The 288,358-nt window shown below is 39.8% G+C and overlaps 1 protein-coding gene and 2 pseudogenes across 1 annotated transcript; 1 reads left to right on the forward strand and 2 right to left on the reverse strand.

Moving 5' to 3' along the window:
- Positions 1 to 39,902: 39,902 nt before the first annotated feature.
- LOC100970358 (26S proteasome regulatory subunit 4-like) lies at positions 39,903 to 41,143 on the forward strand (annotated as a pseudogene).
- A 28,372-nt stretch (positions 41,144 to 69,515) lies between these two features.
- LOC100975821 (coiled-coil domain-containing protein 86-like) lies at positions 69,516 to 70,601 on the reverse strand (annotated as a pseudogene).
- Positions 70,602 to 103,281: 32,680 nt separating this feature from the next.
- On the reverse strand, positions 103,282 to 239,581 carry HIBADH (3-hydroxyisobutyrate dehydrogenase). The gene is made up of 8 exons (XM_003807898.4): positions 239,284 to 239,581; positions 223,536 to 223,696; positions 206,694 to 206,803; positions 203,730 to 203,851; positions 120,801 to 120,934; positions 116,194 to 116,270; positions 109,063 to 109,219; positions 103,282 to 104,223 (listed from the first exon to the last, which is right to left on the reverse strand). The coding sequence occupies exons 1-8, from the start codon at positions 239,372 to 239,374 to the stop codon at positions 104,065 to 104,067; spliced, it is 1,011 nt and encodes a 336-aa protein (XP_003807946.1). The 5' UTR covers positions 239,375 to 239,581; the 3' UTR covers positions 103,282 to 104,064.
- Positions 239,582 to 288,358: the final 48,777 nt, after the last annotated feature.

Here is a 288,358-nt window from a genome sequence, read left to right on the forward strand (position 1 = left end):
AAGGCTGTGTCCCATGTCTCCTGCAAAGCAAGAAGTACACCACAATATATAAAATAAAAAGCCAAAAATCATCCCAAGAAGTTGACATTATATCGTCATTAAGACCCGGTTGGTCTTTACTTGTCCTGTTTTCCATGGTTTGTCTGAATTCCCTCCCACCTTCCCACCATGCCAAGACTGCAGGGGTGTGTTGACTTTCATTGCCTTGAAATAGTTAATCTTTGCAACCAAGGTTCCAAATGGGAGACTTAAACTGGGAATCAGCTCACTCTGCGTGTAGGTCATTTAAGAGCTCAATCTCATCTTTGAAATATAGATTAACCAGGAGAGTATGAGTTCAGCATTTCTCTATAATGTTGTTTCATTGATCCTGCGGGCCAACTGGACATGGCTTCAGATGGATACCTAAAAATTAGTTTTAAAACTTTCCCATCTTTTAATATTTTATAACCTGTCAGAAAATCAATTATGGACTCTGCCCCCTTTCAATGCTTGGTTTCATAGGAGCTGATGTTTAACCAAAGCAAGGTTCTTTCCTCTCCTTTACAAAAAGCAATGGACAAGTTTAGAGTAAATGATGACTTCAGGGAAATTCTTGGATTTGTAAAGATTTAGAGATGAATTGAATAGCTTTGACCTGCCAAGTCCACAGCTTGGGTTTCTCCCTTTCCCGAGCCATAGCCAGCAAATGGTTTCCCTAAACACTGGGAAAGATCAGGGATCCAGAGGTCAGTATTGTGGGAACCCAGCCATAATTTAAACTTGTCAAATATCTTGATATATTTCTTCAAGCCCAGTGAATCACAAAGGGCCTTTCTCCAAAACCTGTCCTTCCTCTTATGCACACACATGCACATGGAGCACAATCTTTCAGGTTTAAAAAAATTTGTTTTTCATTTTTTAATTTAGGAGGATTTAAGGGAAGAATAAAGATTAGGAGATATGCCAGAGCGATTTTTATTTTTTCTTTTTCTGTATTTCATAACATTTCTAATATGAACATATATTAATTTTGTAGGAGAAAATAAAGTTAAAAAAAAAGAACCTAGGTAAAGTCACACTAACATAACACTAAGAATCCATGTTGAAAGAAAGTGGAATTAATTTTAGGTTAACAATAAAAATTTCAACTTCCATAGCATGCATACTCCAATCACTTCTGAATGGCCATATTCATCAAAATGAACTATAGTTTGTCCCATGAAAATAGGTAGAAGCCAGGAACCGTGGTGCACATCTATAATCCCAGCTACTTAAGAAGCTGAGCCTGGAGGATCCCTCAAGCCCAAGAGTTCAAGGCTGCAGCGAGCCATGATCGTGCCACTGCACTCCAGCCTGGGCAACAAAGTGAAACCCTATCTCTATTTAAAAGAAAGAAAGAAAGAAAGAAAATAGGTAGATTAAGCATTCATGTTTAAGAAACGGGTGAGGAAGAAAGAGAGAGAGAGAGGAAAGGAAGGAAGACAAGAGGGAGGAGAAAGAGATAAATCCTGGCCAGGATGAAAGGGGAGAAAAAGAAGGGGAGTTGTAGAATGAAAAAGGAAAGTGGATCGAGTCAGATGCTATTGAACTGATAAAGTGTTCAGTTCTGTTGGGGAAATTCCAGCTGGCCTCACACCCATGTTTACTGCAGTAGGTAGCAGCAGCAGTATAATACCTCTCATCCCTGGTAGTACCCATGGCACAACTGCACATTATGCTGTAAATGGAAGCAGAACACTTGCTATCTTTATTGTGCTGACATTTAATAACTAGAAGAGGCCTGGGAGAGAGATACCCACAAGATCCTGCCTTTGGTATGTTGGCCACAACTTCCAGAATGGGAATGCCAGTTACTTGCCTCTCTTTATGCTTTTGAACAAACTAGCCACCAGCTGGGCTTTCCAGATCTCTCAGTGGTTAAAGAGCTGGGGAAGTCTCGGGAAGAAGGTGGTATGTTTAGCCTGGGGCACGGGGAAAGTAACATGGCTGCTGGTAGCAGGCACAGTGGTGGGGGAAGCCCTACGTGGATTACAGTGAAATGGAGTTTACCTAACAAATTAACAAATAATATGTTCAATTTCTGCTTTCGGCCTACCTGTCTGGTTGGTTCTGAGAACTCAAGTTAGTTCTTCCTTATTTCATTTGCCAAATTTGACAAGTCCCTGAAATGCATCACTGGCAACTTAACCCAGTTTGTTTCTTCTACCAAATGCAAGGAACCAAAACATTTTCTTTTCTTATTCCCATTTGGCAATGACATTTTACTTTGGATAGTGGGACATGTCTAAACATCCTCCTACTTATTAGTTACAAAGGTGCCATAATGTAGGCCTCAATTCAAATCCACCTCCCACATGCAGTGGGAACTTGGGCAAATTAATTTACCTCTCACTACCTTAGTTTCCTAACCTCTAAAATGCAGAGGGTAACAACCAGTACCTCCTTGTCATGGACTTGTTGCAAGGATTGCCCATGTTCATGAATGTAAAGCATTTTGAACAGTGCCCAGTGTGAGTTTAATGCTCTGTGTTCACTATGATCATTTCAATCATCCACACATACTTTTGAGTCCCTGTTATGTGCCAGGCACCTTCCTGATCACCAGGAATAGAAAAGCGAGGATGTCTTTGGAGCTTATATTCCAGTGGAGCAATACAGTCATAACAAAATGAACAACAATAATGGCCACTAATATTTATTGGGATTATAATATGCATAGCCTTACTTGATCTTTCTAATAATCCTAAGAGGTAAGTAAGAGTATTATTTCATAGGAGAGGAATCCACAGGCTTAAAGGGGTTCGATAACCTGATCACACAACACAGCTGCTAAGTGGCCCAGCCCAGGGCTGGAATGGAACAACATGGTTCCCAAGTTTTCAGTCTTAACTGTGTCTTTGACTTTTATGGAATTGGGCTATTTTCAACTAACAATCGTGGTTCTAGGAAACAACACAGCCACTTTGTCCCTTTATGTTATTCTTAAAGAATCACTGCCCTGTCTCCCACTTTTATGCCAGGCACTGAGTTTTTGGTAGCCATTCACTGAACATGATCAGATTTAACCACCCAGTGTAAAGGATTTTACCTGCTGGTCAGAGGAACAACTCAGCATTTGGAAGAACATTTAACACTGTACGGCGTTGGCCTTCATGCTGAGAGACAAGTGCACATCTCAAGGCCTACCCTGAACCAATCACTGGAGAATGGTTTAATTGGTTAATCATATAAATTACAATCACTTAATCATTTTAAGCACCATCAGCCAATTAGCTCAGAATTATGGGCTCTGAGGTAACAGTTATGCAAATGTTTGTTCCACTGCAGGCTATTAACAGCCATATTTTCTCTATCAGGATGACAGAGACTGATGGGTGGGGGAAGAAAAGGAAAGAGAGCATTTGTTTAGTTTAAACTTCTTTCCTGTTGGGTTATAATGAAGCATTCAGTGGGGAGGAGCGCCATGTGCAGTGATTTCTGTATCCCACTCAATGTGAGTCTCCGAGTGGATTGGAGGGAGGCCCCTGAGCAAAGAACTGCAAGGAATGGCTTTGAAACTGCTGAATCAAGACTGCACAGGAGTTTAGCCTACTCTTGCTGCCAGGTGCTGGCTTTGTTGACCACCTGGTGTGCTCAGCCATAATACAGATAAATTGAGGACTGGCTGGGCACGGTGGGTCACACTTGTAATCCCAGGAGTTTGGGAGGCCGAGGCTGGCGGATCACTTGAGCCCAGGAATTTAAGACCATTCTGGGCAACATGGCAAAACCCCATCTCTACAAAAAAAAAAAAAGACCCAAAAATTAGCTGGCCACGGTGGCACACACCTGTAGTCCTAGCTACTCAGGAGGTTGAGATGGGAGGGTAGATTGAGCCCAGGAGGTCTAGGCTGCAGTGAGCTGTGACTGCACCACTGTACTCTAGCCTGGGCAATAGAGCAAGACCCTGTCTCAAAAAAAAAAAAAAAAAAAAAAAAAGAAAGAAAGAAAAAGAAAAGGAAAGAAACTGAGGACCAAAATGAGGACATGACTTTTGTGGCTGCTTTTTCTCCACCAAGCAAGAAAGAGTGTCCACTAATCATGCAGGAGAATAGATCAAGTTCAGACAGAGCGTCCCCATCTAGGATAACCATTACTATATACTAACAATGAAGAAAATAAAACAGCTCTGGAAAGCAAGGTGAGTCATCGTCAGCCGACTAGAAGCTGTGAACACCTGAACGTTTGCCAGTGTGGGCGTAGAGGAGTTGTTTGTGCTCATCAGTCCCTGGTTTAGGGCCTGGTACATGGTAGCTTCCCAGTAAACTCTTGCGGATGAATTAATGATTAGTGGCCAAATGTGAACGTAAGAAGCAAGGAGATGGAGGAGCACTCATCTGTTTGATGTGGCTGTGCTCTGCCAGTGTGCCTGTGCAAGTGTGTGTAAGACAGCTGGACCCTGCAGTGGAGTCTTTGCTGGCTTCTGGCTCCGGCAGAGCCTAGTGTAACCGAGCTTTCTGTCGGGTGGTCAATTGAGTAGACTGGGTCATTTGCTAGCCTGCGATTGTAATATTTGCAAGTGCTGTGATGGTAAGGAACATCAGAACTTCAAAGATTACTTTTGTCAGGAACGTGTAGGAAGCAACATGGTTTTGTGGTCCCCAGTCACTTTGTGACTACGGCATTGTGGTCTTCAGACTTCACCTGTCTTGACTGATTAATTAAAGTTGGGGGTGGGACTGCTCCCAGCCTCTCACCATTTCCCAAGTGCACACACACACACACACACACACACACACAGAGGTACATGCAACATATTTGTCATAAAACTTCATGCATTCATTAAATAATACATACTGGACTTTTATGTGCCAGAGAGCATGCAAGGGACCAGGAAAACCGCACAGAACACATAGCACTTGCCATGTGATGGCAAAGTATGGTCAAGTGCAGAGAGGAGAGGAAGACTCCTGAAGGCTGACATAATCAAGGAGAACTTCCCAGAGGAGGTGGGGATTGATCTAGGGAGAAATTAGATAGACAAAGAGATGAAAGTAGGGTACTTCATTGCACTTGTCATGTTGACCTAGACTTAAAGCTTCAGGGAGAAAGTTTTCCAAATTAGGAGTTTTAATTTCCTTAAGGAAGTAACTGGCCTTGTTTTATCTTGTTTACACATGTCCCGGAGGTGCCTTGCCTGCAGGCAGCAGGAAAGGGTTCCTGGTAACTCCCTGTCTGACCTGAGCCAAAGGCGTGTCTCCCTCTCTGGCCTTGCTTTTTCTTCCTTAAACAGGGAAAAATGATATTGACCTACCGTTGTGAGGAAAAACTGATACAAAATATGACAACACATTTCAGAGAGTGAGGTGCTCTTAGAAAAAAGAAAAGCCTAACAATAAGTATGCTGAGACACAGAAAACAATGGGTGGAAATAGAAAATTGGACGAAAATCATATAAAGAGGTTTTAAAGATTTTCTTACTTCAGCATTTACAACACTCTATTATTGACTGTAGATTTTTTTCTTGCACTTGATTAGTCAGAAACCAGGCGAACACTCTCTAAAATCCTTGTACAGGTCAGACACTAGCAGAGTCCATATTCCTGAGGACCAAGCTGTTGAGCCACTCCCATGTTTGATTACTTCCCTTTTAGTTTTCATGCACACTCAGCTTGCACTATGTTTATTTGCCCTTGAAAGTATGAAGTCATTTTGTTTGTCTCTGGGGATTCCTCACACTCCCCACCCCTGCCACTGCCTTTGCCCCAAAATAGGTTCCTAACTTCCTGGGGGATGTGTTTAATGAGGGTGTCTTGGCAAGAGAACTCCCTTAAGAGATCTTATAACATCAGAGCTGAGTCTGACTCCAGCCCCGATGAGATGTGGTCAGCTCACATGCCCAGTGGGTTCCAATTCCTCCCACCTTTCATGGTTCAGGATGGAGTTGAAACTCACCCTGGGAGTTCCCTGTACTCTTCTGGCTTGATTTATATAGCATAGAATAGTTTGTGTCTTTGAGTTTCCCCAGAAGTAGACCCAGAGACAAGGGTTCAAATGCAAATGATTTCTTTGGGCAGGGAAGGAAGTATCAGCAGGGGAGAGGGGAAAGGGGACAGGGGAGGCAGCCAGTAAAAGGTGCTTGAGTAAGCCAGCTGCCCCAGTGGGCAGCTGGAGCCGAGTCTAGGAAATGGAGTAGGACATAGCCCATAATTAGACCCCCAGAGGTGAGCACACTGGGACATTTAGACACCAACTCCTGTCAGTCATTGGTTGAAGGCACTGGGGAGGGGTTGTTAATTCCGAGGAGAGGTACTGGCAGCCGGAAGTCATCTGTCTTTTGGGGAGCACCCGGAAATGGTGGGGTCTGAGGGATGTGGATGGGACAGGAAGAGTATCTGTTAGGATTTGCATCTTAACATTTATACTTTCTTGCCTAACGGTCCAAGTTCAGGGACATAGTAGCAGACTTATAGCACAATTACAAGCTTATAACATGATCGCAAATTTACACCAGGAGCCAGAGGATGACGAGAACAGCCCTTTGTTTCCCCTTTGGATCATTTATCACAGGAGACTGGGCCCACCCACTCAGACCCTGGAGGGGAGTCTTGTTTGTTGGTTTCATTCCTCTTGCTGATGATTGGTGTCCACTTGGCCATATGTCCTGGTCTCAGCCAATGAAACCTGAGACCAAGTTGAGGGTGGACGTGCAGGGAGTCTGGAAAACAATGTTCTTGCTCATAAGAAAGATACCTGGATGAGAGCATCCCTCTTTTTTGCTAGACATCTTACAGTCAGGTTCTGATGCCTGGAACTTCTGCACCCACTTTGCCATCATGTGCGGTAATCACATCCAGAGGGCAGGATAATAGAAAGATGGAAAACAGGAAACCCTTGGGTCTTTGTGAGCCTCTGAGTTACAACCCTGGAGGAACTTTGGACTTCTTGTTCTTTTAGTTCAAGACCCTTTTGGTTGGGTTTCTTTCAGTTTAAGACACTTATATTCCTTGTGCCCAAAAGCATCCTAAATGATACAATGTCAGGTAACCACGTGACTAGTGAGGAGAACCCCTACTATATATGAAAGCAAGTGAGTGTGGGACTGCATGGATAGAGGGAGTCAGGCTGGAAGCCTGCTTCCAGCTTGTGTGTAGCCGTTTCAGTCAGCTTGGACTGCCACAGCATAATATCACAGACTGGGTGGCTTAAACAACGGTAACTTATTTTCCTATAGTTCTGGAGGCTGGAAGTCTATGCTCAGCATGTCAGCAGGGCAGGTTTCTGGTCAGGCCTCTCTTCCTGGATTTCAGAGGGCCACCTTCTCCCTGTGTCCTCACATGTCCTTTCCTCTGTGCCTGTACTCCTGCACAAAGCACTTCTGCATGACAGTGTGACAGTTGTCTTGACAAAAAGTACTGGTGTGATTGATGAAATTGGAGATAACAGTAATGGATATAATTTTTTAATATCCTATAATAAAATGTTGAAAGTATATTTTCCACATGACCAATGTATGATGTTTCAAAATTGTGTGTGGGTAAGTGATCTCATCAAAGTGAAAGAGATACCAATACATTGTAATGTAACAGAGTATGAAAAGTTCATTGATAATGGTTTTAGATTCCACATTGCAACTAACATTTAAGAAAGTGCTACTTGTCAAGTTTTGGTGTAATATCAAAGAAGAATTATCTGGAATTATCTGAAAAGCTAGTAATATGTAAGACCAGATTTTCTTTATATATGTCAACCAAAACAACAAAACATATTGCAACAGATTAAATTTAGAAGATAAGAAAATTGAACTCACCTCTACTTATTCAGACATCAAAGAGACTGGCAAAAATAAAAATTAATGTTACACTTCTCACTAATTTTTTTGTTTTAGAAACATTTTTCATAAAATTATATTATTTCTGTTGATGTGAAATAGGTTTATTATTGTTATTTTGAAATGAATTAATAGATACATACTCTCTTAAATCTTAAGATATAATATGGTAAATATCGATAAATATAGCCTATCTAAACAAAAACTTTTCAGAGTTCATGATAATTTTTTAAGCCAGTAAAGAGATCATGAAACTAAAAAGTTTGAGCATTTCTGACATAAATTAATGAAAACCGTCTGAATAGATAGCTCTGCCAGGGTTCTCAGTTGCAAACAACAGAAACCCCTCTAGCTAGCCAGTTCAAGCAGAAAAGAAATTTATTTAAGGATGTTAGCTCCCCAAAGCTAGATGTCTCCTCCAGCACCTTTCTGGAAAAATGGACTCCATCCTTCTTACAGAGCTCTCTTCCACATCAGAGCCTCATGGGGGAACCTCCCACAGTCAGGGCCACAGGCTCGGAGCTCCTAGAAAAGCAAGAGACTAGAAACGTAAGTTCTGACGGCATCTCGGGGAGGTGTGGGAATTTCACAATGTGTGAAATTCCCCAAACATAGGAAGGCCATGCAAAAGATTGCTGGGCAGCCACAAATGTCCACTATAGTAATTACTAATAGTCCCATTTTTTTCAGAGCAAAACCAAGGTTGAGGTGAGAGCTGTAAGGGAAGGAAGAAGCCATCATTTAAACTCAATTACTGATGCTGGGTCCACTTCTGAACCAATGCACAGAGCCCAGAAATTCTTTAAGCTCCAAGACAGCTTCACTGCAGTTCGTCCCATGGGGGTCTCAGAGATTCCAGGGCTCAGGGAGGAGGACAATGTATTTTTTAAATATATTTTTTGTTTTCCTTATGATAACAAAAGTGAACATGTAATTCTGATAAATAACCCTCATTACCCCATCATGCAGTGATAAACACTCATAACATTTTGATGTATTTCCCTCCAGATATTTTACATTTGTTATTTTAAACAAAAATGAGTTCATGCTGTACATGTTATTTTTAACCTTTGGGGCTTATATATCAGGATTATCTTTGCATGTTATTAAGTATTAATATTTAATATTCTTAATTTAGTGACTGTATAGTAGTCTACTGAATGGAGGAACATAGTTTATTAAATGATGATACATTGCTCTAGAAATATATCCCATAATACTTCTATTTCAGTGGCTCTCCGTTTTTCTTTTTTTTGAGACAGAGTCTCGCTTTGTCACCCAGGCTGGAGTGCAATGGCGTGATCTTTGCTCTCTGCAACCTCCGCTTCCTGGGTTCAAGCAATTCAGTTGTCCTGCCTCCATCTCCCAAGTAGCTGGGATTACAGGTGCCCACAACCACGCCCAGCTAATTTTTGTATTTTTAGTAGAGATGGGGTTTCACCATGTTGGCCAGGCTAGTCTCGAACTCCTGACCTAGGGTGATCCACCTGCCTTGGCCTCCCAAAGTGCTGGGGTTACAGGCCTGAGCCACTGTGCCTGGCTGGCTCTCTGCTTCTAAGACTAAAGACATCAAAGTCAATTTTTACTGCATTCCTAATTTATAAAGCTAATCCTTTCCTTATATCCACAGTGCCTAGCATAGAGAAGACAATCCAAAAATACTTGATAAGTGATTAAAAGAGTGACATACATTCAACATGAAAAATATAGTGGATCAATTCAAGCCTCATGTTTCAGAGTTTCAAGATTTGGAAGTTAATGTGGAAAAAAGGAAAGGACATTTGGAAATAAATTTTTCCTGTCTTGTGGTTGTCAGACACCCAACTGTTACAGAAGGAATACCCTGAGATAGCACAACCGAGAGTGGTCTACATTCTGCAGGAAACACAACTGGCACAGGCAGTGAATCTTAAAGCCATAAAACTGAGAAGCATTGAAAGCACGAAGGAGCCATTCTAAACTCCTGACTTAGACTTTTAATACAACTGAGATGTGGCATTGCTGCCAATGAGGAAAATGACTGAAAATCATGCCTCTGTCCATTCTTACAGGTAGAGAGAGAGAGAAAAAAAAACTGAGGAAGAATGGATGAACAGAAAAATAATGGGAATATCTTAATTTTTAGCCAAAAGCAGTTAAGTTTCCAGCAATCAATAACCAAAAGATCCTATTCACCTTTGGTTCAAAGAGTAGTTCTTAGGCTAATTTATTGCATACCCAGGCAGATAAGCTCCATGAGGACAGACACTGGGGTGCCTTGGTTGTCACTGTACCCCTAGTGCCTACAATACTAGGCATGCCCACAAAAATTAAAAATTAAAAAAAATTTAAAAAGTAATAAAAATACAAAAAATACTGGGCGTGTCACAGGCACTCAGGAAACACCAGTCGAAGGAATGAATGAAAGAGACTTCCTTGCCTTTCTTGTATACTCCAGCCACTCTACATTTCTTCCATAGCCCCGACACTTTCATAGGTGTGTACCTTTGCATATAAACCACTCATTTTAATACAACAAATAACAACTGAGCTCCCACTAACCGTTCTGAGCATGGGAGATACGTGGACAAATGGGCACAGAACCTGCCCTTGAGGAACTCTTGACTCATCAGTGTGTTTGCCAGTGCTTCCTAGACTTTAATGTGCATAGGAGTGCCCTGGGGATCTTGTTAAAATGTGCATTCTGCTTCAATAGGTCTGGGGCAGGGCTTGAGACTCTGCATTTTGAAGAAGCTTCCAGGTGAGGCTGATGTGCTAGGAGGCACATTGAGGACAAAGTATTCCAGCACTTCTGATTGTAGTATGACAACCAGGAAGATGGTTCTGTCAACAGATACTCATAGCCTGATTCCCTGATTACCACATATAGACTTAGCTCTGGTCTTTTTAACCCAAGAGTTGTTTGAGGCCCAGAGTGTGTATACCTCCCAGCACAGTTGGCCTGAGGCCAGGCAGGATTACCTTACAGTTCTGCCCAGGTGTGAAAGGGACAGGGTAGATATGGCCTGGATGCTGACAGCAGGTGAGAAACTCACATACCTTGCATCAGTCATAGAATCAGGGTTTCTTTCTTTGTACCACTGGAGACAGTTGAGCACATTCTCATTGTCACATCTCATTGAAATATTTCATAAATCTGCAGGGTAATCATTTAAAATTTAAGTTATTTCCTTCTAAAAAGTGTTCAGAGAGGATGTGAAACTTAGCAAAATGCAAACGCTTTTTTTTCCCACATCATAAATGTGCTTCCTCAGTAACTAATAACTTTCAAATGATCTGTCACACTTTGCATAATTAAATCACAGTCTCAGTGGCAGCAAATCACTGCAGGAACAGTAAGAAAACACTAAGAGAAGATAGAATATGAAGGGGAGAAACTTCCTTGGTTAGTAAATTTTTCTTACATCAGGCTAAATACTCCACACCAGTCAATGAAGGTGGAACAAAATTAACTCAATTTTTTTTTTTTTTTTTTTTTTGAGACAGGGTCTTGCTCTGTCACTCAGGCTGGAGGGCAGTGGTGTGATCATGGCTCACTGCAGCCTCCACCTGCCAGGTGCAAGCAATCCTCCCACCGAGTAGCTGGGACTGCAGGTGCACACCACCATGCCCAGCTAATTGTTGTATGTTTTGTAGAGATGAGGTTTCACCATGTTACCCAGGCTGGTCTTGAACTCCTGGCCTCAAGCAACGCCCACCTCGGCCTCCCAAAGTGCTGGGATTGCAGGTGTGAGCCGCCATGCCTGGCCTAAACTCTCCATTTAGATCCACCAATAGGATATTTATAGGGCACCAACTGGGGTGGTTCCTGCCCACAAGGGAGCTTATCGTCTCATGAACACCAAAAAGTCAAACAGCAAAACAGAGTTCATCAGTAGTGTTTCAGAACTGTCTAGATAATGATATAATTGCAGGTCAGTTATAAAAAGGATCACTTCATGGAGTCATGTGGATTCAAACTTCTCATGTCCTCTTTCTTAATACCTCAGCCACCCAACAGCACAGGTCTTCATCCCTTAGACCTGCTCTCCCTCCAAGACTTTGAATTCAGAGACAGTTCCCGCCATATCCCCGTTACTCCCTGCTTTTCCGGTACCCCACTCTCTAAGCACACCAGGACTTTTTATCTTTTGAGACAATATAGTGATTCAGAAGACAGGAACACACATACTGGAGCCTGACTGGGTTTCTCTGACCTTGGGCAAGTCACCTAACAACTCAGTTTCCTCATCTGAAGAATGAGGATCATCATAATACTAGTTCATAAGGTTGTGGGGGTGATGCATGTAAGCACTGTGTAGGGGTTTGCTGTCCTTACCAGTACTCTCCTTATTCTCAGTCATCTCCAGCCATGCGACTTCCCTCACCTCCTGACTGATGATGGTCAGTCGGCCCATGCCTGCCTTCACAATGTACAACCCTGAAGACCCAGAAGTTGGTTTTGTCCATTCCTATGGCTAGGATGCCAAGTGTTATTAGGGGAAAATGAACCCTTCTTGGTGTGTTGGACAGACTCACTATGATACCTGTTCTTTGGAACAGTCACCAGTACACAGAGATGGGCTGCCAGTGAGCCCTTGTGCTCTGGCTGTAGCTGATTGTCTAGGAGTGAACATGTAGCCTAGGCTGGGCCCATCATTCCGTCTCCCAGGAACTTGACATCTGGAATGGAGGCCTTGACTTGATCCTGATCAATGGCAGAACTTGGGAGAAAGAATCTCTGACTTCTTGATGCCAAGTCCCCAGGGAATGCCCTGCCACCCTCGCTTCTCCTGGCTTCTGCTGAGATACCCCTGTGTCTTTCCAATAAATTCCTCTCTCCTCATACCCTGGTCAGAGTGCACCTCTACCTTTCACAGACCAAAGGAACCTCAGCTGAGGTTGCCAAGAAACAATGACAGTGAGGTCTTGCACAGAGCCACACTATTTGATTTCAGATGACTTGTCTGTCACTACAGCCCAGCACTTACTGATCATCTCTTTTTGACTCCCTGGGACTTTCACCACAGCAGCAGTGGTTTAAAATTTTCTCCACTCAGGCCTCACCCGACCCTCCTCCACCTCTTCACCTGCTCTTTAGGGCAGTGGTTCTCAACCCTGGCTCCACACTGGAATCACCCCCAGGGTGCCTGAAAAATCCTGATGCCTGGGTCTCAGTGGGTCCTGATGGGGTGGAGGCTGGCCTGAGTTATTTTTATTTGTACCCTGGATATAGTCCTCTCCCAGTCAGACTAAGACTATTCTACACAAGCCCCTTCAGCCTTCCCCCTCTCCCTCCAACAGTTTTTACTTTCTAAACCCTTTTTCCCTTCCATCCAGGTTTAGAGGATGGCGTGCACCTGCATTTTGCCAAGACAAGGCCTAAACTGAAGAAGGTGGCCAATCCTGTCCCTGTCTTCAATCCCCACCACCACATGCACACATTCCTTGGGAATCACTGGCCTCTCCTCCTTCCATTTATTTCCTCAGGCTCCTCAGAGGAGCGGGCTGCAGCCTAAAGATTCTACTATGTGCTAAACCAAGTTAGGAAGCACTAAAGAATATATTTATCCTCCTGGGCATCACATGATTTAATCATTGTAATTAAGAGTTTTTAATGAGCAGAAAATGTAAATCATAAGAATAAGAATAGAAAACATGTAATAAAGCACTTACTATCTGTCAGGCACTGTCCTATGCACTTTTCATATATATCTTACCTAAATCTCCAAGCACCCTGTGAGACAGGAGCTGTTATTGCCACCTTACTGGTAAAGAAACTGAGTTATCGCAAGGCTAAGAAGCTTGCCCAAGGACATATAGCTGGAATGTGATGGAGCTGGGATGCAAGAAGATTATAATAAACATTTAGAAATAGGGCATTGTATTTTATTTAAGAAGCAGATACATAAATGTTTTGTTTTCAACTTAAATGGTTTTTTACATATGGTTAACTCTAAGTTTGATTTTTTAAGTGGCAGTATGGCCAGGATTTTAAAATTAAAGCAGAAATTAAACAGCTGCTGTCCCTTAGACTACAATCACTTATTTCTGTAGTAATAGCCTTTTTCTTAAAAAAAAAAAATGAGAGAGAATGTAGGAGGGTAATTGACAGCATTTTATAGTCAGTGTGGAGGCCAAAAATTATCCAACCTAGTCATGTCATATGCTAATGTTGATTAAATTTAATGCTGAGATTTTTCAGCAAGTGAAAAAAAATTCAATCTATTTGTTTCAACCTAAGAGAGACCATTTATGGAATTCTTGCTGTTTGTAATTGACCACTATTAGAGAAGGAACTGTGTAATGCAGCTGCCCTCTGTGATTATTTTCTGCTTTCCTTAATAAATTACAAGTTACAGTAGCACTCACTAGGAGCACTGTTTGCCGCCCCAGTCTGCATGGGCAGACGGCAGAATCACCAAATGAGCACCAGCAAGGTTGAGATGAGGCCACCGCGTGCCCACCATCATAACCAGTTCACCCAAGTGACAAGCCGAAGCTACCACCTTGGCTAAAAAAAGAAATTGACTGCTGCTCAATTAAGCAGAAATGAGACTGTCACTCAGGGGGGTGGAGACTGAGAATTGCCTTATTTAGTGCTCAATAGCAATTTGGGTTTTTGGAAGTTATTTTACAGTTGTAATTACAAAGGGAAATGAAGTCTGCTTTTGCAGTGTTACCAGGTGCTCTTCCTTCCATTATAACCTTGATGAATAGCCCCCCAGAGCAAACACACTGGCTGCTCTGCTAACTGGTTTTATTATGCAAGTACAGGATTAAAAGGAATGCCATTCAGTTGAGGCAGCATCTTAAGACCTGGGGACGTCTGTCCCCATGTAAACCTTTTGGTGAATGATTTAAACTATCTCTACTAGGCCAACATCCTTTTAAGCTAAGAAAACCACATTCTAATCTAGACATTTGATATAAAAATTAGATTTCATGAAATAGCATAAATGTATTGTCGTTAGCTCTTCTCTGCCATGGAATCACTGGAGACAAATGTGATCATGTGACAAGGTCCAGGTCCTGAGCTGGCACAAGAGAGCAGAACTCAGGCTCCACTCCTAACTTTCTATAGTCAGACCTCAGGGCACACCCTTCACTTTTCTGTGCTCCACTTTTCCCTCCTGTTAAACGGGGTTTTCTAAACGGAATACTTGTAAGGAGGGCTACTGAGAGAGATGCTGTGGAAGCAGACCACAGCAGAGTCACGGACTCCTAGCATGTTGGCGGGGACTTGAGCAGCCGTCCTGTCCAGTCCCCTCTTTGACAGTGGAGGGAACTGAGGCTGGAAGGAGGAGTGACTGCCCAAGGCCACACAGCCACTTTAGTGTAGGGCCAGAGAGGGAAGCAGATCTCCGAGTCACAGGCCAAGAGCCTCTCCAGGAAAACTTCGATGCTGAGTGGAATTCCATGCAAAAGTCACAACTTCCACCTTAAATCTGACACACAGTGGGTTGCACAGCAATCACAGCCTCAATCTCAGCAAGAATGCTAGCTGATGGCCAAATGATCAGGATATTCCCTCTTGAAATGGGCATGATTGCTGTGCCTATGTTAAAGAGGGAACCAATGACAGGACATAATTATTAAGCATGTGCCATCTGTCAAGTGCTGCCCTGATCAGTAAGCTTGCAGATGGGATCCCCATCTCCCCCGAACAAATGAGGAGAATGAGATCCTTCCATTCCCTTCTGCCTAAAAGTTTCCTCTAAAGCACAGACACAACAATGGAACTAACCAATGAATCTGTGTCTTCCAAGTATTCCGGAAACTCTACACCTCTGGTGGCCTGAGTGGGAAACCACTTGCAAGAGTTGGGTTGGTGAGCTAAGAGCTAACCTTCTGACCCTGGCAATAAACAAATAGTAAAGTTGTCTTTTGCTAGTCAGTACAAAACTCCCTCTCACTGCTCTAAAAACCATTTGGAATTGGTCCAACTTGCATATCTGTTGGATGTTTAAGAAATAGATTAAGAGGTCAACAGAGAAAACAAGACATCTCCAGATGGTTGTCTAAATGGACAATGGTAAGAAGAAAGGAGTGGAGGGGCTAGGGAGTTCGTTGTGGAACAAAAAGGGGCTAATCAGATCACAGAAGCAGAGAGAAGCCCAGAGTCACCAGTGGAGGGAGCCTGCGATTTTTAGGATTTGTTAAATCGAGAGTCATGGAAAATTCAAGTCAACAGGATTAAACTATATTGGGCAGTGCTTCTTGAACTTTAAAGTGCACATTAATTAGCTGGGGATCTTGTTAAAATGCCGATTCTGACTCAGGAAGTCTAGGATGGGACCTAAAATTCTGCATTTCCACAAAGCTCCCCGGTAATGCTGATGCTACTGGTCCTCAGACCACACTTACTGGAGTATTTAAGTCCATGTGACTGACAAGACAGCTGTAGAGGTAGGCTCCAGGATACTCAGTCCAGAGGCTCAATCTCATCCTTGAGGACCCAGTTTCTTTCCATTTCTCTGCACTGCTGGCTACAGCTTTGGCTACAGCCAAACAATGTTTCATCTAGTGCTCATGTAACAGTTTCCAGTTGTAATCTGAGCTACTGGCCTCTTCATTCTCATCCGGTGAGAGAATGCCAAGCAGAGCTCTGGGAATTCACCCTAACTGGACCAGCTTAGGTCATATGCCCACCCATGAGCCAGTCACTGTCAGAGGAATGGGCTATGCGAAGTTTGCTTATGCTCATCAGGCCCCATTCCTTGAGTTGGGCAAGGGAGGAGGTTACCCTCAAGCACAAGGGCTTCGTGGGCAAGAGGTGGCTGCCAGATGAAAAAATTGGGTGCTGTAGGAAGTAGTATGGAAGAATGAACACTGGGTATTTTCAGTTAATGATCCTTTGGTTATGGTAGTTGGTAAAAAATGTGAGCATTAGCTACATCCTTTGCCAGTCTTGGGTCTTTGGATGCCCCGAAGCTTTCACTTTGTGTGTGCAAGATCATATTGAGGACTTCACACCCACAAAGGTGTCTGCTAGTGTCACCCACCTACATCCACCCACACATACACACTTGTAAACCCCTGGTTAAAGTGGATGAAAAGGGCTAAGGTCATCTGTGTTTCATGAATGAAATCTGTTTGCCAGCATCCTTCTGTACTGTGGAACTCCTTCCGTGCCTCTACCATTTCCATTGTCCTGGTACAAGATCCAAATGTGTTCTTGGGACCCCAGTAAAGTGTACTTACCCTGTGTTTCATTTTCCAGGGTGACAACTAGCTGATCTGATAACCTGCTTGATATCATGTGTGCCCAGTGGTAAAATGTGTTACTTCTCCCAAAGGGATCATGCTTAGGTTTTAAACTGGTGTCCTCTGCAGCCTCAGCATCTTGAATCAAAGGATTGAGCCCGATAATGGGAATTCAGGCATCATGACAGACTCCGATGGGAAGACATTTGGGGACAAAGGAGCTTTTGGAGCCCCTTAGGCCACAGTATGTTGGCAGCCATGTGTCCTCACCCAGCGGGAAGGGTAGCCAAGATTGAAGAGAAAATGCACTTCCAGTTTAAAGGCTATTTTTCACAGGGGCACATTCTCTAATAGAAACACACACACACCGTGACATAAAAAAGCATGTTGCTCACGCCTCTATTTATTACTGTTACTTTCAGTATTTATTTATTTTCTATTTTCTATTTCTGATAGAACCTCATAAGATAAAGTCAAAATTGGCCAGGCGTGGTGGCTCATGCCTGTAATCCCAGCACTTTGGGAGACCAAGGCAGGCGGATCACCTGAGGTCAGGAGTTCAAGACCAGCCTGACCAACATGGAGAAACCCCGTCTGTACTAAAAATAGAAAAATTAGCTGGGTGTGGTGGTGCATGCCTGTAATCCCAGCTACTCAGAAGGCTGAGGCAGGAGAATCACTTGAACCCAGGAGGTGGAGGTTGCAGTGAGCCGAGATCGTGCCATTGCATTCCAGCCTGGGTAACGAGTGAAACTCCATATCAAAAAATAAATAAATAAATAAGGTCAAAATTAAAAATTAAAAGAGTGTTTTGAGGATGACATCATTTTGTCTGTACATTCTATCAGATATCCATTGAAGTAGCCAAGGTAGCCAGCTGCATTAGGGCTGGGACCCTGCCAGGTCTCCCTAGAGAGGCCAGGAACAAGGATACTGAGGGTCTCCTGTGTAGTTACCTCATCAGCTCTGACTTGGGATCCAGAAGGACCCCGTGCCAAGCAGGAGTTAGAATGATCTTTGTACCCCAAGTCATCCTGCACTTTTCTTTGTCCCCCTAAGCTGGCGAGAAAACTATTTAGATTTCCATTTTAAAATGTGGTAAGTTTTGCTTCACACTGGTTTAAATTATTGCATATTAGACCAGTAAGAGAAGAGTTTCAGATATAAGTTGAGATCCTAAAACATTCCCAGAATCTGCCTCCACAGTAAGCTGTCAAAGGTGCTATTTTGTTCAGAAAACTACTGGAGGTAATTTTCAGTTCTTAGATCTGGCTGAGGGCATATTATAAAAAGTTAAGAGTTGAAGGAGGAGACAGTTTTTGTTTTCTTTCCTCAAAATGGACAGTATTCTATTGAAAAGACACAGGAGCTCATGTGATTCCCAAAGCTCCAGTGAGTGTTAGTTTGGGGCCTTTCTTCTTCTGCCCTGGAGAACAGAAGGGAGGCCTGGAGCAGTGGGCCATAGGGAAGTTTCCTTTCTTACTCCAAGAAGTGCAGTCAGCTGCGCCTGCCAGGAAGCTGTTAGGATGGGGACTTTATCTTCGGGGAGTGCTTATACCTTTCTAGCTGTGGATACAACTGTACACAGGAGGAAAGAGTCAAGTGTAACTCCCTATGAAAGAAAAAAATTTAAACATAAGAACTAAGAGATGGATACTGAATTGTTCCTAGATACATATTTTAAACTCTTGCTTTCATAAAACCAGTCTCTAAAATGACATTTAATAAGGGAAGACAGCTGCCTTAGAGGGCCAGAGGCTTGGGCTTTGGTGCCATTTCTGCTGTTTACTGCTGTGTGCCTTTAGAAAGGCCACTTAACCCAGTAGAGTGACCAGTTCATCCTGATTTTTATGCTGAAAGTCCCATGTGCCTGGAAACCCCTCAGTCCCAGGCAAATCAAGGTGGGCCTTGCTGGGTCTCCCTTTACTCACTGATAAAATATGCAAGTTGGATTAGTTTTTTTTTTTTTTTTTTTTGAGACAAAGTCTTGCTCTGTCACCCAGGCTGGAGTATAATGACGTGATCTCAGCTCACTGTAACCTCCGCCTCCCAGGCTCAAGTGATTCTCCTGCCTCGGCCTCCCAAGTAGCTGGGATTACAAGCACCTGCCACTACCACCCGGCTAATTTTTGTATTTTTAGTAGAGACAGGGTTTCACCATGTTGGCCAGGCTGGTCTCGAACTCCTGACCTCAAATGATCCACGAGCCTCGGCCTCCCAAACTGCTGGGATTACAAGTGTGAGCCACCACACCTAGCCAGATTAGATTGTTTCTTAAGTCCCTGTTAGCTGCAGAAAAAACTGATTACCTTAAATTGTTCTATTATTTTGTTTATTTACATATAATGGAGTATTTTTACTAAAGGATTTGAGGCAGCTTATAGAGAATAAGCAGTATAAAATAGAAAATAGATTTTAAAAACAGGGCCAGTAAAAACATATAGAATAGAAGAACAAGGCCAAGGTTCAAGCTGAAGCAGAGAGATGCTGGACATTGATCCAATAACTATTACAATTGAGTGGCAAATCTGGCTCTGAGCTTCCTGGCAGTCAAAGCAAAAAAACAAAACAAAACAAAAAGCCTAATCTATAATATGATTCATTGTGCATGAGGAAAAGTATTAATTTCTCAGGGGAATAAAAGATTTTCCTGGGATTTGGTCTGAAAGAAATTTTACACATGCATCTTTATATAGAGGATATTGAATTCGTTCAGAAACACTGACTTAACAACATCTTAACAGTAAATGCAATAATGACCTCACATGGCTGTTTATTGGGAGTCCTTCAATGTAAACAGAGGAGAGTACACCAGAGCAAACTCCGTGCAAATAATCCCAGAGTCTGCCAAAATAATATTGTACAAGATGATATTTTTGGCTTGAAAAAGAGAAAATCTACGTAACTTAGAACACTTGGTATGCTGCATGGCCATCAAATAATCCTCTACAGATTAGTATCTTTCAGCCAGACATTTCTTTGGGATTATAAAAGGGTTACAAAGCAGGGAAGAAAAGGGTAAAACTGTACCTCAGATAGAACCACACTAGGAGTTCATTGGCAATGGCCCTTGCTGGAGGTTGCCCCTGGATCTCTTTCCTCACACCCCGGCCCCTCCCACTCCAACCTCCATGTGGCAGGTCCTCTTTCTTCTCCCCGATGGAGTCCCTTCCTCTTTCCCACAGATCAAATAAAATGTCAGTGCATATGGTGTACATATCTTCGTATCACTGTCCCAAACTGTTTATCATGAAACCTCCAATTTAGAACTTGATTTGGGTTTTGTCTTTAAATAACAAATGTCTGTTGAAGTGTTTCATCCTAATTAAGAGCTCAAACTTCCAAGAGGGAATTCAGATCTCCACCTGGAACTACAGATGGAATTTTAAGGCCTTGGGCGGTGCTCCAGAGTCCAGGTCAAAGCCTTTGAAAATGAAAACATTTTCCCCCAAGTGCTTATGGAACCCACCATTCCCTGGGGAATGTGGCTGGGGTTTTTGGAAGAGATCTTTCTTTATTTTCCATGGCAAATGCCAACATCTCTGAACTTTTCTTTGTTATACCCATAACACAGATGTAAAGACAGAGAGAAATTAAGAAATTAGATCCAGGTGAAGGTAAATGAACATCTTGCAGAAGCAGGGTCCTTTTTAAATTAATTTTGGGGGGGGGGGTTATTTTGTTTTTATTATTATAAAGTCAACACATGCTTACAATAAAAACTCAAATAAAAAAGAGTAAAAAGTAATACTTCCTTTCCCTCCAGACCTACTTCCCAGAGGAGATAGGAAAGATGCACAGCTTGCATATTTTTCTAGATATGTTCTATTGAGCCATATTTCTGATCAAAGATGATCTGTCAAGGATCTGGAAGCTGACTTAACAAATAACTTGCTATTTTTTCAAAAAAAAGTACAGGATACTGATTGAGTATAAAAGTCATGGTTCTTAATTGAATCTCAAATCAGAGCGAGTACCTTATCATTTGGTCAGTGTTTTTCATAACTAAGACCCTTACTCACCTAACACAGGCTACCTACCATAGGTAGCCTAGTATGACAACAGGGAAAATGTTGCAGAAGAAACACATGTGTCTGGAGCAGTTAGCAAACACAAAGGTTCATTAGGGATCCTGTGAAACTCAGCAGCATATTTTACCATCATCTACAGAAATTTAGATATCCTAAGATATAACTTGAGACGCTCTGGCATGAGATGGTAGATCTGTTAGATTAAGATCCTTTAAGATGGTGGGATTCTGCAGGTGGTCATATAGTTCTAAAACGGATTCACCGTTAAGGTTACTGAGTGTTGGAAACTAGAGCATAAGTGGTACCAAATTCAGGAAGAAGAAGTAACAATTTGTCTGACTTCCTTGACTCTTGCCTTATTTTTTATTTTTATGAGTCCTTTTAAGGGAATCAAAGTTTCCCTTTCTAATAAAATATAAGTAATCTCAAGTTAACAGTAATAATGAGAAAAGTAAATAATGCAGTTTAAAACTTTTAGCATATGTACACATGCATAAAAAACACCAGAGACATGTCTCTGCCTTTCAATTTCTTTGTCTGTAAAATGGAAAGAACTTTCCTCCTTGTGCTTGCCTGAACTAACAGGTTACTGTGAAAAACTTTTGAAACTGTCAACACTATTTGTATTAGTTATCTATTGCTGTGTAACAAAATTACCATATATGTGGTGACTCAAAACTAGACAATCATTTATTATCTTCTGCAGTTTTTGTGGGTCAAGAATTCAGACAGGCCCAGCAGGGATATCTTGTCTTTGCTTCTCACTGTTAATGGTTTTGGCTGGAAAACTCAAAGCTTCAGAACTGGAAGCATGTGAAGGCTCTTCACTCACATGTCTGGCAATTGATGCTGACTGTTGACTGAAGGTCTAACTGGGACTGTGGATTAGAACACCCACATGTGGCTTCTCCATGTGGCCTGGGCTTCCCTAAAACATGGTAGCGGGGTTCCAAAGGCAAGTGTCCTGAAAGAGCCAAGTGGGAGCTATATCCTATGAGAGGTCACATAGCATTGCTTCCACCATATTCCATTGGTCAGGGTAGTCACACCAAGATTTGAAGAGAGGAGACAGACTCCCATCTCTTGGTGAAGAAGCGCCAGGCATCTTGCAAAAAGAGCGTATGGGATAGAAGAACCTTATAGATATTGCGATTTCTGGAAAATACAATCTGGTACACTATTCAATGGAGAAAGGGTTATTGTTAGTGGTAATATTAATGCTAGGAAGGTTTTTTAGACATGATTATTAACACTCCTCTTTTGTCAGATCTTGGACTATCTCTATGTGCAAAACAGTGAAATAGGTAAGGCTTGTTTTCAAAGATGTGCCCCTGCCCCTAGCCTTCTACTTCACTCTTACATTTATTCTTCCTCTCTCCCAGGGGTTCATCTTTCCATAACACTTCCCAGATTCCCAAGCTCCAGACATTTCTATTTTTCTACCTCCCATGCAAACTCAACCTTTGCTGTCCCCATCCACCAAGGCCTCAAGAGATCTCACTTTCAACCCCACTTGCTAAAGTAAAAATGGTTTATGAGCCATCTCAGAGACAGAACTAATTTCTACAGCATCAGGGCTTTGTGAAAGCAATGTCATATGCCAACACATATCTTGGGGGACCAGTAAAGCCAGAAAGGTTCTTGCACTATAAAGGAATTTGCTCCTTGCTTCAGAAGAGCCAAAGCATGTCCTTGATAGACACCAGAATGTTACCTCTTGTTATCTGTGGAATTATGGGTGACTTTTACTTTATCCATTTGTATTTTCAATCTTTTATAAGTTTTCCACAGAGAATGTGTATTGATTTTGTCATTTGGAAACAAAGCTATTTTTTTTAACATCTTTATTGAGATAAAATTCACAGACCATACAATTTGCACACTTAAAGTGTACAATTCAGTGGCTTTTAGTGTATTTACAGAGGTGTGCATCCATCACCACAATCAACTTTAGAAACATTTTTATTACCTCCCAAAGAAACCTCACACCCCTTAGCTGTCCCCCTCAACTCCTCATCCCCCATTTTCTGTCTCTATGGATTTGCCTATTCTGTACCTATCATGTAAATGGAATCATATAATATGTGGTCTTTTGTGACTGGTTTCTTTCACATAGCATAAGGCTTTTCAAGGTTTTATGGATTATACAATGTATCAGTATTTCTTTTTATTGCTGAATAGCATCTCATCATATGGATATATCACGTTTCATTTATCCATTCACCAGTTGAGAGATGTGCCAAATCTTTACCCCTGGAAGTGAGTCATAGGAGCCAGAATTTCTCTTCCCCAAAGTGAGTCATAGAACCTAGAACTCCTCCCCCCAAAGCAAGCCATAAAACCTAGGATGATCACTCTCCCTCTTCCCTTCTCCCTTGAAGACTCTCATCCCAGAAGGATCTTGCTCAATCCTCAAGGAAGGAATGCTACACAGAGAGGCCAAGAAGGATTTGAGCAGACAGGCCTTTCTGGGTTCCCCCTCTCCATCTATTACTATTAGATCATACCCTTTTAATCTAATCATATTTCTGCATGGCCGTCCATTCTTCATTAAACCTAAGCATAAAAATACACAATTTTCCCTGGTTTTTGGATCTTTATTTCTGAAGGCTCCTATGTCACATAAAACTTTGATTAAATAAGCTATTATGCTGTTGTCTTGTTAACCCATCTCCTGCTATAGGTGTGTTGGTTATGATTCTTATGATGGATGAGGAAAGGTACCACACCTTTCCACCCCTATAGGGACATCTGAGTGGTTTCTATTTTTTGCCTATTATACATACTACTACTGCTGTGGACATTCGTTTATAATTTTGTGACTGGACACACATTTTCATTTCTCTTATATGTACACATGTGAGTGGAATTGTTAGATGAAGTGGTAGCTGTTTAACCATCTGAGGAACTATAGGGCTGTTCTTCAAAGTTGGTGTACCATTTTACATTCCTACCAGCACTGTCTGAGTGTTCTAATTTTCTCTACATCCTCCCCAACACTAAATTATTATCCGTCTTTGAGTTTAGTCATCCTACTGGGGTGTATCGCATTGTGGTTTTGATTCGTATTTCTCTAACTGCTAGTGATGTTGAGCATCTTTTCATGGGCTTGTTGGCCATTTGTGTATCTTCTTAGGAGAAATGTCGATTCAAATTCATTGCCAATCTTTCAACTGGATTGTCTTTTTATTACAGTAGTCCCCCCTTATCCACAGGGGATATGTTCCAAGACCTCCAGTGGATGCCTGAAACTGAAAAGAGTACCAAACCCTATATATACTTTGCTTTTTCCTATGCATACATACCTGTGTTAAAGTTTAATTTATAAATTAGGCACAGTAAGAGATTCACAATAACTAATAATAAATGGAACAATCACAAAAATATGCCAGCATCACTACGATTGCACTTTGGAGCCACTATTTAGTAAAACAAAGGTTACTTGAACACAAGCACTGCAATATTATGACAGTTGATCTGATAATTAGGAAGGTTCCTAAGTGACTAATGGGTGGGTAGAGGATACAGCGTGGATGTGCTGGACAAAGGGATGCTTCACTTACCCGGTGAGGTGAAGCGGGGTGGCATGAGATTTCATCACACTGCTCAGAATGGCCTGCAATTTAAAACTTATTAATTGCCTATTTCTGGAATTTTCTATTTAATATTTTCAGCCCATGGTTGACTGTGGGTAGCTAAAACTGCAGAAAGCAAAACCATGGACAAGGAGGAACTACTGTATAGAATTGTAATTGATCTTTATATATTCTAGATACAAATCCTTTACCAGATGTGTGATTTACCAAATTTTCTATAGATTGTCTTTTCACTTTCTTGATGGTGTCTTTTGGAGCATAAAAGTTGTAATTTTGATGAAGTCCAGTTCATTTGTTTTTTTCTTGTCCATGTGCTTCGATGTCATATATATGTAAAAAAATCATTGCTTAATCCAAGGTCACAAAGATTTACCCCTATATTTCTTCTCAGATTTTTATACTTTCAGCTCTTACACTTAAGTTTTTGATCAATTTTGAGTTAATTTTTGTATATGCTGTGAGGTAAGGGTTCAACTTCATTCTTTTGCATGTGGATATCCAATTTTCCAGCATTATTTGTTGAAGAGACTATTTTTTCCCCATGGAATTGTTTTGACACCTTTGTCAAGAAAATCAATTGACTAGAAATTCAGGGGATTATTTCTGGTCTCTCAATTTTTTTTTACTGATCTATATGTCTATCCTGAGAGAATAACTCACTGTCTTGATTATTGTAACTTTGTAGTGAGTTTTGAAGTTGGGATATGTGATACTCCAAGTTTTTCTTTACTTGCAAGGTTGTTTTGACAGAAGACATACAAATGGCCAACAGACATATGAAAAAATGCTCAATATCACTAATCATCAGAGAAATGCAGATCAAAACCACAACGGATATCACCTCAACCCAGTTGGAATGTTTGTTATCAAAAAAGACAAAAAATAACAAGAGCTACTGTAGAGAAAATGGAATTGTTAGACACCATTGGTGGAAATGTATTATGGAAAGGCATTATGGAAAATAGTATGGAAGTTACTCAAAATATTAAAAATAGAACTACTATATGATCCAGCAATCCCATTACTGGGTATATATCCAAAGAAAAGGAAGTCAGTATATCAAAGAGATAGCACTCCAATATTTACTACAGCACTATTCACAATATCCAAGATATGAAATAACTTGTGTCCATCTACTGATGAATGGATAAAGGAAATTTTATACACACACACAAACACACACACACACACACACACACACACACACAGAAATACTATTCAGCCATAAAACAGAATGAAATACTGTCACTGGCTAGGTGCAGTGGCTCATACCTACAATGCCAGCACTTTGGGAGGCCGAGGCAGGAAGATCACTTAAGCCTGGGAGCTAGAGACCAGCCTGGGCAACATAGTGAAACCTCATCTCTACTAAAATTAAAAATTAAAAAAAAAAATAGCCAAATGTTGTGGCATGCACCTGGAGTCTCCAGCTACTTGGAAAGCCGAGGTAGGAGGATCGCCTGAGCCCAGAAGTTTCAGGCTGCAGTGAGCCATGATTGCACCACTGCATTCCAGCCTGGGCAACAGAGTGAGACCCTGTCTCAAAAAATAAAAATAAAAGGAAGGGAGGGAGGGAGGGAGGGAGAAAGGAAAGAAGGAAGGAAGGGAGGGAGGGAAAGACATTCAGTCATTTGCAGCAACATGAGTGAACCTGGAAGACATTAGGTTAAGTGAAATAAGCCTGGCACAGAAAGATAAAGATAAACACACTCTCATTCTTGTGTGGAATCTAAAATCATTGATCTCATAGAAATAGAGAGTAGAACAGCGGTTACCAGAGAGTGAGGAAGGGGAGAAGAGGGATGGGTAGATGTTAGCTAACATCTAGCCAGTTACAGTTAGACAGAAAGAATTAAGTTCTGGTGTTCTATTACACAGTAGAGTGATTGTAGCTAGTAAGAATACATTGTATATTTCAAGATAGCTAGAAGAGAGGGCTTTTAATGCTATCACCACAAAGAAATAAGTGTTTAAAATGATGGATATATGCTAATTATCCCGATTTTACCATTATGCAATGTCCACATGCATTGAAACATCACACTGTACCCCATAAATATGTACAATTTTGTTTCAATTATAAATTTTAAAAGACAAAATAGAGACTGTTTTGTCTATTCTGTGTCTCTTGCATTTTTATATGAATTTCAGGATCAGCTTATCAATTTCTATAAAGATGTCAGCTGGGATTTTGAAAAGAATGACATTGAATCTGCAGATCAATCTGGGGAATATTGCCTTCCTGATAATAGTACATCTTCTAATCCATGAACATGTGATGCTTTCTGTTTATTTAGGTCTTCCTTAATTCCTTTCAGCAATATTTTGTAGTTTTCAGAGTATGAGTTTTGTGCTTCTTTTATTAAATTTACTGCTGTTTTATTCTTTTTTTCTTTTTCTTTTTTTTTTGATGGAGTCTTGCTCTGTTGCCAGGCTGGAGTGCAATGGCACGATCTCAGCTCACTGCAACCTCTGCCTCCCAGGTTCAAGTGATTCTCCTGCCTCAGCCTTCGAGTAGCTGGGACTATAGGTGGATGCCACCACACCTGGCTAAGTTTTGTATTTTTAGTAGAGACAGGGTTTCACCATGTTGGCCAGGCTGGTCTTGAACTCCTGACCTCGTGATCCACCCACCTTGGCCTCCCAAAGTGCTGGGATTACAGGCATGAGCCACTGTGCCCAGCCATTTTATTCTTTTAGGTACTATTATAAATGGAATTGTTTTCCTTTTAGTTTTCAGTTTTTGAGGATGGAGTCTCACTCTGTCACCCAGGCTGGAATGCAGTTTTCTTAATATAATTTTTGCTTGCTCAATGCTACTGCACAGAAATACAGTTGATTTTACTGAACACATTTATTATTTCCAGTAGTTTGTTAATGGATTTCCTGGGATTTTCTATACATAAGATCATGTCATCTGCAAATGGAGATAGTTTTACTTCTTCATCTCCAATCTGCATATACTTTATTTCATTTTCTTGCCAAATTACCTTGGCTAGACCCTCCAGTACAATGTTGAATAGAAGAGGCAAGAATGAACATCCTTGCTTTGTTCCTAATATTTGGGAGAAAACATTGTCTTCCACCATTAACTATGACACTCACTATGGGTTTTTCATAGTTACCTTTTATCAGGTTGAAGAAGTTCCCTCCTATTCCTAGTTTGTTGAATGTTTTTATCATTAAAGGGTATTGGATTTCGTCAAATACTTTTTCTGTATTTATTGAGCTGATCATGTGGTTTTTGTCCTTATTCTATTGATGTAGTATATTACCCTAATTGATTTTTGGATGTTAAACCAACTTTGCTTTATGAATCTGGGTGCTCCTGTATTGGGTGCATATATATTTGGATAGTTAGCTCTTCTTATTGAACTGATCCCTTTACCATTATGTAATGGCCTTCTTTGTCTCTTTTGATCTTTGTTGGCTTAAAGTCTGTTTTATCAGAGACTAGGATTCAACCCCTGCTTTTTTTTTGCTTTCAATTTGCTTGGTAGATCTTCCTCTATCCCTTCATTTTGAGCCTATATGTGTCTCTGCATGTGAGATGGGTCTCCTGAATACAGCACACTGATGGGTCTTGACTCTTTATCCAATTTGCCAGTCTGTGTCTTTTAATTGGGGCATTTAGCCCATTTACATTTAAGGTTAATATTGTTATGTGTGAATTTGATCCTGTCATTATGATGTTAGCTGGTTATTTTGCCTGTTAATTGATACAGCTTCTTCATAGCCTCGATGGTCTTTACAATTTGGCATGTTTTTACAGTGGCTGGTACCAGTTGTTCCTTTCCATGTTTAGTGCTTCCTTCAGGAGCTCTTGTAAGGCAGGCCTGGTGGTGACAAAATCTCTCAGCATTTGCTTGTCTGTAAAGTATTTTATTTCCCCTTCACTTATGAAGCTTAGTTTGGCTGCATATGAAATTCTGGGTTGAAAATTCTTTTCTTTAAGAATGTTGAATATTGGCCCCCACTCTCTTCTGGCTTGTAGGGTTTCTTCTGAGGGATCCACTGTTAGTCTGATGGGCTTCCCTTTGTGGGTAACCTGACCTTTCTCTCTGGCTGCCCTTAACATTTTTTCCTTCATTTCAACCTTGGTGAATCTGACAATTATGTGTCTTGGAGTTTCTCTTCTCGAGGAGTATCTTATGGTGTTCTCTGTATTTCCTGAATTTGAATCTTGGCCTACCTTGCTAGGCTGGGAAAGTTCTCCTGGATAATATCCTGAAAAGTGTTTTCCAACTTGATTCCATTCTCCCTGTCACTTTCAGGCACACCAATCAGACGTAGATTTGGTCTTTTCACATAGTCCCATGTTTCTTGGAGGCTTTGTTCATTTCTTTTTACTCTTTTTTCTCTAATCTTGTCTTCTCACTTTATTTCATTAATTTGGTTTTCAATCACTGATATCCTTTCTTCCACTTGATTGGATTGGCTATTGAAGCTTGTGCATGCCTCACGAAGTTCTCATGCCATGGTTTTCAGCTCCATCAGGTCATTTAAGGTCTTCTCTACACTGTTTATTCTAGTTAGCCATTCATCTAACCTTTTTTTCAAGGTTTTTAGCTTCCTTGTGATGGGTTAGAACATGCTCCTTCAGCTCGGAGAAGTTTGTTATTACCGACCTTCCAAAGCCTACTTCTGTCCACTCGTCAAAGGCATTCACCATCCAGCTTTGTTCTGTTGCTGGCAAGGAGCTGCAATCTTTTGGAGGAGAAGACGTGCTCTGGTTTTTAGAATTTTCAGCTTTTCTGCTCTGGTTTCTCCCCATCTTTGTGGTTTTATCTACCTTTGGTCTTTGATGTTGGTGACCTACGGATGGGGTTTTGGTGTGGTTGTCCTTTTTGTTGATGTTGCTGCTATTCTTTTCTGTTTCCTTCTAACAGTCAGGTCCCTCAGCTGCAGGTCTGTTGGAGTTTGCTGGAGGTCCACTTCAGACCCTGTTTGCCTGGGTATCACCAGCAGAGGCTGCAGAACAGCAAATATTGCAGAACAGCAAATATTGCTGCCTGATCCTTCCTCTGGAAGCTTTGACCCAGAGGGGCACCCACCTGTATGAGGTGTCAATCAGCCCTTACTGGGAGGTGTCTTGCAGTTAGGCTATACTGGGGGTCAGGGACCCACTTGAGGAGGCAGTCTGTCCAATCTCAGAACTCAAACGCTGTGCTGGGAGAACCACTGCTCTCTTCAGAGCTGTCAGACAGGGACGTTTAAGTCTGCAGAAGTTTCTGCTGCCTTTTGTTCAGCTATGCCCTGCCTACAGAGGTGGAGTTTATAGAGGCAGTAGGCCTTGCTGAGCTGCGGTGGGCTCCACCCAGTTTGAGCTTCCCAGTTGTTTTGTTTACCTACTCAAGCCTCAGCAATGGTGGACGCCCCTCCCCCCACCAGGCTGCAGCCTCGGAGGTTGATCTCAGACTGCTGCGCTAGCAGTGAGCAAGGCTCCGTGGGCATGGGACCCACTGAGCCAGGCACGGGAGAGAATCTCCTGGTCTGCCAGTTGCTAAGACCTGGGAAAAGCACAGTATTTGGGCAGAAGTGTCCTGTTTTTCCAGGTACAGTCTGTCACGGCTTCCCTTGGCTAGGAAAGGGAAATCCCCCAACCCCTTGTGCTTCCCAGGTGAGGCGATGCCCCGCCCTGCTTCAGCTCACCCTCCGTGGGCTGCACCCACTGTTCAACCAGTCCCAATGAGATGAACCAGGTACCTCAGTTGGAAATGCAGAAATCACTGTCTTCTGCGTCAGTCATGCTGGGAGCTGCAGACCAGAGCTATTCTTATTCAGCCATCTTGGACCATCCGATGTTAAACCAACTTTGCGTCCCTAGGACAATCCCACTTGAGCGTAGTATATAATTATTTTTCTATATTACCTATCCTAATATTTTGTCAAAGACTTTTGTGCCTATATTCCAAGTGATGCTGATATGTAGTTTTTCTTTTCTTGCCATGTCTTTGTCTGATTTTGCTATCAGAGTAATACTGGCCTCATGAGTGAGCTGGGAAGTCTTCCCTTCTCTTCTATTTTTTGGAAAAATGTGCGAAGAATTGGCATCAGTTCTTTTTTAAATGTTTGGTAGAATTCATCAATGAAGCCATCTGGTCCTGGGCTTTTCTTTATAGGAAGCTTCTTGATTACTAATTTAATTTCTACTTATTTTAGGTTTACTCACATTTTCTATTTCTTCTTAAGTAAGTTTGGTTGCATCTGCCTTTCCAGGAATTTGTCCATTTGATCTGTTATCTAGTTTGTTGGCATACAATTTTTTTATAGTATTCCCTTATAATTTTTATTTCTGGAACTTCAGCACTAATGTCCCTCTTTCATTTTTGAGATTTATCTCTTTTTTTCCTGTCTGGCTAAAAGTTTGTCAATTTTGTTGATCTTTTCAAAGAACTAACCTTCAGTTTCATTGATTTTCTCTATTGTTTTTCTGTTTGCTATTTTACTAACTTCTGCACTAATCCTTGGTGCTGCCTTTTTTTCTGCTTGTTAACAAAGCTTTTTTGACATATTAAAAAGAAGAAAAAATTACTTATCCAATATACTTTTGATGGTTATTTGGGTTATTTCCTGATTGAGGCTAGAGGCTATTATGTATAAAGTTGTATGAATATTCTTGCACATATATTTATACGAACATATATTTTTATTTATCTTAAGTACCTTGGAGTGCAACAGGAATAGGGTAGATGTATGTTTCAGTTTACAGAAAACTGTCAAACAATTTTCCAAAGTAGTTGTGCCATGTTATATTCCAACTAGCCCTCTGAAAATCACCACATCCTCCCAACATTTGGTATTGTCAGTCTTTTTCCTTTTAGCATTGTGGTGGGAGTATAATGGTATCTGGTATTTTAGTTTGCATTTCCCTGATAACTAATGAGACTGATCGTCTTTTCACTTCTCTCAAAGTAACTAATGAAACTTTTGTCCCCTTTTCTGTTGACTTGTCTCCTTTTGTCTTACTGATTTGAGTTCTTAATATATTTTTTATATATGTCTTTTGTTGAATAAATTACAGGACCTTCATACAATGGATTACTCTGGAGTAATCAAAGTCAATTAACTATTGCTATATACAGTTACGTGTATAAACTCACAGACATAATATTGAGAAAAAGAAGCTTTCAAAAAAGAGTACATACTGTGTAACTCTATTTGCATAAAGCTCAAAACTAGGCAAAACCAATGTACTATATTAAAAGTCAAGCGAGTGGTCCCTATAGGATATTGGGTAATGACTAGGAAGGGGGCATGTGGGGATCCCTGGGTATCCTGGTAACATTCTATTTCTTCAACTGTACATAGGTTACACAAGTGAGTTCACTTGTGAAAATCTATTGATATGCCACATTGCAGTTTGTGCACTTTTCTGAATGTTACATCTGAGCAAACTATTTTAAAAAAAGGAAAATTGAATGAGTTCTTGAAAAAAATCTGTTAATTATCACATGATATTTGTTAGCAGATTCTCTGTATATGATGTATTTCTAACTTACTGTATTAAGGTGGGGGTTTTTGTATTAAATGCTTTCCTTGTTCATACTTTATATTGTAAGCCTAAAAATTTCATTCATAGGTCAATAACAGCTTAACTTTCCCTTTGCTCTGGACTGCAGACATCTTGGCAAATAACACAATCTGAGTTCCCAAGGGCTATACCGATTTTAAAATCTGCTCCTTCCCCATCAATCCCATAATGCTGAATACAATGCTCATACAATGAAATGCCACAGCTAACACTGCTCTAGCTGTCCCCTTAGGAATTCATTGTAAAAGGGTTTCACTGTACTTTGTAAAGCAATTTGGAATCCTTCATGATGAAAGGTTCTATATAAAGAAGGTAATATAATGGACTTGGCTTTCAACTTATTTCATTTAAGCCTTAACAGAAACATGAATCTACTATATTAGCATCATAAACCAATAGGTGCTATATAAATGCTGAATAGAAATATTCTGGGTGAATTAAATTGCGAATATAGCCATGTATTAGCTAAGTGCTTTACCAAGTATTATGCAAATACTGATTAATAAGGCAATTATACTCAATTAAAATAATAATAATAATGTTACATTCTTCTATATTCTCCCAATTCTCTGAGCACCCATTGACTTAGTTATTTTGTGTGTGTCTGCCACCTAAATCTCAAGCCTAAATGCAAACTCACATAAGATGTCCCTTTGGAAGGAAACAGTCTTCCTCATGGGTTGGTACCAAACAAAAACTTCAGCAAGTGTATGTCAAGGGGGCGGGTAAAGGAAGTCTCTCTAACACATGTGATTGACATGCTTTTAAAAAGTCCATAATATTCGAAAAAATACTCCCAGGTCCTGTGTAATACTGCCCAGAGTTACTTTTATACTCCTTAGCATTTCTTTGGAGACCAGATTCTCCAATGCTTCCAACATTATAATCATGTCATTGAACAGTTGCTATGCTTCACCCCAAAGACAGTGATGACCAGAAATGCCTGATGCAACCCCTACATGAAGTTTAAAAAGTTACTGGAGGCCTGGCGTGGTGGCTTATGCCTGTAATCCCAGCACTTTGGGAGGCCGAGGCGGGCTGATCACGAGGTCAGGAGATCGAGACCATCCTAACTAACACAGTGAAACCCCGTCTCTACTAAAAATACAAAAAATTAGCCGGGCGTGGTGGCGGGCGCCTGTAGTACCAGCTACTCGGGAGGCTGAGGCAGGAGAATGGCATGAACCTGGGAGGCAGAGCTTGCAGTGAGCCGAGATCGCACTACTGCACTCTAGCCTGGGTGACAGAGCGAGACTCCGTCTCAAAAAAAAAAAAAAAAAAAAAAAGTTACTGGAATGCTTTTGATGAAAGGTGTGTTAACATGAATCATTATCATCATCATCATTGCTCTTTTAAAAATTTCATCTTTCAGGACTGATAGATGATTCCTACTTTTATAGGAGCTGCATTTTTTAAATGTTTTGGGTTTTTATTTTTGTATTTGTGAGTCTAGATTTACAGAGAAATGTATTTATGGAAAAATGTGTTAAATCTACAGCTATTAGTTTTGCAGGTATGTCAGATGAAGTACTCAACTTGATGGGTGAAAAATGGAATTTCTATTTCAGCCTCTCATTTACTGTGCCTTACTGTGATGGGACAGGGCACAGCAGGGTCTGGTTAGAAATCAATTTTCTTGCAGTTCTAGCCCTCCGTACAAAATAATATAAATCACCAATCCTGTTGCAGAAAGTTTCAAATTTCCCTTTGAATGGTCACAAATTTGAAAATGAAGATAAGAGGGACTGCTAGACTGGAGAGGCTGCTAAAGAGAGGATGGTGACCAGCTGTTGACAGTGTCACTGAAGATGGGGCCTGGCTTAACTGAATCAGGAAGGGTGAGGGTTTATATCCCTGAAAGGAGTTGCAATGAAACATGCAAGTCCCTCATCTCAAGGAAAGCATAGAATGAACCTTATTCTTGTCTCTATTCCTTTGAGTTGTAACATCACAGATCTTCTGTGCACAAAGATTCTTATTTTAAGAGTAGTCTAGCTGGGTGTAGTGGCTCACGCCTGTAATCCCAGCACTTTGGGAAGCCGAGGTGGGTGGATCACCTGAGGTCAGGAGTTCAAGACCAGCCTGGCCAATGTGGTGAAACCCCATCTCTACTAAAAATACAAAAATTAGCCAGGCGTTGTTGCACATGCCTGTAATGCCAGCTACTCAGGAGGCTGAGGCAGGAGAATCACTTGAACCCAGGAGGCGGAGGTTGCGGTGAGCCGAGATCACGCCATTGCACTCCAGCCTGGGTGACAGAGTGAGACTTTGTGTCAAAAAAAAAAAAAAAAAAGTAGTCCAGAGGGTTTCAAAGCTCTTGTAGCTGTGGCACACTTTGTTCAAGGAACCTTTAACATGAAACCTCAAAGAGAAAACAAAAGCCCCAGGATCCTCTCAGGCCTCCTCTCCTTCTCCAGCCCTCCACAGGGGCCCTCCCAGCCTGTTGTCACTGCTCTATTCTTGTGGAATGAAGATCCACAAGGTGAGGCCATTGTTAGACTCCCAAAACCTTCAGTGAGCTTCATGAAGCAGATGGGATCTGAACCAGGACTCTGTCGTGGGGGATGAGGGGGGACAACTTTGGTCACATCAAAAAGAAAGGAATGAAACACAGGGAATGAGGTGCCTACAAAGTCACTGGAGGGGCCGGAGGAATGAGTCATGGGGTCGCTAGGCTAGATGATTGGCTTCAAGGTCACACCACAGCAGTTATGATGAAGAACTCAGGAAACTACCAGACACTGAACTGCCTCCACTCTGGCTGCTGCCACAGTCACCCTATACCCAAGAAATTGTTAGAGACCAGCTGCTGCCAATAGTGCTTGCTCGTCAGGCAGCACTGCTGCAGGAAGATGGCCTCTGCTTCTCTCTTTCTAATCTTTATGCAAGGGCATATCTCACTGCAGAATCTAAATCACATCCAGAACCATAGTCTAGGAGTCTGAGAGTCTAGCTGTCAGCCTTCCAGCTCCATGAGAGGAGACAGAACTAGGCGGATCTCAGTGGATCTGGCACAGAACAATTGGGGAAGAGGCAATGCCTGTGAAGAGCCTGAGCGAAAGTGGTGTCAAAGTAAAACTGGAGGTAAATTCTGGAACTGGAGAGCTTTAGTCCTGCTGTGAATCAACAAAAAACACCAGCAGCCTTCAATGGATAAGTGGAAGGCAAAGAATCTCCTTCCATAGAAAAGTTAAATAATGAGGCCAGGTACGGTGGCTCACACCTGTAATCCTAGCACTTTGGGAGGCCAAGATGGGAAGATCACTTGAGGCCATGAGTTCGAGACTAGCCTGGGAAACATAGCAAAACCTTGTTTCTACACTGAGAAAAATATTACCAGGCATAGTGGCAGGCACCTGTAATCTCAGCTACTTGAGAGGTTGAGGCAGGAAGATTCCTTGAGCCAGGAGTTTGAGGCTGCAGTGAGCTATGATCACGCCACTGCACTCCAGCCTGGGCGATGGAGCAAGACCGTGTCTCAAAAAAAAAAAAAAAAAAAAAGGAAAGAAAAGAAAAATTAAAGAATAGCTCAAGCCATCATTTTTAGGATCATTTAAGATGAAGTCTTTGATTTCTTTCCTATTTTTGTAACATAAGAAACTTATGTTCATTGTAAAAATACTAGAAAATGCATTCACTCAAAAAGAAAAATAAAAACCACCCATAATCCCACCATCCAGGGATAATCACAGTATTGGTGACTCTCTTTCCTTCCAGATATTCCAGGGTTATTTTACTATGATATCATTGTTTTAAACTTTTTAAAAATTATGAACAGTGTCATCCAGTGGCATTATCAATGTTAACAGCCACATTGTTGACAGCATTCTGTTATAGAGCTGTCTCATACTTTAATAAAATATTTGAAGTCCCCATTTTGTTGGACATGCTAATATGTTAGATTAACAGTGATGGAATGGATAGAAAAGGCAATATTGCAGAGGAGGTTTGAGTTGGGAGGTGCTTAAAGCTAAAGTATTAATGACATGGGAGGATGCAGGAAAACTCACAATCCGTTGAAGCTAGAAGGAACTTAGAGGTCATCCTCGTCCACTTTCCTCATTTAAGGGATGAGGGTAACTGCAGCCACATCACACTCTCTTTATCCCAACCTCTCCAGTCCTCATTCTTCGTATTTCTTTATTCTGTCCTCAGCCATGTGTATGATTCTTATTAAAACTCCAATCTAAACAGCAACTCACAGAAAATATGACTTAAAGAATAAGAACAACAAAAAATCCAAGTTGTAATAATTCCATTCCATTCATTCCTTTCACCTAGCATTTATTGAGAGACCGCTCTGTGGCTGATACAGTGTTATGAGGGAGGGGTTTAAAAATCCAACACAGAGCCTGGCGCGGTGGCTCATGCCTGTAATCCCAGCACGTTGGGAGGCTGAGGCAGGCGGATCACAAGGTCAGGAGATCGAGACCATCCTGGCTAACGTGGTGAAACTCCGTCTCTACTAAAAAAAAAATACAAAAAATTAGCCGGGCGTGGTCCGGGCACCTGTGGTCCCAGCTACTCGGGAGGCTGAGGCAGGAGAATGGTGTGAATCTGGAGGTGGAGCTTGCAGTGAGCCGAGATCGCACCACTGCACTCCAGCCTGGGCGACAGAGCAAGACTCCGTCTCAAAAAAAGAAAAAAAAGAGAAAAAATCCAACACAGATCCAACCCTCCACACACTCACTATCTTACAAAGGAGATGAGAAGAAGTCTTTCAGTCACATTGAGGCACGTGCTTTTCCTATATGTGGGAATGGCCCTGGGACCCAGACAATTTCTTCCACAATTTTTTCCTTCTTGGGTTTTGGTTGTAAAAAAGCAGGAAAGTGAGAAAGGAGGGTGTATGTGGTTTTATGTCCTCCAGTACAAGAACATTTAAGACATGATCTCTAATATTTTTCTTGTCTAGACATCCCCATCTTTTTATTTTTTAATAAAGCAAAAGGCAGTTGTCCCTTGTGGTTTGTAGCAAGAGGTCATTATCAGAGGAATGCTTGGCTTTTAAATGTTGTTAACACTGAAATCCTCGTCTCTTCTCTTTTCCTAGTTAGGATTTCCTCATCTTGATCCTCTCTCCTCACATATTGATCACACATTGCATGCTTCAAAGTGTTCACTGAATCATTCTACTTTTTCCAAGAGAATAGCTAACTCTTAACATGCTGCAGGTTTCCAATTACACTTCCTTTGCCTTAAAAAATGTCTTGAAAGAGTAAATCTGCCCATAAAGAAACCACTCGGACCAAAAAGCCTTTGTACACATTCTCCCAAATGGAGCTGGACTGTAAGCAGGGAAGATGTAGCAATAGCATCCACACACTGTCTGGGGTTCCTGGACCCATTTATCAACTGGTCCCATTTGAATGGAAACAAAGCCTCCACCTGTCACTCCCTCACACTTGACTTGCACCTTCTGAGGTCTCAGCCACATGCATCTGAAGCTGTCTGGGGATTATCCATTCTACGAATGGTTTCAGATCTGGTCATTTTACTCTGTTGTTCTTATATTTCTTCTGTTTGACAATTTGTAGCTTTTAATTTGGGGGACAGAGTAATAGCTCTTAAGCAGATGGTTGTCATTGGTCCCCAGGGGTGTACTTGGGGAGGGAGGTTGGATGGGACTCTCACCAAGGTTCTAGGATTCTGTGACTCACTCGGCTTGATTCCAGGCCAGAAGTGAGGTTGCTGATTGCTTCTAACCTGTTCTTTGTCAAGTAGTAAATGTCAATTGATCTTTCTTCATGTGGTGGGGATGGTATCCATATAAGAGAACATGAAAAATTGTATGTGTTAAAATGCATTCGCAGCAGCCAAACCCATGTGTGCTTAGAATTAAGTTGTTGCATCCGGTCCATTTGTCATTCTTTTTATGTCCAAGTTTTAATAACAGAATGTTTGCAAATAGTTTACATTTCTCTTGGGACATCTTCCCTAACCAAATGTCATACTAGTGTTAGGCTGGCATTATTTGGATTGCTCAATTCTTACTGTTTCCAACAAGATTTAGGCCATTTCTGCAAGCAGAATTCTGCATTGAAGATAATGGGCTTTTTCATGCCTGTCCATAAGGAGAAAAATTATTAGATCGGTGGGAATTTTAGAGTACATTATTGAATTCTTGGACGTTAAAAACTTCAGTTACTTGGAACACACACATGACAGAAACAAACTGCAACTGACACTCAAAAGCACATCTGATGAAAATGTTAAGGTTGATGGTTTTCTTAATATTATGTAATATCTAGTGTTCTCTAAGGAAATTATATTTATTAGGCCTTTCTTTTTTCTTCTAAACTCTTTTACTGTACTCCAAAATATCTTTATTTTCTGGTTATGAAGTAGTAGATCTTCACTGTAGAAAATTTGAAAACATATGGAAAAGTATAAAGACAATTTTTAAAGTACCTATGATTCTTCAATCTTGGGGTCTTATTTATTTATTTAAAGACACAGCCTTGCTCTTGTTGCCCAGGCTGGAGTGCAATGGCACGATCTCAGCTCACTGCAACCTCTGCCTCCCAGGTTCAAGCAATTCTCCAGGCTCAGCCTCCCAGGTAGCTGGGATTACAGATGCATGCCACCACGCCCAGCTAATTTTTGTGTTTTTAGTAGAGACTGGGTTTCACCATGTTGGCCAGGCTGGTCTTGAACTCCTGACCTCGTGATCTGCCCACCTCGGCCTCCCAAAGTGCTGGGATTACAGGCATGAGCCACCGCGCCTGGCCAGGTTCTTAATTTTTAAAAAGATAGTCAACAGTGAACATTATTTGAAATCTTATTAAATGTTAAACACTTTTTTCTGAATTAAAGATTTCCTGATTTAAACCCTGATTCATTCTTCTGCTAAGGATCTTGCTCTAGTGTCAAAGCTCCCTGATGCCACACTTCAAATGAAGCTTAGTTCTAGAATGACTCCTTTTCAGATAAGTGGACAATAAGTTATGGGCAAAGGTTTAGCCTGGTTCATCTCACTGGGGTCTTGGTGAAACCACTATTTCCTTTTTAATGTAATATTCTGTGAATAAAATCAAGATTAGAACAATGCTTGCAATTAAAGGGATTACTCAGTAGTAATAAGATAATTAGAAAATGAAGTATCAGCCCCAGCTGCAAGGAAGTATGGGGATGTGAGTATTTTGAGTAGGACACATTGCTGCTCTAGGTAAAATGATGTTTCTGAAATGGAAGGTGAAAAGAGAGTAATAACTAGTAGGCTGCTAGCTGTGCTTGCCACAGAGATACTCACAGAGCCACTCAGAACAATTCTGGGACACTAACCTAAGACTTCTAGCCACACATCCCATGAGTTTTGAGCTACAGAGAAGTTATTATGCCCACCTTTCCAGATAAGCCTGAAACCAAGTCAGTAAGACAGTTCTGTTTTAGAATTGTTCAACACAGGTAGTGAAAGATAAAGTAATAGCTTCACAGAGCACATGGAATTTTACTGAACCAAATCATGTGGATGTATTTCTGGCTGAATTTACCTTCTATCTTCAGTAGGCTTTTAAAAGCCAAGTCTCTGGAAGCAAATTCTTTCCAGATACAACTATCCTAGATAGTTGCATCCATGTCAAGAAATGTTTGTTCTGTGACGGGTGCGATGGCTCACACCTGTAATCCCAGCACTTTGGCAAAAGGATCGCTTGAGCCCAGGAGTTCAAAACTAGCCCAGGCAACGTAGCAAGACCTCATCTGTACAAAAAAAATTTAAAAACTAGGCAGCTTGAGTGGCCAAGGCAAGATGGGTCAAAGTCAAGAGTGGTGGTCAGGGTCTTGGAGCTGGAAAGAAGGATGATAGGACAAGAAAAAGAAATATGAACCTCCTATACCAGCTAGAGTGAGGAAGAAGAAAACAAAGGGACCAGATGCTGCCAACAAACTGCCACTGATGACACCTCACACTCTGTGCCAGTTAAAATTATTGAAAGTTAGAGATAAATACTGTCTTCTCATGAAGGAAGAATTCATTAGAAATCAGGAACAAATGAAACTATTAGAAGGAAAGCAAGAGGAGGAAAGATCAAAAGTGGATGATCTGAGGGGACCCTGATGTCAGTAGGAACCTTGGAAGAGATTATTGATGACAATCATGCCATAATGTCTACATCTGTGGGCTCAGAGCATTCTTGTAGACAAGGATCTGCTGGAACCTGGCTGCTCGGTCCTGCTCAGCCACAAGGTTCATGCTGTGATATGGGTGCTGATGGATGACACGGATACCCTAGTCACAATGATGAAGGTGGAAAAGACCCCCCAGGAGACCTGTGTTGATATTGGGGGGTTGGACAGCCAAATTCAGGAAATTAAGGAAATCATTCTGAATATTATGAAGAGATGGGTATAAAGCCCCCTAAGGGAGTCATTCACTATGGTCCACCTGGCACAGGTAAAACCTTGTTAGCCAAAGCAGTAGCAAACCACATCTTAGCCACTTTCTTGCAAGTGATCAGCTCTGAATTTATTCAGAAATACCTACATGATGGGCCCAAACTCATATGGGAATTGTTTCTAGTTGCTGAAAAACATGCACCTTCCATCATGTTTATTGATGAAATTGATGCTATTAGGACAAAAAGATGTGACTCAAATTCTGATAGTGAGAGAGAAATTCAGCAAATAATGCTGGAAATGTTGAACCAGTTGGATGGATTTGATTCAAGGGGAGATGTGAAAGTTATCATATCCACAAGCCGAATAGAAACTTTGGATCTAGCACTTATCAGACCAGGCTACATTGACAGGAAGCTCGAGTTCCCCCTGCCTGATGAAAAGACTAAGAAGCACATCTTTCAGATGCACACAAGCAGCATGACACTGGCCAATGATGTAACCCTGGAACGACTTGACACTTGACATCAAGGCAATCTGCACAGAAGCTAGTCTGATGGCCTTAAAAGAACATGGAATGAAAGTAACAAATGAAAACTTCAAAAAATCTCAAGAAAATGTTCTTTATGAAGAACAGGAAGACACCCCCAAGGGGCTCTGTCTCTAGTGAACCACAGTTGCCATCAGGAAAATGGCTGGGAGATTTCCCAAGCCCTCAAAGGGATGAGGTTGGGGGAGTTGCCCAGAGGAATTCGTGTTCCAGTTTATTTTTATTAGCAACACTTCCTGTGAGTCTTTTGGAGTATGATGTGTAAGACGTCCATTGGGCCGCCTTCGCCTGTCGGTCACTGTGCAACACTCTGCTTCCCAATAAAGTGTACTTTTTCTTTCTCTCTCTCTACACACACACACGAACTAAAACCCAGAAATGTTTGTTCTAGAACCAGTAGTTTTTCATATAATCAATTGCTAAGCTGAAAAATATGCCCTGCCTAACAAACATCAGGTAGGAAAAAATAAACCTATTTATTTAATTCAACAGATTTTTGTTTTGATGTGACTTAGTACCGTAGGTTTGTGTATAGCAATGACTTTAATCTTCTAAGACATCATTGATGTAATGCACTTCAAATATGTGTTGATGCCAAAATTATCTATAAATCTAAATTTCTATGAGTTTTTCTTAGGCTTTTATCTTCCCATTCCAATTTGAAAGTAAAGGCATTCTCTGGCTAATATTCACAACCTTAACCCAACTCTAGGTTGAAGAACTTGTTAATTCTTCATAACTTTCCCATTCTTCACCTTCTGTCTCCATTTATCACAGCCATCCACTCACACTAGCCTATGGATTGGGTGAAGTTTAGAAGCATAAAGGAGATACTATTTGGAACAAGGTATTGTTTTATTGCAGTCTTACCCTTTCCTGCTCTTTTCTTCAAGTGAGTGACTAATTCCTCGGAATTTCTAAGATTTGGGTTTAAAACTACACTGTCTCTAGGCTGTACCTATTATTGAATGAGATAACTACCCTTGCAGAGGTGCATAGATATGTTTTGATGGTAAAGCACATTCATTTGCAACCACTGCTGCACAGAATGAAGGAAATGCAACTGCTATCCTCCTGGGAGAAGCCACTTAGGCAAGAAAATAAATAAGAGGATTTTGATTATATTTGGAACTCTTAAGCCTGTGCTCAGGGAGTCTCCATCTTTAAACTCTTGTCGTTTCATGTTTACACAAAAATTATAATGGAAAAAATAGGCTCATAGTTCTCTGTGCAAGCATGGCACGTTTTAAAAATGTATCCATGTTTTATTGGGATAATACCAGCCACAATTTGCACATGTTATTGCATCTTATTGTATGAGACAACAAATGAAAAGGGCTCAGCATGGTCTCTGGCACGGTGTGGACCAGGAGAAGTGTACTTTTTCTTCCATTCTCCCTCTTTTGCATGTATCTTATTGCCCCTACTTCTTGTTAGAAGTTATTCTGAAGAGAATGCAGAATTCCAGTTATCTGAGCCAGATATAGCTGTCAGAGCCAATGAACGTAGCACTCTGCCATTGGACAAATTCTCCTACTTCTCACTATTTTCTGTGCACATCATGTCTCTTCATTGGTGAGTGCAAAGAATCCATGTTCACACTGCCTGCTCTTCCCCTACCTGCCACAATTAATTCAGCAAACGGAGTTATCGGTCTAGTTGGGGGAGAGATGTGCACATGGATAATAACAATATGATTATTACTAAATAATATTATTTAATAATACTGTGTACCAGGCACCAGGTGAAAATACTATAATAACTGTTACTACTATATTTATTGAGCACTTATATGCCAAACATTGTGCTAAATGTTTTTACACATGGCAGAGAATTATTCACTAAATGGGCCCAAAGAAGTAGGCTTTAATCTAGAAACTTCTTAATTTATCTCCTTCAAACACAGTCTATCAGAAATTGGACAATATTAGATGCCTATCTCTCCCGGTCACTTTCAGTTATTAAAACAGTCCTGGCCAGGCTTTGTGGCTCATGTCTGTAATCCCAGCACTTTGGGAGACTGAGGCATGAGGATTACTTGAGCCCAGGAGTTTGAGGCTGCAGTGAGCTAAGATCATGCTACTGCACTCCAGCCTGGATGACAGAATGATACCCAGCCTCTACAAATAAAAATAAAACAGTCCTAATCGCAGACATGTTAAGGTCCAATTCATCCTAAAACAAAACTTCAGACTCGTATCCAGTTTAGTTCTGCCTGAGTCCCTGACGGCTTCCTAGTTGCCATCTGTAATCCCCATGAAGACCAGCTGCACCTGACTTCCATGAGCCACTCCTATACCTGTTTAATAGTCTCCTGTCTTTATTTGAGCAAGCTGGCAACCTTACAACCCACTAGTCAATCCCTGACTAGAAGAAGATGGACAGTACATTCTCAGCAGAGATTTTGAAAAAAAGACACTTTGGCTATTGCCACCTCCACCCTGGCCACCACCCTGTAATTCTGTCAGGAATCAGCTGCCTTTCTCTGCCTTTCCACCTTGATCAGTTCATGTGTTGTGGTTTCGTGATTTTTAACTAACATCTTTATTTGTGTAAAGACACCAGGCACAGTGGTGCATGCCTGTAGTCCCAGCTACTTGCGAGGCTGAGGCAGAAGGATTGCTTGAGCCTGGGAGTTTGAGGCTGCAGTGAGCTGTGATCTCACCACTGCAATCCAGCCTAAAGACAGAGCAAGATCTTGTCTCATAAATAAATAAATATCTTATATATATGGGGGGTGGGTTGCCGGAAGGTATTTTAGAAAAGGCTTTGCCATAGATCCTGAGGGAGGTTTCTGCCTTCTCCCCTCCAGTGAGGTAGGGCCCCCATGGGGCTACCTGGTAAACTTAATATGTAAGCCCTATGAAGGGTGGTGAAGCTCTAGCCTCCTCTTGGAAAGTCTACTAGGGCCATGCTTGCTGAATCCCTTTGTGAATCCGGAGGGATGTTTCTTGTTCCACTCTTTCAAATACAGAGTTCCTTTCCCCCCATGTCTCCATTTGGAAGTTCAGTCAAAACCTAAGACAACAGGATATGTCCCCCTGTACATTGTGTTACGTAAACATCGGATATAATCCTCACAACAGCCTTCTGAGGCAGAGAATAAGATCCTTGCTTTATAAATGAGGAAGTGTAGGGAGACTAAATATCTTGTTCTAGATCACATATTTAGTGATGCTAATACAGGATTAAAACCCAGGAGGCCGGTCTGATTCTGAAGCCTGTCCTTTCCACCACATCCTGGCGGAGAAGAAGGCAAAAAAAAGTTGCAAAATGTTGGTGCAAAAGTAATTGTGGTTTTTGCAATTACTTTTTTTTTAAAAATGACCAAAACTGTCATTACTTTTACACCTACTTAATAGCTCAGTGTGAGCAGGGTCCTCGGGGGCAACCGGCAATGTCTGTGCTCTGTGGACAGGGTGCTCCTGGCCAGCTGACGTGGAGGGAGTCCATGGGGGATGGTAGGAGACGGTTCTGCAGAGGTAAGGTCTGGCCAGACCATGGAGGGCCTTGGATGTGGGAGGTGCGTGTAAAAATGGTGGGGAAGTTGGACTCTGCCACGGGTAACTGGGGGTCATTCAAGTTTTGAGCAAGTAAAGGACTACTTCATCTCTGCTTCAGAGATTGTCCAGGTGGCCAGGTGGAAGCAAGTAGGAGGGGAGCAAGGTTGCAAGTGGAAGCGGATTGCAGATCCCGAGTGGACGCAGTAAGAGTCCAAGCAGGCAGTGAGGCAGTGCAGGGATAGGGATAGGGATAGGGATAGGGATAGGGATAGGGAAGGAAGGACTGGGCTAGGAGAAAAACCAGTGGCCTGCAGTGCCCACTAGTTCTTCCCAGACACAGACAAAATTGAGGCAGGAATAGGAAATTAGTGTGGGTGCCCCAGATAAAACAGTCCTAAGGGCGTCTTCAGCGAACCCAGCCCAGCTGGCACACAGGACGACAGAGAGGTTCTGAGGTCTGCAAAGGCGAGTTCAGTACTCAGCCAAATGCATTCCTGCAGCATTAGATGGCCACAGCCCCCGACATGTGTTTTTAATGGATTCTCAGGCTGCTAACAGTTAACATTGTTAATGACCTGCGGAGAGTTCAGATCCCTGGATAAGGGCTACCTGCAAATCTTGGTTATTACTTTTAAAGTATGCAAAGTGAACCTGAGCTGGTTCTTTTCTTCTTCCTTTAAAAAATGTAGATTCTGAAGTCTTAAGGGTGTGGGGTGGTGTGTGTGTGTAGTCATGTCTATATCATCTCTCGCATTGACAGACCACTTTCTCTGCCTGAGTCAGGTCACCTTGCTTAGGCTGAGAAACTTCAAGTCAAGCATGAAGCTTTTCACTCTAAATCAGTTTTTACTTCTAAATTAGTTCCACAAAACAGCATCCATTAATCAATACCCTGTTCAATCATGAAGCCTTTTAAGCTGGAAGAGGTTGAGTGCAAGTGTCTGACGTGGGCTTCCAGATCTGCATCCCTAATCCCTGGAGGCCCTTCATCCTCTGCCCTTTCTTGCCCTTGTAGCCTCATCTCTTCCCTCTCAAGGGCTCCCTGTTTCTCAGCCTTTCACCCAACATGCTTCTTCACACTCTAGGGCCATGGCACGTTTTGTTCTTTCTGCCTGTGCCCTTCAAGTGCAACACCATGTGCTCCATCCTTTCCTCACCCAGCCCCAGCTCACCTTTAATGCTTGGTGCAGGTGACACCTCTTCCAGGAAGCTCTCCCTCACCTGCTGCTCTGTGTTTTCATCTTCTGTGTTCACACAGTTTTGTCGCAACACTTTCACACTATATTTAAAAAGTATATTTCCCTTGATTATAAAAGTCACTCACACTTGTAGAAAATGTGGGAAATAAAAAAACTTAAAGAAAAAAATGCATATAAATTGACTACTTGGGGGTTATAAGCACTGTTAACATTTTGATGAATTTCTTTCCAGTATTTTTTCCATCTATATATTTGTAAAACTTTCATACTCAGAAAAGAAAAAAAATAAGTGCTGTAAAAAGACAAGGGGAACTTTGACTGAGAAAAAGTTCAGTGCATTTATTGTTTCTAGGTGACTGGCAACTTAAAAAATTGCTTAGTTTAAAAATCAAATTACAAGGGATTTTTTGGCACCAGCATAACAAAAGTGTGTGCTGGAAGATGAGTGCTTACACAAACAGTTGCTGTCCTCTTTTTTTTATTTAGCATTTGTCATGTCCTAAGACTTCTTTGAAAATGTGTTTTTACTCCATAACCCTCTGTTTTCTGATTCTCATTATATTGCCCTGTTTGTTTACCTTTTGGTAGCCCCTATTGGACTATAAGCTTCTTTCTTTCAGGCAGGGCCTGTGATCTTACTGTTCTATAATTCAATCCCTAACCCATTCTGATGGAGTGGGAGTAGGCATGTAACAAACAGAATGCATTACCTGAGATTACCAAAAGATTACCTGAGTCTTCCTGAATTGCTTACTTACTCAACCCCTATTTGTTCTCTACGCTGAGGTGTCGAGACTATACCAGCATCCACAGGTCTGGTGGGTGCCACAGGCCTGCACCACCCACATGCCCCTTAAGGGATGAAGGGCCACTCTACAGCTGCAGGGACTGCTGCCAGCAGGAAGCCCTCAGAGATTGCCTCGCCCAATGAGGAGCCGCTTCATCCAAGGTCACCCCCTTTCCTGGGGTGGCCTGCTGCATCCAATGACTGGTCCATGGAGGTATAACGTCCTGGCCCGTGTTCCCCAGCTGGGACAACTCTGAAAAGTTCTGCTTCAGAACTCTCCTTAGCATCTACCAAGGTTGCCATTGAGACCACACCGCAGCTGGACTCCTCCCACTGCCCGATCCTGCTTCCCTCTCCTCCCTTCCCTTGGGTGTCATCCCAAGAGCACCCCCCCCTCAACCAAGCTCCTGCAAATTCATCTTTGCCTCAGAGCCTGCTTCCTGGGTAGCCCAGCCTGCAACAGTAGGCATCTAAACAATGCCCAGACACACCCCTAACTTGAAGTGACTTACAAGCCAGCCGTGTCATGTGCTTCCAGGTTGTAGATTGTGAGTTCCTTGAACAGTGACCATGTCTTATCCCTTTCACAGTGCTGGGCCTCACTACAGTCCCTGGAGCACAGAACATGGCCAAGCACGTCCCATGTCGAGAGGGTAACATCGAATGGGGAGGGAATAAGAGAAGAGTTCCCAGGGAGCATCAGCTGGGTGCTAATGGCTGTTGGGATACAAGGCGAGAATGATGAACAGGTGGTTTCTGGGTCTCAAGCCTGAGAGACTGAGAGAAGAGTGACTGCTGGAGTGAGAAGTTAATATTGTGGAAAATTGGTTTGATATTAGATTGGTGTGAAAGTGTTACACTTGAAGCACCAAAATCTTCAAGGGGAACTGTCCTGTAGGTGGTAGTTGAGGCAGAACCAGGTCTTGTGTACAGAACGATTTAGAAATAACGTTGAGGCACTATGGATTCCCACAGGGGTGGTATTAGAAGCTGTGAGAATAAGGACAGGTTCAGAGGGTTTCTGTTTGTTTTTCTTTTCTTTTCTTTTTAAGTTTAGACATAGCAGAGAAGAAAATCCACCGAATGATAGCTGGACTTGAAGTGCAACATCAGCTCTTCCCTGGGTCTCCAGCCTGCTGGTCTACTCTGCAGGTTTTGGACTTGCCAGCCTTCATGAGCCAATTCCTTATAATCTCTCTCACTCTCTCCATAGGCATATACATAACAAGAATGACAAACAGATGGTTTCCAAGTTTCATACATATGTGGAGAGAGAGAGAGATAACCAATAGAGTGTGTGTGTGTGTGTGTTTCTCCAGAGAGTCCTGACCAATACAAATTTTGACTAAAATCTGACTAAGCCACTTGATTAAGGAAAAAGCAGCAGCACTGAAAGGAAGGAGAAGTCAAATGTTTTACAAAGAGAGTCACTATGGTGCAGTGTCTTCAGGGGCTAAAAGAACCAGGTTTCAATCTTGATTTCCTTCTGTTTCTTTGGCTCAAGCTGCACATTGAGTTAACTATCCTATGATGCAGGCTTTGTAGAGGACACAGAAACAATGCAAGGAGCAGGGGGAAGCTTCTGGAATAGTGATTGATATCCTCAGAGAGTAAGAAAAATCAGATACTAGAAGGAAGGAAGATCCAGCAAACAAGACATAGCTCTTGGAAATTAAGCCCATGACAACAGAAGTTTTAAATGTAATAAACGAATTAGGAGGTAATTGAGTAACTCTCACAGTAAATAGAATAAATAGTCAAAGAAATTGAGAAGAGAAAATTGCAGAATCAATTCAGAAGGTCTAATTTCTGAAAGACAGGACAGATAAAATGGACCAAGGAATTATCAAAAAATTTCCCTGATGGATGTGATATTTCAGATTGAATGGGCTTAAAAGCCTGGCATAATTAATGAAAATGACTAATAACAAAGCATTTCATAATGGTATTTCAGAGTTCTGAGGATAAAGAAAAGATCCTGAGAGCTCTGACAGGGAGAGAGAGAACCGGTCACAGGTAAAATAAATATGGGATCAGACTTCTCAATAGCAATACCAGAAGTTAGAAGACAGGCCGGGCATGGTGGCTCACGCCTGCAATCCAAGCACTTTTGCAGGCCAAGGCGGGAAGATCATTTCAGCCCAGGAGTTTCAGACCAACCTAGGCAGCATAATAGGACCTCATCTCTACAAAAGTAAAAATAAAAAAAAAATTAACTGGGTGTAGTGGCACATGCCTGTCATCCCAGCTACTTGGGAGGCTGAGGTGGGAAGATTGCTCAAGCCCAGGAGATAGAGGCTGCAGTGAGCTGTGATCACACCACTGCACGCCACCCTGAATGACAGAGTGAGACCCTGCCTCAAAATAATAATAATAATAATAATAATAATAATAATAATATAATAATAATAATGTTAGAAGATAATGGAATAATGCCTTTGAGATCCTAAAGGAAAATAATTTCCAAACCAGGATCTTATACTCAGCTAAGCTTTCAATCGAGGATGAGGGGGGTTAAGACAAGGTCTCAAAATGTACCTTCCATATATCACTTTCTGAGAAGTCACTAGAAGACGCACTCCACCAAACCAAGACTGTTGTCAAGAAAGAGAAAGACGTGAGATTAACAACAACAACAATAAAAATAAAAATAAACAAAAGCCAGAGGATTTTCCACAGAAGAGCGGGAAAAGAGTTTCAAGGATGACGGGGCAGAGGAATATAAGAAAGCTGAATTCTGATCTTTCATAGCAGGAAGTCAGTGGGTGATATCTGTAAGTGAAAAATAAAGGGAAAACAGTATAATATTGTTATTTAGAAATATGAAGGTATATAGCAGGAGGAACGGCTAAAGAGATGAAAGGAATTTCCTTTGGGAAACAGGAATTGGAGGAGGGGGTTGAGTCGGGAAAGGATTGCTGTTTTTCTTCATAAGTCCTGTAGTATTATTTGACTTTTAAAGTAAGCACATTTATTGCCTTCATACAAATTAAATTTAAATAGGCAAAAGTCTATTAATATGCCAAAAATAATTTGTAAATTGTGAGTAAAAATAGACCCCTTGCCCACACTGCTAGAAGTGGTCTTTCAGGGGAGAAAGCACGACCCTCTGATTTGTCTTTCTTCCTCTGCAAATGGTTTTTAAGCAAATTCTTGGGAACCCATCAATCTGCCAATTAGAAGAAAATGCAAGAGTAACAGCAGGAATCATGACTGCAAGGAAACAGTTACCATCCCATAAAATTATTGCCTTTACCAAATTAGAATAAACCTGTCAAGACAATGTTTAACTATCTTTATGTAAAAATCAAAACGGTCTGACTTCAACTGTCAAACAGAGTCTTCGAACTTGTCTGTAACAAAGTGCTCCCTTAGTAAGTCGTATAGTTCAAGTTGCATTTGCAATTTGGGGAAATGGAGCTGCCTGGCCCATGAATCCAGCAAGCTCGACTTTTCCATGGCTGCTGTTCCTGTAGAACAACTGGCTCATTTAGTTGGCTGGGCAGTTGCAGCAGGCTGGGTGGGTGTTGCTCCTGCAGGAAAACTATGAAACAAAATATCATTGCACCTACCTCACTGATCAATAACATAAAAGGAAAAAAATCTAGCTCCTCTATTTGGACAAAAGGCAATTTTCTGTGGCTTCTCACATTTGCTAGAACTTTACAAATATGTATCACAAACTACCAGATGAGACAAATCGGTACAATACTAGTTATTTTTATGTGCTGCCTCATCCTTTATACAAAGTATCTCAGATCACTTTAAAGTGAGAGGTCAGAATGGAAAGTGTGATTTATAGAGCCTAAGGGACCAAGGCGAAGGCTGCAGAATAGGCAAACGGCCCACTAAGGATTCTGGGAAAGGAAGGCAGGCTAGGAGTCAGATGCAGACCTCACTGCAGCCCCTTCCAGAGACCAGGGAGACAAGTGTAGCGGGTGTCACAGCTTCAGTTTTGCAGTTGTGGAGCTCATTATGAAAGGATGATCAAACTAGAAGATAAATGAACATTAACAAAAGTTGAACTGCTTCTAAAATTATCTGCTTGATCAGTTCTTTTTAAAAAACAACTGCTTTTTAAAAACCTCCTGGATTCAAGCAATCCTCTTACCTTACCCACCCACCCCCCCCCATCCCCCAGGGAGTAGCTGGGACCACAGGTCCATGCCCCAACACCTGGCTAAGTGTTTGATTTTTAGTAAAGATGAAGTCTCACTATGTTGTCCAGGCTGGTCTTGAACTTCTGAGCTCAAGGGCTCTCCCACTTCAGCCTCCCAAAGCGCTGGGATTACAGGTGTGAGCCACCGCACCTGGCTTGATATTTTTTAGTATATTTACAGAGTTGTGCAATCACTACAATTTTAGAACATTTTTATCCCCCAACCCCATACCCCTTAGTAGTCACCCTCCTTTCTCTTTCTACACCACCATTCCCCTACACACACACACACACACACACACACACACATACGTACATGTCCATGCAGTTCCAGGAAACCACTATTTCTGTCTCTGAACATTTCATATCAACAAAATCATACCATATATATTCTTCTGTGATGTTTCTTTCACACTGCGCTGTGTTTTCAAGGTCCATCATGGTGCAGCATTATCAGCCTCTACTCCTCTTTCTGGTGGAATAACCTTCCATTGTATGTATGTACCATATTTTGTTTACCCATTTCTCCATCCATGGACATTTGGGTTGTTCCCACCTTTGAGTTCTATCAATAATGATGCCACGAACATTTGTGTACAAGTTTCTGTACAGACACTTGCTTTCAATTCTCTCTGTTATAGACCTAGAAGAGGAATTGCTGGGTCGTATGATATATCTATTCTTAACATTTTGAGGAACTGCCAAATTATTTTCCAAAGTGGCTGCACCACTTTACATTTTCATCACTGGTGTATGAGGGTTCTGATTTTTCCACATCTCCATGTGGAAATTGTTGTTATCCATCTTTTTTTTATAGCCGCCCTGACTGGTGTGAGGTGGTGTCTCACTGTCCCAATAATTTCTCATCTTTAATGATGCTACTATGCTCTCATGTTATGCAGATTTTAATATCCAACAACCGTTTTGTTAAAATCCCAAAATGGAAAGAAAAGATCAATAAAGAACTCTTGAACTTTGGTGCACCATTCAGAGTTGTCCATGGATCCCAATGCTTGGGAAAAATGTTTATTTGAAGGTATAATCGTGGATACTGAATAAACCACATATTATTACTATTCAGCAGCAGCTATTGAGAACATATTGGCCACCAAATGGCTATTCTAAGTGTCTTAGAGGAAATTAAAAACACACAGGCTCCTTACTGCCAAGCACTTGTAGAATTCTGGTACTCATAATGATGGCAATAATACTGTTTACATGCACCTTTACAGATTATATAGGGCTTTGAAATTTTAATTCTGATTTCTGTTCCTGGGGCCGAGAGTTTCAGCAGCCACGTCGTTCAGACCCTAACATTGTTGTATTATAGGGGACTGGGAGAGTTTGGCAGGCTGAAAAACAGTGACCCTCCCAGGTAATTGCCTCTGACTGCCCTGACCTGCCCACAGAATCTGGTCTTCAGCTTTGTTAGTTTTCAAAGAGGTGCCAGGATTCAGGGGGCCCCCATCCTTGTTAAACCTCCCAGAGACTAACTAGTAAGCCAGGCTGGCTATATACGAGCACACTCTGCCCAGAGAATCAGGAGAGCTGGCTGACATTCTGTGCATTCTATCTTCAGAGGGAAAGTCTCCTGGGAGGCCCCAAGAATTAAAGAAAAGTGGGTTGGATGGTTTGCAGAGCTAAGTGACTGAGCTAAGAGCCCCTGATAGACACAGGTCCGCTCCAAGGCTGTAACCACCAAACAGACATGAGGATCAATATCGACAGCTGGGAACCCCCCTCCCCACAAAACAGTGCTGAAATTCTCTCACAAACTCGTCTTTACACTCTTCCAAAATGCTGAATCAGTCACCAGAGCTTCCACTATTACTTCACCTAATGACCGGCTTAGAAGCCCAACACCTGGTAGGTACTCAACAAGTAAATGGATGAGTTGGTGAATTAAGTTTCAAAATTACCTTCATTTGCTACACATTTAGATAAGATTCTGGAGCCATTCTCCTCTTAGGAGTCAGTCGCACATTATTTCTCGGGATGAGTTATCTCCTGGGAATATTTCCAAAGAATCATTCATTAGATCACTTTTCACTTATTTACTCACTATTCATCTAACAAACATTTCCTGAGGGCCTACTACATACAAGGCTCAACAGCACATGTAATGGGGCTTTTAAAAAATTACATATATAAATATACAAAGAAAAAAAGGCATATCAAAATAAAGAACAAAAGATATACCAAAATGTTAACAGTGGTGGGATCATTCATCATTTCTTCCTTCTTTTTGCTTATTTGCATTTTCTACAGTGCCCATGTCTTGTTTATTTGAAGTGTTCTAAAGCATTCAAGATGCATCTTGCCCTCAAAAAACATGGATAGAGTGAGTGGGCAGGAAATGGGACAAGACAAGCTGAAAAATGACAACTCTGACACAAGTGCAGACCGTGATCATTTCCCTAAGAGGCTTAAATGCTGTCAGGGTTAAGAGGAAATTGCGATGACCTTGACAGATGAGAGACCAGGTCACAGAGGTACCATCCTTGAAGGACAGGAGGGTTTCTCCAGGGAGCAGGACCTCAGAGAGTGGGAAGCATAAAGGTGGGGAGACAACAAGAAGTCTTCACATTTTCTATTTTCTCTTCATTGAGACCATTTCAGTGACTTTGCTTGCTATTCACAGGGCTCTGGCTCTCTAACCTCCTATCCCAACAAGGCAAAGGATCAGGGCTTACCAGGAGGTGGGGATGCTGGGGGAGGGCAGAGTGGCAGAGGGAACATCTCTGATGGGACACGCTGGGGGAGCCCCACGATGCTGGAGCACAATGATGAGAGCCAAGAAGGATGGGAAGTCTGAGAAGGAAGTCCAGTCACATCATGATTCCATGGGCAGGAGAAGTAGCTGGGTACAAAGAGGTAAACTGGAGGGCCCAGTGCCCAGATAGGCCCCAACAGAGTGGGACCAACCTGGAGGCATTTATTAAAAGCCTTTGCCAGCTGGGTGCAGTGGCTCATGCCTGTAATCCCAGCACTTTGGGAGGCCAAGGTCGGAGAATCCCTTGAGACTAGGAGTTTGAGACCAGTCTAGACAACATAGTGAGACCCCCGTCTCTATAAAAAAAATTGAAAAAATTAGCCAGGCATGGTGGCACATACCTGTGGTCCCAGCTACTTGGGAAGCTGAGGTGGGAGCATCACTTGAGCCCAGCGGTTTGAGACTGCAGTGAGCTATGATGACACCACTGCACTACATACAGCCTGGGTGACAGAGCGAGACCCTATCTCAAAACAAACAAACAAACAAACAAACAAACAAACAAACAAAACACCAAAAGCCTTTGCCATCTCATCACCACTTATAAGAAGGTGGCCAAAGTGCGGCAATCAATGCTGTTCTCAATGTAGCCTCACCCTGCGCCACCCACTCCTCTGCTGCCCTTCTCCTGGCATGGGTCACTCTTCCATACACTCTGCAAAGCCTTCCCTGATGCCCCTGGGCAGAATTGACTCCCTTTTGCATGTGTTTCCTCACCCCTTGCTTTATACCATCATTGCCCTCATCATTGTCTAGCATGCTGTATATAAAGTTGTGCACATTTTAGTTTCTCAGATTGTGAGGTCATTGAAGGCAGGGTCTCTGTCTCATTCATCTTTCTATCAACAGTGCCAAAGTGGGCAATCCAAGTCAAAGCATTCAAAAGGGAGGGAGGGAGGAAGGGAGGGAGGGAGGAAAGGAGGGAGGGAGGGAAGGAAGGAAGGAAGGAGTAAATGAATTTGAGGGAAATACCAGATTTGTTTAGAAAAATACTTGTTTAGAAAAATATTGTCTTGGATAAATGTCATGACTAAGTTTATCTCAACATGAGATCAGAATAATTAGCAAATTGTGCTTATGTTTACACTTTTGTTCTCAAGAGAGACTATTTACATATGCTCTCCTGCTTTGGTTAGAGCTCTTTTTGATTAGTTCATACAGGATATAGAAGTATTATTTCAACTAAGATTGCAATAAAAACAAAAGAGAAATTAAAAAATGAAATGCTTTTATTTACCAATGGTCATCAATAGCAATGAGCTAGAAGTACAAAGAAATTCACAGTTCCTGAACCTAATTACTTTCCATAATAGTAAGATACATTAAAAAAGGGAGAAGGGCTGGGTCTTTAGTGATTTTCTAAGAAATGTAATGCACTAGTACATTTGCAGGACAATCGGGCAACATCAGAGATACCCTTTGTGGTACTTTATGTCCTCAGAAGGGAATTGATCTGCCTGTAATGAATTAAAGACGGCTGCACATTCTCTAGCACTGCTCTCATGGAGAGGCGGAGTCTATACTCTTTCACCTTGTATCTGGGCTGGCCCTTGACTTGTTTCATCCAGTGAAAAGTAGCAGAAGTCACACTGCATAACTTCTGAGGCTGAGGCTTGAGAGATCTGCAGTCTCTGCTTTTATGTGCTGGAAATGTTCCCTCTTAGAATCCAGACACCATGCTATGAGAGGCTGCATGGAGGGGTCCTCCTAAGGTGGTCTGGTCAACAGCACTGAGCTTACAGCCAATAGCCAGTGCCCACCGTCAGCCATGTCAGTGATCCAGCTTTGACATTCCAGCCCAGTGAAGCCTCCAAATGACTACAGACCCAGCCAACACCAACATGAAGCAGAAGAACCACCTAGTGGAGCACAGTCAACCCACAGAATTGTGAAATATAGCAAATGGCTGCTGTTATTTTAAACCACGATGTTTCAGGTTGTTTGTTACGCAGCAATAGATAACTGAAACAACCCCTGATTTGTATTTACTGGAAAGTAAGAACAATTTGAAATTCTACTCATCTCTAGGAATAGCAAAGTAGAACAGAAATAAGGCTTTCTGTCTCCCAGGCAATTCCTAGAAGAAATAGCTTAGTTGGCTGTAGAAGAATTAATAAGAACAATGCAGTAAAGTAAGTAAGACAAACTGTGCTAAGTCAGCAGTGTCACTGGCAAAGTGTGCAAAAACTTATCGCACCATTAAGGCACGCAATCCAATTACTACAATACGTACAAAGTGAAATGATAAAGTTGATGGGAAGAGTATATAAAATCAGTGGCTGTAAAGAGCATGGTAGAATCATTAAAGTTTATGAAAATGGAATTAGTTGTGCGTGAACGTGGGTAACAAACACACATGTTCTATATTTAGGAAATAAGGACAGAGCCCTATGTGGTCTGAGGCTACATTCAGAATAAAGGGTTAACAAATACTCGTCTACTCCCTGATTTATTTTGATCACATCTAAGACTATTGGGTTTATTCTAATTTTTTAGGCTTTCCTTTTGCCTGTGTAGCTTCTGCCTCCAACCCAGTGGACTCCTACTTTTCAAGGTCCAGTGAACACTACCTCTGTGAAGCCGCCTTTATTTCTCCTGCCAGTAATTAGTCATGTCCCTCACTGTGTTCCAATGACACTTTTTACGAGTTGTTGTAATAGCACTTATCAGCTCTGTTTCAAATTCTGCTTACATGAGCTCATCGGGGATGGGACCAAGCCTTATTGAGTTTGGTGTCCCCTCTCATGAGTAAGACATGGTTCCAGGCAAGTAGAAAAGGCTACACTGTGAGTGCTTAGCATTCAAATAGATAGATGAATGGATACATGGATAGATGGATACAAAGAAGATTAAATGGATGAGTGTGTGAATCCCCACTAAACTGGGATTTATGAAGTATCCTAAGAGCTGGAAAGATAGGAAAGAAAAGTTATGTGGTATCTTGAGTATTCTCTATAAGATTAGAACCATTCATTGTTCTAATAGCTTAAATTCTGATCCAGGTACAATGGCAAGGACCACACTGTGTACAGGACACTCTGGCAACAGAGTAAAAACATTGTCTGCAGATGAAGAGAGCCACATTGTATATACATTAATTCAGATGACATTTATTGAGTGTCTATGATGTGCCAGGTCTGTCCCAGGAGCTGGGATACAGGGATATGCAGCTCTTGTAGAGTTTATATAAGTCTAGTTAGAGTATTAGACATTAAATAATAAACACACTCATAATTACAAATTATGATAAGTGCTATGGAAGAAAGGACAAGATGATGTGATACAGAAAAATCCAGCTTAGATGGGGTGGAGACAGAAGAGGAAGGCAGGAAGCAAGTACCAGTTAGATTGAGAGCTAAGAGTATAATTCAATTATATATATATATATATATATGGAGTTGGAAGTTACTGTTAGGTTGAAACACATGCAATTACTGATACTTAACCATTTATGACCTACAAAATGGCAATTTCATGTGGTTCAAGCTAACTTATGTGTGTATTCCAGGCAGGGTCAGAGACAAAAGGGTATTCTATAATACTTTCATCAGAGCAGGCACAGATGGCTGCAAGATTAGAGGGAACTGTAGCAATGGAAAGAAAACTCGCAACCCCACATTATAAAAGTAGCACCAGAATTTTAGCAGTATGAATTGAGGTTTATAGTATTCTTTTGATTTTAAATACTCATGCTTGTTCTCAAAACACTGAATGAATGATTGGAGAAAAATCTGAACTTCTATGATCTCACCTCCTTCTGAAATAAAGGTGGAGGGGGGATGTTGTTTAAGTTTAGGCCTTGGACAGCAAAAGAAACTATCATCAGAGTGAACAGGCAACCTACAGAATGGGAGAAAAATTTTGCAATCTACCCATCTGACAAAGGTCTAATATCCAGAATCTACAAGGAACTTAAACAAATTTACAAAAAAAAAAAAACCCATGCAAAAGTGGGCAAAGGATATGAACAGATACTTCTCAAAAGAAGACATTTATGCAGCCAACGAACATATAAAAAAAGCCCAATATCACTGACCACTAGAGAAATGCAAATCAAAACCACAGTGAGATACCAACTCACGCCAGTCAGCACGGTGATTATTAAAAAGTCAGGAAACAATAGATGCTGGTGAGGCTGTGGAGAAATAGCAACACTTTTACACTGTCGGTGGGAATGTAAATAGTTCAACCACTGTGGAATACAGTGTGGCGATTCCTCAAGGATCTAGAACCAGAAATACCATTTGACCCAGCAATCCCATTCCTGGGTATATGCCCAAAGGAATATAAATCATTTTACTCTAAAGACACATGCACGTGTATGTTTATTGCAGCACTATTCACAATAGCAAAGACTTGGAACCAGCCCAAATGCCCATCAATGATAGACTGGATAAAGAAAATGTGTCACATATACACCATGGAATACTATGCAGCCACAAAAAGGAATGAGATAATGTTTTTTGCAGGGATGTGGATGAAGCTGGAAGCCATCATCCTCAGCAAACTAACACAGGAATGGAAAACCAAACACTGCATGTTCTCACTTATAAGAGGGAGTCGAGCAATGAAAACACATGGACACAGGGAGGAGAACAACACACACCGGGGCCTGTTAGGGGGTGGGGGGCAAGGGGAGAGAGCATTAGGACAAATAGCCAATGCATGCAGGGCTTAAAACCTAGATGATGGGTTGATAGGTGCAGCAAACCATCAGGCACACATATACCTATGTAACAAACCTATACATTCTGCACTTGTATCTTGGAACTTAAAGTAAAATAAAAATAAAAACAGTTTGGGCCTTGGGAATTGTGTATTTCTAAATGAATCAGCCAGTACTGTCACTGTGTACTGTTATGCAGTCACCATGTACTGTTTTGCAGTCACAGTGACAGGAACATGAGCACACAGCATTAGGTATGCTCATGTCCCTATTACTGTGACCACATAACAAGCCACCCCAAACTTACTGGTGTAAAACTACAGCCATGTATTATGCTCACAGGTTCCAAGGGTCAAGTACTAGGAAGGGCACAGTAAGGATGGTTCTTCTCTGTTCTGTGATGCCTCGGGCCTCAGCTGGGAAGATACGAACTGTGAGAGGCTGGAATACAGATACTTCTTGACTTACAATAGGGTTTCATCCCCATAAACCTATCATAAGTTTAAAATATTGCTAAGTAGAAAATGCATTTAATTCTCCTAACCTACCAAACACTTAGCCTAGCCTGCCTTAAGCATGTTCAGAACATTTACATTAGCCTAGACACAGATGGGTGTTTCATAGACATGATGGGATGTGAAAACACAAAACACAATATCTAAGAAATGCTGGCAATGCAGTACATGGTTGGGTATGGGTTGTTTACCCTTGTGATCGCGTGGCTGGCTGGGAGCATGGAGAGTATCACAGGGCATGTCGCTAGCCTGGGAAAAGAACAAAATTCAAAGTACAGTTTCTGTTGAATGTGTATGACTTTCACACCATCTTAAAGTTGAAAACTCCTAAGTTGAGCCATCCTAAGTTGGGGCCGTATGTAGTATGGTATGTGGTGGGAACTGGAGGATCCACTTCCCGCATGGGTTCTTCACTCATTGTCTGGTGCCTGAGCTGATATGTAGGTGGCTGGCTCCACCAGGACTGTGGTACACAGCATCCCATGCAGTGTGGGCGTCTCGCAGCCTGGAGGCTCAGTTTTGAAAGGAAGGGTTCCGATAGGGGGCCTTTGGAAAGGGAGAATTCTAAAAGACTAGGCCAAAGCTCCATGGCCCTTTCTTCACAGCCCATTCCTTCTAGTGTACTTTACTGGTAGAAACAATCACAAACTCACTCAGACCCAAGGTGGCGGGGGTGGCGGGGGGGGAGGCTGCAAAAAACCCACCTCTCAATAGGAGGAGCGTCAAGGTCACAGTGTAGAAAGCACCTGGGATAGGAGATATTGCCGCATCTATCTTTGAAAATATAATCTGCCAGACAGGTGCGGTGGCTCGTGCCTGTAATCCCAGCACTTTGGGAGGCCACAGCAGGCAAATCGCTTGAGTTTGAGACCAGCTTGGGCAATGTGGTGAGACCCTGTCTCTACAAAAAATGCAAAAATTAGCCTAGTATGGTGATGCATGCCTGTGGTCCCAGCTACTTGGGAGGCTGAGGTGGGAGGATTGCTTGAACCTAGCAGGAGTCAAGGCTGCAGTGAGCCTTGATCGCACCACTGCACTCCAGCCTTGGCAACAGAGTGAGACCCTGTCTCAATAAAAAAGAAAAGAAAAGAAATATAATCTGCCATGCAGTGATTAAAGAGAGAGTAACACCCAAAGAAACTTTTATTGGAGGGCCAGGTAATAGCTTTGCACAGGATTGTTGCGTATCTGTACAAAGTGAAGGCGAAGGTGGAAGTATCCCCTATCACAAGAAGGGAGTGGCCCCACCAACAGAAGTTTTCCAAAAACAATCCTTCTCTTGTCATAGCATGCAGAAAACTATTGGCTGTTTCTGAGAAGATGGAAACACACACACTCTGTCTAGAGAGACAGGTGACTTCTGCCAGCAGCGTTAGCATTTTGGAGAGCGTAGTAGGGGAAACAGAGTACCCCAAAGCGATCAAAGGTTCAGGTTGGAAAGGCTGCTCTTTGAGCAAATCACATAAGCAATATCTGAGAGTTAGTGGTCTGAAGGAAGAATCAGATGTCAAGACTTAGATATTGCAGACTTCAGCCCAGAAGAGGGGGAAGGAGTTGACCTTTCTCAACTCCTCCCATTCCATCTCCTTCCACTTCCTACCATTGGCCAAACCAAACCAAGCCAGAGGGCAGAAAGCCTGAGTGACACAGTCCTTAGATGCCAGCCTCCAGAGACACAGGGCAGGGTGCAGATGGGTGGAGGATGAACCTGGAGCACAGCCCTAAATGAAAGAACCCAGAACCTATTTATTACATTCAAGATCCAGTGGCAGAGAATAAGCAACGATAATTTTGTGTTATTAAGGCTTATTTCTGTCTCTATGCTAATGGTACAGTACTTTTCTGAAAAAAATCTTAATTTGAATACATCTAGAAATCAGGATTTCTGTGCTCTGTCTGAATTACTGTAAGGTGGGCAGCATGGTGGTTGAGCCTGAGGCTCTGGAATCACACAGTCTGGGTTCAAGTCCTGACCCTGCCACATATTAGCTATGTAGCCTTAGGTGAGTTACTTAACATCTCTGTGCTTTTATTTCTGTCATTCAGAAGTTAGGGATGATGATTGCACCTCATGGAGTGTTCTAACAACAAGGTGAGATTGTATGTAGCAAGCAGAGTGCCTGATGGGTAGTAAGGGGTTGATAAATGCTACTATTGTTTTTGTGCAATAGAAGCTTTCAGAGATTAGTTTATATGTGAACAGCTCTGTACTTTTTCAATACAGTATAAAGTTGTTTAAAACATACTTTTTAATGCAATTTTAATAACTTACCTCTTAGTTATTCTTTAACCTTCATCCCTCTGACAATTTTCATATGGACAAAAACATTACCAGTCAAAATTTAGAATCCATATGCCTTTTGACCCAGCAATGCTAATACTAGGATTTATTTAAAACATAGACTGTATTGCCGGGCGCGGTGGCTCACGCCTGTAATCCCAGCACTTTGGGAGGCCAAGGCGGGCAGATCATGAGGTCAGGAGATCAAGACCATCCTGGCCAACATGGTGAAATCCCATCTCTACTAAAAATACAAAAATTAGCTGGGCATGGCGGCATGCACCTGTAGTCCCAGATACTTGGGAGGCTGAGGCAGGAGAATTGCTTGAACCCAGGAGGCGGAGGCTGCAGTGAGCTGAGATGCGCCACTGCATTCCAGCCTGGGCGACAGAGCGAGACTCCATCTCAAAAATAAATAAATAAATAAACTTTATTTTTTAGAGTTGTTTTAGATTTACAGTGAAGTTGAGCAGAGGCATGAAGAGTTCTCATATAGCCTCTGCCCCACACGTGCACATGATTTCGCCCATTATCAACCACCTCTACCACAGTGGTACATTTATTACAATTGATGAGCCTACTCTGACACATTGTTTTCACCCAAAGTCCGTAGTTTACATTAGGGATCACTCTTGGTGTTGTACATTCTATGGGTTTTAACAAATATATAATGACATGTCTCTAGTATTATAGCCCCATACAGCATCAATTCATTGCCCTTAAAATCCTCTGTGCTCTGCCATTTTACCCTTCCCTTTCTTACCCACCCCCAATCCCTGGCAACCACTGATCTTTTACTTTCTGCACAGTTTTGCCTTTTCCAGCATGTCATATGCTTGGAATCCTACACTAGGTAGCCTTTTCAGATTGGTTTCTTTCACTTAGTAATACACATTTAAGGTTCCTCCATTCTCCCATGTCTTTTCATGGCTTGATAACTCATTTCTTTTTAGTGTGGAATCACATTCCACTGTCTGGATGTACTGTGGTTTATTTATCAATTCACCTTCTGAAGGACACCTTAGTTGCTTCCAAGTTTTGGCAGTTATGAACAAAGCTGCTATAAACATCCATGTGCTGTCTTTTTTTTGAGATGGAGTCTCGCTCTGTCACCAGGATGGAGTGCAGTGGCGTGATCTTGGCTCACTGCAGCCTCCGCCTCCCAGGTTGAAGTGATTCTCCTGCCTCAGCCTCCCAAGCAGCTGGGACTACAGGCACATGTTGCCACACCCAGCTAATTTTTGTATTTTTAGTAGAGACAGGGTTTCACCATGTTGGCCAGAATGGTCTCGATCTCCTGACCTCGTGATCTGCCCACCTTCGCCTCCCAAAGTGCTATGATTACAGGCGTGAGCCACCGCGCCCGGCCCCATGTGCTGTTTTTTTGTGTGAACCTAAGTTTTCAACTCCACTGGGTAAAAACAAGGAGCACAATTACTAGACTGTATAGTAAAATTATGTTTAGTTTTGTAAGAAGCTGACAAACTGCCTTCCAAAGTAGCTGTATCATTTTGCATTCCTACCAATAATGAATGCGAGTTCCCCTTGCTCCACATAGCCACCAGCATTTGGTGTTGTGAGTGTTCTGGATTTTGGCTACTCTCCTGGGTACATAGTGGTATTTCATTGCTTTAATTTGCATTTCCCTGATGACATATGATGTGGAGCATCTTTTCATGTGCTTATTTGCCATCTGTATATCTGCTTTTGTGAAGTATCTGTTAAGGTCTTCGGTCCATTTTAAAATTAGGTTGTTTTCTTATGTTGAATTTTAAGAATTCTTTGTATATTTTGGATAACAGTGCTTTATAAGATATGTCTTTTATAAATATAACATTTCCTCCAGATGGTAGCTTGTTATTTCATTCTTTCAAAAATGTCTTGGCCAGGCGCAGTGGCTCACACCTATAATCCCAGCACTTTGAGAGGCCAAGGCAGGAGGATCACGAGGTCAGGAGTTCGAGACCAGCCTGGCCAACATAGTGAAATCCCATCTCTACTAAAGATACAAAAAATTAGGCAGGCGTGGTGGTGCGCGCCTGTAATCCCAGCTACTCAGGAGGCTGAGGCAAGAGAATTGCTTGAACTCTGATGGTGGAGGTTGCAGTGAGCCGAGATTGTGCCATTGCACTCCAGCCTAGGTGACAGGATGATACTCCATCTTAAAAAAAAAAAAAAAGAAAGAAAAAGAAAAAAAGAAAATGTCTTTTGCAGAGTTGAAATTTTTAATTTAATTTAATTTAATTATTTTTTTGAGACAGAGTCTCTCTCTGTTGCCCAGGCTAGAGTGCAGTGGCACCATCTCGGCTCACTGCAGCCTCTGCCTCCCAGGTTCAAGCGATTCAAGTGCCTCAGTCTCCCGAGTGGCAAGGATTACAGGTGTGTACCACCATGCTGGCTAATTTTTGTATTTTTAGTAGAGACGGGGTTTTGCCATGTTAGCCAGGCTGGTCTCAAACTCCTGACATCAGGTGATCCACCTGCCTCAGTGTCCCAAAGTGCTGGGATTACAGGCACGAGCCACCACTCCCAGCCTAATTTTTTAATTTTAATGAAGTGCATTAAAATTTTTTTGCATTGATTGTGTCTTTGGTATTGTATCTAAAAAGTCATTGTCATATCAAAGGTCATCTAGGTCTTGTCCTCTGTTACCTTCTAGGAGTTTTATAGTTTTGCATTTTATAATACTAGGATTTTTAACTCACAGATATGTGTGTTGCATCCAAACAAGTATGCTTGAAGATGTTCTCTGCGGTTTGTTTATAATTTCAAAAAATTAGGAACAATACAATTGTCCATCAGTAGGGGACTGGTTAAATTATGGCACAATCTATATATGGTGATGTTGAACAAACTTCAAGATATACTGTTGAATGGAAAAAAATCAATATACAAAGCAATGTTAACAATGTGGCACCTCTTGTACTTTGAAAAGGATACAGTGTATACACACACACACAAGCAAACAAACATACAGACACACATACATACATGCTGGTATATATGTAGACTATCTCTGGAACGACACAGAAAAAACTAAAAACAATGGTTGCTCCATGTGCAGGGGAAACAAAGGCCTGGGGAGTGGGGCAGGGATGGGAGGAGAGGCACCTCATCCTCATTGTATACTCTTTTGGACATTTTTAGCTTTGACGTTGTGCATGTATTATTTAGTAAAATTAATGAAATAAAAATCCAAATACAATAAATGCACAGCAATGGACACCTGTTCTATACAATTCAAGGACACATTTTAGGGTTGAAGAAATAATGCTAATACATTATTTAGAATTTAATATTTAGGTATCATATTTTTAATGATGGTAAAGCTGAGATTTCTGGGGATGTGGAGGAAACGGAGAGGGATAATCCACATACAGGTGGGCTTGCAGCACGGACATTACCTTGGGCTTTCCTCTGCTGGGAGATGCAGCTCCATGGGGAAGTCTCTGGGGGCGAGGAGGGGTCTCTTGCTGGGTGTCTGCCAACCATCCACATCAAAGGTCATTCTGACTCCTGCCATCTGGCAAAAAGGGTGTGAATTTTAGGAGGCAAATTATTAGACTATGGCATTCTCCATTTCTTCTTTACCTGGGTGTCATTTACTAGCATATTTTAGCAAAGTAGGATGGCGTTAAGCGTGCAGAGGTGAGGAAGCCTGGGAAATGCTTGGGAAGTGAAGGCCTTGACTGGACAGCAGCAGAGGTCTTTGAGGGATCCTCAGAAAGCATGCCTTGCCCTTCCCCGGTTCTAAACAGAAGGGCTGCACAGCAGGGAGCTCTGTGTGCCCCACCATCTGATTGCCACCCAGTGCCATTGAAGCTTAGCCTGTGCCCCAGGAGCCAAGCAGAGATGGCCAGCCTCCAGCCTTCCGGGAGCCTCCATGGCCTCCAAGACCACACTTCATCTTCATTGGTGGCCCATCTGCAAATGGGCCAGGGATCTTAGTGACCCCCTTGAAGCCATATCCCTGGACCCCCTCCCACATCCACCTGCTCTGATGAACTGAGTCTGGCCTCCTTGGCACAATGGCAGTTCCCTTGTTGGAGGCTGGCCACCTAGAGGACAGCGATTAGACCCTGAACCAGGCCAAGTTAAAGCACAGGTCTCTAAGTCCTAATGTATAGAGGGTGGTGGAGTGCAGGGTTCCCCTGACTGAAACTGTGGATAAAGAAAGAAATTCCATCTCATTGCTTGTCAATTGTTCCTGGTCTTCCCCCACAAGCCAAAATCACCAGAAAAGTACACACAGGTGAGCCAGAGAAACCAGGGAAATAAAGACCTGGGCCAGAGCAGCAGGGCACTGAATCTAAACAGGTGCTAGGATCCAGCCCCATGGATTTCTTCGGGGCCTGGTTTCATCTGGTGGACACTCACCTGGCTCGAGTCCTACAGATGACTGCACGGGCTGTCCTGTCTGAATCTCACTTCATACTTGGATTCAGAGATGGCTTGTCTGGAAGGAACACTCTGCCCCACATGAAGACTTTTTCTAAAGAAAGATTTTTGTCTTTTAATGAGAAGCATCTTATCATTTGTACTCGACCCCTGGACTGCAGTGGAAGCCGCATCCCAGCTTGCACGTCCTCCCACTCTGGAGTGCAAACGAGCTCCCACTTGCACCACGCGTTCCCTGTGTGCTGGGCCCCGCTGGGCGGTCAAGGGCATTGTCTCACTTACTCCTCACAGCATCCTCTGAGGTGTGCACTATTTCTAGCCCTATTTTACAGAGAGGAGACGGGTTTGGAAAGGAAAAGCAAGTTACCCAAAGTCAACTGGGCAGCCTGACTCCATCCCTCCACCCCTCCACCCCTCATTGCTCTTTTAGTAGTTTAAACAACACATCCAAAAGTTAAAGATCTAAAATCCCATTTCTTGACCCCCTAAAGTCCGATGCTTGATTTCAGTGATGTGGTCCTGTAGCTCAAGCAATGCAGGGTAAAGGAGATGGGGTCAAAATCTGCTGACAGTGCCCAGTGCCTTTGCCCATGCAGGAGAGGGGACGGCTGCCCACTGTTGTCCTATGGCTGGCACCTTCTCCTTGTCCTTCCTCTGGAGAAGAGATGTGGTCACAGCTGATCTGCCACAGTGAGAAGCAGCTTCTCTTGGCAGACTGGCAGTGTGTATGGATAACCTCGGGGTTCATTGGACCTGCTCTTGCAGGTGGGGGTCTGCCCCACCAACCGTCACCTTGTGTCCGCTCTGGCTCGGGACATCTGCTCCTGGGCACACGTGCAAAACATCTCCTCCCCAGGAATGGCCTTTGAGGGGATATCCTTGAGTGCAGCCTGGCTCGCTCAGACTTCTCTCAATTGGGAGATCACCTGCTTTCATCAGTCTCTAATTTAGAGTTCTCTACCTGATTTAACAAGACACTAGTGCTGTCCTCGGGATTCCTGGAGTCTACAAGTCTTTGCTTGGAAATCCCTGGGGAGAAAGAAAGGTGCCCTAAACTTCTTTCTTCCTCACCTTTAAAGGGGTTCCCATTGAAAATCCTCCCTGCTCCCCTCCTTTCCTAAACAAAAGGCATTCTTTACAGTCCCCCTAACTCACAGTTTGTTTTATTTTTCAATATTTGGTGGTTGCTTTAGTTTAAGGTCCTTGGGGGATTTAAACTACATGGATTAAAGAAGAGCAGCTGGAAGGTGGAGAACGTTTCAGCAGAGTATCTTTTCTCTCTCTAATTGGTAGCAGCACAAACTGTAACAAGGTGAATCTAATTCCATTCTGCTGAGAGAGGAAGAGTTTTGTTTTTATTATCCTTCCAGGACTGGCAAATTGGCAGGGTTTTTCTTTTTCTAATATAATAAAAAGTAGAAAAGCCCCAGTTTCTTCCCATTTCTGAGGAAACATCAAATGTGGGGGTCAAATGAGGACACAGACATGTCCCTTTCATCACACCATTGCCTTGCTCTAGAGCCTCCCTTGCCTGCTGGGACCCATCTTATCTAGTTCAGCCTGGTTCAGTGTTACTTGGAGACACCTGCCACCTTCCCCGGTCCTACCACTCTGCGCCCACACCTGCTGGGGCTGGTCCGAAGGGCACCTGCTTCACATCAGCAGCTTTCTCCACCTCTGGACCGGTCTGGTACCCACCTTCAAGACCTTCCTCAAGCCTCATCTCTCCACAAAGCTTCTCCAGACTCAACCAGACCCATAAGACTGCTCCCTTTCTGTGAATTCCTTTAGCCCTTATGCCCATTACTGCAACCATGCACTGCTTGGCATAGTTCTCTAGGTGTGACCACAGCAGCATGGAGGGAACCTTCAACTGTCATAGACATAAACCCTGTGCACACTGTGAAAACAATTACTATAACCCCCTCCATACTCTTATATTGGCCAATTAAAAAGCAGCTAAATACAGCCCTAACAGAGGGTAATTTGGTAATATGAATTTAAAAACTTAATATTTTGTAGACCCTTTTACCCAGCAATTACACTTCTAGAAATATCTCCTCAGAAAAAAATCATGTTTGCAGGAATGTCCATTAGGAATATTTATTCTAAAAATTGGAAATAATTCAAATGTCCAACAATAGGCAAATGGCTAAATTATAGAGCAGCTATGCAAAGGGCTATTCTATAGTCATTCAGATATTATAGAATAGTATTTAATGACAGGGGAAGATATTAAGGTTTTATTATTCAGTAAAACAAAACCAAACCAGACTTCAAATTAATGGCAAATTTTACTTTAAATTATCTATCTACAGCTCAGAAGAGCTAAAAAAGAAATAGACGAGTCATAGAATTAGAAGGTAAAGCTCTTTCGATGGGTAGTGATTCATTTTCTATATGCTAGAAAAAAATTAAAATACACATAAGCAAAGGAAGAGAAAAATTGGCCAGCTGCCTCCACCCACATATAACCAAAATTAACATTTTGGTGGAGGCTTCCCATGACTTTTCTATGTGTGCATGCAAGTGCATGTGTGCTTGGGTATGAGTGCGTGTATCAAGAGTGGTACTCTTTTAATAGTCCTTGAGTCATTAACATAGAGATGCAGTATACATCCTGATTTATAAAAGCCTGATGTTATTTTATACTTCTACCCTCTTCTGATAATGCCTTAAAATACTGATTTATTAATTTACCCCCTTCCATCCCACTCTGACCTTACATATTATTGTTGCCATGCATTTTAATTCCATAGGTATTATAAATTCCATGAAGCATTATGATAATCAATATTTATTTATATTTCCTACATACATTTTCCATTGCTCTTCATTCCTTTCTACACCTCCAATTTCTGTCTTTAATCATTTTCCTTCTGTGTGAAGAATAACCTTTAGTATTCCTTCAGTACAGGTCTTCTGCTGACAAATTTATCCATGTTTGGTTGAAAATGTTTTTATTTCATCTTCATTCTTCAAGGGTATTTTTACTGAGTGTAGGATCCTCAGTTGGTTGATTTTCTGTCAACTCTTTGAAGATGTTTTGAACAGTTTTGCTGTGATGTGCCTAGGTCTGCTTTTGCTTTTATTCGTCCTGCTAGGAGCTGGTAGTACTTCCTGAGTCTGTGGCTCAATGTCTTTCATCATTTTTTGAAGATTCTCAGCTACTGTATCTTCAAATATTGCTTCTACCCAATCTCTCTCCTCACTTTTGGGACTCCAATTACACATTATGTTAGATTCCTCACAGTATCCCCATGTCTCTTATTCTTTCCTCTGTCATCATTCATCATTCCAAATATTTTTTCATGGCCTATCTTGCAGATCATTAGTTTTCTATTCAGGTGTGTCTATTCTTCTATTAAACTCACTCAATGAATTATTAGTTTCAGTTACTGAATTTTTCAATTCTACAGATTCCATTTGATTTTTCTCTGTGAAAAATCACAGTTATTTATTTATTTTTGCACTTTGATTGTTTATTATGTTTTCTCTCCATCAGAATAAAAGCTCCTACTTTGGTCTACTGTCTGTATTGGCTGGTGCCTAGGATTGTGCCTGTATGCAACAGGCACGCAATAAATATATTTTTGCTGTAGACTGGACGGACATGAGTTAGATTCTCTGGGGCTTCTGCAGAGTTTGGTTTGGAAAGGGGGTGCTAGGGAAAAACCCTGCTCCCTGCAGCCTCCCATTTTAATCTTTCAGTGTTGAAAAGTAGGGAGGAGCTGGATTCAGTTTGCTGGGGACAGAGCCACTGGGGCGCCGAGGTGCCCAGAGCAGCCTTTGGGAAGGTGTGGGGAAAGTTGGATTCCCAACTGCCAGCCTCCAGGCCTGGGATGGACCTAGGATGCTGAGACAGGACATACATCGCTAGGGAAGTCACCCACCGGTCACCAGCTTACTGAGGAACCAGAATAATGTACTGTTCTTGGTTTGAAGGCACTTGGAGAAGGAGAGGAAGGAGGGATGGGGGCTGAATCTCTTCCCGCCCCATCTCTGCCAGGTCCCAGCCCCACCTCTGGGCTTCTGTCCCACAGAGACCTGCCTGCAAGTCTTCAAAGGCCAAGGAACCCCAGTTGGGGGTCCCTATTCTGGAGCCATGGGGTTGGAGTGCCGGCTCCAGCAGAGTTGTCTGAGCAGCGGCCTGAGGTGCTGGGTCTGACATGATTGTTGGCCGTGGAAGGCCTCGGGCCATCCTGAGCTCAGATCTTGGCTGCCGGCCGCTAGGTCGGCTGCTTCTGCAGCAGGGCTAGGGTGTCCCGCTTCTCAATGGAGCGCAGCTGCTGCTGCTTTGCCCGCTTGAGCTTGGCAGGGTTTCGGATCACTTGGACGATCTCCACCTTCTGCTCGTTCTCCAGGCGGCATTTCAGGTTCTCCGCCCGACGCTGTTTCTTCTCCTGGCAGCGCCTCTCCTACTCCTCCTCCAGGTGACGGGCAAAGTCCTTGGCCAGCTTCCTCTCCTGCTTCATCTTCCGCTGCTACGATATACGCAGGGGCTTGTCCTAAAGCATCTGAGAGAATCTTTTCTTGGAGCGGTCCTTCCACACTTGCCCCGATTTGGGCTTCCCCTTCGGGATTACAGGAAGCTGCTCCTCCTTCAGCTTCTTGGACGCTGGGGCCTGGGATGAAGAACTCTTTGGCTTCTTTGCCCCGAAGCCGTCTGTCACCATCTCCCCAGCTGGAGGTAGTTTGCTCTGCTCGTGCTGACCCTGGGGGAAGCCAGGTGCCTCGAGTGTTAGCTGCAGTAGTGGCTGAGAGGGCTCCGGACCCGGAGCTTCCTGACTGGGGTTAAGGCTCTAGTGATCCTGGCCCCGGCAGTAGCTGATGCTGGGGGGCCCCCTGGGATCAGCTCCTCCTTACTTTGGGCCAACTCCGAGGCCAGGTACTCCTTGGCCCTGAGAACACTTGGGTGCCTCCTCACTTGGCTTCGGCTGACATCGTGGGGATTCAGGACTGGACTCCAGCTGCCTTTGAGGCGACTCCAGGTGTAGGCCTTGCTGACACTGGGGGGACCCTGGAACTGATTCTGGCCGCCCTTGGGGGGACTCCAAGCCTGCACCCTGCTGCAAAGACTGGGTGATCCTGGGCTTCTCTCCAGCCTCCTTTCGGGGGGGGGGCCCAGGCCAGCTTGTTGCACACTCGGAGGAGACCCGGGCTCCCTCGTTTCTTCTGTGTCTAACTCGAACTCCACAAGGACCCATCTCCTACTGCGAAACTGAGGTGAGGCTCTGGAGGGATTCAGGCCCTAGGCCTTCCAGCTGTCGGCTTCGCCTTGGTGGTGTATCCATCGTTCAGTCGGTAAGTTTCCAAACCCCTACACACATCCACAATGTTATCTTTAAACATATCAGGCATGGTTATTTTAAAGTCTATGTTAATACCTTCCTTGTTTGGATCCCCCGTGGATCTGTTCTTTCTCTTAATTTTCATTTGTACTTTTCTTTTTTCTCATATGCCTGGTTATTTTTGCATAAGTGCCTGAAATTGGTTATGAACAATAGTAGAAAAAATTAAAAGAAGAATGTTACCATGTCTTCAGAAAGGATTTATCTGTGCCTCTGGATGATAGCTGGGGCATTAGCAACCTAGGATCCCATTAATCCAATTCAGTAATGAGAGGATTTTAAGCTGAGTTTCATTCCCTTTGAAAGTTAGTTTACTTCTAGTTCATCTTTTCTTCCAGAGTATAGATAATTATGAGTATCACCTCAAATTATAGAATCCAGTTTCTGTTCCCCTGTGTTCTGCAAAGCAATCAAAGCCCTGTTTATGTTTTTAACCTCTCAACCATCTCTTCTGGGATTGGCAGAGGTAGTTCTAAATGCCACTGGGTTTCCATTGCTCTGGGTTTCTGCCTTCCCCCAAATCTTTACCTGGTAACTCTTTTCTGCCTTATTTGTTCTCTAATGCCTTCAAGCAGATTTTTACAAACTACTTTCTTCAGCTTTTCTGATGGTCTTCAACAGATAGGTAGGTTGGTCCAAATATCCTATTCTGCCACTACTGAAAGCAGAAATCTGATATTATGAAATTCATTTTTAAAGGGTTTCTATAGCTGTTTTTTAACCCCTATTACTGAATAATTTGCCACTTTCTGTTTCTTATTACTGTTGAATTGGTTGTCCTTTGTTCCTTTGAATCTCAAAAGAATTGCCAACCAAAACCGTAGAAAATTACTTCTGCCTGGGACTGTTTAAGGATTCTTTCTCCTGTGTTCATCTACTTATATCCCACTTTACTGCTCAGAAACTCAACCATGATATTGCCTGGCCAATTGGGACCCAAGACAAGAGTGCTCTTGAAGTCTCCCTGAGTGCAGACTACCCTGCCTCTTCCTCCCTGGGGTCTAATTCTTGCCAATGGATGAAAGCCTGTCGTGGCCCAGATCTACTATCCTAATTCTAATGCTTTGGGGCTCTATACAAGAAAAATGCAGTCTACAATTCCACACACCAAAAGCCTGGGAAGCAAAGCCAAAGCATCAACAAGATCATATTTTAATCTGCCTTTTGCCTGCCTCTCATTTGTATTGGTGAGAGCTACAGCTACTGGCCCCTTTTCTGTCAGTGATTCACACAATTTTGTTGCTAGTGCTGAATTTCCCAGCTACTAGAAAGAGGATCTAATGTTTCTTTTTCAAAGGTCAAGTCTATCGCAGTTATTTTTTTGTTTGAGTTGATTTTAAGAACAGTCTTTGGAAGGATAGTGGGTGGTGTGGTATTCTATAACACAGCTTCCCTGTCCAGGGCTCCTAATGAACAGAGATGGGACCTCAGAAGAGGTCATTGCAGCGGTATCCGAGACTTCAGTGTTGGGTTCCTTTTGTAACTCATCCATCCACCCACTCACCCCCCTACTCTTTGTCTTGGTTTGGGCTGCTATAACTAAGTGCCACAGACTGGGTGGCTTTGAAACAACAGGAATTTATTTCTCATGGTTCTGGAGACTGGAAGTCTGAGACAGAGTGGTAGGGTTCTGGTGAGGGCCTTCTTCTGGGTTGCAGATTGTCATCTTTTCATTGTGTCTTCACATGGATAAAAGAGTATGAGAGAGCTCTCTGGGGTCCCTTTTATAAGGACACCAATCCCATTCATGAGGCTTCTGCCTTCATGACCTAATCACCCTTCAAAGACCCCCACCTCCTAATACCATCACACTAGAAATTAGTTAACGTACGAATCTGAGAGTGACCCAAACATTTAGTCCATAAAACTCATTCACCTCCTCACTGAATATATACTTATTAGACCTTACCACTTGCAGGACTTTATGCTAAGTATAGTATTTCAGGGGATCAAAAAGGTTAGAAAGGCAAGGCACAGTGGCTTGCGCCTGTAATCCCAGCACTTTGAGAGGCTGAGGCAGATGAATCACTTGAGCCCAGAAATTCAAGACCAGCCTGGCCAACATGGCAAAACTCTGTCCCTACAAGAAAAAAAAAAAAAAAAAAAAGAATTAGCTGGGTGTGGAGGTGCAGGCCTGTAGTCCCAGCTATATGTGCAGCTGAGGTGGGAGGATCACTTGAGCCCGGGAGACGGAGGTTGCAGTGAGCCGAGATTGTGCCACTGCACTCCAGCCTGGGTGACAGAGTGAGACCCTGTCTCAAAAAAAAAAAAAAAAAAAAAGAGAGATTAGAAAAATCATTATAGCAGGATGATGATCTAATAGAGGCCACTATCATGGCCCTAAAATGTTTGCACCATGTGATGAACACTGAGATGCTCCTCTGAGATTTTCCCTTCAATGAAAGACCAGTTGTCCCAGCTACTGGGAGGCGTGGGCAGACAGCTTTCAGTTGTCAGACCCTTCAGGGATTGCCTCAGCTCCCGAGAGCCACCTGGCCTGGTCTTCACAGGTGGCCTACATCCAATGAGTGACTGATGCATGAATATAAAGTCCTGGGCATCTCAGCCCAACTTGAGAACAGTCTGAGAGGCTATTCTAGGTTCAGAGCTCCTTGTGTTACTGGCTGAGTCTATTGCTGGGCCTGAATCACAGCCCAGCTTCTCTATCCAGTCCAACTTCCTTGCCTATGTTCCACAGGTGTCAATACCAAAGGTGCTCCTTAATAAATATCTGCACATTAAACTCCATCTCATAGTCTGCCACCTAAGAAATTCAATCTGCCATACACCTGTCCCAGAATATCTAATAGTTACAGAAACTGCTAGAATAAGTCAGGTTCATTTAGACTGTTGGCATAAGTCTAGCCAGGGCTACAGAAGCAGTACTGCATGGGGAAAGGGTTGGCAAATTTTTTTTTTTCCTTAAAGGGCCAGTAGTAAATAGGCCTTGCAGGCCATGTAAGATTCTTGTTGTATATTCTCCGTGTGTGTGTGTGTGTGTGTGTGTGTGTGTGTGTGTGTGTGTGTGTGTGATAGTCCATTAATGTAAAAAACATTCTTAGCTCATTGGCAGTAGGAAAACAGGCTGCAGGCTGGTGGGCTGTAGTTACTAACTCCAGTGTAAGGTATTAAGAGCATAGACTTGTTGGGAGGCAATTATCCATGGGTTTTTCGTGTTTCTACACACCTAGCAAAGCACAGATACCAAATAACAGTGTTCTAAACTATCTTTTTGCGTTAGGCCATTCTTTCATGCTGCTATAAAGAAATACCTGAGGCTGGGTAATTTATAAAGAAAGGAAGTTTAAGTGGCTCAGGTTCTGCAGGCTGTGCAGAAAGCATGGGACCAGCATTTCTGGGGAGGCCTCAGGGAGCTTTTACTCATGGCAGAAGGCAGAACAAGAATAGGGGCATCACAAGGCCTACTCCCACTGTGGGAGCAAGAGAGAGAGGTGGGGAGAGATGCCACACACTTTTAAACATCCAGACATCGCAAGAACTCAGTCACTACCCTGAGGACAGCACCAAGCCATGAGGGATCCATGACTCAAACACCTCCCACCAGGCCCCACCTCCAACACTGGGGACTACATCTCAACATGAGATTTGGAGGGGACATCCAAAGTATATCACTTTTGAAAAATTTTGTAGAGTGGTCAGCCTTCAAAGATACAGTGTCTCTTACCAGAGAAGAGATCGGGCATACTCTCTGTCCGTTATAAAAGACTCAGGTTCCCTCATCTTAGTGTTCCTCTCCTACAACTCAATCTACCACATGTAAAGGACTCAACTGGCCCTCTTTGTATTGCCCTGTGGCAATGACGCTCATGAAACCAGCACAAGAAAATGCTGATACTCTACCTACTGCTATTGCTATGAGCAATAAATTGCTCTTTGTCTCTGATCCAGGAGTTTTGTGTCTATGGCCAATCCATGAAACTGTAGCAGGCTAATTTGTTAGATTACAAGTAGAGTAAAACCTCAGACCTTTCATAGTTCTTAATTTCCTAGGTTCAAATTCTGGCTCCTTCACTATTTATAGGTTGGTTAGATGGTCTAATGCCCAGGAAGGCCCAGAGACAGGGACAGGTAGGAACCATACCCAGGGACTGCCCACAGACCTCACCAGCTGACTGCATGTTGGGCTTGCCCCATCCCTGGAGTACAGAACTCTGCAGCTGCTCCCAACTGAGCTTGCCCAGACTCTGTATTTCCTTCCCTCTTCAGGTTAGAGCAGTGGTTCTCAACGTGTGGCCACCAGGCCTGTAGTACGAGTGCCCCGTGAGAATTAGTTACACATGTCCATTTTCAGACCAAGCTCTCAACTCAGATGCACTGAATTGGAAATTCTAGGGGCAGAACCCAGCATTCTGTTTTACCAAGCCCTCCAGTGATTCCCATGAGTGTCTTGCTCTGGCTTTTCATCCCAAGAAGAAAAAAGCTCTGTTTCAAAGCCCGAACTCATTCTCACCTATCAGAACCCCAAAGGCACCAGGGTTTCCAGTGAGCAACTACACCTTTTAAGTAAATTAAATTCTTTCTATGAAACTTTGACCCCCATCCAAGGACGTGTTCTAAGCACAAAATTAAAGGATCAAGAAACATGCCTCAAAGTCAAGGTCTCCTGTGAGAAGACAATAAATTCAAGCTTGAGAGTTTTGCAGATCTCTCTAGGTACACATTTTTTCCCCACCTAAAAGCCCACTGCAAAACTTTTCCTACTTGTTATCATGAGAAATAGCCCATGCCTTTTTGGTAAATATTAAAATCTCAAAATACTTATTTAAACATTTGAATTATCAATATCCTGACTTAATATAATAGTACTTTTACAAGAAAAATTATTTTGGTATTAAAAAACATTTTGGGGCAGGAGTGGTGGCTCACGCCTGTAATCCCATTATTTTGGGAGGCTGAGGCGGGCAGATCACTTGAGGTCAGGAGTTCGAGACCAGCCTGGCCAACATGGCAAAACCTACTAAAAATACAAAATCTACTAAAATACAAAAATTAGCCAGGCATGGTGGTGGGCACCTGTAATCCCAGCTACTCGGGAGGCTGAGGCAGGAGAATCGCTTGAACCTAGGAGGTGGAGGTTGCAGTGAGCCAAGATCGTGCCATTGCACTCCAGCCTGGGTGACAGAGCAAGACTCCAGCTCAAAAAAACACACAAACAAAAAGCGTTTTGATCATGGGCTATCAGTGTGAGTGTCACACACTTTCTATCTTACGTAAAACATGGAGGCTGGATCCAATCTAAGTCTGTTAGCATCAAGCCCAGTTCATGATGTGTGCAAAGTGTACTGTGCCCACTTCTTCTACCCCTTTTCTTTGTTCCTCCTTAAGGGAGCATGCTTCCTTTCCTCTCAGTTGAGAATCTCTGATTTAATATCAGTAGAATCACAACAGGGTGAAAAAGTATAGACCAGCACCCTAGAGTGTCACCTCCAATTGTGTCTGGTTTTTATTAGACTATATTAATTTTATATACTGCTATTTGTAAGATATAGAGGCACAAATACAGAAAAAAGGAATGAAGTAAGTCCTCATTTAACGTTGCCAATAGGTTCTTGGAAACTGCAAGTTTAGGTGAACCGCCATAAAACAAAATCCATTTTCCCATAAGCTAATTGCTATAAACGGGAGCTAAGTTCCTGGAATATTTCTAATCACAAAAACATCACCAAACTTCTAAATAAAGACCAGAATGCTCCTGATATTAAACACTGAAATAAATATGAGCAATACATACACTTAAGACAAATTCATAGAAACAAGATAATTATTTTCCTGCTTACTCCAGTTCAGGGTGGCAGGTGGCCGGAACCAGCTCAGGGTGTAGGACGGAACCTGCCCCAGCCCGGACACCATCAGACCTCAGGGCGCACTCACACACACCCACACTCACACTGGGACCAGGTAGACATGCCATGTGCACACCTTTGGGATGTGGGAGGAAACCGGAGTACTTACAGAAAACCCACACGGATGTGAGGAGCATGTGCCAATTCCACATAGACAGTGGCCCCAGCTGGAATTGATTTTTCTTTTCTCATCAATGTTGTAAGAAAATAATGTTGAACTAAGTGTTATTTGGCCAGGCATGGTGGCTCACGCCTGTAATCCCAGCACTTGGGAAGCCAAGGCGGGTGAATCATCTGAAGTCAGGTGTTTGAGACCAGCCTGGCCAACATGGCAAAACCTACTAAAAATACAAAATCTACTAAAATACAAAAATGAGCCAGGCGTGGTGGTGCATGCCTATAGTCCCAGATACTTGGGAGGCTGAGGCAGGAGAATCACTTGAACCTGGGGGGTGGAGGTTGCAGTGAGCTGAGATCATGCTACTGCAGTCTGGCCTGGGTGACAAGAGCGATACTCCATCTCAAAAAAGAAAAGAAGAAAAACAACATTATTTGAGGACCTTCTGTATTTACTAAGTGCTAAGTATTGAATACGCATTACCTCGATTCAGTACACAGCAACCTTCCAAGGTGGCAGCAGCATTGCCGCCCCGGGTGGTTCTCATGTGCAGCCAGACTTGAGAGCCACTGAGGGGTGAAGTTTGTTGGCAGATGTCGTGGTTAGTGAATGCTGGGGCTCACCAGCCTGCTCCTTCAAGGCCTCAGGTTCTCCCTGGAGCCCTGAAGCTGACACCGCAGATGGTAAGGGAAGACTCACAGGAGGCCACGTCTATTCATGGATGTCTGGGAAGCGGCCAGTCCCGTGCCTGCCCCTCCTGGACCTGCCTGCTCTGGCCGTGGGTCTGGAATGGAAGACTTGAGACCCTCCACTGCTGATGGCACTCTTAGGTTGCCACTCGCCAAGAACATTCTGTGGCTCAATATTTGTCAAGAAGGTGGTCAGTTAAAATGGAACCTGCTTAAGAGAAAGAGCAATTATTAAAGCACCACTGTGCCCGCTGTGGAGGCTGGAGACTGCAAGTTTATATGGCCAAAGAGGGGCCTGATGTGGGTTTTTTCCCAAAGCTTCACCGGAACAAAAACCACATCTCTGGCCCTTGCATGGTTATTCTCCCCTTGATGCCAAGAGGGGCCTTGTGCTGGGCTCTGGGATGCCTGTTAGGCCTAGCTTCAAGAGCTGGGTAGCTAGCAGAGGGCTGTCCAAGCTCCTCGGCTGTTTCTTTCTCTGCCTCCTTTACTGCCCACATTTTGGTCATTTTGCTGCTCATTAGCACCTCCTCCAGAAGGTGACCTGGTTAAGGGGAGGAGGTGAAACTCAAATCCAGCAATTTTCCTGCCTGTTAGCAGCTCTTATAAAAGTCTTGACGGACAAGCAGGTTAATGCTGTTGGCTAACCCTGGAGCCTCCAGCATCCCCGTCCAGGGGCTGCATGGGGGCTTGCATTTACTGAGCACCTACTGGCATCACTAGAGCAGCAAGTGATGTTCTGTGAGGTGCTGATGAGTTCACGGAGCACTTTGGAACGTATGGCTCAGGTGATCCTCACAGCAAGCCTGTGGGGTCACTATAATTCTTGTCTTATTTTACAGATACAGAAGCTGAGACTGGGAGAGGCAAGTGACTTGTTCAATATCCCACAAACCACAGCAAATAAATCCACCAGGAATGTGAATTCTGATATGAAATTGGGAGTCCAGATCCTACTCGCATTACTATACCACTCTGTTTTTCTACCACGTCACATTCGGTGTGAGGATTTCAAGTTCCCATTCTTGATATACTTCTGACCTAATGGGGGAGAGATGGCATCTTCAAGGTGAAAACCTAAAAAACAAAAGGGAAAGGGGCATGTGAGATCACAGCTGCTATGAGGAAGATGAGACATCAACAAACCAGGGAGAAGGAGGAGGGGGATCTCGAAAGCGGTATCATAAATGCACTTGAGGCTGGGCATGGTGGCTCACGCCTGTAATCCCAGCACTTTGGGAGGCCGAGGCAGGTGGATCACCTTAGGTCAGGAATTAGAGACCAGCCTGGCCAACATGGTGAAACCCCATCTCTACTAAAAATACAAAAATTAGCATGGTGGCAGGCACCTGTAATCCCAGCTACTTGGGAGGCTGAGGCAGGAGAATCGCTTGAACCCGGGAGGTGGAGGTTATAGGGAGTGGAGATCGTGCCACTGCACTCCAGACTGGGTGACAAGAGTGAAACTCTGCCTCAGGTGGAGGGCATTTTGAAAGACAGAGCCCAGAGGAGGTGCTAGGCAAGGATAGGAAAGCTGGGGGCAGTGAGCAGGGGCAGTGAGCAGGGGCGGGGGACTGGGCCAGCACTCCTGAGGAAGGAGACCTTGCAGGATGACAAGAGTGTATGGTACAGATAAGAGTGTCGTGGGAGGTGTGGCCACTGTGCAGAGTGTTAAGGCAGGTGCCAGGCTGGGGAGGCTGCGCTTCCTTCACAACTTCTGCCGGTGTCTGAGCAGATCAGGTCTGTGGTTGGAGCTGTGCTCCAGGAAGGCCAAGTGGCAACTGTGTGCGGATTAGGCCAGAGGGGACAGAGTGGAGGCAGGGGAATGAGTCTCACTGGCCAGGAGGGAGAAACAAAGGAAAGGAGGGGCCTGACCAGCAGAAAGACATTGTGCAAACCAAATCACCTCTATTTATGACTGCAGTGAGCTCTCAGCAGTGCCTGTTGAACTAGGCTGCAGGGCTTCCATAATGTTATCTTGTTGTAGCATCAAAAGGCTTAGTTTTTTTTTTTTTTAAGTTTTTAAAATGGTTTAATTTCTTTGAATATCATCGGACTAGAGTTTGCCCAGGTGGCAGAATTTAGTTAGGGCCTTTGGCTGAAAATTGTTAGTGCAGTGAAGGTTTACCCTGGGTGGGCAAAATATTAAGGATCCCTTTCAAGTTTATTTTCAATTGATAAAATGCTTATTCTCCTAACCAATTCTTTTTTTTTTTCTTTTTCAACTTTTATTTTAGAATCCAGGGGTACACGTGCAGGATTGTTACAGAGGCCTATTGCATGACTCTGAGGTTTGGGGTATGACTGAACCCATCCCCCTGGTAATAAGCATAATCCCTAATAGGTAGATTCTCAGCCGTTTCCCTCGTCCTTCTCTCCCGCCTCTAGCAGTCCCCAGTGTCTACTGTTCTCCTCCTTATGTCCATGAGTACCCACTGTTAAGCTCCCACTTATAAGAACATGCAATGTTTGCTTTTATTTCTGCATTAGTTCACTTAGGATAATGGCCTCCAGGTGCATCAATGTTGCTGCAAAGGATATCATTTCATTCTTTTTTATGGCTGCATAGTATTCCATGGTTCATACCACATTTTCTTTTTTTTTTTTTTCATTAAAGTAGGCCTTTAATGGTGGAATTACAGTCATCTTAGTTGAAGAGATTTGTTTTTTTTGTTTTTTTTTAAATTTATTATTATTATACTTTAAGTTTTAGGGTACATGTGCACAATGTGCAGGTTAGTTACATATGTATACATGTGCCATGCTGGTGCGCTGCACCCACTAACTTGTCATCTAGCATTAGGTATATCTCCCAGTGCTATCCCTCCCCCCTCCCCCCACCCCACAACAGTCCCCAGAGTGTGATGTTCCCCTTCCTGTGTCCATGTGTTCTCACTGTTCAATTCCCACCTATGAGTGAGAATATGCGGTGTTTGGTTTTTTGTTTTTGCGATAGTTTACTGAGAATGATGATTTCCAGTTTCATCCATGTCCCTACAAAGGACATGAACTCATCATTTTTTATGGCTGCATAGTATTCCATGGTGTATCTCTGCCACATTTTCTTAATCCAGTCTATCATTGTTGGACATTTGGGTTGGTTCCAAGTCTTTGCTATTGTGAATAATGCCGCAATAAACATACGTGTGCATGTGTCTTTATAGCAGCATGATTTATAGTCCTTTGGGTATATACCCAGTAATGGGATGGCTGGGTCAAATGGTATTTCTAGTTCTAGATCCCTGAGGAATCGCCACACTGACTTCTACAATGGTTGAACTAGTTTACAGTCCCACCAACAGTGTAAAAGTGTTCCTATTTCTCCACATCCTCTCCAGCACCTGTTGTTTCCTGACTTTTTAATGATTGCCATTCTAACTGGTGTGAGATGGTATCTCATTGTGGTTTTGATTTGCATTTCTCTGATGGCCAGTGATGGTGAGCATTTTTCCATGTGTTTTTTGGCTGCATAAATGTCTTCTTTTGAGAAGTGTCTGTTCATGTCCTTTTCCCACTTTTTGATGGGGTTGTTTGTTTTTTTCTTGTAAATTTGTTTGAGTTCTTTGTAGATTCTGGATATTAGCCCTTTGTCAGATGAGTAGGTTGTGAAAATTTTCTCCCATTTTGTAGGTTGCCTGTTCACTCTGATGGTAGTTTCTTTTGCTGTGCAGAAGCTCTTTAGTTTAATTAGATCCCATTTGTCAATTTTGTCTTTTGTTGCCATTGCTTTTGGTGTTTTAGACATGAAGTCCTTGCCCATGCCTATGTCCTGAATGGTAATGCCTAGGTTTTCTTCTAGGGTTTTTATGGTTTTAGGTCTAACTTTTAAGTCTTTAATCCATCTTGAATTGATTTTTGTATAAGGTGTAAGGAAGGGATCCAGTTTCAGCTTTCTACATATGGCTAGCCAGTTTTCCCAGCACCATTTATTAAATAGGGAATCCTTTCCCCATTGCTTGTTTTTCTCAGGTTTGTCAAAGATCAGATAGTTGTAGATATGTGGCGTTATTTCTGAGGGCTCTGTTCTGTTCCATTGGTCTATATCTCTGTTTTGGTACCAGTACCATGCTGTTTTGGTTACTGTAGCCTTGTAGTATAGTTTGAAGTCAGGTAGCGTGATGCCTCCAGCTTTGTTCTTTTGGCTTAGGATTGACTTGGCAATGTGGGCTCTTTTTTGGTTCCATATAAACTTTAAAGTAGTTTTTTCCAATTCTGTGAAGAAAGTCATTGGTAGCTTGATGGGGATGGCATTGAATCTGTAAATTACCTTGGGCAGTATGGCCATTTTCACAATATTGATTCTTCCTACCCATGAGCATGGAATGTTCTTCCATTTGTTTGTATCCTCTTTTATTTTGTTGAGCAGTGGTTTGTAGTTCTCCTTGAAGAGGTCCTTCACATCCCTTGTAATTTGGATTCCTAGGTATTTTATTCTCTTTGAAGCAATTGTGAATGGGAGTTCACTCATGATTTGGCTCTCTGTTTGTCTGTTGTTGGTGTATAAGAATGCTTGTGATTTTTGTACATTGATTTTGTATCCTGAGACTTTGCTGAAGTTGCTTATCAGCTTAAGGAGATTTTGGGCTGAGACAATGGGGTTTTCTAGATATACAATCATGTCGTCTACAAACAAGGACAATTTGACTTCCTCTTTTCCTAATTGAATACCCTTTATTTCCTTCTCCTGCCTAATTGCCCTGGCCAGAACTTCCAACACTATGTTGAATAGGAGTGGTGAGAGAGGGCATCCCTGTCTTGTGCCAGTTTTCAAAGGGAATGCTTCCAGTTTTTGCCCATTCAGTATGATATTGGCTGTGGGTTTGTCATAGATAGCTCTTATTATTTTGAAATACGTCCCATCAATACCTAATTTATTGAGAGTTTTTAGCATGAAGGTTGTTGAATTTTGTCAAAGGCCCTTTCTGGATCTATTGAGATAATCATGTGGTTTTTGTCTTTGGTTCTGTTTATATGCTGGATTACATTTATTGATTTGCACATATTGAACCAGCCTTGCATCCCAGGGATGAAGCCCACTTGATCATGGTGGATAAGCTTTTTGATGTGCTGTTGGATTCGGTTTGCTAGTATTTTATTGAGGATTTTTGCATCAATGTTCATCAAGGATATTGGTCTAAAATTCTCTTTTTTGGTTGTGTCTCTGCCCAGCTTTGGTATCAGGATGATGCTGGCCTCATAAAATGAGTTAGGGAGGATTCTCTCTTTTTCTATTGATTGGAATAGTTTCAGAAGGAATGGTACCAGTTCCTCCTTGTACCTCTGGTAGAATTCAGCTGTGAATCCATCTGGTCCTGGACTCTTTTTGGTTGGTAAGCTATTGATTATTGCCACAATTTCAGCTCCTGTTATTGGTCTATTCAGAGATTCAACTTCTTCCTGGTTTAGTCTTGGGAGAGTGTATGTGTCAAGGAATTTATCCATTTCTTCTAGATTTTCTAGTTTATTTGCGTAGAGGTGTTTGTAGTATTCTCCGATGGTAGTTTGTATTTCTGTGGGATCGGTGGTGATATCCCCTTTATCATTTTTTATTGCGTCTATTTGATTCTTCTCTCTTTTTTTCTTTATTAGTCTTGCTAGCGGTCTACCAATTTTGTTGATCCTCTCAAAAAACCAGCTCCTGGATTCATTAATTTTTTGAAGGGTTTTTTGTGTCTCTATTTCCTTCAGTTCTGCTCTGATTTTAGTTATTTCTTGCCTTCTGCTAGCTTTTGAATGTGTTTGCTCTTGCTTTTCTAGTTCTTTTAATTGTGATGTTAGGGTGTCAATTTTGGATCTTTCCTGCTTTCTCTTGTGGGCATTTAGTGCTATAAATTTCCCTCTACACACTGCTTTGAATGTGTCCCAGAGATTCTGGTATGTTGTGTCTTTGTTCTCGTTGGTTTCAAAGAACATCTTTATTTCTGCCTTCATTTCGTTATGTACCCAGTAGTCATTCAGGAGCAGGTTGTTCAGTTTCCATGTAGTTGAGCGGTTTTGAGTGAGATTCTTAATCCTGAGTTCTAGTTTGATTGCACTGTGGTCTGAGAGATAGTTTGTTATAATTTCTGTTCTTTTACATTTGCTGAGGAGAGCTTTACTTAGAAGTATGTGGTCAATTTTGGAATAGGTGTGGTGTGGTGCTGAAAAAAATGTATATTCTGTTGATTTGGGGTGGAGAGTTCTGTAGATGTCTATTAGGTCTGCTTGGTACAGAACTGAGTTCAATTCCTGGGTATCCTTGTTGACTTTCTGTCTCATTGATCTGTCTAATGTTGATAGTGGGGTGTTGAAGTCTCCCATTATTAACGTGTGGGAGTCTAAGTCTCTTTGTAGGTCTCTAAGGACTTGCTTTATGAATCTGGGTGCTCTTGTATTGGGTGCATATATATTTAGGATAGTTAGCTCTTCTTGTTGAATTGATCCCTTTACCATTATGTAATGGCCTTCTTTGTCTCTTTTGATCTTTGTTGGTTTAAAGTCTGTTTTATCAGAGACTAGGATTGCAACCCCTGCCTTTTTTTGTTTTCCATTTGCTTGGTAGATCTTCCTCCATCCTTTTATTTTGAGCCTATGTGTGTCTCTGCAAGTGAGATGGGTTTCCTGAATACAGCACACTGATGGGTCTTGACTCTTTATCCAATTTGCCAGTCTGTGTCTTTTAATTGGAGCATTTAGTCCATTTACATTTAAAGTTAATATTGTTATGTGTGAATTTGATCCTGTCATTATGATGTTAGCTGGTTATTTTGCTCGTTAGCTGATGCAGTTTCTTCCTAGTCTCGATGGTCTTTACATTTTGGTATGATTTTGCAGTGGCTGGTATCGCTTGTTCCTTTCCATGTTTAGCACTTCCTTCAGGAGCTCTTGTAGGGCAGGCCTGGTGGTGACAAAATCTCTCAGCATTTGCTTGTCTGTAAAGTATTTTATTTCTCCTTCACTTATGAAGCTTAGTTTGGCTGCATATGAAATTCTGGGTTGAAAATTCTTTAAGAATGTTGAATACTGGCCCCCACTCTCTTCTGGCTTGTAGAGTTTCTGCCGAGAGATCCGCTGTTAGTCTGATGGGCTTCCCTTTGTGGGTAACCCGACCTTTCCCTCTGGCTGCCCTTAACATTTTTTCCTTCATTTCAACTTTGGTGAATCTAACAATTATGTGTCTTGGAGTTTCTCTTCTTGAGGAGTATCTTTGTGGTGTTCTCTGTATTTCCTGAATCTGAATGTTGGCCTGCCTTGCTAGATGGGGGAAGTTCTCCTGGATAATATCCTGCAGAGTGTTTTCCAACTTGGTTCCATTCTCCCCGTCACTTTCAGGTACACCAATCAGATGTAGATTTGGTCTTTTCACATAGTCCTATATTTCTTGGAGGCTTTGCTCGTTTCTTTTTATTCTTTTTTCTCTAAACTTCCCTTCTCACTTCATTTCATTCACTTCATCTTCCATCGCTGATACCCTTTCTTCCAGTTGATCGCATCGGCTCCTGAGGCTTCTGCATTCTTCATGTAGTTCTTGAGCCTTGGTTTTCAGCTCCATCAGCTCCTTTAAGCACTTCTCTGTATTGGTTATTCCAGTTATACATTCTTCTAAACTTTTTTCAAAGTTTTCAACTTCTTTGCCTTTGGTTTGAATGTCCTCCCGTAGCTCAGAGTAATTTGATCGTCTGAAGCCTTCTTCTCTCAGCTCGTCAAAGTCATTCCCCATCCAGCTTTGTTCTGTTGCTGGTGAGGAACTGCGTTCCTTTAGAGGAGGAGAGGCGCTCTGCTTTTTAGAGTTTCCAGTTTTTCTGCTCTGTTTTTTCCCCATCTTTGTGGTTTTATCTACTTTTGGTCTTTGATGATGGTGATGTACAGATGGGTTTTTGGTGTGGATGTCCTTTCTGTTTGTTAGTTTTCCTTCTAACAGACAGGACCCTCAGCTGCAGGTCTTTTGGAGTACCCAGCCGTGTGAGGTGTCAGTCTGCCCCTGCTGGGGGGTGCCTCCCAATTAGACTGCTCGGGGGTCAGGGGTCAGGGACCCACTTGAGGAGGCAGTCTGCCTGTTCTCAGATCTCCAGCTGCGTGCTGGGAGAACCACTACTCTCTTCAAAGCTGTCAGACAGGGACATTTAAGTCTGCAGAGGTTACTGCTGTCTTTTGGTTTGTCTGTGCCCTGCCCCCAGAGGTGGAGCCTACAGAGGCAGGCAGGCCTCCTTGAGCTGTGGTGGGCTCCACCCAGTTCGAGCTTACAGGCTGCTTTGTTTACCTAAGCAAGCCTGGGCAATGGCGGGCGCCCCTCCCCCAGCCTGGCTGCCACCTTGCAGTTTGATCTCAGACTGCTGTGCTAGCAATGAGCGAGACTCCGTGGGCGTAGGACCCGCCAAGCCAGGTGCAGGATATAATATCCTGGTGCGCCGTTTTTTGAGCCCATTGGAAAAGCGCAGTATTCGGGTGGGAGTGACCTGATTTTCCAGGTGCCGTCTGTCACCCCTTTCTTTGACTAGGAAAGGGAACTCCCTGACCCCTTGTGCTTCCCGAGTGAGGCAATGCCTCGCCCTGCTTCGGCTCGCACACGGTGCACGCACCCACTGACCTGCGCCCACTGTTTGGCACTCCCTAGTGAGATGAACCCGGTACCTCAGATGGAAATGCAGAAATCACCCGTCTTCTGCGTCGCTTATGCTGGGAGCTGTAGACCAGAGCTGTTCCTATTCGGCCATCTTCTCTCCTAACCCAAAAGGCTTAGTTTTTGATCCCCAGATGGCTGACGTATCTGCCCTGAGATTTATAATTTTTGTAGAAAAACTAAGATTCCTGATAAAGATTCAGATCTTTCAGTAATAATTTTAAAACTCTCAAACTTTCTCTAACAACTTCTTCCAGGCTTCATAAATGCAGCTATGTTATTAGGCTCTTTGAAGAGAGGTAAGGGGGGTATCTGTCTTCTACATAATATATCAGAAAATTTCAATTCTTTAGACTTACTCTCACCAGCCTCCCAGGTATGTAGTTTTTTGTCTTACTATAAGTCCCTAAAATTAACTGGCCCACAAAATGTCTTTAAAATCAATGTTTAGTTCCCCATACTCATCTTTCCTTCTTTCTCTCCCTAGAATAGTTCTGGCAGTAAATAAATTTAGAAACTTTTTTTATTTCCTGACTTAAACTGACATTTGCATTGGGGAGCAGGTAAGAGTTTTGTTTTGTTGTGTATGTGTGTTTTGTTTTGTTTTGTTTTGTTTTTGACAGTCTTGCTGTGTTGCCAGGCTGGAGTGCGGTGGTGTGATCTCAGCTCACTGCAACCTCCACCTCTGAGGTTCAAGTGATTCTCCTGCCTCAGTCTCCTGAGTAGCTGGGACTACAGGCACGTGCCACCACGCCCAGCTCATTTTTGTATTTTTAGTAGAGACAGGGTTTCACCATGTTGGCTAGGATGGTCTCAATCTCCTGACCTCGTAATCTGCCCACCTCGGCCTCCCAAAGTGTTGGGATTACAGGCGTGAGCCACCACGCCCAGCTAAGAGTTTTTTCCCAAGTTGCATTCAGATTTTTTATTGTGCAGTTCCTACAAGCTGTGATAAATTTAAGGTGGCCAGGGTCCCACCTCTCAGGCCTCTCGAACTGCCTGCCTTGGCCTCCTCCCCTGCTGAGGTCAGCCTTCATGCAGATCATTTGTACCCCCAGCCCCTCGAGCTGATCCAGAGTCCAATTCTAGGCTAGCCAGTGACCTGTGGAAAGTTGGGAGCAAAACGTTTTATTGGACCGATCAGATTCTAGCTCTTGAGAATTTAGATGGAGGAAATCAGGCATCAGTATGAGCTGAAGCTGAAAGGAGATGCTGATGGAGAAAGGGGTTGGAGGGGCCGTGATGGACCACGTCAAAGCCTAAGTTGTGCAGCAGCAGAAGCCATGAGGAAGCTCTGAAATGTGGTCTGTGAAGGGAGGAGAGTGGAGCAGACACAGGAGCTAGGGGCAGAGGGCAGCCTGTCCCTGGAGCTGCCTCCAGATCTTGCTTTCAGACTCCAGTTCAGGTGCATGTATATCCCATGAGTAAGCCCTCTGCTTCTTGGAGTGCTCTGGGTCTAGGATTCTTTCCTCGTATAGGACATCCCTTCAAACTAAAAACCTGCCAACAACCCTAAACACCAGCATCCCCTGGCACAGTGCGAGCTGAGGGATACTCAGCAGCTCTTCTCACGACAGGTCTGGCTGGCAGCCGAGGCTCTGCATGTCTATCACAGCCCTAGGTGCTGCCACTCCTGCGGGCCCCCAGTTCACAAGGGCAAGAGAATGGGTGACTTGCACGAGCAACCCTGTTACTCAATTAGAAAGAAATCCGGATCTGAAACAAAACCAACAAAAACTAGGTTTCCAACCAATCTAAAAGACAGAATAAGTGATATTTCCTCACTTTTTTTTTCCCCTTTTTGTGGCATTTAGGAAAAGAGTAGAGGAAGATGCTCAAATCTGGCATGACCAAGAGCCTCTGAGGCCTCAGGATCCTTAGTATCTTGAGGAAAGCTTTTTTCTTTAATTTCTTTTTTTTTTTTTTGAGAAGAATTCTTGGGTTTTTAAATAAATCTGTTCTCTGATATCAATAAATTCACCCAGAGAGGAGGAATTTTTTTTTTTTTTTTTTTTGGCTAAATGGATTGGTCTTGAATAGTTTCTAAGACTCTAACAAGAAGCTGCTAGATTTCACTAGAAGGTAGTATGATGGAATCTGGTAATCATTCTAAACTCAGCAGTAGGTCTCCTGATGTGCAATTTCCAAACATGCTGCTTTCCATTGCTGCTGAAGTCTGTTGAAGTTTTTGATGCATATTTTGCTTTTAAAATGAGAGGGCTGACTCTTGACCAAATGACTGAGTGCAAATGGTAACATCATTTTCCTCGCACATATTTTCCTGTTCTAACTTCGGGCTAGATCAATGTTTGCCCTCTTCAAACACTGGAAAGGCTCCACTGGGATAGAGGTAACAGTGAGATGGGAAATAAAGGGAAAACAAAGAGAACATTACTGCAAATACCAGTCAAACTTGGATCTGGTTCAAAAAAACCAAAAGGTATAGTATAAAAATGAAAGCTTGAAAAATATCCAGTAGACTAAACATTCCCTCATCCTGATTTAAAAAAAAAAAAAAAAAAAAAAAAAAGGCTTTGCCTTGGTGTCTTCTGGGCTAAACTCTTGGGCAATGGCTTTTAGTACAGTATAATTTGTTAGCATTTACTGCCGGTGATAAATTAGGAGGCCCCACCGTGAGATTTTACTGCTTCAGGTAGGGTGATCACAGCTTTCCAAATTGTAAATTACTTTAGCAACTACTTGGGGCAGAAGGAAGTGAAACAGAACACTTAAGCTTAGAAGACCATTTCTTATTCTTCCTCTACCCTGGTGCTTATCTGCATGGAATGCTTGGGTAAAAGCAGGCTTTAAAACATCCCGCCATCCCTTGCCTGACCAGCCTTTTTAATTGTCTTTTGAGTAAACTTCAAAGCCATCTGTTAGTTATGCAAAAGATATCAGTACAACTCACCTGATGTTAAACATAGTGCTTACTGGAAGCACCACATTTTAGGTAATCATATTTTTTAAATGCTACTCTTGGACTTAATAATCCATACTTTGTTATTTAACCAACTTCTTAACAGAGTCTTTAATCAAAAAGGTCACTACAAGGCTAAATTCCTTAAAACCCCACTAAGATAGTGGAAACTACATATACGATAATAAATCAGACTGTTCATCTGGGACATAACAGAGTTTTAGAGATGTCACATTGATCATGCTTTTTGAATCTGAAATCACACATTATGTAATAAAGGTTTATTGAGACAACAGGACAAAGTATTTGAAAATGAAACTCATTTTTATTGAGTACCTTCCCTGGGTCAGATGCTTTGTATGTGCTCTTTCATTTAATTCTCCCAATAGCTCTACAAATTGCTTTTCCTATTTTGTTTTAATTATTTTTTTTTTTTAGAGACAGGGTCTTGCTCTGTTGCCCAGGCTGGAGTACAGCGGTGTGATCATAGCTCACTATAGCCTCAAACTCCTGGGCTCAAGTGATCCTCCTGTCTCAGCCTCTCAGTAGCTGGGACTATAGGCATGTGCCACCACACCCAGCTAATTTTTATTTTTATTTAGTAGAGATAGGGTCTCACTATGTTGCCCAGGCTGATCTCTAACTCCTGGGCTCAAGTGATCCTCCTGCTTCAGATTCCCAAAGTGCTGGGATTGTTAACATGAACCACAGCACCAGCCTGCTTCTCCATTTTATAGATAAGGAAACCAAGCTTCAGAAGTGTTAAGTAGTTTGCTATTTATTGGTAATTCAGGTACTCAAATATAAGTCTGCTATATTCCAAAGCCCCTGTTCTATTCTCTATGTCCTAAGATACTATCCTAAACAATGGCAGCTCACTCTCTAATCCTCTTTCCTTCCCCCTACCATCTTCCTGTCTTCCTGTAGCTCTATTTTACTATGAGCTCTATTTACATTCTATGGCTCTATTATGCTGGAAGCATATTTGGCTGGCTATATGCAGTTATTTGTATTCCCTGCCTAGGGCATTTATTAAGCATCTACTACAGGTCAGTAACTAGGAGAGCTGTGGATGGCTGCAAGTGAGGAGGGATAGATAATTTTCACCAGCCATGTCATGCCCTATTGACAATTTAACAGTGGTAGGGAATACTCCAAGGTTCCTATGGTTCTTTTTTTTTTTCCCCCGAGATGGAGTCTTGCTCTGTCACCCAGGCTGGAGTGCCACGGCGTAATCTCGGCTCACTGCAACCTCTGCCTCCTGGGTGCAAGCAGCTCTCCTGCCTCAGCCTCCCGAGTAGCTGGGATCACAGGCGCCCACCACCACACCCGGCTAATCTTTTTATTTTTAATAGAGACGGAGTTTCACCATGTTGGCTGGGTTGGTCTCGAACTCCTGACTTCATGATCTTCCAGCCTCAGCCTCCCAAAGTGCTGGGATTACAGGTGTGAGCCACCATGCCTGGTGGTTCCTATAGTTTTGTGGTGGCTCTTCCTACTTCACTGCCATCTCCAAAGCCAAACCTCTTCACCAGCTGCACTGGGCCTGGCAAAGCTTGGCTAGAAAGGGCCCAATAAGGAGACCAGGGCATGGAAAAGGATCTGAATCACTTGTCAATACTATTATATAAAACAAGCTAAGATGAATGAATACATTTGTAAATATTTCAGTGTGTAATTATAAATCAGTGTTTTTAAAATCTATTGGCAAATGATCCTCCAGCAAGATTTTTATCAGTCTACACTCCCATCAGCTGTGCACCAGCTGAGTCCCTGGGTTTGCAGACATTTAGCTAGCAATCTCCAGTTTGGTTTAGAGTGATGTCTGCTTGTCTGGCGGCTTCAGAATTTCTAAACGGGAAAGACTCAGGGACAGGGAGGTGGGAAAGTGCTTTGAAACCGCATCTGCGTAGCACTTTACATGAGATTGACAAAGTGTCCATTTTCCACATCAAAGAATGGGGTAGGGGAGGATTGCACATGAGAGAGGACTTAAAGCCACCATTTGCCCCACTGGGCTGAGCACTAACAGCCATGGGCTGCGCCAAAGCCCCAGCTCTGAGTGGAATTCATTCAGCAAGATCTGTCTCCCAGAATATGACCTTGCAGACCACTGCTTTTGTCTTAGCAGATACAGCCAGTGAGTCCGCACATGTCTGACTTACCTTCTGCCAAGTTTGAGAGAGCCAGGCTTTTCGTATTCACTATCTCTACTGGGTCCTACAGCACTAGAGAAGAAAAATCTCCCACAAGCAGATTCGAATACCCTCTTGCTAACTAACCAGAAACCATTTGAGGTAGAAGATGGCTGATGGCAGTCTTGTATTTATCAAGTTTGCTCTTCACCAACTGGCTTCTTGGTTACCAGTAGCTCATAATAAGAGCTCGTAAGTTTTAGTGAGCATTAACTATGTGGCAGACACCATGCCATGCCCTGTACCTACACTGTCTTATTTAAGCCTTTCAATTATCCCCTGGGACAGTTACTGTTATCCGTATGTTACGATGAGAAAACTGGCACTGAGAGAGGCTAAGTTACCTGCTGAAGCCCACACTAGAAAATGGTATTGCTGGGTTTAGAACTCAGGCCTGACCTCTCCATGGCCCAACTTTTAATACAGTGTTGAAGGATATGGGAGGTGAGTAGGGCAGCAAAGGATGGCTTTCATCATTTTCAAAAGTTGACTATAAATTTGTAAAATAAAGCAGAGTGTTTAGATTATCTCACTTAAGATATATTAAGTGAAATGAGATTAAGCAGTTTCTGGTCTCCTGCTATGGTGGGCTTCTGTGTTCTCTAAGCTTGAGTAGCACAGCAGCATTTCAATGTAACAGGCTCGTGACTCCAATCAAAGATCCTACCTGCCAGTATTCAGATGCAGTCACTCTGAGAGCAAGGGCATTTATTAAGCATCTACTACAGGTTAGAAACTGTGCTAGTGATTTATGTGTGTAAAGGGATGTTTAGAGGGCCTATTCCTGATGCCTTGGAATCGGCCCTGGGCCCATAATAACACAGGTTATGTGTTCATGTTTCTAACTCAGGGAAAGCTTCCAAATATTGGGGCTGGGCTTCCTAAGACTTGGCAAACCTGCCTCACTACAATCAATCCCTCATTTCCTCCAATCCTTCCTGCTTTAGAGCTCATGGAATCAGGACCCTGGGAGCTTTGGCTTTGCCTGTGTTCCTGGACAGCTAAAGGAAAGGGAATTACTAGTTCCTTAGTAATTTTATTAGTAATTCAAGAGAATTACTAATAAAAACTGGGGTTATCTCATTCATTTGTTCATTCACTCATGCACCAAACAAATGCTGTGTGTGGGATCCATCCAATGTGCCAGGTGCTTGTGATACCTCAGTCACAAAACCACAGTCCCTGCCCTCATGGAGCTCATGTTTGAATGTCTCCTCAGGCAGTGGACATGCTCATTTGCCTGGTGCCAGCCTGTGGTAGAAATGCAGGTGCTGCCACGCATCAAGAGGCCTCCTCAGTAGGTAGGTGGGTTGGAGCCTTCTTGTCAGTGCCCATCTAAAGAGCCCAATAAGGAGACCAGGGCATGGAAAAGGATCTGAATCACTTTTCAATACTATTACATAAAACAGCTTAAGATGAATGAATACAGGAAGTCCCTGCCTATAAGACGCAGGTCTGTGCCCATATGGAAGTTGAGAGAGATGTGGACAAAGGCAAGCTGGAAGAGATCTTCCCATCAGAAAATAGTGGGGTTGGGGAAAGGTGACAGCAAGAGGGACTGCAAGGCCCTCTGAGGCCTCACACATGGTGCCTTGAGAGATATAGAATACCCCCAGTTTTCTTAGGGAGGGTTGCAGCTGTCTTACCTGGTCTCAAGTAGATTTTACTAGAATGCTCTCCCTAGCCATCTTCACAAGCAGACTAACAAGGCCTCCTCTTCCTCCTTAGCCTAATCAAATCCATCTGGAGAGACAGAGGGCATGGCCTCCCTTTACACCCGCTATCCATCTGAATTACCTGGACAGGACCCGGAGTCTTGCTCACACCAGTATGAAATTGTCCCCAGGCTCTCTTCTGACACTTCCCAGAGCTGCACTGTGTCTTCCTGAGTGCAATGGATCCAAGGTGACATTTACAGGAGAGTGCTGATTTGATCTTGCTTCTAGGAAGCAGGGTAAGGCTGAGGTCCTTGGCCTTGACAAGGCAGGACCCAAAGGCCAAAGGTTGCTATTTAAACACACGTTTCTAGCTGAGCAAGTTAATGTTTCCAACGTTGACAATATTTAAAAAACGTCTCCCATAAGCAGGATGCTGCTGCTGCAAGCCAGACAAAGAAGCACCCACTGTCCCCCGGCAGCTCACTGCATGCTTGGAAGTCAGTTGAAAACTTCGGAGATCACTTTGTTTTACTCAGAAACTGCTTATTTTTCAAAGTTAATATTTTTCAAAGTCACAATTAAGCAGTTTCTGATTTTTTGTTTCTACTGAGCTGCTCCGTTTGTTATCTGTGAAGTGATCAAAATAGGCAAAGGCTTTCTTTTGACATTTTTTCTTTTTTTCTTTTTTCTTTTCTTTTCTTTTTTTTTTTTTTTTTTGAGATGGGAGTCTTGCTCTGTTGCCCAGGCTAGAGTGCAGTGGCGCAATCACGGCTCACTGCAACCTCTGCCGGTAGGGTTCAAGTGATTCCCATGCCTCAGCCTCCTTAGTAGCTGGGATTACAGGCACGCATCACCACGCCTGGCTAATTTTTGTATTTTTAGTAGAGATGGGGTTTTGCCATGCTGGCCGGCTGGTCTTGAACTCCTGACCTCAAGTGATCCGCCCACCTCAGTCTCCCAAAGTGCTGGAATTACAGGTGTGAGACACCACGCCCTGCCTCTTTGGACATTTTTCTCACTCCAACAATTTAAGGAGAAGAGAGGTTCTTAGTTACTGACAGGAAGGTGATTGCCCATTATTCTGAAACTCAAAAATAAAAGTGCAGTAAGATTGATCAGAGGATTTGCTCTCTCTGGAAATACCGGTCTTGCCATCTTTCAAGCAAATAGCGGCTCACTGGTAGGAATTTCAAAACCTGTGCTTAAACTGCCAAATTCCTTTCCTCTGCTGTTCCCATTTCTCTGTAATGATGGCCCCAGAAGGGAGGCTCGGTGCAGGCTGATGCTTTCTCTGCCTTGGGCAGCATGGAATGTCTCGCCTTTGACACACAGCCAGGCTCCAAGGAGGTCCTCCGTAAACATTTGTGGATACATGTTTGTGGTCTGTGTCTGCAGTGCATTTACCTTCTCTATTATAATTCACATTAGTCCTCCTTTGTCTCTCTAACAATAGAGAAGGGTAGGAAAACCTTTTTTGTAACCTAATTTCAAACTCATCACCTATTTCTTTCATTACAACCTTCATCATTTACAGCAAGCAAAGCAAGCCTTAGGTCATCATTTTCCCATTAGTAGAGGACAGCAAGGGTTCACTTTATATGAATATTCTTTCCCTTTCCCACAAAGTAATGATCTAAGACTTCTAGCTAGGGGGAAAAAAATGGTGTTCTTCCCAACCTGGAAATGGCATTGCTCATTAAGTGACTGAGGCTTGCTGAATCCTATGCAAATCAGTCCTGATGAGCCTTTAACTAATCTGTTTACAAACCAGACCTGCTAGACAGGCCTCAGTGATTTTCTATCAAAGCAAAAAGCACTGCTCTTTATGGGCATCTGGCTGTCCCTGAATGGGTAGTTTAAACATAGACTCTTTCCTTCAAAGTAAGATCAAAGGCTTTATGACTCCTAAATGAGTGCATTATTTCCACTTACTACCTTCTTGTTTGCAATTTGTGTTTATTAACAGCACTGTCTCAGGTTTACTTTGTGAATTACTAGTTTCTGAAAACAGTATGGCAGTTTTATGGACCACAGTATACATTTGTGGAGATTATGTAGCATATAATATATAGAATGGCCCATCAGACAGGACATTAGGCAAAGACAGTTCTCTGCAAAGATGACAATGCCTGACCATGCAGAATACATTCATGATTTTTTTAAGGAAACCATCTGGCATAACAGGGCTCACACAAGAAAAGATTCCCCAGCTCTCCAGATTTGATAACTCTTTGACTACCTTAGAAGAATTTTCTTTGAAATTTTATTTCTTTTGAAGAGAGTAAGTACCTAAAGCTGTATCGTAGGTGAGGGAATGCCACTGGTACTTTTCAAGGAGAAGCACAAACAGGTTCTTTTAGAGAACAAGCAGATTGTTTTAAAAACCACAACAAAGATTCCAGCATGTAACTAACCACTTAAGAAACCCTTCTTTTAGTCCTTCAGCTAGCAGCTTCCCAGTGCGAAGACAGAGGTCTCTATCGTCCCTGGTCCTAACACAGAGATTAGAACCCTGTCCTTCACTCCCACCATCCAATTCATCTTAGGAGGATAAAGCTGCCAAGAAAATTGCATCTTTTAAGATTTGTGGTGACTCAGGTATACAAGCTTCAAGTTGTCACTGACCTATAAAAGGGACTAGACTAAACTGCAATGAGTACAGTGCAATGCAGGGAACATCCAGCTTTGGAAGGGGCAGCTTTTAATGTCACTAGATGGTCCAGCCAGAAATTAAATGGGATGGCCAGGAAAGGCCATAATCAGGGACCAAGCCACTGTTCAAAGTCATATCAGTTTTTAATAGATTTTTTTTTTTTGGACACTGAAGTGAGCATAAATTCACAAGGATAAAAACACATTTGTCAGAACCCCATGGACAGACCCCCTACCAATCCAAAATGAATTGGGCTGAAAGTGGCAAGCTGGACAACAGGGAAACTAAACCCATCACAAATCTTCTCCTTAAAAGTCTATTCCAGCTTATCACCTTCTAAGTGTCCTTGATGGCCCAGTTCTGCCATTGCAACTTTGAAAAAAAAAAAAAAAAATCAGAGACTACGTATTAAACTCAAGTCAGAAAAGTATGCCTGCACACACAAGCAGAATCAGAAATTATATTATAGAGGCTGGAGAAATAAGACATTCGGATCACAAAGTGACAAACATGAAAAATTTTAACTTGGAGATATGATGACTCCTAGAATTCACAAGAGGAAAGTAGTGTGAACAGGAGCACATTAGGCTTTAACTGTATAATAAAACATGTTAATGAACATTTATACTGGAACTATAATATGGCAGTTGAGGTACAGGATATAAAGATACTCTCCCTCTCCAGCAGTTTGTTTTATGTTTCACTCTAGGGTAGTAGTCTGTATCCTGACTGTTGTTTAAGTCAACTGTTTGCATCTCTTTGTCTAAGACATAAACGTTTCATCTCTGAGACAAAGGGTCAATTCTAGGCAAAGCAAAAGCCAAATAAATGAGTTAGGAGTTAACTAGTAGAGCATACTTACATTAGCGCAAATAAGCTATCAGGTCTCCTGGTCATCTTGGCTCATAAAAGGAACAAAACTAAACCAAGCAAGGAGAATGAATCATGTTTGGCACTTACAGAGAGTGGTCCTCAGGTCAGGGTTAAGGTCATTAAGGGGAGGGAGAGAGAGACGAGATGAAAGCTGCATTTGCTCTGGAGTCTCTGGGATTGGAACTCTGAAGTGAAATTTCTGGAAGAGGTCTCAAATAGTCTAAAATTACCATAGAATACTTCAGTTCTATCCATAAATGGTATACAAACGAAGTTCAAGAGGCTCAAAACGTAAAAGACTAGTGAACTTAATATCATCTGAACTCAGAGGGGCTGAAAAGCTCCATCTGGAAGTGAATTAACTCTTTCAGGGCACAAGGCTATCTCTTAATGGTGCTGGGAGGAGTAATTCACTTCCAAAAGGCCCAGACCATCATTTTTACAAGGAGAACTGGCAACAATTATGCTCAATTCATATGATTAAAGGGAAAATAGTGAAAAGATTTTAAGTTTTGATTTGACAATGTCCATGAGGAGTTTTCCACTCGAAAATCCTGTTTAGTATTGACACAATATTTATTCTAACCTACAGTAATCCAAACTCTAAAGTATTTTAGGCATTTATCATGTTTAATGACTACAGCAAATGCCAAATTTTGTCCTTTTGAAGATAAAATGCTGCACTCAAAAAGTCATGGGATTTGCATATACAGCCAGGGCTGAGAAACACACCCCAAACCTGCTTTTGATTTTATGAGTCTGGCTGTGAAGAAGGTTTCCATAGTTTCTTCCTCTGCCAATGTCATTATTTCACAGAGAGGCCTGCCAAAATGCAGCTCGAAGCTAAGCTTATGTGTCAGGTTTATTCAAGTGGCTCATTCTAGATGAGCTTTCTTGCTATCTCTTTACCAGGCATGACGGACTATCATTAATAAAAATGTATTGATCTCTGAATCTATTCCTGGCTATAAAAAAAACCTTAATAAATGAGATGGCTATATGAGCAATAAATAATACCTAACCAGAGAGAGTCCAAAAACTGTCAGAAGCACATGCCTCATGTTTTCTTAAACCCTTAACTATGGGGAATCAGAATTTTAGAGCTAAAACAAACCTTAAAGATCAATGGGATGCCCTCATTTTAAAGAGAAGGAAACAGATCTACAACACACACAGCTTAGTGCTGACCTAGGGCTAGAACTCAGGTCTCCTGTCTCCCAGCCCGGGAACCATTCTTGTAACCAAGGCATTCGAAAGCACTCCCTGTAGGCTGGTTGCAAAGGGTTTCTGATTTACTGTGTTTTCCTATTAATGCTCTAATCTGAATAAAGAAGTGTTCATCCCCTTTAGATATTCTTGAATTATTAAATGATGAATACAATTACATAGCAAAAGGTCATCTTCAATCTGTCTGCCACCAATGAGAGACAATTCCACTTGCGCATCGGTATGATGGACACGCTAGTTTATGGGTCTGACACCTTGCATGGAATGTTACAAATCCCTATGATGTCCTTAAGCTCCCTCTTCAATTGAACTGAAAGATGGCTAAAAACCCCACTCAAGCAGACGCCTCCCCATTGGCTGGCCATTTGAGAATGCTCAAGGGTGCAGTTACCGCAGCGGAGGCTGGTAGTAACTCGCGCTGTTTTCCTGAGCAGCAGCAGGCTTCTGACAGTAGCCTGGGTAGAATTTATGCACGTGGATAATTTTGCCCCATTCTCTGCTCAGATTTGCCTTTCTCCCCCCTATAATGTGGACATAATATACACATTTCTGATTGCTTAGAAAACAAGATAGAAATTTGTGTAATGTGAAGAATGGCCAAGGAGTAGGCCCAGTTCATTTGGTGTTCACTTACATGTGGACTCAGCTGTGGCTGAGCCGTGTGCTCCATTATAATGGTGTCAGATCAGTAGGATGGCAAAGAGTCTCTCAGACACCTATTTACAGATTCCCTTGAATAAATCAAACCTAGATTATTCTGAGATTCACCTCATGTCTCAAGGTCTACATAGCATGTTATGTAAGATTACATTTGCAACTGCTGTACTCCACAAGGGGAAATAGGTGCATGCTTTACTGTATGCAAGTACATAAAATTTAGACTAAGCTTGCTACCAAAAATGCATACTTTCTCTTCCAGAATTTCTCCAGTTTTAGCAGCATAAGCTAAACTTTTGACTAATAAACTTGGTCTGCTAAGCAAGAATCTTTAAGAAAACGTTTATGCAGTCAGTAATTCACCTAACATAAATGTAATGCCCTAGCTTTCACTCATTCATTCATTTATTCAAACGCTTATTGAGCTCTTAACGCTAGGTGCTGAACTCAACGCAAACCTCAAAGCTGATACGACACATTCTGTGCCGTCCAGCTCACAGTCTGGTGAGGAAGACAAATGAGCAAAGCTGCAAATATAATGTAACAGGGCAAGTCCTATGATGAGAAAGATGTCAACAAACTGCTGTGAAAACAGAGTGGAAACGACTGAGTCTGAAGTAGCTGAGGAAGGCTTTTTAGAAGACAACAGTGCTGAACCGGTCACGGTGCCAGAAGGGGCGGCATTCCAAATGGAAGAAATGGCATGTGCAAATGTACTGAGGTGTGCAAAGCATGGCACGTTTGGGAAAAGACAAGTATTGTGGGCAGTGGTGCTGGTGAAATAGAATAGAAGCCCCAGCAGGATGGCTTTGGAGACCAGACTGTATCCTAGGCTCAAACATTCTAAACAGGGTTGGCTGGATTGGATTTCAGTCTTAGACCTCTCTTGCAGCAGTGCTCAGCAATTGGGAAATAAAACCAGGCTGGTGGCCAAGAAGCAGCTTTAAATCTAGAGTCAGAAAGCTTAGTAGCTGCCAATGGCTGGGGGCAGGGAGAATGAGGAGTGATTACAAATGGATGCAAGGGATTTTGCAGGGGTGATGGAAATGTTCTAAAACTGAATTGTGGTGAGGGTTGTAAAACTCTAAATTTACGAAAAGTCATTCATTGTATAAAAGGAGCAAATTTCATTGTATGTACACTATACCTTTAAAAAGCTGTTAGGGAAAATAAAAGGTGTCGCTGCAGATACTGAAGTGCCCTAGATCAGGGGTCTCCAACCCCCGGGCTGAGGACCAGTATTGACCTGGTCCATGGCCTGTTAGGAACTGGGTTGCAGGGCAGGTGAGTGGCCAGCCGGTGAGCAAGCATTACTGCCTAAGCTCTGCCTCCTGTCAGATCAGCAGCTGCATTAGATTCTCATAGGATCCTGAACCGTATTGCGAACTGCACATGTGAGGGATCTAGGTTGTGCGCTCCTTACAAGAATCGAATGCCTGATGATCTGAGGTGGAACAGCTTCATCCCAAAACCATTCCTCCAACCACCACCCATGGAAAAACTGTCTTCCACAAAACCAGTCCCTGGTGCCAAAAATGTTGGGGACTGCTGCCCTAGATAAGAACTGGTGAGGGCCTATAATAGGCACTAGAGGTTTAGAATTAGCTAAGGAGAATGGGTGGAGGAATGGAGGAGTCAGGGATGGGTCCTGAAAGCCTGGGAGGAGGCGTGGGATAGGACCAGAAGGAGAAGCAGGGCTTTGGGGGAAAATGAGGAGCTCAGGTTTTGATATGCTGAGTTCAGGTCTTGTGGAACATACACCTAGAGCAGCGTTTCTTAAACTTTGCCTGACTGGCATTTTGGGCAGGATAACTATTGTTGTGGGTGCTGTCCCGTGCATTATAAGAGGTTTAGCAACATTCTTGGCCTCTGCCCACTAAATACCAGTAAAATGGACAACCAAAAATGTCTCCAGCCATTGCCATGTGTCCCCCCTGGCAAGCAAAACTGCCACAGTTGAGAACCACTTATCAAAAGATCTTAACTCATGATATTTTCCTTAGGCTTTTTAAAAATTGAGAGGTAATTCACTATTTACAAGTATACAACTCAGTGATTTAAAAATATATCCACAAAGTTGTGAACCACCACTATTAATTCCAGAACATTTTCATCACTCCCCCCAAAAAACTCCATATCCGTTAGCAGTCACTCCCCATTTCCCCCTCTCCAGTCCTTGGAAACCACTCATCTACTGTCTGTATGGATTTGCCTATTATCCAATACTTCAAATAAGTAGAATCATACAATATGTGGCCCTTTGCGTCTGCCGCCTTTCACTTGGTATGTTTTTAAGTTCATCCATGTGGTAGCATGGATCAGTACTTTATTCCTTCGTATGGCCAAGCAATCTTCCATTGTGCAGATATAACAGTTTGTTCATCCAATCATCAGTTGGGGGATATTTGGATTGTTTCCACTTTTTAGCTATTATGAATAATGCTGCTATGAACATTTGTGTACAAGTTTTGTGTGGATATATTTTTTTCCCTTCTTGCTTATGCATCTAGGAGTGAAATTGCTGGATCATGTGCCAACACTGTTTAACCTTTTGAGGAACTACCGAGCTATTTTCCAAAGTGGCTGCACCATTTTATATTCCCAGCAGCAATGTATAAGGGTTCCAGTTTTTCCATATGCTGGTATCATGTGTGATTGTCCTTATATCTTTTGTTTTCATTTCCAGAAAGCATTTAATATTAAGCTAGATTGTTTATGACAACTTCATAGATGAGAAAAATGAATGGTCAGTAGAGGGTGGCTTGTACAGGGGCACACTCAGAGGTAATTCCTTTCCAGCACAAATATTTTGTTCATGTTGAAAACTGTATAATTAATTACAATTCTATTCTATCCTTCATGTAAGATGCTGACGGGCTGAAATGTGATCTGATCTGTTTTTGCTGGTTCCTTTAATTTGCAGAGATTTGGCCACAGCTAAACCCCTTCCCTCTCAAATACTCAAAAGATATCATTTAGCAAGTAGCCTCTCTGTTGTGTCATTACTTTCCCCCTCATTACTGGATCATTCCACTTCCATCCGTATAATCCCATAATATTTCCTATTTTAAAAATATAATAAAACTCCTCCTGATCCCTTATTTGCTGCCAATGTCTATCCCATTTGTCTGTTTTCCTCTGCAGCAAAGCTCTTGAAGAATTCTCTATACTTACTGTTTCCAATTCCTCTCCCACTCTCAATCCAACTCTCATTTCCAAGACTCCACCAAAACTCTTGAAAAAGTCACCAGTGATAGCTCTTTTGCCAAATCCAAATGATTCTCAGCCCTATTACTCAACTCACAGATCATCATTCCCTCCTTAAAATACTGTTTTCATTTGGCTCCCGGGACACTGCTCACATGTTTTTCCCCTACTTTACTGATCTCTCCACTTCAGTCTCATTTGCTTGTCCCCCCTCATTTTCCTAACCACTAAAGTTACAGTAACACAGGGCTCAGTCCTTGGACTGTTGTTCTTCTTTACTTAGATGTCTATTAAGGCATCTCATATAAATCTCTGATTTTTTTCTCCTAAACTTCCTACAATCCTCCCCAAATCTTCCTCCCATGATCTTCCCCATATAGGAAATGGCAACTTCTTTCTTCTGCTTTCTCAGGCCACTGACAGTGGGATTATCCCTGACTCCCTACTTTCTCTCTCATGCCATCCATCAGTTAGTGGCTCTGTTTTCTAGGTTCAGAATCTAACCACTTCTTGCCTCCTCCATCATTTTAACATTCTGGTCCCAGCTACCACCTCTCAACTGGATTATTACTATTGCCTCCGAATTGGTCTCCTTGTTTCCAGCCTTGCTCCTACAGACTCTTCTCCACACAGCATCCAGAGTGATCCCTTTAAAAAAGTAGGTCAGATCACATCAATCTGGTGAAAAAGTTTCACAGGCTGCTTGTGATAGGCTGTTTGCAAAAAGGCCACCATAATGCCCCTCTTTGTGTCCACACTCTTATGTAGACCCCACATATGCTGATTCTGGGCTTGGCTATGACATTTGCTGTGGCCAAGGGGAAAGTACAAACATGAAGCAAGCAGAGGCTTAGAAAGTCAGGGCTTGTCCTATGCTGCTGCTGGGATGCTTCCACCACTATGTGAACAAATTCATACCAGCCTCCTGGAGAATGCATGAAAACATGGAGAGAAGCCCCAACCATTCCAGCTGTCCCAGCTGAGTAAAGCCAAACTAGACACTCTAGCTGCAGATGAGCTGGTCTAGGCCAGAATAATAATATGGCCAACCCACAGAATCTTGAAAAACAATACATGTTTGTTGTTTTAAGCCACTAAATTTTGGGGTGATTTGTTATCCAGCAAAAGCTAACTGATACATTGCCCATTTTGCTCAGAATAAAAGCCAGTGTCCTAACATACCCTGCAAGGCCCCATATGATCTGGCTACCCTCATTCTGTGCCACTTCACTTATAGCCTCCCTGTTATTCCTCATATTCAGTACTGTCCTACCTCAGGGCCTTGGTACTTTCTGTCCCCTTTGCCTGGAATGTTTGTTCCTCAGATACCTGCATTGCTTACTCCCTTACCTCTGCTCAATTGACACCTTACTGGGGAGAACTTTCCTTATCACCCTAAGAAAATACCCCTGGCACTCCCTATCCATCCCCGTTATCCTGCTTTTTCTTTTTAGTTCTTCTTATCTGAAAAATACGTATTTCTTGTCTGTCACAAACACATGAGACACCAGAACTTATGCTCTGCAAGGGCAGAAATCTTGTGTCTTGTTCATCACTGTATCCCCAGCAGTTATAACAGTGCCTGGAATTTTTTATTACCAGTAAAATGATGAAAGTAGTAATACTTCTGCCAAATTTGGTGTCTAGGTCTATTACCTGGAATGTTTGTAGAGGCTGAGGTGGGAAAAGTGGTGACTGTGCTCCATATTGGGGCATGTTACACTTAATGCTGGCTGAATTCCTAGAGAACTGATGACCTAAAAAACATTCAAACGAATACTCAATAAGGATTCAGGTAAAGCAGCAAAACACTAGCTTGCCACTGGCCAACTCAGAGCTTTGTTCCTTTTGACCTCCCCTCCTTTCTCTTTATTCCCATCCTTTCCCCATTAGTGTGAACATCAGTTTGTCAGAACATTAGTTCACCAAATGATGGGGAAGAAACAAAAACACCAAGAAAGTATTACCAGTATAGAAATTTATTTGAATTCAAAATAATATGGCTATATTTATAATAATATAATAATTATCTAAAGCAAATATCATCATTGGCTCTGAAATGCGTCTAAAGATGTCATTCTTAAGTCAAAAAATACGTAGTAAGAATGTACAAGAAAGAAAAAAATATAAAAACAAGTCTGCTGAGTGTCGGGAGTTGGTGAGGGATATCCTACCATATTGTGACGGAGTCCAAATAGAAAACATGCAGCAACAGTTCTCCTGCTTTATCTGCTCCCTGGAAAATAAACCAGTAACCCTGGTAGTGCAGTAACCATTTGGTTAACAGGACAAACTTCCTGATGGACACAGATAGTAATTCACTGCATTTCCCTTCTCTAACTTCTCTCTTCACACCAATTCCTTTTCTTTCCTTTAAGATGGGTTTCATCCTGTTGACAAAAGATTTGGTTTTATTTGTAAAGTAAAGCAGATAATATCCTGATTGAAGTATTCAATGATTTAGTTGAGGATGCTTGGGGATCAAACTTTGTAAAAAGGTCAATTAAGCTAGTTAGCAGAGACTATCAGTGGCTTGCAGAAAAAAAATTCGGATAATATGTTTGTTAAAAAGACAAAAAGAATAAGCGGTTAAAAATGGGTGAAAAATCCTAGGGATTACTGTGACCTAGACAATCAAAAGCAGATAGGTGACCTTTGATTAAATCCATTTACTTGTGGAGTGAGCTAAAAGGAGGCTCCAAGACAGAGTTTGGTTCCCAACAGTGTCCATGGCCAAAGGGCACACTCAGAAGGTCTCCTCCTCTCGTAGGAACTGGAACACGGATGAGAAGTCTTTCTTTGAGTAGCCCTTTGCACACATCATCCTGTAGATCTGATGGGCCAGACTGCCAAGAAGGATTGGGCTCTTTGTGCTGGTAGCAGAGTCTTGTGCCAATCCCAGATCCTAAATCAAACAGGAGGAGAGAACACGTTGAGACTGGTGGTAAAGGCTCTTTGGAACTGTGGTTCCTTATGTTTTGGTTTCAAAGAAGGAAAAATGTAATCTGAAAAAATAAGATACTTATAAATACTATGGTAAGTTAACATTTTTAAGTAAGTGCTTTCATATAACTGCAAAACTGCTCCAGACAGAAACCTTGATTTCTGAGTGTCTCTTCGATTTTTCCACCTTCCACAATACCTGTTTGTTTTGTTCCACAGATTTGAAGAAAAAAAATTTCCCTGTGTAATCTTATCTGTGGAAATCTTTAAGACATAAATTTTTTAAAAAAAATTCTTAAATGAAAACAAGGAGAAATAAAACTGCAAAACAGGAAATACAGTTGCAAATATTACTTCCTCCAATAAATATTTGAAGTGTGCTGACAATGTGCCAGAAGCTGGGATAAAATGATGAGCAAAACAGCCACAGCCCACCCAAACTCACATTGTGTTAAGGAGAAAGACAATTAAATAAGCATGGTATAATTGGATAGGAGGAGTACTATCATGGGATCCAAGGAAGCAGGGTCTGGGGTGCTGGGAAAGGTGAAGAAAAAGAAGACAGTGAAGCACAGACCTGGAGCCAGGTGAAAACATGGGGGTGGCAGGGAGGTGGTGGGCAAGGAAGAATGATCCTGGCAGACGGGACAGCAAATGTGAAGGTTTCCAAGAGACAGAACAAGAGGGAGAAGTGAGTTCAGCACGATGAAAGCAAGGAGAGGGGGATGGGAAAGAAAATCAGTCTGGTTGAGGCAAGCAAAAGCCAAGGCATCTGGGGGCTTGTCAGACAAGTTGCAGGGATGGACTTTAATCTCCAAGTAACTGAAACTACAAAAGCTTCAAAGGAGAAGTGACACAATCAGGATTTTACATTTTAGAAAGCTCACTCTTGCTTTGATATGGAAAATAAACTGGAGAAGATCAGGCTGAAAGACAAGATCGGTTAAGATGTATTTGTGGTACAACACAAACGAGGCTCAGCCAAGGTACAGCTAGCTGGGGAGGAGGGAGCTGGATGAATTCAAGGCATATTCAAGAAGCAGAATGAACAAACGTCATGGGGAATGAGGGAGAGTAAGCCAAGTATGGGCACATCTTGTCTTAGTGTGCTTCACTTTATCATGCTTCACAGATAATGCATGTTTGTTTTTGTATTTTAATAATTGAAGGTTTGTGGCAATCCTGCATTGAGCAAGTCTATCAGCACTGTTTTTCCAACAGCATGTGCCCAGTTCATGCAGCTGTCACATTTTGGTAATTCTCACGATATTTCAAACTTTTTCATTACTATTATTTCTGTTATGGTGATCTGCAATCAATCAGTAACTTTTTTTTTTTTTTTTTTTTTTTTTGAGACGGAGTTTCTCTCTTGTTGCCCAGGCTGGAGTGTAGTGGCGCAATCTTCTCACAGCAACCTCTGCCTCCCGGGTTCAGGCGATTCTCCTCCCGCAGCCTCCTGAGCAGCTGGGATTACAGGCATTTGCCACCACCACACCCAGCTTTTTTTTTTTTTTTTTTTTTTTTAGTAGAGACGGGGTTTCACCATGTTGGCCAGGCTGGTTTCAAACTCCTAACTTCAGGTGATACACCTGCCTCGGCCTCCCAAAGTGCTGGGATTACAGGCATGAGCCACTGTGCCCAGCCGATCAGTGATCTTTGATGTTACTATTGAAACTGTTTTGGGGTGTCACAAAGCGCACATAAGATGGCAAACATAATCGATAAATGTGGTACACATGTGTTCTGACTGCCCGGCCACTGAATGGCAGCTCTCTCTCTCTTACCCCTCAGGCCTCCCTATTCCCTGAGACACAAAATATTGAAATTAGGCCAATTAATAACCCTACAATGGCCTCTTAAGTGTTCAAATGAAAAGAGGAGTCAGCTGTCTCACACTTTAAATCAAAAGCTAGAAATGATTATGCTTAGTGAGGAAGGCATGTAGAAAATCAAGACAGGCTGAAAGGCAGGCCCATTAAAACAAACAGTAGAATGCAAAGAAAAAATTCTTGAAGAAAATTACAAATGCTATTCCAGTGAACACATGAATGATAAGTGAAACGGCCTTACTGCTGATAGGGAGAAAGTTTGAGTGGTCTGGATAGATCAAACCAGCCAAAACATTCCCTTAAACCAAAGCTTAACCCAGAACAAGGCCCTAACTTTCTTCAATTCTGTGAAGGCTGAGAGAGGTGAGGAAGCTGCAGAAGACGTGTGAAGCTAGTAGTGATTAGTTCATGAGGTTTAAGCAAAGAAGCCATCTCCATAACATAAAAGTGGAAGGTGAAGCAGCAACTGCTGATGGAGAAACTGCAGGAAGTTAGTTATCCAGAAGATCCAGCTATCACTGATGAGGGTAGCCACACTAAACAACAGATTTTCAGTGTAGATGAAACAGCCTGCTGTTGGAAGACATCATCTAGGACTTTCGCAGCTAAAGAGAAGTCAATGTCTGTTTCCAAAGCATCAAAGGACAGGCTAACCCTCTTGTTAAGGGCCAGTGCAGCTGGTGACTTGAAGTTGAAGCCAATGCTCATTTACCATTCCAAAAATCCTAGGGCCCTTAAGAATTATGCTGAATCTACTCTGCCTGTGCTCTACAAATGGAACAGCAAAGTCTAGAAGAAAGCACATCTATTTATGGGATGGTTTACTGAATATTTATTTTAAGCCCACTGTTGAGACCTACTGACCGGTCAGAAGAAAAGATTCCTTTCAAAATATGACTGCTCACTGACAGTACACGTGGTCACCAAAGAGTGCTGATGGAGATGTACAGGGAGATTAATGTTGTTTTCATGTCTATGAACACAACATCCATTCTGTAGCCCATGGATCAAAGAGTCATTTTTCAACTCTTATGTGAGAAGTATTTCATAAGGCAATAGCTACCATATATAGTGATTCCTCTGACAGCTCTGGGCAGAGTAAACTGAAACCTTATGAAAATAATTCACCATTCTAGATGCCATTAAGAATATTTGTGATTCATGGGAGGAGGTCAAAATATCAACATTAACAGGAGTTTGAAAGAAGCTGATTCCAATGCTCATGGATAACTTTGAGGCCTTTAAGACTTCAATGGAGAAAGTCACTGCAGACGTGGTGGAAATAGGAGAACTAGAATTAGAAGTGGAGCCTGCAGATGTGACTGAATTACTACAATCTTGTGCTAAACTTGAAGGGATGAGGAGTTGCTTCTTATGGATGAGCAAAGAAAGTGGTTTCTTGAGATGGATCTACTCCTGGTGAAATGACAGAAAGGATTTAGAATATTACACAAACTTAGTTGATAAAGTAGCATCAGGGTTTGAGAGGATTGCCTCCGTTTTTGAAAGAAGTTCTACTGTGGGTAAAATGCTATCAAACAGTAGCACATAAATCTTCTGTGAAAGGATGAGTAAATCAATGCAGTAAACTTAAACTTCATTACTGTCCTATTTTAAGAAATTGTCATAGCCACCCAACCTTCAGCAACCGCCACCCTGGTCAATCAGCATTCATCAACCTCAAGGCAAGACCTTCCACCAGCAAAAAAGGACTATATGACTCACTGAAGGCTCAGATAATTGTTAGCTTTTTTAGCAGTAGAGCATTTTAAAATTAAGATACGTATATTGTTTAGACATAATGCTAATGCACACTTAATAGACTATGGCATAGTATAAACATAATTTTTATATGTACTGGGAAACCAAAAAATTTGTGTGACTTGTTGTGGTTGTCTGGAACTGAACCCACAATATCTCCAAGGTATGCTTGTGTGGTATCTAGGTATATGTATTCTTACTTTTTCTTTTTTTTTTCCATTTGAGACAAAGTCTCGCTCTGTTGCCCAGGCTGGAGTGCAATGGTGCTATCTCAGCTGACTGCCATCTCCACCTCCTGGGTTCAAGCGATTCTCCTGCCTCAGCCTCCTGAGTAGCTGGGCTTACAGACACACACCACCACGCCCGACTAATTTTTTTTATTTTTAGTAGAAACTGGGTTTCACCATGTTAGCCAGGCTGGTCTCGAACTCCTGACCTCAGGTGATCTGCTCACCTCGGCCTCCCAAAATGCTGGGATTAAAGGCATGAGCTATCGCGCCTGGCCGTATTCTTACTTTTTAATCAGGAAAAACAAACAAACAAACAAACAAAAACCAACCCTCAACTGGGAGAAAATAAGCACTGCAGAAATCTGAAAGTTAGCTGGTCTAAAAATTATTTTCTGTAGTTGAGAACACAGACTTTCTAAAGTTGAGATCTCAAATAAGAGAAGGATGACAGTTTGCTTTTCCAATGACTTAACTAGTTTTTATATATAAATCCATATATTAAAATCTTAAAGCAGGAAGATGTATTTGGAAATCTATTATCAATGGGAAAATCCTCTCTTCTTTTATGATGCATATATGCACTGCCAGTGTATTATTAACAATGAGAAAATTCTCACTGTTCTCATTTAAGAAGTTGGTAAATTAACATAAATATATGGTGAACGAAATTTTACCGGCTCATATAAATAAACCCAAGTGCGCGCGCACACACACACACACACACACACACACACACACACACACACACACACACACACACACGGTCTGGCCCATTCTTCTCAACCAAAAGGCCAGGAATAAAAATGAACAAGATAAGGATTTTCATCTAAGTTAGGTTTTTACTCATTTTCAGTGAGAGTGAATATTCTAGTAATTTTGCCTCTTACCTGAGACATATGCTTAAGAGAAAGAGAAGGAAGGTGTTATTGGACCATGAAACATTTTTCCTTCTCTCTTGGTTAGTGTCTACATTTACCATACCTTAGCCATGAGTGTTGTTCCAAATCCACCCTGATAGTTATTAGCCGAGGGAACGCCATCCATCACTCCAGGTACAGGATTATAAGTGTCACTTGACCAACACCGTCCTGAGCTCATATTTAGGATTTTAGCCAGTAGTTTTGGGTCAAGCCCTAACCTGTCAAAGGTCAAAGAAAAGAAGTGTTAAGTGTCAAAATGTACACGTCGTGCGTGACTTATTTATGTATGGGGATGCTCCATCTTCTCTCTCCATTTATTATATGTCTTCTAAAATCTAAGCAGATTGATACGAGAGTGAAGAATCCAATTTTGAATTATAGAGTACTAAACACTACTGGTTAAATAAGAATATTTTTGAGCCAGGACCATTTTGCATTTAGAGAAAACCTTCTATGTTATCCTATTATTAAGAAAAAATAATATACAATTGCATAAAAATATTGTTGGTTTATCACACTCATGGGTTTTCTAGTCTTTGGACATTACTACATTTATGTGTCACATAACCTTAAAACAATATGATAATTTAAATTCTACATTCTTTACCCACAAATGATATATTTCAGAAAGAAATACAGACAGATAAACGATGCATCATGGGAGTCTGTGTGAATGCATTTATATGTATGTTTATTCCTTTAGTTTTTATGAGAATAAACGCAAGAGATGAGCCAGGAGCTGTAAACGAGCTTAAGAAAAGTTATTATAAAAGAAGACTTTTTTGCTGCAAACTTTTCCTTATTTATTAAATCTTTATTAGACAATCTTGCTTATGAAGCAAGTCTGCACAGAGTTGTGACATATGCTATCTATTCAGAGACATGCATTATAGTTCTGGGTCAACTGCTGATAAGGTTACTGATCCTGATAAAACAAAGCTTGCCCAAGCGGAAACATCATTTGTTCTATCACTGGGCTGATGGCATAAACGGCTGTTCAATGTGGACCCTAGAAAAAATAATAGAATCAAAATGCTCCATTACTTGGATTCTAAAGATATAATGCAGTTTGGGAAGCACAATTTTGCTGATTATCACTGAATCAAGTTTCAAATAAAACTTTATTCCTAGCAATTTATTTGGTTTCTTTCATACACAGAGCCATTATGAAACAATTGTCATAAAAGCTTTCCGCTTTTTCTTAAAACCAACCTCTTCCAGAAAATAAAAAAAACACTGAAAAGAGACACTTATGTAAATGTTAAACAAACTGTGCATCTTGGCACGCTCAGATTGTTTACTCTGTGTGTCTAAAACACATGCCTGTTTATTTCAAAATCTGAATATCATGGCCAATAAAACATTTTTTCAGATGCTAGAGCAGGGGGCTGAGGCTAACAGCCAAAAATATGTATGGAATTACCACATAATACAACTGTTATGTAATCAGGCTTTCAAGGGGTAGCTGTGGTTCCCAGACTGCTATGTGGCATATCATGTATCTGAATTCATATGGTGGCCCATGTTATAGTGATGGATTTTACTAAGGATTATAACAGATACAGAAATTCAGTCTAAATTGGCTATCATTCATTCTGTTGAACTGTAGATTCCCAGAGAGAAACCCAACAGTTTCATTCATTCTTTTATAAAGATCCAAGTTCACTGAATGCATAGTATGCTACTGATGCTTGCTTTCTCCTTTTAAATAAGATTAGGCTATCAGTATGCTACTGTAGTATATCACTTAGGAAAAGATAAAGCCAGTGTGCTTAGGGAATAATTGTGAAAAGTAAAATCACAAATTAACAATTAGTTAATTTGCTATAACTGCAAAGTACAAATGTTCAAGAATGCATACATCTAATATGCTCCATAAGGAGAAAATACTTTTAAAGACTCCAAAACGTCACTTTCTCTCTCCATTTGAAATATAATTTCAGGGCTTCCTAACTTAGATCTTTTAAGATGGTTCATCATATTTAAAGCAGCAGAATTCCTTCCTTCTTTCTAATCTACCAGGTTACACTCAGTAGTAGCTCACAAGAGCTTTTACAGCTAAGGAAATTCACTCTTTTCTATAATATTCAACAAAATGGTGAGCAAAGCTAATTATCCTAACTTTGTAAAACCCTACATTTTTCTTGAATGTTCAAGGAAAAGTACTGGTATTGATTGATGGAAACCCTTTCTGGTGAACACATTACTATTTAGAAGCATCCTGAGGGGCACACACAAAAAAATCAGGTGGCAGTTGTTTCATTCTCACTTTTCAAATCTGATGCTTCCCCACCGTGCTGATTCCCTTCAGGAGATAGTTATTCCCTCTCCACTTCCCTCCCCCTGCCCCCACCCGCAGCAAAGTGTATCATTAAAAAGAGCAAGTTAGAAGTGTTTTGCATTTCATCTTTCTGAGGATTCGTTCTCTGGCACATACATAACTGACAGTTAAAATTAGACATGATATTAAAATCAGTTACTGAAGTCCTCTGTTTTCCACTGTGCCCAAGGCTTGTAATGGTCTGAAACCAGCTAGAATACACAGTAATTGTCATTCAGAGTCTATCCTAGAACGTCATGCTTCACTGGAGAAGACTGAGTTTCCATTCGAAATCAACAAATTAATCCAAGACAGGTATCTGAAAGGGCAAGTTTAATAGGAAGCAGCTACTGGGCTCTCAACCATGATAAAATGTTATTGCTGTTTCCCTGTAAATTGGCTGGGAACATATGATACTTTCTGCATAAGAGCCCCATTGCTGTTCAGAAGATATACAGCTCAAGCCATCAAAAGAATGACAGTCTGTCAGTCCCCATAATAACTTGCCACTGGATGTGGTTCGAGAGTGCATGCGTGCATGCATGTGGCTTTACAATTGCTGGAATGTTCTCTGATATAAACAGAATGAATTCATCGCTCTGACTGCATATATAATGCGTCTCAAATAAACGTCACTGTGTCAAATCTACTCACCTCTAAAACAAGAATTTTAAATGAGGTTTGGAAGAAGTAAAAATAATACATAAACTGTAAAAAAATTTAAAAAATTAAACATTTGCCTTCATTGTAACCAAGACTTTAAGGGCCAAAAATGTTTGTTTATATTATCTGTGAGTAATCTATACTGTCTGGTTTTACATAAGAACGAAATAAATTATGTCACTAAACTGGGATGTTTGTATCACAGGAACAGATCTGGAAATGAAACATCTAAGACCATGTCAGTTTTAATTAATCAATCACTTATCCATCAATGTTTACTCAGATCTGCTATATCCAAGTGCTACACGTGCAGCGAAGGAGACAGTAAGAAGGAAGCTAAGAGGAGGCTGTGCCTGTCTGCCAGGAGGGCTGAGTTAAGACCCACCTGGATAACTTTTACCTTTGGCAAGAGAAGTGCCATATCTTATCCCCTCACTCACTCACTCCCCTACCTCCTCCCTCCTCTCCTTATTTATCTGACAAATCTTCACTGGGTGCCTAATACCTGCCAGGTATATTCTTAAGATATGGCAATGAGTAAACAAACCATTTCCCATCATGGAGCTTCTAGATGGGAAGACAGGTAATAAACAGACAAATAAATATGTAATGCCAGCTAGTGAGACATGTTAGGAAGAAAAAGATTAAAGTACAATTTAATTTCAAACAATAACCACCTCACCACAACCACAAATATCATTACCACATATCGACACCTACTATGTGCCAGAAACTATTTAATAAGTTTTATATGGATTAACTCACTTAATCTTCACAACAACCCAGTGGATAGATGTAATTACTTTTGTCATTTTATAAATGAGAAAAGCTTAAGTCTGTGGGACAGCTTGAATGCAGACCTACACGTATGCCCAAATGCCATCGTACTGGCTAGTAGTTGACTATTAAGTAGGTGGTAAACTTAATAGTCAACAACTAGCCAGTACGATGGCATTTTATGAGTTTATTAAGAAATTTGTATGATGGATAAGTGAATGATTTGGATTGACATGGTCTTAGATGTTTCATTTCCAGATCTGTTCCTGTGACACAAACATCCCAGTTTAGTGACATAATTTGTTTTGTTCTTATGTAAAACCAGACAGTATAGATACATACAAAGAACAAGCTTTTTGGCCATTTACAAATTACAATCCTTTGCCATCTGTTATATTTATTAGGGTAAACAACTAAGGCTCCAGTCATCACATAAATGCAAAAGCAACATCTTCTAAGGGCAGTATGCAAGAAACTATTAATAAAACTACATTGGAGGGAAAGTTCTCATCTTGAACAGCTTTCCAGAAGTTCAGCTGCTTCAAGCTTCTTTTGGCGGAAGACAATACAGTGGTTGCTGGAGGAGCCTGGGCCTGGTTGGCAATGCAAGTAACTTGTTATACCACCAACATTTTTTTTAAATCAATTTCCAGTGGAACTGGTAATTTAAAACAACAAAACATCATCAATGTTATTTCTATGTGATACACAGGAACAAAACCTCTCTAATACAAGTAGGGTACTTTCAGGACCATAAAACTATGCTTCTAATGCCTATGTAGGAATCCAATTAGAAAGCAGAAAGGTCTAATAAAAAAGGAATCTCAAAATATATTGTATACCATATTTTTTACTCTTTACTTTTTTTTTTTTTAACAACATTTAAAAATTTTGCTAACATCCATAAAGACTCATAGGGTCAATAAGAATTTTAAATTGTAAGATTTTATTCTTCAACTTTTTTAAAAAAGGGGAACAGTGTTCCAGAAAAACCACTGACTTAGAATAAAATTAATCAGAAATGATCACTTCACAGGAATGGGTGACTCAATTTATAAATGTTGACATTAATACTCTGAAAAAATTTCACTTCAGAGTGAGCAGAATATAAATGTGGCTACACCATTTTGATGCTATACTACTTTGTGGGAATTTACTACTTGGGAATTTATGCTTGCTGATGCCAATTTTCTCTTTCACCTTGCAAAGCTCAATAAATCGTGGCCGCTCTCTATACTCTATTAGAGAACAATCCTGTCACTTTAAACCATGTCTGTAAACCGTGAAGAAAAGACAATAGCAGAAGCATTCATTTTTAGGGTCTTTAAACCACTGAGAATCTTCGTAAGATAAAGTGATAAAATCCTCATGTTATGAAAATAAGCAATTCATTGGTATAATCTGAAACACTAGAAACTTATAAATTATTTTTAACAGTTAAGTACAACTAGTGAGTTTCTGCCTTGTGTTCAGACTTTTAGAATATATTTTATGTTATATATATCAGTATATATGTAGAGTTTTAGAAAAATGAAAGATTTAAAAGTTTCATATTTCTAAATAACAATTTTGTCATAGTTGATCAGAGCCAAAAATAAGGGAAACTCTATTAATTGCTTCTGCTCTCTTACATCTCTATTTTTTATCACTTTTCATTTTCTCCTTGAAAACAAACCCACTACAAGTAGCCAATGGTTTTTACTTCATTGTACACCTCGTATTCGATTGTACTGCCTACAGTTGTAGCTGGTGTTTGCAGTAGAACTTCCACAAGCACTTAGCCTATACAAAACTTCATTTTAGAAGGTCAAATGATCATCTTATAGTAAGAGTTCTGACAGGAAAATTATTCAAGAAATGCCAGAGGATGCATCACTATGACTAAGGAACATCCTGGTCCAGTGATGCTCAAGGTGAGAAGCACAGAGTCAATGGGCAAAGAGGGAAAGCTGTAGTACAGTATAACCTAGGTTCATCCAGCCTTTTACTTTATATAATCATTTATATCCAGAAAAATAAAAATAAAATTCTAAACATACAGATGCATACCAATCCTGGTGTCAACACCAATTAATTGTGTATGCCATTTATGTTCCAGAAATGTACATTTTCCTCTTCCATGAAATTAGAGAATGAACATGAAAACAAGTTACTAGTAACCAGTTTTTCAATTATGATAAGTGACCCATATCCTAAAACTGGCCACAATACAAACATAACACTCTGAAAAGGTCCCTATATACTACCACTTTTATTAAGGCTCTGTACAGACATGCTTTACCATCTTATGGACATTCAATTTTAAAATGTAAATGGTACATGATATTGATAAACCAATTAGTGCTGATGCAAAGCAAATTCCTCTTTTATCTCAATTACAACATGACAACTTAATAGGTCAAGATAGTTAAACATCTGAGACAAGGGCAATTCAATAAAACAACAGCATCTTGATATGGTAATTAAGAGGAAATGTGAATCCATTACTGTGTTTTCAAAAATATCTCAAGTATGTTGGCTCTTTTTATTACTTTTATCAAAAGCTATGGTATGAAACACTATTCTGTTTTGTGATATATTTGGTAAGCAGTTTTGGGGAATGTGATGAAAGCAACTGAGTAAAGCATCCTGCTCATTAAGCATTTTCTAAAGTAAGAAATGTATATTTATTATTTTCATGAAATATAAAACATTCAAAAATTAATTAGGTGATTAATCATATGTAGCATTACTAACCCAAAAGATTAAAGGCTAAAATTAAGACATTAACCTTAAGCATTTAAAAGATGATCATCCATAGGAAAAACAGAATTCCTGAATCACTTTAAGCAAAGTATGCCACTTTAATAGAAAGATACATACGAATGCAAAGTAACTAAACCACAGGCAAAATAAAATGAAAGAGTTATGCATATGAATTGCATCTTTATGAATGCTATCCAGTTTTTAGCCTGAGAATGAACCACCAAGAACACTTTTAGTGCAGATTTGGGGGACTATATTTTTAAAAGGTACATAAACTAGTCACATGGTAGCATACCACTTGAATTCACTACACACTAAAACCATGTCTTATACAAATTTGTCCCAACATTGCCAAAGTATGTTTAAATTTTATAGAAAAATGTTTCTTGTATTTCAACATAATAGAAGAAATGGGGGTCCCACATAAAAAGGATAATATAACTTCAAATGCACAACTTCAAATGCACAGGCAATACATTTTATGGCTATGGCAAAGAGTATTCATGCTCTCCTGGGTCCTATTGCTTGTCCAATAAGCAAAGTCTATTAAAGTTCAATAATGAAGTACTTTCAAAATGTTCTTGGATCAACTCATTTATCTCTCATGAATATCATTTTTTTAACATCAGAAAATCAAATAGGAAAGCCTATAAAAATGTTAGTATAAAAACGTACTATTCAACAAACCTGATTCCAAGATTCATAGCTTCAGCAGTTCCAATCATACTAATAGCTAACAGCATGTTGTTGCAGATCTTTGCCGCCTGAAAATAAATTGAGTACATATTAGATATCTGTATTTTCAAGGTATAACTCACAGGATGTTTTTCCTCGCCCAATTCCAGGGGCTGCTTTCTAAAAGAAATAACATTCAACTGTTGATTTTCTCGAGTGGGGAAGAGAACCTGATGCAGCATGGCTCCCTCTGAACCTCACATGCTATCCCAGAGCAGACTTGCGGGTCTCCTCCACTAGGTAATAAATTTGCCTATGTGAAAATTTATTTTCCACATAGCTACTATGGGCTCAGCACTATAGGGCACAACTGCTCTTTAAGGGATGGAACTTACAATCTAATTGGAAATGGCAGTAATATGCTGTATGAAAAGGCAACAAAAACAAGTGGTGAATTGTAAGGTAGAGGCTATAAGAGATAGGAGTTCAGAGCAACAAGACCACTGAAGGCAGGAACAGAGAGGAAGTGGAACCTGAAATCATCCTTTAGGAGGCCAAGGCAGGATTTAAACAGACAAGAAAGAGAAAGAAGGAGATCCGGGGCGAAGGGTAAATATATAAGAAGGATTAAATATTTAAGAACATGGGATGTTGCTGGAGATCAGTAAGAAAATTGTTTAATATGCCTGTGTTTTAAGGAATGGTGAGAAATTTGATCGTTAAGACTGGGGCAAGAACATGTCAGCTATGAAAGCTAGGGTGGAGAGTTAAAATTTGACATGGTAGGAAATAGGGATCTATTCAAAGTTTCAGAATGGGGAAGCACTATGATGATACAAGCATCTTGATGGAGTTGGTCTGGGTTATGATGTTGGACAGAGTGGTAAATTTGACATTCAGAGACTATTAGGCCCCCTGACCAGTAAACTAGGTGTGAGACACTGAAAGAAAGGCTTGGACCAGGTCCTGTGTTGAATGGAAATGAAGGTCAACAATGAGAGTAACTTGAAGTAATAGAGCTTGGAGACTGACTGGACAAGAGTATGGAGACAATAAATATATCTAAGATAATACCAAGTCTAGAGTGAGATAAAGAGAGTCCTAGTGACCAGGATAAAAGCATTAAGAGGAGGAGAGAGAGAGTGTGTGTGTATTGGGAGGGGGAGGGAGACAACTAACAATTTCAGTGTTCAGTATTGTTTAATCATCTCTGTCAATCACCTCATACTTCTAAATGAAAGTTACTTGCTTTTCAAGAAAAATTTGAAGTCCATGGGTTATTGCTGCGTGATTGTACTACAAATAGAGCTATGGCAAGTACAGTTGACCCTTGAATGATGAGGGGGTTAGGGGTGCCAACCCCCAGTGCAGTCAAAAACCCATGTATAACTTTTGACTCTCCAAAAACTTAACTACTAATAGCCCACTGTTGACTGGAAGCCTCGTCAATAACATAAACAGTTGATTAACACATATTTTGTATATGTATTATATATTGTATTCTTATGGTAAAGCAAGCTAGAGAAAAAAATGTTACTAAGGGAATCATTAAGGAAGATAAAATATATTTATTATTCATTAAGTGGAAGTGGATCATCATAAAGGTCTTCAATCCCATCACCTTAATAATGAGTAGGCTGAGGAGGAAGAGGAGGGGTTGCTCTTTGCTGTCTCTGGGTGACAGAGGCAGAAGAGGTGGAGGTGGTAGAAGGGGAGGCAGAAGGGGCAGGCACACTCCAGATAACTTTATGGAAATTGTAATTTCTATCTGATGTTTTTGCTCTTTCATTTCTCTAAAAACGTTTTTGTATGGTACCAATCCGTCTTCCACTGTTTGCTTTATTTTCAGTGTCTGTATCAGAGAAGGGTCCATGTTGTAAAAGAAGTTGAAAGGAGTCTTGAATAATCAGAACCGTTCTGCCATACTGTCTAATGTCAATTTGTTTCCTGGCACTGCTTTTGGTACATCTTCTTCCTCATCATCTGGCACTGTTCAGAAGCACTCATCTCCATCAAGCCTCTTCTGTTAATTACTCTGCTGTGGTGTCTATTAGCTCTTGAATTAATCCAAGATCCATATCTTGAAAACCTTCATACACTCCCCACCTTTTTTGCCATATGCACAATCTCTTTAGTGATTTCCTTGATTGGCCCTGCCATAAATCCTGTGAAGTCTTGCACAACATCTGGACAGTTTTTTCCAGCAGGAATTTACTGTTAGGGGCTTGATGGCCTTCAAGGCGTTTTCCACAATAACAATGGCATCTTCAGTAGTGTAATCTTTCCAGATTTTCATGTTCTATCAGGGCTTTCTTCCACAGTGACAATCCTTCCCATAGAGTACCATGTGTAATGAGCCTTAAAGGTCCTTATGATCCCCTACTCTAGAGGCTGAATTAGGGGCGTTATGTTTAGGGGCAAGTTGGCCCCTTGGACACCTTCAGTGTTGAACTCATGTTATTCTGGGTGGCCAGGGGTACTGTCCAATATCAAAATAACTTTAAAAGTCAGTCCCTTACTGGCAAGATATTGCCTGACTCCAGAGACAAAGCCATTGATGGAAACAATCCAGAAACAGGGTTCTCATCCTCCAGGCCTTCTTGCTGTACAACCAAAAGACAGGCAGCTGGTATTTATCTTTTCACTTAAAGCCTCAGAAGTTAGCAACTTTATAGATAAGGGCAGTCCTGATTATCAACCCAACTGCATTTGTACAAAACAGTAGAGTTAGCCTATCCTTTCCTGCCTTAAATCCTGGTGCTGCTTGCTTCTCTTCCTAATAAATGTCCTTCGAGCATCCTTTTTTTTTTTTTTTTTCTCCGTAATAGGGCACTTCTGTCTGCATTAAAAACTCATTCAGGCAGATATACTTTCTCTTCAATGATTTTTTCTTAATGGCGCCTGGGAACTGTCTGCTGTCTCTTGGTTGGCAGAAGCTACTTCGCCTATTTCTTGACATTTTTTAAGCAAACCTCTTCCTAAAATTATCAAACCATCCTTTGCTGGCATTAAATTCTCCAGCTTTAGATCCTTCACTTTCTTTTTGCTTTAAGTTGTCATATTTTTCTTGAATCATATTAGATGTAAGTATGCCTTTCTACAGCAATCCTGCATCTACACAAAAGCTGCATTTTCAATGTGAGATAAAAAGATGTTCTGCAAAAAGTGCAAGCCTGCTGGAGTAGCTGCAGTGATGGGTTCATGACTATTCTTTTCTTTTTTTACAATGGTCCTTACATTGGATTTGTTTATCTTGAAATGGAGGGCAAACGCAGCCGCAGACCTCAATCCGTGGTATGTATCAGGCAATTCAACTTTTTCTTGTAATGTCATGACTTTTCTCAGCTTCTTAGGAGCACTTCCAGCATCACTAGTGGCACTTTGTATGGGTCCCATGGTGTCATTCAAGGTTTATGGTATTGCACTAAACATGATAAAAAATACAAGAGAATTCCAAGAGATCAATTTTTACTATGATACACAATTTACTAAAGAGATGAACCACTCACACAAAGATGATTAGTGTCACATGACATTTTATGCCCAATACTTGTAACACTTGAGTTCACTGCAATAGCAACAGGTGGCCACAAAATTATTACAGTAGTACAGTATTACTAGAGTTAATTTTATGCCATTATGATTTAATGCATCTTTACATTTCTCTCAACTGTAAATGGTGCCATGTATGGTCTATAAATATTTGTAAACTTTGATAAATTTTAACTCTTTATAACAGATTTGTGCATATTTATAAACTAGTATCTGTCTACATATATTTTATGCGTTCACGACATATCTAACTTTTTCTTAATGTTTTTGATATTTCTAGGCCATGTGGTTCATCTGTTTTTTCAAACTGTCACAAATCTTCAAAAAAATTTTCAATATATCTATGGAAAAAAATAGATGTATAATTGGGCCCATGGAGTTCAAATCTGTGATGTTCAAGGGTCAACTGTAATTACAAAATTAGATGGAGGAAAATAGCAACTCAGAAACAAGCACTTCGAATAAGAGCAGTTTTAAGGATGATTTCACTAGTTGCTGGGATGACAGACATGTCAAGATCCTAATAATGAATTTTTTTTCCCTTTTTTTTTTTTTTTTTTTGAGATAGGTTCTTGCTCTATCACCCAGGCTGACTGCAGTGGCTCTATCATGGCTCACTGCAGCCTCAATCCCCCACCCCTGGGCTCAGGTGATCCCCCCACCTCAGCCTCCTAAGTAGCTGTGACTATAAGTGTGTGTCACCACACTCGACTAATTTTTTTGTTTTTTGTAGAGATGGGGTCTTACTATGTTGCCCTGGCTGGTGTCAAACTCCTGGGCTTGAGTGATCCTCCTGTCTCAGCCTCCCAAAGTGTTGGGATTACAGGCATGAGCCATCACGTCTGGCCAATAATGGAAGTTTTTTAAATAAGTAAATTGGCTGATGTCTGCTTAAGCCCACCAGGAATGATGCAAAACTAATTTATTCCAAATAAATGTTTTAAAATCTGAGCAAACAAAGAATCCATAGGTTGAAGAAAGAAGAATAAAAATATGGTCAGGAAAGAGAAAGGAACATTAGTCAATTTTACATCATCAAGTCAAGGTCATTAATGTAAAAATCTTACCTGCCCAGTCCCAACAGCTCCACAGTACACCACGTTGGAGCCCATGCACCCCAGCAACTCTTGGGCAGCAGCAAATTCATCTTCAACTCCTCCCACCATAAACGTGAGGTTCCCAGATCGTGCAGCTCCTACACCTGAATCATTTGGGGGTAAAGGGATAGAAGCAAAAGAATGTATTTCTTAAAATGTTTAGGCAGTCGAGACCATCCTGGCTAACACTGTGAAACCCCGTCTCTACTAAAAATACAAAAAATTAGCCGGGCGTGGTAGCGGGCGCCTGTAGTCCCAGCTACTCGGGAGGCTGAGGCAGGAGAATGGCGTGAACCCAGGAGGCGGAGCTTGCAGTGAGCCGAGATCGCGCCACTGCACTCCAGCCTGGGCGACAGAGCGAGACTCCATCTCAAAAAAAAAAAAAAAAAAAAAAAAAAATGTTTAGGCAGATAATAAAATTAGAGAAACCAACTAAAAACATCCTGCCTCCAATCTGTATTTATGCCAGGCATGTATAAGATACTCTAAATCTCTACAGAAATATTCAGCAATCAAGTATCACCCAGATTAATCACAAGCCAAGAGAGACATACAGATTCAGTTGTACTCTCAATCTCAACTCACCTTAATCATTTTGGCACAACCATGGCCCTTATCTGTTATAAGGGAACTTAAAATGTAAATGTTATTATTCCCATGCATCTATTATTCTCCTAAGAAACCTATTAAGTTATAGAAAGTATACAAAAAAAAGTTTTACCTGGGCCCTGATCAGCAAAGGAGCAGCCAGAGAGAGGTCTGCTGCCCACGTTTGGATTCGGGGTTCTTGCTCACTCACCCACTCTCCAAATACTGTCTATAAGTGAGATCTACAAAGAGGGAGACCTGGCTCTTTGTTCCTTAAACAAGTAGGCATTTCAGATGGTAGATTCTTTTTTTAAGGCAAGGAAAACTTTGCTTATTTTGACTGATTATTCTCATGTGTACTTTTCAATATTATTTGATTTTTCTTTTCCTTCCTGCTATACATCTTTTGGGCAATTTATTTTTAGTGATATGAGCAAGAAGAAGAAATAAACTTTAACACTGACTTCACTACTCCTTAGTAGCTTTTAACAGAGGCTTAATGCATGTTCATTCATTCTAATGATTGGAGAAAGAACCTTCAATTTAGCCAGAAAATATAATCTAGACTTGTCCTAAAAGGGAGAGGAAGAAGCTTCATTCATCTAAATTTTTATTAACTATAAAATAAAACCAAGAGCGCTATTACTGTTTTTAATATTGAAAGAAATCTTGATACATAATTTTCAAGTTAGGCTTTATTTTTCAAAACTTCCCAGGCAAGTATGTGGAAGAACTTATTTTACAGTACAGTAAGAACAAAGAAACTGTAATTGTCTGTAGTATGTATCAAATCTGGCCATTAGACAGCTGCAGGTAATGGCCTGCTTTTGAATTTAATGTGTTCAATGAAATACAGTATTTATATGTTTTTTAAAAGCCCAAGTGAAGAGATACCTATTTCATTCAAATTGTGAATATTTTGCTATTGTCAAATCAAATAGCTTTCTATTTTACAGTTTATACTATTCATAACCAATTATTAAAAGCCAAAAAAGTCAGCATTATGCTAGCCAAACAATCTTGGAAGAGTGAGTGCCCACATGTTATGAAAACCTGAGATGCTCACACATATGGTTAAATTACACCATTTCACAATATCTTCACTTTGGATTATATACAAAAACCCAATTTATAAAAAATGCTTTCAATTAGCCAATCTATGTCATTCAAACATTCTTATAACATTAAAGTGACTGCTGTTTTGTTAGTTTCTAGTTTACTTTATCAAGATGGTAAACCATTAATGTTTTATAATTATTTCGCTCAATTTCTAGACATTTTTATTTAAACCATATAACCACCATTCCTCCTAATCCTGTTGATCTCACCTAGAGAAATTAAGTAGACGATTTAAGTCAAAGCTTACAAGCAAATCCAGCACTATCCGTCATAGATCAATAGCTTTGCTTTGTATTTAGATTACAGACTGCTAAATAGCTTCGGAGTCATTTATTTAAAAAAAATTAATGCTGACAATGGTTCTCAGCTGGTTAGTCTTTTGACAGGTGTACTTTCTCACTTGTTCAAATACATATTTTAAAAAGCAGAAATAAGTTGCTTAAGCAAGAGAAGACCATAAAAGAAAGAATAATTTATCTTTTAATTCAGAGGTCTGTGGTAGTTCGACTCTTTCCTCATATTGATGTGGTATCATAATTATTTCCGACTTCATCATAACCTACATCCCAAAGTAAGCATCTAACTAAAATGGGTAATTCTAAAGTTTTGACATTCCTTGGAACCAAATCTTATCTTCTCATACATATTCCTTTAATCATATAACACTATCAAGCCTAGTCCCACAGCAAAAGACCTAAATTAGCTAGGCATAGTGGCTCACATCTGTAATCCCAGCACTTTGGGAGGTTGAGGCTGGTGGACTGCTTGAGCCCAGAAGTTTGAGACCAGCCTGGGCAACATGGCAAAACCGTCTTTACAAAAAATACAAAAATTAGCTGGGCATGGTGGCATGTGCCTGTAGTCCCAGCTACTCAGGAGGCTGAGATGGAGGATTGCTTGAACCCAGAAGGTGGAGGCTGCAGTGAGCTGAGATCGCGCCACTGCACTCCAGCCTGGACAACAGAGCAAGACCCTGTCTCAAAAACAAAACAAAAAGACCGAAATTATCCTGAAATAAATGTAACCATTTTGAACTTAGGAAAGAATATCTAGAAAGCTGCGACTCTAAAACTGTGTAAGACAGCTTATGGATTTCAGGAGACATTGTATAGATGTTTATGTCTATCAAAAATGAAGAAATTTATTACAATGACACGCCATTTTGATTCTAGTCCATTTTCTAAAATAGAAAAACACACAATGCATACTCGGGTAGTTGCTAGAATACTGAAAGAAATACTTATTTTACATATATTTTATTAATTATATATACAAAACCAAAATCCACCCTGTGCTTGATTCTATTACAGCATTTATCATACTTTATTAAAATCTTGGATTTTCTTGTCTGATTCCTCCATTATAAACTTCCTACAAAGTCAGCACTGAGGTCATTGCTTGCCAGCATCCCCATTATCTATTATAGTGCATGATATACTCAACAAATGGTTGGCTGATAAACAGCATGGTAGAAGGGGTAAAAGATCTGGAAATGTTATATTTTGTTTTGGGGATGTGCCACTTGCTGGCAAATTGTGTGACAAATTATTTAACTTCTGAGTCTCAGTGTATAAAACAGGAAAGTATTAATAACTTCTTCATAGATTGGCTGTGAATATGTGAATGTATGCTGTAAAATAAAAATGCTATTTATTTATTTATTTTTTGAGACAGGGTCTTACTCTGTCACCCTGGCTGGAGTGTGATGATCATAGCTCACTGCAGCCTCAACTTCCCAGGCTCAAGCAATCCTCCCACCTCAGCCTTTCGAGTAGCTCGGACTACAGGCATGTGCCACTGTGCCTGGCTATTTGTTTTTGTTGTTGTTGTTGTTGTTTTTGGTAGAGATGGGGTTTCACTTTATTGCCCAGGTTGGTCTCAAACTCCTGGGCTCAAGCAATTCTCCTGCCTTGGTCTCCCAAAGTGCTGGGATTACAGGTATGAGCACCGTGACCAGCTAAAAATGCTATTTAAATGTAAGGGCTTACTACTTTTTAACTTGAATTTGTGAAGTGGGCATTTTCCTATTTAGTTACTTAAGCCATTGTCTTCTCTGGGATAATTTTAGCCTCTCTTTTTAAGTATTAGCGGGTTTGGGCCGCACCTATAAATAACAGAAGTAGGCTGGCACAGGTCAAGAAGAACTTTAGTGGTCTACAGCCACTATGTTAAGATGACATCACTGTGAAGACTTCTTGCAAAATCTTTCTCTGGCAGCATAGTGAATGGGAAAGACAAGAAATCTGCATTTGTTTTATCTATTCAACACAATTAACTGGGCACCTACTAAGAATCAGGCCCTGTGGTAAGCCCTTGGGTGAAGGATGAATCACAAATGTCCCTGCTCCTAAGAAGGTACACACTGGTGATTCAGCCACTTCTCTCACTGTCCATCCCTACTACCATGGTCTGAGCTACAGGTAACTCCTGCCTGGATTACTGCAATAGTCTCCTACTTTATTTCTCTTCTCCTCTTGTCTCTGTAGTCTGTTCTCCATATAGCAGCTAGAGGAATCCTCTTAAAATATAAATCTAGTTCACCCAGCTCATGTTTGTTCCCTATTCCCAACCCTCCAAAGACTTCCTAGCCCTCTCAGTATAAAATCCCAAGTCCTACAAAGCCCTACACGATGTGGCTCTGGGCTACCTCTCCTATTTCATTTCATATCATTCTTCCCATCACTTGCTGCTTTCCAGCCACCTTGCCCTCCTTGCTGTTCTTGAAACAGGTGAAGTATGTTCCCATCTCAAAGCCTTGAACTTGCTATTCCTTTTGCCTGAAATGTTCTTCCCCCAGATACTCATGACTGGTATAGTTTAGTTCATTCAGGCCTCTGTTCAAAATTCACCTCTTCAGAGAGGCCTTCCCTGACCACTCAACCTAACAATCTAAAATAGCATCTCATCACTCTCTCCTTTTCCTGCTTCAATTTTATTCATAGCATTTATCACCTCTTTAACAGTTTCATTTGTTTCTGGTCTGTATCCCCTAGAATAACACTACCTCCATGAGGGCAGTGATTGTTGGCTCATTCACTCACATCCACTAGCTCTAGTACATAAGAGATTCTCAGGAGGCAAGAGAGAAGGAAAGTCTCAAGGAAACAGACAACGACTGTAATACCATGTGATAACTGCTCTCACAAGATATGCACAAGATGCCAAGGATTACAGACAAAGCATTTCTATCATTCCAGCAAGTCATTAAATGCTGCTCACCCTGTTTCTTCATCTAGGATGTGAAGTGGTTAGAGAAAATTATCACTGAATTCCTTTTAAGCTTTTGAAATTCTATGATAATTTTGGGTTTTCAAGTTCATAATCATCCACTTTCCCACATTTATTATATTAATACACAAAACTATGGCATGTTTTACTTTGCACAAAAAAAATTGTTCCAAATGAGAAAAAAGAAAATTTTCTCATGTAACTACATTAACTCTAAAAAGCCTAAATATTTGTGGCTGCCTTTAGTGCTTTTTCTAACACTTTCCTGTGATGATGTCTCTAGTGTTTCTCTCCCATAATACTAGAATCAGAAACATTGAACTCATTTGTACAAATAAATGAAAAAGCAAATGCCCAAACTATGCAAAATGGGTAGCTGACTACCCTGATTTTAAAGTGATAGACATCTGTCACTTCTCGTGGTAGTCTGTTTTGATTTTAATAAGCCTTATAGTGGAGAAGCACTTTTAAATCTAAGCACAAATCCTCTAAGTCAGCCTCTCTCTCTCTTAAAAAAAAAAAAAAGTATCATAGAGGACTCCATTTGCTAAACTGCCTTCTTTCTTCCCTTCCACACCTACTTATAGTTGACATCAAAAATGTGATCATTGGAGATCCATTCTTCAGTGGTCCTCAACCCTGAGAATGAGGAAGAAACAATCCTTGTTCTCAAGGAGTTTGAAATCTTGTGCTTGTGATGGTTGGGGGGAGGGAGAAGTTGGAGAGTGGAGGTGGGGGAAGGGATAAGGAAAATACATATAGCTAATAAAAAAGTCAGATTCATGCTATTAGAGGGCATACAGTTGTACAAAGGTCCAAAGAGGAAAAATATCATCAGCAAATATTTATTCAGTGCCTTTAACAACTTGCTAGATCTCTGTGCTATGTGTAAAGATTCAACGAGTAAACATATTTGCTGAATCAAAAATAAGGACTTGTTTTCTGTTATATTCAGAAACTACTTGAAATATCACCATCACAGACAGTCCAAAACGTAAGGTCATGGTAGATATAAAACCTAGTCTTTGCACTCAAAAAGTCCAAAATATAATTAGGGAAAAGAGATGTATAACCAGAAGAAAATGCCAAAAGGTAGCATCACATACCAAGTGTCAGATGAATGAGGGCAATCGCCACCAAATCCTGATTCCCCCTTTCCTTTCATTTTTCAACCCTCGTCATTGAAAGAATAATGAATTCTCAGAGAAGGGGTGAAAAAACAAGATATTGTTCTTGAAGAGTAATATTCTTGCTGTCAACTGTAGGTAGGCATATAAAAACTGATGAGAATACAGGTATTCTGAATCCATTTGTGAATCTAGTTCAGAGCAGTTTAACATGAACTGAGCAAGTAATCTGGTATGCTTTTTATTAGACGCTGAGTTCTGCCTGTTATCTAAATGCACATAATACTCCACCTCTCTTCACAACCAATGTGGGTTTGCTTATCAGAGCAAAAAAAATAGAGAGCTTTTAGAAAATCAGAAATAAGGAGAAATAAGTTCAAGAGACCTACTGTACAACATGGTGATTATAGTTAATAACAATGTATTGTATTCTTGAAAATTGCTGAGAGTAGATTTTAAGTGCTTTTATCACAAAAATAGTATGTGAGGTAATGCATATGTTAATTAGTTCGGTTTAGCCATTCCACAATATTTACATCTTTCAAAATATGTTGTACATGCTAAATATATACAATTTTTGTCAATTAAAAAATGAAATAGAATTTTCAAAGGAAAACAAAATCAGTATTAAGAACAATAAAAAAAGAAACCATAGTATCTCACAACAAATCTCAAATATAGATCTGAGTATCCTACAAGTCTTGGGAAACTCTATTTGGGAGCAAGCATATATTTTCCTTGAACTCAGTTAACATATTTTTTTAAAATTCTCATTTGGAACTTCATGCAGGAACAGTAAATGAAGTAATGAACAATGTTTTCACATTTTTGCATCAAAAATAGTGACCTTTTTTCCCAAGATAAACTGAAGCTTGGTTCTTGCTTATACCCTTTTCAGGCTAATCTTAGCCTTATACCTATAAAAGAAGTAAAACTTAAATCACCTCATTCTAACATTTATGCTAATCTGTCTCCTAATCTTTGGGCAGTTTTATTTGATATAAGAATGAAAACAGGCTCAAGGCTTAAGTTATACATTAACATGAAAATAACCAGCAACTGAAAACATTATTCACTATTACTTAGCATTTCTTTTCTTTTCTTTTTGAGATGGAGTCTTGCTCAGTTGCCAGGCTGGAGTGCAGTGGCACAATCTCAGCTCATTGCAACCTCTGCCTCCCAGGTTCAAGCGATTCTCCTGCCTCAGCCTCCCGAGTAGCTGGGACTACAGGCGCGTGCCACCACACCTAGCTAAATTTTTTTGTATTTTTAGTAGAGATGGGGTTTCACCATGTTGGCCAGGATGGTCTCGATCTCTTTGCCTCATGATCCTCCTGCCTCGGCCTCCCAAAGTGCTGGGATTACAGGCATGAGTCACCACGCCCAGCCAGCATTTCTTATATAGTCTCAAAGTTCCTCCCATTTTTTCTCCATTAAGTTATTCTTTCTGAAGTACCTATATATTTATGCTTCAGCAAAAAGGAGAACTACATAACTCACTGTACCCTCTCTTCTGTCTTGAGTTGTAGGAAGCAATGAATTTTCTCTTCTCTCCTTAAATGAGCTCTGATTTTTAAATCTTTATTTTCCTTGTCAGTGAATCCTAATTACTTCTCTGGTCTCCTCATCTAACCCTTGCAACAAAAACTACCACTCAATGCACACTGAAAACTATTTGCAATGGCCAGAATGTGCAATGATTTTTCATGCACCCATGCCTATCTTGGGCTGTTCCCTCACATGAAATACCCTTCTCTGCCTTCTTTGCCTGGCTAACTCCTGCTTATTTTTCAAGACTCAACTCATGACAACTCAGAAGTATTTCATGACCCCCCTTTCTCTATTCTTAAAACATTCCTGGTGATATCTCTAATAAAGCACTTATACTACTCTAATCAATGATTTTTCTGGTGTGTCTTATTAAGATCCTTATTGTCATGAGCTGTTTGAATCTTTGCACCCAGCACATGGCATGTGTCTGATAAATGTTAATTTTCTTCTTAGTAGGCAGGCAGATATCAATGGCTAATAAAATGACCAAGAATACTCATTAAGACTCATTAAGACTTAATATTTTCTAGTTTATCAAAAAGCTTTTAGTATCAATGTGTTTATTGTAATCTTGAAAATTACTGAGAGTAGATTTTTAAGTAACTTCACCACACCACACCAAACACACACATACACATACACACAGATGGTTAGTATGTGAGGTAATTAACTAGCTCAGTTTGGCCAATCTACAATGTATACATATTTTATAACATGTACACAATATATACAATTTTTATTTGTCAATTACTTTTTTAAAAGCTCAACTTTGGGGCAGCATGATTCTTTACATGTGGTAATGGCATTTTCACTTACTGCTACATAAACATGCATAAGCTAAGTGTACATGTATGGGGACATTATTATGAAGAGTTAAAAGTGAAAAACGTGATTGAGTTAAAAGACTTGGAAAGAAATCACAGTGCAGGGTCACACCTCTTGGACAAGTTATAACACCTCTCAATCTTGGTTTCTTCATCTGAAAACAGTGATTAAAAACACTGGCCATACTAACTTTGACACTCAAATCAAACAATACATTGGAAAGGTATATAGCTATTACACAAATGTTATAAAAAATTTAAACATAACAAGTAAATTTATTCAGCTTAAACATGTCGAAGTCTTTGACCTAACAGTAGGAAAGAGCTGAAATTTGGAATTTAGCCTTACTGAAAAGCTGACCCAAAGAATTATTATAGATAAACCATGATGCAGGTGCTGATAACTTAGACGAACTACTCCCAAGTTACAAATAAGGAGATCATTTTCAATTCTATCACTATTAGAAAGAAGGCTTCAAATCCAAAGAGGGAAGAGATGGAAAACTAAAAAGTACAATTCAAATTATATTTGTCTTTAATACTGTAAAAACATTGCCACCAAAGCACTTCCATTGATATATAGCCAAACATAGTAAATCACTTAATTTACTCAAAAGAACTTAAATGTTTTAACCAGTGTGCCATCAAAAGAGATCAAGAAGAGGACCAATGGGACTTGGGCTGCAATGTGAGCCATCTTTAAAATGCAATTGTTCTAATCATTTTCTACAGATGCAGCCTCACAAGGGGCTGCTGTCACAGGGACCATTTACGACTTGTTATGGTGTCTCTATTGTTTACCAGCGACATTCGCAGAAAAAGGCGACAGCTGGGACAGAAAGCTGCTACTCAACGAACAATATAATCCCGTGAAAGTAATCAACAAATTTAAGGGTGTTAATTAACTTTACACTTTATCATGTTCAATTAGTTGTCCTTTCTAGAAAAGATTGCCGTGCACAATCAGTTTAGAGCGTGCCATGTTTGATTTGTAAGTGATCACTGTTTCTGTTTCAGAGTCCATGTCAGATGTTCTCTTGGGTTTTGGTGACACAGATGAATGGCTTTGCACATGTTAGGGGTGATCTGGTTTAACATAAGCCAGCATAACATAACCCCTTGTTAACACTATTTCTGGCATTATCCAAGCTGGAAACAGAAAAGCAAAAACACTCACAGCACTCTTCTGGAGTCAGATAAACAAAGTTTAGTTAGCTTTTCCTGAAATAAACACAGACACAAATACATGAAGAAATAAGCAATTTTTCATCATTATTTTTCAGAGTAAGACTTGTCTTTCAGGGGCATGTTTGGGATCATTTCCTCCCAGCAAGATCTCAAAGCTCTGCTGCATTATGCACAAAGCACCACTGTATCCTCAGACTTTACATAACGCAGACAGTCTTTTCTATGGCAGTTGAATAAACGCTAGGGATGTGTTGTTAAGTGCTGGCTTGTGTTAAATTCTAGAATATGACTTTTAAATCCAGAAACTGTATTTCACAAGTATGAAAAATCTGCAGGAAGAATATTAATCTATGAATGCAATTTGCCTTCTCTCTTACCTTAATGCACCTGTTCCTACTTGCTAATAGGACAAGGAAAAGCTCATGATGGAGTGACAATATATTCAGTATTGCATTTTAATGAAAGTCACTGCAGCAGTTCCTCTGAATTGATAAATAGAGGTCTGCATCAAAATATTTCATAAGCCATTGACAAAGTGAACAAAATTCAAAACTGAGATTTGGTAGGTGTTTATCTTTAAGAAAACAAAAGCAAGGGACATGCATCTATCTCTTTTTTTAGAAGAGATACCTACATACAATTGTGAAACATCTTAATAAAGCTATACCTTGCTCTTACAGACTAGCCATTTCCTGCACAACACACAAATTAAATGCATATAAATAAACTATAGCTGATTAGCTAAAGCCTACACAAGGACAAAGCTGAGATTCTTCAAAATAGAAAAGTTGTTAACTCTGAAAGCTAATAATGTCCTAAGTTAAATATTAAAGAAGGAAATTATAGGCTATATCTGAAACAGCTGAAACCACAATACACAGCAGCAGAAAACATTAGTTTTCTGCAGAAGATCTGCAGGGAGAAGAGAAGCGGTCGATAGATCCTTAAATTGGAAGCAATAGCCGTTCTTCTATCCCAAGTTGGCAGCTGCTACATTTGCAGACCTGGTTCATTATTTACCCATAATGACCATCAAGCTGCAGTCAAAGTCAGATCATAACAACTGTCAGCAGCTCTTTTAATTAGCCTTGCTTGAATTCAGATAAATATCACAATAGACCTGCTTATGCTGAAAGAGCAACAGAATGTTCCGCATGGAGCTGGCTGGCTTCAGGAGGACTGATGCAGTACAGAAGCCGTAAGACAGAAATGCAGAGTGGGGTTTTTAAAGGGAGGGCAAATCAGAGATGAAATGGTTTTCTTTTATTCTAAAAATCACTTTAAAAAGCAATACCTTGGCATTCACCTCAGATCAAGATGGTGCACAATGTCGGTTTACAATAAAACACTAAACTCCTGAAAGCTAAAGAGCTGGAGCACAAAGACAGTTAACTTAATGCCCCTGCAGAATATGATTTTTAAAACTCCGTCTTGCAAATAATGTATCTTTCAGCTTTAAAAGTCATTTTTATTTTTACTATTTGAGATGGAGTTTTGCTCTTGTCGCCCAGGCTGTAGTACAAGGGTATGATCTTGGCTCACTACAACCTCTGCCTCCTGCATTCAAGCGATTCTCCTGCCTCAGCCTCCCAAGTAGCTGGGTTTGTATGTTTGTTTGTTTATGGAGTTTCGCTCTTTTTGCCTAGGCTGGAGTACAGTGGTGCGATCCCAGCTCACTGCAACCTCCACCTCCCGGGTTCAAGTGATTCTCCTGCCTCAGCCTCCTGAGTAGCTGGGATTACAGGCGCCCACTACCACAGCTGGCTAATTTTTGTATTTTTAGTAGAGACAGGGTTTCACCATGTTGGCCAGGCTTGTCTCGAACTCCTGACCTCAGGTGATCCACCTGCCTCAGCCTCCCAAAGTGCTGAGATTACAGGCGCGAGCCACCGCGCCCAGCCAAAAGTCATTTTTAAAAGCCAAATAAGAGGAAAAAAAAGCCAAATAGCTTGTAATCATTATGTCCTTCTATTTTACTTTCTTTAGGCAACACGTGGTTTGTAACATTTCTGTGATTGGAGTTGGCTATTTTCCTGTAAGTTTCACATGCATCCTTTCATTCAGCATTAACAATCACAAAGTAAAACAAGGCCAATAACCAAATTCTCAGTAATCCAATTACCACCAATACCACACCCTTCTGGGTATCCTCCCATCCCTATTCCCTGTCTAGTTTGCTTGAGAAGAAAAACAGGCATAATAATCATGTGCCCTCTATTTTAAAGAGAATTGATTATTCACATGAGTTCTGTTATAACTTTGAGGGTAGGTATACAGAAGTAATGGCTGTCAGAGGAGAGAGGGAAGAGAGTAAGAAGAAATAAGCAAAAGCCAAGATGATAACCCGGCAGCAAACAGTAGAAAACTGGGGACAGCAGAAAACTAAAGATTAAGAGAAGGCTGTGCTAATAAGCTACACTTGGCTAACCAGGAATTATCTCTTTCATGTGAAAATCCCTTGAAAATGTGGACTCTCATATTTTGGGGTTGGGGTACAGTTGAAGAGGGTGCCAACTCCTACAATGGGTTGAGTATGGTCCACTCTGCCATTCTTGGTAGCCCCTCAGCCAATGCATAGCCTTTTGCAACCATTTCTGATGGTGCATTAACATAACATTAAGGAAAGGTAACTAACCAGATTTGCGTGAAGACAAAGGACACAGTACTGCTTGTATAGAGAGAGTCTGGATGCCACGTGACTGTTTCCTTATTGAGCAGAAAAACACTCCTCTGGGAAGTAGTTTAAAAATTATTTTATTTTTGGTCTACTTCAAGGACTAAAACCTTGAAATAAAATTTTTACAGAATTCTGTATATGTGATAAAGGCAACCACTGCTTAATGGTGGTAATTTAAGTGGGGAGAACTGTTCTTCCGGTTTCATGAGAACCAATCCCAGCAAAAAGAACATTTCTTGCTCTACTTTTTTTTTTTTTTTTAAATAAAGACTAAGCCAAATACATAAACCTATTATGGATAATGGCCTTCTCCCTCCTCAGCCCTTAATACAACCCACCTCCTGACTACATACAACTTGTTTCAGTGGAACACTGAGTACAAAGACAAGACTCAACTTGTCAGTTCCAAGTCTAGAGTCAAAATTTCAACTATCTGTCAGCTAATTCTTCCTACTGGCCCTCAGAAGCACAATGAATTCAACATGTCCAAACACCTTTTGTCCCCCTACCCTCTCCTCAAATAGACCCCAAATTGGTCTCCTGCATGTCCATTCAGTTATGATGTTACCATTACCCACTTATGGCAGCATTTCCAAATTTACAGTGATATAAATGTATAGATATGTATTATTTATTTGGATCACTTGAAAGACAATTCAATACTATGTCAAGAAGTTCAGGCATATAAAAAAAGTACCCAGCCAGTCAAAATCTAGAGACATGATTCATGCAGTATTTGCCAAAGTAAAACAGAAACAAATCCTCGTAAAAATCATGTCTATCTTCTCAAATCAAATATATATGCATGCAAGTGTGTGTCCTGAAAGCTTAACCTGTTAGGGTCACATGATCAAGGGTAGCCAACTGCATTTCTTTCCTTGCCCTTTCTCTTCAAGGGGCATACTAAATAAACACCTTCAAGTGTATTCTGAAAACAAAATTTATATTAAAGATAGTCGTGAATTAGAGAATACAGAAAGGATTTTAACTTAATGCAAAAAACATTCCACTTTGATAAATTACAGTATTTGAAAAAACGTCCACCATAAGTTACTAATTCTAAGACTCAGTTTTCTCACTTGTTAAATGAATAATATCTGCTTCGACAGGACTGTGAAAGACTACATAAGCAATGCTTGATACACGATAGTCATTCTGTGTCCTCTAGAAAAGTCGAGTATCTTTTTACATAGTTCACTGGGTTTCCTCTTCAGTAAATTGCCTATCATATGTTTCTTTACTTTTCTCCTGATTCTTGGTCTTTTTCTTGTTAATTATAGATTTTATGTCTACTCTGTTATATATTTTGCAAATAATTTCCCTCAGTCTGTTGTTGCCTTTTAACTTTTCTTTATGTCACAAAGATGTGTGTGTGTTTTCAATTCTTGGATCTGTTAATTTTTTTAATGGTTTTTTATTATTTGTCTTGCTTCAGAAGGTTTTCCTCATTCTAAGATTTTGAAAGAATTCTCTTAGACATTTCTTTGGCCTTCTTACACATTTTTTAAAACAATCAGTTATTTAATCCATCTGCTATTTATTTTCAGTGTATGGGGTGAAGTAGGGATCTGCCCCCCACAATGAATTGTCCTAACACAATTTATTAAAGAATTCATTTCCCCACTGATCTGATTGCCTTACTCAGATTCTAAGTACCTATACATACAAAGGTCTGTTTGGGGACTTAACTCTGTCTCCCAGTCTGTCTGTTCTTGAACAAATATGATGCTGTTTTAATCACTGTAACTTTATACTGTGTTCTGATATTTATGGAGTCCTAATTGTCTTATTAAAAAATTTTTTTGGGCAGGTGCCTATAATATTTGGGAGGCCAAGGCAGGAGGATAGAGGATAAAGGAGGATAGAAGAGGATAGAGCCTGAGCCCAGGAAACCTGCCTGGGCAACATGGTGAGACCCTGTCTTGACAAAAATTTTTAAAATTAGCTGAACATGGTAACACATGCCTGTGGTCCCAGCTACTCAGGAGGCTGAGGCAGGAGGATCACTTGAGCCTAGGAGGTTGAGGCTATAGCGAGGCATGTTCACACCACTGCACTCCAGCCTGAACAACAGAGTGAGACCCTGTCTAAAAAGGAAAAAAAAAAAAAAATTGGCATTTTTTATTTACTTATTCTCCCAGATGAGCTTAAGGTTTTTTTTTTTAAGAAATAACACGGTTTTGCATTACAATTTATATATTATCTCAAGAGAATGGACATGTTTACATGCTTTTCCAAGCAGATAAGTGGTGTCTCCATTTATTCAGATCTTATTTTGCCTTTATAGTTTTGTCATCTTCCTCATATAGGTCTTACACATTTCTTGTTAAATTTGTTAAGTACTATTCTAGACCTTAGAACCAAGAATAATATTAAACTATATTATATAGTTACATATTGTCTTAGTCTGTTTTGTGCTCCTATCACAGAATATCACAGACTGGGAAATTTATAAAGAGCAGAAATGTATTTTTTCACAGTTTTGGAGGCTGGGAAGTCCAAGATCAAGGCACCAACAGGTTCAGTTGTCTGGTGAGGGCTGCTCTCTGTTTCCAAGATGGCAGCTTGTTGCTGTATCCCCTCCAGAGGGGAGGAACATTGTGTCTTCACATGGCAGAAGACAGAAGGGCAAGCAGAACAAAATCCCTCCATTAAGCTTCTTATAAGGGGGCCTAATCCCATTCAGGAAAGGAGGAACCCTCATGACCTAATCACCTCTTAAAGACCCCACCTCTTAATATCTTTACATTGGCCAGTAAGTATTAACACCTGAATTTTGGAGAGGACACATTCAAACCGTAGCACAATATACAAGAACTAAGTATTACTTGAAGACTACATAAGATTTGTCTTTTAAAACCATCTTTACTTTGTTCCTTCTTAGTAATGGCTGTCTGAATATCTCTGGTCGTTGGAAGTTTACTCATGTGTTTACCTCTTCTTGAATCAATTTTGGTAACATTTTTTTCTAGAAAATCACCTATTTCTTCTGGACTTTCCATTTTTCTGCCCACAAACTTATAATTCCTTATTTCATCCATATCTGTGTGCAATCTCTTATCTTATTCTTGATGCTTATGGTTTCTATTTTTCTTGGTGAAACTTCTTAAAGATTTGTCTTCTGAAAGACCAGTTCTTGGTTTTATTCAATGACTCTATTTTTCTTGTTGTTAACTAATTTCCTAATTAATTCCAATTACCACATTTGTCACATTTCTCTTATTTAAATAGATTTATATTTGTTTTATTCTAGTTTATTGAGTTTTAGAGGCTCTGCTTATTTTCCATTTTTTGGGGGGACAGGGTCTCGCTCGGTCACCCTGGCTGGAGTGTGGTGGTACAATCTCGACTCACTGCAACCTCCAACTCCCAGGCTCGAGCAATCCTCCCACCTCAGCCTCCCAAATAGCTGGGACCACAGACAGGCATGACCACACCCAGCTACTTTTTTGTATTTTTTTGTAGAGATGGCGTCTTGCCATTTGCCAGGTGGTCTCAAACTCCTAAGCTCAAGCAATCCACCTGCGGTCCCAGCTACATAGGAGGCTGAGGCAAGAGGATTGCTTGAGTTCAGGAGGTTGAGGCTGTAGTGAGCCATATTCACTCCAGCACTCCAGCCTGGACCACAGAGCAAGACCCAGTCTCAAAAACAAAAAACAAAAACAAAACAAAACACAAGCATTTAAAGTCTATAAAATCTCTTCCACAGTTTTAGCTTTATAAGGGGGCCAAATCGCATTCAGGAAAGGAGGAGACCTCATATTTTTTATGTAAAATGTTCTCATTTTCATTTATTTTAGCTTAAAACTTCTCTGATCTTAAAACTATCCAGCAGAATATTTTCAAGTTTGAAATGGTAGCTGTATTAGTTTGCCAGGGCCATCATAACAAAGTACCACAAACTGGGTGGCTTAAACAACAGAAATTTACTGTCTGACAGTCCTGGAGGCTAGAAGTCTGAGATTAAGGTGTTGGCAGGATTGGTTCCTTTGGATGGCTGTGAGGGAAGGATCTGTTTCAGGATTTTCTCTTTGGTTTGTGGATGACTGTTTTCTCCCTGTGTCTTCCCATCATCTTCCTTTTATGTGTGTGTCTAAATTTCCCCTTTTTATAAGGAGAACAATCATATTAAATTAAGGCCCACCTTAATGACCTCACTTTAACTTCATTACCTTTGTGAGGACCGTATCTCCAAGATGGTCATATTCTGAGATACTTGGGTTAAGGATTTCAACATATGAATTTTGGGAGCCCACAAATCAACCCAAAACCACAGCTTAAAACTGTATTTAGGCTGGGCACAGTGGCTCATGCCTATAATGTCAGCATTTTATGACACCAAGGCAGGGGGATTGCTTGAGCCCAGGAGTTCAAGACCAGCTTAAGCAAAAAAGCAAGATTTCATCTCTAGAAAAAATTTAAAAAATAAAGAAAATTAGCCAGGTGTGGTGGCCCAAACCTACAGTCCCAGCTTCTTAGGAGGCTGAAGCAGAAGCATCACTTGAGCCCAGGAGGTTGAGGCTGCAGTGAGGTATGATCACTCCACTGCAGAGCAGCCCAGCCTAGGTGACAGAGCAAGACTCTGTCTCAAAAAACAACAATAACAAAAAAACCCTATGAGTAGGGAATCACAAAAACTATATATGTCCTTGTGATTAGGGAATATGACAGGATTTTCTATTTCTGAATCTTTAAAGGTTTTATCTGTGGCCAGTTCTCCCCATGGAAATGTGATAAGAAAGTATATTCTCTATTTGTAGTATTCTATTAAACTAAGCATCACTGTTAATTACTTTTATATGTGTTGTCATTTTGATCTGTCAAATGCTGAGAGAACTATTATAAATTTCCAATATAACTATAGTTTTAAATCAAACTCATAAATTTCTAGAGATTTTGCCTTTATGTATTCACTGATATATAATAATGCTGTATGCATAAAAGTGCATAATTTTGTTTCCTCTTCACAAGTTGTGCAGTTTTGTTCCACTATAAGACATCCCTGTTCATCACAAATTCTGCCCTAAGTTTTAGTTTCTGTAATATGATGTTGCCATCAAATCTTGTTTACATTTCTATTATTATTATTATTATTATTATTATTATTATTATTTTGATAACGGAGTCTTGCTCTGTTGCCCAGGCTGGAGTGCAGTGGTGAGATCTCAGCTCACTGCAACCTTCACTGCCTAGGTTCAAGCGATTCTCCTGTCTCAACCTTCCAAGTAGCAGGGATTACAGGCGTGCGCCACCACGCCTGGCTAATTTTTTGTATTTTTAGTAGAGACGGGGTTTCGCCATGTTGGCCAGGCTGGTCTTGAACTCCTGGCCTCAAGTGATCCACCTGTCTCTGCTTCCCATGGTGCTGGGATTACAGGTGTGAGCCACTGCACCCAGCCTTTTATTCATTTATTTTAAATATTTTTTATTTCATTAACTTTTGGGGTACAAATGGTTTTTGGTTACATGGATGAATTGTATAGTGGCGAAGTCTGAGATTTTAGAGCACCTGTCACCTGAGTAGTGTATATTGTACCCAAAATAAATATATCTTTGTTTCTTCTTTTATTGTTAGCCTTTAATATAATTTTGTTTCAGATATTTCTTAAAAAGAGCAAAGAGCTGCATTTTGTTCTTTAACCTTGAGAATACTGTCTCAATAACATTCCATTACGTGCATATACCACATTTTGTTTGTCCATTTATCCACTGATGGACATTTGGGTTGTTTCCACCTTTTGGTTACTATGAGTACTGCTGCTATGAACATATGTGCTTTCAATTCTTTGGGCATATACCCAGAAGTAAAACTGCTGGATCATATGGTAATTACATGTTTAATTTTTTGCGGAACCACCAATATCATTTTCCACAGTGGTTGCACTATTTTACATTCCTACCAACAGTGCAAAAGGGTTCTAATTTCTCCACATCCTCAACACCACTTGTTTTCTATTTGTTGTTTTAGTAATAGCCATTCTCATGAGTGTTCAGTATAATCTCTTTGTGGTTTTGATTTGCCCTTCCCTAATGGTTAGTGATGTAGAGCATATTTTCATGTGCTTATTAGTCATCTGTGTATCTTCTTTGGAGAAATGTCTGTTCAAATCCTTTGTCCATTTTTAAACTGGGTTATTCACTTCTTGTTGAGTTCATTTTAGTTTTCACTGTGTACTTTATACTGGAAAAAATTTAAGTTTTCTAATACTCACCTTGCCCCTTATATTTTCAAATTCCACTCAAAACTTGCATTCTCAGTTTCTTAAAAGTCCTGCTGCAACTGCATCCCAGTTTAATATACAGGATTTTCATTATTGTTGAGTTCTAACATTTTTTCTTATATGACTTATTTGACTAAAAAATATAAATTCTTTAGAAATGTGATTCTAAATTTTAAATGTATAGGTTTTAATTGTATTTTTACTACTAATTACATTGCATTGTAGTCAACAATGTAGTCAAAGAATGCAGTCTATAAGATACAGATTCATTGATGCTGAAGACTTGCTTCATGGCCTATCGTGTGGTCAATTTTTAATAATTTTTTGATGTGTCTTGAGAAATGCATTTCTTCAATTGCTGGATATGAGGTTCTACATGTGTCCACCTGATCAAATTTATTCAAGTCTATATATTTACCAATATTTTTGTTGTTTGATCATCAACTGAGAGAAGTATACTGAAAGGTCCCACTGTGACAGTAGACATTTATAAATTTCTTCTTGTGGTTCTACAATTTTTTGCTTTATATATTTCTGAGGTTATTAGGTACAATACATACACGTTTACATTGTCATATCTTTTTGTTTAAGCCTTTTAATTAGTAATGATCCTCTCTATCCCTAACAGTGCTTTTTAATCTTAAGAACTGTTACATTTAATTAATTAACCCATTTATTAGATATTAGTAAATCCATATTTCTTTTGATTGGAATTTGCATGGTATGTAAGAAAAAGATACTTATATTTTCTGAGTCTTTATGTTTTAGGGGTGTGTGTCTTATAAACAAGATTCAGCAGGAGTTTTCAAAAATCCAACATGATAAAAATCTGTCTTTAATTGGGTACATTTAATCCATTTTTTCCTACTATTTTACTTTGTGCTTTTCCTCTATGTGATTTTTATTTCCCCTCCTTTCTTGTTTTTTAAATTGATTCAGGAGTTGTTTCTGTTTTCTTTTTTCCTTTACTGGTTTGGAAATAATATACTTTATTTTTATTGTTTTCAAAATTTCACCATGCATACTTGAAGTTAAACTGAAAAGTTAATCAACATCTTGATCTATCTTTCATAGAACAGAAGACCTTTAGACATTCCTTGCTCACACATTACTTCTGTTCAGTATTTTAGTTCTTTAATTCCACAATTTATATTTTATTTTTATTTAGATATTTTCAGATTTATCCAAATAATTTAAATTACCCAATCTTATAGACCATTTAAATTCAAATTCTGTGTTTACATTTCTTGTTTATCATTTCTCTCTTTAAAATTGAGACAGGATCTTGCTCTGTTGCCCACACTGATGTGCAGTGGTGCAATCATGACTTACTGCAGTCTCAACCTCCCTGGTTCAAGTGATCCTCCTGCCTCAGCCTCCTGAGTAGCTGGGACCACAGGCACAAGCCACCAATGCTTAGCTATGTTGCCCAGGGTGGTCTCAAACTTCCGGGCTCAAGTGATTGTCCTGTCTTGGCCTGCCAAAGTGCTGAGATTATGGGTATGAGCCACCACACTCAGCCTTTGCCATTTCTTTTCATATCTCAGACTTCCCTTTAGGATCAAAGGATAACCTTTAGATGTTCTTTTAATGTACATCTCTTGGTGTTAAATTTTATCAGTCTTTGTTTACTGAAAATGTCTATGTTTAATCATCATTCCTTTTTTTATTTTGAAATTATCATGCTGTAAAATTAAATTTTATGTGTGTGTAAAGTTCTACAAGTTTTAGCAAGTATACATTCATTCAACCACCATCATCAGTGAGGATACGGAATAATTCTCTCACCCCCAGAAGTTCTCTCATGCTACCCCTTTGTGGTCAAACCCTCTTGCCTTCTCCAACTCCTGATCCTACTATCTGTTGTTCATTCCCACAGTTTTGCCTTTCCAGGATGTGATATGAACATAATCATAGAATATAACCTTTCACACTGACTTCTTTCACTCATATAATGCCTTTGAGTTACCTGTTATTGTGGGTATCAGCAGCACATCCCTTTATATTGCTGAGTAATATTCCCTGTATGGAGGTTACAGGGTTTGTTTATCCATTCACCCATTGACGGATTTTTAAGTCGTTTTCAGTTTTAGTGGATCATGAATTCAGGTACAGGTTTTTGTGTGTACACAAGTTTTCATTTATCCAGGCTAGCATGAAGGTTTACCTAGAGGTAGGATTGCTGGAAACTTAGATAAGTGTATGTTTAACTTTATGAAAAGCTTCCAAATTGTTTTCCAAAGTGGTTGTGCTATTTTGCATCTCCACTAGGAATATGAGCATTCCAGTTGCTCCATATTCTCATCAGCACTTAAACTGTTATATTTTAAAAGTTGCTGTAGCCATTCTATAAATGATGTGTACTGGTATTTCACTGTGGTTTTAGTTTGAATTTTGTTAATGGTAATGATGTCAAGCATCTTTTCATGTGCTTATTTGCCAACCAGGTATTTTCTTTGGTGACATGTCTGTTGAAATCTTTTGCTCATTTTCTAATTGAGTTGGTTGTTTTATTGTTGACTTTTGAGAAATGTTTATACATTCTGGCTACATGGCTTTGGTTGAACATGTAGTTTGCAACATTTCTCTTAGGCTGCAGCTTGTCTTTTCAGCCTCTTAACAGTGTTTTAGCTGAGGAGAAGTTTGTTAATTTTCTTTTTTTTTTTTTTTTTTTGAGATGGAGTCTGGCTCTGTCGCCCAGGCTGGAGTGCAGTGGCACGATCTCGGCTCACTATAAGCTCTGCCTCCCGGATTCACGCCATTCTCCTGCCTCAGCCTCCCAAGTAGCTGAGACTACAGGCACCTGCCACCACACCCAGCTAATTTTTTGTATTTTTAGTAGAGATGGGGTTTCACCATGTTAGCCAGGATGGTCTTGATCTCCTGACCTTGTGATCTGCCCGCCTCAGCCTCCCAAAGTGCTGGGATTACAGGCGTGAGCCACCGTGCCCGGCCGTTAATTTTCATAAAGTACAATTTATCAATTATTTTTTATGAATTATGCTTTGGGTGCCATATCACAGAATTTTTTCCAAACCCAAGGCCAGAAGGATTTTCTCATATATTTTCTTCTGTAAGTTTTACATTTAGCTCATTTTGAGTTAATTTTTATAGAAGATGTGAGCTATAGATCAACAACCTTTTTTTCTTAATATATGTAGAATTGTTTATCATTTGTCGAAAAGACCATCCCTTCTCCCTGAATTGCCTTTGCACCTTTGTCAAAAAACAAAAAAATTCACGAGTCTTATTTTAAACTCTCTTCTGTTTCACTGATCTCTATGTCTTTCACTAATACCACATTTTATTAATATAGCTTTGAAGTAAGTATGAAAATTGAGTAATGTGACTTCTCCAACTTTATTAATCACATTCAAAATTGCTTTGGCTATTTTAGTTAGTTTGTTTTTCCATATAAAATTAATGTCAATTTCTCTATAGATGCAATAAAAAGTAATAGTGCTAAATTGGGGGAAATTGACATCTTTACTACACAGAGTCTTCAAATCCATCAATCCATGAACACAGTACACTTCATTTATTTAGGTCTTCTTTAACTTCTTTCATCAACTTTTGTAGTTTTCACATGTTCTGCACATTTAGATTTATAGCAAGTAATTTAGTTTTTGAAACAAATGTAAATAATAATGTTTTAAATGTCAGTTACCAATTGCATTAATTATGCCTTTTAATTTATTTCTGATGTTTTGAAATATGGGCCCTTGCTGATCCTGGAGAGACTACCCCTCCCAGGGCTAATCAATTCCTAGAGAGAGTAAAAGACTAACCTTTAAGCGTGCCTTTCATATGCAAACCAACCAATCTAAAGCTCACATCCCCAACTACCTGCATTATAGAGCTCTTATGCTCCAAGCCACTGTTTCTCTGCTCTAATCACCCCAGGGCCAAGTACCAGACACTTAGAGATAGCCCCTACACCCCAAAACTGCTGAAATTATTCAAACTAGCCAAGCCTAAGCCTGCTTACCCTGCCTCACCCATTCTTTCATGTGGAAACCACAACAAAGGCTCTTGCCCATGTTTTCCTTCTGTTCCTTCTGCCTCCTGATTGACCTTGATGCATCCCCATATGGCCTTGTGTGGTGTGACACAGCCCCTCCTCTTGGGAACTGTAAGTAATAAACTATCTTCTCAATGGTAGTGGTGTCCTGATCCGTTGGCCTCACTATACCTGCTTAATAATAAACTCTATATCTTAAAACACCAGTGTTGATTGCTAGTATAGAGAAATATGATGAATTTCTGCATGTTGACCTTGTGTTCTATGACCTTAGGAAACTCATTTACTGTTTATAAGCATTTACTTGTAGACTCCTTGAACTTTTCTACATGGACAATAATGTCATTTGTGAATATGAATAGTTTTATTTCTTTTTATTTTTCTTACTTTATTGTACTGGCTAAGATTTCTAGTGAGAGACTAAGCAGTGAGAGTAGATATCCTGTGTTGTCTGATCTCAGGGGGAAAGCATTTAGTCTTTCACTACAAAGTATAACGTTAGCTATAGGTTGTTTTTGTTTTAGTATATGCCTTTATCAGTTTTAGGAAGTTCCCTTCTATTCCTAGTTTGCTGAGAGCTTTTATCATGAATGGATGTTGAATTCTGACATATAGATATATGTCATCTATATGTCATACATTATATTCTGTATACATATATATATACATATGGATATTAGCATCAAGTCTTCTTTAGACTATTAATATTACAAAGACTGATTTCAGTTGAACAAGATTTGCATTCTAAGATAAATCCCACATGGTTGTATTGTTCTTTTTATGTATTGCTGATTCAATTTCTTAATATGTTGATCAGAATTTTTATGTGTACAGTATAAAGAATACTAATCTGTACTAGTCTTACAGTTTATCTGGTTTTAGTATCAATGTAACACTGGTCTCAAAAAATGAGTTGGGAAATACTGCATACTCTTCCAGTTTTCTAGAAGAAATTGTGTAGAACTGGTATTTCTTTAAATAAGAAGAAATGTGGTAGAATTCATCACAAAAAACATCTAGGCTTCTGTTTTTCTTTTTCAGAAAGTTTTTAACTACAAATTCATTCTTTAATTTCTTTTTAAATAATTTTTAGTAGTTTGTGGCTCTCAAAAAAAAATGGTCCATTTCATTTACACTGCAAAATTTATGTCAATTGAGTTCCTTACAGTGCTCCATTCCTGACACTGGTAATTTGTATCTTCTTTTATTTTTTGGTTAGGCTGGCTTTTCAAAAGTAGCAGCCTTGGGTTTTATTGATTTTCTTTAATGTTTTTCTGTTTCCAATTTCATTAATTCGTTCTTTATTATTTCCTTTATTCTATTTGCTTTGGTTTTATTTTACTTTTCTTTTTCTAGTTTCTCACAATAGAACTTAAATTACTGATATGAGACTCCTTTTCTAATACAAGCATTTAATTTTATAAATTTCCTTCCAAGCACTGCTTTAGGAGCATCCTACAAATATGTTGTATTTATATTTTTGTTCAGTTCAAAATATTTTCTAATATCCCTTGACATTTCCTCTTTGACCCATAGATTACTTAGGAATGTGTTATTCAATTTCCAAATATTTGAGGAGTAAATCTCCATATATATGTTACTGGTTTCTAGTTTAAATCTTTATGATTAAAGAATACATTTTGTTTAATTCTAGTTCTTTTCAAATTGTTAAGGGTGGTTTTGATCCAGGATACCATCCATCTTGGTAAATGTGCACTGAAGTAGCATGTGTTTTCTGCTGTTGCTGCATAGAGTGTTCTATACATGTCAATTAGGTTCATTTGATTGACGATGTTGCTCAATTCTTTTATATTGTTGTTGATTTTTCTGTCTACTTGTCATATCCATTACTGAGAGAGAAGTGTTGAAGTCTCCAATAATAATTGTGGATTTGTTCATTTCTCCTTTTCATTCTGCTAGTTTTTATTTCATGTATTTTGAAGCTCTATTATTAGGTACCTACAAATTTAGGACTGTTAGTGTCTTCTTGGTGAATTGACTCTTATCATTATGTAATGTCCTTCTATACCTTTGGTAATTTTCCTTGCTCTTTGTTTTGACTAGTATTTACATGGTATATCTTTTTCTATACTTTTAATCTACCTACATCATTATATTTAAAGTGGATTGCTTGTAAACACACTTTGGTCTCTTTTTTAAATCCAATCTGATAATATCGTGCCTTTTAGTTGGTGTATTTAGGTCATTTACATTTAATGTTAGTATTGATAGGTTTGGATTTAAGTCTACTAGTTTATTTTCTGCTTGTCCACTATGTTTTTAGTTCCTCTCTTTCTCCTTTCCCACCTTCTTCTGCATTACAGTATTTGAATATTTCTTTGATATTCCATTTTATCTATTGCATCTTTGTATAGGGTGTGTGTGTGTGCACGCGTGCACACGTGTGTGACTGACCTAGGGATTACAATATACATACTAAAGTTTTCATGTCCATTGAAAATTAATATTTTACCACATCAAGTGAAATGTAGAAAATTTACTATTACTGCCTTTAATATTATAGTTGTCATCTGCATTACATTTACATATATAGAAAACTCCACCAATGTTTTACAGATGGCCTTCGACTTAGTTTGCCTTACGATTTTTTTGACTTTACATTGGTACAAAAGCCATATGCATTCAGTACACTCCTTGATTTTCCATGGGGCTACATCTAGATAAACCCATCCTAAGTTGAAAATGCACATTCAACTTACAATATTTTCAACTTATGCAGGAGTTACTGGGATGTAATCCCACTGTAAGTCAAGGGGCATTGGTAATTTTTAATCACAACCATCACACATATTTTTAAGAACTTAAAAGTAGAAAAAATACTGTATTTATCCAAATGCTTACAATTTCTGTTTCTCTTCTTTCCTGCAGTTCTATAGTTCTCTCTGGTATCAGTTTCCTTTTACCTGAAGAAGTTCCTTTATCCTTTTTTTGGTAAAGCAGATCAACTGGAGATAATTTTTCTGAGTTTTCCTTTACCTGTGAATATCTCTATTTCATCTTCATTCCTGAAGCATATTTTTGTCACATATAAAATTCTGGTTTCAGTGCTTCAAAAATGTTATTCCACTGGCCTTTTGGCCTACATGTTTTTTTCTGAAGTTGTTGCAATCATTGTTCCCCTGTAATGCATAATTTTTTTTTCTAGCTGATCTCAAACAATTTTATTTCTTTAAATAGCCTTTTATTTTTTTGAGACAGAGTCTCTCTCTGTCACCCTGGTTGGAGTACAGTGGTATGATCTCAGCTCACTGCAACCTTCGCCTCCAGGGTTTAGCCAATTCTCATGCCTCGGCCTCCCAAGTAGGTGGGATTACAGGTGACTGCCACCAGGCCCAGCTAATTTTTTTTTTAATTTTTTTGTATTTTAATAGTGACAGGGTTTCACCACGTTGGCCAGGCTGGTCTCAAACTCCTGACTTCAAGTGATCCACCCACTTTAGTCTCCCAAAGTGCTGGGATTACAGGCGTGAGCCAGCACCCAGCCAACATTTTTTCTATGTGTCTGGTTTTTAGTAGTTTATGATAATCTGGGCATAGATTTCTTTATTGTATTTGGGGCTCACTGAGCTTCTTAAACCTCTAAGTTTGTCTTTCACTAAACTTGGGAAGCTTTCAGCCACCTTTTTTTTTTTTCCAAATATTTTTTTTTTGTACTGCACTCATCTCTGTATGAAACTCCACTGACACAAATGTTAGATATTTCTTGGTATTATCTCAGGGGATCCCAAGGCTCTGTCCATTTTCTTACAGTCTTCTTCTCTCTTTTAGTCTGATTAGATAATTTCCATTCATGTAATTTCTGTCTCCAAATCCACTGACTCTTTTGTCACAAGCACTCTGCTTTTGAACATATCCAGTGATTTTCTTCAAATTTCTAATTATTGTATTTTCCAGTTATAAAATTTCCATTTGGTTCTTTTTTATAGCTTCTTTTTCTTAACTGAGATTATTATTTCTTAAAGCATGGTTATAACAGCTGTTTTAAAATCATTGCCTAATATAAAACATCTGGGTAATCTCAGGGTTGGTATCTTGTCTCTTCCCTTGAGACTTAATCAGACTTTCCTGGTTCTTTTTGTGTCAAGTAATTTTGTATCATATCATGAACATTTGGGATATAAGATGCTATGAGACTCTGGGTCTTGTTCCAATTCTATGAAGAACAGGATGTATTTGAATCTGTCCTAGATGTGCATCAGCCAGGAGCCAGCCTGATATCTGGGTGGGCTATCTATCCCACAGCTACTTGGTATGCTGTTTAGGGTCAGATCTATGTTGTATGGCTCAAGGGTGGGCCCAGAAGTTCATACATAACATCATGCGGTCCCTTTATGAGCTCCCTCTTATCTGTGAAGGGCCCCACTCTCTGACACTCTACTACCCCACCTCCATCCCCCACTGCCACCCGGTCCTCTGACTAGAAAGTCTTGCACTTCCTGCAACTAGATCTGTCTCTGGGGCCAAACAGCAAGAGAATTAAAAAAAGAAAAAAGCAATAGGAATCATTCTACACTGTTTGGACCATAGTTCCTCTGATCAGAGAGGATTCACCTCCCTTGGATTTTTAAGTGTCTGGTTGGCTGCTGCTGCCACCACAAAACTGCAGGTTCAGAAGAGAGGATCATGTGGCAGAGCTGGGAGGGAAGAAAAACAAGACAGAGCATTTCTTCCACTTTCTCTGTCTCATAGAGCCTCTCTTCCTGCTCCTTGGATCAGAAATTTCCCTTGGAATTCTTGTTGTTTGCACCTGTGCACAGTCCTAGGATTCATGCTGTCTTTGATTTTTATATTGATTACATGTTGAAATTATGTTTTTGATATACTGGGTTAAATAAAATGTATTCCTGAAATTATCCTCACCTGTGTTTATTACTTTTCTAATGTGACTACTAAAAAATTTTAAATTACACATGTGGCTTATATTACATTTCTATTGGACAGTGCTACTTTCAGAATTTGAACCTAAAAGATTAGAAAAACTGAAATTGTAATATACTATAGAGGACCAAGAGCTAGAGCTGTTTTACTGAAATGAAAAAGTTTGACTCCAAAAATGAGCTTGATTGAAGGAGTCCAATAAATAAAAATGCAGATCCAGAAATCAGAAAAGTCTGTGATGGAAATACAGAGTTAGAAAATCTCTTTCTTTAGAAATTAGATAGTTGGAATTTTGGAAAAGCAGGTGAATCCCCAGAGAAAATTGGAGATCCCACAGCTTAGAAAAGGGGAGGAAGAGACAGCAGGTGATTTTTTTTTTCCTCAAAGGACAGGATAGGAGGGGCTGGTATCCCACGAAGAATCTCTGAAATCATTTCCCACAGAAATATGATGCTAATTGTGTTATAATTTAGGGATATTCTCAATATATGTGAGGTTGAAAATAATAGGGACCTAAATATATTAGAAAATATTTTTTCCAAGGAAATACATTCCAAACTTCAAACAGGTAACTCTTTACCTTTTTTATTTGTAAACAAACAACCTTGCAAGTTAGCTTCTGTCATAACTAATAGATAGGTTCAGACATGCAAAACTTTATTGCTGCTCTAATAGAGAAAAAAAGTGGTTATGCACACCTCCCCCTCTAATAATAATGAAATTTACATACTGTACTCAGCCACTGGAACTAATACTTGAAAAGAGCCCCCAAAATATAGTTCAAGTTCAAAATCCATGTATCTTCCACATCTCTTATTTTTACCAGAACACAAGCAATCTGGAGCTGTTATAAGCAAAAGACTGTTTTAACAAAACTCAATTTCTTCAAAATAGAGCTATGTACATACAAAATGAACATACCATTTTAAATTATAAAATACATTTTCCTCTCATTTAGGAGATTTAATAGAGAACTGTTTGTATTCCCAGTGATATTATAAAGCAGGTAATCGAGAAGGGCAAGCTGACTACTATTCTTATGTGTTCAGACAGAGCTCAACTTATTGGACAAAGGCTTATCTTATCTTTTGTAGATGAGAGTTCTAGGATATCCCATGACCTTCCCTAATATTACAAACCTTAGCATTATAAAATTATTTTACTTTTCCCAGAATAAAATTAGAAAGCCAGATACTCTGCCAAATAGGTTTTTTAATTGGAAATTTTAGCACTCTTGATTTATTTGTCAAGAATCTCTGGACTTACAGTGTAGCTGAGAACATAGGTATACAGTAATTACAACGTAGGTGAGACCCTAACCTGTCATGGTGCTTCACAGGGAGGGTGACTTTTACCTAAGGAGGGATCACAGGAGGTGGCATCTACATTGGGCTTAGAATTTGATGGATTAAAAATGAAGAAGAGGTTAAAATCCTAGTAGAAGAAAAGCATAAATAAGCACCAGGGACTTGAGTAAATAAGGTAAATATTTAAGAATTAGTGAATAGTCCAGTTTGGTTAGAATTTAAGGCATGTGGAAAGAAGTAGCAGAAAATAAGAATGGAAAAGTAAGTTGGATCCAGAGTGTGGAGAGCCTTGAATGGCAGGCTGAGAAGGAAGACTGGGCTGGACTGGGTGAGCATCAGGAACCAGAGAAAGTTTCTGAACAATTTATCAGAAGTATATCTTGGGCAGACTGAAATCTCAGAACAGTGAGGTGGATATAACTGTATAGCAGTGGCATAGCAGCAGGGATGGTAAAAGCAGCAAGAAGTAGAGGAAGTCCAAGCAATGGTGTGATGTGCCTGCTTTCTAAGAAATAATGCACAGGGCTGTTTTCAAAAAAAGGAAACACATGTGCACATGTTGTTTTTTCCCTAAGATCATGAGGCCTCCTCTTGAGCAACTAGCCTAGCCTGTAAGGAGGAAAACAGTTTTTATCATGTAAGTACGGAAATCTGCTTTTTCCTGAATGGATTCTGGGCTGGACAGCCTGAAGACAGTCATCTGCTCGCAGCAACAGCAGCAGCAGCATGCTTGCTTATATGCATACAATCTTCCTTTGCACTGCTGGTTGGCTCAGCTCAAGTTGCCCACCCTAGGATTACTTTAACATATGCAGTAAAAGTCACATTCTTCTACTCATTGAATCAAGGCTGGAAAGCTTGAGAAGAAACATTCAATCACTGACAAAATAAAGTGGAAAAGGAATCCAAAGGAGGGAAGGAAAGGAATAAGACAGCAGAGAAAGGGATGGGAGCAACAGAAACCAAGAATGAAGCAGGAAGACAAGACATGAGGGAGGAGGAGGAACTGATCATAACCATTACACCTATGTTCACTTAAAAGTAATTGTTATTTAGAGTAAAACTTTATTTCCAAAAACTGTGTGGATGTGGAGGCGGTAACAAGGTTAATTATGTCTCATAATTAGTAATTAAGATTATATAACAAAGCCTTTGGCAATGTTCTGTTCTAATGATGGAGGGCCAACATCAGAGAAATATAATAGTGCATTAGCATAACCACATATGCAAAGTACACAAAACCATTTCCAAAGTTAACTTGTCATTGAATGATTAAATATGAATTCATAATTAGAAAAATCCACACTGTAATTTATTGGCTCTCCTGACTCTTCTGGTTCATTAAAAGTTGATTACTAAACAGTGACCTCTAGTGGCCCATAATTTTCCAATGCTATATTGTTTCTCTTAAAGAGTCAGCATAGATTTGAAGAACCTATTTACCCTAAATAAGGCAATTACTTTGAAGATGTTAATATTCCTTTTCATTATAAAAGGAAATATTCCTTTTTCCTATACTTAGCTCCTTAAAGTATATTCTGGCAAATACAAAATGCCAAAAAGCTCTCCTGCTTCTACCCAAGTGTCACACATTCATTAACAAATTATGATCGAGCACCTATTTGTGAAACCGTGGGGCTGGGTGTTTGGGGTATTTTATTAATAATTAGAAACTGACTTCACTAATTCTTTACTATCCAATAAGAAATGAAATCAACATTAATACAATTGTCATGCTACTATCTATTCACTGCCTATACACACGGGACACACTGAAAACATACTTGATTTTAAAATTCAAAGACACCAACAATTTCTGATTCAATGCATACCAAATTACTAAGGTTTATCTTAAAAGGCAATAGATTAACAACTGTAAAAAACAAATCCAGCTCATCTCTTAAATTCTTCTTAAAGAGATTTCTATAACAATGACCTTTCGGAAGAAATTACTTCTATAGCACATTTGTGAACTTTCCAAGCATCATTTCTCTCTCTTTTTTTTTTTTTTTTGAGATGGAGTTTCGCTCTTGTTGCCCAGGCTGAAGGGCAGTGGCATGATTTCGGCTCACCACAACCTCCGCCTCCCGGGTTCAAGCAATTCTCCTACCTCATCCTCCCAGGTAGCTGGGATTACAGGCATGCGCCACCACACCTGACTTATTTTTTATTTTTAGTGGAGATGGGGTTTCTCCATGTTGGCCATGCTGGTCTTGAACTCCTGACCTCAGGTGATCTGCCGACCTCGGCCTCCCAAAGTGCTGGGATTACCGGCATGAGCCACTGCGCCTGGCCAAGCATCATTTCTCTCTTAAAATGAATACAAATATTTTTAAAAGACCCATATCCTTATAATAATAATTTATGTTAAATTTAAACCCAATTTAAAAATCCATAAATATATTTGTTTTTATTACTTGCAACCCAGGTACACTCATTATGAAAACAAGGTTTCAGAAAGGCTCGCAATATAAAGAGAAGACTTTGGGTGTGTTATTAAAAGGATTATATATCCCTTCATCCCCCCAAATCAGTCAAGATAATCATCCTCGTTCCCTAAAGTAGTGGCAATGCTGTAGCATCCTTTAAGAATGTAGGTAAGCCTCCAAAAAAATTTGAGATGTAAATAAAAGAAACAAATATACTTCCCTGATGTACCATTGCTGCAGAACACATGGGTGTGGAGTGTCAATTGTTTCTGTAATGATTTAATATAGTAGCTGGATAATGAGTTGTACCTTCTGCAACAACTGAATCACCATTTAATGCTATTATCAACAGTTCATGACCCACCAGCAAGAAATGTCAACCTGATTAATCTAAACACTGCTGACCTCAAAAAAAACCTTACTCCTCACAGAATACTGTTATTAGCATCCATTGTTCATTAGAATGAAAATATATAAATCAAATCATTAAATAATTTAGAGAGTTCGGTATGCTAATTTTGCTAAGTGAGAGTTAATAGGGTTCTGAAAATGTGGAGCTGAAGACATTACTTAAGCATGAATATTTGTTAAAACTAAGAGAATCTTTTTTTTGAAGACACATTATTTTATAAGTTCAATATGTCAATGAAAATATTTGTTTTCTTAGTATCGTACATTAGGGTTACAGTAAGATTTCATTTTGGTTCTAAAGTTCAATGTTTAGATTTTTTTTTTTTTTTTGAGACAGTTTCACTTTGTTGCGCAAGCTGGAGTGCAGTGGCACGATCTCAGCTCACTGCAACCTCCGCCTCCCAGGTTCAAGCAATTCTCATGCCTCAGACTCCTGATAGCTGAGATTACAGGCGCCCACCACCACACCTGGCTGATTTTTTTTTGTATTTTAGTAGAGACAGGGTTTCACCATGTTGCCTAGGCTAGTCTCAAACTCCGGAACTCAGGCAATCCGCCCGTCTCGGCCTCCTGAAGTGCCAGGATTACAGATGTGAGCCACCACGCCCAGCCAAATTCTTACTTCTTAACATAAATTTCAAAAATAACCAGATTATATTTAGAGCGCATATTGGACACTGATTTTTACTAAAAATAAAACCACATTTTTTTTTGTTGTTACAATAAGCTAGGTCTTCAGTACCCACAAAAGTAGTCAAACTCTGCTTCCTTGCACCTGAGTTGAGAGGTTAGGACTCTAAGAAAAGCAGGTGCAAGCAGGCAGAACAAGTCAAGATTCTCTATAACTGAATACTACACTTCTTAAAAAATAATCAGACTCTAAATGGTAACCAGAAAGATTTAACCTAAAATTAACAGTAAGAAAATAATCAGACAAATCAAGAATGAGGAACATTTCATAAAATAACTGGTCTAGACTCCAGAAATGTCAAGATAGATTATTTATATTTTTAAAGGGAGGGCATGGGAACTGTTTTAGATTAAAGAAAGATGAAGAAACAGAACAACTAAATGTAACATATGAACTTTTATTAGATGCTGGATCAAAGAAAATTAGAAAATCCAGTTATTTGGGGGACAACTGAGAAAATTTGAATATGGGTTATATATTAGATGGCACTGAATCAAAGTCAAATTTCTTGGGTGTGATAGTAGTTTTGGAGTTATGTCCCTATTCTCAGACGATATATACTAAAAGTATTTAAGGCTGAATGGTTCCACCAAAAACAAAAATTATGTGGCAGGGGGCTGAAGGGGGCAAGAGAGAACACATAAATTGAAATTTAAAATATAACAAATAATTAGATAGAGCACTGATACCACACATAAAGAGAATCTCTATACACCTATTATTTAGAAATGTTTCATGAATTCTATTTTTACTGTGTCTTCCAAAAGGGCAGAAAGTGAAGGAGGAAAAACTTTGGTCCCAAATACCAATGAAGGTAAATAGTTATCTTTTGATTTACAAAAATGGATATTTTATTGAAACATCTGAGTCAAATTTTTATAAACTGAATACTTAACCATTACTTCGTATTATTACATTGCTGAGTTACTCTGTATCTCCACTTTAACAAGCAGGTTTACGTATGTGCTTTCTGTCTCTAGTGGCTCTGAGTTTGCCCTGGCAATAGCTTTCCAAGTAAATGACTAACCACATTAATGGTGTTTGTTCTGGGGTATCCACCACAACATTATGTTTAGAAATGACCTAGCTGAGTTCTATTTTAGGGTTGTCCTACAAATAAAAACACAGCCACCAAAAAAGCAGCGAGGTATCTTTACCATAATACCATTTGACTCACATTAGTAAGAACTGCAGGATTCATAGACTGGTTCTATAACCTACTGCCACGCTACTAAGTTATAGCCCAAGAAAATCCATAGTACTTGCTCCCATACAAAAACCGCACTGCATGTATTTCAAAATACATGAGAGTCTGTTTGAACAGCCACACTTCTACAAATTAGGATTAAGGGAAAAGAGATATAGAACTAAATTAAAATACATGTGGCTGTTTTCTATGATTTTTCATGAAACACAGGTGTCAAGGAAACAAACATGCTTCCCCTGATTTTAATGAAAGAAATGCAATTAATTATATTGAGACTATACTAGGCATTTCTCAATACAAGAATCATGCCCAGATTCACTTCAGTGAGAAAAAGTGATGGAGCAGGCAGTTGAACTCAGGTCTTCCAAGTAGCAGTAATGAGTAAAATGAGCAGTTCTGGATTTGTACAGATCTATTCATTGTGAAACTGCCACCAGAGAAATTCATTTGAAAAGCAAAGCTTAACCACTTAGAAATCAGAAAAATCTCAGTTCCCAGTAACAACAACAACAACAAAAATCCAGATAACTAGGACTGTGTGCATAAAAATGCTAGGAAAAGTTTTCAGGTGAGGACAGTTACAGTAAATCAGCAGAAAACTCTTTAAATGAACATTGTAAGATGAACAGTTTAGCTCCAATTTGATCATAAAACACAAGGAAAGATTATTTATTAAGCTCTTCAGAGCTTGTACTGCAATTTATATCTTTTTTACCAGAAAGATTCATTTGTTCATTTATCCATTCACTCATCTATCCATTAAACACAAGACTGAGTGCCTACTATTGGATTATGTATTGTTACAGGCATTGAGAATACAGCAATGAGCAAGAGAACAAATCTTTGGTCTGTGGAGTTTACATTCCAGCAGAGTGGTTCTCAATCTCAACTACGTATTAAGGAACAACTCCTAGAAATGGATTTAATGGGGAAGAAGGTAAGAGAGGTGGAGATCAAAGCAGAAGTAGAAAGGCTGACTTCAGAGACCACTGCTGCTTGGCCAATTGTAACAGGAGGATAGGCAGAGTACATGCATACAAATGCATGCAGGTTAAGGGGTAGGCGATCATGTGGAAGTTCTTTCACGACTGTGTCTATTCTCAGTGAAAGTAAAAAGGAAAGGTCATCAGCTGACACTGCGGAAGGATACCAGAGGCATAGAGACAAGAGAAGGTGTGAAATAATTGTTTAGGTGATGGAAAAGAATGAATGGACTAAGGAAATGAAGGGGAACTGTCAAGCAGCCCTAAGGGCCAACTTGGGATTAGTGATCATTAATTTAAAATTCAAGCCAGACCAACATGGTCATCCATTTACTCCAACCATGTTCAGCTACTCAAGGGCCAATGCAGGGCAAATGAACAGTTGGATTTGACCAGGGGTGGGGTCAAATTCAATAGAGGAAAGGAAGAACGAGGAAGCTGAGGATGTGTAATCATGTACGGTGGAATATAAACCAGTAGGGAAGGAAGCTAGGACATGAAGAGGGTAGAGATAAAGAAGCAGGTGTTTAATTATTCTGCTTCAGTTTTATCTACAACAGGTACTGCCATCAACTATAATTGCTTATCTTCCTAAAATTTGAAATTCCCTTCCTTTAGAATTATTCAATTCCTTTTACGGAAGGATGGAAGGTAGATTTCCTTTTCTCCTCCAAATTTATTAAGGTTTAATTGATAAAAATTTTATAGATTTATGATATACAACATATTTCGATAAATGTATACATTGTGCAATGATTAAATCAAGCTAATTAACATATCCATCACCTTATATACTTATCGCTTTTTCTAGATTACTTTTGCTCAGGAGTGGCCAAACTTAGTTTCTTTCAAAGTTCAGAAGACTCTAGTATTTGTGGATCCTTCAGCACTTAAAGACCACCATACAGAATATCATTTTTCCATTCTCATTTAAAAAAAATGAGATTCTATTACAAAAAGGAATCTACAAAAAAAAAAACCCCAATTCAAATGGATTTAGCTTCTTGTGTTTTCTTTGATAAACACAGATCCTCTAGAAAAAAAATATAGTACTTGATTTTAGTCCCCAACTTCATTTAAAGTGACGCATACTTATTTGAAAGAAGATAAAATAAGAGATGCTTGTTTTCTCTCTTTGGATGTAATTATTAGCATTTGAAATCAGAGGCCAAAAAGACTTCATGCTTTGACTTAGGATTAACAGTCTCTTTTGAACAGAGCTATCACTTGTCTATTCAACTTAGTAAAGTAATTGCTTCTTTATTCTCCTTGAAATGTTGTTGTATGCTTTACAAGTACACAATCCCTTCCCTTCAACTCTTATACAATAAGCTCTGAAATGCAAAAGAGTTTTTCTTCACTCATTTGGCAGCAAAACTTTACCTGAACTGATTTAAGGCTATAGTCTTCATTTCTTCTGCTTAGTGTGAATATTCATATATTTCATTGCAGAAATTGTTGGTGTTTTGATTACAGGGGGCTGCCCTGGTCTCTGCTGGGGATGTTACATAGCATATGCTAAATATACATATTACCTTGCTATAATTCTAAAACAAAACTCACGTGACTCCAAGAGTTTCAAGTAAGGGATTGTGGGACTATGGGAATTTTTTTCTTTTCCTATTTTATGAACAGGAACCTAATTTCTGGCTTAGTCGTAGAATTATTGTAATAGTTCACTCCCACTTACTAAATAATTATGATATACCAGGCACTGGGTTTTACATATTTACATTATTCTAATTGAATGCTGTGGAATGAATCTTTATGGCCTAGAGATCTAAGTGTATGGGACTTTATCCAGGCTTCTCCCCACCTCAAAATCAATCTGGTTTCCCAGAGTAAGAAGCTGGGCGAGCTGCTCCTTGTGTCCGTATGGTGGTTTTTCATTTCTCTTTGGTTGGAGATTATTATATGGATAAAAAGCACAAGCCTTACAGTCAGCCAGGCTCATGTCTGAATTAGCTCTACCTCTACAAAAGAGTAGGACAAATTCTTTAACCTCTTTATGAGACCATTTCCACATCAGTAAAATGGGGATAACAACAGTACTGACCTCACAGGGCTTTTGTGAGGATTAAATGAGATGATGTCTGTAAAGTACTCAGCAATTTTATAAAATACCTGGCCTAGTACTTAGTGTATAATCATAAGCTACCTTACCTATCTTTACCAATAAGCATCTGCATGATGATAATTTACTTTCTGTATTACAGTTATTATTCCACAAAACTTTTTTTTCACAGAAATAAGATGATATTTACAAGATGTGTTCTTGTTTTCAAAAGACACTTATTTTGACTTCAAGGAAAGCTTTATTAAGCATTAATTGTCACAGATACACCGCTATTATACAGAATTTTAAAAGCTAAGGAGATGTTAGAGGGAAGTAAAATACATTGAACAGCTTACTCTGTTAACAACCTTGATCTGATTTTTAAAGTAAGGAGAACAAAATTCAGACTTGGCCAATGTTACAAAACTAGTAAAAAGCAAATACCTTCACCAAAAGCCAGAAGGAAACAGTATCTCATGATGCAGTCTAATACTGTTATGACAACTTCAAAAAAACTTTTTCTACCTTCCTTTTCAAGAAAAAGCTACCTAATACCTAGGTATTATAGAATACAATATTAAGCATATTATATATTAATAACTTTTTGTGACATTAATTCATGTATTGTTTCATAACCTGCTTTTACTACTAACACAACACTGTAAAATATTTTCATGTCAAATATTTATCTACATCACTGATTCATAATATGTAATTTAATCAATTCTCCCTTATTGGACATTTGGGTTATTTCCAAGGCCTCATCATTTTAAACCAGTGGTTCTTAAACTTTTTGGTCTTAGGATTTCTTTATACTCTTTAAATATTTTTGAGGACACAAAAGCTTTTGTTTATGTGGATTATATCTATTGGTATTTACTGTATTAGAAATCAAAACAAATTTTAAAAACATTTCTCAATTGACTTAAAAACATCAATCATAAACCTACTACATATTAACATATTTTGGGAAAAATAACAAGCAACAAAATTTAGTGAGAAGAGTAGCATTGCTTGACAATTTTTCAAATCTCTTTAGTTCTGGCTTAATAGAAGACAGCTGGATTTTCATAGTAGATTAAATGCAGAAGCAGATATATGTTGTTTTGGTTGAAATATGTAAAGAAAAGCTGACCTCATATAGATAATGCAGTTTAAAAAAGTAAGAGAGAATTTTAATAACTTTTTCAGATAATTGTGGATATCCTTCTTTTATATTAAACCCAAACTTGACAAATGGTGGTTTCTTAAAGGCTTGTTGCAATGTGGAAAGAACTTTTTATACTATGTTACATTAAAATCTATCCCTCTATTTTGTACTTTGCATCTTTTATCTAGGCATAATTTGGTAACATCATACAAGGGTCAATTGGAAAATACTGGTTCAGTTAGTTATGCAGATATTCTAAATTCCCGGTATACAATAACAGAAACTCACATTCTTTAACTGCACCAACAATCTTTTCACAAAAGTCTTTAAGGATTAGAAAGTTGTTAAGTTCATATGGTCAGATACAAGTTTTCCAAAATTCTAATTTTTACTTGAAAGATCCAGTTTTATCATTGGTTACAAATACCCTCAGTTGCTTTCCTTGAAGTAAGACTCACTTTTTTCTTTCTATAAGATGTCTTGTTATTCTTTGAAATAAAAATGGTGTTCCACAAAAATGCAGATAGTATAGCTGGCAACTCAAACAATCACCTAAATACTTCTCAAGACAACCCCAATACCAACTGTAGCAGGATCGTTTGGGGCATATTTTCCATTACATCAAATAAAATATACAAAAGACATGTACTCAACATTAAGATTTAATAAAATTAATAATTTTTAATGCTTCATCAAGGAACATTAAGTGGAATGCTTTATGTGTGGCTGTTAAGAATATGATACCACTGTCTTGACTCTTGCTAAGGGCAGCAGTTTTACTCACCATTCCTTTTGCACCATGAGTATTATTACTCTATTATTAGAAAAATAATTTTCACTTTATGGCCTCCTAGGGATCCATGGAGGGTACACTGAGAACCAATGTTCTTAACAATGCTAAAAGTACATTCTTATAGTTAAATCTTTACACATATTCTTACTTTGGGGGGATAAATTCTTAAAGTGGAATTACTTGGTAAATTATATATATTTGTAAAAATATACATACATAAATTACTAGGTAAATTTATAGACCTATAAATATAGAGCTTTTATACATACATACAGGTGTGCATGTTTTTTATATATGTATATATGTGTGTATATATGCACACACATATGTATGTATAAAAGTACGTGTGTATATTTGCATGTGCACACACGTGTGCATATATACACACGTGTGTATGTATGTGTATGTATATGCACACACGTGTGTGTATGTATAAAAGTTTTTGATGCATACTACCAAACTGTTCTCTGAGTTGGTTCAAATAACTTACATCACCAAAGCAGTCTATGAGGCTACACATCTTCCCTATCTATGCTAAGACTAGACTTTTGTATCTTTGCCAATCTGAAGGTTAAACATAATAACTTTTCAGAACCATCCTGACTGCCGCAAAGACTGGGTGGCCCCAGATTAGCCAGGAGACACTACATATATTTGCCTTCATTGTGGCTCACATTTCATCTCATCAAAATGAAGATATTATTTACCTTGTCTAATTCACTGGGATGATATGAGAAATAATTAGGAAAAGAATGAAAAAGTAAAAAGCATTTGTAAGACGATTCAAAGAGAAACAGATCAAATGTCAATGACACACACTCAAAGGAAGTGTATAAATTGGTTTCACCAGATTTTGGTTGTCCTAAAAGTGAGTGAGTTTGGGGCTTGTAACATTTAAGTTTTCTGTTTACTGAAAAATGAATCTAGAGTTTTCCTGCCCTTAAAAATGGTTGTATTTTCTAGGTACATGATTTTTTTAAAAATTTTTTTGGAGAAAATGTTATAAGATGGCAAAATTCTCAATTTAAGAACACAGATGTAAACTTTATTAACAGCAGGCAGAAAGCTGGCCTTCTTCCATGCTATTCTGTTCTAATCTAAGAAGATAGGTGGTTATGTAATTCCTCCACATAAATTCAGTCCACCTGGACGTGAAGGGGGAGGTGACTTAACAAACTGACTTCACATTAGTTCACTCATTTTCTCTGCAATTTATTCTTTAAAAATGTTTTTTTCCCTATGAACAATACATTCAATATAAATTATTAGATTATCACCAATTTCTACAAAAGCAAATATGCCCTTGTTGCAAATATGCAAAAACAGAAGGAAAACACAAAAAGGAACATTCTTTCCATTCCAACTGATAGTCTACATGAGCTCTCAGGAAGTTTGGCAACTGGGTTTCAAGGTTTTAAGAATATTACAATAATCCAGAGCGACTGCAGTGTAGAGCAATGTGGAAAAAAAGAAAGAGAGAAAGAGAGACAGGGAGAGAGAGAAGGAAGGAAGGAAAGAAGGAAGGAAGGGAGGGAGAGAGGGGAAGGGGTTGACTAAAGATGGTTTCATGAATAAAATATATCATGAAACCATCTTATTCTCTGCTAAGATGATTTTACTAACTATAATTTTGCTTCTAGAAATTAAAATTTCCTCAATTCCATCTGAGCAATCAATACTCTAAAAGCATAAAGTGTTATATTCTCTAATTATTTTTACTTTTTAACTCTGTTCTTGACCAGAAATGAAGGGGAAGGGGAAGGGGAGAGACAGAGAAGAAGAAAAAGGAGGAGGAGGAGGAGGAGACAAAAAGAAAAGAGGACGGCACTCTTAGAAAAGGAGGGAAATCACTCTGTGAGGCGTTAGCTTTGTGGTTCCAACAGTGACCACCTCGACTTTCCTGGGACAGATTTATTCAGCTTAACAACCCTCACTGGTGACTTGTGACATTCTCCTGCCAGTCCCTGCAGGTACAGTACCCTGACAGGCCATTATAAAAAGGCTCTCTAACAGGGCCACTGGCTGTCAGAAGCCACCAGCTGGCGTGCCACAGCCCTGCAGTCGCCAGGGTCCAGCTGCCAGTCTGGGCGGTGCCGTCCATGCTGCGCAACGTGCCACCCAGCTGCTGCATGGTCACGTCCATCTGGAGCTCTCTAGCTAGACAAATCTCTATGCCTGTCAGATCTCTTCAGCAAGCCTTGTTATGCAAATTCAATTACTCAAGTGTGCCCTATTACTGCTGGCTAACTGCTCCTAGAACCGATCTCACACTGACAGTTCACATTTTTTGCTCACCAAAAAGTACCTCATTTATTCTTGCTTTGCTACCTCCTTGTATCATTAAAGATGAACAGCCAAAGTCCACGGTATTCTAACCTCTCTGCAGTGGGCTACTGTTCTCCACAAAGAGCTGAGAGGAAAATTAATTGCAAAAGAAAACCTTCTAATCAGACATGAAGTGGTGTTAAAGCTGCAGATTCCCCACACTTGACAGATGATTTTACTACCAGAAATATGAAATTTAAATCTTAATGACCGAAAGGAAAATCTGGTATAACAAGTTATATTGGACAAAAAAAAAATGAATTATTAGGAGAAAATGCTGTAGTAGCTTTTACTAATACCTACTTTTTAAATAAAAAGAAAAGAAGTGACAAGAAATTTCATTAGGTAAAGTTCATGTTGATAGCTCACTGCCTTGTCTACATTCTCCCCTCCCCTGCACCCTCTAGCCCTAGTCATGCCACTCCCAAACACATACACTTCCTCTCCCCACTGCCTATACCCTCTCGCCTTACCGCTACAATTAGGAGGTTTCGTTCTTTTTCAATAACTCATTTTAACCCATCAGTGATTTGAAGGTTGAGATGAGTATTCGAAGCCATTTAACCATTTCTAATCCATTCAAGACAACTGAGAAAAAATTCCAAGGTACAGCTGTAATTCCAAGATTCTCACCCAAGCAACCACATCATAAAATGAGACATTTTAATCAACTGAGGAGGTAAGAGAAAAAGAGTCCATCAGTAGTTACACTTTCAAAATAGCAGTTTCCACAACACGAGTAGAGTATAGCAGTTTAGAAGAGAAAGGGAATAAGTAATGTCTGTTTATGAATCATGCAATGATACAAATACCAACAGAAATTTAGCTAAAATAGGTATTACACAGTGATATCTGGACATCAGTCCCCAAGAAATGTTTCTAATGCACAAATCTTTAGGATCTTTACTCTGAAAATAACAATTAACTGTTGATTACAAAACTAAAAAAATGAAAAGGCTGCTGGCCAGGCACAAGTCAAATGTAACCATGTTTCAGGTTTAAAGCTTATGGACAATGGAGGGTTGTTGGTTTTTTTGGTTTGCTTCATTTTCTAAGTGAACTTGGAAAATGTGTAAGGAAAGGAGGTCCAGGATAAATACAAGGCAAGAAGTTTTGGTAAACAGTTTTCATTTTTTATTTTCTTTTGTTTAAGAGATACGGTCTCACTCTGTCACCCAGGATGGAATGCAGTGGCATGATCATAGCTCACTGTAGCCTCTAACTCCTGGGCTCAAGTGATCCTCCTGCCTCAGCCTCCCGAGTAGCTGGACTACAGGTGTATGCCACCACACCCAGCTAAGTTTTTAAAAATTGCTTGTAGAGGCAAGGTCTTGCTGTGTTGCCCATGCTGTTCTCTAACTCCTGGCCTCAAGTGATCCTCCTGCCTCAGCCTCCCAAAGTGCTAGGATTACAGGGATGAGCCACCACACCTGGCCCAGTATAGAGTATTTTAAAATATATCATGAAACCATCTTATTCTCTGCTAAGATGATTTTACTACCTCTATAATTTTGCTTCTAGAAATTACTAAAATTTCCTCAATTCCATCTGAGCAATCAATACTCTAAAAGCACAAAGTGTTATATTCTCTAATTATTTTTACTTTTTAACTCTGTTCTTGATCAGAAATGAAAAAGTAGAGTGCCTATATGCTTGGCCTTAAACCCCTAAAATCCAATTGTTTAGGAATTGCTTTTCAAATGCCTCATTTGTAACCACTTTTTAAAATCAGTATCTCTTACGTTTTGAGAGACCCGACCACAGCTTTTTTTAAATTATACTAGTTAAAACTGAAAGCAAACTATTTCACTCAAGTATGTGAATAATATGTATGAAAATTAGGAACTATCTGCATTTGCAGGGACAAATAGCTATCCCACAGGAATGAATTTTAAAATGTGGGAATGGCATTATTAGGTAATATAGGTATATTGAAAATGTGTATTTTTATGTTATAAAATGGTTTTATCAGCATGTTATATTTCCACTTAAAAATTCAGATTAACAAAAAAGGGTAAGTATGCTTCTATTACATTTTTAAAAATCACTAAAATGCTTATATTTGAATTAGGAAAACCTTAATTTTTTTGTTTTAATTTTTATAGTGAATAAAACCTTTTCCTTCAAATCTTTATACGTAAGTAGAAAACGAGTAACTAGAATTTATCCTTAAACTATGCTGCTAGCTCTCAAATTCTTATTGACTAAATGAGAAATTCACATTTTCCCCTTAATAATTCCAATAGTGATTTTAATAATAGGAGTAATTAACACTATTCAGTACATACTGTGGATCACTTTTCTAGACCCTTAAGAAATCAACCCTTGAGGTATGTGTTATATAATAATGCCTATTTTACAGATGTAGAAAGGCACAGAGATATTAAATAACTAGGATATATGCCCACTATGCATCAGAGAAAGTGATTCTAACTCCACTGTCTTCAAATGTATGGTAGAAACTAAAAGGAAAACTGAAATCAAGTACTTGATTGTAAGACAATCAGTAAAAAGGCAATTTGGGGAAATACTTCTCTGTATATAAAATGAAGAGAGTTATGTTCTCTGAGCAACCTTTTCTGTGGCAAAGACTCTGTGGTTGACTTTTGGGTATGTGTGAACATACCCAAGTCATACAACTAGTAAGTGACCTACATTGGAGTCCTGAATCCAAATCCCGTGATCGTCCCATCACACCAAACTGCCTCTTCTCAAAGTTCTAGAAGTCCTGTTTTGTGAACCAGAGTAAGAGTTCTGATTTGGGTTACAACATTCTCAAGTAAGTACTAATGTGTATCTTTCCACAATGATTACATTAGAACATTCTGATAAAGTCAGCCCTGAGGTTAGGATTTTGGTGAGAAAAAAAGAAAACATCAAAATCTCATTTGATTTTCACAAAAAGTCAGGCCCTAAAAATGGCATTAGAGAAAGGAATATGCCCACTCCAAGAGATTCAATGGTACATCATTTCATTTAAGTCTCAAAATAAGCAATGCATTTAGACTCAGCAACAACAGTCCCATCACTTTTATTTACACCCAGAAAAGTTGAGGCTCAGAAAAGTTAATTTGCCCAAAGTCACACAACAGATAGAGGAAATAAAAGAACTCAGATCTGAGTTCAGATTTCTCATGTAAGTGCTCTTTTCACTATACCTAATGCACTTCTATACTGCAATTAATTGTTCTGCTGCCCATCAGTCAGAATTTCCTGCTTATCCAAAACTGTCCATTTTACAAAGCAAAAAGAATAGGCCCCAAATTTCCAAACCATCTGAATAGTTTCTTCTTGATACTTTCAGAAGCACTAAAAAACATCAAGGTTTCTCATGGAACCAAGTCAGCAAAAAATAAGCACTGTACTTAATAGACCTCTAGTTTGAAGATTTTAAAAGGGACATCTGCTATTACTTAACCACCACCCACCTAATCCCTTTAGAACTCTACATCTATCTACATACACCTCAGCTGTAAAGCATTCTGAAGGTATCTGTTAATCCCTTCATAGTCCCAGATAAGGATCTCACTTAATCCTATAAAATACAACTATCACTTTCTTCAAAGTTTGGTCATAATATTAGCAAATATTATTATTTGAATCATTTGAATTAGAAAAGCACTTTCTTATACCATTTAAGAAGATACTACCAGGTATGGTTAAGTGAAATTATATTTCCAGCCTTTCAGTGAGGGACTCTGTTCGCTTCAATCCTTGAATATCTCCCTCAAATAACAGAGAAATGGTTAAAGGCAGGAGACAGGATCTCAGGAAAAATACTAACACTGCAAGAGAAAAGTTGATTTTTCTTTTTATAAGGAACTTAACTGATTCCATCATATTTTGGTATCAAATGGTCTCATCTAAGTCTTACATTTTTAATTTGAAGTTTAGCTTTCAGTTTTTCTAAATTGAGGCACCATATAAATTCAATTAGTTAAATGGGTACAATCAAAACATCATTTAAAAAATACTCTACGAATCTCAGAGACTCTCCAAGTCTCTCCGTAGAAGTAAATTTTAAGTTGGTGAGGACCTGAGCCCTCTCAGCTCACTTAAGATTATCACCTGTGGCCGGGTGTGGTGGCTCACGCCTGTAATCCCAGCACTTTGGGAGGCCGAGGCAGGCGGATCACGAGGTCAGGAGATCGAGACCATCCTGGCTAACACAGTGAAACCCTGACTCTACTAAAAATACAAAAAATTAGCCGGGCGTTGTGGCAGGTGCCTGTAGTCCCAGCTACTTGGGAGGCTGAGGTAGGAGAATGGTGTGAACCCGGGAGGCGGAGGTTGCAGTGAGCCGAAATCACACCACTGCACTCCAGCCTGGGCGACAGAGCGAGACTCCGTCTCAAAAAAAAAAAAAAATTATCACCTAACCCACCACAAGTTCTGACTGCCTTCAGTGAAGAGCGTGGGAACTTTCATTATTTTGTTTAACTTTCATTATTTTATCTGCAAGCATTTACATATACACACAATGTTAAGGCATTTATAAAGACAGTATTTTCTAAAAGTACAACGAAATCTGTCCCCTTGAAACTTAGTTTAACAATTTACTTGTTAACCTAGGTAAAAACAGCATGTTTTAAATGGAGTTGTGGGCTTCTAAAATCTAAATACATTGCTATGTTAATTTCTCATGCTAGCCTTTTATATCCCCCAATCAATGTAAATGCTTTTCTGAATACAGTGATTCTAGAAGAACCTTCATGTGAGTGTCTTGTCAATCGAGCTAATCTCATCTCTTCCCACTTTCCTCTCCATTTACAACCAGAAATGCCAAAATCCAGAAATATCAAACTTCCATATTTCAGCAAAAACATTGTGTTATTTCACATTTCTGTATCTTTGTAAATGCTATATTCCCTTTGCCTGAAAACAGCCTTCCCCTTCCTCACTTGGAAAATCTCTATTAATCTTTTAAAACATAATTTGAACCTCACCTATTCCAGAAAGGCTTCCAAATGATGCCTCAAATGTATCAACAGCTTCATTTTGTGTGTTACATTTAGTGCAATGTGTTTTTTATGAATATGCATCTGTCTCACCTAATACATTATGATGATCTTGAAGTCCCTGAGGGTCCATTTATCTTTTTCCTCAGCACTCAGCAGAATGCATGATACAAGAGGTACTCAAATGTTTGCTGGATGAAAGAATGTTTAAGATAACGAAGAGACTATCTGAAGAAAAGAGACTGAATTTTTAGGTCAGAAACCAAAATAGGAAAGATGAGAAGAAATAGCAGGATGAGAATAAAAACAATAAAACAAAAAGTACTCAGACCAACTTGGTTATTTTTTATCCCAAAAGCCACACCTTCGCCTGGCCCCATTCATCCTATGAGTTATTCTTGGTGAATGTTATAGGCTGACTTCTTGTAAAGCCTAAATTTAAGGTACTTTTAGGAAAACAAACAAAAAAAAACATGCGACAACTTTTCTCTATATCTACGTCTCTAGCTCAAGCTACCATCTGTGTGTGCCTGGACTACTACAAATGCCTCTCACTTGTCTCCCAGCTTTTACTCACACCCTGTCTCTAAAATGTTTTCCACACTATAGCTACCATAATCTTTTAGAAATCCTAATCTGATTATGCTGTCTCCTTACTTAAAACTTTCAATGGCTTCCCACTGTTCTTAGCATATGAACAAAATTAGTAACATGGTGAAAAAGGTCTTGATAGTCCAGCCCAACCTCTCTCTTCAGCCTCATCCAACACCATACTTCCCTGTTTAAAATGTGCCACCAGGTGCTCAGCATGCTCTTCCTCTGTGCCTAGTTAACTCATACTCTCCTTTAAGGTCACAATCAATGGTACTTTTTCCAACAAGACTTTCCTGACCTCCAAGAAAATCCACCTTAGGTAAATACTCCTATGGTTCAATGTAACCCTGCTGTAGCACAGGGCAAAATATGGTACAGTTTTTATGATTATATGATTAATACAGGTTGAAAGGATCCCCAGTTCAAAAATCTGAAATCCGAAATGCTCCAATGAGCACTTCCTCTGAGCATCATGTCAGCCCTCAAAAAGATTTAGATTTTAAAGCATTTTGGATTTTCAAACTAGGGATGCTCATCCGGGTATGTATTCTGCAAACACTCCAAAATCCAAAACACTTCAGGTCCCAAGCATTTTGGCTAAGCAATAATCAACCTGTATCAGTTCCCCCAAACAGACTGTAAGTTCCAAGGGCAGGGATTGTGCCTATTCTGATTGCTCACTTTCCAGGGCCAATGCAGTAACTGACTCATACTAGAAACATAATATTGGTTGAGGAAATGAATAATGCAAACATACATTTAAAAAAAAAGATATTTCTTCAACATAATTTTTCAAAAACCTCCTTCAAACCAAAGCTACCACTGTGTTTAAGATTAACTCAATAAAAGCATTTTCATTAATGTCAGGAACATGACAAGGACACTTGTTATCACTATTATTCAATATTATTCTGGAAGTATTAACCAAATGTTTAATAACCAGTTAAGAAAGAGAGATAAAACTTACAAAAAGAGGCAATATGATTTAGGAAAAAAAGGCACAAAATGATCATTTTTAGACCTAGAAAATCAAAGAGAACCAACTGAAAAACTAGTAGAATAAGAGAATTCAAAAAGGAAGTAGAGTTCAAATTAATATATAGAAATCAATACCTCTCATATGTATAAACATCGATGGAAATTTTTTTTTAAAAAAAGAGGAGTCAGTTTACAATACCAGCAACAGAGACAGGAGAATGCTATGAACCCGGGAGGCGGAGCTTGCAGTGAGCCGAGATTGCGCCACTGCACTCCAGCCTGGGCGACAGAGCGAGACTCCGTCTCAAAAAATAAATAAATAAATAAATAAATAAATAAATAAAATAATACCAGCAACAACAAAGATAAAAAGACTTTGGAATAAGCTATTGAAGAAATGTTTAGGTTGTTACATAAAGATGTTTTTTGTTGTTGTTTTTTTTTTTTTGAAACAGAGTTTCGCTCCTTGCCCCGGCTGGAGTGCAATGGCACAATCTCAGCTCACTGCAACCTCCTCCTCCCGGGTTCAACTGATTCTCCTGCCTCAGCCTCCCGAATAGCTGGGATTACAGACATGAGCCACCACGCCTGGCTAATTTTGTATTTTTAGTAGAGACGAGGTTTCACCACATTGGTCAAGCTGGTCTCGAACTTCTGACCTCAGGTGATCCACCCGCCTTGGCCTCCCAAAGTGCTGGGATTACAGGCGTGAGCCACTGCACCCAGCCTAAAGAAAACTTTAAAGTCCTAGTAAGAGACACACAAAAAGAAATCAATGAGTATATCTTATTCTTAAATAGAAAGATTTAGTTGTGTAAATATATCAATTTTCCATAAATTAATCCATAAATTCAGTGCAATCCCAACAAAAATATTAACAGAATGTTTTGGGAGGAACATGATAAAATGATTTTCATGTCTCTTTGGAACAATAAACAAGCAAAAGTAGTCTAAAAAATTCTGAGCGAGGGAAAAAGAGCAATGAAAGACAACTACCCTTCCAGACAGTAAAATAAAGCAACGGAAAGTTGTCCTACTCAGGAAACACTCAACAATGAGATATCAACAGAGAGCTCAGAAAAAGACCCAAATACATGTTGGAACTGAGTGTATGAAATTAATGGGGCATTTGAAATTAGGGTAAAAAAACAGACTTTCATTAAATATATTTTTAAAAGAAAAAGTCATCTAGATTTCTACGCTCACCCCTTCAACTAAAATAAACTGCAAAGGAATAAAAAATTTAAGTTTTTAAAAATGAAATCACAAAATAACTAAAAGAAGATGTACATAAATTTCTTTTTAATTTTACAAACTTAGTGACAGTAAACCTTTTCTGGATAGGACACCAAACTCAGAAGCCATAAAGGAGAAGACTGATACACTCAACTGTACAATAATTCCAAGCTTCTGTATTTTAAAAATTACCATAAATAAACTGAATAAAGAAAGGACAAACTTGCAGAAAATATTTGCAACATTTTTATCTCCCCACGCATATTCATACTCATTAAAATGTAATTTCCAGCCAGGCGCAGTGGCTCACACCTATAATCCCAGCACTGTGGGAGGCTGAGGTGGGCAGATTGCTGGAGGACAGAAGTTCGAGACCAGCCTGGCCAACATGACAAAACCCCCGTCTCTATGAAAAGTACAAAAATTAGCCAGGCATTGTGGTACGTGCCTGTAATCCCAGCTACTCAGGAGGCTGAGGCATGAGAATCATTTGAACCTGGGAGGCAGAGGTTGCAGTGAGCCTAGACCGTGGCAGTGAGCCTAGATTGTGACACTGCACTCCAGCCTAGGCGAAAGAGACTCTGTCTCAAAATAAATAAATAAATAAAAATACAGTGTAATTTCCATAAGGGCAGGTGTGTGTGTGTGTGTGTGTGTGTGTGTGAACAGCTATATTCCCAGGCCTAGACTAGTACTTGGTATATGACAGATAATATTTATTGAATAAATGAATGAGCATTTGATACTCATACATACCAATTAGAAAAGATCAATGCCTAGCACAGTGCCTGGCAAACTGTAAGTACTCAAGAAATAGCTGCTGAATGAATAAATCTAATAAAATTACGCATAAAGGACAGGAATTAGCAATCACTTTTTAAAAAGGCAAATAAATGGCTAATAAATGTCTTAAAATGCTCAAACAAGATCATAATTTGGAGGAAAAAAAGAAAAGAAAATCAAAACCACACTATACTATTTTTTACTTCTTATTAGACTAGAAAAGAAATGTAAAGATAATGTATCAGTTCCCCCAAACAGATTGTTGCAAATGTATGAATAAATGCTCTTTTTCCTTTTGTGCTCCTACAACAAAACACCTGACACTGGGTAATTTATAAAGAACAGAAAAGTATTTCTCACATTTCTGAGACTAAGAAGTCCAAGTCAAGGTGCCAGCAGGTCTGTTGTCTGGTGAGGGTTCCAGCTCTGCCTCCAAGAAGGCACCTTGAATGCTGTGTCCTCTGGAGGGGAGGAATGCTGTGTCCTCACATGGCAGAAGGGGGCATAAAGGCAAAAAAGGACCAAAGGACCAAACTCCCTCCACCATGCCCTTTTCTAACATTATTAATCCATTCACAAGGGCAGAGCCCTCATGATCTGAACAGTTCCCAAAAGTTCCCAACACTGCTGCATTGGGAATTAAGTTTCTAACACATGAATTCTGGGGGATACATTCGGACCACAACATTCTCCTACATTGTTGGTGGAAGTAAAAACTTTGATGAAAAGACTGGCAACATCTACCAAAATTTAAAACACACATACTCTTTGACCTAGAAATATCATTTCTTAAAATTTCTCCTACTGATAAATTTGCATTTACATGAAAATATCTCTGCTCAAGAATATTCAGAGTAGCCTCTGTAATAGCAGAAGTCTGCCTACAAAATAAAATATTTTGTAGTAATTTGAAAGTATAAAGTAAATTTATTACAGGCTGAATGTCCCTTATCTAAAATGCTTGGGACCAAAAGTGTTTTGGATTCCAGATTCTTTCAGATGTTGGAATATCTGCATTGTACTTACTGGCTGAGCATCCCAAATCCAAAAATCCAAAATCTGAAATGCTCCAATGAGCATTACCTTTGAACATCATGTCAGTACTCAAAAAGTTTCAGATTTGGAGCATTTCAAATTTCAGATTTCAGATGCTCAAGCTGTATATATGAAAAGATATATGAAATTTTTAAAAAGTAATTTGCAAAAAAATCCCATTTGTTTTTTTAAAAAGTGTGTATATGCATATATATGCAATAAAAACTTTTTTTAAATATTAAGGCAAGTGTTAAGGAAAAAGTAGATGTAGGGAGTCTTATTTTATTAAAAAATTGGAAAAAATAAGCAAAGAAAATAAAAATTAAGGCAGGAATAAAAGTACATAGAGAAAGATTTTAAAAAGAGACAGCGTAGCACAAAAACCTGATGGCCCTATAATTCATATATTTACTTCCAAAAAGGATTTTGAGATAATCTGTAAGATGACAGAAACATATGCACTATAAGCACTAAAAGGAAGGAAGGCAGGTATCTCATGTACACCATTGTATTCTCAGTGCCTACCAGATAGTAGGGACTAAATAAATATTTTTTAAGCTAAAGACACAAGTGAAAATAGAAACCACACAGAAAGAGGGAAGGCCAGGGGAAAACGATGATTATTATTGGGTACCAAAATGTAGCTCCGAGCTTCCCATAGACTCAGTAAAAAAAAAAAACAATCATGATGCTCGGAGTCAATAATCCTGTATTTTCAGGCTTAGAATAATGTGCTGGGTACAGAGGCTACACCACTATAAGAGGCACTACCAGAATCCCCCAAACCAGACTCCTTTGCATCCTGTATCTCAGATGCCATAATCATAGTCAAAGACATGAGTGGACTCCAGATACCACTAAGACCACTTACTGTTTTGATCATAGTTCACCACTTTCCTCCAACACCAATAAAAAGAGGGGCTTAAGACTGCGGATGCTGCTGCTATCTTATTTTGCTCCTAACTACTGAAGGAAAGAATACCTATAAGATAGAAAATAAAATATAAAGGAATTTGAAGAGGGCGTTTCAGATCCAAGATCAATTTTTGATTACCTCTATTAGTATAAGAAAATATTAATGGCAAATAGCTGAGATGGAGGATAATAAAAGTTTGCGAATCACCCCACAGACTCAGTTCAGGCTATAAATTTACTCCCAATTGTATCAAAGCACATCTGCAGTGGGAATCACCCAAGAAAGAAGAAAGAAACTCTGTCTCTAAATGCCAAGCAATTTGATTAGAACCTCCTACTTGTTTTTAGTAACAAGTTTATTTGTTGGGAGAATTTAATCAATCAAAAATTTATTTCCATCCAGTAGGTAAGTGGTGGCTAACAGCTTTCAATACAAGTGTAGATAAATTACAGACTGCATAAAAGCTATTAGAAGTACACAATTATCTAAAAATACTATTAGTCAAACTAATCAGAATAAAACTAAAGATTGCTATGCTACATGAATGGGAGAATTGAACATTTTATTTCTGGGATATAAAAGAACCACATAACTTCTTTGCTTTTATTTTCTTTTATAAAATAAGGGCAATCCTTCATTATCTAGATATTTCTCTCTAGAAGTTATGAAGAAAAAGGTTTGACTATTTCTACCATTTGTTTTATTTTAGACAAAACTAATAATCAATCCTGGTTTTTATTCCTAAACCTTTGTTTTAAAGAAGGAAAAAGAATCACAAGCATCAATTAGAAGTACACATTATTATTGCTGGTCTGCTCGTGGACTTGTTTGCTTAATGGTTTGAATACTATGATTCCATTTTCTTCAGGAAACTGAAACGAACAGTAATCTTTCCAGATCAAACTTCCACCAAGCAGTTTTAGTACAACATTTATCATACCTAGCAAAAACACCAGAGGACAACTCCATCTGCCACAACAAAACAGAGAAAGATAAAGGTCTCCAAACACTTTCCCAAAAAAGGGCCATATACCTAACACCACTGCAAGAGAAATGCAATCTGCACTTTGCAGACCTAGACAGGAATTGCTTCAATACTATCTTTTCCCCTCTTCCTCACCATAAAAACTACCCAACCCTAGTCATGAGGTACAGATCTACATCCCAAGACTCTTAGAAGATTAGGAACCTACAAATACCAACAAAGACAGGAAACAAGGACTTCTTTCCCACACAAGCTTTATGTACTGAGTGAGCACTGAAAAAAAAAAGAAAAAGTATGACCACCAAGAGGCATAAAGTGAGTACAATTCAAACTCGACATACAGTAACATAATCATCTATGTCAAATGCAGAACACCTTACAATGATATGTGATTGATCCCGTTCAAAAATTTTAGTTCGTTACGGAGAGGGAATAATTAAGGACCCCTTCAGAAAGCAAACATCATATCAAAAATGTGTTCACATATGAGGTATGTACCAATTAGTCCCTCAGAGTTGTTATTTTGGATCCAAATAAAAAAGTTTATCAAATGCATTCCTTAGATTGAACTTAAAGAAGGATTAAAATGAAAGAACATTTTTTAAAGGAATTTCTATAGAAAATGCAGAAAAATAGCAGAGCCAATTAGATCAATTTCCCTTCCCAAACTCTGTTTTAAATCCTTTGTATTTCAATTTTTAATTAGTTTTAAAAATTGATGGCCGGGCGCGGTGGCTCACGCCTGTAATCCCAGCACTTTGGGAGGCCGAGGCGGGCTGATCACGAGGTCAGGAGATCGAGACCATCCTGGCTAACACGGTGAAACCCCACCTCTACTAAAAATACAAAAAATTAGCTGGGCGTGGTGGCGGGCACCTGTAGTCCCAGCTACTGGGGAGGCTGAGGCAGGAGAATGGCGTGAACCCGGGAGGCGGAGCTTGCAATGAGCCCAGATCGCGCCACTGCACTCCAGCCTGGGTGACAGCAAGACTCCGTCTCAAAAAAAAAAAAAAAAATTGATTACAGCTGAACAACAGAAAGTAAAATAATACAAATAAAACCAAATACCAATTGTTTAAAACATTCAGTTTTTTTTAAGGGAAGTTTTTTTTCTTCAAAAAAGGTTTGCATGGAAAATTGTAAGTAAATGTTTGTTGGTCCTTTATAATTGTATATATTGTCTTATAATCACACAAAAAATTCAAAATTCAGACATAAGTAAAAGGAATGCTATATCACATTTTTGTTGCCAATGGGGAAAAAAAATCAAAGTTTAAGTTACTATGGGATATGGAAGAAATAACAGAGATAAGTAACTTCTTATTTCTCAGATGCTAAAATGTTTTGACGGGGTCAGGGAGTTCTCTCCCTTAAACAACAAAAACAGAATGGGTCTTCTTTCACATTTCTTATTTTTCTTCACCTTTATTGCTATGGTTTTCCCATATCATCTCTCCTTCATGAAAACACTGTCATATGTTCACTTAGCATACTTCCTAGAATATAACAATCTACCCTTTTAAAGTTACAGCCTCTATCTTCAAAAAACACATCACTCAAAACATGCATAAAGATCAAGAATTGTTCTTTTTTTTTTTTTTTAATGAAGAATCTCATTATCATAAGGCATTTTGGTTTGAAAAGATAACATCATTGAAGTCAGGCAAAGCTAAACTTGACCTTGGTCCTGCCATAATCAAACAACCCACTAAAGGTAATTGCCAATCCAACCAACCACAGGAAAAGAGTAAAATCACACAAAAATAAGAGTTGGCTAAACTCCAGTTTTCATCACTATCTAGTTGGGCAATTTTCTGGCTAGCAATAATCCTTATTCCCTTGGAACTTTATCCCAGTAAGGGTGAGGGTCAGAATATATTTTCAAAAGTAATTTTCTCTACTCATCCTTTTCTAAACCTTTCCTTTCACAGCAACCTATCTAGTAAGCATTTCTAGAAACAATTTAGTATATAACGAGCCAGGAATCTTTAGAATAAGAACAAGTTGAAATGAAAAGGTCTTCAGACACTACTTCTAAAACAATCTGGAAACTGGTAGATGGCTCTTCTTTAGTGCTCTAAGCTATAGTAACAAAAATACTGGTTTATATTTTACTTTTGAACACACCAATGTAAGAAGAGCCTCTTCTTTACTCTTCTTTCCAAACTGCTGACAATCTTATTTGGTGCAAGAAATCTATGAGTTATGAAGCCAGACTTACCAGACTACTGAATTCTCGTTCTTAGAATATGTAAAATCTATTGGGTAAGTGGGTTTTGGTTTGTTTTCCAAAAATACACTAGCATTTCGTACTTTGGATACTTGATCTTTGCAAAATTCAGACAAACACTGGCAAAGGAAAATGTTATAAACATCAGATTTTCTTACAGCCTTCAATGAAACCTATGTATAAAACTGTAAAAGTTAAATCATGATGAGTATGGGCCGGTTGATTGGATCTTTTTAACATAATCTAGAAAGTATCTTTCACTGAGTTCTCTTCAAGATAAAACTGTTACACACACCTCACACTCTTGAAGGTCCTCTGTTTAAAGTTGTTGGAACAGATTTCTTTTGATGAAACTACTGAAAGATTATATATATTGAGAGGGATTAAAAATACTAACAAGATGAAAAGCATCAGTTACCAATATAATTCTTCAGTACAACACCAAATGATAATTGCAATGCCTAATTAGCACTGAATAGTGTATTTTATTATGATTGTGCAATAAGCTTGATACACTGTTAATCATGTATTAACGTTAAATACCTATACTATAAACGTACTAAAAAAAAGCTTATCAGTGATTAATGTTGAATACTGAAATTCTCATTGATATTTTGTAAAGGTCAATTTTGGGTATTTAAAAAGTTATAAAAGTGCATTTAACTGGGTAATGTTGGAAAATAAAAATTTAAAAATTTAAGGTAAAGGGGAAAATACGTAAAGCTATCCTGTGTACTCATATTACGATTAATAACTAAATAAGGTATTCTGGCTCTTTTTAATAATCCAATTGCTAAAAGACCTATGAAGGATATTATGTTAGAAGGTTAAAAATTCTGGTTTTCACTTGTTTATACATGTTTGACCTTTTTGTTCCTTTAGTTAACTAGATTAAAGCACTTAAAACCAAAAATAAAATTACTTTAGATTACCTATGTGAACTTTTTTTGGTTAGCTAATAATTCTTTCTATATTTTGATTGTGGGTATTGTGTGGGAGTGGGGTCATTGAATGGTGTGATATCGATAGAACAAGAAAAAGTATTTTTCTCTATTTTGTTTTTAAATGAAACAAACCAAAGCCTTTTAGTTATTCTAGCAACCCAAAGAAACTCCAAACTTGAATGTATTAGTCTCCTGCCATAATATTGAAAATCCTCTACCTAAAATGTCTTATTTTTGCTAAATCAGGCTAATTCTTAAAATTGCATATTGTCCTATTGTGCCTTCCTGAGACTCAACTTCCTCACTGAAAAAAAAAAAAAAAAAGAGGATAATCTGCATTTCATGGGGATGCTATAAGGATGAAATGTTTTAAAATAAAGAAACAACCCAGTGTGATAACCTGACACACAAAAGGTACTTAATTAATCAGTTGACTTCTAGAAAATTCTGCACTATAAAACTTTAAGGTGATTAGAGATGTTTTGAATCTACTTATTGATAAGGCTGTGTACATTTTCACACTTTCCACTCCGTTAAGACTATCAGATTTTATTCCAAGAAAGAGTGCAGGGAAGAAAAAGCAGCAGGCAAAAACTGAAACAGAAAAACAACATGGATGTTGTAGCTCTTACTTTCATTCTCTTATTTTTAAAAATAAACTTGACTTTTCATCCCTCTTGTTACCTATTTTTCAAAGAAATACAAGTTTCCTTAGTCTTTTAGTTTTTAGAAGCCATGTTTAGAGCTAAGCTGATATACTATGTCAAAAGTACACTTAAAACTGGGTATCTTCATTGCTGAACGTTTTACATTACAAGGCGTCAGTCTTTAAAAAAATTTTTTTTAAACCTGAAGATTACTGACAAATAAGCATTCTCTAACAATTATGAATTATTTCACATCATTTTAAGGTTTCACTTGATCAATTTTACATGCAAACATACTTTCTCATTCTTTACTCTTTCCTACTATGTTTCGCATGCCAAAAAAATCCACTAATAGATTATAAACTCTGCTTGCCAGTTTCCTTCTCAACAACCTCCATCCATCCCAGCACCCACCCATTCCCAAAGAGATACCCAGCATTGTTTATGTGGAGTTGGAAACAATACACTCCCCACTGCTGGTTAATTTACATCAGATACAGCCAGGCCCAGGAAGCAAAGTGCCTGTCGTTTTCACCCCTTTTTTCTTCTCCCTTGCTTGCTCATGCCCCCTCACCCCTTTTAATTTAAATTACTCATTTTAACTTAAAAACTTCTGGATGTTTTATTACCTTGGCAGCTTTTTCTCTGGATTGACTAAAAAGGTAAGTTTAAACAGTTTTTGTCAGTTAATATCTCTTCTTTTTTTTATATTTGTATCTGACAACCAGAATCCATAGTGTTAAAACTGCAATGATGATGATGCTGCATTTTACCAGGCTAACTCAGGTTGGGCACAATTTCATTGCTTTTTTGTAACCTAAACATACAAAAAACAAAAATGTTACTTTGCATGCAGTTAAATTGGTTGTTCTCTAATCATCTCTATCTCTATAATCTTTATGTGCTCCTAAGGGATATAAAAAGATTTTATGTTAGGTTTTGTTGTTTTCATTCTTTATTTTTTTAACCATAAAATATTACACATGCAGATACAGTAAGTCATTGTTTCCTTGCCTATATATTTATAGAAAATTACTAAAAATCTAGTATTAAAAATACTATAAAGCCAAAATGCCAGCTTTTCTTTGAAAGCCACATTAACTGTGTCCTAGTCAGTTTTTCTAAATTTCAGATATTTAAAAAGAATTAAATATAACATCTTTAATAACATGTATAAAGCCATTTCAAAGACTGAAATCCTAACTCTCAAATTTCACTAAATTAAATTTTATCTAAAACCAAGTAAGTTAAACATATTCCACTGTACATTAAAAATAAGATATGCAAAGACTCCCCAGTGTGTGTAAATGATACCAATAATTAAGAATCACATTTCGAGCTTTAAAACACTTCTATCTAAAAGAATCCAAAAGTGTGAGTAAATTGCTTTGACTGCTAACATTTACTTTCTGTAGTACTTTCTCTCCCCTTTTCATCCTAGCTCTCACCCCCACACCAACACACATACATAAAATAGATCATTTAGGCCAGTGGTATTTCAGTACATCGCCCCTCCTCCTCCACTTAGACAGTATTGCCTTTTATATCTATGTGGAGGTTCCCATGGCAACACTCACTTACACCAATACTATTTCCAACTGAAATGAGAGAATCCAAAATCTAAATGCTTCATTACTAAATAACATATACCCTAACAAGTAAGAATTTTCTCATTATCATTATTTTTCAATGTTTTTAGATTTCTGGAATTTCAGCAAAAAAATCATTTTAATATTATAGAAATAAATAGAAAAACAGTCATTGTAGGCAACTATATGTATGCATATCATTACATGAGATTTGTATGTGCTTACTCTTACTGCATAAAATTGATATGCTGAGCCAAGAAACCTCAATTATAATTATGAATAGTAAGTATAATTTTTACTAGTCCAGTTTACTCTATCAAATTTGATTTTTTTTTTTTTAATGTTGGCTACATAGCTCACAAAAGACTCTGGTGAGAAATTCTAACACAACAAGCCAAGAAGCAATTCATGGACAGCAGGAGGCAATTCCAGAACACAGGCATAATCTATAAAGAGAAACCTCTACAGCTTTTTGATGTTAAATAAGTAGAAATATTAGCATACAACAAAGCTAAGAAGCAGACTGTTGTATCAAGTTTAAAAGTAAAAATTTCAGGGTCAAATGTCATGAGTACCTTTGTCTAGACTACTTTCAAAAGTGAAATTTCCTAATTTTTAAAACCAAAAGGTCTCTTTTGGTAATACTGAAGGGTGCATATATTTAGTTTTAGTACAACACACATTCTCATCAAGTTATTCAAAATATAAGGGAGGGGAGGGTTTTGCTTTTAAGTGGGAACATCAAGGTGGGAGGTCAAACATTTACTTTGAAAACATATACATTTCTTAAAACAGGTTGTGCACATTAAGAAGCCTCAGAAGAGGCAAGAGTATAAAATGAGTAGCACTAAGCTTTTTGCTAAATGATCAAAGCTAAGCATTAAACATCACTCTGCATGGTGAATACATTTTTTAAAAGAATAAAAATCAATAGAATATACACTGAGCTTTATTTATTCTGACAACATATCCTAGCACCTGGATAGCTGTATTAAGTAATTTAATTGTTTCTGCTACAGTTTATTAACTTATATTTATGGGTTCATAAAAATAGAACATGAATACGTATTTTAATGAAAAAAATCACACTTTTATAAAATTTATAATGAGCCTTTTTTTATTGTGCTTTTTACATTATCACTGTTTTAAAATGAGCTGATTCAAAAGACTATAAAGACTCCCTGAAAACCAGTACAGGAAACTCAAGAATTTACTTTCCCAAAAACAGCTTTTAAGACATGAACATGAACTGCCTAATGAATCTCATAGTTAGGCTTGTGAAAAGGACCAACTTGCACCTTTCAGAGGTTTCTCCCTCTTTTTAAAAATTCCCATACAGTAAAACCTGCTGACACTTTTTTTTTTTTTTTTTTTTTTTTACAAGACCCAGGGAGGGGGGTGGAATCTTGCCACATGGTGGGGGGCGGGGATTTGAAACATTTGTGAGAATTTTTATAGGCTGGATTCCCCTCTCCAGTGTTTAGACAAGCAAAAAAAAAAAAAAAAAGCCAAATGTTAAATGCTTATTTTACTAAATGAAAAATAGCAATCCCCTCCAAATATTTCATTTTCATTTACTTTCGTTTTAATATCAACAACCTAAAAACAAATATTTACAGAGTTTAGAAATCTTTTCAATTCTTTGCAGATACTTAACCTTGATATCAGATGTAGTTTTCAGTCAACTTTAAAAGTAAAATCTTTATATCTTTAACAAAAAATAATATATTTTATAATCCTTTTATCATTAGCAGGTTTGGATGCAATGCCACCTGGTGGCACAGATAAATTCTTAGCTGGACTTAGGTTTTTGGAAACTGAGCTGTTCTATGAAATACTAACCAACTCTTCTGACTACTCTAACCTCCTCCCAAACAAGTTATTCATCCCACAGTTTAACAATAAATGATCATTTTTATTTCAAAAATTTTAAGATTTTTAAGCAATTAAACTGTACATATGCACATGACAATTTCCTCAGCATTTAAACATCATAAAACAAAACATTTTTTTCATAAAACAAAATTATACCAAAGATTTACTTTTTAAAAGTTGAAATGTTTAAATATGGGGGAGGGGGTAAGATGGAGTAACCAAGTTGCTTTGTAAAATTACACTGTATAATTAATTCCATGGTAAGAATGTTTTTATGGTGTGTTTTGGTGACCTTTTATTACCATCAAGTTCACAATGCTGGTGGGCTGCCTTTTAATCCCTCCGCAGACAAAGGCCCTAAATAAACACAGATCCCTTCCTGGGAAAAAGTCCACTCTGGTTAAATGGTAAGGAAATGAGTAAATCATTAGTAATCTTTAAAGCCAAAGCTATAAACTCAAGTTACCTTAAGTTGAAATGAAAGTGTCCTGCAAGAGTTTCAAAGTTCTGTCACAGATAGAAATCTCCAGCTCTTGACTCCAGACTAGGCGCCAGCTGATAAACAAACAATTTAAGTCAAGAGCTGGAGAATTCCCAGCTTTTTCATTTAATGGCTTTGGCCAAGAGTATTTATTGCCTCCAGTTTTATTCTCACTTAGCTCTAAGAGGAAATTTAAACTCATCATTATCTTAAAGCCCCATATGGGTAGCAGTCAGCTCACCTGATAATAGCTCCTCTCACTCTGCACTGATTGTTGAGTCTCTACTAAAAGTGATGTAATAATATAAACTAATTAACCATAGTTTTAGGTTGACTTTTTAACCAGCTAAATAAATTTTGTTCAATATAGTTTACATTCCCACTTGGGATAGTTACAATTCCAAAAAGTTAAACTTTACAGTTTTCAGTAGAAACTACCAACTAAAATGGAAGAGGACAATGTAATCTCTCTCTCATTCTTGCATGCTCTGCTCTCTGGCACCCCACCCCCTAACCCTTGTTCACTAGCTCCTGAATATTGCGTAAGGTAACTTTTCTGTATCAAATGTAGACTTTTCCTATTAGCTTGAAATATCCAGTGTTGCTCTATTTCCTAACAGAGCAAAGTGCAGGATTTAAGATGTAAATGCCGAATCATGAAAAGCTGTTGATTTTATATGTGTACTAATAAGAATATAAAAGTTCAGTCCAATTAAAGACCATAAGATGTCATCAAACCTTTCTAAATGCTGTATTTAAAAGTCTGCGGCTGGGCGCCATGGCTCACACCTATAATCCCGACACTTTGAGAGACCGAGGTGGGCAGATCACCTGAGGTCAGGAGTTCGAGGCCAGCCTGGCCAACACGGTGAAACCATGTCTCTAGTAAAAATATAAAAAATTAGCCAGGCGTGGTAGCTCATGCCTATAATCCCAGCTACATGGGAGGAAGAGGCAGGAGAATCGTCTGAACCCAAGAGACGGAGGTTGCCGTGAGCTGAGATCACGCCACTGAACTCCAGCCTGGGCAGCAGAGCAAGACTTTGTCTCAAAAAAAACAAAAAAAGTTTGCTATTAAAGATTACAGGTCTCAAAGTCAGAATTATGTCGCTGCTCTTATTCCTTTCTCAAAATTATCATTTATTTTTAGAAAAACCTCACCTTTACCCAGGATTTTATATGGAAATAATTATTTTAACTATCTGAATGTTTGTATATATTTAACAATTACAGTAAACTAACTAGCCTCCTTCCTCCAGCTGCTTATCTAATGAAAGAATGCTGCAAAAAAAAAAAAATGTTATAGCCTAAGGTAAAGGGTTAATAAAATATGCCATTAGTGCATAGAAAAATACTTTTCTTCCCATTTCTTAATTTTCACAAAGTTTTATAAACCTATCTTGGCTGTAAAAGCCAATTAACTATTTCAGTGTCTGCCAAGACTAGTTTCTATTCTTTTAATATATGGACATAGTACATTAAATATGTTGGTCACTTAAGAACAAGTACTACTCTCACACATAAGAAGCATTAGGGGAAATGAAATGTAATTAATGATAAAATTATTTGTATTCTGGCCTCATACTAAGTTTGATTTTTTAAAATCTCCCTAGGTACAATGTCCTCCTAGAGGCTGTAGTAGATAAACAATTATGATAACCAAAACTAACAGTCAATAATAACTCAAAGCAAAAAGATGTCAGATACTAATGTTAAAATTCTTAGTACTCTTTTAAAAGAAATCCACATCTTTCCTATCCCTGTAGATAACCTAAGCTAAATGCAAAAAAACAACAATCTTCTACCTTCAGGTCAGGTCAAAATCCCTCCAAGGCAAAAGACAGAAGGCATATCTGCTGCCATACTTTCCTTGGACCTGAAGGAAAGATGACTACTATGAAATTTGCAAGTAAATTTAAATTGTTCACAACTACATCACCCAAGCAATGCAAAACAGAATTTTATGGCGAATACATAGAAAGACAGACTTAAAACTTAATGTCATATAATTTTCATCTGTTAACATTATCAAACTTCAAGAAAATCGGACTTCTTGAAAACTTCAAATAAGTCTGACAAGGTTTCAGTTTGATTATGGTAGCAAGGCCCTTGTCAAATTCTCAATTACATCTCCTCCTCCCACCTCACTGCCAATGCTATCCAGGGATCACAAACAAAACAAAATAAAGACATATAATACATAGAGTATACTGGAACTAGTTTCACATTGCTTAGAAATCAATAGATGTTAAAGAAAAATAAATTGTACATAAGTAATAGCTTCAGATTTATTTGCTAAATTCACCTTTATATAAACAGGGCTCAGTAGTCCTAAACTGTGACCAGACCCAATTGTGTCTGTCTGACTTACATCCTGAATGGCAATTAAAGGACATTAAAAATACCCTGGGATTACTTCAGGCAGGACCCCTGCCTTATCCATATACTTTCCAGCATAACCATGTAAAGAGAACACAGGTTCCCCCTCTACCACAGAATAGAGCCTGGCAAGAACAGCTGGTGTCATGGTTACTTGATTGGAAATTACAGTGCAATTAAAATTTGGCCTTCAGGTCTGGAGATAAAGGAATTGCAAACTGCAAAAGTAAATTTTTAGAAATAAAGTAGCTGCTTGTTGGCAATAATAGTAATTATTACTAACAATAAATAATGACAGCAATAATAAAAAATACTGTAAAAGTGATCACCTTGCCTTCTCTAACACATTCTTCTGTAATTTTCTTAGGCAACAAACTGCTGGAGCTGCCTCAACCATGTTATCTTGGGCAGTGAGTCAGCAGTCTTCTTTGAATGTGTTAAGAACTTAACACCTTATATACGAATTCTTGTCTATGACAACTGTTGCAAGGCAGTCTTAGGCATGCCAAAGAATGTAAAAAGAGATTTTTATGGGCACCTCTTCATCAGGACTAATTTCAAAGAAACCCTTGGAATTTATTTACCAAACATTTCTGAACTACTTGTGCAAACTGTAGAAAATCCCAGGCTAAAGATATTCTCCAGAGACAGAAAGGATACTTTATGGATACAGAGTGATAAGTAAAATTATGGGAAAATGTAAATGGCTAACATAATTGACCCAGTTCTGTGTACTAGTACTGATGAATCTTAACTCATTTCTAAGGAAATGGATTTGTCCCTCAAAGTAAGGTATACTTTAATTATAAGAGTTACTAAAGTTTTAAATAATAGCAAGTCAGACCAAGGAAAGTCTTATTTTATTTAATTTTTTTAAGATAATGTAATTCAAGCCTTTCATATAATAGTCAACACACTAAGTACTTTAAATTTTATAATAAATAACAGCAGTTGCTAATTAAAAAGTAAGTTTTTAAAAATTTATTTATTTATTTATTTTTTGAGACAGAGTCTTGCTCTGTCGCCCAGGCTGGAGTAGACTGTGCAATCTTGGCTCACTGCGACCTCAGCCTCCCAAGTTCAAGCGATTCTCCTGCCTCAGCCTCCTGAGTAGCTGGGATTAGAGGCAAGCACCACCACACCCAGCTAATTTTTATATTTTTTTAGTAGAGATGGGGTTTCACCATGTTGGCCAGGCTGGTCTCAAACTCTTGATCTCAGGTGATCTGCCCACCTCAGCCTCCCAAAGTGCTGGGATTACAGACATGAGCCACCACGCCTGGCCAAAAGTAACTTTAAAATACATAATAGTACTATAACTCTTTAAAGACAGGAACCCATGGAGATGAATTATTTTACCAAAATATTTCAAATCATTTTTAAAAATTTTCTTAAACAGCCTTATTGAGGTATAATTGATATACTGCACATATTTAAAGTATACAATTTGGTGAGTTTGGACATATGCAAATACCCATAAAACCACCACCACATTCAAGGTAATAAACATTTCCATCACCTCCAAAAGTTTCCTCATGCCCCAAATGTGGTGGTGGTGGTTGCTTTGTGGTAAGAACACCTATCCTGATATCTACCTTCTTAACAAGTTTTTAATACTCAACACGGTATTGTTAACTACAGGCACTATGTTATACAATAGCTCTCCAGAACTTATTCATTGTGTGTAACAAAAATAAATTCTTACTGAGGTAAGAATAAAACATAAGAATAAATACCACATACAAGACTACTGTATAATTGAAGCACTTGTGAGAGTATCAAAAAAGACCTATTCTGATAGCCCTTCCCCCTCCACACATTATAAACCAAGGCAATTTCAGTTATATGAAATTTGATGGAAGAATTTGCTTTTGGACAAAAACAGCAATGTTTCAGCCCAAAGCCAAGTAAAACTGCCAAGTTATAAACTTCTCTAAGAAAACGTTTTAATGGAAATGCCAAAAGACCCTTAACTATAATAGTGTTAGGTGCCAAAATAGAAATAATTTTTTGTGGTCCTTTTACCATAAATCAGATACAGATCTAGTGGAAAAACAGTAGGTATCCAGTTCAGTGAGCAGTAAGGGCCAAGCCTGCATGGTTGATTTTAAAAACAATAATGAAGTCTATATGAAACTCACTGAGATTTACCAAGCAAGCCTTCCACTCTAAGAGAAATTTCTTAATAGGTTTTGTGCTTATTCTAAGAATGCCTCAAACAAATTACTATAACTTAACTCAGCCAAGTAGAGTATAAAATTTGGTTTTCTGGTATGGAACTGTTATACAAACACATACACACAAGTTCAATTATTTAATTTTGACATTAACTCCTACCTAGAACAATACAGTTCAGCAAATCAATGAGGCTTGCCAACATGCAGTGCCTGGGGCTAACTACAAGCGCCACTTCAGAGTCACTTCAACTTAAGGTCTCTGGGCAAATCTACAGATGTATTAGGCAATCAGTGAGTTTATTCTTCAATTATTCAAGCACAGCTATAATGATGCCCTGGGAGCAGACTGAACAGTATTTGGTCATTAGTCACTAGCAATAGTTTTTAATTTAGTTTTAATTTGCTGTATGTCTAGCATTCATTATAGACGAGAGCTGATCAAGTTGGAACCAACACTGTGGTAGCAGACCCACTGCGTGTGTGCGCACACACACACACCCACCCACACACACACGTGTATGTATCCAAAATGGCATGACTAAACAACATGAGACATTAAATAAGGATTACAACTTTCATAAAAATGTGATTTGCACAAGTTAATAGGGCATCATACTTATGAGACCTGTGTCATGGGCTAATTTATATAAAGCCCAGTTCACTTTACTTTGGAAACAACAAACTGATAAACAAAGGCATGGTATTAGACATACGGGGAGTCAGGTACAGGTTATTCAATTGAACAAACTCTGAGTGAAACAACTGCTAAGTCTGGTGATACAAAGATAAATGTTCCATGAACACACCAAGCTAGTTCAATGCCTCAGAGCCCTTACAGAGCAACTCCTTTCAGTGAAACACTCTTCTCTAAACCTTTTCATTCAAATTTCTGCTTAAATATCACTTCCCCAGAAAGGGCATCCCATCCACTATCCAAAAGAGCACTCTCAATACTTTCTATCTCCCAAACTGTTACTCTTCCTTTTTTTTTTTTCTTCATAGCAATTATCACTGAAATTATTTTTATGTTAACTCTCTCTATTCCTCTATAAGTTTCAAGAGGCAAAGGACTTTGAGTATCTTTAAAGCCTTATCCCTAGTGCCTTCTTTGTATGAACTGGAAAATAAGGCAAGTCCCTTGTGGTGAAGATGCTGTCAGCATAATACAGAAGATGAGATTAAAGTGTATAATCAGAAACAAGTAGATAATCTTATAAGGACTATATAAATAATTTCAAGTACAAGATATTTTGTTGAAGAAAGAAATGCAGACCTTGATTTTTAAAGTTACATTCTCTTTTTCTTTTCCTTTTTTTTTTCTTTTTTTTTTTTTTTTTGAGAAAAGTCTTGCTCTTGTTCCCCAGGCTTGAGTGCAATGGCTTGATGTCGGCTCACTGCAGCCTCCGCCTCCCGGGTTCAAACGATTCTCCTGCCGCTGCCTCCCAAGTAGTTAGGATCAAGGTGACTGCCACCACGCCCGGATACTTTTTATTTTTTAGTATAGACAGGGTTTCACCATGTTGGCCAGGCTGGTCTCGGACTCCTGACCTTAGGTGATCTGCTGCCTCGGCCTCCCAAAGTGCTGGGATTACAGGCATGAGCCACCGCGCCCAGCCAGTCACATTCTCTTTCTAAAAGTACCAGGCTCAGCCAGACACAGGGGCTTACACCTGTAATCCCAGCACTTTGGGAGGCCAATGCAGGAGGATCACTTGAGCCTAAGAGTTGGAGATCAGCCTGGGCAGCACAGCCAGACCCCATCACTACAAAAAAAATTTAAAAATTAGCTGGGCATGGTGGTGCATGCCTGTAGTCCTAGATATTCCAGAGGCAGAAGACCGCTTGAACCCAGGAGTTCAAGGATGCAGTAAGCTATTATTGCATCACTGCACTCCAGCCTGGATGACAGAGACCATCTCCAAAAATATATATATATAATTTATATATATATTATATAATATATAATATAGGATATATATATCCAAAAATATATATATATTTATATAATATATAAATATATAATTTATATATATGTATAAATATATTTTTATATAAATATATAAATATTTATATATTTATATTTATATTTATATATTTATCTTTCTGAAGCTGTCCTCCAGGTTATCTCCAGATTATTTACCTCTCTTTGAAGTGTAAGCTAACTGCCTCTACATTTTGTTTTATATAAAAGAATAAATTGAAAGAAGTTTCCTTGGATGGTAGAAAGAGCCTCGTTTAGATAGATAGATAGATAGATAAAGCACAACAACAACAAAGAAAAGGTGGTAGGAGAATTATATGAACTAATTCCCTTTCTTCTTTATTTAAAGAATATGTACTAAGGAACTATCAAATCTAATTCCAAATTCCACTGGTTCCCCCCAGGTTGTTGCTGGGAAGCATCTTAAGAAATTTCCAGTTGATCTTTAACAGAAACTTTCCATTTCCAGAACTAAAAGTCCTTCTGTTGGCCTGGAATCAGCTGTATAGATTAAATCTAGTGGGGTTTTTTGTTGTTGTTGTGTTGTTTTTTTTTTTTTTTTTGAGACAGGTCTCACTCTGTCACCCAGGCTGGAGTGCAGTGGCACAATCTCAGCTCACTGCAACCTCCACCTTCCAGGTTCAAGTGAATCTTCCATCTCAGCCTCCCGAGTAGCTGGGACTACAGGTACACGCCACCATGCCCGGCTAATTTTCGTATTTTTTGGTAGAGACAGGGTTTCACCATGTTGGCCAGGCTGGTCTCAAACTCCTGGGCCCCAGTGATTTGCCCACCTTGGCCTCCCAAAGTGCTGGGATTACAGGCGTAAGTCACTGCTCCTGGCCTAAATCTAGTGTTATTCTCTCTTTAAATATCCAGAAAGCTGACTATGAGATAAAAGTGTAAATAATAAAGAGTCAACCGAGATGGGATGAGGACTGTTTCTTTATAGTGCCTAGAATGCTGTTAGAGATTAAACTGGTAATGAGGAGTTCCATTTCTGCTTGTTAAATACTGGGAATACTGCTGTATTGCAATATTTTGCATTCGGTAACTATTTGCAAGTATTAGTATGTTTTTCTAAATTCTAAACTTTTAATGTAAGAACTTCCTCTTTAAGTTGTTCTGAGTATTTCTCTATTTCTCTTATCTCATCCCCACTAAATTGATCATAATCACACTCGCCACAATGGCACCTAATATTGCAATACAACATTTTAAACATAGTGTATGCCTGCTACCTGACTGATAACAAAATGTAGAGGCAGTTAGCTTACACTTCACAGAGAGGTAAATAATCTGGAGATAACCTGGAGGACAGCTTCAGAAAGATGAATAACCGCAAGAAGGCTCAAAATATTTAACATCAGTCTTCAATTTTAAAAGAAGAAAAGATTCTTGATTCAACCAACCATACTTTATTGTCTACAAGGAGATATACATTGGAGATATAAAATTAAATAAGACATGGTGTCTGCCCTCTTCAGTCTAGTAGAAGAGACAGGCACAAACATTAAGCATAACACAGTTGTCCTTGCAATAGCATAGATTCCGTACTATCATTGTTGCTATATAAAAATCCTCTCATCCCTTTGCTTTCAACTATAATTCTGTTCAATTCACAAATCCTTATATCTAAAAACAGATCTTATCCCATTAAACGAAAACATGTTAAAGATATGTCAAGGTATCACTTTACTTTTCTTTCTCTGGAGGCTTATTTGATGAAACAGCACTAGTCAGGTGGATCTCAATCAGGAAAGACCCCAAAAACTGGTTCCATCCCAATCCATCCACAGAACAAATGCCCCTTAGAGCCAGTTAACAAACATTCCAGGATGGACCTAACCTAATAGGACTGATCTGATCTCTCCTGAGTTCTCCAGATTCAAGAATAGTGGCTTCTCAATGATTCTTCTCGTGTGAATCTGAAACAGCAATGTTAAGCCTCTAATCTTAACAGAAATGTTAAGATTATAAAATAGCCTCTGAGGACTAGGAAATATGGCGATTCCCTGTTTTTACTACATGCCAGTGCCTATCAGCTAGCAACATAGGAGATAGGGGAGCAGTTGCCGGGGTAAATAAAATGGATACAAATGGAGTTATGAGAATCCCTTCTGATAACTATGACTGCTATGAAGAAGACAGGAGGCCACCAAGGAACGAGATTGAAGGGAGGAAGGTGTGACATAGTGTGGGAAGAACATTAGATTTAGTGGAAAACTGATTGTAGTCCTAGAGTTGCTAACAACCTAGAGAACCCTGGGCAAGTCACTTATCCTCTTTGAACCTCGATTTTTCCATCTATAAAATGTTAACAGAGTTAAATTAAATTATTAGTAAGGTCCTTTCTAATAATAAAACTGAAGTCTAGGAGCACAAGAGACGTTTAACAGCTAGACATACTACCGCCATGCACTGCATAATGACATTTCAGTCAATGACAGGCTGCATACACAACACTGGTCCCATGAGATCATCACGGAACTGAAAAATTCCAGTCACCTAGTAATGTCACAGCACAATGCATTATTCATGTTTGTGGTGATGCTGGTATAAACAAACCTACTGCACTGCTAGTCAAATAAAAGTGTAGCACACAACAATTATGTACAGCACATAATACTTGCTAATGAAAATAAAACAACTCCGCTACTAGTTTATGGATTTACCATATTTTTAGAGTAAATAGAGTATAATCCTTCTATTGATAAAGAAAAGTAAGCTATAAAAAAACCCCAGGCAGGTCCTTCAGGAGGTATTCCAGAAGAAAGCATTGTTATCTTAAGACATTATGGCTCCATGCCTGTTAATTGCCCCTGAAGACCTTTCCAGTGAGACAAGATGTAGAAGTGAAAGACAGTGTGTCTAAATGGACTACCATTTAGTGTTGCTATAAAGGAATACCCAAGGCTGGATAATTTATAAAGAATAGAGGTTTATTTGGCTCGCAGTTCTGTAAGCTACACAAGAAGCATGGCACTAGCACCAATGCATTTTCTGAGGGCCTCAGGCTGCTTCCTCTCATGGCAGAAAGTGAAGGGGAGCCAGCACGTGCAGAGATTACAGGGCAAAAGAGGAAGCAAGAGAAAGAAGGGGAAGGGGCCAGACTCATTTTAACAACCAGATATTGTGGGAATTAAGACTGAGAATTCACTCACTCCTCACCTCCAAGGAATAGCATTAATCTATTCACGAGGGATCTACCTCCATGGCCCAAATACTTCCCATGAGGCCTCTCCTCCAACACTGCGGATCAAATTTCAACATGAGGTCTGGAGGGCTCATATATCCAAACCACACAGCACAGTAATATCAAATGAGTGAATGTGAAGGCTTAGGAAAAGCCCAGGCTAATGTGTGTGATCATGTCTTCGTTTTTTTTTTTTTTTTTTTAAATATAGGGTTTTTCTGTCGCCTAGGCTGTAGTGCAGTGGTGCCATCACGACTCACTGCACCCTCAATCTTCCAGGCTCAATCGACTCTCCCACCTCAGCCTCCTAAGTAGATGGGACTACAGGTGCACGCCACCATGCCCAACTGATTTTTCTATTTTTTGCAGAGAAGGAGTCTTGCCATGTTACCCAGGCTGGTCTTGAACTTCCGGGCTCAAGTGATGTGCTCGCCTTGGCCTCCCAAAGTGCTGGAATTACAGGCATGAGCCACTGCGCCCAGCCCCCATGTCTTCCTTTTTTAGAAAAGAGTTAAACGGTAAAAAAAAAAATTTTTTAATTAATAGTAAAAAAGTTTATAAAATAAGAATATCAGGAAAAAATATTTTTGTACAGCTGTATAATGTGTTGCTGTTTCGAGTATTATTACAAGAGTCAGAACGTTTTTTAGAAATTTAAGTTTGTAAAGTAAAAATGTTACAGTAAGCTGAAGTTGATTTATTATTGAAGAAAGAAAAATATTTTTTATAAGTTTAGTGTACCCTAAGTATACAGTGTTTATCAAGTCTACAGCAGTGTACAGTAATGTCCTGGGCCTTCACATTCACTCACCACTCACTCACTGACTCATCCAGAGAAATTTCCAGACTCACAAGCTCCATTTATGGTAAGTGGCCCTATACAGGTATGCCATTTATCTTTTATATTGTATTTAATATTGTACCTTTTCTAGGTTTAGATATGTTTAGGTATACAAATACTTACCATTGTGTTACAACTGCCTACAGTATTCAGTATAGTAACATGTTGTATAGGTTTATAGCCTAGTAGCAATAGACTATGGCAATACAGCCTGGATTCAGGTTTGTGTAAGTAAACTCAAACTCTATGATGTTTGAACAATGACGCAATTGCTTAACATTAAGTGACACAACACTGCATTTGATCTCAGCAGTCCTAACACTATAACAACTTATATTAAAATTTCACCAACTTGGTCAAAACTCAGTTACCTGGTTGAAAATGGCTGACGACAGATACCAGACAGCCACCCTCTCCAGAAAGAAGAGCCAAAATTCGGAATAAAAATACCTCAAATAGAAGAGAACACTAGAGTCCAAGGGTGAATTCACAGCAAACACCAGAGGCATAGAAAGAGAAGAAAGGAAGCAGCCAGCTTAATCAAGATCAACCAAGAACCCCGAGGGACTCCCTATTACAGGAAAACGGTAAGTAAAAGAGCTTCAGCAGTCCACGTCTCTGCAATGGACTGTTGCGATCTGAACCACAAGAGAGCTCCTCTACCTACATGAACCCTGACGCTAGCGCAGGTGGAGATCTGGAAACCCTGCAAGGGCAGGCACTGCACCAGACAGGAAACTCATCCTGGGTCATTCACCATCCCCCAAGACCTGAATGGCTGTGGTGGCACAGCACTGGCTGGATCCAAAGTGCTTTAACCCACAGGGTATACTACTCCCCAGGAAAAAAATGGTGCAGTGCGCTGAAAGGCAGTACCTGGGACAAAGGAAACTGAAGCACACTCTACAGTGTCTGAGAGCTCCCTGTCTGGGGCTGTGAGAAATGACTCCAAGCCCAGCAATTCACAAACCCTGTGCTTGGCTTTGCAAAGGAAGAGTGAACTCTTCTCCTACTGGTGGAGCAGCCTCTGTGATCAAGCTCTCACACAGAGCATGGTACTCTTCCCCCTGCTCTGTACACTTGCTCCTGCTATCACCGGAGGCTGGGCCAGGCAAGCTGGAGGGCTACCTATCCGGGGCAAAGAGTGGTGACTGAAACCCCACTGGCAGCATGGCCTCCATGCTAAGGCTCACATGCAAAGGCAGGGCCCATACGCCACTCTGTATAGCATGGCAGCATTGCTGCTACAGACAGCAGAAAAGCCTGGTAGCAGCATGTCTGGGGCTGTTGGGGGTGACCCTGTATTGCAGCCACCACCAGTATCGCAGCCACCACCATCACCAGCCCACACAGATAGGGACCCAGAAGGTAATCAAACCACCACTATTGCCATTGCCCATACCACTCCAGCTGGCCAGTGACATAAGAACCTGCTCACCTACCCAGCCACCACTGCCACTACTGGCATTGCAGTAAGCCATATGAAAGCCCAAGAATTGGTCCACTGGTAACCACTGACACAGGTGCCAGCATGTATGAGGCTGTTCTTGCATTGCTATGAAGAAATACCTGAGGCTGGGTATTATAAATAAAAGAGGTTTAATTGGCTTTTGGATCTGCAAGTTGTCAGGAAGCATGGCATCAGCATCTGCACAGCTTTTGGATAACCCTCAGGGAGCTTTTTCTCATAGTGGAAAGCAAAGGGGGAGTGGGCATATTACATGGCCAGAGTGGGAGCAAGAGAGAAGGGGGAAGCTGCCACACACTTTTAAACAACCAGGTCTCCTGAGTAGTTACTCATTATTGCAAGGACAGCACCAAGGGGATGGTGTTAAACTTTCGTAAGAAATCTGCCCCCATGACCTCCCACCAGGCTTCACCTCCAACACTGGTGATTACATATCAACATGAGACTTGGGGAGACAAATATCCAAACTGTATCAATTGCCCTGGGGAACAAAGCATGCACAGCCCACTGCTGCCACCACTAGGGCCTGAACACTGGCCTACCTGGCTTCCCAGTCCACACCACAACTTCACCACAGCTTCCACTAATAACTTCACCCTAACCCTCCAAGGAAATAACAGATACCAGAAAAGCTATTTACAGCCAAGGAAACCATGCAGTGACTATAATACTGCATGCAACCGTAATCAAAGCCAAAGAGTCCTGCTCAATCATGAAACCACAGATACACCTTTAAGAAAAAGTCTTCCCCTATAAAAAGTAAATTCAAAAATAGGAGGAAGAGACTGTTACACCAGATGCACAGATATCAACATGAGGACACAGGAAACATGAAAAAGCAAGGAAATATGACATCTCCAAAGGAATACAACAATTCTACAACAATATATTTTAATTTTTAAAAATCTTCAAAATTCCAGATAATACATTTAAAATATTGATTTTAAAGAAGCTCAGTGAAAAACAGATTAATTCCAAAACACAATGCAAACAAATCAGAATAACAATTAAGGATATGAATGTGAAATTTACCAAAGAGATAGATATCTTTAAGAAGCAACAAGTAGAAACTCTGGAACTGAAAAACTTATTGGAGGAAATATAAAATACATTAGAAAGCTTCAACAATAAACTACACAAGGAGAAGATAAAAAGCTCAGAACTTGAAGATAGATTTTTTGAAATAATGCAGTCAGACAAAAATAAAGAATTAAAAAGAATGAGTAAAGCATTCATGACATTTGGGACAACATACAGTGACCAAATATACAAATTATCAGTATCTCCAAACCCACAGAGAAAGTGAAAAGGTTAGAAAATCTATTTAACGAAAGAATAGGTGAAAACTTCCTAAGTCTAGCAAGAGATTTAAATATTCAGATACAGGAGGTTCACCAATTCCCAGAAAGATACAATGCTAAAAGATCTTCTTCACTACACATTTTAATCAGACTGTCTAAAGTCGAATCCAGTGGGATATGGTGGCTCACTCCTGTAATCCCAACACTTTAGGAAGCCAAGGTGGAGGAGCGCTTGAGCCCAGGAGTTTGAGATCAGCCTGGGCAATATACTGAGATTCCATCGCTACAAAACTTTCAAATTAGCTGGGCACTGTGATGCGTACCTGTGGTCGCAGCTACTCAGGAGGTTGGGGTTGCGGGGAATCGCTTGAACCCAGGAGTTCAAGGGTGCAGTGAACTTTGATCACACCACTGCACTCCAGCCTGGGCAACAGACTGAGACCTTGTTTCTAATAAATAAATAAATAAAGTCTAAGCTAAACAGCAAGACAAAAGCATCCGGTCACCTATAAAGGGACCCCCATCAGACTAACAGAAGATTTATCGGCAGAAACTTTATAGACCAGAAGAGAATAGGATGATATATTCAAAGTGCTGACAGGAAAAACAACAACAACAACAACAACAAAACAAAACAAAACAAAACAAAACAAAAAACCTGGCAGCCAAGAATACTGTATCCAACAAAATTACTGTTCACAAATGAAGAAGAAATAAAGTCTTCTCCAGAGAAGCAAATGCTCAAGGAATTCATTACCACTAGCCCAGCCCTACAAGAAATAATCAAGGGAGTCCTAAACCTGGAAGCAAAAAGACATTTACCATCATGAAAACACATGAAAGTATAAAACTCACCAGCAAAGCAATCACACAAAGAAAAAAGGACTCAAATGATACCAATACAGAAATCCACCATGCCGTAATGACTAACAATGAGAGAAAAGGAAAGAAACAAAATATATAACACCATCAGAAAATAATTAACAATATGACAGGGACAAAGCCTTGCATATCAATAATAACCTTGATAGTAACTAAACAGATTAAATTATCCACTTAAAAGATACATAAAGGTTGAATGGATTTTAAAAAAAACAATCCAACTGCTTACAAGAAACTCACCTCACTAATAAGGACACATACACAGCTAAAGTAAAAGAATGGAAAAAGATATTCCATGCAAACAGAAACCAATAGCAAGCAAGAATCGTTATACTTACATCAAACAGACTTTAAATAAAGAACAATAAAAAAAGACAATCATTAATTGTAGGGCATTAAATAATGAAAAAGGAATCAATCCAGCAAGATGATATAACAATTCCAAATATATATGCACCCAACACTGGAGCACCCAGATTCATAAAACAAATATTACTAGATCTGAAAGAGAGATCCAATAATAGTTGGGGGCTTCAACACCCAATTCTCAATGTTAAACAGATCACCTAGACAGGAAGTCAAGAAAAAAACGTTGAATTTAAACTGGAGTTTACACAAAATGGACCTAACAGACATTTACAGCACATTTTATCCAACAGTTGCAGAATATACATTTTTTCCATCAGTATATGGAACATTCTCCAGAATAGACCTTTTATTAGGCCACAAAATAAGTCTGAATAACTTTTAAAAAACTGAAAACAGCCAGGTGCGGTGGCTCACACCTGTAATCCCAGCACCTTGGGAGGCCAAGGCAGGCAGATCACTTGAGGTCAGCGGTTTGAGACCAGCCTGACCAACACAGTGAAACTCCGTCTTTACTAAAAATACAAAAATGAGCCAGGTGTGGCAGCACAAGCCTGTAAACCCAGCTACTCAGGAGGCTGAGGCAGAAGAATCGCTTGAACCTGGGATGTGGAGGTTGCAGTGCGCCGGGATGGCACCACTGCATTACAGCCTGGGTGACAAAGCGAGACTCGATCTCAAACAAACAAAAAACTGAAAACCTGTTAAGTATCTCTTCGTGCCACAATAAAATATAACTAAAATTAATACAAAGAAGAATTCTACAAATACATGGGTGGGGTGGCAGGGAAACATGCTCCTGAATGACCACTGGGGTTGACTAAGAAATTAAGATGAAAATAAAGGCTGGGCACCATGACTCATGGCTGTAATCCCAGCACTTTGGGAGGCCAGCACTTTGGGAGGCCAAGGTAGGAGGATCACTTGAGCCCAGGAGTTCAAGACTAGACTGGGAAAACAGTGAGAATCCGTCTCTACAAAAATTAGACAGGTGTGGTGGTACACACCTGTAGTCCCAGCTACTCGAGAGCCTGAGGCTGGAGGACCCCTTGTGTCCAGGAGGTTGAGGCTGCAGTGAGCTGTGATTGCACCACTGCACTCCAGCCTGGATGACAAGGCAAGAGCCTATTTTTTAAAAAAAAAGTTAAAAATAAGAAAACATGGAAATTAAAAAAATTTATTGGAACAAATGAAAACAGAAACACAACATACCAAAACCTCTGGGATACAGCAAAAGCAGTACTAAGAGAGAAGTTTATAGCAATAAATGCCCAAAGATCATAACATAACATAAAATGAACAGGAGAAAATAAATAATAAAGATCAGAGCAGAGCTAGATGAAATAGAGACTTAAAAATACAAAGGATCAACAAAACAAAAATTTGGCTCTTCAAAAAGATAAATAAAATTGATAAACCATTGGCTAGCTTAACCAGGAAAAGAAGAGAGAAGCCTCAAATAAAATCAAATGAAAAATGACACATTACAACTGATACCATAGAAATACAAAAGATCATCAGAGACTATTATGAACTACTATACGCTTAAAAAGCAGGAAAACCTACAGGAAATGAAAAATTTCTAGAAACATACAACCTACCAAGGTTGAATCAGAAAGAAATAGAAAACCTGAACTGACATTATAGGTAGCAAGATGGAAAGAATAATAAAACATCTTTCAACATGGAAAAGTCCAGGACCAGACAAACTGACAGCTGAGTTCTACCAAACTAATACTAATCTTTTTGAAACTATTGCCAAAAACTGAAATGGGGAGAATTCTCCCTAACTCATTCTATGAAGCTGGAATCACCCTGATCCCAAAATCAGACAAGAACACAACAAAAAAAGAAAACTACAGGCCTATAAACCTGATGAACACAGGTGCAAAAATTCTCAACAAAATACTAGCAAACAGAATCCAGTAGCATATCAAAAAGATAATACACCACGATCAAGTGAGATTTACACCAGGGATGTAAGGATGGTTCTATGCAAATCAACAAATGTGATACATCACAACAGAATGAAGGACAAAAACCGTATGATCATCTCAATAGACACAGGAAGCGTATTTGATAAAATTCCACATCCCTTCATAATAATCCTCAACAAACTAGGCATAGAAGGAACATACCTCAAAATAATAAAGGCCATATACAACAAACTCACAGCTAACATCATATGGAATGGGGGAAAGTTGAAAGCTTTTTCTCTAAGAACTGAAACCAGACAAAGATACCCACTTTCACCACTCCTATTTAACATAGTGCTGAAAGTCCTAGCCAGAGCAGTCAGGAAAGAGAAAGAAATAAAAGGCATCAAAATCGGAATAAAGGAAGTTAAACTGTCCCTTTTTGCTGATGATATGATTTTACACCTAGAAAAACCTAAAACTCAACCCAGAAGTCTTAGATTTGATAAATAAATTCAGTAAAGTTATAGGATACAAAATCAACACACAAAAATCAGTAGCATTTCTATAAACCAAGAGTGATCTAGCCGAGAAGAACATCAAGAAAGCAATCCCACTTATAATAGCTATGAAAAATAAAATAAAAGTATCTAAGAATAAATTTAACAAGGTGAAAGATCTCTACAAGAAAAACTACAAAACACTGATGAAAGAAATTGAAGATGACATAACCAAATGGAAAAACATGACATGCTCATAGATCACAAGAATTAATATTGTCTTTTGTTTTTTGAGACAAGGTCTCACTCTGTCACCCAGGCTGGAGTGCAATGGTGCGATCTCAGCTCACTGCAACCTCTGCCTCCCGAGCTCAAGTGATTCTCCCACTTCAGCCTACCAAGTAGCTAGGACCACAGGCACATGCCACCGTGGCCAGCCAAATTTTTGTATTTTTAGTAGAGACAGGTTTCACATTGTTGCCCAGGCTGGTGTCGAATGCCTAAGCTCAGGTTATCCACCTGCCTTGGCTTCCCAAAGTGCTGGGATTACAAGCATAAGCCACCACATGCCCGGCCAAATTAATATTGTTAAAATGACCATATTGCCCACAGCAATCTAAATATTCAATGCAATCTCTACCAAATTACCAAGTTATTTTTCACAATATCAGAAAAAAAAAATCCTAAAATTTGTATGGACCAGAAAAGAGCCCGATTATTCAAATCAATCCTCAGCAACAAGAACAAGGCTAGAGATGCCACATTACCTGACTTCAAAACATATTCCAAGGCTATAGTAATGTTAAAGCTGGCCTTCATATCAAAACCGCATTACAATAATTCTCCTTCAGAAAGAGTTTATAACACTTGTACTAAATAAGCACAGGTAGCACACTGATAATACAAGCAACATTAAATACTTCTATATAATTATGGAAATATCAACTTTATTGGCTGCATCAGTTATTTACTGCTACATATAACACCCACCCCCAAATTTAGTGGCCTTACTTGTTCACAATTCTGTAGGTAAGCACTTTAGATTGGGTCTAGCTGGAATGTTCATCTGCTGCTTAGCCCTAAGGTCACTAATTCTTCCATTTAGCAATCTTTATTTCCCTCTTGAAATATATGAGAACTCTAGAAAATATTATTTCCTAATACAGTAGAATATGCATTAAAGAACCATCATATCAGTCCTTCAATTCTGCCACTGATCAACAGTATCGTCTTGAAGTAAGTTATCTAATATCTCTTGGTATTACTTCCACCCTTGGTAAAATGGGAGTATCACTGCTTATCCTGTCTATTTCACATGGTTGTTTTTCCAGTTGAAGTCAACTCAAGTTTTTAAACATTTACTGAAGACCAACCATGTTCTAAGCATTACACTGGAAAAACAGAGACTAAAAAGACACCTTTCCATGGTGTGTAAGAATGCGAATATTTTTTTAACTTGGAAATAATCCAAATGTATATCACAATAGAAAGAAAAAATAGTGATGTATTTATATAGAACAATACCACAGAGCAGTTAAAATGAAAGAACTGCACGTAACAACCAAATAATGGCAATACATTTTATGTACTGCACATGGGCATCTAGCCAAATGCGTGAGCAGGGGCTGACATTTAATCCACATTCAATGTGTCAAACCGCAAACCCTGACATAAGGCTACATGTGTCCACAGAAAGGCATACCTTTTTCTTTATACAAAGGTTCATTCTGCTCACCTGAAGGGCTATTTTGGTATACAGAGGTGCCCTTTCTAATTCTCACACAGGTACCAAGTAAACCAGTGGCTCTAGTAACACCAGGGATGAAACTCAGAAATACAGTGTAAAGTGAAAAAGCAAGTCACAGAATATGCTTATTATGGAACATTTCTATAATGTTCCAAAGGTGGAAAATAAACTACTGTTTAGAAATAAAAACATATGGAGTTAAACTTAAAAAAAAAAGCATGGGAATGAGACATGAAATTCAGGATGCTGGTTACCTCTCATCAGAGAGAAAAGAAAATAGGATCAGGGAAACAAGAACTTCAAAGGTAATAAATAGCAAGGCTCTAGTTCTTAAACTGAGTAGGGGGTACGTATTAGTTCAATGTATACTTACACTTTATACCGCACATATATTTTATAAATATGTTGTACATATATTCAATATTTAATTTTAAAAATTGGGGAAAAAAACTTACTCCCTGCACTAAAAAAGCTTAAACTCGAGAGGAAGAGAATCATAGCCTATAAATACAGCGTGATGTGGGCTCTGATAAAGATGTACACTTTAAGGCCAGGCATGGTGGCTCACGCCTGTATTCCCAGCACTTTGGGAGGCTAAGGAGGGCAGAACACCTAAGGTCAGGAGTTCAAGACCAAACTGGCCAACATGGTGAAACCCTGTTTCTACTAAAAATACAAAAATCAGCCAGGTGTGGTGGCAGGCGCCTGTAATCTCAGCTACTCGGGAGGCTGAGGCAGGGAGAACTGCTTGACCCTGGGAGGCAGAGGTTGCAGTGAGCCAAGATTGCACCACTGCACTCCAGCCTGGGTGACAGAGTGAGACTCCGTCTCAGAAAAAAAAAAAAAAAAAAAAATGTACAGTTTGACAGCTTCAAAAAGAAGCACCAACCCCATTTTACATGATGTGATTATTAGGCAGTGCATGCCAGTATCAAAACATTTCATCTACCCTTTAAGTATATACACCTATTATATACCCACAAAAATTAAAATTAAAACAAACAAAAAGAAGCACCAAATAGGCTGAGGCATGGCAAAGTGCTTTATAAACTACTATCTATACTATAAAGTGATAACTACACAAATATTAAAGTGGTTCTTCACATTGGTTTCAGGATGATAAACATAACAGTTTAAGCATTACTTTCGATTTTTAAAAGAAGTCATATAGCACTTAAATACAATTGTATTCTTTCTAATAAGGATAATGTACGCAGGAGCCATTACACAGTGGGTCTAATAAGTATCAAAATGAAACCTGAGGAAAACTTTCCATCTGTTACTCCATAGGCTAGAAAAATGATTAAGTAATAATTCTTACTTTACTCCCCAGAATAATACTTACCAGGAAGTAGGGGGAAACGCTTGACTGAATAAACCAATTGCTTCTCAAAAATCATTACTATTTTAAATTCATCTGAGTTTTTTAAAAAAACTTCTCTTTAAAATACTAACCATAGGATAATAGAAGTATAGTATGTTCCCATTTACAGTTTTAGAATACTACTCTATTTGTATGTACCTATATATAAATCCATGATGCATTTTTTAAAGTCTGGAATAGGAAATAGATGAAGACTTGGGAGAAAGGGATGGGGAGAAATTCTTCAAGTTTTGTTCAAATGATCTCAAAGATTCCATGTTTCAAGATTGATGAACACTGGACTTCTATAAAACTGTGGGCCCATTTTGGGTATCTAAGCGATGCTTTCCCCATATCCCTTTTGAAACCACCCTCACAGAGTTGATGGAGAACTACAAGCCAGGCTTTAGGCAGAATTATAGTCAGGCATTGACCAGGGTGCACTGGGGTACTTCAACCCACTTCCCTGTAGCTGGTAACTAACCAAGGGTCATGCGGCATGCTGACCACCTGCTCCCCCATTGTTCCTATAGACAGAATCTCTGACACTGGACCTTTTTACCCAAGAATTGCTTATGGTGTTTTTCAGGTCCTGAATTCCAGCAGAATGGCTGAAGCCAACCAGTCTCAAGACCTCAACCAAGGAACCAACCAACTCTGCACAGGAATGCGGTTTCTTCAACTCCCTGTCCCAGGAATTCACCCCTTGCTTCTTGACCAATCAGCAATCCCCACATTTTAGCCCTACCTGTTCAGACCCTTTACAAGCTCCATCCCCAAACCCTGGAGGGAGGAGGATTTGAAGGTTCCTCTGTCTCATTTGACTGCCCTACAATTATTAAACTCTTTCTCTACTGCAACTCCCATTGTGTCTGCATACTGGTCTGTTACCATGCAACAAGCAATCAAACCTAGTGGTCCTATAACACTTTGGTTTAACTTTATTTAGTTAAAATACAGTAATTTTTAAACCAGCCTATTTAAGTGGGAAGGTGGAACAGTTTGTAACATACCATGTTAAAAAATATAAACATAATAACAATAAGACCAATATAAATAAGCTGCTATTATATACTGGTTAACCTCATAATGATCATGTGTCAACCAACAAATTACCACAAATCATCCCTGCACAAAGCTTTTAACCTACTACATGTGCAGGTTCAGGTGTATTCAGTTATGTTAGCATTTTTGTACACTAAAACAACAAACCAAAGTTTAAAAATTGCTTGATAAGAACAAAAGAGTAATTTCAAAGTTTTCTCATAAGATTATATTTTAAAGGTTAAAATAATGTTTAAAAATCAAATTGGTATTTTTTATTATCAGATTATAATTTCAGGTTGTACTCTTGAGACCAAAGAAAATCAATCAATGGCAAGAACATTTGTACCATACCAATTTTCAAATTCAACTGCAGAACCACTCTAAGAAATACCTGTTCAGTTTATTAATTCCATCCAATAAAAACCACATTAACGCCAACCTTAAAACTGCTTATTAGTATTTTGTAGGTACTTTTAATCAAAGTACCTATACCACATCATAAATTTTTATACCTAAATCCTATTTAAGTAATTCAATATAACAATCAGAAGAGCCAGCAATTATTTATTCCTCCACCTATATTCAAAAATCATTTGGGATATAAGGTACCTCTACAAGATCATTAAGTTCTTTATAAAAAAATATGAAATGATTTAAATTATTATATTTTACTTTTTAATTCTAAAGCCCACAATCAAGTTTAATGTAACTGGAATAAAATTCATATTCTGCTGTCTACTGCTATACTGCTACAAATACATAATATAAATGTGTACACAGTAATTCTGATTACACAGTAATTTTGGAAAACTTGGAAATTACAGAGAAGCCATACTATAATCCTGTCATTCCAAACTACCCAGATACCTGCTATTAATGTATGAGTTAATAGTAAGTTTTTAGCATTTCATTAGTGGGTCTTTTCTTCTAATTGAGACAATCATATGACTTTTAACCATGTTAACATGGTAAATTATATGCACAGATTTTCTAAAATGAAGCCATCTCAGCATACATGGGCTAAAGGAAACTTGGTTATAGTGTTTAATCTCATTCATACATGGTTGGATTCAGTTTGCTAATATAAAGTTTTTACATCTACATTCATGACTAAAATAAACTTATATTTATTTTTTCTCTTTTATAACATTTCTATCTGGTGTAAATATCAGAGTTATATAGGTCTTACAGAATGAATTGGGAAGTATTTCCTCTTTTCCTGTTCTCTGGAAAAGTTCGTATAAAATTTAGATGATCTGCTCCTTGAAATTTTGGTAATATTCATCTGTAAAATGATCTGAGCCAATGCTTCCCTTGTGAAACAATTGTTTTTCTTTTTTTCCCACTTGTTCAATTTCTTTAACAGTTACAGGATTATTTAAGCTGATTTTTTTTTCATTAGTTCCAAAAAAAATTTTCTAAAAACTGATGTATTCCTATCCACAGTAAATGGACCAAAAATTCACAACACTTCAAAGTTATGACACTTTTTTATCTGAATTTAAGACTAACAATGTTAGTTATTTAGACTTGAGAGTCTAAATAACGTATCAGTTTGGTTTTATTTTTAATGAGAATCCTGTAACAAGTCTAAAAATAACTACCACAAAACCATATGGTACAACAAAACCATAATTGCTACTTTTGACAAACATAAATAGGTTTGCATATATTTTAGCTACCACTTACCACCAGAAACAGGGGCATCCATGAAAACTGCTCCCATTTTCTCAACTTCTTTGGCCAATTCTTTTGAAACTGCAGGATCAATAGTGCTGGAATCTATTAATAATGAGCCCTTCTTCACTTTCCTAAGTAAATAAATAAAAATATTTGTAGTTTACAACTCTGAGTAAAAATTTCATGCAACTACCTACAGAATTAGAATCTGCTGAAAAGCTGCCATATATCAAGGAGGATTTTAGTTTAGTATTAAAAACATTATTAATTAGAACATGTTTAAAAATCTCATTCTTTTTGAGACCAATTGTACTTCAAAAGTAAACCCAAACTCTTTCAAAAGATCCAAAAAAAACCTAATAAAACCTAATATACTACATGGTATAAATTCTGATTTCAGATGAACTACACACTAACCATAATAATAAACATGAAGCTAAGATGTAAGCAATTTAAAACACCTACTAACTTTAAAAGGGTATTAGATAGGACTTAAATTTTTGTCTGTAAAGTAGTTGGATCTTTAAAAAGTAATTTATTTGTCTTTAACAAGCCATACTGCAAATTTCATATATCCGTGTTATTTCCACAATGAAGAATAAACATAAGCAATTAAAATCTAGCCATTTGTGTTGGGATGGCATATTATTTTATAATTGTAACTTTAATGACAAAATAAAATATCAAGCAGATAGAAAGGAAAATATATGAAAGACTCTGGAAATCTCACAGTCTTTTTGGCTTTTTAGGGTAACTTATATATATACACTATAAGGCAGTGTCTATCTTCACTAGCTAGGAAACTCTAACTTAAATTATAATTTATTTAAAGGGTATGGCTAACCTTTAATTCAAACTTTCCAAAGTTCTTTAAGACAGGGTGTCCCACCTCAGCCTCCCAAGTAGCTGCGACCACAGGTGCATGCCACCATACCCGTCTAAGTTTTAAATTTTATATTTATAGAGATGGGATCTCACCATGTTGTCCAGGCTGATCTTGAACTCCTGGGCTCAACCAATCATCCTGCCTCAGTCTCCCAAAGTGGTGGGATTACAGGTGTGAGCTACTGTGCCTGGCCAAACTTTCCAAAGTTCTTACTATAGATATACTAACCCAGAGGGCATGGAATCATGATAAGAAAATTAAAACTGAATAAATATAAATACTGAAGAAGAAAACAGAAAAATCATTGATAAAAACTATTAAAAGGAAAAATCTTTCTATTAAAAAAATAGCACACAAAATGGTTTAAACATAACCAGGCATGGTGGCTTAAGGCTGTAATCCCAAGCACTCTAGGAGGCCAAGGCAGAAGGATCACTTGAGGCCACAGGTTGGAGACCAGACTAGGCAACATAGCAAGACCTCGTCTAAAACAAAAAGAAAAGAAAAATATACATATTAAAAATTGTTTAAACAACAATTTTAGACATATGAATTGTTACAATTCAAATGCAATTGTTGGGTATATTTCACAGAAGAGAAATAGCATACTCTAAGAGTATGTAGGTTTCTCTTTAGCCTAAAAGAATAAGAATTAAGTTTATCAATCTGTGATCTTAATATTTTAAGATCTTAAACCTTTCAACAAATGGAAAATCATCCCAAAAATTATACATGCACTGGGTGTATGGAAATGATCCTCACCCAAAAAAAATATAAAGAATCACCCATAAGAAGCAAATTATAGTTCAATGTAAAGTCAAACTTTTTAAAAACACTCCCTGGACCAAACTGTTCTGATAGCTAGTCACCATATTCCTTAGCAAAGGATATTAACAAATGTAGGGCTATGTCTCCTCAGAAGTTTTTAGTAACTTCTCCTTCAGAGGTAAAGCAGGACCATAACTGTAACAGGCTAGGTAACAGGACAGCTAGGATGCCTCTGGACCACACACACTGTGGCCCTGAGAGCTCCATCCAAAATGAGTGTCTTTTAACCTTCCCTGAAATCTAAACATTTATCTTATCAGTTTTCTGCCTAATATCCAAGTGTCTTTTGCTTCCTTCCAAGTTGGTTAGTTTTCCAACACAATTCAATTACCAGAAACTTCAAATTTCACATATTACAGTTTCCTGAAATTAAACCCTTTCTTTTAGCCCTTCTTGTTACTACAGTGTCTACCAGTTTGCTCTAGCTCTTTGCTGAAATTCAACAACAAAATAAGTTAGGAATAGAAACAGTGACATGAGAAAACTAAGCTGGGAATTCAATCACTATCATCCTAACATAACCGCAAGGGTTTGGCAATAAGCAGCAATTAACCAAAAGGTTTCTCAGAGCCAGGGAAGACAGGCACTGATTAGGAAACCGACCTAAACTGTATTTTACTTAACCCATTTATGCCTAGTGTTCCATTTACACTAAGTTTGTGGGAGTTATTTACATCCTACTGCTCAAGCAGTACATCCTACTCAAGGTCATTGCCAAGGTCTGATTTTTCACAAAAAAATTTGCAACCTCTGACATAAATGGGTTAAAGAGCTACTGCTAACCTTTAATTCCAACTTCCCAAAGTTCTTACTACAAACGTACTAACCCACAGGACATAACTTTTTTTCGTATAATAAAATGTTAAACGATGGTGTTCTTTCCAGTGTTTGGCTATATTTTTCATAAAACCCTTTTCCTGAATTTCTATAAGCTGTAAGAAAATTATATTATTAACAGTTGCAGCTTCAAATGTAAGCTTTAAAAGTCTCTTAAACATGTTACTAGTGAAAGGATAAGTTTAACGCAAGAGTTAAAGCAAAGAAACGGAACCAAAAAATTTTATACACATTGTCACATACTTGACTTCAGTGAAAAAATAAGCCTTTTACAATGAGAAAACCACCACACTATTCACTTTATGAAATAAAAACAGTATAGAAAGGTTTAACAAACACAATTGTAATTTCCTAATAGTTCTAACACGTGAAATTCATGAACTATCATAACAAGAAAATATCCACAGGTGAGAAATACATACTTTAGAATCCCATTTGCTCCGGAATAAGCTTCTATTGCATTGATACTGGTGGGCAGCATTGTAATAATTCTGTCAGCTTTTTCAGCAACATCTGCTGGGGAAGATACTACCTTTAAAAAAAATTGCAAAGGCACATTATTTAAATTAAAATGTAAGCAGTTTCTAGAGCACAAACAGGATCCACTTTTCATGCATGCCTATAACAGTGACAGTGCATAAAGACTAATCCTTGTTCGCAAATGACCAAAAAAAAAAAAAAAAAGCTTACTGCCCAAAATAAAGGCACATCATTATACATATACAGATGCAGTTTCTGTGAAATCAAATCTATCGTTTATTTTTAAAAGTGTGAAGGGAGTTGAGGGTAAAAGGGCAAAACCCAGCAGTCCTGGGAACAGACACACTTCTCATGGGTTCTTCCAAGTTGGATTCCTAAACAGCATAATCTTTGGTATACACTTTGACTAAGAAAAATATTCTAGTACAACAACGCTGGTAACTCAACTGTAGGATTCATTAGTGATTTGGTGGGCAGCAAAATCCCCTAACAAAATCTCAAGTCCCAGTCCCCACCATCCTCCAGTCTGTATTTTCAAGCAAAAAAAAAAAGAAGAAAATATCTGTTTCAGAAAAGAAAAGTCTGTTTCAGAAAAGAAAAGGTCAGGACAAGGACATAAACACTTACTACAATGACTGCAAGTACCACCAGGAAGGCTAACAGTATGAGCTACCGAAACTTATGTGGAAACTACATACAGAATAAAGATATATGAATAGGCATCAGGGCACTCTCTCAACCCTCATTTCTGCTTTAATAATGACCACGAACATACTGCAAAGGAAAATTGCGCTGTCTATCCTGTTTGCTTAGGTGCATGCATGAGTAGATGCACTGTTACTCACATCCCCCATCCCCAGCTCTCTGGCTCTTTTCCACATATTCGCCTTGATAAACCTGGCCAGCCAACTGGCAACCAAAGAGGTCAGGAGAGACCAGGAACTCCCTCCTTGACTCAAACTCTCCTTTAATAGAATGAATCAGCTGGGCACAATGACTCACGCCTGTAATCCCAGCACTTTGGGAGGCCGGAGCAGGAGGACTGCCTGAACCCAGGAGGTGGAGACCAGTCGGGGTAACACGGTGAGACTCCATCTCTACCAAAAAATAGAAAAATTAGCTGGGTGTAGTGGGGCGCACCAGTAGTCCCAGCTCCTTGGGAGGCTAAGATGGGAGGATAACTTAAGTCCAGGCGTTGGAGGTTACGGTGAGCTATGATCGCGCCACCATACTCCAGCCTGCCTGGGCAACAGAGCGAGACCTGTCTCTTAAAAAAAAGAAAAAGAAAAGAAATCCGGCATCCCAACTGTCACAACATCTTCTGCAAAGCCTTTTTTCTCTTCGTTAAAAAAAGACAAAAGACGATCAGGCAGATTATTGAGGATTTCTCTCCAGAATGAGTTACATATGTAAAAACTGACATAATTCTACATACATTATGCATGTAGAAACGTTATTTCTACTAGAAAATGTGAAGGGACATGTAAGCATCTTACAAATAGGAATGCCTCTGCTTTTCATGTGGTAGAAGTTTACACATTTTCTTTTTGTATTTTATGTGCATTTGATGAAAGTAAAAGAATAGGAAGCCAAACAGAGTGCATAATCTAAATATTAAGAGCTAGAAGTAATTACATTTTAATTTTCCACAAGAGACTATCAACTTCTAAATCAAATTCAGGATAAATGTAGCTTTAACAAAAAGCAGTTTCTTAAGTCACTCTTTAAAATTTCAGTAAATCAAGTATCCTGGCATATTGTGTATTAACAAGCTAGGAAATGATATTATAAAATATCTCAGACCCTAAAACAACAAAAAAAGATATTCTCTTTTAATGTTTCACTCTAAAGACAATGCAGCATTTTATAATCTACAATGAGATACATTCAACCTGTATATTTTGATATATAATGAGGACTTGCTACAAATAATTCTAAAAATTAAAAAATTTTCCATCAAATTACAAAGAAATAAGCGCTTAAGTTGCATGAAAACCTTTCCTACACCTTCATAAATATTGAGACTCTAGAAGAGGCAACTATTTCCTGGCAAACAGTTCAAGTTTACTCAAGAAAAGTAGAGCTCAGTGAAATAAGAAAAAAAAAGTTGTAGTAGTCATACTTCTCTACTCCTATACTATACCAAATATATGTTACTTAGTCCCATTTGTTCATCCTACTCTAATAAACACAATGCAAAACAATGGCATACTTTCCTTCTATTGCAGCTCCATCCTTCTAGACCTTTAAGGGACATCAGTAAGACCTGAGGTCTAAGAGTTAATTTCAACTCTCTCTTAGGAATTGAGTTCTCTCCCACTGAAAGAAATTAAATTCCATCTACGTAACTCCTTTAGAGGGGCCCTGAAGGGCACCAACAATTAGCTCACAGGTCTAAGGATGTTTCACAGCTCCAAGTTTCTTAATCCCATAAACTGGCAGTGCCAATTCGGGCACTTGCCAAGTGCATGGGGTGGCCAATCAGCCCCCTGCATCCCTAGCATCTGCTTCTTGAGATGGCTGCATTGCCAGAATACTGCTAACCCCTCAGTTATATAGGAAAGTAGTGTCAAAGCTCACAGGCCCGGAAAAAACACACAACGGTAGTGATAGCTGGAATGTCACCACTGTACTGGCCACAACTGCTCTATACCTAATAACACACACTCTCTTTCTCTCTCTCTCTCTCTGTGTGTGTGTGTGCGTGTGTGTGTGTGTATTTGGTACATCCTAACAGTCTCTAATTTGTACTACAAAGGCATGTTTATCAGACAGATAAACAGACATTCAAATAATCTCACCATCCATGTGATGACTTCAAGACCCTGAAATAATTGACTGACAAAATCTGGCCACAACTCAAAAGCTGGGAGGAAAAAAAAACCAACCTTGTTGCCAGTCTGACATCAACTACAAAAGCCTTTAGAAGCCAAACTAATTAGAGTCCTTCAATTACATTTGCTAATTGAATGGATAAGCAAAGACAGCATGGATCGGTGAAAGGAACACTAATTTGGGAAGCCAGAGACCCGGGTTTAGTTGCAGCTCAGCCAAGAAGTCATGGGTGATTTTGTGTAAACTATGTAACATCTCCAGCTTCAGTTTCCAAATCTATAAAATAAAAACAGTGATTTGGGTTATCTCTCAGGGTTCCTATCTCCAAAGTAAAAAGGAAACTTAGACAGAGATATTTTTCATATTTAGTAATCTCAAGTTCTAAGAAGGTATGGTTCCCATGAAAAAGGGCTAAGGGGACTGGAAGCACGTGCAATGATTCAGCACAATGCACAGCATTTGCAGGACTTTCACCGTGCAGGTTTTCAACACCTCCATAACTGGGGATGGTCATTGGCCTGGCTGACTCTGGGACATGGCTCTGCTCTGATTGTCAAGGCTGCCCCAGACAGATCTCCTGCTAATTCCAATGGCCTCATACTTATACTATTATGAATTAAGATAATTGTACTCTTCTATTATCTCAATTTTGACTACAGGAAATTGGTTTCTGTGTAAACCACAATATAGTCTTTAAGAATTCTTGCAGCCAATTTCTCTGAATTAGACTTTATCTGTATGCCAGTATGCATCAATGGTGGGTGTGTAATATAAAGAGCAGAGGACTGAATAAATTAAAAATCTAAGAAAAATTAAAAATCTGTTTAATAACAAAAAATCTGCTTTGCAGCATGAGGAGGGGGGTGAAGAGCCAAGAGTAATCTGAAGGGACTACACACCCTTTTTACATATCCATTGGAAGAAGCCAAATGTTACCTTGTTGCTTTACATGAAGAGAAAAATCTTGCTGCCTCTTCTAGATAAAACAGTCACATAAGTCAAGTTCAGCATTGCTTCCAAGTAAACCAGATGGGTAACAGAAATTTATAAAGAAACAAGAAGAATGTGATCTTGTTAAACTTGCCACTCCTGTGTTTTTTTATCTTTAAAAGTACTCTTTAAAAGTACTTTTTAAATACTTTAAAAGTAGAAAAGCACAATTACTTCAAAATTAAACTACACTTGAAAAACTGACAAAAGCGCTTTGTGCCTACATCTTGAAACATTTGGTCAACAATGATGGAGCCCACTCAGCAAGAGGCTTTTAAAGCTCTCATTTAACAAGACCTGAGTGGATGCCAGATTAGATCCCAAGAGATTTACTTAAGCAAACATGTTCAGCCTTACAACTCAGGAACAACAAAATGGTTTCCAAGTTTTTAAAGAGAAAACGAAAGAAAAGAGAATCTAATTAAGCCTAGTTCAATCAGAATAAACTCACACAGAAGTGGTGCATACATCCCAGACTTTTGGCATAGATCAGCAGCATCTCCAAGGAAAATCCTAGACAATGAAAATGAAGCACAAGTCACATGTCCTTGATGCTAAGGCTTAAGTTAAAAAGAAAAACCAGTGTCTTCCGCAAAATAAAGGTGGGTCAGAACGGGCAGTGCAGAGCAGACTCTTAAACAGGAATGCTGTCAAATCACTTTACCACCTAGTTTGGTTTTAATTTGTATCTTCATTCTTTCATTTAGAAATATGTCTACATATCACTTCTTGGCCTTTTGGCTATAATCAAGAATGAAAATACATCTATGATTCTCTTTCAACATATTCTGGACTCAATAATGCAGCTGAGACAGCGGTGTTTGGGGTGTGTTGGAGAATAAAGATTTTGGAGAAGTACAGCATAGATACAATAACAGCAGCAGCAGCAGCAGTAATAGTAGTAGCAGCAGCAGTAATGGTACTTTCTATGTGCCAGGTTCTTTTAGGCTAAGAGAAAGGTACTCTTATCATCCCCATTTTATATAAGAATAAGAAATTTAAGCAGAGAAAGGTTAAGTAATCTGAAGTCACACAGCTAGCAAATGGCAGAGCTGAGATTTGAGCCCAGTTTGGTTCCGGGGTTTATGTTTTTAAATCACTGCATTCACAATTTATTGATTCAAAATTTCTAAAATATTAAGATCTGATCATTATTATCAGTTATGTTTTTTAAAAAGATGCTAAAAGTTGAAGTGATGCATCTGTTTCCAACAGAAACACGAATATAATAAAGGGATAAGCTATAACAAACCCACAGCCAACATCATACTGAATGGGCAAAAGGTAGAAGCACTCTTCTTGAAAACCGGAACCAGGCAAGGATGCCCTATCTCATCACTCCTATTCAACACAGTACTTAAGTCCTGGCCAGAGCAATCAGGCAAGAAATAAAAGGCACTCAAATATGAAGAGAGGAAGTCAACCTATTCCTGTTTGCAGACATGACGCTGTATCTAGAAAACCCCATAGTCTCAGCCCAAATCTCCTTAAGCTGATAAACAACTTCAGCCAAGTCCCAAGACACAAAATCAATGCGCAAAAATAACTAACATTCCTATATACCAACAACAATCAAGCCAAGAGCCAAATCAAGAACACAATCCCATTCACGACAGCCACAAAAAGAATAAAATACAGGAATACAGCTAACCAGAGAGGTGAAAGATCTCTATAACAAGAATTACAAAATACTACTCAAAGAAATCAGAGATGACACAAACAAATGGAAAAACATTCCATGCTCATGGATAGGAATAATCAATTTTGTTAAAATGGCCATATTGCCCAAAGCAATTTATAGATTCAGGGCTATTCCTATCAAACTACCAATGACATTCTTCACAGAATTAGAAAAAAACTATTTTAAAATGTATATGGAACCAAAAAAGGAGCTCAAATAGTCAAGGCACTCCTAAGCAAAAAGAACAAAGCTGGAGGCATCATGTTACCCAACTTCAAACTCAAACTTTTCTACAGGGCTACAGTAACCAAAATAGCATGGTACTGGAACAAAACAGGCACACAGACCAATGGGACAGAATAAAGTACAGAAACAATGCTGCACACCTATACCCATCTGATCTTTGGCAAAGTCAAAAAAAAAAAAAAAAAAAAAAACCAAGCAATAAGGAAAGGACTCCCTATTCAATAAATGGTGCTGGAATAACTGGCTAGCCATATGCAAAAAACTGAAACTGGACCCCTCCTTATACCATACTCAAAATTCAACTCAAGGTGGATTAAAGACTTAAATGTAAAACCTAAAGCTATAAAAACCCTGGAAGATAACCTAGGAAATACTGTTTCTAGACATAGGACCTGGAAAAGATTTCAAGACAAAGATATCAAAAGCAATTGCAACAAAAACAAAAATTGACAAATGAGACCTAATTAAACTAAACAGCTTCTGCACAGCAAAAGAAACTATCAACAAAAAGTAAACAGACAACCTACCTAATGGGAGAAAATGTTTGCAAACTATGCATCCCACAAAAGTCTACTACTCAGAATCTAAAGGGAACTTAAATCAACAAGCAAAAACCAAACAACTGCATTAAAGAGTAGGCGAAGGACATGAACAGACACTTTTCAAAAAAAGACATACACACAGTCAACAAGCATGAAAAAATGCTGAACATCACTAATCATTAGCGAAATGCAAATCAAAACCACAATGAGATACAATATCACACCAGTCAGAACGGCTGTTACTAAAAAGTCAAAAAATAACAGATGCTGGCAAGGTTGCAGAGAAAAAGGAACACTTATACACCGCTGGTGGGAATGCAAATTAGATGAGTTACTGTGGAAGCAGTGTGGTGATTTCCCAAAGAACTCAAAGCAGAATTACCATTCAACCCAGCAATCCCATTATTGAGTACATACCCAAAGGAATATAAACAGTTCACCATAAAGACACATGCACCCGTATGTTCATCATAGCACTATTCACAATAGCAAAGACATGGAATCAACCTAAATGCCCATCAATGGTAGACTGAATAAAGAAAATGTGGTAAATATACACCATGAAATACTATGCAGCCATAAAAAAGAATGAGATCATGGCCTTTACAGCAACATGGATAGAGCTGGAGGCCATTATCCTAAGCAAACTAATCCAGGGAAAGAAACCAAATACCACACGTTCTCACTTATAAGTGGGAGCAAAACACTGAGTACACACGGACACAAAGAAAGGAACAACAGACACTTGAGAGTACCTGAGGGGGGAGGGAGGGAGGGAGGGTGAGGATCAAAAAACTACCTGCCAGGTACCATGCTTATTACCTGGGTGGCAAAATAATCTGTACACCAAACTCCTGTGACATGCAATTTACCTATACAACAAACCTGCACATTACCTCTGAACCTAAAAGTTAAAAACATCAACTGCAAGCTTCCTGTGGGCCTTGGAGGCTGCCCTACAAACACACTCATTTTCTGAGTCCATCATTCTGCCCAACTTATTTTAATAAATGCTGATATAATAAAAACTTCCCTCTGATTTTGTTTTTAAATTAAAAAAATAAAGGGATAAGGAAACGTCCACATATTTTATGAAAATGACCACAAATAACAAGTTCAACCAATTATAAATGCCTTATCAGAATAGGTTAACACTTAAAGGCATAAACAAGCTATTAAGTAGTCCTGTAAAACATATTAAACTTATCAAAGTTTTTATTTCCCTAATAATCCACGTACAGTCAAGCAAAAGAGATACGTTCTGAGAAATGCGTTGTGAGAAAAGAAAAATAACTTCAAGTAGTCTGAACTATGTGAGGTTTGCAAAATTTATCAGGCCCAGAGAGACGTAAGCATAGGACTTTGGCCAGCGCCACCCTCCGTGCCCAGTGGCAATTGCTTAAAGGCATTTTTGTTCCTGACTAGCTGCCTCCCTTATTATTGTCATATTCCTGGAATTTGGAATACAAAGAACAATGTACAGCCAATTAATAATTTATGTTAATGTAAACTCTTGTTAAACAACTTAGGAACTGCCTCTTCTTTTTTCCTTAAAAACCCACCTGGGGCCAGGTGCAATGGCTCACACCTGTAATCCCAACACTTTGGGAGGCCAAGGTGGGCTGATCACTTGAGCCCAGGAGTTCAAGCCCAGCCTGGGCAACAAAGCAAAACCCTGTCTCTACAAAAATACAAAAATTGGCTGGGCATGGTGGTGCACACCTGTGGTCCCAACTACTTGGGAGGCAGGGGCGGGAGGATCACTTGAGTCTGGGAGGTTGAGGCTGCAGTGAGCCATGATCCCGCCACTGCATTCCAGCCTGGGTGACAGAGAGAGACCCTGTCTCAAAAGAAATGAACAAACAAAATCACTTGTAACATCTGCTAATCGTATATATTCAAGGCAACTTGAATTTATGCTTCCAGGTGGCCATTTTCCACCTTTTGGGCCTGAATAAACTCTATACCTAATCACAGTTTCTGAATCATTATTTTAATAAGGTTGACAGTTGTTAGGCTATTTCATGTTGCGCGAACATCAGAGAGAGCACTTACAGACCTTCGTGGTGTAGTGTATTTCTTCTAGGCTACAAACCTGTACAGCAACGTTAATGTACTGAATACTGTAGGCAACTGTAACATAATGTAAGAATTTGTACATTTAATGATCTATACATACAAAAGGTACAGTAAAAATACTCTATTATAATCCTATGGAACCACCTTTATGTATGCAGTCCATGACCAAAACATCCTTATGAGGTGCATGACTACGGTTTTACTAAAGCTTGAAGAAAAGCCTCCAGGGTCATAATATTCTAAAACACTTCTTCACCTGGAACTGCAGGTGGCCATCTTGCACCTTGAAGGGAGAGAGGAGCCTGATGGAGAAAAGCAGACTCAAGAAGCAAAGAGAAAAGAAAAGAATCTGGCTATATCTATGTCACTAAATTCAGCTCTGCCAGAGGTCAGGCCACTCCCCAACTCTTCCAATACATGAAACAATAAATTCTCAGTTTTTGCTTTCAAAAAAAGAAAAGCACTTCTTCAAAACATCTGATTTTCTTCCCTGCAAATCTCTCACTGAAAGAACAGTTGACATTAGAAATCAACTAACCAGCATTTCTGCAATCTTGGTGGGGTGTTGGGGGATGGGCTTGTTTTCTTTGGCTCTCACTTCATCAGCTTGACTTGATATAGTAACATAGAGGGAGGAAATGGACACCCGTCCTTAAAAATGTATGAGTCAACTCAAATATACGCTGAATTTTTTAACCTTTAAACCCTTCAGGGCACTATTGTGGCAAAAAGTTTCAAGGTTTCACACATACTTTTCCATCTCATCCCAAGTCATGTCTTTGCCTTATGGTAATAGAATGAAATTCGTTTTTTCTTTTATCCAACATTTTAAAAAACTAAACATAGCTATGAAATAAGAATGTTGACATTTTAATATATCAGAACGTATTCATCCAAATTAATATTACCTTTTAAAGTAGTGCTCTTAGGAAATCACACTTGTTCTGATGACATGGCCACTGTTCAAAACATTCTCTAAGCTGCCAACGTAAATCATTTATCAACAAATGCTTTCATTTTCTGTTGCCCTCAGGACCAAAGCTTTTTCACCCTTTACCTTTCTCACTTCATTCATCTGAATTTCACACTGTCCTACCTTCCACTGCTGTTAAAATCAATACTCAGAGGACCTCTTAGAGTCAAGATGCTTAAGAGAATGAGAGATGTGAGGAAGAGAGGCAAGAAGATTCTTTCTTCCAGGCTTCCTGCCTCAGGGTGAACCACACACAGAATTTTCCCCACTGTGTATTGGGGGAGGAGTGGCAACTGTGCACAAGAAGCTAAGTCTTCGCTATTATTCACTAATCTGGGAGGAGCACCGACCCAGAACCCACCTTCTTTCCTTCTTCACACCCAGTGACATATTGCAAGGAAGAAGAAAAAGGAAAACCCAGTAACTGAGTCTGTGTCCTGGAACCCTCAAATTTTTATGCAGGAATCTTGGAGACCTTGTCCTTCATGACTTTCATTTCAGACTACAACGATAATACAATCTTTGTTGCGTGAGTAAAGATTATATGCAATCTTCCTATAATTCCCTATCAGAAATGAAATGATCCTTAAGAGTTGCTTATTTTTTTCTTCCTCAAAAATTGCCTTAGCACTTAATTATAGTAAAATTACAATAGAAACTTCCTTGCAGTATTAGTTGGTCTTGCCACCTAAGACATATCCAACACCTCGTCACATCCAACTCAATCTGTTTTATTTCCCAACAGCATTAGGTAAACCACTAGACATTTGGTAGTTACTCAAGCTATCTCTGTTGACCTAAAGTAAAAGTCTTCAGCAAAGACTGAGGCTCCACTTTTTAAGGAAATTGCTCCTTTGTCCTCATTCTTAATCTGGATAAATCCTACTTATTCTTTTGCTGTCTGCCTAAATGTCTAGTCTTTAGAGAGAATTCCCCTAACCACCCTCTCACCTAATGTAACACATATTTTATTAAAAACTAATGTGACCTTTTACTTTTTCTTTAGACTTATCACAATTTGGAATCACATATTTGTGTAATTTGATAATCTAACACCACCTATTGGTCCCTAAAGGCAAGGACTGTGACTGTCTTGTTCTGAGCTATATTCCCAGTGCCTGGCACATAGAAAGTTCTCGAGAAACATCTGTTACATTAGTGACTTAATGAAGGTCCTATCCCATTTTGCTAAGGTAGTCTACAGTAGCCTTAACCCATAGTGATTAGAGCAATAAAAAGTAACTTTTCTTCACAAAAAAGGAGAGAATATCTGATACTACCTGTTGAATGGACAGCATGAGAAGAGGAACAGCTGTGTACAGCAGAGGTGAAACTAAGGCACACAGAAACTAATTTATAGTTAACATTAACATACAGTGATTAATATGTGCCAAATGCTACTTTAAGCTCCATGCATAATTAACTCACTTAATCCCTATAACAAGTCTATGAAAACAGTATGATTATCCTTCATACATGTGGAAACAAGCGTATAGAGACACTGAAAAACTTGCCCAAGATTGCACAGATACTAAGTGGTATAGAAAGATTCAAAACCTACACATTTTGTAGATTCCCAATGTTTGCTGCATTAGTTTTCCACAGCTGCTGCAACAAGTTACCACAAGCACCGTCGCTTAAAACAACAGAAATTTACTCTCTCACAGCTCTGGAGGCCAGAAGTCTGAAATCAAGGTGTCAAGAGAGACACACTCCCCACAAAGGCTCAAAGGGAGGATCCGTCTTTGCCTTTTCCAGCTTCTGATGGCTCCTGATATTCTCTGGCTGGCAGCAGCATAACTCTAATGTCTGCCTTCATCTTCATATGGCCTTCCCCTCTGTGTCTCTGTGTCTTCTTTTCTGTCTCTGGTAAGGACACTTGTCATTAGCTTTAGGGTCCACCCTAAATCCACGATGATCTCATCTTAACTTTAGATCGTCAAAGACCCTGTTTCCAAAAAGGTCACATTCACAGGTACTAGGAGTTAGAACTTGAATATATCTTTTTTAATAGCTTCACTGACATATAATTCGCATACAATTCACCCATTTAAAGTATACCAAAGGCCCTGTTAACATATTCACAGATATATGCAACCATGATGACAATCAATTTTAGAATCTTTTCAAGAAGAAACCTGGCCAGGCATGGTGGCTCACGCCTGTAATCTCAGCACTTTGGGAGGCCGAGGTGGGCAGATCACGAGGTCAAGAGATCGAGACCATCCTGGCCAACATGGTGAAACCCCGTCTCTACTAAAAATACAAAAAATTGGCCGGGCGCGGTGGCTCACACCTATAATCTCAGCACTTTGGGAGGCCAAGGCGGGTGGATCACCTGAGGTCAGGAGTTCGAGACCAGTCTAGCCAGTATGGTGAAACCCCATCTCTACTAAAAATACAAAAATTAGACAGGCGTGGTGACATGTGCCTGTAATCCCAGCTACTCAGGAGTCTGAGACAGGAGAATTGCTTGAACCCGGGAGGCGGACGTTGCAGTGAGCCAAGATTGCGCCACTGCACTCCAGCCTGAGCGACAGAGCAAGACTCCATCTCAAAAAAAAAAAAAAAAAAAAAAATTAGCTGGGCGTGGTGGCGCGTGCCTGTAGTCACAGCTACTCGGGAGGCTGAGGCAGAAGAATCACTCGAACCCAGGAGGTGGAGGTTGCAGTAGGCCAAGATCGCACCACTGCACTCCAGCCTGGTGACAGAGTGAGACTTCATTTAAAAAAAAAAAAAACCAGAAATCTTATACGCATTAGCTATCATTCCTCTATGCCCAACTTTCCCTCTTCCCCAGCGCTAAGCAACCACTGATCTACTTTGTGTCTCTATATAGACTTCCTTATTCTGGACTTTCAGGAAAAGTCTATAGTATGTGGTCTTTTGTGACTGGCTTCCTTCACGCAGCATGCTTTCAAGGTTTATCAATGTTGCAGCAAATATTAGTACTTCATTTCTTTTTATTACTGAATAATCATCATTGTATGGATATAACACATTTTGTTTGGACATTCTATCCGCTGACAGATTTTTGCGTTGTTTCCACTTTTTCGTGATGATGAATAATGTTGCTAAATACATGTTTCCGTGTGGATACAAATTTTTTATTTCTCTTGGGTATATAGCTAGGTGTGAAATTGCTGGGTCATGGCATAATTCTAAACTTTTAATTATTTGAGGAACTCCCAAACTCTTTCCCAAAGTGGCTGTACCATTTTACATTTCCACTAGCAGTGTATGAGGGCTCCAACTTTTACCTCACAAACACATTGTTATCTAACTTTTTAATCTAGATTCTAGTGGGTGTGTCTCATGGTTTTGATGTTTTTTTTTTGTTTTTTTTTTTTGAGACAGAGTCTTACTCTGTCACCCAGGCTGGAGTGCAGTGGTGGCAATCTCGGCTCACTGCAACCTCCACCTCCTGGGTTCAAGCAATTCTCCCACCTCAGCCTTCTGAATAGCTGGTATTACAGGTGCACACCACCACGCTCGGCTAATTTTTTTTGCATTTTTAGTAAAGACAGGGTTTCACCACGTTGGCCAGGCTGGTCTTGAACTCCTGACCTCAAGTGATCCACCTGCCTCGGCCTCCCAAACTGTTGGGATTACAGGCATAAGCCACCTCACCCGGCTGTTCTGATTACGTTTCTACGATGCCTAATGATGTTGAGCATCTTTTCACATGTTTACTGGGTCATTCATATATCTTCCTGGGAGAAATGTCTATTAAAATCCTTTGCCCATTTAATTGAGTTACTTGTCTTATGCTGGCGTTGTAAGACTTCTTCGTATATTCTAGATACAAATTCCTTATCAGATATATGATTTGCAAATATTTTATCCCATTCTGTGAATTGTTTTTCACTTTATTGATGGTGTTCTCTGGAGCACAAGTTTTTAATTTTGATAAAGTCCAATTTACCTATTTATCATTTTGTTGCTCATGCTCTTGGTGTCATATCTAAGAATCCTTCGCCAAATCCAAAGTCATAAAGATTTACCTCTGTGTTTTCTCCTAACAATTTTATAGGACATCTTTGGGGGTTGGGGAGGTGGGCCACTATTCAACCCACTAAACAACCCATACAATAGATAAATATTATTAAATTGTAACTCCGTGGGTACAGAACCACACAAGAGAAGGCAAGGGAGACAAATGATCAGTGGCTTGACTGATCTAGGCACCTTATTTTCCAGCAATCTAGTTTATAAATAGGTTAACAGGTAGCTACATTTCAGAATCATCAACACAGATGTCACATACACACACTCAAAAATGTCTTTCACATTAATTTCAAAAAGAACCAAAACTCCGAAGTCAAAGACCTTTGTTTAGACATTGGCTCTTGCTATTCATTCACTACACAGTGGTAACCCCTCCTCTGAGAGGTATACATTCCAAGACTCCCAGTGGATGCCTGAAACCACAGACAGTACCAAATCCTATACAGACTATGTTATATAAACATATAGACTATGTTTTCTGGTTTGTTTTTTTTTCTTTTTAAGGCAAGGTCTCACTCCATCACCCAGGCTGGAGCACACAGCTCACTGCAGCCTCAACCTCCTAGGCTCAAGTAATCCTCCCACCTCAGCCTCCCAAGTAGCTGGGACTACAGGCACACACAACCACGCACAGCTTTTTTTTTTTTTTTTTTTTTTTTTTTTTTTTTTGAGACAGAGTCTCCCTCTGTCATCCAGGCTGGACTGCAGTGGTGCAATCTCGGCTTATTGCAACCTCCGCCTCCTGGGCTCAAGCGATTCTCATGTCTCAGCCTCCCAAGTAGCTGAAACCACAGACACATGCCACCGCGCCTGGCTAATTTTTGTATTTTTAGTAGAGCCGGGGTTTCGCCACATTGGCCAGGCTGGTCTTGAACTCCTGGCCTCAGGTGATCCGTCTGCCTTGGCCTCCCAAAATGCTGGGATTATAGGCACAAGACACCGCGCCCAGCCAGTTTTTCTTTATATATACACTCCTATGATAAAGTTTAATTTATAAATTAGTCACAGTAAGAAATTAACAACAACAATAAAATAGAACAATTATAACAATATGCGAGCAACACTACTCTTGCGCTTTGGACCATTATGAAATAAAATAAGGGTTACCTGAAAATAAGCACGCGATATCACAACACCCGATCACTGAGGCGGCTAGTAAGTGACTAATGGGCCAGGGAGTGTCTACAGCATGGAGACGCTGGACAAAGGGATGATTCACATCCAAGTTGGGACAGAGCTGGACAGCACAAGATTTCATCATGCTACTCAGAACGGCATGCAATTTAAAACTTATAAATTGTTTATTTCTTGAATTTTGTACTTAACATTTTCAGACCACATTTGACCATAGGTAAGTGAAATCGTAGAAAGTGAAACTGCAGATAATAAGAACCACTATATAACGTTAGGGATATTATTTAGCTTCTCCAAGCATTGGTTTCTTGATAGCACTTCTGTTGCAAAGATAAAATGAGATAATACATACAAAATATTTAGCAAAAGACCTGACACATAGTAGGTGCTCACTAAATACTGTATTAGATTCTTTTCTCTCCCTTTCAAAACATAAATATCTCCTTCATGCAGGGATAAGCCTTATTCTTAAGGCAGCCTTCCTTCATACCTACCTAAAATTAGCAACACTAAAGAAATAAGAAACTTGTTGGGAAACAGAGGTAAGCCTGGTAACTTCAGAGTATGAGGTAATTCAGGCAGAGCATCAGAAAGCTCTAGAATTCTGGGAAAAAGCAGGAGAGATTCACAAAGCAGTGATGATCATTACAGTCGTTCCACATACAAGCTGGAAGTACTACAGGCATAGAGGGAAGAGTACCTGTGTCTGTAACAACGTAAAAGGTCACAAGCTTCTGCTTTGCCAGTCTAGGGTAATAGTCCCCATTCAATTCCTACCCCACTCTTTGGTTAAATTCTGTATTTAATTGAAGATATTTCCTCTGTTTAGAGATCAAGTACCCTTGTTACTCTTACTAACAGATAAACCACTGTAAAATGGCAATACCAAATAGATGTGTTATCCCAAAAAGTAATAACTGTCTCCTCAAAATAACTACTAATTGGTTCATCTCAGACTAAATATCAACTTGAAATGCTCACCATCTCTGAAGATGGTAAAAGGCCACCTTTCCGAGATTCTCTACTATACGACTGATCAAATCTCTCCAACAAGGCTACTAAGTCCCTACATTAATTAGGCCTGTAAGCCTGCTATACTGGGAGTGTAATATCCGTATTCAGAGACTGAACAGGCAGAAGCAGCCACAACACTATCCTGAAAAGTTCCAAAGTCATACTTCCATCCTCACACTATACTGCTGCAATTTCCATATGGCACAAAAACCATGGAAAGGAAAAAGATTCAGATATATAGTTCTGAAAATGGCTTCTAAGTTACCTAAAGCTGTTCTGTAACTAGGTATAGCATTTTTCAGTATTTACTTTCAAGTCTATTATCTAGAAGTTGGCTGTGTAATTTTTTTCTCTCACCTTTTTCTCAGGAATTTTTTAGTATTCTCTGTTCTGGGATCACACACTATCCTCAGTTACCACTCTACAACTTGACCAAGAAGAATTTCCCTCATATCTAGAAAAAACAAACTATATTCAGATACTGATACATGGTCTCCTGTAATTTGAGTTATTGATAAAGTTTAACAAATCCAAACAACTCAAGACTTAACCAGCAGATGTCATCATCCAACATGATAAACTCTAGTACCAAAATTCTTTAAACATGAATGATAGCCTAAAAACACTAGAGATCCACTATAACTCAACTCTTCATTATAGGACATAGTGTTTTTAGGCTGTCTCCTGGTTTATGGCCAATAACTAATAATTATTCACAAAGTGCTGCCATATGATGTTTTCAAAGTATGTTCACATACATTCTCTCATTTGAGCTTCACAACCTAATGGCATAGGTTGTCATCGTTCACATTTTAAGAATGAGGAAATCAGCAGAAGTGATGTAACTTGCCCCCAGTAAGAAAGCATGTATCTGAGCTTCAACTCAAACTAAGCTTTATATCTCTAAGCCTACTCTTGTTTTAAAGACATATGTGCTTTTAATAACACAGGAGGTTATTTCCACCAAACTAACTACTTTAACAGCACAATCAGTAAAGTTACTATCTCAGAAAACTGATACAGAGCTAAAACAAGGCCCTCTGACCAAACGTGCAAAATGTTCCAAGTCACCTGCCAAAGAATAGATACCCCTGAATGTCTGACGAGAACTCTCCTTTACTGCAAATCTGGATGTTGGATGAATGATTACATATATATAAAATTAACAATGAATTAGGTTTACAACTCCATTGGGTATACTTCTAAGAAGCTGTCACTTATTTGAATGTATATTCATTTTTCATTCTCAAAATCTAAAACAAATCTAAAGAAAAGGTCTTACCTGTTCACCTGCATCTTGAAACTCTTTGCAGGCATCAGGGAACACATCATAAATAATAAGTGGATAGCCATGTTTCATGAGATTTTTTGCCATTGGATTCCCCATGTTGCCCAGTCCAATGAATCCAACTGGAGTCTTTGAAGCCACTGACCTAGAACACACTGATTTCAATACATTATTTTCAATAGGGGAAAATAACATTTTTTATTGTAAACATTCATTTAATATTAGCAAGTCAATTGTTAGATTTTTTTTTTAAATAAAAGAAACTTTCAGGAACCAGGTGCAGTGGTGCACACCTATAATCCCAGCTACTTGGGAGGCTGAGGTAGGAGGACTGCTCGAGCCCAGGAGTTTTAGAACAGCCTAGGCAACACAGTGAGATCCCATCTCAAAAATAAATAATAATACATTTATTTTTTTAAAAACCCACTAACTTTTAAAAGGCAAATTTTAAACTAATGGACCTAACTACACTTAAAGTTATCAACAATGTGCAGGCAGACTAACTTCTAATTATTTAGTTTTCTGGGGCACATTCACAAAATTTTAAGCATTTTTCCTGTTTTGTACCTGTATAACATTCTTTTACCATTTTTAACAATAAACTAAATAATGTTATCATTTATAAAACACCTAATATGTAATTTACTTATAATGTGAAGTATTCCATATTATCTCCCTTAATAATGCGTATAAAAGACAGAAAGTATTCAATAAGACGTATGTCTTGGACCAGCTTCAAGAATGGAAAAACTTTTTACCTTCCCACTCCCACAGTTACAGAAACCATCCCCTCCAATGATACAAAAAAAAAAAAAACTCAAAAAGATGTTAAACCCAGGAGAATGGAATCACCAGTTTATAAAGGTGGTCCTGGGGGAGAAAGGGGAGATACCTCCATAGGCTTTAAATGGCAAGTGTAACAGTATCAGGACCTTGGTCTAACAACTCTGAACCTTCAGAAAAGAGAGACTTCCTTATTATATTTTATTTATTTATTTATTTATTTTATTTATTTTTTGAGACAGAGTCTCACTCTGTCACCCAGATTGGAGGGCAGTAATGCAATCTCGGCTCACTGAAGCCTCTGCCTATTGGGTTCAAGCAATTCTCATGCCTTAGCCTCCGGAGTAGCTGGGATCACAGACACGCACCACCATGCCTGGCTAATTTTTGTCCTTTTAATAGAGACAGAGTTTCACCATGTTGACCAGGCTGCCATTAAAAAAAAAAAAAAAAAAAAGCCTTAAAAACTATACAGGTTTTATTTATTCTTTTCTTTTTCATATAGGACTTTTTGAAATTACTCCATGGGCATATGAATCAAAGTAATGCGTTACAGAGTGGGGAGGCTTTACATTACTATGGAAATAACGTTAGATGCAATTTTTCACTTTCTAGATTTAGAACTCCACTCAATAAATATTCACTGCATGAAGTACTATGACAGAGCTCAGAGACAGACACAAGCAACGTATGGTCCCTGTCCTTTAAAAGCTCACAGTCTAGTGAGGGAAGAGAGAGAAATAACTCTCCTTGCTCTTCCATTTCCCAGCATTCTTTTTCTTTTTTCTTTCAAGAACTCCAGCTTTAAAATTTGTAGTGCAACAACTAATCACAGTCCCTCTTTTAAGTTTCAGGTCCCCTCAACTGAACTTAATCTGCTCTTCCCTGAACTGAATCTGAATGGAATGAGATTTGTTAAAAGCAAATTATTTGAAGCCCTAATGCTTAAGAACTAGAGGTCTTCTTGGGTTAGAAGCATATTTAATTCCTTTAATTTAATGACTGACTCTAACACTTCCATTAAATGTGGGTGTCATTTCTGTGCAACATCATTTAACAGGCGCTAAGTTTAATACACTGGTATAATAGTACACTGGTATAGTTTGTCTTTCTGGCCTGCCAGGAATTCAATGACAGAAAAGTGACACCAAACTGAAATTTTATTTTGATATTAAACAATGAGTACACTTCATCAGAGAACTCTAACTAATGCTCATAAACAAACTAGCAATAATAGCCAGAAAGAAAATGTGGCATTACTGTGTTAAGGTTGAAAAGGTATAATTTAGCAATCTAAAAACATCAGCAACTAGGAAGATTATAATTTAAAGACAGTTAATTTAACAGGCAATTCACTCTAGGTCAAACAATTCATAAGTATGGTCACGTAGAACCACAATTCATTCACAAATTCAACAAACACTAAGCAACTATCACATGTACCAAAAGAGATGCCAAAGAAGGTAAGAGACACAGTCCTTGCCTTCAACAAGCTTAAAACCACGTACATAAACACTAACATAAGACAGTTAAAGATAAAAACACAATGCTGATGAAAAATGAGAATTCACGGTGTGGGAACTTGAGGAATGTGGCATCTGACCTGGATATTATACAAGGGGTAGGATTTCAAATGGATAGGAGGGTAAGGAGGAGGGGAACTCCATACAGAAAAAGGAACATGAATATATACAAGGAACTAGAAGAGCCATGAACAAATGACAGTAATAGTTAATATTACTGCAATTTTACTACATGCCAGACACTGTACTAAGCACTTTATAAACAGACCTATTACCATATGCTATATATGAAGCCCATCTTACAGCTGAGAACCCTGATGCTGAGTTGAAGTAAAATACCTAATACTTTACTAAGTTGTAATGCCAAGATTCAAATCCAGACATTCTAATTCTAGAGTCTCCACTGGTAAACACTGTATGATACTGCCCTCTATTCTTCCTAAAGAATGCACAAAGAAACAAAACAGCAAGAGATTAAGATTAAAAAAAAATGCAACCATAATGTGGAAGGATGGAAGGATGCTAAACAACTTGTATTTTGTAGGCAAGAGGTAGTTATTGAAACGGTGGGCAAGAGAAATGACAGATGAGACTTACACTTTAGAAACAGAAATGAGGCAGCAGTGTACAATGAATGAACTTGAAGAAAAGAGCCTGGAGGCAAGAAGACCAATATAAAAGTGACAGTAATCCTCTAGATGCCTTAGTTTGAGCTACTATAACAAATATACCGGCCGCAGCCATGGAGGGAGGCCGCGGCGGCGGCGGCGGCGGCGGCTCGGGTGGCTGCGCTGGGAGGCGGCGGTGAGAGGCTCGCACGCCTCCAGCCCGGCCCCGGCCCCCCGGGACGGAGAGCCGAGCAGCCCCGGCTCTGGGCTACGGACTATGGGCGAATAGCTCTGACCACCCAGCGAAGCATGCCGCCTGCCTTGGCCTCCCAAAGTGCCGAGATTGCAGCCTCTGCCGGGCCGCCACCCCGTCTGGGAAGTGAGGAGCGTCTCTGCCTGGCCGCCCATCATCTGGGACGTGAGGAGCCCCTCTGCCTGCCTACCCAGTCTGGAAAGTGAGGAGCGTCTCTGCCCGGCCGCCATCCCATCTAGGAAGTGAGGAGCGCCTCTTCCCGGCCACCATCCCATCTAGGAAGTGAGGAGCGTCTCTGCCCAGCCGCCCATCGTCTGAGATGTGGGGAGCGCCTCTGCCCCGCCGCCCCATCTGGGAAGTGAGGAGCGCCTCTACCCGGCCGCGACCCCGTCTGGGAGGTGAGGAGCGTCTCTGTCCAGCCGCCCCGTCTGAGAAGTGAGGAGACCCTCCGCCTGGCAACCACCCCATATGAGAAGTGAGGAGCCCCTCCGCCCGGCAGCCACCCCGTCTGGGAAGTGAGGAGCGTCTCTGCCCGGCAGCCACCCCATCCAGGAGGGAGGTGGGGGTCAGCCCCCACCAGGCCAGCCGCCCCATCCGGGAGGGAGGTGGGGGGTCAGCCCCCCGCCCGGCCAGCCGCCCCCGTCCGGGAGGGAGGTGGGGGGGTCAGCCCCCACCCGGCCAGCCGCCCCGTCCGGGAGGGAGGTGGGGGGGTCAGCCCCCCGCCTGGCCAGCCACCCCGTCTGGGAGGGAGGTGGGGGGAGTCAGCCCCCTGCCTGGCCAGCCGCCCCGTCTGGGAGGTGAGGGGCGCCTCTGCCTGGCCGCCCCTACTGGGAAGTGAGGAGCCCCTCTGCCCAGCCAGCTGCCCCGTCCGGGAAGGAGGTGGGGGGGTTCAGCCCCCCGCCCGGCCAGCCACCCCGTCCGGGAGGGAGGTGGGGGGGTCAGCCCCCTGCCAGGCCAGCCGCCCCGACCGGAAGGGAGGTGGGGGGGTCAGCCCCCCGCCCGGCCAGCCGCCCCGTCCGGGAGGTGAGGGGCGCCTCTGCCCGGCCGCCCCTACTGGGAAGTGAGGAGCCCCTCTGCCCGGCCAGCCGCCCCGTCCGGGAAGGAGGTGGGGGGGTCAGCCCCCCGCCCGGCCAGCCGCCCCATCCAGGAGGGAGGTGGGGGGGTCAGCCCCCCGCCCGGCCGCCCCGTCCGGGAGGTGAGGGGCGCCTCTGCCCGGCCGCCCCTACTGGGAAGTGAGGAGCCCCTCTGCCCGGCCAGCCGCCCAGTCCGGGAAGGAGGTGGGGGGGTCAGCCCCCGCCAGGCCAGCCGCCCCATCCGGGAGGGAGGTGGGGGGGGTCAGCCCCCCGCCCGGCCAGCCGCCCCGTCCGGGAGGTGAGGGGCGCCTCTGCCTGGCCGCCCCTACTGGGAAGTGAGGAGCCCCTCTGCCCGGCCAGCCGCCCCGTCCGGGAGGGAGGTGGGGGGGTCAGCCCCCCTGCCCGGCCAGCCGCCCCGTCCGGGAGGTGAGGGGCGCCTCTGCCCGGCCGTCCCTACTGGGAAGTGAGGAGCCCCTCTGCCCGGCCAGCCGCCCGGTCCGGGAAGGAGGTGGGGGGGTCAGCCCCCCGCCCGGCCAGCCGCCCCATCCGGGAGGTGAGGGGCGCCTCTGCCCGGCCGCCCCTACTGGGAAGTGAGGAGCCCCTCTGCCTGGCCAGCCGCCCCGTCTGGGAGGGAGGTGGGGGGTCAGCCCCCCGCCCGGCCAGCCGCCCGGTCCGGGAGATGAGGGGCGCCTCTGCCCGGCCACCCCTACTGGGAAGTGAGGAGCCCCTCTGCCCGGCCACCGCCCCGTCTGGGAGGTGTACCCGGCAGCTCATTGGGAATGGGCCATGATGACAATGGCGGTTTTGTGGAATAGAAGTGGGGGAAAGGCGGGGAAGGGATTGAGAGATCGGATGGTTGCCATGTCTGTGTAGAGGGAGGTAGACACGGGAGACTTTTCATTTTGTTCTGTACTGGGAAAAATTCTTCTGCCTTGTGATCCTGTTGATTGGTGACCTTACCCCCAACTCTGTGCTCTCTGAAACATGTGCTGTGTCCACTCAGGGTTAAATGGATTAAGGGTGGTGCAAGATGTGCTTTGTTATACAGATGCTTGAAGGCAGCATGCTCGTTAAGAGTCATCACCACTCCCTAATCTCAAATACCCAGGGACACAAACACTACGGAAGGCCGCAGGGTCCTCTGCATAGGAAAACCAGAGACCTTTGTTCACTTGTTTATCTGCTGACCCTCCCTCCACTATTGTCCTATGACCCTGCCAAATCCCCCTCTGTGAGAAACACCCAAGAATGATCAATAAAAATAAATAAATTAATAAAAAAAAAGAAAAAAAAAAAAAAAAGAAAAGGTTATAGAAGAAATAAAATATTTTAGCTTAAAAAAAAAAAAAAAAAAAAAAAAAAAACAAATATACCATAATGGCTTAAATAACGAACACTTATTTCTCACAGTTCTGGAGGCCAGGAAGTCCAACATGAAGGTGACAGCAGATCCAGTGTCTGGAAGGTCCACTTCCTCGTTTGCCGATGGCCATTTTCTCACTGTATCCTCACATGGTAGAGAGCAGAAAGAGAAGCCGCTCTCATGTCTCTCTGTACAACAGCACTAATCCTATTCACAGGAGCTCTACCCGCATGATCTAATTGCCTCCCAAAGGGCCTAGCTCCTAATATCATTATATTGAGGGTTAGGAATTTTGGCCAGGCGCAGCGGCTCACGCCTGTAATCCCAGCACTTTGGGAGGCCAAAGTGGGTGGATCACCTGAGGTCAGGAGTTTGAGACCAACCTGGCCAACATGGTGAAACCCAGTCTTTACTAAAAATACAAAAATTATCCAGGCATGGTGGCATGTGCTTGTAATCCCAGTTACTCAGGAGGGTGAGGCAGGAGGATTGCTTGAACATAGGGGGTGGAGGATGCAGCGAGCCAAGATCGCACCACTGCACTCCAGCTTGGGTGACAGAGCGAGACTCCGTCTCAAAAAAGAAAAAAAAAGGAATTCAACATATAAATTTTGTGGGGACATAAAATTTCAGTCCATAACAAAGTCAAAATTAATAAAGTGTGGTAGCCACAGGAAAAGACAGGTATAAAAACTATTTCAAAGACAGAAGTAAAAGGATATAACAATGGATTGGACTATAGGCTAAAATAAGGGTGAGGTCCAAAATGACAGTAAGAGAATAGTGTTATCAATACCTAAGTGAAGAAATCAAGGAGAGCTGGCTCAGTTTTACCCAGGGTAACTATGAACTGTCAATGAGCTGAAAAGATGTCCAACAGACTATTAGAAATACCACGACCGGCCGGGCGTGGTGGCTCACGCCTGTAATGCCAGCACTTTGGGAGGCCGAGACGGGTGGATCACGAGGTCAGGAGATCGAGACCATCCTGGCTAACATGGTGAAACCCCGTCTCTACTAAAAATACAAAAAAAATTAGCCAGGTGTAGTGGCAGGCGCCTGTAGTCCCAGCTACTCGGGAGGCTGAGGCAGGAGAATGGCGTGAACCTGGGAGGCGGAGCTTGCAGTGAGCCGAGATCGCACCACTGCACTCCAGCCTGGGCGACAATGTGAGACTCTGTCTCAAAAAAAAAAAAGAAATACCATGACCAAGCTTTCAGTGATAGGATGAGAAAAAAGAGATATACCTGGTAGCCATTTGTCTCAAAAGTTAAGAGGTGAAATTTGTAAAAGTTAATAAAATCACCAGATGAGTATGAAGAGGCTGAAGGCCAAAGTTGAACCTCTCTGAAGCCCAAGGGAACGTGTATACTCAAAAGTCAAAAAGTCAAAACCAACCCTAAGCTGAAACAGATGTTAGAATTAGAAAACAAGGACGTTAAAAATTATAACTGTAGTCCATATATTCCAAAGGTAGAATTATGAAAGATATTTTTATCAATACAAATTAAATTTCTTGAGATGAAATCTACTAATAAAATATGTGAGATGAAAATTATACCAGAAGATTAACTGAAGAGTAGATACCAAAGGAAAGATTAATAACCTTGAAGATACAGCAATAGAAACTATTCAAAACACAAAGAAAAAAATAATTTAAAAAATAGAGAGCATCAATAAGCTGTGAGACAGCTTCAACCACCCAAACACATATGTAACTAGAGTCCTCAAATGAGAAGAGCGAAGTGGGGCAGAAAATATGTGTGAAGAACAAATGGCCAAAAATGTTCCAAAGTTGATGAAAACTACAAACCCCATGCATCCAAGGAACTCTATGAACCCCAATACAAGAAACATGAAGAAAACCATATTAAGACACATCACAATCAAACGCACAAGAGCAGCCACAGGAAAAAGGACACACTATGTAGAAAGGGAAAAAGATAAGGATAAAGGCAGATTTCGCATCAGAAACAATGCAAGTGAGAAGACAGTGGTGCAACATTTTTTAAATACCGGAAGAAAAAAACAACTGTCAAGCTAGAAATCTATAACCAAGAAAAATATACAAATATTTGTATATTCCAGAGGTATGAATCAATCTCAGGGGTATGGTGATGGATATGTTTACCATTTTTTTGTGTTTTTTTTTTTGGACAGGGTCTCACTCTGTTGCCCAGGCTAGAGTGCAGTGGCATGATCACAGCTCGCTACAGCCTCAACTTCCCAAGCTCAGATGATCCCACTTCAGCTTCCCAAGTAGCTGGGACTACAGGCACATGCCACCAGGCCTGGCTAATTTTTGCATTTTTTTGTAGAGATGAGGTTTCATCATGTTGGCCAGACCAGTCTCGAACTCCTGAGCTCAAGCAATCAGTGGGCCTCAGCCTCCTAAAGTTCTAGGAGCGCAGGCATGAGCCACCGCACCCAGCCACACTCTCGACTGTGATGATAGCTTCACCGGCTTATATACATCAAAACTAATCAAACTGTATACTTTATGTACAACTTATCACATATCACTATATTGCTAATAAAGCTGTTTTTAAAAAGTCAGTATCATATATATAGAAACAAACAAGAGAAGACAGTTCTCAATTAGTACTAAAGTGATAGATCAAATGTAAAGTGTGAAGTCTGAATGGATCCTGACTTTAAAAAAAAAAAAAAGCTAGCCTTTAAGAAAATAATGAAATTTTGAATGCAAATTGTACATTAGATGATACCATGGAATCACTGCTAATTGGCTTAGGTAGGATAATGGTAGTTTGGTTACATAGGAGAATATTCTCATTCTTAGATTCATGCTGAAGCATTAGGGTTAAAGTGTCATGTCAGCAATTTACTTTCAAATGATTCAAGTGGGATAGGTATATATGTGGAAGAAAAAAGTCAATGTGGCAAAATATTAACAACTTGTTTCTAAGGAAAGAGTATATGGATGTCAGTTATATTATTCTTTCAATACTTTCTGCTTCATATTTTTCATAATAAAACAAGGGGAAAAAGATTAGCATATCTATATGGAAAAAATATGACAAACAGATAAAATACAAATACGAAAAACACTCTAACACATGACAAAAATAGAGCTACTTTGTTTTATATGTAAAATAACTTTACAATCTGGAAGAAAAACATGAATAATTTTTTAAAGTAGGCAAAAATCACGAAATGACAACAGAAAATATGTAAATTACCCCCCCAAAAAACCTCTAAAAATATACCCAACTTGTCATAATTAGAGAAATGCAAAACAAAATGATGTGATACCATTTTTCACCTGTTGGATAAGTTTTTTCTTTGATAAAAACTACTCTTGGTAAGAAATAACTGATGAAAACATATGCTCTCATATACTGTCAAATTGTATATGAGGTCGACCTTTTGGATGGTAATTTGGCAAAAAAAACTACATTTGAACTTTTATTTAAAATTTAAATTTAAAACATGCATACTCTTTGACCTAGCAATTCCATTTCTAAGAATATATACTACACATGAGGGGCCAGCCAACTTTGTCTTAAAGAGTCAGGCAGTAAATTATTTTCAGCTTTGTGAGCCATTGTGAAATGGTGTTACAACCATTTCATTCATCTACTCTAGTTTGAAAGCAGCCATAGACAACACACAAACAAATGGGTATGGCTGTGTTCCAATACAATTTTATTTACAAACAAGGTGCCCAACTATGGGCCATAGCAATCCCTACTATGTATTAAATTCTGAACAACACAAAGATATAGTTTATTACAGCACTACTTGTAACAGCCAAAAAACTGCAAATAACTATGTATTAATAAGGCACTTCATTCATAACTAATTATATATTAATAGGGCACTTAATTCATAACTAAATGTACATTGTAGGACACTTGATAATTCACAGTAAATCAACACAATGAAATGTGCAAATGTTTAAAAAAAGGTGACATATTTATCTAAAATTATAGGAAAAAATCTCCAGGATAAGTTATTAAGTGGAAAAAACATGCTGAACATTATCTATAGGATACAGTATAAGAGAAGAAAAAAGGATACATATGCATTAATTTTTCTGATTTTCTGTATGGATACACACGAAACAGTACTTACACCTGGAGAGTTGGACTACTGGGTCGGAGTTGAAGAAAATTTTAATTTTATAACCTTTCCCATTTTTTACCATGAGCATGTAACTTTTGTAACTACTTTTATAATAAAATGAAATAAATGAAGTGGCACAGTGAAATTTAATATATGCTATGTGAATGAATAATAAACTAGGTAAGTTTCATCAAATGGGCATATGGGAATAAAAGCCAGTTCTAAAGCAATTACAAAGTAATGCTGCTGATAAAAGTGGACTGTGTAAAGGTAAACAGTGTCGCAGCAACCATTACACATTGCAGGTTGACTCTCCAATATTCTTTCCCCTAGATCCGAGGTCAAGTTTCAAACTGCCTAAACTAATACATGGTAATGGCATCCTTCTGCCAAATGACTGGTTCAGGAGCTGCCAGCCCTAAGTTAAAGTTCTGGAAATGCTGTGGAAAATCTGAAAATGTAATGGGGAATAAACAAGAGATTAATGAAAGCATTGTATCTAATCAGCAAACTTCTGTGACTCTCCATATCACCAAGCTAAGTGACAGCTGGGGAAAGGCACAAACAGACCACAACAATGGATTTATCCAGAAATACAACAAGAGGCTGAAAAAAACAGTATTAGGCATCAGTGAAATTCCTAATTATAAATAAGTTTGAGATTGGGTACAGACAAACCTAGAGAGAGACCTTACGAAATGAGGAAACAAGAAAGCATGTCTATGTACTTGGAGGAAAAGGGAGGGAGTCAAAGGACCAGGTGATGCGCATTATGTAACAGTATGTTTGTTAGAACAAGAATCACAGAGGGGGTTAAATCAACCAGAGACTAGTTCTGCTGGTGAAATCTCAGCAAGAGAATCACTCCTACTACTAAGATCCTAGAAAAACTGAAGTAGAGTGCTGATGTTACTGAAGCTGAAGAAGTTAAGAACAATGAGGCCATGTTGGATGGGCCAACATGAATGTGAATGAAGATAAAGTTTTCAAAGGACTCAGCTCTCTTTACTTCATCTTTGTCTGTGGCAAAGTTAAAGAAAGGCCAGTATAATTAGATGACCTGATGTCAAAAGAGAATAAGTTATTTATTGATGGTGATAATGTTTAAAATTTTCTCTGAGTTGGGAAGGCCTAGGTTCCTATCCTGGTAAGTTCACTTCTTAGATGTATACCATTGAAGTTACAAGTTACTTAACTTCTCTAGACAACATTTGATCAATAAAAGTACCTACTTCAGAAGATTATTGTAAAGATTACTTGAGATGATGCATATAAAGCGTTAAACAGTGCCTGGCACACGATCGATAATAAGTATTAGTTACTCTTACCAAAAATGGTCAAGTTGTAGCAGTACAGGTCAAGTCCTATGCCAACTGCCCCTTTTTGCCTAGTGGGTTAGAAGAGCCAAAGAGATAGAAAAAGGTATAGACAACTGTAGGAGAAGCCCTGTATCTGGGGAAAGAAAGCTTTTAGTTAAGGTGAAACACCTGAATAAGCGCTTGGCAAATATAAAATAATTTGCACCCAAAGGGGCAGAAATCCATGAGTATAATGGAATGATTATTGCCCTAAAAACTCTCAAACCTAAATAATGCATCTCTCTTTAAATAACTTCTGACAGTAGTGCGTGGAAAAAGTAGAGTTAAAACATAAATAAAACCAAGCTGGGAGAAAATCAATCAACAAAATACAAAGGTGATACTGGTTGACTGGTTAAGAAACTAGCATTAGTGTCTATTACTGAGGACGAATGAAAAGAAACTAGCCAGAAAACTTGGCAAAGTTTGTTTCTAAATTTATAGATGCAAATTTACCGATTATGACCTCTTTCTCCAATGTAACAAGGGGAGTTATCCATATCTTGATAACCTTAAGTGCTATCAAAAAGCAGGTTTCACTAAGTGTCAAAATGCAAAAATTGGTAACAAGTTAATTATTTTACATTTCTGAGGCTTCTTTTCTATTCAAAGTAATGCATTTTCATTGTAGAAAACTAGAATGAAAAAGTATACAGTTGTAAGGGGAAGCAATCTCATTACACAAAAATAAAAAAACATTTTGCATGGATTTTCAGTCTTTTGACTGCATTTTTCATTATATCATAAGGTTATATTTTCTATACAATGTATGTCTATTTTATCACATAATATATTTTTTATATCTATTTTATCACATAATACTACGTCATAAGCACTCTATCTGCTTTACTATTAACAGTTACTAAACTAAGGGTGACGACTTTCTCTATAAAGGCCTTTACGGTTTCAGTCAACTTATTTTAGTAATAAATACGCTCCTTATGTAATTTCACAACTTTAGGGTCAACTTTTAGTCCCAGGACCATGAGCAGCTTTTCAGAACTTCATGTGCAGCCCTAGAAGCTAATGTAAAGGGAAAAACTGCCATTATATATTTGATTTATCCAATGAGTTATGCTACTTTGAAAGTAAATTTCACATATACAAAAAGGACCAATAATATTAAAAATTGTATTCCTGTTTCTATACATGATGCTAATTTTTCCATTCTACCTTTGGTCAGGTGGTCACTTCAAGATGATCTGATGTGATTTATTTTTCCATGTACAAGCTGTAGAGTCACAACGTGACATTTTGTAGAGGGCCTATAGCTGTAGATTTTCTTCTCTGTACAAATAAGTCTGAAACTAAACTTAATTACCTTCTAAAATAACATACACAATTTTATCAAACAGGTGATGAAATAGTAATACATGTACACTTTAACATTTCTCATTCTTCTATTTCCTTTTCAATGCTTTAAGTATTTTAAAATTAGGCTTAGGCACAGTGGCTCATGACTATAATCCCAGTACTTTGGGAGGCTGAGGCAGGAGGATCAGTTGACCCCCAGAGTTCAAGACCAGGCTGGGCAACATGGTGAGACCCCATCTCTACAAAAAAAATAAATAAATAAAAAAAGCCAGGTGTGGTGGTGTGCACCTGTGGTCCCAGCTACTTGGGAGGCTGAGGCAGGGGGATTGCTTGAGCCCACGAGGTTGAGGCTGCAATGAGCCATGATTGCACCACTGCACTCCAGCCTGGACAAGAGAGAGAGAGAGACCCCATCTCAAATAAACAAACAAAGATTTAAAAATTAAGATGTGGCAGGCTGGGCACAGTGGCTAATGCCTGTAAGCCCAACACTTTGGGAGGTCAAGGCAAGAGGATGGCTTCACGCCAGTAGTTCTAGACCAGCGTAGTAGGCAACTAGCCTTGTCTCAAAAAACATTTTTTTTTAAATTAGCTAGGTATCGTGGTGCACCCTGCAATCCTAACTACTTGGGAAGCTGAGGCGGAAGATCACTTGAGTACAGGAGTTCAAGGTTGCAGTGAGCTAAGTAGGTGCCATTGTACTCCTGCCTGGACAACACGGGGAGACCTGTCTCTAAAATGTATTTATAAAAAAGTTAAAAAGATGTGCTACTAACCGGCAACTTTCAGGTTTCATTTTTTTAAACAGTAAATTATATAGCTCCTTATAATATTATCATTCATATGATATAAACATCTTAAACATACTACAAATATCCAACAGAATTCAGAACATCACACATTACTATTTGAACATGGTTCTTTTTCTTAATGTCATTTGACTCCAAACTTGCAGGTAGATTTTTTTCTACTCTTTAAGAATCTAATGTCAGAAAAGTTAACACTTTTGCAGTAAACTAAAATTAACAGAAATTTAAATGTTTAAAACAATTCCAGAGAAAGGCCGGGCACAGTGGCTCACGCCTGTAATCCCAGCACTCTGGGAGGCCAAGGCGGGCGGATCACGAGGTCAAGTGATAGAGACCATCCTGGCTAACACGGTGAAACCCCGTTTCTACTAAAAAATACCAGAAAACTAGCCGGGCGTGGTGGTAGGCGCCTGTAGTCCCAGGTACTCCGGAGGCTGAGGCAGGAGAATGGCGTGAACCCGGGAGGTGGAGCTTGCAGTGAGCTGAGATTGCGCCAATGCACTCTAGCCTGGGCGACAGACAAAGACTCCGAGACAAAAAAAAAAAAAATTCAAGAGAAAAAAAAATTGCTGAAGTGATTTAACCACTTCATCACAAAAGAACTATTTAAAATGTATCAGAAATCTATATTCTGACAATTATCTTTGGGCCAAAGAACCCAAAGTAGAAGACCATATGCCAAAGTAGTCTAATCAGCACTCTGAGGTATGCCCTCCCAGTTTACAGAGGCACGTATTACAGTCTTAGGCCTCAGGCTCTTTCACCATGAATTGGTAAGAACTTTCATAACTCTAAAAGGTACACCAAGGGTTCATTAAAATACCATTAGAACACCTTGTAAAACCACTAAACAGCAAATATGTCTTCCTTGGCTAATGGGAACTGAAAGAATTGTGAATTCATGTGAAAACTGGTGCTACTGTGGAAAAGTGTCTATTCTTTTAGGGTTATCTCAAAAGTCGGAAGCATTTTTGTAGCTCAATATATGAAGCTCAAACAGTGGTTACATTCAAGTTTGGCATATTCTGAGTTTTTATCTTGTTACTGTGGTTCTGTATCAGACATCTGTTCTCTTGCATCTCACCGAGCCTCTGTTCTTCTCCAACCAGAAAGGAAATTCAGAGGTTTCACTGAGGGCGAGAATGGGAAGCTGTTAAGAATTGTAAGAAAAAGTTCTTACAATTCCTGGCCAGCCACAGTGGTTCATGCCTATAATCCCAACGCTCTGGGAGGATCACTTGAGCGCAGGAGTTCAAGACCAGCCTGGGCAACATGGCGAAACTCCGTCCCAACTAAAAATACAAAAATTGGACGGGCATGGTGACACATGCCTGTAATCCCAGCTACTCGGGAGGCTGAGGTGGGAGGATCACCTGAGCCCAGGAGGTCGAGACTGCAGTGAGCAGTGTGACTGGGCCACTGCACTCCAGCCTGGGCGACAGAGACCCTGTCTCAAAAAAAAAAAAAAAAAAAAAAAAAGGGCAGGGGGCCAAGGGGCTCAAATCCTAACCCACTATTTTTTTTTAAGCAAAGATTAGAAAAAATTAATGCCAAGGTTTTTTTTGTTATTAATCCTCAGTATGATCTTGCTAAATGGTGCATTGTTACAACTCTCAAACTTTCAGTTTGAGGAAGACAACGGCAGTGTCCCCACAAATCAACCAATTTTTCAATTAAAGAGGAGTCCTGGTGTGATAGAAAGTTAAGGAATTAGGAACAACTGAGAACAACTTTCTAGGTCTTGCTGGGAATATCCTGATTCACTCATCCAAGGGGCCTCATGTCCCTCGTGCGGAGTATGAAAGACTGTATTAGATCTCCGTGGATCTTCATCCTGGCTCTAAAAACTGCCTCTTTGTAAGTTCATGGCTAGCTTCCACAATTTACCATGGTATGAGAGGAGGGAGGCAGGATTAATTCTGCCCACAATGTTGAGGACGCTGAACGTGTTTTGGTTCATAATTTGACAAAAATGACATTTTTTTAGGTAGCACAGTTACAGTAGAGGGGGGAAGCCCGTCTTGCTGGTCAAGGGTGACTGAAACTTTGCTGAAAGACTTACTGCCTGGCTTGTACAGCCACCGCTTGTGTAATAAGGCCATCCCCTCGGACTCAGGTGGTTAAACATCAGGCCCTGCTGCCCAAGTGTGTCCCCAACCCAAGGTGCACCCTGGGGGCGCTGAAAGACCAGGGGTCGCTGGGGTGAGTGCGGGTTGCTCCTGGAGTTGGGCCCTCCAAACGTCCTCGGAGTCCTAACTCCAAAGCAGCATGCCGGGGTCCCAAATACTCTTCTCTTCAGCCCAAGCTCTTCCCCACCTTTTCCTAAATCCCGAAAAGGGCGCTGAACCCGTTCATCAGGAGCCCGGGAGAAAGGGAGGGAAGGCAGAGGGGGGTACTCGCGGAGTGAGTGGCGGCCGCAGAAGAGGACAGGCCTTTAGTACCAGCCAAAATATTGTTTTTTAAGCCCCAGCCCAACCGCAGGGCCTCCCGAGAAAAGACTTCTTCGGCCGTCTGGACAGAAGAAGCGAGCGGCCGAAAGAAGGACAAGAGGAAGGAGGCGTGAGGTCCTTACCCGCTGCAAAGCTGCCGGCTGCCGGCCGCAGCCGCCGGCTCCAGTACCGGAGACCGGAGGCAGCTCCGAGGAGCCGTAAGGAGGCTGCCATGCTGCCCCCGCCCCTCTCCCCGCGGTGACCTCCGCCGCCTCCCGGAGGGCCCACAGACTGCGAGCGTGTGCAGCGGGACTGCCTGGCTCGCCCACGGAGAAGGGCGCGCGCGCACGCGCTCTCACCACTCGGGGGCGGGTGCCCACGCGCGAGGGAAGGAGTGCGGAGCCGAGAGGAGCGGCCTGACGCGGCAGGGCCTGTCAATCCCTTTACGGACAGGGAAGCAGACCAATCAGAATTCCCAGGTCCGCAGCTGTGCGAAGGACCAATAAGAGGCCTTTTTCGAACAGTGACGTCAGGCGCCCTGGCGCTGCCCCCAAGCTCGTGCCTCATTTACAGCCTGCGGGCGGGAGTCTCCTTGTTTACCAAAGCAGAGGGCGTGTGGGAGGTGGGGGCCGTCGCTCGCTCCCGCCTCCTCGGAAACCTTGTCCCCACAACCGCTGCGTGTTAAAAAGGACAAAACTGACTCGCAGCTTGAAAAACACTCAGAAAGCTACCATGTGTGTAATAACTTTTAAATTCATTTGATTTTATTTAACACAACAGTTTCTCAATACTAAAAATAGGAAAAGAAGTTGGTAACGTTATCTTTGAAGGGAAGAGTTACTAGAAACTTGCACTTTCTATTTCAAGGCATATTTCTCTAATCTTTGAAAATTCTACACCCTAAATCCATTTTGTAAGCAAAACTAAATATAAAATCCAGAAAGTAGTAGTATATGTATGTGTATTAGACCTTTTTTTTTTTGGAGACGGAGTCTCTGTCACCCAGGCTGGAGTGCAGTGGCGCGATCTCGGCTCACTGCAATCTCCGCCTCCCGGGTTCAAGTGATTCTCCTGCTTCAGCCTCCGGAGTAGGTGAGGTGGGACTATAGGCCTGCGTGCGCCACCACACCCGGCTAATTTTTTTGGCACTTTGAGTAGAGGCGGGGTGTCGCCATTTTGCCCAGGCTGGTCTCAAACTCCTGGCGTCAAGTGATCCGCCCGCCTCGGCCTCCCAAAGTGCTGGTTATTCCAGGCGTGAGCCACTGCGCGGTGCAGAGAGACAGACATTTAGTCATTCTTCTGTCAGTGCTTAGTGTACATATTTGAGTCTGTAAACCCCTTGTGGGTAATTGCAGGCCTTCTCATCTCTACTGACTCCACCAAAGGGTCGGAAGCCATGACCACACCAAAGCAAGACTATAGCCTTTGGAGAATGGCAATACAGCAGGAAAGAGAATGTGTATGGAGTAGCTAGGGAAATGCGAACCCCAATCTAAGTAGCACAATCAACAAAATTTGACTTTGACCTTTTTTTTTTCACTCAGTAACCCATGGAGTTGAAAGCAAAGGAATTGGATCATTTCCATCTGGGCTCTTTCATGTTTCTGGGCATGCTGGCAACGTTTCCAAAAACTTGTACAGAGTACAAGGTCCCTATCTGTAACTGGGAGGAAGTTAATTCCCTTCTTTGACCATCACTCCACCCCAACCCTCTACCCAACACTAAATGAAAAGAAGGAAGGAAAGGGACGAAGGGAGGGAGGGAGAAAAAACTCATTTCAGCAATTAGACCTTCTCCTAGATTTGGGTCCCCACCCCTACTAGGGGTTAATTAGTTTCTGGAGCATTTCCCACCTGTGCCTCTCTTCCTGGTTTCGTCAGGTTTTAGCTGGAATAGATCTCCTGCAGGCAACGAATGTGGGCCTACAGGTTTCTTTTTCTTTTTCTTCCTCCAGCACTACAGGTTTCTATAATTAACTCCTGAACTGCAATTGGTCTTTCAACTGTGTCTCCTCCAAGAAGCCCTGCATTGTCTTCTCCAACAATGTCTCCTCCAAGAAGCCCTACATTGATTCATAAACTAAGGAATTTTCATAGGTTTCCATGATTTTAAAGAGGCATTATGAATTTTTAAGTAATTCTTACTGTTTGAAGGTGCTTGCAGATATTATTGTACTGGCAAATGCAGTTCCTGCCTATGGCTGGTTAGCTTTCTTCATTTGATTGCCCTCCTGATGCCCTTGTTTGAAAGGCACTGCAACTCCTCCCTAAGTCTTTGCCACGCATTTTTGTTTGTAATTGTTTCAATGCCTTATAGTGGCCCCTGACTTCCGCTTCCAGGAAGATGGAGTAGATAGGTTTCTCCCTATTCTAAGTACAACTAAAAACTCAACATTATATATAAGATAAACATAGGGAGACTTTGAAAGGTGGAGAGAAGTCACACTGGCTAGGATCCAGAGAGCAACACGGTGGGAAGTTCTTGGGTTTTCATGTAGCCTTATATACCCCAAACTGGGTGCTGGAGAAGCCAAAACCAGAAACCCCAAAATGCCAGGAAGCATAGATAGACAAAAAGTGCCCCAATAAAAGGCTGCTCTTTCTAGCCAAGTGATGAAAAAGGAGTAGCCTAGCAAGAAAGGAAACATTTAGAAGATAATCACTCTACTGTAGACAAACAATACACACATACATACACACACTGACCCCACCCCATAAAGCAAAGGCTGAGTTGGGAGCCTAGACTTCCACACTCTCCAGGTTGTGATGAGACACCCCAGCATCCTAACACCCCAATCACTCTACTCCTCAACCCCTCTAAGGTGATGTCAGAGAAAACCAAAGAGAATAATGGGATTTTCATCTTCAACTGGGCAGTAACAAGTAATCCTCCACACACATCCTTCCCTACTCTCAGTGTCACTGGAAACCACGGGGCGACCCTGGATTTCCACTCCTACCTTACAGTGGTGAGGTACCCCTCCCTTTCCCTGCTTAGATGGTGTAATTGGAGGTGTATTGGAGAGTCAGAGCTTTCATCACTGCCCAATGGTAAGGATGTCACACCCCTTCCCCTCCATGGTGTCACTGGAGGCTACACGGGGGCAGTAAGGAGCCATTCCAAGCCCTCTCAACTAGGGAAGTATCAGTGGACAACTAGTGGGGAGCTGAAACTCCCACCATTGCCCAGCAGTAACAAGGAACCACCCACCCTTGGTGTCAACAGAGGTGGAATAAGGAACCTACACTTCTACTACCAGTTGCCATTTACAAGTTGATGCCCCCTGCCAGAGCAGTGTCAAGAAAAACTAGTTAAAATAAAAGGTTTAAATAATATCCAAAACATCATAATACCCAAATGTCCAGATTTCAACAAAAAATCACTCATGATACCAAATTTCAATTAAAAAATGACTCATGATACCAAAACCCAGGAAGATTTCAAGCTGAATAAAAAAGACAATAGATGCCAACACTGAGATGACAAGTTAAAATTATCTAACAAAGATTTGAAAGCATCCATCAGAAAATATTTCAAGAAGCAATTAAAACATGCTTGAGGCCAGGCATGGTGGCTCACACCTGTAATCTTAGCACTTTGGGAGGCCGAGGCTGGCAGATCACTTGAGGTGAGGAGTTCAAGATCAGCCTGGCCAACATGGTAAAACCCCATCTCTTCCAAAAAAATACAAAAATTACCCAGGTGTGGTGGTGGGCACCTGTAATCCCAGCAACTCAGGAGGCTGAGGCAGGAGAATCACTTGAACCCAGGAGGCGGAGGTTGCAGTGAGCTATCACGCCACTGCACTCCAGCCTGGATGGCAGAGTGAGACTCCTTCTCAAAAAGTAAAATAAAACAATAAAACATGCTTGAATTAAATAAAAAGAAATCTCAGCAAAGAAACAACATATAAAGAAGAAATAAATGGAAATTTTAAAACTGAAAAAATGCAAGAAATACAATTTTTTAACTCAACAGCAGAATAAAGAAAAGAATCACTGAGCTAGAAGATAGAACAGTAGAAACTATCTAATCTAAACAGAGAGAAACTAGACTGGGATTTAAAAAGCTACGAAGCGCTGGGCGAGGTGGCTCAAGCCTGTAATCCCAGCACTTTGGGAGGCCAAGGCGGGCAGATCACGTGGTCAGGAGATCGAGACCATCCTGGCTAATACGGTGAAACCCCGTCTCTACTAAAAATACAAAAAAATTAGCCAGGTGTGGTGGCGGGCGCCTGTAGTCCCAGCTACTCGGGAGGCTGAGGCAGGAGAGTGGCGTGAACCCAGGAGGTGGAGCTTGCAGTGAGCCGAGATTGTGCCACTGCACTCCAGCCTGGGCGACAGAGCGAGACTCCGTCTCAAAAAAAAAAAGCCACGAAGCTCAGGGGCATGTGTTGTGACTCTTAACAAAAGATCTAACATTCAGCTGGGTGTGGTGGCCCACGCCTGTAATCCCACTTTGGAAGGCCCAAGCAGGTGGATCACCTGAGGTCAGGAGTTCAAGACCAGCCTGGCCAACATGGTGAAACCTCGTGTCTACCTAAAATACAAAAATCAGCTGGGCATGGTGGTGGGCGCCTGTAATCCCAGCTACTCAGGAGGCTGAGGCAGGAGAATCGATTGAACCTGGGAGCAGGAGGTTGCAGTGAGCCAAGATCGCGTTATTGCACTCCAGCCTGGACAACAAGAGTGAAACTCCGTCTCAAAAAAAAAAAATCTAACATTCCTGTCATCAGAATCTCAGAATCTGGGAAGAAGAGGAATAAGACTTTCCCAACAATACCCACACTATCTAATCATTTTTACGCCTATTCCTAAGATATCATTCTCTCTGTACTCACCTCCCTGACAATGCAGTACTCTTTCCCTTTCCCAGAGCACTCTGAGTTCCTCAGGTTCTCTGTTTTTCTTCTTTCCTTCCTTTCTCTTTTCCACACATTCTAATATTGCTTCTACACTCCCCACTTGTTAGGACTCAACTCAAAATGACTTTCCTCAAGAAGTCTTTTTCTGAATAATATATAAGCAGTCATAAAAACAATCCAGTTTGATTAAGAAACTACATTTAAAGTCACTTTCAAAAACTATCAGCATCAGGTTTGGTTGGATAAAACAAAGTCCAAATGATAACAATTTGGTTTTTCCTCTCATAAAAGTAGTGTGGATATAGGCAGAACCAGGGCCAGTTTGACAGCTCTGAGTTGTCAAAAATCCAAGCTTCTCATTTTGTTTTACTGTCTAAAATGATTTTCTAACCTCATAATTACTTCATGATCAAAGATAGCTGCTAGTGGTCCAACCATCTTGTCTGAGTTCCAGGCAAGAGGAAAGAAAAGGAGGGAAAAGTAAAGGAAAGAGGTGTGTCAGCAAACTGTTCTCATTTTCAGAAGCCTCCCTATAAGTCCCACCCCACAATTGTCCTTCCCACTGGCCAGAACTTAGTCACTTAGCCATAATATTTGGATGGCATGACAAGTCTTTGTTCTAGGCAGTTTCAAAAATTTTGGAACACAAAACACCAGTAAGATAATTGAGTTGTGTCCTAAGATAAGAGCAAATCTAAGTACATATTATTGCATTTATTTAAATGGATTAAAGTTGGAGACATCAGTATGAACTCATGCTTAACTTAATATAGATACAGATGGTTACATATAGAAATATTTATCAATGTGTATATAGACACAGGTTAGTATACACGTCTCTTTGCTCTGTCATCTGAGGGGGCCTAGAAGCAATTATAATCCAGTAGCAACAATTGTGTGTTTTCCAGTTCTATATGTCTACCTTTGACTGTGGTCAACAATTATCTTGTAATTGGATTGCAAGATCCTTGTAAATATGGATTACAAAAGGTTATTGAATAAATTTAATTACCATGAAATAAATATCTGTTGATTTTGCCAATTATTATTATCATACAACGCAATTTATATTCAGAGTTATTTTACTTACTATGTGGCCCTCAACATGCAAATTCAATATGAACATATAATCAAATGAATTAACTATATTCTTTTGTTTCCGTTTCATAAAACATATCCAAACATGTTAATGTTCATAAATACTATTGAGCAATGCACTACATCTTTCATTGTCTTTTTTCGTTTCTTTTCTTTTTCTGAGACGGAGTTTCACTCTTGTTGCCCAGGATGGAGGGCAATGGTGTGATCCTGGCTCACTGCAACCTCTGCTTCCCGGGTTCAAGCGATTCCCCTGCCTCAGCCTCCCAAGTAGCTAGGATTACAGGTATGTGCCACCACACCGGCTAATTTTATATTTTTTTAGCAGAGATGGGGGTTTCACCATGTTTGTGAGGCTGGTCTCGAACTCCTGACCTCGAGTGATCCACCTGCCTCGGCCTCCCAAAGTGGTGGGATTACAGGCATGAGCCACCACACCCAGCATACTTTCTAATATGGCATGATAGTAAGGAGCCTGAGACTTATCTCTTTTGATGATGTCTATGGTATAAAGGTGTTACAAATTCCCATAAATCACTGTTCCATCTTGATAATTTTGTTCCTCAGGCATGGACCTGAATTTTTATGACCTCTCAGTATGGGAAGATTCAAAATCATCCTTACTTTTTGCTAGTTATATAACTAGCAAAAAAAAAATTAACTAGCATATGAATTAATAATATTAGAAAGGGATGTATACAAGTGATAAAACTCTTTTTTTTTTTTTTTTGAGACAGAGTTTCGCTTTTGTTGCCCAGGCTGGAGTGCAATGGCATGATCTTGGCTCACTGCAACCTCCGCCTCCCAGGTTCAAGTGGTTCTCCTGCCTCAGCCTCCCGCGTAGCTGGAATTACAGGCACCTGCCACCAGGTCCAGCTAATTTTTTGTATTTTTAGTAGAAACGAGGTTTCACCATGTTGGCCAGGCTGGTGTTGAACTCCCGACCTCTGGTGATCCACCCGCCTCCACCTCCCAAAGTGTTGGGATTACAGGCGTGAGCCACCGCGCCTGGCCAAAACTATTTTAATTCTAATAAAGACCACATAGTAAATCAGTCTTTATGTCACAAGTTGTCTTAGTTCATTTTGTGCTGCTGTAACAGAACACCACAAACTGGGTAATTTGTAAAAAACAGAAATTTATTTCTCACAGTTCTGGGGTCTGGGAAGTCCAAGATTAAGGTGGCATCTTCTGTGGGCCTGCTGGCTGTGTCCTCACATGGCAGAAGAGTGAAAGAGGGCAAATGTACTCCCACAAGTCCTTTTTATAGTGGCAGAGCCCTCATGACCTAAACACCTCCCAGAAGGCCCCACCTCCCAACACTGTTGCATGGGGGATTTAGTTTCCAGCTATCAATTTTGGGGAACACATTCAGACCATCGCACAAATTATTTTAAAATTTTAATTTGCTTAAAGAAATAAAAAGAGGGTGTTGGTCTGCATTACTGTAAAGTCTGTAGTAGAGAGACTTGTTCCGCTCTACCTGCCATGGTCTTGGCTTCATCTTCAAGCATCACGCACTGTCCTAGTTGCTCCCCTGGCAGTGGCCAGTGGCTATGGCTGCTTACATTCTCATACTGAACCATCCTGGGGTGGATATGAACTTTCTTATGGAAGACGGAGGAAACTTTTGTCCTCACAGAAACTGATTAGATTCTTGCTTACCTCTGAATCAATTACTATTGCCATAACAATGGAATAATACAAAGCTCTGGTATCAGGGCTCACAGTGGAGCTAAGTTGAGGTCATTCTCACTCAAACTATGGCTTGAGCATGGGAGATGAGGGAAAGATATGTTCTGGGCTTTTTAACCCACAAGAGGATGAAGGGCTACAGGATAACAACAATGGGTGTCGACCTCAGACAGTGACTGAGCAAATTAATACATAGACGTGACTTTAAACAGGGTTTTAGACTGGCAGCTCCAGGTAAAATCTCATCTTCAAAATGTACTGCAGTGCTTTTAAAAATTGGAATCACAATCTGTCATGGGATTAGACTGAAATAATAAAAGAAAAAGAAAAAATTGGAATCAGATGCCTTTGGAGAAGTCAGGCAGTCTCCTATGTTGACATCGTAACCTACTGGCCCCTTTGTGATTGAGGAAGCAGTGGATCAACTTTGTTCAATATCGCATATACCAATTATAACAAAAAAAAGCTGAAGTATATGGTTTTGCTGTTGTTTATTTAATTTTGTTCAAGAGTTTAATTACCAGAGACTCATGACATAATTCTGGTAGCCTTGGATCACTCTGATATTTCCTAGTCAGATTACTTCTACATCTGGCCCAAGATGGTTCAGTTCATCTTCCAACCCACTTCCAATTCATCTTCACAGATCATAAAGCAATGGCTTGCCATCCTAAGTGCACATTAGAAGTTTTTCAAAATGTGAAAGTCCAGTCCCCATCCAAAAGTAATTTCTAAGGTGAGTCATCAACCATTTGATTTTTTTTTTTTTTTTTTTTCAGATGGAGCTTTGCTCTTGTTGCCCAGGCTGGAGTGCAATGGCACAATCTCGGCTCACTGCCACCTCCACCTCCCAGGTTTAAGCAATTCTCCTGCCTCAGCCTCCCGAGTGGCTGGGATTACAGGCATGTGCCACCATGCCCAGCTAATTTTGTATTTTTAGTAGAGATGGGGTTTCACCATGTTGGTCAGGCTGGTCTCGAACTCTGACCTCAGGTGATCCACCCACCTCAGCCTCACAAAGTACTGGGATTACAGGCGTGAGCCACTACACCCGGCTGAATTTATTTTTAATTTCCTCAAGTTCTGCTTTACAGTGATCATTGAGAGCCACTTCCATAAAAGGTAAAACTATCTAAGACATAAGAGATGCTCAGGAATAAATCATGCTGGCAGTGATAGCAAGCATAGAAAGAAAGAGGCAGGTATGAGAGATATCTGGGGTGCAAAATTAATATTATCACTTACTTCCAGAGGTTGAAGGAGACTTGAAGGAGAATGGATAATCTAGGTAGATTCCCAGGCTTTTGGGTGAGTGGATAGATGAAAGTGCCATCTCCCAACACAGGGAACTGTGTAACAGTGAGTCGGAAGTGGACATTATTCAAGGGCAGTTGGCCATATGGAGAGTGTGAGTTAGAGATATATATCTGGGAGTCGTGGGCTAATAGATGATACTTAAATCATCAGTGTAGATGGGGTCATCCAAACATTTATAAAATGAGAAGGCAACATGGTTTCTGATAAAACCCCTGGGAACACCCCTAAGGAGGTGGGAAAGGGTGTAGAAAAATAAGTTTATGAAGATGGAGAAGGAGGGGCCGTCGAGGAGGAAAACAAGAATGATGTCATAGAAGTTGAAGCAGCAACAAAGCTCAAGGAAGGAATATTTCACAGTGCTGGTTATTATAATCAGTGATTGGTAAGATAAGTACAGAAAAGTCTGTATAGGCTTTTACAGCTAAGAGTTATTGTTGACTTTAATAAGGGAGAGCAGGTTCAGTGAAATGGTGGGGCCACTCACAATAGGTCAAGGGAAGAATGAGAAATGCAGAAATAAAGACAATAAATCTTGCCCACTTTTTCAAGAAACATGGCCTGTGAAGGAAAGGAGAAATCAGAAGACAGCAAATTTAATGAAGGTTTTTATTTGTTTGTTTTCATTTTAAAGAGCAAAGAGATTTGAGTATGTTTAAATGCTAAGGGGGAAAAGTGAGTAGAGGGCTGGGCAGGGTGGCTCCCACCTGTAATCCCAGCATTTTGGGAGGCTGAGGTGAGAGGACTGCTTGAGCCCAGGAGTTCAAGACACGCCTGGGAAACCCAGCGAGACACTGCCTCTACAAAAAATAAAAGAAATTAGCCAGGTGTGGTGGTGCATGCCTGTGGTCCCGACTACTCGGGAGGCTGAGGTGGGAGGACTGCTTGAGCCCAGGAGGTTGAGGCTGCAGTGAGCCATGATCACGCCACTTCACTCCAGCCTGGGTGACAGAATGAATCCCTGTCTCAAAAACAAAAAACAAACCTCCCCATTTAGTTTATACATGTGGCAAAGTAGTTAGCTGAATTGTGTTTATGTTCTAGTGTTTTGTGGAAGGTAGAACTCACAAGTGATGAAATTGGAGGTTTCTAAGAAGTGTTAAAGGAGGGGCTTGGTTCCTTCCATTTATAGTAAAATGCAGCAGGAGAGAAAATAATTGAAGATGAAATTGTCAAGCAAAAAGGAACCAGAAGTCAAAGCAATGTTTAGCAAGTCGCAAAAGAGTAAGTGCATTTATATGGTACTCAAAACAGGCAGAACAAAAAGTATTTCATTTTTTGAATACATATACAGATAGTAAAATGGTGATTTATTATTATTATTATTATTATTTTGAGATGGAGTTTTGCTCTTTTTGCTCAAGCTGGAGTGCAGTGGCATGGTCTTGGCTCACTGCAATCTCTGCCTCCCGGGTTCCAGTGATTCTCTTGCTTCAGCCTCCCAAGTAGCTGGGATTACAGGCACCCGCCACTACGCCCAGCTCATTTTTGTATTTTTAGTAGAGACAGGATTTCTCCATGTTGGCCAGGCTGATCTCGAACTCCTGACCTCAGGTGATCCGCCCGCCTCGGCCTCCCAAAGTGCTGGCATTACAGGTATGAGACACCATGCCCAGTCTAAAACTATTATTTTAAGCAAGAGAATAATTAACACAGGTTTCAGTTAGAGGTTACCTCTGATTGGGAGGAAGGGAAGGCAGGTTTATTATTATTCTTTACATAATAGTAAGGTCAGGAAAATTTCACAGGGTCTAGATCAATGATTTCCATGAGTCTAGATCAATGATTCAGAGAAATCAACATGTTTTATGTATTCTTAGTCACATGGCATGACACTGAGCAGAACATTTCCAGCCTACCTTGCAGCTAGATTTGGTTATATAACTAAATCTGGGCCGATAAGATATGAGCAGAAGTGATGTGTGTGACTTCCACATCTTTCCTTAAAGCCAGAGTCCCTTGCCCTCGACATTTTTTTCCCGTTCCCACAGACTAGAATATAAACATGGAGAGAGCCAGTTTCAACTATATGGATGAAGACAATACCTAGAGAGGTGGTAAAGCAAGGAGACAGAAGAAACTTGGGTATCCGAACGAAACCCAGGCCTCTGCTCTAATGAAGTAAGACCCCCAGGCCAGCCCTGGACCTCTTACTCTAGATTTATAGGAGAGAAAGAAACTTCATTTTATTTAAGTCAATATATTTTGGAGTCTCTTTATTATAGCAGCTTAGCTTGCACCTTGACTAATAAAGCCACTGCCATGTATTTTTTTTGTAAATGTCAGTAGATAGGCATGACTTTAAAAATGGAATAGTGTGCACAATAGCAAAGACTTGGAACCAACCCACATGTCCATTAATGATAGACTGGATTAAGAAAATGTGGCACATATAGGCTGGGCGTGGTGGCTCACACCTGTAATCCCAGCACTTTGGGAGGCCAAGGCAGGCAGATCACAAGGTCAGGAGATGGAGACCATCCTGGCTAACACGGTGAAACCCTGTCTCTACTAAAAATACAAAAAATTAGCCAGGTGTGGTGGCGGGCACCTGTAGTCCCAGCTACTCAGGAGGCTGAGGCAGGAGAATGGCCTGAACCTGGGAGGCGGAGCTTGCAGTGAGCTGAGATCCCACCACTGCACTCCAGCCTGGGCAACAGAGTGAGATTCCATCTCAAAAAAAAAAAAAAAAAGAAAAGAAAAGAAAAGGAAAAAGAAAATGTGGCACATATACACCATGGAATACTACTCAGCCATAAAAAAGGATGAGTTCATGTCCTTTGCAGGGACATGGATGAAGCTGGAAACCATCATTCTGAGCAAACTATCACAAGGACAGAAAACCAAACACTGCATGTTCTCACTCGTAGGTGGGAATTGAACAATGAGATCACTTGGACACAGGGTGGGGAACATCACACACTGGAGCCTGTAGGAGGATGGGGGGCTGGGGGAGGGATAGCATTAGGAGAAATACCTAATGTAAATAATGAGTTGATGGGTGCAGCAAACAAACATAGCACATGTATACCTATGTATCAAACCTGCATGTTGTACACATGTACCCTAGAACTTAAAGTATAATTTAAAAATAGTAATAATAAAGTAGCAAAAAAAAAAAAAAAATGGAATAGTGTGCATGTGCCATGGTATACAAGAAGACCAGCTGCTTCCACATCCTGGAAATGTCATTTTCTCAGTGCCTGGGAGTAATCAGGCCCTGAGAGACTGGGATAAGTTGTCTGAAAAGCACAAGAGACCAAAATAGGTACCAGAATGCAAATGTATTAATTTACTAGGAGAAATAAAACAGCAATACCCCTGTGGACATAATCAGCATATTCCCTCTCCTGTAATGAAGCTACATAGGAAGCTAAGCCATATTCAGAAGTCATTTCCGTGATTTGCTAGAAATGTTTGAAGTTCAGGTGGTCAACCCAGGCTCTCCCTGGTTGATCTACATTGGAATTAGATGGTTCCTTCATGAGTATGAGAGAAACAGATAAATCAAATGTTTAGTGAATGTCCTGTTACTTTTGTGACCATATTAAGAGGAAGTACTCAAAATCAATGCCTAACTCTCCTATATTTATCTTCGCATTGGAAATGGTGTTGCAAGGCCAGGCACAGTTGTCTCAGGTCTATAATTCCAGCATTTTGGGAGGCTGAGGTGGGAGAATCACTTGAGGCCTGGAGTTCAAGACCTGCCTGAGCAAAATAGTAAGACCATGATTCTACAAAAGAAAGAAAGAAAAAATAAATGGTTTCGCAACTGGAACCAGGAATAGGTCAAATTTAGGTGGCATAGTTTCCTTTTGCTTGGACAGTGGACACTACTGGTGTTTGCCTTTGTGACTTTTCTTTTTTTGAGACAGGATCTTGCTCTGTGGTCCAGGCTGGAGTACATTGGCATGTTCTTAGCTTACTGTGGCCTCAACCTCCTAGACTCAAGCAACCCTCCCATCTCAGCCTCCTGAGTAGCTGGGACTATAGACATGTGCCACTACACCTGGTTAATTAAAAAAAAAATTGGTAGAGACTGTGCAGGCAGTGGGGGGCCTCACTAAAATTCCTCACTTAAGCTCAAGGGATCCCCCCACCTCAGCCTCCTGAACCACTGGGATTACAAGCACAAGTCACTGTGCCCAGCCCCAACTGTGACTTTTCTCATCCCATGGGCTGATCCAAAGAGTATTGCTTGCCTTTCAGGAGATTTTCACCTGTTGGGGGGAAAAAATCTCCCTAGATTAGTAGACTTTCTGGGAAGTACTATCTTTGTTCTGAAGATATGCTATTTGTATTTTTTGGAGACAAAACATCTTTCTTTTAGGACATGACAGCGGTAGTAGACTGTTAGATCTTTTTCATGCCAGTCTTGGGTAAATTGAAAAGTTGGGAGCACTTCATCACATTCTACAATTTTTTTTCTAACTTGGTCATAAAATTCAAAGTCCTGAAACTACTGTTCTGTCCTGCCACAGTTGAACAACGACTTGTTTTGATTGATACATTCTTAAAATGTGATAATAACTTCAAACTGGTTTCATTAAAATTTTCTGGGCTTTTGGCCGGGCGTGGTGGCTCACGCCTGTAATTCCAGCACTCTGGGAGGCCGAGGCGGGCAGATCTCGAAGTCAGGAGATCGAGACCATCCTGGCGAACACGGTGAAACCCCGTCTCTACTAAAAATACAAAAAATTAGCCAGGCGTAGTGGCAGGCGCCTGTAGTCCCATTTACACGGGAGGCTGAGGCAGGAGAATGGCATGAATGCGGGAGGCGGAGCTTGCCGTGAGCCGAGATCACGCCACTGCACTCCAGCCTGGGAGACAGAGCGAGACTCTGTCTCAAAAAAAAAATTTCTGGGCCTTCGAGCTATCCTTCATGTGATTCCTTTTAGTTAGTTTTATAACTAAAAATTTAGGGGCATTTTGTTTTATCACATTTGCAAGTTATCAATGCATGTCACTATAGCTCTCAATTATTCACAACATCCTATGGATTCACTTTCTAAGAGCACAGGAATCATGTCATAGTAATAATAACAATGATCTCTACCATTTATTGAGCATACTGTATATGCTAGGCACTATGTAAGTCCTTTACGTGGAGTAATTCAGGTCATCCTTTCAGCAACCCTTTGAAGCAATTATAATTATTATTTGCATTTGAAGAGAAAACAATTAGGAAATGAAGAGGTTGTTAACTTGTCCAAGATTACACAGCTATAAATAGGACTAGAACTCAAAAAAAGGCATCTGATTCCAAAGGCCATGCTCATAACCACTATATATTCTGTCTTTCAAAAAATCAGGGGCTGCATCCCCATTGGGAATTTGAACTCTGGTTTTCCATGAGAAAACAAAACTAGTGAGGCCTTGCAGGGCTTTTTTAAAACAAATATTTAATACATAAACAATATTCAGTGCTAAACCTAATCTATACCATCCATATACAAAAAACTTTCATTTTGTAGGGTAGAATAATGAAAATATTTCTCAATAAATTTTTTTTTTACTCTTTCTATTTGTAAACTTTTTGTTCCTAAAGAGATTCCTAACTACAGCTTTATCAAGAACAGTATACTTTAAAAAAGAAGTGGCCAGATGCGGTGGCTCACGTCTGTAATCCCAACACTTTGGGAGGCCGGGGAGGGCAGATCGCTTGAGCACAGGAGTTGGAGACCAGCCTGGGCAACAAGGTGAAACCCCATCTCCACTAAAAATACTCAGGAAGCTGAGCTGGGAGGATCGCTTGAGCCTGGGAGGCAGAAGTTGCAGTGCGCTGAGATTGTACCACTGCACTCCATCTTGGGCGACGGAGACACTGTCCCTCCTCCCAGAAGAAAAGAAGTCTATTCTTTCTTGCAGGTCCTTTTTTTGTTTTGTTTTGCTTTGCTTTGCTTTGTTTTTCCAACACACTTTCTGATTTTAACCTACTCAGCCAATGTGACAGAGATAATACCAGCCCTTGTCTCTCTATTCCATTTTCTGGGATATGGTCTTGGGTTCTGTTTAAGGAGGGTCCTGTCTCTGATTTGCATGTCTTTCTGCCATACTGAATCCTTCAAACCTTCCTTGGTCTTCCTGCACTGATCTCTCCTGAGTGTACCCTATGTAACTTGTCCTAACGGGGGTCTTTTGGGAAGTCTACAACATATGCCAATTTTCCGCATATCATTAGCCTCGGCTTTAGTGCTTTGGATCTCCCAACCATATTATGTAATGCTTGATGTATTCAGGGATTCCCATTCTGAACTCTAAGAAAAATAATCAAACCAAAAATTACATTCAAGACTTTCTCCAATGGTTTCCATATATTAACTGATATGTCAAGGGCCCCCAAAACCATTCCCAGATTTGGTTATTTGCTAGAAGGACTCAGGAGTCAGCATATGGTCACACTCATGGCTATGATTTATTACAGCAAAAGGGTACAAAGAAAAATCAGCAAAGGCAAAAGCACATGGAGCAAAGTCTAGAGGAAACCAAGCTCAAGCTTTTGATAATTCTTTCCCAATGAAGTCACACAAGACATGCCTAACTCCTTAGTAATGAGTCATGATGACATGTGGGAAGTGTTTTCTACCAGCGAAGCTCATTATACACTCTGCACCCAGGGTTTTACTGGTGGTTAAATCACATAGGCATCCTCTGCCTACCACCAAATTCCAGACTCCCAGAAATAAAGCAGGTATTCAGCATAAACCCACATTGTTTGTACAGTTTAGGTATAGTAAGCCACTTTTATCAGTTAGCATAGTAGAAACCTTTCCCAAATTCAAGTTCGCAGATGTCAGCCAAGGGCAAACCTGGTAAGGAGCCAGGCCTGCTATGTTAACTGTTTTTTGTTTTTTTAAATATCTAAGGAAATACAAATAGAGGAGCTCTGGTAGAACAGATCTAAGGCAAATCTCTTGAGGGAGAGCCAAGGGTCTGAGGCTGGAGTCACCAGACATAACTGTCAAGTCCAAAGGTCTGCAGCTTGACAGTGAATGGGAAAGAAAGCCAAAATGGGAAACCGAGCAGGAAGCTGATTGAAGTACAGCCCACTGAATGCTTTGGTCAGAATTGATTCTTCCCAAATGCTGCTAGGTGCCCAAAGTTACCCCTCCAGGTGCATAGGTGAATCAAGCAACTTAAAGATACAGAGTCAAGATTGGCAAACACTCTCCAGATGCCACCCCCCCACCCACCCACCATGACATGGCAAAGATTCCTCAGGGAAGAAAGGCTATGACTGGTCACTGAGGTGAGTGTTTGTATTAGAAGGCCAGTGTTCTGAGTTTTCCATTTGTTTTTCCATTTGCTTTTTCCATTTGTTTCCAGCCAAAGTCTAATAGCTCTACAGTGTCTGACATGACCCATTCTTTCAATGATGCATTTGTGGCAGATGCTGAATTATGTGTATAGTACCCCACACATATATTCAACTATTCTTGAAGAAAAAGAAAAGCCCCGCCTCACTTTAAACCAGGCTGCAGTGTCCCATGCTCCTTGGGAAGAATGAGAGGCTACGTCAGGAATACTGTGGCCTGCACACAGTGACCTTAGGGCATCATTATCCACTCACTTCCTCTGCAGCCAGTACTAATAGGCCCTGAGAGGCTCATCAGAGAGTTAGATCTCTAAGGAGGCTAAAGCCTTGGGCATCTCTCTCAGGAAATAAAACAGTTTTTCCAAGCCCAATTCAGATGTTTGAATACTGGCTATAAATATTAGTTTCCTAGCAATTGATTAACAACATTTTTTATGACTCTCTGAACTAATAGACTTATTTGGTCCGTGGATCTTGCCTCTCACACACCTCTGGTGCTGAAAGTCCTGGACTGAAATGGATGTGGTATGTTGATCTCCAGGCAAACTGGAGAAATTCAATTCTGAATGCCTTGCTTGTAGAGAGCACCTCCTCAGACCCAATATCTATTCATAGATTTTGGATTTTACAGCCTCTGGCCACACATTCACTAGTCTAACTCTCCCACTGACTATTCTCTGGAGCAGCACTGTGCAAAAGAAACATAATTTGAGCCATTTAAATTTTCTAGTAGCCACATTTCAAAAGAAGATAGAGAAATAAGTGAAATTAATTTTAATAATATATTTTATTTAACCTGATACTAAAAATAGTATTTCTTCATATAATCAATATTTAAAAATGATTAACAATATATTTTACACTTTTTTAGACTACATCTTTTAATTCCAGGTTCTATTTTATGCTTGGAGTACATCTCAATTCGTACCAGCTACCTTTCAAGTGCTCAGTAGCCACCTGTGGCCAGTGGCTACTGTACGGGACTTTGAAGTTCTAGGGAAAGGCCAGGGGGTCACTCAGAATCCAGCAGTCAGGAAGTCTGCCACCCTGTAATGCACCCTACACATTAGCATTCAATGCCATTGTCCTAAGAAAATACCTGCAGATGTGCCCTGCTACATGCTTAGTATTTTCACACAGACTGATGCCAGATGAGCTTAATTACTAGGGTAGAAGAGCAGCTCCTCACCATAAAGTTCACCTTCAACTCCTAAAGACCCCGCCTCAAAAAGATCTATTGCCAGGCATGGTGGCTCACGCCTGCAATCCCAGCACTTAAGGAGGCCGAGGCAGGTGGATCACCTGAGGCCAGGAGTTCAAGACCAGCTTGAGCAACATGGTGAGACCCCATTTCTATTTAAAAACAAAAATACAAAAATTAGCTGAATGTGGTGGCACAGGCCTGTAATCCCAGCTACTGGGGGTCGGAGGTGCGGGATGCTGAGGTGGGAGGATCGCTTGAGTCCAGGAGGTCAAGGCTGCAGTGAGCCATGATTTCACCACTGTACTCCAACCTGGGTGACAGAGCAAGACCCTGTCTCAAAAATAGAAAAAAAGACTTAGCACTCCTATTAAGTTCAGAATGAAGCCCTTAGCAGATATGTGCCACTATAAATTAAGGCCAGAGGCTTAATTCTTCCACTGGTTAATTTTAGGTTTTAAGGTGCTTTGAGACCAAGAAGTCAGAAAATTATCCCCATTCCAGATCTTTCATTCAAAAACCTCTGCTATATAGTCCTACAACCTCAAAAGAACTGGCAAAACTCATACAGTGCCACCAAACAAAATTTCTATATCTGTCCAATCTTACAGGGCTCTGAGCATACCCTGAGAGTCAGCCATGTGAACTAGGAGTAAGGAAGGCCTCCCATGCAAATACAGCCAGTTACATGTCCCAGCAGACAAGGCCTGGGTCCAGGTCTTTCTGCTGTGCCAGGATGCAATCTGAGAGGGCCACTGGGGCCCTTTCAAGGAAACTAATTTGACTCATTAGGGACTCTAATGGTCCCGTGTGTAACATAACTTCTTTCATTAGTCAGGCAAGTGCAAATGGTACTCCTGGCCAAAAAATAAATGGGTGATTCCCAAAATGCTATTATTCTTTTTTCTGCCCCCTAAGCCTGCTAGGGTACAATGTCATCCAATTTAATCATAAACTTTCCTGTTTATCTGGGTTCATCTCAGGGACGATGGGGCTATTAATGAAGATAGTTTTATTTATCACTTGTGCCTGACTACACTTGACACTGGACACTCAACCATCACCTGCAAAATGTGATAGAACAGTATAGACCACTGAGTAGAGATTCCTATCATACATGTAGAACCCTTTAGAGGACCTACACTTGTGACTCACCTTGTAAGACATCACTTCCAGGTCCAAATGTACTTCCCGTTACCCCTAAACTCATGGCTAAGAATTCATCAACCACGTGCTAGAATACTTCAAATTTAGGGCATCTTCTTAATAGGGTAATTGCCCTTAATAGGCCAAACTTCACACTATGAAATTTTAAAAAATAACTTCATTCAGCCAATATTTAAAATACATACTACAATTATGTGTTTCAATCTGTCTTACATTATTTGGGCTGCTGTAACAAAACATCAGCCGACAACAAAGGAATGAATAAAGAAATCATGGAGGCTGGGCGCAGTGCCTCATGCCTGTAATCCCAGCATTTTGGGAGGCCGAGGTGGGCGGATCATCTGAGGTCAGGAATTCAAGACCAGCCTGGCCAACATGGTAAAACCCCATCTCTACTAAAATTACAAAAATTAGCCAGGCGTGGTGGTAGGCGCTTGTAATCTCAGCTACTTGGGAGGCTGACGTGGGAGAACTGCTTGACCCCAGGAGGCAGAGGTTGCAGTGAGCCAAGATCGCATCACTGCACTCCAGCCTGAGCGACAGAGCAATACTCTGTCTCAAAAAAAAAAAAAAAAAAAGAAAGAAAAAAGAAAGTGTGGTATATTTGTATATATACAAAAACATATATAAATATTTACATATATGTGTAAAAATACAAATATATTTACATATCTATGTACCACAATGTGTGTGTGTGTGTGTGTGTGTGTGTGTGTAAAATGGATATTTATTCCATCTTAAAAAGGGAGATCTTGGTCAGGCACAGTGGCTAACACCTGTGATCCCAGTGCTTTGGGAGGCCAAGATGAGAGAATCATTTGAGGCCAGGAATTCAAGATAACGGTGAGCCATGATCATGCCACTGCACTCCAGCCTGGGTAACAGAACAAGACCCTGTCTTTTTAAAAAACAAAAAACAAAAAACAAAAAAACAAAGGCAGGTGCAGTGGTTCACGCCTGTAATTCTAGCACTTTGGGAGGCCCAGGCAGGTGGATCACCTGAAGTCAGGAGTTTGAGACCAGCCCGGCCAGCATGGTGAAACACCATCTCTACCAAAAAAAAAAAAAAAAAAAAGAAGAAGGCTGGGGTGGTGGCTCATGCCTGTAATCCCAGCATTTTGGGAGGCTGAGATGAGACAATCACAAGGTCAGGAGTTCGAGACCAGCCTGGTTAACATGGTGAAACCCCATCTCTACTAAAAATACAAAAATTAGCTGGGCATGGTGGTGGGCATCTGTAATCCCAGCTACTCGGGAGGCTGAGGTTGGAAAATTGCTTGAACCCGGGAGGTGGAGGTTGCAGTGAGCCAAGATTGCACCACTGCACTCCAGCCAGGACGACAGAGCAAGACTCTGTCTCAGGGAGGGGAAAAAAATACAAAAAAGTAGCCAGTCATGGTGGCAGGAGCCTGTAGTACCAGCTACTTGGGAGGCTGAGGCAGAAGAATCACTTGAACCTGGTAAGTGAAGGTTGTGGTGAGCCGAGATTGTACCACTGCACTCCAGCCTGGGTGACAGAGCGAGACTCTGCCTCCAAAAACAAAGGGCTCCTGTGATTTCCCACAACATGGATGAAACTGGAGAACATTATGCTAAGTGAAATCAGCCAGACACAGACAGAAAAGTATTACATTATCTTACTTATAAGTTGAATCTAAAAAAAAAGAGTGAAATATGCAGAGATAGAGAATAAAACAGTGGTTACCAGGGTTAGGGGGGTGGAAGGAAGAAATGGGGAGATGTAAGTTAGAAGTCACAAAGTAGCAGGTATGTAGGATGAACAAGTCTAAGGAGCTGATGTACAACACCGTGGCTATAGTACGGCTAGAGTTAATAAAACTGTGCTGTATTTAGAATTCCTGCTAAATGAGTAGATTTTACCTGCTCTTACCCCCTCTACACACAAAATGAGTTACCATGTGAGATGATGCATATGTTTATTTGCTCCACTCTAAAAATTATTTTGCTCTATGTATCCTGTAACATGATGTCGTATACCTTCAATATACACAATAAAGTTTATTTTTTAAAAAGTATCATAAATGGGGTAGCTTATAAACAACAGAAATTCATTTCTTACAGTTCTGGAAGCTGGGAAATCCAAGATCAAGGCACCAAGAGATTCAGTACCTAGTGAGGGCCCGCTTCCCGGTTCACAGATACTGTCTTCTTGCTGTGTTCTTACATGTTGAAGGGGTGAGAGCTCTCTCTGAGGCCTCTTCTACAAGGGCACTAGTCCCATTCATGAGCACTTCACCCTCATGACATAATGACCTCCCAAAGACTCCATCTCCAAATTTCACCACTGAATGTATGTTAAGAGTTAACATATGAATTTGGGGGTGACACAGACATATAGTCCATTACACACCCCAAATAGTTCTCCATTATTCACTTCAATCACCACTACAAAAACTCATCTAGAATCCCATGCAGCCCAGAACTATCAAGCCTTTTGAGACCTAAAAGACTAGACTCTGAAGTCTAAAATACGGCGGCCAAAAATAATTGTTTTATAGATGGTGTCCATGAAATGTTCAGCTTTGCTTCCATTATGAGGTTCTTTGGGAATATCTCCTTTTGCTGGGCATACAATGAAAAACAGATAAGCTTCAATGTTCACAGTTGCCGTTGTTTCTCTTGATAGCATCAGTATTTACTCTATATTGGGCTAAATCTGGGAGAGATAGAATGTTCATGGTAATTTTAACATAAATTTAACATAACTTTAAAATTTTAACATAATTTGTATTAGCAAGGAAAGATTCTGTAGCTTATTTGTTAGGCTTTTTGTGGGCTTCTCTCTGTAATCTTTACATTGTTTCTTTGTAGACAATCATTAGTGAAGGAAAGTTAGACCTAATGAGTCCCACTTTGGAGTTTATAATTATATCTTCATTGTGATGATAATTATTCTATATCCTCTCCAAGTCTGACATTCTTGAAGATATAGTTCTATTTCTATTCCCCCAATGGTTGTATCCTAAGTAATAGGATAATCTAACAACTGATCTGTATCAAATGAGAGAACTTCCTATAAATTACATCTTTTTAAAAGACATATTATGATCATTATTGCCAGGCATTATTCTGTTGCAATAGAAGAAAAATTAATTCATTTTCTTTGACAGTAATTTACGAACTTTTTGGAGGCAACAGTGGAAAGGCTTTTATAATAGCATTGAGGAAGATTAGAGTGGAAGTCATGGTCTTTGTTGGTTGCCTGCAAGGCACCAATTTCCCTCTCTTCCCTTTTCTAACAGTTTCCTAATTCAGGTTCCAGTATAATTCTTCTCTCGTACTTCAGGGAACACTGTTATACCTAGATCCAGAGGAAGACTATTTTGAATGAAGGGTAATGTCATCTCCCTTGCCACAGTGACTGGTACAGGAACCCAGGCCTAAGCTTATCTGCATATGGCATTCCTTTGACCACAGGGATTAGTTCAGGAATGACATAAGAACCAGTTTAAGCCAATGAGACATAAGAGGACACGTGCAGAATCTTCTGAGAGTTTTTCTCTCTTTCTCTGGACATTAAGGAGAGCAGATGTGAAGGTAACATTTGGTCATGAGAAAAGCCAATGTGAAAAGGAATCTAGCCAGGCACGGTGACTCACGCCTGTAATCCCAGCACTTTGGGAGGCCAAGGCAGATGGGTCACTTGAGGTCAGAAGTTTGAGACCACCCTGGCCAATATGGTGAAACCAAGTCTCTACTAAAAATACAAAAATTAGCCAGGCGTGGTGGCTTGTGCCTGTAGTCCCAGATACTTGGGAGGCTGAGGCAGGAGAATCGCTTGAACCAGGGAGGTGGAGGTTGCAGTGAGCCGAGATTGCACCACTGCACTCCAGCCTGGGTGACAGAGCAAGACTCCGTCTCAACAAACAAACAAACATTAGCTGGGCATGGTGGTGCACACTTGTAGTTTCAGCTACTCAGAAGGCTGAGGTGGGAGGACCACCTAAGCCCAGGAGGTTGAGGCTGCAGTGAGCCGTGATTGTGCCACTGCACTCCAGTCTGGGTGGCAAAGTGAGGCCCTGTCTCAAAAAGAAAAAAGAGAAAGAAAATAAATCCAACAAACAGGAATAAATAACAGTCTTGGCAGCCTGCACCAGGTGAAACCTGAAGCCTGCCCTACTCTGGACTTCCGTTATGTAAATTCCCAGTTACATAAGCCAATGAAAACTAAGTGAAGTCTGGTTTTCTGTTACTTTCAAAAACATTCTAAATGAAATGGTGAGTTAGTTTTAATTTTATTTCACTTTTGGAGTATTTTAGAGCCTTAATTCACGCCTGTAATCCCAGCACTTTGGGAAGCTGTGGTGGGCGAATCACCTGAGGTCAGGAGTTCAAGACCAGCCTGGCCAACATGGTGAAACCCTGTTTCTACTAAAAGCACAAAAATTAGCTGGGCATGGTCGTGGGCGCCTGTAATCCCAGCTACTCAGGAGGCTGAGGCAGGAGAATCACTTGACCCCGGGAGGTGGAAGTTGCAGTGAGCCAAGATCGTGCCACTACACTCCAGGCTGGGCAATAAGAATGAGACTCTGTCTCAAAAAAAAAAAAAAATTATAAGCATATGGTAAAATTCAAGCAGTGTAAAAGGGCAATCAAAGTAAATGTCCCTCTCATTTCAGGCATCATTCATCTCTCCAGAGTCAACCTCAGAACAAGTTTCGTGTGTGTGTGTGTGTGTGTGTGTGTGTGTGTGTGTATGTGTGTTTCATTTCTACTCAAATACAAGACAATATACACATTGTTTTACATCTTGTTTATTGTACTTTATATATCTTTCAATCAATACATATAGATCTATCTCCCTTTTTAAAGACTGCATGATATTATATTGTATGGATATACCACAATTCATTTAACCAATTCTAATTTTTTACCATTATAAATAGTGATGAAATGGACATCTTTAAATTTACATCTTTAGACAAAGATGTGAATAGAAATCTGAGGATAAATTCCTAGAAATGGAATAACTGATTCAAAAAACATGCATTTTACATTTTAACAGCAATCGCCAAAATTTCTAAAGAGGTTCTATACATTTACATTCAAGAATAAGATAGTTTTGATAATAGAAAAAGTTCTATCCACCCTCATAGATTTCCAAAAGCCTTAGCTGTTGTCTATTTCAAAATTAGCAGACAATATGGTCATCTCCTATATGCTAGGCACTTTGCTAAGCACTTAATATACACTAGCTTATTTAATACTCAGAACAGTCATGCAAGGCACAAAAGGATGAAGTAATATGTCCAAGGTCACACAGATAGTAAGGAACAAAGGAATTAAGTAACATACCAAGGTCACATAGCCAGGAAATGGTGAGGCTGAGACTAAACACTCATAAACTGACTTCAGAGCTCATGTGTCAGTTGCTATCCTGCCTCACTACTTTACTTTTTTATACTAATCAAAGTAATATGTATATATGGTTAAAATTTTTTCAGCTTATAAAAGCAACTATAATGAGAGACAATAGTCCTCTGCTCCCCAGAAACCACAGCTTTTAATCACTATGATTTTACTTCTAGTAGAGACTTCCACACATCTAAATAATATATTCATATTTTCATTGCTTGATTTATTTGTTGATCTCCCACTTTAAAAGATGAGGATTTAACTCACTCTACTTACATCTACATCTCTTTCCATTTTTCCTTTTCTAGATATTTGATTGTTCTATCATTTTTTAAACTTTATAATATTTAAGTTTTATTTATTGTTGTCTTACTCAAAGACAGTATTTCTTAATTCCCCATTATGTTTTTTTTTAAAAAAAGGTTATTAGTGTCCCTATGCTTCCATTTACTTTTCTTCTTCAATTTTACCTACCAATTTCTATCAGCTTTATCTTTCTTTTACATTGTCAAGGGTGGTTTATATTCTGTTCTGTGGTCATAACATAATAACATTTTCTGTATCTTATCTATAAATTGATTCTAAAAGTTGAATCATAATTAATAACACATTTATTATTTAGACTATAAAGGTATTGTTCAATAGAGAGCCAGGAAGCTTGCTTTTTTTCAAACTATAGATTCCATTTAGGATTGCTGTATACATGAAGGAGAATGCTTCTGACATCATAGTCAACTAGATTGTTTTTGTTTTTTTGTTTTTGTTTTTTGAGACGGAGTTTTGCTCGTCTCCCAGGCTGGAGTGCAATGGTGTGATCTTGGCTCACTGCAACCTCTGCCTCCCGGGTTCAAGTGATTCTCCCGCCTCAGCCTCCCAAATAGCTGGGACTACAGGTGTGCACCACCACCCTTGGCCAGATTGTTTTTTATACTCTGCCTTATACTGTATTGTATTTCCTTTATACTCTGCCTTATACTGTGTTGTATTTTCCTTGTACTCTAAATACAATATAATCCTTGTACTATAAATACAGTATAATATACAATTAAGTTATACTGTATTTTAGATTGATTAATATGAGGAATACAACTTTATTTCAGCATTTTTGTTTTCCTGGAGTTTCTAATTGCCTTGCTTTTTTTTTTCATGAAAAAAAGAACATGCTTACTTTGTCATATCCAAATATCTTTCAACATTTTATTTATTCTACCTATGACATGGGAGTCTTTCCTTTCTTACTGAAAATATTCTTTTTAGTCCCCACTGAATTCTTGTTCCAATTTGGAAAGACTTATTTCTAGGCCCGCAGTACCCAAAATAAGTTCTTTTTATTGAACTCCTGAGTAGTTCCACATTTTCTGTATTCTAAGTCATTTTCTTTCAGATTTCCCTCCCTCTTATTTTTTTCTTGGGTACATCAAGTAACTTCCTAAGAAAAGGAGTTTCTGAGACCTAAAGTGTCTTTATCTTCTTCTCATGCTTACTTGATGGTTTGACTCCAAGTTCTCCAGCCTCAGAGTTTCTCTGAAGTGCTGCCGGTCAAATTCATTCCTACTGCCACTGAAGCCCCTCCCGACTGTATCTGGGTTATGGCTTCCTTCCTTCTGTTTAATCCATTACATGATTCCATCTCTTTTCTGACTTCCATAAATTTAAAACAAATCTCATCTGTTGGTGATTCTCATTCCATTCTCTTCATTCTTGTGATTTTATTTCCTTTCCAATTTTTGTTCCTTTATTGCCATTTTAATGGCATCCAGATCAAATACATGTGTACAATCTGCTATTGAAAATAGAGGCTTCTCCCTTGTCCTTTTTATTTTTTAGAGTCGCAAAGATTGTGTTGTTGGTTGTCATCATGCATAAGAATCCACCTTTCTACTTTTTCAACGAGCCAGGCACTATAATGTATGCCTGTAATTTCAGCTATGTGGGAGGCTGAGGTGGGAGGATCACTTGAACCCAAGAGTTTGTAACCAGCCTGGGAAACACAGAACGACTCCATTTCAAAAAAGAAAAAGAAGAAGTAGCTCATGGTAAGATCTAACCTCTTATGTAATTATATAAAATTGAACTATATAGGTGGGAATAAAACGTTACTTTCCAAAAATAGTATGCAGTTAGCATTTCAACATGGTTTTAAAGTCTCACCATGGATCTCACAGGAGTTCACTTGTCTATTTGTCACGAAAGCATTTAAGGAAATAACTGAATGAGAATTCCTATTAAGCACTGGTGACAGCCTGAACTTTTTGTAGCATTGATGGAGTATGATTTAGGGTGGAGTCATACTAGTCTGGAACTGAGTGCAAGTGGAATGAAATGATGCATTATTCATATTTTGTTATTATTAGCAATTAATTACAAACATATTACCTAGAAGTAGTGGTGCGCTAGTAAATGTTTAAAAACTGACTCTTCAGGGAATAAAAGTGTGCATACATATTTATATGTGTGTGTGTACATATAAGTTTATTATAAATTTCGTGACATAAAAGATATAGAGCATACGATTTACAAATAATAATAAAATATACAATACTTTTATTGTGACTTCATGTAGCCAATGGATTTGTGAAGAATGCATTTGCTAATTTCTGCCAAACTTTTGTTTCTGTAGCCAACATATGGTTACAATTGAGCAATGATTTGACAAATGGAGTTGCATCTCAATCTGCTCTTTCCCCAGTAAATCTTTTGTCATTAAATCTGACATGTGTACTTTATTTTTCATGATGACTTCATTTAACAACCAGCTTGCAAAATTCCTGAAAATTTAATACTCAGCTCTCACAATCTGGCACAAGCCAACTCCAGCACACTGTCACTTACAACTCCACTTCACTTACAAACTCCATGCAGAGAAGTTTACACTCCTTCCAAACTCCACTTACCAACTCCACTTCTCTGACTTGAAGGACAAAATGAGGAGCCATCTATTTTTGTTATCCAAATAATACTTCTCTGACATGAAAATATCTTTCTTCTCTGTAATCCCATCTCTCTGACCATTCCCACATCCCACCATAGGAAATCCATACACCTCACGGACTGTACAGTCAGGTCTGCCTCTAGAAGAGAAAACCAGAAATTTGGCTCAAAGTGGCACACTGGGCTAGATCTAGGCTGTTGCTGGTGTCATAGCCACATGATGGCACTATTGAAACACAGGTGTTGCAGCTGCCTCAGTACCCCCTCCATACCCAGCCCCCAGCTTGTCCTCAGTCATGCAAAGCCTACATCTCTTCTAAAAACCTCACATCTCTGTCTCCTTTCACACCCAGTTCCTTTCAGTGCAGGAAGTTCCTTAAGTGCCAAAAGCCCATGGGCATTCTGCTTGCCTAAAAGTCATATCACAGGACCTTCCTGTTGCATCTGTCCTGGCAACTTCTACCTTTTGACATCTGATTTTTAGACTCTGTCATCCATAAGTCACCAGGGCCTTCTCTGTCTCTCACTGATGCAGGCAATGCTTTGTCCGAATACCATTCCAGGGCCTGGGTTCAAGTTGTTATAATTTGTGTGTCCTTATTTATTTGTGTCTTTCTGTCTTCCATTGTTTACTTTATCTGCATGGCCTGCTCCATATGAGATCCTAATGGGAAAACTTGATTGTTTATCATTTTCCATAAGAAATCCAACACAACTCAGCATTTTTATGTTTTGGTAGCCTCATTGAAGTGCTCCCAGTTTCATATAAATATCGCAGGGAAAGACTCTAATTGGCCCCACTAGGGTCATATGCCTACTACTGGGCCAGTGTGTGGCCAGGAGGATGGAATACTACGAATGATTAGACCTGCATCGCATGACAACTTCTATGATGATAAGAATATAAATGAAAGCCCAGAACTGCATGGAGTGAAGGAGGAGCAATATCCTCAAAGAAGTGGGAAAGTATTACCTGAAGATGGGAGACAGAAATACCGAGAGAATAAATGTAACAAACATTTCCTACTGGTAGAGATTTTACCCTTCCTTATGGCAAGTTCTCCTTTTTGGGATGTTTTACAATTCATGGAGAAAATAGGGAATGATATGCTTTGGGAAAGAATGGTAAAATGAAAACATATTTACCATAAAGTGATGCTGAAGAATGTCCTTTGAAACATTCCTTTGAAATATCAGCTTATCTATTATGAAGCTTGGATTTTCACCCATATAATTGGCATTATCAAAGCAGGGGCATGATTTTGGCATGCTTTCAAACTCTCTGACATGTGGCATTACTTTAAATTCTCCCTTAATATGCTGTCATTATAATTTAGGAGCTTCAGTGGAAAGTAAATCAGAAGCTGCCTTATACTACTTTGGTAAAGCCAAAAAATGCAAAATAATCCCACTGCTATTTATTCTACTATTCTAGTTTTATATTTTTGTCTTATAGACTTTTTCATCTCTAAAAATTCAAAACATATAGATTGAAATAAAGAAAAGAATTTAACTTTGGAATGTGAGTTCTGCCAATAGTGGGGCGTGTTCACAAAGGAGTTCCTTTTGCCCTACTGATTTTCTGGCAGGCCTGATGCTGTTTGCATGCCTCACCACCGGAAGCCTATCTTCTATCTAGCATCTTCATAGCACATGCACTTCTAAAAAGAGTTCAGGGGAGTAGGCTTCAAACTGGATACTCATATATTCCTAGGGTACATGAAGACTTTCCAAAAGCACATGGTGATGGATAGTGCAATCAGTTTCCAGATTCCCAACTTCTACATCTTGGTTTCCTGAGAGCTCTCCTCTTAAGGCCTGCCAATATCTGCCTTTACACATTCACCCTTCTTCCATCTCAGAGAAGACAGACTTCTCTCTCTCCCAACTTGAATCTTACCTTGGTGTATTGCTCTGGCGTATACAAATCTGGAGGATAACTCATAAGGGGATAATTTAAAATGCACTGCTTCTGAGGGGGCTTCTTCTCATTCCTCCCTAACAGAAGAAAGAAGGAAAGAAAGAAAGAGAGGGAGGGAGGGAGGGAGGGAAGAAGGAAGGAAGGAAGGAAGGAAGGAAGGAAGGAAGGAAGGAAGGAAGGAAGGAAGGAAGGAAGGGAAGGAAGGAAGAAAGGAAAGAAAGAAAGAAAGAAAGAAAAGAAAGAAAGAAAGAAAGAAAGAAAGAAAGAAAGAAAGAAAGAAAGAAAGAAAGAAAGAAAGAGAAAGAAAAACGAGCAAAGACAGTCTCAGTAAAAATTACTAAAGCCTGGCTGGGTGCAGGGGCTCACGCTTGTAATCCCAGCACTTTGGGAGGCTGAGGCAGGCGGATCATGAGGTCAGGAGATTGAGACCATCCTGGCTAACACGGTGAAACCCTGTCTCTACTAAAAATACAAAAACTTAGCCGGGCGTGGTGACGGGCGACTGTGGTCCCAGCTACTCGGGAGGCTGAGGCAGGAGAATGGCGTGAACCCGGGAGGCGGAGTTTGCAGTGAGCCGAGATTGCGCCACTGCACTCCAGCCCGGGAGACAGACCGAGACTCGGTCTCAAAAAAAAAAAAAAAAAAAAAAAAAAAAAATTACTAAAGCCTTATTTTATCCAGGCAACAAACTCTTGGCAAATCTCCATGCCTTCTCTCTCTACCTTGTCTCTGTCTCTCTCTCTACCTCGTCTCTGTCTCTCTCTTGTAGAATTAAGATTCACAATGATAGGCCATTCATTTAAATTTTGAAATGATAGGCAGTAAGTCTGATTTAGCTGATTGGTTTGACAGCGGAGACTGGCTTCTCCAGTAACGTATTTGTACAGTGGACTTACTCCATAAAGTGAGTGAGCTAAACCTGCAGCTCCAAGGATTTGATAAAAATAAAATTAGGCCAGCCACTGTGCCTAAAGCCTGTAATCCCAGCACTTTGGGAGGCTGACGGGGGAGGATCACTTGAGGCTAGAAATCCAGATCAGCCTGGGCAACATAGTGAGACTGCCACCCCCTCCCCCAACTCCATCTCTACAAAAAAATGAAAAATAAGCTGGGCATAGTGCTGTGTGCCTGCAGTTTTACTACTTGGGAGGCTGAGGCAGGAGGATCTCTTGAGCCCAGGAGTTTGAGGCTTCAGTAAGCTATGATCAAGCTGCTGCACTCCAGCCTGGGCCACAGACAGAAAGACCTTGTCCCAAAAAATAAAATAAAGTACATATTCAAATTATAATATACCAGGAAATACATTATTTGCAATGACTTAAACTTAAAATAAAATATTTTTAGATATCCTTGTAAAATGTTCAAGAGACCCGTTGTTTTTCAAAATGCTTTTGAGATTAAATTTGCAAAGAATTTTGAAGGCCCTGGGTCTAAAGAACCAGAAAAATACTTTGAACAGTTTAAACTCTATTAAGAAAATATAACTATATAACTTACAGCCATAATTATTAAAAATACCCCATTGAAAAGAGAAGGATGGAAAAGAACATAACATGTTAGTAAAAAGTCAGTTAACTAAGCAAACTTTTTTTTTTCTTTTTTTTCTTTTTGAGACGGAGTCTTGCTCTGTCACCTGGGCTGGAGTGCGGTGGCATGATCTTGGCTCACTGCAACCTCTGCCTCCCAGGTTCAAGCGATTCTCCTGCCTCAGCCTCCCGAGTAGCTGGGATTACAGGAGCCCACCACCACCCCCGGCTAATTTTTTGTATTTTTAGTAGAGACGGGGTTTCACTATGTTGGCCAGGCTGGTCTCGAACGCCTGACCTCATGATCCACCCGCCTTGGCCTCCCAAAGTGCTGGGATTACAGGCATGAGCCACTGTGCCCGGCCCTTTTTTTACTCTTGAGTCTATTCAAATGTGGGGATTTTCCCGTTGAATATAGAATTTGGCCAGAGGACATACTAGCTTTCAGTCCCACTATCTTTTATGCTATAGGAGGGAAGTACCTGGTGTTTAAATTCAATTTTCCCAATATTTAAGCCTATTACACTTATATTTTAACCCCTACAAGAGCAAACGTTTCTGATTACAGTTCTGGTGGTGGTTTTTCCCCTCTGCTAAATATTTCTCAAAAAAGAAGAAAATAGCAATTTCCCCATAGTCTGGTAGATCCCATGACTATTTCTACCCTATGAAAAAGAAAATCGCGAAAGAACTACTAACTTTTACTTTCCCTCTCCCACCTCTGCTGCTTAGATACCTTAGGGTCACTTAACACAATTATAATGAAAAATTAATTACTAAAGTTTGATTATATTAAATTGCCAGATGGTTTCACTGACCCAGAGCCAAACTGGTTTTTCTACCAGAATTTTCCTCCCTGTTTCTAATAACTAAAAAAAAAACAAATTGAAACTATAATATAAAGACTGTAAATGCTAAGCAGCACAATTTTCTCCACAAACGGTACCCTCTTACCCATTAATTTGCTGCCAGCTGAGAGAAAAATTTAGCAGGGACAGGGAGACCCCTGAGAGCTAGAGGGAGGGAGAAGAAGCGACTGCAAAGAGAAAGGGAGCTGTTTGGAGATGTGCGTGTGACAGAGACAAACTTCCTATTGCATAAGCTTGCTTCTGGCAAGGCCAGGCCTTGAGGACAAGGCTCTCTTTAATCATCACATTGAACCTGGGATGACCTTGGTTTGGGGAGACATAGTAATGTATTGATACATATTTGGAGCAGAGGGTTAATTTTTGATTTAGCTTTTCTGCACTTAATTTTTATTTTCTATCTGCCTTGTAGGCAAAGCCCTTGCGATAATAAACTAGGTGTGGCTACAGCTTTTGGTACAAAAATCGAGCTTTGAAAAAGATATTCTAGCTATAGACTTGGAAGCGTTTTTCTTTTTTTCTCTTGTTTCCATAATATTTTTGATGTAGTGGCTGATTCATCTATATTTTGCGCTTGCATCCTGTAAAGATTTTTCTGTTGACTCATTTGAGGAGTAAAAACTCCCCAATTTTTTTTTAAGAATATAATCCCAAAAGAGTAATTACCTGTTCCCTGTGGTGATAGGAACATTTTCTAGTCTCATCAGCAGAGACTGCAGAGCACAGCCAATGAACAATGAATAACTGTTAATAAGGATAAAGCCATAAATAAGCAAAATTAAAGTGTGATTCATTATAAATTGTAATGGTGGACATGTTACCAAGAAGAAACAAGTTAATTACTCATGTAACATATTTTAAAATGATGAGAAAACCATTCATTGGTACAGAACTCTTCCTCAGCTCAGATTAAATGAAGATTTAAGTGCAGTTAAGTGTATACACGTGCACTAGAGAGTAGACAGAATCTTCTTGCCAACTGCTTCATACTAATAAGGACACTGAGGTCACCGAGGAATTCACTGAGACTCTGTCTACGCAAGGGCCCAAAGTCATCAGTTTTGAGACAGTTCTTTACAAATCTGTTTTCACTATCATGTAGGAATAATCATAGTTTTATAATATCAATATGGTCTACCTTATAACTTTTGCGAACCAACAGGCGTCCCCCCAATTACCCCAGTTCCTCAGCAGGTGCTGTTAAGGTAAAGCTTCTGTTTGCCTAGCCTTCTAAGGTTAATCTAATCAATATTGAATTATGTATTGACTTACTTCTTTAAGGCACCAAACCTATTTTCCATCAAGAGAATAGGAGAATGATGTACCAGAAAGCATACTGCAGACCAGAGGACTGACTCAATGTTTTAGCATGATATAGGATGAAATACAGCATAAGAAAGTGCAGGCAAGGAGAAAACATATGGATGGGAAATATATCTTGTCTGGAAACACAAATTTAAAGCATTCCCTTCCACATACTCTGATCAAGATGACAGAATGAGTTTACTTGGAAGCAACATCCTACCCACAAGAAAACCACCCTCTGCCCTCCACAGCATCATAGACAGAATGTTTATTTTAATAAATCTATACTTAAAAGTGATAAAGAAAAAAGTATTCAATGATGCTTGTTAAAGCATGCTAAAGAAGACTTTATTCAGGAAGACTGCAATAAGTGTAAGAACCATGGCAAGGGGATTTTGCAGTGGAGGAGAGAGATTGGGTTCAACTCCGAATACAACACAGGCAAATGGGAATTTATAGCCAAGAAGTAGGGTAGGGCTCAGTGGATAAAAATTACTAAGAGGACACATTAAGGGTAAGGGGGATTCTGGTGAAATTGACTTAACAGGATTCTTGCTGAAGACAGGCCAGGGTGATCAGACATCTCCTGCAGGATGGCGGAGTTTGAGGAACCTGATCAAGCTATTGAGGGCGATAGGATATGCAGGATGGAGAGTTCTTGCTAAACTGACTTAGCAGGGCTCTTGCCAAAACTGGATTTTACAAGGAAGAGCATAGATGGGCCTAGGAGAAGGTTCAGGAGCCTGACTAAAATTTGGTCAAGCAAAGCATCTTTGTCAAAAGACATCTCCAAGTTCCAAAATGAGAAGCTTAAAATGGGATTTGAAATATGTCTCTATGTACACATGGAGAAATAAGACACATGATAAATTTATGTATTTTCTTTTAGAGAAGTTTGTGATATATTAAGTAAAAAATAGTAAATTGTGGATTCACATTTATAATTCTATTTCACAGAAAACAAACTCAAAAATCAATCTGTGTGTGTGTGTGATGAGCAAATTATATAGGCTAGATTATATTATATAATTTGTGAAATGACACATGTTGGTCATTTAACATGTGAGCCTTAGATGGCAGAGACAGAATATATACATAAAATAGTTTTTTGGCTTTTTAAAAGAGACAGGGTCTTGCTGTGTTGTCCAAGCTAACTGGAACCCCTAGACTCAAGTAGTCCTCCTATCTTAGGCTCTTAAGTAGCTGGGACCACAGGCATGTGCCAGGAAAAATTGTTTTTTTTAAATATAACTTTGTATAATCTCAGTTGTTACAACTAGCCTGTATTATTTTTATAGTTTGAAAATCCCCAAATTAAGGAAAGTATAAAAAAAATTACATGACTAAGTTTAACATAGTTTCTAGATTCAATAGTAAATTTCATACTGATTCAGGATTCATTTGTAAATTTTCTAAATTTCATCTAATTATAAAAATATTAAATATTCATTTAAGAAATACTGAACAACAGAAAATCACACAAATACAAAGAAAATAGGTAACACCAATAATTCCAACTCTTAGAGATAAATATTATGAACATTAATATTTTGGTGTAATTATTTCTGGTCTTTTTTTTTCTATGTGCGCTATGTGTGTGTTTGTATATTTAAAACAAAAATTTTAAAAAAATACTTTCTATACCCCACTGTTTTTGAAACCCAACAAAGGTTTTCCAAAAAATCAAATATCTTTTTTTTTTGAGATGGAGTCTCGCTCTGTCGCCCAGGCTGGAGTGCAGTGGCGCAATCTCGGCTCACTGTAAGCTCCGCCTCCCGGGTTCACGCCATTCTCCTGCCTCAGCCTCCGGAGTAGCTGGGACTACAGGCGCCCGCCACCACACCCGGCTAATTTTTTGTATTTTTAGTAGAGACGGGGTTTCACTGTGTTAGCCAGGATGATCTCGATCTTCTGACCTCGTGATCCGCCTGCCTCAGCCTCCCAAAGTGCTGGGATTACAGGCGTGAGCCACCGCGCCCGGCCTCAAACATCTTTCTTTAGCAGCAGTGTAGTGACTATACTGCACAATGTAAGGGCAAGGATTATATTTGACTAAAATGAAACGGTGATTTAAACACAAAAGCAGGCAGTTTAGGGATGGTGTGGTGGTTCCTTGACGTCAAGGCTGACTATGTAATTGTGGGGCCCAGTGCAAAATGAAAATGTGGGGGCCCCTGTTCAAAAATTTAAAAAGTGTTTCATTAAGAGTACTGAAACATAGGCTGGGCGTGGTGGCTCATGCCTGTAATCCCGGCACTTTGGGAGGCCTAGGCGGGCAGATCACCTGAGGTCAGGAGTTCAAGACCGGCCTGGCGAACATGGTGAAAGCCCATCTCTACAAAAAAACAAAAATTAGCTGGGCATGATGGCAGGTGCCTGTAATCCCAGCTACTTGGGAGGCTGAGGCAGCACAATCGCTTGAGCCTGAGAGGCGGAGGTTGCAAACAAACAAAAAAAGAGTACTGAAATATAAAGATTTTTCTTTTCTACTGGGACCTCTCTCTTGACTTGCCCTGGTGTTTTTTTAAATTTCCTATTGTTGTTCTAAGTAACAAAAAATACGTAAAAACGTAAATTGATAGCATGAATTTTACCCTTCATCTTTATATTAAGCAATGCTAGTTTTAAATGCAAATATAAGAACATTTAATGTGTGTACATGAGATCACCGAAATCACATAATTCATATTTTATAATATGTGTGTGCATTTGTACTTTGTTCTTAACCAGAAGAATGAAAATATTGCACAAAATGAAATTAACTGTTTTTATTTCACTTCTTGATACAAGCAGCTTCTACCAACACTCTCTACCTTTGGCTTACTGATAAGTAAGGAAGGACTGAAATTAAAAGGAACTATGGACTGTCTAACTTCCCTTTTCCTTCTATGTTATTATTTTCAGGGTAAGTTGTTGACTACTACAGGGAAGTAACATAAGTAAGAAATGACACAACAGGATTCCTTGATTGTTTATGTTCCTAGAAATGCCACTGCCTTCTTTCTGCATAGCAAGTTCTAGTTCAGATGGAAAGTGTGGCCTCTTGGGGCCATCAGTACTCCAATTAATTAGTCATAGATCTAACACATTTTCCTTGTACACTCTGAGTCTCATTGAACTCTCACTCATTGTGGGGCCTCCGGAATTCAGAGCTCATGAGACTACATGCAAATAGGGCAACAAGAAACAGCAGACGTGCTGATTGTGTGTAACTTCTCTTTTCACACACATGCTTCCTTGTTCTACTAGACTTTATGTAGAAAGCACAACCTCAGGCTGGGTGTGGTGACTCATGCCTGCAATCACAGCACTTTGGGAGGCCAAGGCAGGCAGATCACTTGAGCTCAGGTGTTTGAGACCAGCCTGGGCAATGTGGCAAAACCCTGTGTCTACAAGAAATAAAAAAATAAAAATAAAACGAAACAAAACAAACGGACGTGGACGCACATGCCTGTAGTCCCAGCTACTTTGGAGGCTGAGGAAGAGGATCACTTGAGCTCAGGAGGCAGAGGCTGCAGTGAGACTGCACTGCAGCCTGGGCCATAGAGGGAAATCCAGTCTCAAAAAACAAAACAAAACCAAAAAATATAACATCAAAGATGACAGTTATTAAGAGTTTCAAGGTAGCAATAATAGAGCATTGAACCACATGTGAGGCCCTTCTGAGCAGAGGTCCTTGTACGACTGCACACTCCAAATCTTCCAGGATTTGGTCTTCTTTTATCTTTTTCCTCCTTCATATGAGGGTCTCCAACCTCAAGGTCACTTCATGGTCCAAGCTGACTGTTGAAGTTCAACATCAGCAAAAGAGGTGCAAAGGAGTCTCCCCTTTGGGCTGAATCAGCTCTCTAGAGGGAGACTTCGCAGAAGCCCAGCTCTGCTTTCATCTCATTAGCCAGAACTTAGTGATGGGACTACACTTAACTCTAAGGACAGCTGGAAAATGTAGTCTTTTTGCTGGATACATGGCCACCCAGCAAGAAATAAGGCTTTTACTAAGAAATAAAGGTGAATGGATATGGGTAGGCAACTAACAGTCCCTGCCATACCAAGTGAAAAAAATATTTAAGCAGACCTTAATTTTTATTTACAAAAATCAGGTTGTATCTGATTTTTCACCATTATCGACATTACTTGCAAACTTTTCAATTGTGTCTTGCTCTAAATTTTTAAAAAACACATCCCTAAATAACAAGTACACTTCTTTGGAATAATTTTCTGTTTATTAAATCAAATTAAATAATTTGTATTTAATTAAGCTTGCAACAATAACAGTTGAGTTCTTTTTAAAAAGGAGGGCAATTGAATGTTTATATTGATATTTAGTCCTGACATAAACTTGACCTTGTGGGTCAAGGAATAGATGGCTAAGATAAAGATACGTTAAATTATTATTTTCTTTCTTTCTTTCTTTCCTTTCTTTCTTTCCTTTCTTCTTTTTTGAGACAGTCTCCCTCTGTTGCCTAGCTGGAGTGCACTGGCACAATCTTGGCTCACTGCAACCTCTGCTTCCCCGGTTCAAGCGATTCTCATGCCTCAGCCTCCCTAGTAGCTGGGACTACAGGCACGTGCCACCACACCCAGCTAATTTTTTTGTATTTTTAGTAGAGATGGGGTTTCGCCATATTGGCCAGGCTGGTCTCAAACTCCTCACCTCAAGTGATCTGCCTGCCTTGGCCTCCCAAAGTGCTGGGATTTCAGGCGTAAGCCACCATGCCTGGCCTAAATTATGATTTTCTATTCTTGTACAGTATTGCTAATTAATGTGTGACTACATTACATAAAGCAAAAGTGATGTAAGCAGGTTCTGAAGGTTGCTGATTTTTTAAAGATCATTTATGTCTACCTAAATCAATCTACCGCCAATATCTGGATGCATTGTATCATCTTGCATTAATGTTATCTACTTGAAGCATTCCAGATGACTAAATTTAAATGAGAAATAGCTATTGTTCATTTCTGCATTAGCATTTTACATGGCGTATAATCAAACTGCTCTTTAACTGGTGAAAACTAGTTCTCTGTTTGGTGTTAGTAACTCAAGGCTGAAATAACTTGAATTTTCTTAGCTCATTTTTATGTTTCTCACATCTTTGCCAAGCTTATCAAATTATTTCCATGTGAAATGAAAAAAGACTTTACTAGCCTCCACAACATTTTTATTTCAAGTAAATAACTGTGAAAGAATTTACTTATTCAAACCAGTTTTTAAAATTTGTTTTTAAATTACAAGAACTTGTAGTTTATTAAACAGAACAATTTCTGCATATTTAGATTCTAATGTGAGATTTTTCTGAATGAATTTGGGCACAATTCTATTTCAAAAATGGAACCATTAAAATCTGAGTATTATGAGTAAACTATTATTTATAGAGTATAGTTCTACATATTCTGACATTTTATCTTTCACATATAAATATCTGGGTACATGCACATCTGAGCGTATAAAATTAAACTACCTGAACACCTTTAAAAAGTTAGAGTAAAACATAAAAATGTCTATAAAAAGAAATTCATTAGAGATTTCAAAATATCCGTAAGTGCTAAATAAGGTTTCCAGAAATCAGTGATTACGCTGAAACGTGTCACAAGGGGAACTGTTAACAAGTGTTACTTTGCCAATGGTAGGAAGATTGCCAACCTTTAATTGGCTTTAAAGTTGGTGTTCTATCAATGGTGTATTGTAAAAGGTAATAATGCCCACATTTATTATTTAAGCCTGAAATGGGAACTCTAGATTTGACTAAAGGTGGCACTGTGCACTAGTCCTTCTAATTAAAAATATTCAAATGCCCACATTTTAAATTTGATTAAGATGCACATTATCATGTTTATCATTAACAATAGCAAAACAAAAGATGTTTGTCTACATTTTACAATACACAGTGACCAGTCAACCTTCCCTTTTGGTTTGCTATTCATTAACTGTTTTGTTCTAAGGAAAATGCTGAAAATAGCTCTTGGTACGTTGATAGGAAGGTACAATTTTATTGAATGAAACCCGAATTTGGCGTGCCATCTTTCTTTGTATTCTGTAAAGGTCAGGGAGGCTCCTCATTAATAAACGCAAATAAGGGATTATCTTATCTTCCAGAATAAACAATGCTCTATCCATTGGTTTCTGGATTTCTAACCATGAATTACCATATAATGACCCAGAACCTAGGACAGCACAAGAGAGCTCTTGAATAACAATTATGAACAAATAAACATGAGGAAAAACCAGTCAAACACTTAAGATAGAAAATTCCCACAGAAAGATCACTTTCAATATGTGTGAGGCTTCAGAGAGTAGGAAAAAGATCCATTGAAGATTTTTGAGGGAAATCAGCTGAATGTTGAATATCAGCATTCATCTGATTAACCTCGAAGTTTTGTCCTGCTGACTTGAATAGCTTTGCGGATTAGGGATAGTTTACAATTTTTCTGACTCTGGCACATTACATATTCATCAGACTAACATTCTATACCAGGCATGTGTCTTTTTTTTTTTTTTTTGAGACGGAGTCTCAATCTGTCACCCAGGCTGGAGTGCAATGGTGCAATCTCAGCTCACTGCAACCTCTGCCTCCCGGGTTCAAACAATTCTCTGCCTCAGCCTCCCAAGTAGCTGGGATTATAGGTACCCACCACCAGGCCCAGGTAATTTTTGTATTTTTAGTAGAGACAGGGTTTCACCATGTTGGTCAGGCTGGTCTCGAACTCCTGACCTCAGGTGATCTGCCCGCCTCAGCCTCCCAAAGTGCTGGGATTACAGGCGTGAGCCACCATGCCCTGCCGCCATGTGTCTTTTAGCCCTCCCCTCTTCCTTCCACCCCATGTGACATTCACATCCTCCATGTTTTAGCTCATTGGCCGTAAGAAAGATGCAAGGCACATGGAGTGACGATAGCTACAAGACCCTTGTGGCAGACCTCGTTGGTTGCCTTCCCAAGGTCTCCTTCCTTGCTGGCAGGGCCATCTGTATTCTATAACAGAGACAGAAAATACCCAGTACTCCCATTCCTAGCTTCCCTGTGACCCCAGTTCTGGTTTATGATGTGAGGTGAAGTCTGCTGAGAATTTCTGGAAAGAAGAAAAGAATAAAAGTTTCTCCCCACCCCCCATCCCCAGGCTTTCTGTTTTTAATGTGATCAGGTAAAAGATGTGATGTTTGGAGCCCAGAAGGCCGTTTTGTGACAATGAGGATGAAGCTTAAGATATCGCATAAAAGCCAACTTACTGTCTGTTACCCAGGCTGTCACCCGGGTGGAGTACAGTGGCTTAATCACAGCTCACTGCAACCTCAAACTCCTGGGCTCCACTGATCCTCCTGCCTCAGCCTCCTGAGTAGCTAGGACTAAAGGCATGCACCAAAAGATAAGCTATCTTTTAATGCCACTTGTTAATTGATTTTTTTACTTGTATCCAAAAGCATCTTATCAATACCACTGAATCAATATAGTTTTCTAATATAAACAGACTGACCTGTGATGACTTAAGTTGCCTTCCAGACTGTGCATAGTATCTACTAGATCATTTCTGAATCCAATTTCCATTATGCTATAGAAAAGTAGTTATCAATCAAAGGTATACATCTAATATGTTGAGATTTAGATATAATCTACATAGAGGGCCAGGTGTGGGTGTGGTCGCTCATGCCTGTAATCCTAACACTTTGGGGGGCCAAGGTGGGAGGATCACTTGAGGCTAGGAGTTCAAGACCAGCCTGGGCAACATAGTGAGACTCTGTTTCTATAAAAACCAAAAAAACCTAGCCAGGTATGGTGGTGCACACCTGTAGTCCCAGCTACTTGGGAGGCTGAGGTGGGAGCATCGCTTGAGCCCAGGAATTCAAGGTTACAGTAAACTATGATTGCACCACTGCACTCCCGCCTGGGCAACAGAGTAAGACCCCATCTCTTGAGAAAGAGAAAACCTGCATAGAATGAGGGTCTGTGAAAATTACTTATCCTGCGTGACAAAATTCACTCATCCTCAACATGAACGCATTTTTTTCTCCCTAGATGCTTCTATAAACATAAGGCAGAATGCCTGTGAACATAAAAATGTCTTTTCCAGAAAAGGTGGATTTAAAAAAGTCTTTGTTAATACAATGTCTTGTGGAATGTAAAATATGAAAAGATGAAAATCATATCCACTAAGAGCTAAAAGTAATGATAATAATTTTAAAAGAAAAACAAAATTGACTTTAATATTTTGTTCATGCAACTCATTCTCATATAATCACAAACTATGAAATAAAAATCTAAGTATTTAAACCTGAGGTTTTGAGGTCATCTCAGGAACATTAGCAAATGCTAAGGAATCTTTTGCATTTACTCTCAGCTAGAAAAAATTGTCAAAAAATTTACTATATCCTGTAAGCATCACAATTATTCATTAGTCAGAAGAATAAAAATGTGGAAAGGATATTAAATGTGTTTAAGAATTGGCAAATCTCTATGCTGGGATTATCACTGAATTAATGGGAGCTCAAATATAAAATATCGACTAAATCACCTCATCTCATAGTCTGTCCCTTCATAGCCTATTCTATGATATGGAAACAATATTATTGACAGTTCCTGAATGTCCCCTGTGAGCTTGGAAAATTTCCCATCATGGCCGGGTGCGGTGGCTCACACCTGTAATCCAAGCACTTTGGGAGGGCAAAGCAGGTGGATCACTTGAAGTCAGGAGGCCAGCCTGACCAATATGGTGAAACCCAGTCTCTACTAAAAATACAAAAATTAGCCAAGCATGGTGGTGGGCGCCTGTAATCCCAGCTACTCAGGAGGTGGAGGCCGGAGAATTGCTTAAACCTGGGGTTCAAATGGGTTCAGTCGCGCCACTACACTCCAGCCTCGGCGACAAAGGGAGCTGTCATCTAAAAAAAAAAAAAAAAAAGAAAGAAAAGGAAGAAAGAAAGAAAATTTCATACACACTGAAGGTTAACCCCAAGCAATTTATAACATTATATCATTTAGGATTAGGCTAGTTGTTGGCAACATAGACTGAAGTTATAGCAGCTTAAACATATGGTTTATTATCTCTCATAAAATAAGTCCAGACATGGCAGTTTAGGGCTGATGTAAAGACTTCACAAAGTCATCAGGGACCCAAGCACTGCTATCCTTGATGCATGGCTTCTGTCCTTATTCCAGCCATCATATCTACATTCTAGCAGGAAGCAGAATGGAGTGGGAGGAAAAGGGCACAAATAGGGTAATTGCAATAAAGACACCTTTTCAGAAAAGAAGAGAATGTGAAATGTACAGAGTGAAGAAATCTTTAGTTACTAGTGTCATTCCATCATTGATTTCTTGGTTTTGACAAATGTCCCATGTCAAGGTAAGATGTTAATATTAGGGGTAGCTTGTTGGAAGGTATAAGGGAACTTTTTTATATAGTGGTAAAACCATTTTTAAGAGTCCAATTCAGTAATTCAGTGGAATCAGTGCCTTCACAGTGTTATGCACAATCACCACTGTCCAAGTCCAGAACATTTTTGTAACCCCAAAAGGGAGCCCTGTACTCATTAAGCACTCTCCACTCTCCCTTCTCCCCAGCCCCTGGCAAACCACTAATCCATTTTCTGTCTCTGTGGATTTGCCTGTCCTAGATATTTCATGTAAATGAAATCATACAATATGTGGGCTTTAGAGAGAGTAATCAGAAGACTGGCTTCTTTCACTTAGCATAATGTTTTCAAGGTACAGGAATTCTTTGTACTATGTCTTTTCAACTTTTCTGTAAATCTAAAATTATTTCAAAATAAAAAGTTTATTTAAAAAATCTTAGTAGGCTTATGGTCTGTTTTCTTCTAATACGTTCCCCTTGCTAGTGACTATAGTCAAAGATCAGGCTACATTTGTGCATGCTGAAGCCATCATGTTCATATTCCAGACAGGAAGCAGGAGTGGGAGTTGCAGGACGCATGGGATCATTCAGCAACTTCTGCTTACATCATGGCTGGGGAGTTGTAGTCTTTTAGCTGGGCACATTGCTGCCTGAATAAAACAGTGATCCTGTTACTTACTGAAGAAGAAGGTGAGAATGGATATTGGGTAGGCAACTAGCAGTCTGCCACAGATCTCCAACAAAATTCCTCATGGCCATGAAAATTTGAAGCAAGTTTGCTTGCTTGAAGCTGTTTGCTCTAGGGAGCAACAGCATGAAACTTGAAGTCTCTCTGAAACCTGGCTTTGATACTATCTTTGTTACTTACTAGCTATGTGACCTCAGACAAGCTGACATCCAAACCCTAATTTATCTTGCATAAATGCAGAGAAATAAAATATGCTCAGTACTTGTCAGAGTGCCTGGCCATCATCATCATCATCATCCTCATCATCTTCGATGCCTTATCTCCCAGTCCAGAAAATTTTCTGTTACAATATTTTGACTCTTTTTCTTTCTTTCTTTCTTTTTTTGCAGGGTCTCACTCTGTCTCCCAGGCTGGAGTGCATAGGCACAATCTCGGCGCACTGTAACCTCCACTTCCTGGGTTGAAGTGATTCTCCCACCTCAGCCTCCTGAGTAGCTGGGACCATAGGCGCGTGCCACCACACCCAGTTAATTTTTGGTAGAGACAGGGTTTCACCATGTTGGCCAGGCTGGTCTCAAACTCCTGACCTTAAGTGACCCGCCTTCCTCGGCCTCCCAAAATGCTAGGATTACAGGCATGAGTCACCATGCCCTGCCAATATTCTGCCTCTTTTAAGATTCTTTTTTGGTTTTGTTTTTTAATAATTTTTTTAAAAAATTAAAAAGTAGATAAATTTTTAAAAAGTAAAAATAAAATAAAATATGCTTAGCAAGAAGATTAACTGTAATAGTAAGTGGGAGCTATTTCATATTTATCTGATGAGAAGTGATTTGAAAAGATAAGATCTAGAGCTGGAGCAGGACTTGGAGGGGTTTCTCAGGAACAGCAGCCTTGATGTTGAAAACAGGAGCTAATTGGTTCTCACAGATTTCAAAATTTTCTCCAATAGGCTGCTGACTAGCAGTGACAGCAGGTATTCTTGTTTCGTTATGGAAGACCTCAAAGGCTCTTCTGCCATAGTTCTCCATGATGGTTACTTTTATGTGTCATTTTGGCTGGGCCACGGTGCCCAAATATGTGGATTATTCAGGATGTTTCTATGAGAGTATTTTTGGATGAGATTAACTGTAAATCGTTTAAATCGGTGGACTCTGAGTAAAGCAGATTACTTTCTCTAATGTGGAAGGGCCTCATCCAATCAATTGAAGAAGCCCTGACTACAACAAAAGGCTGACCTCCACCACCCCCAGAGGGAGTTCTAGTGGCAGATGGTCTTCACACTTGAACTGCAGATTTGGGGTTTACCAGTCTCCGTAATTGCTTTAGCCAATTCCTTAAAATAAATCTCTCTTTCTCTCTTTATATATGTACACACACACACACCATCCCCTGTTGGTTCTATTTATCTGGAGAACCCTGACTAATACATTCTCTGACAGAAAACCTAGGGGTTAATTTCACTGTAGTCTCTTTTAGCCTAGATCCCTTAGTAAAACTTACCCTTTTAAGATGTGTCTTAAAACATCACTGTATCTGAGGAAAGCACAGGATAATGACCCAATTCCAACAAGACTGGTTACAATGAGCCTCTGTTCGGATGATTAAGTGGGGAGAGAATTAACTCTTAGCTGGGTATAAATGTGCACTGCCTATTCCAACCATGTTTATGATAGACAAGGCCTTAACACATAAAGTAGGGGCTATATAAACACAGTGTTATAGTGACTATGTGTCTTACTCATATTACTTTTCCATATTGAGCTGGTGATTTCCTGGAACGCTTATTAATGTGCATATTAATTGCATTTCTAAAAGCCTTTTGCAGCTTTTAAAACACAATTTATTAGCAAATATAGTTCACAACCACAAACTCTTACTACTTTCCAACTGTGAATGCATCAATTCATCATTCCTTGATACTTTTTCATCATACATTTCAAAAGTGCATTCTCAATGTTTGGTTGGAAAAACTTCAAGTTGGCACTGAAAACAAATTATTGAGCATGAATGTGATTTTCCAATTCTAAAATATAAAATTATACATGTAATGATGACCCATTTACACAGGTAAACTAGAGTTTTATATAAGTAACTGAGAAAGGAGATATTTACGTTATTATTTTTCTAGTGTTGAATAAGAATTTTATGACTAGGTATGAGCCTTTTCAATATAAAGTAATAATTATTTTTCCACTAAAGATAATATGTAGCTTGTGCATTCAGATGTTTTTGATCACTTAAAGCATACAGCTTTATTTTTAGCTTTTGCATTCTAAAGAGCTGAAATAGTTTTAGGAACTCTCTCATTAATCTTCACAACATTCCCTTTGAGCTATAATGGGAATCAGTCATTATCTTTGGGTAACATAAGGATAATATAATATAGATGTATATTTATTAATATAAGTATTAATATGCTATATGCAGAATACACACATGCTCTGAGTATGTTCAGTTCCTAACATTTTTACTTAGACACAGGTTAAGTAACAGAGCCAAGCAAATGAACCTCTTTCATGAAATCTTTACCATCCGTATCTCACATGCATATGAAGGTCTAAAGACATTTAGTCTTGACTGGGCACAGTGGCTCACGCCAGTAATCCCAGCACTTTGGGAGGCAGGTAGACGGATCACTTGAGGTCAGGAGTTCAAGACCAGCCTGGCCAACATGGCCAAACCCCGTCTCTACTAAAAATACAAAAATTAGCCAGGTGTGGTGGCAGGCGCCTGTAATTCCAGCTACTCGGGAGGCTGAGGCAGGAGGATCGCTTGAACCCGAAAGGCAGAGGTTGTAGTGAGCTGAGATAGTGCCACTGCACTCCAGCCTGGGTAAAAGAGCAAGACTCTGTCTCAAAAATAAAGACATTTAGTCTTGATTACATTTGTATTAAACACACACACAAAACAGTACTATATTTTTCCTATGTATATAATGCATGGAAATAATCTGGAAGGATGCATATTTAACTAATAACAGCAAATACCTTTGGAAAAGTAGTGCTTGCATCAGGATGGAAGTGGTGTTCTAAGAGACTTTAGTTTTATCCATTACATATATAAACTCCTGGTCTCAAGTGATCCTTCTGCCTCAGCCTCTTGAGTGACTGGGACTACAGGTGTGTGCCACCACACCCAGCTGTTTTTTATAAGAAACTAAGTTATGTATTGTTTTAGTAATTAATTAAAAAAAAAAATTTCCATCCTACCCAGCCTGAGGCAGAATAGGGTCTGGAGGCAGGGAACTTAAGGCTGACTTCATGCTGACTTCCCTAGAACTGAATCAAAAGGAAAACTCCAACTTTCCACACCCAAGTAACAAAAGGATCAGAGGCTACTTCCTTTGCAACACCCCCCACCTTCTGTGTTGCAGATGAAAAATGGAAGGCACCTCTGATTGGTACCCTCCTGCAACCAATCAGGCATTTGCGTACGGTGTAACTTTGTAACTTCACTTCAGCCTCACTGGTTGCCTTGTGCCAGAAAATTCTGTAACCCGCGCTCTTGAGCTGCTTGCTGGAAACTGCTCCCACTCTGTGGAGTGTCCTTTTATTTTAATAAATCTATGCTTTTGTTGGTTGCTTTGTTTGTGTGTTTGTCCAATTCTTTGTTTAAAACACCAAGAACCTGGACATCTTCCACCAGTAACAACCAGGCAGGCATAATTAAAATAATTTGTAAAATGAAACTGCTGGGCTGTTTTTCCTCTTTGCAAGATAGAATTACAAACAGTATTTGTCATGCCCATCACCTGGGTCCCTATAATCCTATATCACCACTTTTGACCCTGGCCACCCAGTATCCGGTTTTAGAGACTCTTCTTACCACAGAGGAAAGGGTTTTGTGGAAATTTGTACATGAGGCTTCCTTGTACATATATGATGGCTGAGAAAGAATAAGTAACACACGTATCCCTTAAAGCTCTGTTTGCAGTTTTGTTATGAATAATAATCTGGGTTTAAGTAACAATTATTTATTCAGTGTCTATTTGGTATCTAGGACCAGGGTAAACATTGAACATATAAACATGCATAAAAGTGTTCTTGCTTTTAAGGAAAGGTGGAAGGAGTGGGCAGACATAAACAAAAGAATGAAAATATAGTGAGATGAAAGCTAATGGAAGTCTGGGCCAAGTGCTTGGGCAACACAGAGGATGAGGTAACTAGTAGTGCAGAGGATAAAGGTGAAGAATAAATCAGGGAAGACTCATAGTGATATTTAAGTTGATTCCTGAAGCAAGAGTAGGTGTGTGCTTGGCAAACAAGAAGAAAATGAGCATAACCAGGCAAAAGAATTGTTAGACTCTCTAATCAAAGATCACCAGGAGTACCTGTTGATTATCCAAAGCTGGGTTTATTATGCATACTGAGCAAGGCACAGCACGACTGTGACGGTGTCCCAAAAGGAAGGAGTCAGGGAAGGGTACTTGGGTAGGGGCTGCAGTTAATCATCAGGTGGTTTTAGGTGGCAGATAGTAAGTGTGGTCTTAGCAGGGATTGGTCAGAATATGTAAATGAAGTGAGCTGTTAGAAGAGTCAGTGGTCCCATCTGCACAAGATATGAGTCTGCAAAATTTCAGTTAAGTCAGTTTATCTGTGGTCTTACTTGGAAGATGTGAATCTGAAGGAGATAGGGTTAATTTGATCTTAGATTGTGTGTGTGGCACATTATGGTTTGGTGCAGTTTATCTGTTTTGTGAGTCATGGTGCATTTTCCAAGTTGCATTTCTGTTTCATTTCTAGGATCCATTTGTGCACTAAATATAAGGCCATAATCTGAGAAATATGTCACATGAAAATAATGACTCAGTCTGGATGTCAGCCTCAGGGCCAGGGCAGTGATCCATCACAGATGGTTTTTTGTTTCTCATTGCCCAGCAGGTCCATGGGACGGTATGGGGCAGAAGGACCAATCATAGCTCCAAGTTGTATGTCAGAAGGGCAAGAACAAATCTGCGAGATTTCTAATGTTGGAGCTGGAGAAGTGACTCCAAACAGGTTGTCAAAGCAAGGAAAGCCTGAGATGAGGATCTTGAGCCAGAGTAAGAAAGAACAAACAATAGTGATTTAAGCTGAACAAGTGGGATTCCTAGTGATGTGTTTGCCTATAATACCAGGGGTCAAGAAGAATGTCAGAAAATCACACCCCAGATAAGAACTACTCTGAAGTCCTTTCCAAATTCAAAACTTAATGGATCAAAAGGATGAAGGTAGAAAAGGGCAAGGTAGAACCGATGGACATAAGGATAAGCAAATGGTCATAAAATATATACAATTTTGTCAAGTGAAACTTCCTATCTACTCACTGCAACATCCCCTCAATGGGTGGTCATCTGCCTTCTGCATGACAACTTTCAAAGAGTTTATATACTACTTTACAATGTGTCCATTTTGTGTGTGTATGTGGGGGTACAGTTTTAATCATTAACTGAGGTAAAACTGGATTATCTGTCATTTCTGCTTATTATTTCTGCCTTGGGAACTATATGGCATATATCTTACCTTCCACACAATAGAGGCCTGCAAATATTTTAAGAAAGTAACCAATATTATTATCTCCCCAATGTGTTTCTTATTCCTGACTAAAGGTCCATTAAAATAATTTCTTGGCCAGGCATGGTGCCTCAATGCCTATAATCCCAGCACTTTAGGAGGCGAGGATGGGAGGATTGCTTAAGGCCAGGAGTTTGAGACCAGCTTGGTCAACATAGTGAGACACTGACTCTACCAAAAAAAAAAAAAAAAATTCCACTTTTATTCTGATAATTTCTTGTCATGTACATATAGGAATAAATTATAAACATATATGTAAATTTTGACTTTTATGGTTTTAATATTGATAAATATTTTAACAGTGAATAAACTTTTTATTTTAGAATAGTATTAGATTGATATAAAAGGTGCAATAATATTACAGCGAGTTCTCACATATCCCACACCTAGTTTCCCCTATTATTTATGTCATTATGGTACATTTGTTACAGCTAATAAACTGATATTATTAACTAAAGTCCATACTTTATTCACATTGCCTTAGTTTTTACCTAATGTCTAAAAGTCCACTTTTCACATGACAGTTTTCTGGCCTTTATAGTCCTGGACAAAGCCCTCTTCAAATGCTCAGAAATAAACATGATTCTCCAGATGTAATCTTCCCAAAGAAGATCCCTGGTCAGAAACTAGAAAGTGAATGAAAATAAGAAAGAGAGGTTGGGGCAACCCCAAGAAAGGATACGAGGCCAGGCGCGGTGGCTCTTGCCTATAATCCCAGCACTTTGGGAGGCCGAGGCAGGCGGATCACCTGAGGTCAGGAGTTCAAGACCAGCCTGGCCAACACAGCGAAACCCCGTCTCTACTAAAAATACAAAAATTAGTTGGGTGTGGTGGTGGCATACCTGTAATCCCAGCTACTCTGGAGGCTAAGACAGGAGAATCGCTTGAACCCAGGAGGCAGACATTGCAGTGAGCCTAGATGGTGCCACTGCACTCCAGCCTGAGCAACAAAGCAAAGCTCTGTCTCAGAAAACAACAACAAAAAAAGAAAGGATGTGAGATCAGCATCAAGGAGACTATGTCTTAAAAGCTGTGCACTGCTCATTGATGGATTCA

Source organism: Pan paniscus, chromosome 6 (genome assembly GCF_029289425.2).
Source record: "Pan paniscus chromosome 6, NHGRI_mPanPan1-v2.0_pri, whole genome shotgun sequence".
Taxonomy (NCBI): domain Eukaryota; kingdom Metazoa; phylum Chordata; class Mammalia; order Primates; family Hominidae; genus Pan; species Pan paniscus.

What these genes read in the sequence shown, in the direction of transcription:
- HIBADH (XM_003807898.4), bottom strand. Translation starts at nt 239,374, where the DNA reads ATGGCAGCCTCCTTACGGCTCCTCGGAGCTGCCTCCGGTCTCCGGTAC. An exon ending in TTCAAGATGCAGGTGAACAG is followed by an intron (nt 206,804 to 223,535) that starts GTAAGACCTTTT and finishes TTTTTTTTAAAG; the next exon opens with GTAGTATCTTCCCCAGCAGA. An exon ending in GAACAACACTCATGGCTAAG is followed by an intron (nt 104,224 to 109,062) that starts GTATGGTAAATG and finishes TGTTTGATTTAG; the next exon opens with GATCTGGGATTGGCACAAGA.